This window comes from Perognathus longimembris, chromosome 16 (genome assembly GCF_023159225.1).
Source record: "Perognathus longimembris pacificus isolate PPM17 chromosome 16, ASM2315922v1, whole genome shotgun sequence".
Taxonomy (NCBI): Eukaryota; Metazoa; Chordata; class Mammalia; order Rodentia; family Heteromyidae; genus Perognathus; species Perognathus longimembris.
Genome location: NC_063176.1, coordinates 16,614,460 through 16,858,252, shown reverse-complemented (window position 1 = coordinate 16,858,252; position 243,793 = coordinate 16,614,460). Strand labels below are relative to the sequence as shown.

General features: G+C 39.9%; 5 protein-coding genes and 1 long non-coding RNA gene across 14 annotated transcripts; 3 read left to right on the top strand and 3 right to left on the bottom strand.

Moving 5' to 3' along the window:
• The first annotated feature begins 221 nt into the window (after positions 1-221).
• On the top strand, positions 222-175,095 carry Ptpn13 (protein tyrosine phosphatase non-receptor type 13). 6 transcript variants are annotated; one of them, XM_048364267.1, is made up of 48 exons: positions 222-688; positions 36,631-36,750; positions 51,198-51,376; positions 54,985-55,050; positions 57,021-57,206; positions 61,622-61,709; positions 72,949-73,515; positions 88,189-88,284; positions 88,631-88,724; positions 93,301-93,520; positions 99,041-99,115; positions 99,230-99,404; positions 101,571-101,724; positions 102,370-102,508; positions 103,210-103,362; positions 108,981-109,163; positions 113,281-113,443; positions 119,057-119,474; positions 119,618-119,712; positions 121,465-121,521; positions 129,576-129,665; positions 131,295-131,402; positions 131,771-131,902; positions 133,236-133,699; positions 134,639-134,770; positions 136,177-136,270; positions 137,253-137,338; positions 138,417-138,579; positions 139,714-139,928; positions 140,033-140,131; positions 141,461-141,825; positions 143,311-143,491; positions 145,667-145,825; positions 146,958-147,129; positions 147,225-147,435; positions 149,238-149,308; positions 153,865-153,926; positions 157,248-157,341; positions 158,596-158,730; positions 159,188-159,273; positions 161,752-161,807; positions 164,050-164,150; positions 165,560-165,708; positions 166,945-167,035; positions 171,071-171,408; positions 172,461-172,676; positions 173,778-173,840; positions 174,439-175,095. In XM_048364267.1, exons 2-48 carry the CDS (start codon positions 36,636-36,638, stop codon positions 174,532-174,534), a joined length of 7,452 nt encoding a protein of 2,483 aa, XP_048220224.1. In that variant the 5' UTR covers positions 222-688; positions 36,631-36,635; the 3' UTR covers positions 174,535-175,095. The 6 variants fall into 6 exon arrangements, with proteins under 6 accessions (XP_048220224.1, XP_048220223.1, XP_048220225.1 ...); XM_048364266.1 differs by having other exon boundaries at positions 134,639-134,785; XM_048364268.1 differs by lacking the exon at positions 134,639-134,770.
• On the bottom strand, positions 155,065-208,138 carry Slc10a6 (solute carrier family 10 member 6). 2 transcript variants are annotated; one of them, XM_048364274.1, is made up of 7 exons: positions 207,365-208,138; positions 194,649-194,767; positions 191,110-191,198; positions 187,229-187,404; positions 182,028-182,185; positions 180,111-180,576; positions 155,065-155,119 (listed from the first exon to the last, which is right to left on the bottom strand). In XM_048364274.1, exons 1-6 carry the CDS (start codon positions 207,739-207,741, stop codon positions 180,371-180,373), a joined length of 1,125 nt encoding a protein of 374 aa, XP_048220231.1. In that variant the 5' UTR covers positions 207,742-208,138; the 3' UTR covers positions 155,065-155,119; positions 180,111-180,370. The 2 variants fall into 2 exon arrangements, with proteins under 2 accessions (XP_048220231.1, XP_048220230.1); XM_048364273.1 differs by lacking the exon at positions 155,065-155,119 and adding an exon at positions 173,198-173,214 and having other exon boundaries at positions 180,091-180,576.
• On the bottom strand, positions 198,512-199,410 carry LOC125364655 (fas apoptotic inhibitory molecule 1-like). Its single transcript, XM_048364275.1, has one exon. It carries the CDS (start codon positions 199,326-199,328, stop codon positions 198,816-198,818), a length of 513 nt encoding a protein of 170 aa, XP_048220232.1. The 5' UTR covers positions 199,329-199,410; the 3' UTR covers positions 198,512-198,815.
• Positions 206,408-222,992, top strand: LOC125364657. Its single transcript, XR_007213551.1, has 3 exons — positions 206,408-206,419; positions 219,025-219,032; positions 222,476-222,992. It is a non-coding gene; the product is annotated as an uncharacterized LOC125364657 (long non-coding RNA).
• On the top strand, positions 222,031-222,477 carry LOC125364656 (protein BRAWNIN-like). Its single transcript, XM_048364276.1, has one exon. The coding sequence runs from the start codon at positions 222,229-222,231 to the stop codon at positions 222,430-222,432; it is 204 nt and encodes a 67-aa protein (XP_048220233.1). The 5' UTR covers positions 222,031-222,228; the 3' UTR covers positions 222,433-222,477.
• A 6,336-nt stretch (positions 222,993-229,328) lies between the features above and the next one.
• Positions 229,329-237,069, bottom strand: C16H4orf36 (chromosome 16 C4orf36 homolog). Of its 3 annotated transcripts, XM_048364239.1 has the most exons (5): positions 236,956-237,069; positions 236,296-236,415; positions 231,416-231,570; positions 230,685-231,154; positions 229,329-229,727 (listed from the first exon to the last, which is right to left on the bottom strand). In XM_048364239.1, exons 2-4 carry the CDS (start codon positions 236,358-236,360, stop codon positions 231,021-231,023), a joined length of 354 nt encoding a protein of 117 aa, XP_048220196.1. In that variant the 5' UTR covers positions 236,361-236,415; positions 236,956-237,069; the 3' UTR covers positions 229,329-229,727; positions 230,685-231,020. The 3 variants fall into 3 exon arrangements, with proteins under 3 accessions (XP_048220196.1, XP_048220198.1, XP_048220197.1); XM_048364241.1 differs by lacking the exon at positions 236,956-237,069 and having other exon boundaries at positions 230,911-231,154; positions 236,296-236,616; XM_048364240.1 differs by lacking the exon at positions 236,956-237,069 and having other exon boundaries at positions 230,968-231,154; positions 236,296-236,616.
• Between the last annotated feature and the right edge of the window lie 6,724 nt (positions 237,070-243,793).

Below are 243,793 nucleotides of genomic sequence, written 5' to 3'. Positions count from 1 at the left end.
GCTCTCGTCTCCCCGGCGACCTCGTCCCCTGGGAGGGGGCGTGGCCGAAAGCCCAGGCCAGCCAATGAAGTGGAGAAGAGCGCGGGGTCGGAGACGCGCCGTCCACCCAGAGCCGGGGAGGCGATGAGTGACAGGACGAGGGGCGGGGTCGGCGCGGCCGCCGGAGGCGGAGCTTCCCGGAGTGCGCGGAGCTGGGGCGGCCGCTCCGGGGCGAGGGTGACACACCATGATCCCCGTCCCTCGAGGTCTCCGAGGTGCCGGGCAGCCGCGCGCCTCAGTTCTTCCGTCCGCCTCGGGCGCCCCGGCCGCGCTCGGAGCCGGCGGTCAGCGCTGAGGCGCCAGCGCAGAGGCGCTCGCGCCCGAGGGTTACGACGAAGTTGTGGAAAGGGGCGCGGAGCACCGTCGGACGGCGGAACGTGAGCGCCCGGCTCGCGGTCAGGCCGCCGGCCAGGGTCGCCCGCCCGGGGCCGTTTCCAAGGCGTGGCGGCGGCGGGGGAGATGCTGCTGCTCTTCGCCCCTGCCCGAGGCTCCTCGCTCTGCTCCTCCGGCCCCAGCCCGCTGCCCCTCGGGGGAGAAAAGGTGGTGGCTTTCCGCGCCCGCCGCGGCTGCCGACGGTCCGCCTGGAAGCCGCGTTCCCGCAGCCCGCGCCCCGCGCGCCAGTAGCCGGACCTGGGGTCCCGACGAGCCGGTAAGGACGACCTCGGTGGGGAGGCGCCAAAGTACACCGCGCGCCCTCCTCGCCCTCCTCCTCTCCGGCCTCCTCCTCCTCCTCCTCCTCCTCTCCGTCCTCCTCTCCGTCCTCTTCTCCGTCCTCCCCACCCCCCGCCCCAGCCGTCTCTCCGGCCCCTAAGCCCAGCCTCCGCCGCCCCGGTTGCACGAACTTCTCCGGGCGCTTGGTGGGTGGGATCTGGATTCGCTTCGCGCCGAGGGCGGAGGGTGGGCCGGCTGGGCCGGGGGAGGATGGGGCGAGGTTTCCCCGCAGCCCCCGAGGGGTGAGGGAGGGACTGTGGGGTAATCGGGGATGACATCGTCCCGCCGTGCCTGTACAGACAGCTCTGCCCCGTGCGCGCTCTGGGAAGGGCTCCCGGAGTCTGTTTCTCATTTCTGTGAATGATTGTGGGGGATAGTGTGGTTAGAGGCCGCCCAGAAGAATGTGTCTGTGTTCGCGATCGGGGCACGGCGGGTGGGGAGGGCGGGAAGGGGGGCCGAGAGAGACGCTGCCGGCTGCAACCTCCCTTATTGCTTTTCTTCTCCTTTGACTGAGTTCACACTTACCGCCCCCCTCCCCCCCCCCCCACCCGACTCATTGGTCCTTACCGGATCCCGTAAATGCAGAAAGAAAAGTTTAAGAACATTCCTAGGAAGTTTAATTTCCTTCCGTCCAGAATAGATTGCAGAAGGGGGAACCCAGATGATCACTAAGAACAATCTAAGGAACACAGTTTTCTTTGGTCCCCGAGGTCTGTGATCACCACCACCACACACTTCCACACCTAATCTCTTAGATAGACAGCCTTGTGTCATTTTCGTTTAATTGCATCTTTGCAACAACAAACGCAGTGACTTCATAGGGAGCTGCCTGGAGCTGAGTTTACCTCTCAGAAAATGGGGCAATCAGGTTTGTTTTCAAGGCGGGATCCAAACAAAATGTGGGCCATCCTGATACGTGGGTTGAAGGACGCTGGAAAACGAATTAGCAAGATTTTAGTTTTGTATCTGTAGAATGTGTTAAAGGATGGAAAAAATAAAGTTGTCATATTATGAAACAGTACTTGCTATTTTTAACTTCTTGACAACTGGGTTGACAGGGTCAAGGGGGAAAACTTGTTACATTTTCATTGGCTGCTGATAGTGGTGCTATGATACAAATTATTTTAATATCACTTGACACTTTTTAAAGTTAAGGTTGTGCCTGTAGTAGTGAGTTCATAAGGTTAACTACCTTATCATCCAATGCTGTTTGTTACAACTGTTTTCATTACATTTTGTTCTGGCTTTGATGATCATGAGGCTTTGTGGGAGTATGTGTGGGGAGAGGGCAAATCTGCATTAAAAATAAACATTTAAGGTTAGTTATTAAGAAAGGGACTAAACTTATAGTGTGTTTCCCGTTTACCACTAGAGCCAACATTTGCTCTACCATTAAGTAAATTTATCATTGAATTTACATTTGTCCCACCAATTTTTTTTCTAGCATGTAAAACCTATTATTTTTCAGGATGATTACCAGCTTACAAAATGTGTTTCTTTTCATGCTTACTTGTAGTAACACACACACATCACCATCATCATTATCACAATTATTACTGCAGGAGTATTATGACTCTTAAATGCAGGAGTTCCTTTGAGAGCAGTGGCTAATCAATTGCTTGTGGGAAGAGTAGGTTGTAGGTGTTCTTTTTTTCTTTTTCTATTTGTTGTGGGTTTTTTTTTTTTTGGTTGTTGTTGTTTTTTGCTAGTCCTGGGGCTTGAACTCAGGGCCTGAGCACTGTCCCTGGCTTCTTTTTGCTCAAGGCTAGCACTCTACCTCTTGAGCTACAGCACCACTTCTGGCTTTTTCTATATATGTGGTGCTGAGGAATTGAACCCAGGACTTCATGTATGCCAGGCAAGCACTCTATCACTAGGCCATATTCCCAGCCCTTATTTGTTGTGTTTTTGCAGTGTTGAGGAGCAATCCTAGAACATGGTCCATGACAAGCAGGTGTTTTACCACTTAGCTATGTCCAAGCCCTAGTGTTTATCATTAAGTGAATGAAATTTATTCTTTAAGAAAAGGTCATGCTTTACCTCAATTCTAGTAGGCTAAGGATTGGATAGGGGAACTTTGTAGCTTCTTGAATATCAGTTGGATGTATATCTTTTTTTTCTAGCTTATACTTCTGAGCAATCCCTAAAGTATTGAAGGAAAGGACTAAAAGAGCTAAACTAGGGTTTCTTTTCCTAGTCGTCCCCCTCTGCTTCTGACAAAGTGTGTACCTATTCAATAACATACATTTTTTTAGTTGAATCAAATAACACTACTACTTGAAATAGAAAAAAAGTACCACCATATACTAAATCAGGGCATTTAGCAGTTTCTCCTTGTCAACATATTCTCTACAATTTGTTTGGGCAAGCTAGGTGTTAGGGGGTTGTGGTCATGTTCTCAAGAGACTGAGATCCTGGAGTTTGTGGTTCAGAGCCAGCTCAGGAAGAAAAGTCCTTGAGATTTCATTTTCAGAAAAACTAGCTAAAAGTTAGACTGGAGATATGACTAAAGTGGTAGAGCACCAACTGTGAGCAATAAGCTGAGTGCGTGGGTGGTAAAACCACAACTAGAAAAAAAAAGTGAAATTTCAGTGAAGAAGTACCATTAATTTGAGTAGCAAGTTGAATGTATTCTATTAGGCCTCTGATTAAACAAAGTGTAACTATTTGAGTAAATGTAGGGGTTTAAGGAAAGAATCCCAAAACAGAAATGTCAGTGTTGAGGGCAAGGGTGGGGAACCTGTTGCTGAATTCTTCCCCCTCTTCCCCTGAAAACTTCTCTCTAAATTCGAAAATTAATATTTGTCAACTCAGAAACTGGATTTTAGAAAAGACATCTTTTAATGAGCATTTTAACATGACTTCTAATGACCTAAAGTTACAATTCCATGCTTTTTGCAAGTATGTCATATCTAAGTGTGGTGTGTAAGCTGCATTCAGAGGAAGAGTTCCAATAATCCTTTGAGGTTGGGGAAAAAATGAAAATATCTTTAAGATCCTTCTTCTTTTCTAGCTTCCTGAATAAGCTTCTGTTCTCAAAGTGGCTCCCAAATGTGTGACTAATACTAATGGTTTGTGAAGTTTGTTTAATTTCTTATAAAATCCCCAGAAACTCCTAAAAGATCTAATATCTAGGCCGGTATACTTCTGATCCCTAAACTTCAAGTGTTTTTTGCAGTTTCTTATGAGATGCATAAGAAGTTTAAGAGCAGGGACTAATTCTAGTACTTGCTTGAACAAATTTGCTTTATCCTATTCTCTACTATTGAATCCTAATTCTTCCTATTCTTTTTGTTATCTTTTGGTTTTACAATGGAAAAATGTGAAGAAAAAAAAATCCAAGTTGCCAAAAGGGAGTATTTCTTTCTTGAAGAGATAAAGATGTACCTAAATGACCTCTACCTAGTGTCTAAATCCTGAAGAACTTCTTTGTGTTTACTTTTCTTGTTCGTAAATCATTAATAATGTCTTCCACTAAAGTGTTATGTTTTCATCTATGTTTATAATTTAGATGTAGTTTCCACATATGAGAGCAAACACTGGTCTCTTTGGGCCTAACTTACTTCACTTAGTTGTCTTTGTTTTTGTTATTTACATCAGTATGCTCTGGGTCTAAAAGTAAATGGCTTAATTGCCCTTATATACTGCAAAACTTAAGCTTTTGGAAATGTAATGTTCCAAATACTGAAAATAACAATAGACACCATTTCCGCTCAAGACTTGAAAGATTTTCCTTCTTTGGAGAAAGTCCCCCACCCCTCCTTCTCTTTTGTTTCCACATGGGGATTCTTATAACAAGTTCAAAAATTTTGACAGAAAACGTTTATAACTTTCTTTTTTTTTTCTGGGGGTGGGGTGGGTTTGTGTGTATGTGCCTGTGCTCATAAGCTGGCACTCTACCCCTTGAGCCATGCCTCCAGTCCAGCATGTTGCTGCTGGTAAATTGAAGTTGGAGTCATCATCAAATGGAATCTGGCTGGATTCAAATCCCAATCTTTCATGTCTCAGTCTAAGTAGCTAAAATTCTATGCGTGATCCACTGGTGCAGAGCTCTTATTAATTTTAAGATGAACAGATGCAAGAGAGACTATTGTTTTCCTTACAAGAGAAAGCATTTCCTTGGGATGGAGGGAATAAGGAAAAGATCTTATAGTTAGAAAGTGACACTATGTCATTGAATTTAACCAGTTTGCCACTTGCTAATTAATGAAACACAGAAGAAAGAACTATAAAATTCTTCCTACCTGCATCTTCTCATAAAAAAAAATGATGTGCTTTAATCAAGGTTTTATTGGTTTAGTTTGTTTTGAGTATAAAGGAGAGCAAAAATAAAATTAAAAATATCCTTTCTTGGTAGATGGTGTTTGAATATTTTTTTTTTTTCCAAGCTGGCCATGAATTCAGGACTCAGCCTTCTGAGGATTATAGGTATGCACCACCACACCCAGCACCATTTCTGTGTCTTCATGTTTCTCCCCTTAGTTCTTTTTTTCTCCTGTTTTCTTTCTCTTTGTTTACTCCTTCCTTCTTACCTTTCTTCCTCTCTTCCTTTCTCTTTCATTTTGGTCAGTCATAGGGCTTGACCCACCTTTCCTTCCTTCCTTCCTTCCTTCCTTCCTTCCTTCCTTCCTTCCTTCCTTCCTTCCTTCCTTCCTTCCTTCCTTCCTTCCTCTGCTATTCCCTTCTTTCTTTTCTTTCTTCTTTCCTTCCTTTCTATGTCCTTCCCTCCCTCTCTTCCTTCCTTCCTTCCTCTCTCGTTCCTTTCCTTCTTTCCTTTCCCTCTGTCTTTCCCTCCCACCATCTCCCTCCCTCCCTCCCTCCCTTCCTTCCTTCCTTCTTTCCTTTCTCTTTCTCCTTCCTTCCTTAAGATTTTTTAAAAAAAGAAATTAGTTCCTAATGATTGTAAGACATAGGGACTATTTGGCAAGGGAATCAGCAGGAAATAGGACAGGAAAAGGAGAGGTTGATGGAAAATGAGTTGATCAAAGTACATTATATACGTCATATATATAATATTCAGATATGTGTATAAAATACTATAGTGAAACCCACTAAAAATTTAAAGAGGAAAGGAAGGGGTTAAAGTAATGGGATGAATTTAATTGAAGAATATAGTATGCATATATGGGAAGATCACGATGAAACCCCTTTGTATAATTAATTTACACTAATAAAAGAGAAACTGAGTTATTTTTAGCACTGTGATTTATTTTTAAATATCTAGAAAAATATAACTAAAATAGACATTTAAATATTTAGGGATTCTTAATTATCTAGCTCTCATGTGGTTAGATATTTCCTCTGAAAAAATAATGTAGTTAAGTTTATTTATTTATTTTTTAGGGCAGGTTAGTTAAGTTTTTTAAAGAGGACAATAATCAGTATCTTTGAACAGTGAGTTCAAATTTTGATGAACTGATTAGTTCAATTGAAACAAATTAATAATTAAATTCATTGATTCATTAATTACTTCCTTCTTTCATGTCATAGCTTTCCTATTCCTGACTTGAACTGGTATATAATTTCTGTTTAAATTTATTCTGATACTGTTTTCTATGTCTAGTTCAAAAAATGAATTTATAACCTATCTTAGTTTTCTAAGCATTTTATGCAGTAGAATAGCTATTTGAAATAAACCTGAAAAGTTGAAAACTTCATTACAATAAATATGGAATTTTAGGTCAGAAATGTTCATATGTCAAATCTAACTTAGATAAAACTATGTTCTATTCAGTTGTGTTCACTTGGAACCTTAAATTCTGGTACTGCTTTAAGTAGTAGAAAAATGAAAAACAAAGTATGTGATACTACATCAAGCCAGCAACACTGTAACTTTAGTTATAAATCAAACAGACATATTCTTCTATGTTTATTGCTGTTATACCATATACCTTTTAGAATCACAATGAAAAATCTAGAACATGTTATTCTCCAATGTTAAGATTAATGGGAATGTCCTTCAGTGTTTAAATGAAAGAAAATATTTTTATATAGTCACACTATATCACAATGTGTGATCAAAGACTAATCTAAGCTGTTTTAAAGTAATACTGCCTCTGAGTATCTCTCCAGGTTTATTTATTTATTTGTATTTGTTGCCAGTCCTGGGGCTTGAACTCAGGGCCTGAGCATTGTCCCTGGCTTTTTTTTTTTTTTTTTTGCTCAAGGCTAGCACTCTGCCACTTGAGCCACAGCGCCACTTCTATATATGTGCCTTTTTCTATATATGTGGTGCTGAAGAATTGAACCCAGGGCTTCATGTATGCATGGGAAGCACTCTTGCCACTAGGCCATAGTCCCAGCTTCTCTAGGTTTATTTACACACATTAAAGCTACTTCTAACTTCAAAGCAATTTTCAGATTTTGTTGATTGAAAAATAGATACCATCCTTGCTTTTAAAGGGATATTAAAGTATCCACTGTTGATGAGCCACACCATTGGAGAGTTTGCTAGTAGCAGTAAATATGTAATGGTGAATCTAGGCTCTCTTAACCACATTTGTACACCATTTCTGTTGTTTTCATTGTTTCTTGCTCATGAATTCCTAGTCTCTGCTAGGTCTTCTACCAGGCATATCTGTAATAGACAAAGGGGACATATCTCCATACTGCTTAGATACTCATTTTGCTCACTCAAACACTACTGCAGTCTTGTAGCAATTACAAATTTTACTGGGTATCACAATAACAAGTGACCTGACAAAGGTTGGAATTTCTTTTCTCTTCTATCAGAGATCAGGTGTAAGCAACCCTCCACAACCCCTGTGGTAGCTTCAAGGCATGACAGTAAACTCAGATATCTGCTTTTCTGAGATGAATGTCTTTCATCCTCAAAATGGCCGTATGGCTTCCAGAATTCAATTTAAAAATGCCCTTTCAAAGTAGAGAGAATATGGAAGAAGTAGGAAATCTATTAAAAAATTATGCCCTGCAGCTTAATCAGATCCTTACAAAAAGATGAAAGCCTTACCAGTGCTTTCTTTGTGGTTTAGCCATGCCTATTATAAGGGAAGTTTAGAATTGTAATTTTTTGCTAGAAATTTGTTACCACAAAACAAAAAACTAGGCATATTACATGTATGTAATTATATAACTACAGTATGTTTACATATGATATAATTACAATATATTATATAATTAATAATGCAGTTATATTATATGTAATAATGTTATGAGGCATGTGTGTGTGTCTGTCTGTCTGTGTCTGTGTCTATGTGTCTGTGTTGGTACTGGGGCTTGAATATAGGACCTGGATGCTGTCCCTGAGCATTTTTGCCTAAGGCCTGCATGTTATCACTTGAGCTATGACTCCACTTCTGGCTTTTTGATGCTTAATTAGAGGTAAGAGCCTCATGGGTTTTTCTGCCTGGGTTGGCTTTGAACTAGGATACTCAAATCTTAGTCTCCTGTGTAGCCAGGATTATAGCCATGAGCCACTTGCATCTGGCTTATTCTAGACTTTGTAATATCTGGTCGCTTCTGGTTTGGTGGAATTTGTTTTACCTTGTTTTGTGACAGAGCCTTAGTATGTATTATAGGCTGGCTTGGAACTTGCAATGTAGATCAAACTGGCCTCTAATTCATGATCCTCCTGCCTCAGCCTTTCAAGAACTAGCATTATAGAATGTGGCACATGAGGAGCTAGCAAATAATTGGCACACTGAAATTACACTGTATGGAAGCTTGTTCATGACCATTAAGATTATTTGGTATTTTGGAGGTTTTTGCTTTGTTAGTACTTGATTTCTACTGTTAAAATGCTAAGTTGAGTTAGTATTAACCTTTTAGCAAAACAAAACTGTCTGCCTATGTTCATTTGTAAATATTTACCTCTTGTGAAAACTGAATCCAGATAGTCATGGTTTCAAACATGTTAGGAAGGACTTTATAGTAGAAGAGTTCACATTTTGAACTTAGGTAGTTCTCCATCTGAGTTTGAGGCTTTTTTAATGGAGTAATTTTGGGTAAATAACTTAAATTTTGTGAGTCTGTTTTGTAAAGTGGAAATAATACATGTTTGTTTTATAGCCATCAATTTTGAATTGTAAGCATAAATGATTATATATATATCACCATTGTAGTGCATAAGAATTCTTTACATTTTACTTCTTTCTGCTGCTAGAGGACTTGGGGTTAGAATAGCCTGAGAAATCTGACAATAATGCAGAGACAAAAATGGCTTATCTTTCATCACCAGACTTTAGCCTTACTAATTTAAACTTTGTCTAGAAAACTAGTGCCAGTGCTTTGCTTTTCAAATTGCTGTGTGTGTGTGTGTGTGTGTGTGTGTGCGCGCGCGCTGGTCCTAGGGCTTGAACTCATGTCCTGAGCACTGTCCCTGAGCTTTAGTGCTCAAGGCTAGCACTCTACCACTTAAGCCACAGCTCCACTTCCGGCTTTGTAAGATCTTTTTAGCCAGCATAAGTAGGGGACACAGAACAGAAAAAGGTAAACAGTTTAAAGGATACTAAGTAGGTAAATGTGCCAGCTATCTTGGAATATGTGGGAAATAAGGAAATAGGCAAAAAAAAAATGTTCACAGTATTTTTGGCTACTGAAATAGCAACAGTCACAAATGTTTTATAAACAATACAAATTTAACTTTATTTTGAATGTCTTTTGTTTCTTCTTTAAACTAATTATACTTCTCAAGTATTGGACTAGATGTGCTACCCAGATTCTTTTCTGTATCCTGAGATAAGATGAAAAAGAGAAAGAAAAAAGGGTTCCTACCCAAACCTTAAAATCTACGTTAAAAACACACCCACTGGAGTGGAGAACCCCAGAGCACTGAAAAGCCAGATGTCCGAAGAAGGGGTCACACTGAGGGACAGGCTTGCCTGCCCCTCTCTCATGAGAGTGTTGGGGGTGTGTGAGGGGAGGGCAAGAGATCCAAACTGGCAGTTTCTGAGGGTTAAGGATACCTGGGTTCCCACTAGTTGAGCCCCAGATGGTCAATTCCCAAATATCCTGTGAGAAGCCCAAGTGCCTCTTGATAGGGTGAAAACATTTGTTTTAATAGATAACAAAGCCCGATTTTCTGCCTTCTATGACTTCCTTAGATCTCTATCTAAATGGAGCTGGATGGTGCCTGGTGGTGCTAAAACCACAAAGACCAAAAGATTTGCTGCTCTCCTAGCTTATAGGTCACAACCTTTTATCTTTATCAATATACCTACCTCCATGTCAGGCAAAGAATAAATGTCTTTCTAAATTGTATGTACAAAGATAATTTAAGATTACTTTCTTTTTTGGTCTTCATTTAAAAATGCTATTATTTTACTGAAAAAAAGTTCCATATGAATTAAAAAACTGCAAATTATTTCAAAATTAAGAGGGAAACAAAAGGATTTCATTAGAGATTTTTCTCAAGGAGGAAAAATACAGGAAATTCTGTTTTGGAGGAAAGAAAGTTAAGGGAATAAATGAGGGAGGGATGGAAAGGGTGACACTGATTAATATGCATTGCACACATAAGTTTATGTATTGACTTGAAGCCCATTTGTTCATTAATTAAAGTAATTCAAAGGAAGAAAAAAGAAACACCACTCACAGGAAGGAAACCATTGTATATTGTAAAACACTAAGTACAATAAGGTTTATTCTGTTGTCACTAGCAGCTTCAAATTGGGAACAGAGCTTGCTGAGCTGAGCGTTGAAGATACCATTAAGTGTCTTGGAATGAGCATGCAGTTTTCCAGAGCAACCTACAAATTCAGCAAATTGTTTAAATCAAAATCTTACCCTGTTGATTAAAAACTATACTATCGTAGTGGGTTTTAATTTACCATTACGTTGATAAGCATAAAGTGGCCTTTATATTTATTTGTTTATTATGATAAACAGTAAGATTCAAAGCTTAAAATTAATTGGCAATGTTTTCTACAAGATGTTTTGACTATACAGAGTAACTCTTTTGTTTTTTGCTAGTCTTGGGACTTGAACTCGGGGCCTAGGCACTGCCCCATGAGCTTCTTTTGCTCAGGACTAGCGATCTACCTCTTGAGCCACAGCACCACTCCTGCCTTTCTTTTTTTTTTTTTCTGTTTATGTGGTGCTGAGGAACTGAACCCAGGGCTTCATGCATGCTAGGCAAGCACTCTCTAAGCCACATTCCCAGCCCTGTAACTTTCTTTTAGTAATTAGCATTCCACTTAGTATCTACAAAAAGTTTTGAAGTGAATCTCAGCTTTCCATCTTAAACTCAGATAAGCTGTTTAGTGTACCATCAATTGTGATACAAATCACGGATCACATTTAGAGTTATTACCCACTCAGAACTTGATATTTACATTTTTAATTCCAGAGAAAAGCATTGTGAAACTCCTTGGCTTATTAACAGATACTTGCCTAACATCAATTAGTCGATTGTTAAATAGCTATACAATTTAGCATAGGCTTAAAATAGCATCTTAAGTAGACAGATAATATGGATGACTGTCCCTGCCTTGACAAACAAGATGTGTGTCATGTTGGCCGTTATTCTTTTCTGCTGTTTATGTTGCCAGTTTTTTCTAAGAAAAAAAAAACAAACCCTGAGAATGTAATGTTAGTATGGTATTCACTTAGCATGTCTAAAAAAGTTTCAGTTAACATATATATGTGTGTTTAAAGAAATATTTCTGTATATATATACAATATACTTGGAACAGATTCATCCTCCTCTTCATATTCCCATTGTTTGTTACTCCTGTATCTCCATTTTTATAATTAGCTTTTTATACTACTTGAGAAATACTTGAAAGCTCAGTTGCAAGGCTGTAAATATGATATTATATACTCTCTGTATAACCTAACAAGGTTAATTTATATATACAGTATAAGTCTATATATTTATTTTGTCCATCAAACCACATAAGTGAATACTGAAAATGGTTACAATGATAAGATTCTATTGCAATATTTACTGTGTACCAGGTCTTTTAAGAATTCAAAGGGAATACCAAATTTGAGAGACACAGGGTAAAAAAAGAGAAATAACTACAAAAGCAATACTTGCAAAACTGTTTGGTGTAAGAGAACTGAACACCTGGGGGGGGAGGGAAAAGGGGGGAGGGAGGGGGAGGGAGGGGGGCATGAGGGACAAGGCAACAAACAGTACAAGAAATGTATCCAATGCCCAACGTATGATACTGTGACCTCTCTGTACATCAGTTTGATAATAAAAATTTGAGAAAAAAAAAAAAGAATTTGACATGTATGGAGCCAGGCATGATACACATGTCTTCAGTTTGCATGGGAAATATGAGACTTTAATTTGGAACCTATACTTAGGAGGTTGTCGTGTGCTTTTAAATAGCTTGTGCTACATTTTTCTTTGATTTCTCTCTCCCCCATGCTTGCTCTCCCACATACTCGCGCACACACATACTCTTCTGTCACTTTAATGTTCTTCTACTTCCATGTCACCTACAGTCTTTAACAGCAGTGAGTTGTATATGGCCTAGTGGCAAGAGCGCTTGCCTCGTATACTTGAAGCCCTGGGTTCGATTCCCCAGCACCACATATACAGAAAATGGCCAGAAGTGGCGCTGTGACTCAAGTGGTAGAGTGTTAGCCTTGAGCGGGAAGAAGCCAGGGGCAGTGCTCAGGCCCTGAGTCCAAGGCCCAGGACTGGCAAAAAAAACCCAAAACCAAAAACCAAAAAACTTTTGTGTAAAGATAAAAAGTGACATTTTGAAAACTCATAAATATATTCCAATATTTGCTACAGTACTAACTGTAGAGTTATAAAATTGGAAGCAATGTAAATAGCCTAGCAAAGAGAATTTAAAGTATTCCGAATTTTTACAGTGGATTTTGTGATGAGCAAAAATTAGAGTGATGAGAAAATACAATGTTCAATAAAAAGGCAAAACTTAGTAAATAAAGCAAGATTGTAACCCTACTCTTTGGTTTTCTTTGTTTTTGAACACTTTCATCTAATAATAGCAAAAAGTATCCCCATTGATCTGTAAGGGAAATCAAACTATTGTGAAGAGTTGAGAAACAGTTGAGTTATGATACTCCACACAAGGGACTCTTTTCTTTTTCTCTTCTTTTTTTCTGTTTCCTTTTCCCTTTCTTTCCTTCTTTTCTTGTTGCTGGGAATCAAAATGGAAGCACCCTACCACTGAACTACATCTCCAGTCCTTAGGATTTATTATTATTATTTAATGTAGAGGAGATTCACACAAATTACCAAGTATTGTATTATTTTAGCCAGTTCTTTCATTAGGTATATCAGACATACTTAAGGCTGGGCGGCCATTTGATGATGATATTTAGGTAATAGTAATTAAGAATAGTATATACTTATGCGATATACTGCTTAATGTGGTAAAAACATACTTCCTCGAAACAACCTTAGGGTACATGCTAGTACTTTCTCTATTTTTACAGTTGTGAAACATACGACAAAGTTTATGTTAACTAACTTAACAGAGTAACATAGGTTATATGTGGGAGAGCCAGCCTTGGACCCCAAATTTCCAAGTCCTTTGCACTTAGACATTACACACTAGATATTTTAATAGTGACCATCATGTCTAACTTTTGGATCAGGGTTAGAAGAACTTATTAATAAATATGTGCTCTTAAGGGCAGTTTATAACCAAGTTTCCATTCCATGCTACGTACATTTAAAAATGGTTCTTTAACTGGTAGTATGGCTCAAGTGGTAGAGTGTCAGCCAGGCAAGCAAAGCTGAGATAGTGTGAGACTCTCAATTCAAACTCTGATACCTGAAAAAAAGTTCCTTAAAATTAAAAACTGGTTGGTATGGCAAAGGATAAGTGGTTGATTTCTGTACTGGAAACTACTGAGGAGACTAACAACTAGAAGGATTATGCTGCAAGGCCAACACAGATAGAAAGTTTTTGAGATCCCCCATTTCAACCAAATGCTGAGCATGATGATGTGGGACTTTCCTCCCAGCTGCAGGGTAAGCTTAAGTGGGAGGATCATGGTCTCCACTCACCCTGGCATAAAAGCAAACCTATTTGAAAAATATCCTGATGCAGGAAGGGCTGGATATGTAAGTCACATGGACTGCCTGTCTTGCATGTACACAACCCTGAGTTCAAACCTCACAAAAAAAGAGAATGAAAGAAAGAAAAAAATAAAAGAAAAATCCTCATTGACAGCTGTTATTAACAGAGCCCCAGACTGCTAGTGACTTGCAAACAAAGTTTCTTTTCTTCTTCTTTGAATCAAGTCTTTCACTAGGCCTGGATGCTTTGAATGTGGCAGGATAAAGAGTGTCTAATAGGAGGACTACAAGAGTTTCTAAATTGTAGTTTATTGTATGGCTTTAAAATTCATTCATAGTATAGTTGGCTGACATTTGGACAAGTGTATTTATGTACTAAGGCTTTTTGAGACAATAAATTAACGTCACTTTTAACCGTTTCCTTCAACTGTTCATGATCTTTCTCTCATTTTTTGCACCGAAGAGTTATATACTGAGTCCATATGGAAGTAGTACTATAGGACATTTTTTAAAGTAAAAGTTCTGCTGTCCACTGAAGAGCATGAGTTGTACAGATTTTATTATAGTAGATATAGTCTGTCTTAGTATTTTAAAGTATCTTAAGGTTTAGAGTAGTTAAAACTTGTGTATTTGTACAAAGTTGAAAATGTATTAAGAGACTGAAAAGTAAAATCATTTTTCTGTATTATCTTCCCTCTCTGGGGTGCTTTTCTGTATCTTTCATTTCCATAATGTCACCAAAGCCAGGAGAAAACAATAAGGACATGCCAATTGATGTTTAGTCTTTCCTCCCATGAAACTATCTCTACCTTCTTTTTAAAAAAATTAATGATTTTTTAAAGTTTATTTCCTTATTGTCAAAGTGATATACAGAGGGGTTGCAGTTTCATATGTGAGGCAGTGCATACATTTTTTATATGTACCTTCTTAATATGATAAAAAGTATGAAGCCTTTGAAAAAATTTTTACAACTAAAAATTTCTTTTTTTTCTTTTCTATGCTAAATAACACTCCTTTGTTTTTTGCTTGCCTTTTTACTTAAAGGACCTCATCAGTCAAAATATTCTCATTTTTTATCACTAATCCTATTTGTTATCAGCAGTTAAAAATCGATTAGTAGGAAAAACAAATTTCAGTGTATTAACATTGCTCTTAAATTGATTTTTTTATTTTACCTATGGTTGACAAATTCTGAATACAACTGAACTTGGATTATTTTCCCTTTAAATGATAACTTGAATCTATTTCAGTTCCCTTATAAAATATGAGGATGCAAAGAAGTTAGGTATATATATATATTTTTTTTCTTTGACTTTAAGCATGAATATGGAAGACTAAATTTAGATTTGTTCTTATTATGTACTGGGTTTATATTTTTTCCTTCTTAAATACAGTTCTAGAAGAAAGATATGCCAGAACACAATTTTCTCATAACATCACTTCAACTATTTGCACTGTTTTTCATTGAAATACAGGTAAATAGAGGGTATAGTATGGTTCTCAAACATAACTTATATCTAGATTACCTGTGAGCTTGTTACAAAAATAAACTTGCCAGGCGCCAGTGGCTTACACCTGTAATCCTAGCTTTTCAGGAGGCTGAGATCTGAGGTTCCTGGTTCAAAGCCAGCCTGGGCAGGAAAGTCCCTTAGACTCTTATCTCCAATTAACCACCAGAAAACCGGAAGTGGCACTATGACTCGAGTGGTAGAGCACTAGCCTTGAGGTTAAGAGCTCAGGGATAGAACCCAGGCCCAGAGTTCAAGCCCCACAACTGGCCAAAAATAAATAAATAAATAAATAAATAAATAAATAAATAAATAAATAAATAAATAAATAAATAAATAAATAAATAAATAAATAAATAAATAAATAAATAAATAAATAAATGAACGAATGAATAAATAAGATAAACCTTTGGGGTCCTGATGTGATGTTGAGATCCTGGTGTGATGGCACAAACATATAATACCAGCTCTCAGTAGGTGGAGGCAGGAGGATCATGAGTTCAAAGCTAGCCTGGGTTATCTAGTGAGATCTTATCTCAAAAAACAAAACAAGAAACAAAAATACTTTCTGGATCCTCCGGAATCTATAATTAAGAAAAAAAAAAAGTCCCAAATACCATTTTCCTTCTTTTGGCAGAAAACATGTACCCTTTTTTTGTTAATCTTTCTAGGAATTCTATCTCCCTTTTAAAGAAATTACGCTGCGTTTTTATTTTCTTGCTAAGAATACAAATTAATTCTTGGGGCATTAGTATATATACACTCCAAATCGGGTATTATTATCCTGAATGTTTAGAGGGGCAGAGAAAGCCTAGAAGAGCAAAAGAAATTTGAGTAGAAATGAAAATAATTGTGTGAATTTAAGAAGTCAGACTCTAGCTAACATGGATCTCTACTACTTACTTTGAGTTCTGCAGTTTTTTTCTTCAAGACTTTTGTATGTAATCTCTCCTAATTTTTTAAGTCTCCTCATTTGTATTGGCGACAAATCCACAATTTTGCAAAATATGGTGTTAACCATTACTCTGCAGACCAAACAAAAAATGCCAAGAAAGCCCATAGTCCACCAGTGGGCAATCTGTGCCTTGTACTAGCTTAGCCTTCTATTGACATGAGCTTAACGTTTATTAGGGAATAATAGTGGTAATAATGATTCTAGGTATCATTTCAGTTAATACTTCACTTCAGCATCCTGCTAAATTTTGAACTTTTATGGAGAAAAAACAAAGAAGCAAACTACAAGATAGCTCCTGAAAATTACAGAGGTTGGTATGTTACCTGTAAATGTATCAGATTCCTGTTTTTCAGGATTCTGTTAATTAATTTGTGATGGTGCTAGGGTTTGAACTCATGGCCACACACTTGCTAAGCCTGTATTTACCACTTGCCATGCCTCCAGCCATTATGATATTTTATGAATTTTATAATTAACATTCCTTTATAGGGCCTACTATTCTTAACTTTTCCTGCCTTCACATCATCTTGCTGTCTCCATCTCCCCATGAGTGTTCTTTTCATTTGCAAGAATTAGAACAGAAAAATTCTTCCTACAGAAACTCTAGAGAAGGAAAATCACTTTGTGTCTTAACCTAGCTACACAAACTTCCAGACATTCTTCCCCATAGCACTAAAATGCCTTTGCCTTAATACTATTTCTTTCAAGTGTGCTTTTTAAGTAGAAGAATGACTGCCTTTAAGGATGCTAATGAAAGACCCACAGAAATAATCTAGAGGGGCAACCTCTTAATCATATAAAATTTGACCCCAGTCTATCAACTGAGATGCCATTTGCTGTGGTTTATTGCAGAGAAATAAATATAATAATCTAATGAAAATTCTTTTAGTCATGACGGAATAACTGTGTTGAAATTTACCCCCTGCCTACAGCAAGTGAAATATGAACAAAATACATACTTGAAGCAATTTTTAGTACATAGAACATCAGATAATGAAAGATAAGATAGGAACAAGATGGCCTTATGGCTACCTTGGGAGAATTTCCAGGATGTAGCATGTAGGAGAGAAGCTGGAGAACGCTGGACTCAAGAGTTCAGAAGGTGGAGCTGGAAGTCTGAGGAGTTAGCAAAGCATAACACTGAGGAATGAGAATTACAGAGAGAAAACCCAGAGGTCTACAGAGTGTCCCCTTTGCATTTTCAACTGTGTATCAGTATCACATGCATCGGAGGAAACTACTTGAAACCTGAAAAGGAACCAAACAAGGAAGTAAGGAAAGAGTTCCTGCACTCACAGAAGGCCTGGACTAGTGCCTGTTCCCATGAGGTAGACGAAAACATAAGACTCATGAGGCACTGCATAGAGCACATAAATGTAACTTGCCCCAAACAGGAACAATAGGCATTCGTCTGGACAAACCTAACAAATCTTAAAAAAAACAAGACCTGAAAGGATCAAGGTACTAATTTTTCAATAATTTGAGTTTATCCCTAAGCAAAATTCAAGAATATCTACATATGCAGTTTCACCCAACTGCATAAAATTCACAGTATAGCGTCCAACCAAAAATTTCCAGGAATGCAAAGAAGCAGAAAGATATGATCTGTATTGAGAAGATAAGTCAACAATGAAAACTAAAATAGAAGATAGTATTGCCAGATAAGATAATCATTTTAAAAGAGGTTTTATAACTGTATAAATTCAAAAGTGAAGTCAAAACACAACTGTTATGGCTTAGATATAAAATACCCCTAAAAGACTCATGTGTTAAAGGCTTGGCCACTAGCAGGTGGTGATATTAAGAGGAGATTCAAAGGTGCTAATCTCACCAATGGTTTAATCCACTGATGAGTTCATAGCTGAATGGGTTACTAGAAGGACCGGGAATATGGGTCATTGGGGCATGCTTTTGAAGGGTATATTCCTGACAAACTCTCTTTCCTCCTCTCTCTCGCACTCTCTCTCTCCCCTCATTCTCCCTTCTCTTCCCCTCGCTCCCCCTCCCTTTTACCCCCTCTCCCTTTCTTCCTCCTTCTCTCTTTTCCTCTGTACCACATGCCTCCACTTAATTTCTCCCTTACCATGGCCCAGAGACAACCAAGTGAAATGAAATGGCCATGGGTTGAATCTGGTGAAACTATGAGCCAACCCAGATCTTTCTTTGTTTAACTTGATTTTCTCAGGTGTTTTGTTGTAAGAATGCAAAACTGAATAATGTACTTAACATATCTACAAAGATTGAAAAGTATACAGAGCATCAGTAAGTTATAGGATACTTTAAAGGGCCTACTACATGTGAAATTTTAGTCCCTGAAGAAGAGGAGAGGCATGCTTTTTGTTTTTGTTTTACTCTCACTTCTGGGGATTGAACTCAGGGCCTGGGTACTGCCCCTGGGCTTTTGTGCTCCATGCTAGTGCTCTACTACTTGAGCCACTGCTCCACATCTGGCTTTTTGCTGCTTAATTAGAGATACAAGTCTCATTTACTTTCCTGCCCAGGCTGGCTTCCAGTTAGGACTATCAGATCTCATTGAGTACCTAGGATTGCAGGTGTCAAACATTGGTGCCCAGTTGCATGATGTTTTTTAGAAAGTGAAAATTCATATTTGCCACAAGTCCCAGACATATAAAACATGGAAAAAATTACACCAAGGCACATCTTAAATGGTTCCTGTAAAATAGTAAAGCATGTAAATTAAAAAAATAAATCTTGAAAGCTACCATAGAACAGATACACTATGTGTCAAGGAATAAAGATGAGCAAATATTTTTTGTCAAAACAATGCAGATATGAAGACAATATAGTAATACATTCAAAAGACTGAAAGAAAGTTTTTCTACCCAAAGACAATGTTTTCCAAAAGCAAAATTAGAGGAAAGATTTATCTGTTTATTTTGTACTGGTTCTGGGGCTTGGCACTGTTCCTGAGCTTTTCTGCCCAAGGCTAGTGGTCTACCACTTGAGTCACAGCTCCACTTTGACTTTTTGGAAGTTCATTGGAGATGAGAGTCTCCCAGACTTTCCTACCCAGGCTGGCTTCAAACTGATCCATAGAGCTCCGTCTACTGTGTACAGCCACCGGCACCCAGCCTGGAATGAGACACAATAGCTTAAGGAATGTGTCACCAGCAGTTCTGTACTACCAGAAATATTAAAAGAAATTGTTCAGACAGAAGCATAATGATACCAAATTTAAAATGAACATCTAGAACTTCTAGCTGCATTGATAACTGTAGATGATACTTTTTAACATTTTAAAAGACAGAAAAAGAAGAAAAGGGAAAAATGTGGAAAAATAAATAGCAAAACAGTAAACATAAGCCTAATCAATCACATGTAAGTGCTTCAGCCACACTTACTAAAAGAACTCAGCAGGTTACCTTCTTAAAAAAAAAATGCTACTCAGCTTGGTGGTGTCCTGGTAGTGATAATAGTATTAGGGGGTGGAGCTTTGGAGAGGCAATGAAAGGTCATGAAAGTTGAGACCTCATCATTGGAATTAGTGCCATACAAAAAGGGGCTTTTACACATCTAGATAGACATACCACGGGGAGTATAGCTAAAAAGTGCCACCTGAAGCGAAGCACTGGTAGCTCAAACCTTTCATTCTAGCTACTCAGGAGCTGAGATCTAGAAGATCACAGTTTTCAGCTAGCTGCAGCATAAAATACCCAGCAAAAATGTGGGCTGGAGGTATGGCTCAAATGATGGAGCTCCAGTTGAGCAAGCAATTGAGCCCAGAGTGATATCCTGAGTTCAAACTTCAGTATCACCAAAAAAGTTTTCTATAAGAAAGCAGGCTTTCAATATACACTGAATCGGCCATCATCTTGACCTGCAACTTCTTATCTTTTAGAGCTCAGTGAAATATTTCTAGTTTTTATATAAACTAGCTACTTTATGAAGTTTTATTACTGTAACCCAAAGGACTGAGATATTTGGTTTAACGTAAAAACATAGGAAAATATTAAAACAAACAGAAGAGAACTGGCATTGTTAATACCATACAAAATAGATCTCAGGGCAAAGAATACTATTAATGTGTATATCTGTGTGTTGATAGTATATATACTATATATATTTTTTATTAATTGGACATAAATTTTTTTACAAGGTGTTGTGCAAAAAGGGTGCAGTTACATAGTAGGGCAGTGTGTACATTTCTTATGATATCTTACGACCTGTTTTTTTATCCCTTGTCTAGGTCAGGTTGACATATATGCAATATACAATGTATCAAGAACATACACAGTATTCACAGACTTGGTCTCTACTGTCTCTCCGTCTCCCTTTGTTAACAGTCATATATCAGGGAGATCATGCCCCTTTGTTTTCTGTGTTCTAGGCTTGTCTCACTCAACATTATTTGTTCAAGTTCTGACCATTTCCCTGCGAATAACAATATTTCACCCTTCCTAATCGCTATGTAGTATTCCATTGTGTATAAGTACCATATTTTTTTTATCCATTCATCTGTGGAGGGGCATCTGGGTTGTTTCCATATTTTGGCTATTGTGAATTGTGCCACGATAAACATGGAAGTACAAATGCCTTTTTGATATCTTGGATTTTGCTGTTTAGGATAGATGCCTAGGAGTGGTATGGCTGGGTCATAGGGTAGGTCTATATTGAGCTTTTTGAGAAACCTCCATACTGTTCTCCAAAGGGGTTGTACTAATTTGCACTCCCACCAACAATGGAGAAGGGTTCCTCTTTCCCCACAGCCCCTCCAGCATTTGTTGTTTCCTGAGTTCAGAGTATAGGCCATTCTAACTGGGGTGAGGTGGTATCTCAGGGTTGTTTTTATTTGCATTTCCTTTACTATCAGGGATGTTGATAGACACATACATTGTCAAGATATATATACATATACACGTATGTATATATATATATATACCCATGTGTACACATACATGTATTTATTTATAAAGAATATTTTCAGGAATAGTATTCCTGATAGTAATATCAAGGAATATAGTACTATCAAGTATATATAATTCTGCCAAGAATACTATATATGCACACATATACATATATATCTGTTGTATCATTTCTGTAATGACACTGGGGATCAAGAAAGCATAGCCAATTAAACATGTATGCAACAACTGAAGCTCAGAAATACATGAAGCTAAACAGATATAACTGTAAGGAAAAATTGACATACCCACAAGTGTAGGTAGTTCAATACATCTTTCTCAACAGTTGACAAGCAAGTGACAAAAATTTGGTAAGATGTAGACTACTTTAGCAGCCTATCAGCAAATCTCACCTAACTGACATTTACAGGATAGTCTACCTAACAATACAGGTTTTTTTTCTAGTGCACAGAAACTATTTACCCAGATAGTTCACATGCTGAAACATCTGAAAGCATTCAGGTGATATAAAATAATCTCTGAGAAATTCACAAATAAAAGACTCGATCGTATGGGATGCAAATGAAAATTCAGTATTTAAAAACAGGAGAAATGTAAGCTCCAAAAGAAGAGTCGAGGTTAATTTATAGAATTAAATAATGTATAAGTAAAGGAAAAATGTCTCAAAAAATGACCTTAACTTGGAGGCGGGGGGCAGGAAGTGGGAGAAAAACGAGGGAGCCAGTAACAATGTTCAACAAGAAATGTACTCACTACCTTACTTATGTAACTAACCCCTCTATACATTACCTTGACAATAAAATTCAATTTAAAAAATTAGCAAACTCAGAAGTATTGGCTAAGTAAGTAGAAGAAGGAAAACAATAAATATTGGAGTATAGGGGCTGGGGATATGGCCTAGTGGCAAGAGTGCCTGCCTCATATACATGAGGCCGTGGGTTCGATTCCCCAGCACCACATATACAGAAAATGGCCAGAAGTAGTGCTGTGGCTCAAGTGGCAGAGTGCTAGCCTTGAGCAAAAAGAAGCCAGGGACAGTGCTCAGGCCCAGAGTCCAAGCCCCAGGACTGGCCCTCCCCCCCCAAAAAAAAGATTGGAGTATAAATACATAAAACTGTAAAACCTAAACCTGGATCTTTAGGGATATCATCTAAACCAATAAACCAATAAGCAGACTGATCAGAAAAGGGAGAACCAATCTACTAATATAAAGAATGAAAGAAGTAGCCTGGCACTGATGGCTTCTACCGTAATCCTAGCTACTCAGGCCTGAGATGTGAGGATCACAGTTTAAAGCCAGACTAGGCAGAAAAGCCTGTGAGATTATTATTTCCTGTTAACCACCAAAAAACTAGAAGTGAAGCCATGTTCAAGTGGTAGGATGCCGGCCTTGACAACAAAAACTTAGGGACAGCGCCCATACCCGAGTTCAAGCCCCAGGACTCACACACACACACACACACACACACACACACACACACACAAACCAATCATGAAACTGGTGATAACATCAGAGATTCTATACTTATTTATAAGAGTTAATAATAATTAATAAGGGATAATAACTAATAAGGTTTAATAGGAAAGCACATGCATATCATGTACGATACCCTGATTCAATCACAGCATGAATGTGAACACACAAAGACTTACAAGAATGAGAATATTGTCTGTGACTGTGTGCTTATAAATTTGGCAACTTTGAAAAGGACAAGATTTGAATAACTTGAACTCTAAATACCTCCAACTTTAGGCATTACTAAATGTTACCATGAAATGAAATACTTTCTGAGCAAATTAGTTTTCAGTACTGCTTTCCTTTAGAAATTAATCTAAAATTAAAACCCCCAAACAATAACATCTTTACTCAATGATATTCTACCTTCACATAAGTAAAATTTAAAAACTACAATGATCCATTCCAGTATAAATGATAAAATATCTTATTTTAAAATATTGAACATAAGAGGTAGGAAGTTCAAAGGTATATTCATTGGCTTACTCATTAATTTCATAAAGTCCTTAGCTTCCTTTTTCTTGTTTGTTTCCTTTCTCCCATTGTTGCTCTGAGTATTGTCTTGAATTCTTACAGTTTATACTCTAGTAGAATAAATATGGCTGCCACAGTACCAAGTACTGCCCATGAAGATCTCTAGCTAATGTCAAGAATCACCCTTGTGTTTCAAGGTTTGCTGAGAGGATTTAGCACAACAAACTGATTACAATAAGATAGAAAATAACAGAAGGCAACGCAGCAAAGACTGGAGGAAAACATGCATAAAAGTCCAAGGATTCTTTCCCAATGGAGTCACACGAATGTGTTTAATTCATTTAGCAATGACTTACGACAATATGTATGAAATGCTGTCTTGCAAAGAAAGCTCATTAGAGATTCAGTTCTGAAGATTTTTACTGTGGGTTGATCATGTGGACATACTAGCACATTTTAAAATTCCAGATACCCAGAAGGAAAGCAGGTGTTCAGCCTAAACCACAGTTTGCCCAAACAATGTAGACAGAGTGAACCACTCATAAGTGGTTCTGGGAGTGGTGGGAACCTGCCTCAAGTCTAAGTTCCCAGATACCAGCCAAAAGCCAACTTTGCAATTAGGCCTGTTATTTCTTTTTTTTTTTCCTGCATGGCTAGACATGGAATAAAATTATTTCTTCTCATGTATATTATTAACAGGAAAGAAAATCTTTCTTGGTTTCTGTCACTAGATTCTGAATTAGCTAAGTAATGGGTATTGGTTCTTGCTCATATCCTAACTGCAGTGATGCTGAAAGTTAATTAACTGGCATTTCTGGGACCTAGTTGAAAGATAGGCTCTGTAACTAGGATGAAGGACAAAGTGAAGTTGAATATTTCTAGTACTTTTGAGGTTAAAATGCTAAGAGATTCATGGCTAGGAAAATTAAGCACTTGACCATTTAATTTCTGAATGAAATATAAGAAGGTATGAGTATAGTTCTGGATTATATCTTTAGCTTACATAAAGATGTGTGTTTTATTCCTAGCACCACTAAGAAGAGAAAGAGGGAGTGGAAGGATAATAGTAGAATTTATTTATTATTTTCAGTTATTTCGAGTAGCATTTGTTACATTTTAATCCATATGATGGATTTGCAGACAAACTAAGACAGTCTTTTATCTGTAAACTGAACGGGAAAACAAGTCCCAAATTAGTTCCACTTATAAATAGAACAAAGTAATTCTAATTCTCTAAATTTCTTAGTTGGTTCGTTAAAGAAGCTGCTTTTATTTAAACTATGATACCATATTATTTCACACAAAAATCAAATCAGTAGTCAATTAGCTCAGATTAGCTATGACACAATTACTGATTTAGAGGGTTGTCATCTAGATTCTGATAATTTACTAACACATTTGCATCTGCTGCTAATCTATGTCTAATGCTAATGTATATTTTAGTACACAATATCTCTTTGGTCTACGTGAAGTTTTGTAAGAAGGCTTGTGTTGTTGAGTTGATTTGTTTGGCTTAAACATTTTTAAGACTGACTCTCTAGTTGTAATTGTACTAATAGAATCTGACAGCTCATTTTTAAGTTGATCCATGAAGGTAGTTATGTTTCATGTGGCTCACCAGATACTTGGGTCTATTTCTAAAAGCACAAATACAATATGTTCTTAAGTTTTCAGTAGACTACTTATGTAACAATGTTTTATTTTTTCATTTTTATTTCATGCTGTCAACATTGCAATTTTTTACTTATAATAAGCAGGAAGCAACTGGTTAGAAAATGACTGATGTATTAACATTCCTTATAGTATTTTACAGATAATATTAGAATTGGAAAACCTGTTAGAGGTCCTCAAAGGCTACCCCACTTATATAACTTAGCAAAATGTCTGACATGGCCTATGGATCCTTTTCTTAGCCAGTTTAGAATATTTTTTTCTTTCTTTTGTCTCCATGACCTGGATACAAACTTGATATCTGACACTTGTCTTCTGGCGCTGTACTACCTGAGCCATACCTCCAACCCCAAGAGCTGGTTATTTCTTTTGTTCTTTTTTTTTTTTTTTGCCAGTCCTAGGGCTTGAACTTAGGACCTGAGCACTGTCCCTGGCTTCTTTTGGCTCAAGGCTAGCACTCTACCACTAGAGGCACAGTTCCACTTCCAGTCTTCTGTGTTCATGTGGTACTGAGGAATTGAACCCAGGGCTTCTTGCATGCAAGGCGGGCACTCTGCCGCTAAGCCATATTCCCAGCCCCTTTTTTGTTCTTTTTTTTTTTTTTAAAGAGTATTATCTTGAAGTCTTTTGATGATTATTATAGAAAAGTCAAATATTGAACTGAAAAACTACCCAACTTGAACACTCTGAATTAAGTTTTGAATTCTGATAGGAATATTATAACAAAGACTACTATTTCCAGGAGGCAAATGCTTCACCATTCAAAGATAGAGAGACATCTTAGTTGGGAATGGGGGTACAACTTATAATACTAGCCCAGTGGGAGACTAAGGCACGGCAATCATGTGCAACCTATGCAATAGAGCAAGTTCAGTGTCATGCTGGGCTACATAGCAAGACAGGGAGGGAGGGAAGGGAGAGAGAGAAGAAAGAGGGGGAGGGGACAGAAGGGAAGGTAGTCTTTGTATTTCTCACTCTCTTAGCCAAGAAAAACAATTCCACAGGGTGCCCTGTGGCTCCCACCTATAATCCCAGCTACTCAGGAGGCTAAGATCTGAGGATTGCAGTTCAAAGCAGGTCAGCCCAGGCAGGAAAGTCCTATTAACCACAGAAAAACCAGAAGTGACACTGTGGCTCAAAATGGTACAGTGCTAGCCTTGAGCTGAAAAGCTCAGGGACAGTGCTCAGGCCCAGAGTTCAAGTCCCATGAGACAAACAAGAAAAAAAAAAAAGAAAAAGAAAAACAGTTCCAATCATTTCCAGCTGGTTTCATAGGCCCCCAAACTTTTTTAAAGGATTATATTATGGTAATCTAATGATAATATGCAAGCTACTTTCAACTTGAATTCCACTTGTTGTCTAATGAGCCACAGCGCCACTTCAGACTTTTTCTGTTTATGTGGTGCTAGGGAATCAAATCCGAGGCTTCATGCTTGCTAGGCAAGCACTCTACCGCTAAGCCACATTCCCAGACCCCTTTTTTGTTTTGTGTTCTTCTGGCGGAATCTTGAGCTTTTGCCTGGGTTGTACTACTCAGACTCTTGACAAGAGTAGCTGGGATTATGATTGTTTACACCCCCCACCCCCACACACAGTTGTATTAGCTAGTTGAACACAGGTTCTCATATCGTTCTGGCTCAGGAAACTTGGAAAAAGGTTCTAGAATTTTATTTTCTTTATTTTTTGCTTGTCCTGGGGCTTGAACTCTGCGTGTGGCCACTTTCCCTGAGCATCTTTTTGCTCTACCACTTGAGCCACAGTGCCACTTGCGGCTTTTTCTGTGGTTAATTGGAGACAAGAGTATCATGGACTTTCTTGCCCCAGCCAACTTTGAGCCATGATCTTCAGATCTCAGCCGCTTGAGTGGCTAGGATTATAGTTGTGAACCATCAGCACCCATTGTTTTTTTTGTTTGCTTGTTTTTGCCACACCCGAGCCTTGAACTTAGGGCCTAGGTGCTGTCCTTGAGCTTTTCTCTCCAAGACTAGCTCTCTACCACTTGAACCACAGCTCTACTCCCCCCGCCCCCCCCATGCACACCTTTTTTTTGGTGCTCTATTGGAAAGAAGAGTTTCACAGACTATCCTTCCCGGGCTTTGAATCCAATCCTCAAATATTAAGACATTAGCAGGTGTTAATAAGTTTTAACCTGGGTAGTAGGTAGGATTACAGGTGTGAGCCACACAGCTTGAGGCCTCCATTCCTAAGAATAGTAGTTTCTTAACCTGTATTTCCTACCCTCATGAGCCTTTGCTACATACAAATCCCATTTTAAGTGTCTTATTTATACATTTGAAAGTATTTATTTAAAATGAAATCAGCATCATTTCCTTGAATGATTAAATGTTCCATAAATGGAAATTTAATATGGAGCCGATATCAATGTGACGCATGAAAACGCAAGGATGTGACCAAATATGGTAGGGTGGCCTGACTGAAGTGACACTCCCAGGTTGGGCCATATCTCTATTGGTTAAAAAGGAGATAAGCTGGGCTGGGGATATAGCCTAGTGGCAAGAGTGCCTGCCTCGGATACACGAGGCCCTAGGTTCGATTCCCCAGCACCACATATATAGAAAACGGCCAGAAGCGGCGCTGTGGCTCAAGTGGCAGAGTGCTAGCCTTGAGTGGGAAGAAGCCAGGGACAGTGCTCAGGCCCTGAGTCCAAGGCCCAGGACTGGCAAAAAAAAAAAAAAAAAGATTAGCTGAACACCGGTGGCTCACCCCTGCAATCCTAGCTACTTGGAAGGCTGAGATCTGAGGATCACTGCTGAAAGCCAGCCTGGGCAGGAAAGTCTGTGAGATTCTAATCTCTAATTAACCACCAGAACCAACAGTGGAGTGGTGGCTCTTTGAAGTGGTAGAGTGCTAGTGCTGGCCTTGCCCACAAAAGCTCAGGCCCTGCATCAAGCTGTGTGACCAACAACAACAACAACAAATAATAAGGGAGAGTAGCAAGTCAAACTAGCAACAAGCTGGGACTTTTTCCATAACCTAATCAGAGGTGTTGAAGGAGAATTAAAAAGGGATTATAGTTGCCGGTGCCAGTGGCTCACACCTGTAATTCTAGCTACTCAGGAGACTGACATCCTGAATATCAAGATTGGAAGTCAGCTTGGGCCAGAAAGTCTGTCAGACTGTTATTTCCAGCTAATCAGCAAAACCCGAAGTGACACTGTAGCACAAGCAGCAGAGCCTACCCTTGAGCAAAAGAGCACAGGGATAAGGGCCAAGCCCTGAGTTCAGGTCCCAGTTGTGACACTGACACACACAAATGTTCTTTTTTCGCCCCCAGTCCTGGGGCTTGAAATCAGGCCTGAGCATTGTCCCTGGTTTCTTTTTGCTCAAGGTTAGCACTGTACCACTTGAGCCACAGAGCCACTTCTGGCCTTTTTGTTTACGTGGTACTGAGGAATTGAACCCATAGCTTAATGCTACCACTAAGGCACATTCTCAGTCCCCAAATGTTCTTTTTTTAAAGTACATTAATAAAGGCAACAAAACCCTTGCCTGTTTGCCTTGAATTTAATTCATTTGTTACTGGAGATAGAACTCTAGAACTTAAAGTGAAAGGGGAAAAAAAGTCAAATTTAAAAGTATAACCAATGGTATACTACAATGCAGGAACAACTGTGTTGTTGTTTTTTGTTTTTATATTTTGAATTACTGTTTTATGTTGTGATAGCACATCTTATGTACCTTGTTTGGATCATCATTTGAACAGATGTTATTTAAAAAGCCAAACCTGTTTTGTGATAATCTGGATGTCTGAAAAAGACATCCAGGCTTTAGGGAAAAGCCATTCCTACTTAGAGTCTCTCTCTCTCTCTCTCTCTCTCTCTCTCTCTCTCTCTCTCTCTCTCTCTCTCTCTCTCTCCCCCTCTCCCTCTCTTCCTCTTTATCCCTTTCTCTCCCTCTCCCTCTCTCCTCTCTCCTTTTCTCTTCCTTGGATTTGCCCTTTATCTTTTTTTTTGGCCAGTCCTGGGCCTTGGACTCAGGGCCTGAGCACTGTCCCTGGCTTCTTCCCGCTCAAGGCTAGCACTCTGCCTCTTGAGCCACAGCGCCGCTTCTGGCCGTTTTCTGTATATGTGGTGCTGGGGAATCGAACCTAGGGCCTCGTGTATCCGAGGCAGGCACTCTTGCCACTAGGCTATATCCCCAGCCCAATTTATCTTTTTTTTTTTTTGCCAGTCCTGGAGCTTGGACTCAGGGCCTGAGCACTGTCCCTGGCTTCTTTTTGCTCAAGGTTAGCACTCTACCACTTGAGCCACAGCACCACTTTTAGCTCCTTCTATATATGTAGTGCTGAGGAATCAAACCCAGGACTTCATGTATATGAGGCAAACACCCTACCACTAGGCCATATTCCCAGCATCCTTTATCTTCCAAACATTATTTTAGAGACCTCATGACATTTCAGGGTTTTAAAGTATCATATGTATGCTCTCTATATCTAAATGTATATCTCTATCTCATATAAATAGTTGTCTACTTAGCTTGTTATTTGAATGTGTAATTGGCATTTCAAATATATCAAGATCAAACCATACTATAAACACAGAAACAAAAGCAAAGCCTGAAACCTTTCGTCCAAACCAACTCTTCTCGCAGTCTTCTTTATCTTTGTTAATGGCAACTCTATCCTTTCAGTTTCTCAGGGCAGAGAGTATCAAATCCCATGTCCCCCCTGCCCCCCTTCAAAATATTTCCAGCATCTGATCATTTCCCACCGGTTCCATGGTGACCACTTTGGGCTGGCCTATCATTGCTTGCCTGAATTCAGGACATAGCCCCCACATTAGCTTTCCTGCCCTTTTATAGTCTGCTGTCAAAACAACAACCAGAATGAGCCTTTTAAAGCACACCAGATCACATCTCCTCAAAACCTTATAGTGGGTTTTTCATTTCAGTGTCAAAGTCAGGGTTTTCAGTGGCCTAGAACAAGCTTCTCTCCTGTATCCACTGTGCTTCTCTCTCTTGCTGAGATAACTGCCTGCATCAGAGCATTTTTCACTTTCTGCCCCAAATATTTTCCTCCAGGATCTGTGTAGCACCTTCTCATCTCCAGATCTTTACTCAGCTGATAAAATCACAGGCAGGGCTTCTTTGGTTACCTTACATTAAATGTTCACCCTCTGAGCTTCCTGGTATTTGCAAGCCTCAATTCCTTAGTTGCTTCCCTCCATAGCATTTATCATCATATAACATTCTGCTGGTTGTATTTATTATATTTTTCCCTAATTAACTGTAAATGCCGTTAAGACCAGGTATTTTTGTCTGTATCCTTGTTGTCTGAGAGTGTCTGCCTCATAAGAAGTTCTGAAAAAATATTGGTTGGTTAAATAAAAACTTATTAACACATGCTAATGTCTTGATACATACTGTGAATCAATATTTGAATGAATGAAGTATTTAATATTCTGGTTGGTGGATCATCTTCTTCTGTCCAATCTATTTGCCTTTCTTCTGGATTTATTTCTTCTCAGCTCTCGAGAGTTGTCATATTCACCACATCAGACTTGGGCTTCTTCATTTGTATGTGTTGGTTGCTGAGTACAGTCATGAAAAACGCTGAGGATTTGACCCTGGTGATGAGGGATGATCCTGTAGCCCCTGTGTATGGCAGGCCCAGCATTCTTTTTGCAACCTAGTTTTTCAGTTTTGTAGACTGGAAGGACACTACTTAATGAAATAGTGTTTTGTTCACTTAGATTAAGAACCCCCCTGGGCTGGGAATAAGGCCTAGTAGTAGAGTGCTTGCCTCGTATACATGAAGCCCTGGGTTCGATTCCTCAGTACCACATATATAGAGAAAACCAGAAGTGGCTCTGTGGCTCAAGTGGTAGAGTGCTAGCCTTGAGCAAAAAGAAGCCAGGGACAGTGCTCAGGCCCTGAGTTCAAGCCCCAGGACTGGCAAAAAAAAAAAAAAAAAAAAAAGAACCCCCAACCTTTTGTCAGAAGTCAAATATCAGACATGGAAAGGGAATGCTCAGCTGGCTGATCTCTAAGTAATAAAGAAATTTTTTCATTGATTGTTAGAATTGATTAAATATCCTGAGTTATTGGGATTGAGGGTTAAATCTTCATTCAAAGATGTTTTATGTAGTGATTCCATAACATTACAGTGTATGGAAATTACCCAGAGACCAACAGATACCTTACTATACCCCCAAAGAAAGCTGGTGTTTGGGTGTGACAGCAAATATCATCATGTATTTGAAGCATTCAAAATAGGTCAAAAGGGCTGCCTCACTCAATGAAGCCACTGGGAAAGAAGTCTTCAAACTAGCTGGTTCTGTGTATTCTCATCATTCTTTCCTTCTGTGAACCAAAAGAAGTCTCACTGGAAAGATAAACTCTTCCAACCTTTGTGAATTTATCAGTCACCTTCCTTCTGTACATTCAGCATCACTGGCTCTTGCACTTGGCCAATAAACACAAAATTCCTTACATTTAAAATAAAATTGAAGCAACATCATCCAACCCACCTTCAGACTTGTTATCATAACTTTATTCCTTCCACCACCAACCACACTTCTATAAATTGGTCAACACCTAATATTGTTTGCTTTCTACTTTGCATCAATGTGCTTCTTTGCCATCTACCAGACTGAAACGTCTTTTGATGAAGTTGCCAATGTTATGTGTATAGTCAGTTCCAAATGTGTTGATGTTAAGGGCAACTCTGTGTTGAAATCAATGGGATGATAACGAACAACACTTAATACTTTTTATCTGTCAGGCCTTGAGCCAAGGATATCACATGCATCTCATTTAATTCTCGCCAGCATCTGTGAGACAAGAACTGCATTTTAGTAACTTGTTTTGAGAAGAAATCTGAGTCTAGAACTGAAAATATGGCCTAGTGGTAGAGTGCCTGCCTTGTATACATGAAGCCCTGGGCTCGATTCTACAGTACCACATATGTAGAAAAAGTCAAAAGGGGCGCTGTGGCTCAAGTGGTAGAGTGCTAGCTTTGAGCAAAAAGAAGTCAGGAACAGTGCTCAGGACCTGAGTGCAGGCCCCAGGACTGCCCCCCCCCAAAAAAAAAAATCTGAGCCTGGAAATATTAAATAATTTGCCCAAAGAAATAGTTCTAGGGATTTGAACCCAGACAATATGGCATAAAAATTTACGTTCTTTTCTTCCACTGATTACCTGTGTGAATCTTCTCTTTCATCCTCTTTAATATGAGAATCCTTTATAACAGTTGTCTCTAGGTATCTCCACATTCCTCTGAGTAGTCTCAGTTTCTTTATTTGGTCTTTTTTCTTGATATGATCTTCCCCAGTAACTATGCCTACCTATGACTTTCTCCAACATTTACATTTTGATTATTCATTTAGTAGTTCCATGCTAATACTTAAAATAATTCAAATTTCATAATTGTATGACTTCCTGAAATCTGTCAATACCTTCTTAAAGGTTTCAAGATAAAATGAAAACTATCTAGAAAAGCACAAAAACAACTTTTATGTCTGGCTCCTATTTATCACTGTAGTCTTACCTCTTGTCTTTCTCTTCCTAGAATTTGAACACCTACAACTGTTTTGTGTATCCTTCTTCACGTAGGCTGTTTCCTCTAACTGGAATATTTTAATTATAATCTCTTTGTATTCTCTTTCGCAAAAGTCTTCTCCACTCCAGTACCAGCTGAATTTCTAGAATCTTTTTTTTCTGGTGTGATGAAATGTCCCTTGTAAAATCCCCTGACACTTTGAGTCATTATAACATAGACCATAATGTTTTAAGAATTCTTTATATGTTCTGGGTAAAAATCCTCTATCAGTGATGTGGTTTGCAGATTTCTCCTTCTGTTTTATGGCTTGTCTCTTGGTTTTGGGATTTTATAGCAGAGATTGGTCTCAAACTCATAATCCTCTTGCCTTGGCCTTTTAATTTCAGGGATTGCAGACATCCACTGTCACATTTGGTTTTTAATAACAAAAGAAGTCTTAAGGAGATATTAAGTGGGTCCTTAATCAAATCTGATTGTATACAATGAACTCTAGTATAGCTGTCTTTTTTTTTTTTTTTTTTTTTTTGGCCAGTCCTGGGCCTTGGACTCAGGGCCTGAGCACTGTCCTTGGCTTCTTCCCCCTCAAGGCTAGCACTCTGCCACTTGAGCCACAGCGCCGCTTCTGGCCGTTTTCTGTATATGTGGTGCTGGGGAATCGAACCTAGGGCCTCGTGTATCCGAGGCAGGCACTCTTGCCACTAGGCTATATCCCCAGCCCTAGTATAGCTGTCTTGAAACATAGTACCCTTACAGCACTATCTTAGATTCAAGTTAAATATTCTTTATTGGTATACCTACAAAAAGGTTGTCATATCACTTGATATATGATATCAAGATTAATATATATTAATATGAAACTATTAACATAATGATATATCCATTAATCTACTTACTGGGCAATATTGTTCTGTCTCACAGTTTTTAAATTTAATTTTTTACTTGAACTCAGGGCCTCACAGTAGGCTTTTTGCTGATCATTTAACCTCTTTAGTAAAGCATCTGAAAATCCATTATGTGTTCTGTTACTCTATAATACCCTTTTGAAAAACAAATGTTCCTTCTCTGTTTTTGAATTCTATTGCCAGCCAAAAGTAAACATAGAAATTATGTACTAAAAAGACAAAAAAAAATGTCAGAAGATTAATAGTATAACTCAGAACTGCAAATCAGTGCTAATTATACATACTCCAAAGCACCAGAGATGTGATTATTAATCTTCATAGGTAGAAAACTTGTGGAAGTTACTTTGGCTTTTAAATTTTCCTCTTTGTAAGGAATATTCATGCATTAAGCCCTAATTCCCTTTAAAACTTAAACAAAACTCAGTATCTTAACACTTAAAATTTAAAATAACACATATATAAGCCATATTTATAACATAAAATAATATATGTAAAATATAGATCCCATTTCTTTCACTTGTTATATGTGAGATAGACCCATAAGCAATAATAATTAGTCACTAAAGTTTAAAAGATGTTGTCATTTTCATTATTAAAAAGTAGCTACTTGATATATTAATCAACATTCCAAAGACCTATTCTCTTCTCTCTCTTTTTTTTAAACCGGTCCTAGGGCTTAAACTCTGGGCTTAGTGCTGTCCCTGAGCTCTTCAGCTCAAGGCTAGTGCTCTATCACTTGAGCCACATTGCTACTTCTGGTTTTCTAGTGGTTTATCAGAGATAGTCTCATAGAATTTCGTGTCGGGGGTTGGTTTTGAACCATGCATGATCCCCAGATCTCAGTCTCCTGAGTAGCTAGGATTATAGACGTGAGCCACTGGTGCCTGGCATCTATTCCCTTCTTTCGCTAAATTTACCTATAGATTGATAAGAAGAGAGAGGGAGGGAGGGGGGAGGTAGAGGGGGATAAGGAGGGAGAGAGAGAGAGGATCTTTCCTTTCTCGTGCTTATTTTCTCACCCACTGGCAGGTTGCTGTATCTGACACTGTCTTAACTGAAACTGAGAAAAGAGTGGTGCAGTTCCCACAACTCACCTATTCTAAAATGTTTCTTTGTGTGTGTGCACATGCATGTGTGCATGCTGATTTTGGCGTTGAATTCAGGGCTGAATGCTGTCCCTGAGCTTTACTTCTCAATCCTAGCATTCTAACACTTGAGCCATGTCTCTGCTTTTGGCTTTTTGGAGTTTAATTGCATGGATTTCCCTGCCTGGCTTCGAACCACAGCCCTCACATCTCAGCCACTCGTGCCTGACTGTTTCATTTGTTTTGAACTTGATATGTAGTTGGGACAAGCCAAAGCTTTTCTTTGTGCATATTTAGTTGGATTTTCAGTCTTTCACTGGAGTTGTACTACCTGTGACACTCCAAGTAGGGAGTACCCACTAAGCCTCTTAGCCCTCAGACTGTGTTTCTATCAGGGCCTCCAGGGCCTCCTGTTTTATCAGTTCTCATTCTCCTTTAACTCCTCTCCCCTCCTCCCTCTTCTTCCTATTTTCTCCCTCTCCTTGCCCTCCCTCCTCCTTGGTGGTGCTCTGAGTACTTCAGATGTTTTTTGGGGTAGGCTTTTTGTGGTTTTGCTTCAGCACTACAAAAGGATCCTATTTTTAAAAAAAACTCTTGAGATGCAATTTACTGATTAACATATACTTTCAGTGGTTTTTAGTATCTACATAGAGTTGTGCAAACCACGGGCACTATTATATTTTAGGACATGTTTATCCTCTGGGTAGGATTTTACGTAGCTCCTGGCTTGCCCTTTGTGTTGTTCTGCTTTCTTGTCTCCACTATGACTCTCTACATTGTGTGTGCCCTTGCTGCTTGCCTCCCAGTGATAGGTAACCAGTGCCTGTATCTTCCAGAAGGCCACTGCAGCCTCCTTGTTTAGTTTGAGGTGAAAGGAAGAAAGCTTCCTACATACCTTATGCTTTGGAGAGACATGAAAATCAACCCAACTCTCTTCAAAGAAAACCTTCTTGTGCAATCCTCTCTTTATTACCCTGTGGGTAGGCTTTGGAGCAACCTAACCAGTTCTCAGACATAACACTTTGGAAATTAGCTACAAGGTAGTCTTTCCCACAAGTCATGCTGGTATCTGATAGCTAAATAGTATCTTGATGCTTCTGTGGAAATGTTCCCCTTAGGAAGATAATAACTCATATCGCTGAGAAAAAAAAGAAATGCAGCTTCTAAAATTGTTTTTCTTGAATAAATGCTATTGTTACAATAAAGAATAAAAACCTAAAGACTAAGTATGGACTAGAAGTCTGAATGAATGATCACATTGGGTTCTTCAAAGCAGTATCTTATATCTTCCCTTTAACATATGTCTACAAGAACATGCCTCAGAAGCAGACTCTAAACTTAAAATATTACAGTAAACATTTGAAAAGGGAAATTAAAAGACTATGCTAGCCTCATCTTTAGCTGGAATTGCTTTTATTCAGTCTGGATTAACTATCATAAATGAAAATTAAGGGTCTAAGCTATTCTTGTTAGTTGGGTGAACAAAGTTAACTTTTTTCTAAATCAGTTAAACATATAATTATATAAATAAATATATGTTGATTTTTTTTGAGGAAAGCATTTTTAAAACCCTTCTAAACCTCTTTTAAACACATTGATTTCTGTTCACTAAAGATGTATTATATATATAAGTATATGCATATATAATATTATAGCATATATAATACACACATCTATGCTTAAATTGGTTTGAAATTGGCTAGGAATCACCAAAAAAAGATGAAAACCACAATGTTTTTTCAAGGCATGTCAGTTCAGGAAAGCTTATGGGAGGATTTGTGTAGCTACATTTTTCCTCTTCTAAAATGAAAATAGGATCATTGAGCCCCATAGAAAAATTTAAATTTTCTGAATGTCATCGACTTAATTAAATGGAAAAATTGATCCTATAAAATAATTACCTCACACTTCATAGAATCTTAATTCAGCACAGACTTAACCTCTTCCCTTCCCATATATATTCCAACATGGCATTACTTATGACTACTACTTTTATTATTATTAAATCAAGTTACCTCTATGCACAGATTAGAGGAGCAAAGAAAGGGTAAGTTGACAGCAAAGCTGGGTCTAGAAATTGTTCCATTAATTACAATACTTGGAATTATAGTACATGTCTATGTAAAATATTATACATAGAAAGAAGATAAATTATGGAATAAATGTGTCCCACTGCATTCCCAACTTCCTTGTTATGATGGCTGTATAGTTTCTTCTCTGTACTTCGATACTCTTGGTCCTTGAGATGGATAGGATGAAAATTGGAACTGAACTCGCAGTATTGAGGAATTAGGTAGAAAAATGGCTCATAGTCTCACATCATGAATCTAGAGCTCTCACTAGTAAAAGTGCAGTTAAGTGGCTAATGTGTAGATCATCTGTTGCCTTGTTTTTCAGGTACTATGCATGTGACACTAGCTGAGGCCCTGGAGGTTCGGGGCGGTCCGCTTCAGGAAGAAGAAATATGGGCTGTATTAAACCAAAGTGCTGAAAGTCTCCAAGAACTATTCAGAAAAGGTAAGTCATTTTTTAAATGATTTTATTTTTCATATTGGATAACTGAGAAGCAGATAGAGTCAGAAATTAGAATTTTTATTTCAGTATTCCTATGCTTGAAAAGAATACTTTGTATTATCTTTTCCAGGCAAGTATTGTTCTGATCTTATATATGTTCATTCGAACATAGTCTATGTTTGATACATACTATATGTCATATATGTGTAGTATATGACATATACTATATGTTATACTATGTCTGACACTGTACCATGCACTGAAAATGTAATGTTATCAAAATAAAAATATTGTCTGTCTGTTTTGAACTTACACTTAAGTGTAGAAAGTAACTATTAATAAAATGATTGCTGTTGTTTTTAACTTTGATACCAATGAAGATTTTACTCATAGTCTTACACTTTCTAGGCAGGCATGCTCCCACCTGAATCACGTCTTCAGTCCCTTTTTGCGTTATTGAGCTTCAAGGTAGGGTCTTGCTTAATGTCTAGGCAGGCCTGCTCTGCAGTCGCTGTGTTTCTGGGGGTGACAGGTGTGCTGCTTCCCCTAACCATTGTGTTCCTACTGTGCCCAGGATAGTAGATGTGCACCACTGCACCCAGTCATTGGTTGAGATGGAATCTCATAAACTTTTTTTACTCTGGTTGGTCTTGAACTTCAGTGCCCCGATCTCTGTCTCCCAAGTAGCTAGGATTATAGGCTTGAGCCACTGTGCCCAGTCTAATAAAATGCTTATGTAAACAAATATAAAAAAATACAGCCATTAAAAATGCAGTTGGGGAGGAGGTAACAAGTTTGACAAGAAATGTACTCACTAACTTAAGTATGTAACTGTAACCTCCTCTGTACATCACCTTGGAAATAAAAATAACGCAGCCATTTCAGGTGCAAAAGGAGGGTGTTTAGTGGCCCTGAGAACATGTGATAGGAACATTTTACTTGGTCATATGGAGAAAAGGAAGGCTTCCCTGCATAAATCACCCCTGAGCTTAGTCCTGAAAGGAAAGTAGAAGTGGATAAAATGGAGCAGAGAAATTCCTGCAAAGAGTTATGTATTTGTGTTAAAGTGGGATAATGTGGGCCTAGTAAGTAGCTTGGTATTTCCCTGTAAGTGGTCACTTCATCCAAATGCTTGTGTGGCATTTCAATATTGGAAAAGGTAGGCACCCATTGATTGTCCAAAACCATTTGATATACTGAAAAAGCTATGAATACCATGTTTGTCATTGACATCTTATGTCCAACACCTGCTTTGAGAAGTAGGAGAATAAATTAAGCTTCAGCTAATGGAAGAACCAGAGTTTAAAACAGAATTAGTAAATTAGATGCAATAAATATGACAGAAATAGGTGAGTTTGTAGGTAGCAATAGTCTGGGGTTTAAAGTGATATATCACAGTTATAACTACTTTCAACGTCCTATGTGTATGTGTAGTTTCTATTATTGATGATGTTTTGTATCACCTTCCTATGTTTGTACCTACACTATCTCTGTAATCTTATCTGAGTATATTGGAAACCGTGTTTACTGGTATTGGAAGTAGGAAATTCAAAGGGAATACCAAATTCGAGAGACACAGGGTAAAAAAAGAGAAATAACTACAAAAGCAATACTTGCAAAACTGTTTGGTGTAAGTGAACTGAACAACTGGGCGGGGGGGAGGGAAAGGGGGGGAGGGAGGGGGGCATGAGGGAAAAGGCAACAAACAGTACAAGAAATGTATCCAATGCCCAACGTATGATACTGTAACCTCTCTGTACGTCAGTTTGAAAATAAAAATTTGAGAAAAAAAAATAGTCTGGGGTTTAGGTACCTAGACCAGCAGTATTGGTGTGATCACTTGAAAACTTACTAGAATGCTAATGCTTGGACCACATTATATACCTAAAATAAGAAACTCTGGAGTGGATCCCAGTGACCTGTGTTTTAACAAGGGATTTCGGGTGCCTACTGCAGTTTTGTTTTGTGTTTTTGTTTTTGTTTTGGCCAGTCCTGGGGCTTGGACTCAGGGCCTGAGCACTGTCCCTGGCTTCTTTTTGCTCAAGGCTAGCACTCTACCACTTGAGCCACAGCGCCTCTTCTGGCTGTTTTCTGTATATGTGGTGCTGGGGAATCGAACCCAGGGCCTCATGTATACGAGGCAAGCACTCTTGCTACTAGGCCATATCCCCAGCCCCCCTACTGCAGTTTGAGGAGCATGTATGAGATAGAATTGCTAAAAAGTTGGGGCCATGGGAATCTTTTGGAGAGGTATAGGAATAGCCACTGATTACAGGAAAGTCTTGTATACAGTGGAACAGTGTTTGATGACAAATAATAAAGCTTTATTGGTGATGTGATTTTCCAATCCAGGGATAGGAAGGTGAATGAAACAGTGTTAAGTACTAATAAACTTGGAAATCTTGGAGTTAGGATTAATGTAAAAGAAAATTCATTATATTTATCTAGAACCTTGTAGTTTTAAATTAACAATACTGCTTTGCTTGTTTCACTTTAATTTTTCAGAAAATTCAAAAGTATAGATACTCTGGAGTTGTAGAGCAGAAAACCATGTTACAGAAGTGTTGTTGAAGGAAAGATAGGTTGGTGGAATTATTCCGTATATTAACAATTCACAATAATCAATTACTGTGAAAAAAAAGATCTACTTGTGAGGTCGTATGTGGATGATCTGAATAAATACAGGTGTTGCAATTGCCCTTCAGGGGTTTATTCAAGTCAGACAAATGAATTGCCAAGTTTATCACTTCAAAACTCTGTGCCAAATGAATGACAGAGACAACGAATACTACAATGTTCAGAGGAGGAAACATAATGCCACATTTGCTTGTTTGTGTCTATTTATTTATTTATTTATTTTTGGCCAGTCCTGGGGCTTGGACTCAGGGCCTGAGCACTGTCCCTGGCTTCTTTTTGCTCAAGGCTAGCATTCTGCCACTTGAGCCACAGTGCCACTTCTGGCCATTTTCTGTATATGTGGTGCTCGGGAATTGAACCCAGGGCCTCATGTATACGAGGCAAGCACTCTTGCCACTAGGCCATATCCCCAGCCCCAATGCCGCATTTTATTATACTGATGGCACTGCCATGAATGACCAGGCCTTGACTCCATATAATATAAAGCAATGTACACATTATAAGTACCTAAGGGTTTTTCCTTTTTTCAATAATGTTAATAAAGAGTAAATTCCTGAATTTACAATTCTTGTTATTGTGAGATAGCATAACATATTGGCACATTACAATAAAGAGACTTAGTGGATGTACTATAAAATTTATTTTGAGGCAGTTGTGTCATTCACTGTTCAAAGGGAGCTGGTTTACCATAAAGCCTAAATTGCAGAGTAATATCAATAATATAGAGAAATTAAATTTGGCTTCTTTGGCAGTTGGGAGATTAGCAATTATTACAATTATTACCACTGCCCAAAAATTTATTTGGAGGAAACAAATGCTTATTTTTCATTGCTTACATTTGATAATGCAGTGTCATTTTACTACAAGTTCTTCTGTTGAATCACACCAGGTTACTATTTTTTGTATGAATTGTAGTTGTCTTGATTCTCTAGTATATACTCTTAAGTAACATCAAGAATGATAGTAGAAAAGCAAGTCAGATTTTCTAAAACATATTCTCTTGTGTAGATTGTCTTTGTCTTTACATCTGCTGCACAACCCTTGAACGTGTTTGTTGCGTCTGTCCTTTTTAGTAGTTGAGAACAGCATAGTAGGTATTCCTAAGCAGTTCTACTGGTGAATTGTGTGTGTGTGCGTGCGCTTGTGTGTGTGCATGCATGTGCCAACTCTGAAACTCATGTTGTTATTTATTGCTCTACCACATGAGCAGCATCTCTACTTTCAGTATTTTGTTGGTTAATTAGAGATTTATTTATTTATCATTTTTCACTTTTAGTAATTTAAAGCTTTTGACATTTTTAAGACAAAATCTTTTTTTTGGGGGGGGGGGGGGGCGGGGGGGCAGTCCTGGGCCTTGGACTCCGGGCCTGAGCACTGTCCCTGGCTTCTTTTTGCTCAAGGCTAGCATTCTGCCACTTGAGCCGCAACGCCACCTGTGGCCATTTTCTGTATATGTGGTGCTGGGGAATTGAACCCAGGGCTTCATGTATACGAGGCAAGCACGCTTGCCACTAGGCCATATCCCCAGCCCAAGACAAAATCTTTATGGTTACTATTCATTAAAAAAAAACCTATATTAAAGTACAACCTGTTGATAGACACAGTCTTCAAATTGAGCTTCTCTTCTGAGGAAGAAAAGAATAAAACTTAATAAACGTGCAGTTCTAAACACAGATGGTGGTGATGATGGTAATTGGCTATCCTTTTGTTGTGAATTGCTTAGTTTTATTACCTTGTGGTCATTAATAGGTACAATCTGAGTGGTCACTGCTTAGAAATTTACGATTTTCTTCTGGTCTTGTATGTGATATATCTATAATTATTCTCTGTACTTTCTGTTTCAAAGCTTTAGCTTCAGTTTGTTAATGCTTATGATTTCAATATCGTCTATATCATTATTACTTTGTGTATTTGGCCTATCAATATTCTTAGGGATAGTTAAAATCTACTGTGATCCCATAAGTATGGTTTATAATTATGTCTTTCATAATTATATATTTTCATGGAATTATTATGGTACATATAGTGATTGATGACTAATGTAAAGCTAATACTCTTTGCATTTAAATTCTCTTTAATTTGCCTTTTTTTTTTTTTTGCCAATCTTGGAGCTTGGACTCAGGCAGGGCCTGAGCACTGTCCCTGGCTTCTTTTTGCTCAAGGCTAGCACTCTGCCACTTGAGCTACTGTGCCTCTTCTGGCCTTTTCTTTATATGTGGTGCTGAGGAATAAAAGCCAGGGCTTCATGTATATGAGGCAAGCGCTCTTGCCATTAGGCCATATTCCCAGCCCTTTAATTTGCTTTTAATATTGCCAACTTAGATACTTAGATTCCATATACTTGTCCTTTATCTGTAACTTCCACGTTTTATAAAGAGAATTGGTGTGTGTGTGTGTGTGTGTGTGTGTGTGTGTGTGTGTGTGTGTGTGTGTGTGTGTGTGTGTGTTGGTCCTAGAGCTTGAACTCAGGGTCTCGGCACTATATCTGAGCTTTTTTTGCTCAGGACTAGCACTCTACCACTTTTCAATATGGTTCCACTTGCTTTTTGGTCATTAATTGGAGGGAAGAATCCAATGGCCTTTCCTTCCAGGGCCGGGTGGGAATTTTGATTCTTAGATCTCACCTTCCTGAGTAGCTAACTTTTTCAAATTTCAGAAGGGAAATATCACCACTGAAATAAAAGCTCTGGAGGAAGTTCATTCGTATTTTATGACTTTGTAATTATAGGCCTCTCAGTCCCATCTTATTAACTGATTGGGAAGCATAGCTTATAATAGAAAAAAGAAAAAAAACATGTAGATACAGGGGCAAACAAACTGTGTTCTACTTTCAATCAGTCAGTACACATCTGGTCACAGAAATGTTGATGAGGAGTATGTCTGACAAGATAGGAAGCCATAAATAATGGAATGGAGAGCTTTGCTTTGTTCCTGGGTAGGAAAGCTCTGTCAGTTTCCTGTAAATGGATGGATTCAGTGCAGTCCCAACAGGCTTTCTTTTCGTGGAAACTGAGTTCATTCTAAAACTAATCTGGAAATAAGGATGGATTTCCAGTAACCAGAGGAACTTTAAAAAAGGACAAAGTTTTGAGAGTTACTGCCTAATTTCAAGACTTACTGTAAAGCTGTGGTGATCACAATAGATCTAAGGAGCATAATAGAGTCTAGAAAAACCCACATTTGTAATGAACTTCAAATTGGCTTCCTGAGGCCTTTTTAAGCTTTTGAAAAAGAAAGCTTTATTGGATTAAGAGTTTTTAAGCGAATCTTTGTATGGTGCAGCTTTTTTGAAAGCGGTCCTACCTACTCCCTGTTTATTTCATTCCTAATTATCTACAGCCATAATTTGGTTGATTAAGAGGGTGTATCAGTTGTGTTTGACATGCTACATCTTGCCCTGCATTTATAAGGCCAGAAGTAGCAGGTCCTTCAGGTTAAATGTGTTTGAGTCAGACAAAATTATTCCATTTGTTCTCTGGAAACAAACTATAAAACATGAAATTAAACTTAATATCTAGCATTTACAAAATGAATAACACTGATTGTTTGACAAGTACATGAAATACTTGCAATGAATGAATTGTCTCTTCCTCACAAACACCAGTGGTACACTGTACTAATTTGAATTTATTTCAACTTAAATATTCTAAGTATTTTTATAAATTTGAAGATTTACACATTTAGTGGGGAAAGTTATTAGAGATCATGCTTTCTTGTCTTTGGTGATAAATGTAATTTTGCTCACTTCATTTAAGTTTTATACTTATAAGAAATGTTTAATGTCAAAGTATAACTTACACAGTTTCTTAACTGTATAACCTAATGAATTTTTATGAATGCATGTACACACCCATGTAAACACCCTTCCCCTACACCCAGATCAAAATATAAAGCATTTCTAGCATTCTGAAGGCTTCCTCAAGCTTCCTACTCTTTTTTCTCATCAATTCCTGGTACTCAAGGGTAGTCACTACTATTAGATATCACAAAAACAAGTTTGGTTTAGTTTTGAGGATCATATAAAAAGAACCATAAAAGATGATTTTTTTTTCCTTTCAGTATTAGGGATTGAACATGGATATTGTGCATGCTAAGGCAACACTGAGCTCCAGCCCAAGCCCCAATACAAATAGTTCCGTGTTTGACTTTTTATTCAACTTACATGTCCAGACTCTGAGATTATTCTGGTCAAGTAGCAATTACATTACAAAGATTGTGGCATTGATTCATATTTTATGATTTAAGTTTTCTGAAGAGGATGTCTTCCCAGAAAATTTCTTTTCTCAAATGCAGAATTTTTAAGGGGACATCCTGCCTTGTATCATTTAGTTAAGATATTTTACTTCTGGCCTTGATATGTATCAGTTATACTTAGCACTTTTATGAGAACTATAATGTTTAGAGCTGCAGGTAACTAAGTTATAGCTATATATGTAAAAAATGAAATTCTTCTTCCTTTCTCTTTGAGAGATAAAGGTCTGTACAATGAGAGCATGGGGATGGATACTTCCAGAACCTCAGAGAATAAATGGCATTAGAAATAATAATAATAAAGCCAGCACCAGTGGCTCTCGCCTGTAATCCTAGCTACTTAGAAAGCTGAGATCTGAGATTGAGGTTTGAAGCCAGCCTGGGCAGGAAGGTCTATGAGACTCTTATCTCCAATTAACCACCAGAAAACTGCAAGTGGAGCCCTGGCTCAAAGTGGCAGAGCACTCACTAGCCTTGAGTGAAAGAGCTAAAGGACAGAACCCAGGCCCTGAGTTCAAGCTGCATGACCAACAAACAAAAGAAATCAGAAAAATATTTCCTAGAACTTAAGGGGTGGATCAAGGGGTGAAGTGCCAGCCATAAGCATAAAAATTGAGAGCATGAAGCCCAAGGTCAAACCTTTTAAGGGTGCGTGCGTGTGCGTGTGTGCACGTGCGCACACACGTGCACACGCACATACAATGTTTTTGTGAGTGAAATCATGTCCTCACCAAAGGAAAGCCAGTGTTTCTCTAGAATGCTGCATGTCTTCCTCTAGAAACTGGAAATATGCTAATCTTCATTAACCTTTCATCTGGCTCTGGAAAAAAAAAGGAGTAAATTCCAGTTCCTTTTGATGTTACTGGTTTTTCTGCCTTTCTATATTCCAGGCCCCAGAAAATAAAATGAAGTCACTGAGTTCATTCTTTTAGTTTCCTCCTTTTGGTTTTATGCAGATAGCAAAGGTAGAAGAACAAGATCCTTTTCATCTTGAAGCTTAGTCTGCAGTTGGGAGGGGGGAATAAAAGCTACTCTTTATAAAAAAAGACCTTTACCATAAAACTTACTTCTTTTACTAATGATATCTGTTAGCAGTTGGGAGACAACAGTGCAGCAGATGTATGATCAAGAGTCCAAGGTTGTTAGATGGCAAGAGAAGTGCCAGCTCTTTAGAGGCTAAGTACTTCATTCCAAAATTGCTGATGCATAATTGTTAAAAGCTAGCAAGAAAATGGTTTAAGGGCTGGGGATATGGCCTGGTGGCAAGAGTGTCTGCCTCATATACATGAGGCCCTGAGTTCGATTCCCCAGCACCACATATACAGCAAATGGCCAGAAGTGGCGCTGTGGCTCAAGTGGCAGAGTGCTAGGCTTGAGCAAAAAGAAGCCAGGGACAGTGCTCAGGCCCGGAGTCCAAGCCCCAGGACTGGCCCCCCCAAAAAAAAAAAAACCAAACAAAAAAAAAAGGAAATGGTTTAAGTAGATGTTGCTATTCACAGTTAACATTTTTAAACCATCATAAATAGGATGGTCAAGTAAGGTATGATTGTTGCTCAGGGACTGTGCCCAGACCCTGAGTTCAAGCCCCATGACCAACAATATACATACATGCATGCACGCGTAATTATCTTACTTATGTGACTGTAAGCTCTCTGTACATCACCTTTATGATAACAATAAAAATTTATATTAAAAAATAAAACAGAGGGAACTGTTTTATTTACATTTTCTCTGCATCCTGTATCTTCAGAGGTAAGGATGTGCCGTTCCTCTAGGTTTAGGAAGGGCAGAATAGGTATTAAATTGGATCTTTTGACCTCTCATATAAAATGGTAACATTTTCTGGTTTTATCTCATTTTTGCCTCACTGGTAGCTTGTTTTTGATTCTCTTGTTTTTTTGTGTCACTTGTATGTCTCCTTTCTTTTAGTTGTCAAGAAGGGTAAATTAAAGGCTGATTCTAATTTACTTAACTAATTAATTGAAGTAATTCTAATTTAATTCTAATTTATAAGCTGCAAAAATAATTTTAAAATATTCTGGAAGTACCTAAAAGTCATACAGATACCATTTTAGGACAAATATGCCAGTTGACATAGAATTGGAATAGATATAAGAACCAGAAGCATAATTGAGCTGTTATATCATTTCTTTTTTTTTTTTTTTTTCTTTTTTTTTTTGCCTGTCCTGGGCCTTGGACTCAGGGCCTGAGCACTGTCCCTGGCTTCTTTATGCTCAAGGCTAGCACTCTGCCACTTAAGTCACAGCGCCACTTCTGGCCATTTTCTGTATATGTGGTGCTGGGGAATCGAACCAGGGCTTCATGTATACGAGGCAAGCGCTCTTGCCACTAGGCTATATCCCCAGCCCTATATCATTTCTTTATGATACAATTTTTAAGAGGATTAGTGTTTGCTTAGACATGATAAATTATACAGGACTCTAGATATTCACAGAGTGGGACCAGAGGAAAATATTCCTAGGATAGGATTACAAAGGCTCAATAGTTATATGTACATATAATCACGTAAAATAATATTTACGGAAATGAACTCCAAGAAATGGAAACAATAGCTTTTTTTGTTATTTTATTTTAGTTTTTCTCCTTTGCTAGTGTTTTTGCTTTCTGTATCTTTTGTCTTCTAAGTAAATTTTTCTGTTTGGGGGGGCATAATGGGGAGCACAGAAATGGTGGAACACAAGGTGAACAAATGCAGCAATGATACTCAGTGGACACTGTTGAAAATGAACTAAACAACTTGTGGGAGAGTCAAGAGCGAAAAGCTGGGAGAGAGTGAGGGAAGCTGTGGCACTGTTCAAGCAGAAATATACTCATTACCTGACTTACGTGACTGTAACCCTTCTGTACATCATCTTTACAATAAGAGTTTTAAAAAAGAGAGTACTAGTGTTTGAACTCAGGACCTTGGTCTGACTAGGCAGGTGCTTTCCAACTTGAGCCATATCTTAATGTTTTTGTTTAGTTTATTTCTTTTTTTTTTTTTTGGCCAGTCCTGGGCCTTGGACTCAGGGCCTGAGCACTGTCCCTGGCTTCTTCCCGCTCAAGGCTAGCACTCTGCCACTTGAGCCACAGCGCCGCTTCTGGCTGTTTTCTGTATATGTGGTGCTGGGGAATCGAACCTAGGGCCTCGTGTATCCGAGGCAGGCACTCTTGCCACTAGGCTATATTCCCAGCCCCAGTTTATTTCTCATATAGAGTCTTGTTTTTGCCAATGGCTGGCCTCGGATTACAATCCTTATAATTAAATAACAAGTTAGCATTATACAGTACTTCATATCTTAAACTATCTATTTTGGAGGTGGAGACATTGATCCAACAGTAGATTGCCTTCCTAGCAAGTGGGAGGTCCTGAGCTCAAACCTTAGGACTACCCCTAAAAATCAAAAGGCAGAGCAAAACACAACAAATAAACTTGAGAAATCATATTAGAAAATGGATAATTTTACTTAATAAGTGGTGTCCAAAGAAATTTTCAAACATCCATAACAGAACAATTTAAGATTATACCTTCAGGGATTATTTGTTTTTATTATTTACTAGATACCAGGAATCCAAGAATTAGGCAGAAAATTCTGAAACTACAGCAATTATATATGGTGCCCTCTTTATCTTCTATCGAGGGAAAACGTAGTTAGTGATTGTGAATGACTATGAGTAGTATCTTTTCTTAGATGTGTAGTGTATATCCAGCATCTTTAGGGAGAAGTGTTACTAAATAGTAACAATGGAACATTTCTAAGACACCTTCCCCCATTTAATCCTCACTACAGCTTATCTATGAAGTGAGGATTAGTTTTACAAATAAGGTAATTTGGAGAGGGATACGTAACTATATAAGATATTATATGTGTCAAGATGAAGACCTTTGGCTAATCTGTTTTTTTTTTTTTTTTTTTTTTTTTTTTGCCAGTCCTGGGCCTTGGACTCAGGGCCTGAGCACTGTCCCTGGCTTCTTCCCGCTCAAGGCTAGCACTCTGCCACTTGAGCCACAGCGCCGCTTCTGGCCGTTTTCTGTATATGTGGTGCTGGGGAATCGAACCTAGGGCCTCGTGTATCCGAGGCAGGCACTCTTGCCACTAGGCCATATCCCCAGCCCCCTAATCTGTTTTTTAGTCATGATTTGTGTCAGCCTCCTGATTACAGTTGTCCACCACTGTGGCTGAGACTTAGTATTTACATAAATGTGGGAACAAAAAGGAGAAGGGCGGCCTAAAGGAAATGGAAAGTTTTCTCAGGGAAGAAAAAGCATGAACTTTTCGTGCTCTGGATTTTAAGAGAACTTTGAAGAGAGGCTTTAAGATGTTTCTTTGCATATCAGATTTCTGCTTATTTCTAGCTTTGCTCTTCTACTTGAAATTCTGTTTGAGCAATGTTTTCTGTGGAATGTTGGTAAAAGTCTCTGAATGGAATCACTTGATACTAAACTTAGTTCATATCACTTTACTCTTTCATAATAGCATTCTTGAGTACAGTGAATAGAACAACTAAAGTATAGGACAAAAAATTTTAAACTTTGGGAATTGAATTTTTGACTTCGTTTGTTAGCATTCTTTGAAGGATTTTGGAAATATTTGCTTTAAATTCCTTCCTTTTAGTTGTCAAGAGGGTGAATTAAAGACCAATTCTAACCACAACTAGATTTCCTCACTTGTATGTTTGCGTAATTCCTTACAATTACTTAAAAATACATTTTGTGGTTTGACTGTTTTCTCAGCAATCCAGTACTTAGATGTCATGCATGTGTTTTGGAAAGTTTACAGCAACATAGTGTTGATCACAGTTGCACTAACTTTATTACTTATCACTTAAAAACACTTTGAAAACGTGTCATTTCTCTGTGTTTTTTATTTTTGTTTGTTTTGCCAGTCCAAGGGCTGAGCATTGTCCCTGGCTTCTCTTTGCTCAAGGCTAGCACTCTACCACTTGAGCCACAGCGTCACTTCTGGCTGTTTTCTGTATATGTGGTGCTGGGGAATTAAACCAGGGCTTCATGTATAAGAGGCAAGCACGCTTGCCACTAGACCATATCCCCAGCCCCTCTCTGTGTTTTTAAAAAAGGAGAATTATAATCCAATATGGTAATTTATTTTTCAGTGTTCTTCACTATTCCTCTGCCAACAATTCTTGATGGACTCTGTCTAAACTTAATCATTTCCTGACTGCATGCCTTTGCTTTGGCAATTTATTCTGTTTGGAATACTACCTTTAGCCACAGTTAAATGTTAGCCTCTTAAAGGGATACACATATTTAAAAAATTGTGCATTGCAGTTAAGGCAATTTTTCTGCCATCAAAACACTCGTTTTTCTCTTTTAAAAAAGTGTTCTGGGGCTGGGAATATGGCCTAGGCAAGAGTGCTTGCCTCCTACACATGAAGCTCTCAGTTCGATTCCCCAGCACCACATATATGGGAAATGGCCAGAAGGGGCGCTGTGGCTCAGATGGCAGAGTGCTAGCCTTGAGCCGGAAGAAGCCAGGGATGGTGCTCAGGCCCTGAGTCCAAGGCCCAGGACTGGCCAAAAAAAAAGTGTTCTGTCTTGTATTTATTTTTGTATATGTTTATTTTCCCAACATCACTTTTGAGTCTATTAGCAAATAACTTCAATGTTGAGAAGAATATTGCTAATCTACATAGTGTTTAAAATTATTCTATACATTACACAAAAACCAGTGCAAATAAAAAATATATTACTATTTTTTCTGCCAAGGGCCATTTGAGTATTATAACATCATTCACAGACCATATAAAATTATCAATACAAATAGATAGAGCCTAGAAAGCCAATTAGAAGCATAGATATTTGTTCACCATGTACCAAGTGATTTCAGGGCCTTTATGTGGCTCAAGGGTCAGGAATTTTCCCACCCCTTTTTATTCTATGGAATTAAAGGTAAAATATACAATTTTGCCAGAGCAGTAATACTTTTATTGATTTCAGCTGTGTTGGTCAATGAGTAAATCTCAGGTTTAGACTGATAAGCCATATGAACTGCTTTCACTTTCAATGCCTTCTAGTTGGTGCTACCATGTTGAAGACAGGCCAGGCCAGGCCAAGGATGAGGAGGAAGTGTATTGCAAGTCCTTTTCTAGTTTGTGCAGATATCAACATAGTGCATAGAGTATAGTATTTAGACTTGGGTGGCATTCAGGCTTGTATGTTAGCAGTGATCATCAAGAATTTATGAATTTGAAACACTAACAGTGTATCAGAAATCATAAGGAAACTGTTCAAATTAAAGACTGTCAAGAATTAGCCATGGGAGACAGAATGCCAGCCTAGAACTATTTTGAGACCTGGGAACTTGGGAATTGACAGAAGGCTGATAAGAAAAATTAATTAAAAGAGTAGGGTGGAGGCTGGGGATATGGCCTAGTGGCAAGAGTGCCTGCCTCATATACATGAGGCCCTGGGTTCGATTCCCCAGCACCACATATACAGAAAATGGCCAGAAGTGGCGCTGTGGCTCAAGTGGCAGAGTGCTAGCTTTGAGCAAAAAGAAGCCAGGGACAGTGCTCAGGCCCTGAGTCCAAGCCCCAGGACTGGCCAAAAAAAAAGAGTAGGGTGAACACCGGCAGTGGTGATAGAATTATTAGAGGGAGTTAAAGCACAGTACTTTCAAGAATATACAAGAGAAGAGGAAGATCATGGGAAAAGGGGAGTAGAAACAGTTTATGTCCATTTGAGGACTACCCTAGGGTCTAGTTCTGGTCTTCATTTCCTTAAAAAAAATCATAACTCATTTTATTGGTGATTGATTCACATGACATTAAATACCATTTCATTTTATGTCAGTAACTCCACACACACACACACACACACACACAGACACACACACACACACACCTCTGGTTCTGACTCTTACTCTTCACATCCAAGTGCCTTTGGCAACTCTGCTATAAAGGAAAAGTTTCATATTTCTATTTACTCAGTGCAAAATGTTAGCATCATCAGCTTATTTTCACTCACTTCTAATCTGCCAAGAAATTTCATTTTTATCACCTCTAGAATACATTCAACTTGCAGCAAGTTCTTAACTGTACTGCTACTACCTTAATTTCAGGCCATCATCACCTTATGCCAGATAGTATTACAGCATTTTCATAGTCAATTCAAAGGATAATTCAACTCTGATAAAAGTTATTTTCATAAAATTATACTAACTTTTTGATATAACTATTCCACGATCTTCTGTAAATTTCTTACAACTTGACCTACAGTGATATCAGTATAATACACTCAGATTAAATAATGGAATTGGCAGTCACAGACTTCTGTGTAACCCAGTTCACCCAACAATGATCTTAAACTCCACACTAACTTCCTTTTGATATTGGAAGACAAATTTATATTCCTTCTAATGGCGCTGTTGGCCTTAATGGATAGATAGCTTTACTTTTAGGAAGAGGTCACCTAAGTAATAATATGTATGTATGTGTTTTTATATAATATACTATATACGCCGGAATATATTGGAGTGATATTACTTCCTCTGATAATTTCAAGGAATTTTTTTTTTTTTTTTGGTACCATTACGAAGCAGTAAGCATAGCTGATCCTGCTGCCCTGGGCTTCATCATTTCTCCATGGTCTCTACTGTTGCTACCATCTGGTAGTGTGTCATTTACAGATGAAAATATTTCCAATCAGGACCTTCGAGCATTCACTGCACCAGAAGTTCTTCAAAATCAATCACTGACATCTCTCTCTGATGTTGAGAAGGTAAATTAAATTTAAAATCTTTATTAACATTTTTTTAATTTTAACATGAGTAGGCAAGACAATTGGCTATTCCAGTTCCTTAAAAAGAACTTAACAATTGTGTGTTCAAGAAACTTATTTTACTTAAGAATTTCAGACAGTTCTAGACAAAATTATGAATTTCAGAAAAATGCTAAAACAATTGAGAGACTATTAATTCGTGTTTACAAAGAGTTGTAAAATACAACACTGCTGTAGGAAAGATACAAAAATAACTTGGAGGAACAGTCTGAAAGTGTACTGAACACACTAATATGGCAGGATGAGGCGATTTCTTTTTCTTTTCTTTTCTTTCTTTCTTTTTTTTTTTTTTTTTTCCTTTTTTGCCAGTCCTGGGCCTTGGACTCAGGGCCTGAGCACCATCCCTGGCTTCTTTTTGCTCAAGGCTAGCACTCTGCCACTTGAGTCACAGCGCCACTTCTGGCCATTTTCTGTATATGTGGTGCTGGGGAATTGAACCCAGGGCTTCATGTATACGAGGCAAGCGCTCTTGCCACTAGGCTATATCCCCAGCCCCATAAGATTCACACATATATATATATATATATATATATATTTTTTTTTTGCCAATCCTGGGGCTTGGACTCAGGGCCTGAGCACTGTCCCTGGCTTCTTTTGGCTCAAGGCTAGCACTCTGCCACTTGAGCCACAGCGCCACTTCTGGCCGTTTTCTATATATGTGGTGCTGGGGAATCGAACCCAGGGCTTCATGTACACGAGGCAAGCACTCTTGCCACTAGGCCATATTCCCAGCATAAGCATGTTTTTTTGTTTGTTTGTTTTTGTTTGTTTGTTTGTTTTTTTGGCCAGTCCTGGGCCTTGAACTCAGGGCCTGAGCACTGTCCCTGGGTTCTTTTTGCTCAAGCTAGCACTCTGCCACTTGAGCCACACTGCCATTTCTGGCCGTTTTCGATATATGTGGTGCTGGGGAATCGAACCCAGGGCTTCATATATACAAATTAAGCTCTCTTGCCACTAGGCCATATTCCCAGCCCAATGTGACATTTTTTTCTTGTTCCTTATTTTATTTTATTTATCTGTTTGGGGTTTTTTAGCCTGTCCTGGGCCTTAAACTCAGGGCCTGAGCACTATCCCTGGCTTCTTTTTGCTCAAGGCTAGAACTTCTGGCCGTTTTCTGTAAGAGGCGATTTCTGTATAGGGAAATAAAGTGTTTGATCCAGTCTGCAAGAAAAGTACTTACTTAATATTTAGTGATGTCATAAACAAAGCATCATTTACCTTGGGCTATGAGACATTACTAGATTTTAGATGAGTACAACTATGTAGAAAGAACATTCTCCTCAAGGTTATTAGTGTGGAAAATGACAAGATGTAAGAAATTATATACTGTGGATGGAAATTGTTTATCAGAACAGCTAGTCTAAAGAAACAAGGGGACTTGAGAGACTTTCTTCTAAATGTAGTAGGGATCTATCATATTTATAGAATTGTGTTACAATGAGCTTTATGATTTTTCCCCTCTATTTTCTTGTGGTTAAGTGGAGATAATGGTCTCATGGACTTTTCTTCCCAGGCTGGTTTTGAACTGCAATCTTCAGGTCTCAGCCTCCTGAGTAGCTAGGTTTATAGGCATGAGCCACCAGTGCCTGGCATGATGTTGTGTTTTAATCTGGAAAAAAAGGACTGATAATTCTATTCTAGAGAATATAAAAAAGTGAATATAAGGAAATGAAGGCAATACTTACACAATCTTTGTGAACAGTGAAGAGGAAGGAATCATTTATGTTAGAAACATAGTATATCTGTGGTGATGTCAGTGACTTCAGAATAAGATCAAATTTCATTGTTAAAGCTATAAAAAAAAACTTTTGTGCAAACGTTTAATGTATAATGTATCAGACCATGGGTAATTGAGATATACAGCTTAGGAAAATTCAGAATCTGTGATTGTACCAACAGTATGAATTCCTCTGTGCCCTGACTGATCTGTTTAATAGTAATATACTTTTTGACTCTTACGCCTGTGAAATGGCATTTTAAATTCTGTATGTGGTCATCACATTAGGAAAAATTTTGTGTAGACATCTATGAAGTTTTTCTGTAAGGTTCTTAGAATCCACAACAAAAGAAAAAAGTAGGACTGCCTCACACTTGTTTGGAAGGTGGAGTTCAGGATAGGTAGAGGCAAGCCTGGGCAAAAAGTTACTGAGACTTCACTTCAAAAATGAAACATTAGGGGCTGGGAGTAGGGCCTAGTGGCAAGAGTGCTTGCCTTCTACACATGAAGCTCACAGTTCGATTCCCCAGCACCACATATATGGAAAACGGCCAGAGGGGGCGCTGTGGCTCAAGTGGCAGAGTGCTAGCCTTGAACAAGAAGAGGCAAGGGACAGTGCTCAGGCCCGGAGTCCAAGGCCCAGGACTGGCCAAAAAGAAAAAAAAAGAAACATTAGCTGGGCACTGGTGGCCATTACATGCCTGTAATCCTAACTACTCAGGAGCCTGAGATCTGAGGATCATGGTTCAAAGCCAGCCCTGGCAAAGTCCATGAGACTTATCTCCAATTAATCACAAGAAAACTGGAAGTGGTGCCTGTGGCTCAAGTGGTAGAACAAAAAAAGAGAAAACAGGTATGGCAGTTAATGCCAGTAATCCCAGCTATACAGGAGGCATATGTAGGAGGAATGCAAAACAGAGCAGGCTCCAAGGAAAAAGTATGAGGCCTAATCTGAAAGGTAACCAAAGAGCAAAAGAGAAGCCAGGGACAGTACTCAGGCCTTGAGTCCAAGTCCCAGGACAGGCAAAAAAAAAAAAAAAAAAAAGAATATCAAGAAAAGAAAAAGAAAAAAGGAATCTGTATGTTTAAGTATCTTTTCATCATTCTGTTGTGCTACCTATGCTGGTAGTTTATTAAGTGTAGTGCCTAAATGAGATAGTCCTATCAGGTAACATTTTCACTGTATCAGTTTTCACAAATGTAGCATCTTAACTTGTCAAACGGCGGGCCTTGCAAGTTAGAACTTCTTAACTTGATATCAAAATAATGCAAGTTCTGTGTACATCACTTTGGAATTAATTTAAGAGAAATAGTTCAATGTAGAAAATACATTAATGCTTGCTAAAACATTATTATAATATAAAAATGTAGAAAAATCTTAATTGCATATTAATAACAGATTGAGCAAATTAACAGTGAACAGTACACAGTAAAACTATGCAGCAGTCAATAAAAGATTTCCAAGCAGAAAACATGACTGCCCAGATCTTGGTAAGTTTAAAAATAAAAAAAAAAAGGCAATGAGTAAAAGTTAAGGCTTCTTACATTCAATAAAAGAAGGGGAAAATAAGAATATATATTTGTATTTTCTGGAATTTAAATTGAAAGTTTTAACTAAAACAAAAAATAATCATAGTATAAGCTCAGAATTGAAAAAAAAATCCATTGTAATTATTTTAATCACTTTATTTTAAGCTTTCAACTTCTTTTGTAAGATATAAAATGACTCTCAAATTGTATACCATGCTTTCTTTGGAACAAAATGTACATATAGTATTTGCTGAATTTTCTATCCCATTTTAACATACAATTTTAAAAATCATATTCCTAGATCCACATTTATTCTCTTGGAATGACATTGTATTGGGGAGCAGATCATGAAGTACCTCAGAGCCAAGTAAGTCAAGACTTTGCACTTTTTATACCTTTTACATTTTAGCTTTCCACTTCTGGAAAGGCTTTTTTTGGTGTAGTTATATGTGTTCCACAGCATGGTACAAGGCATACTACTATTTTTGTACTATCAGGATGAAAGTGCAGTATTCTCAGATGTAGTAGTGACTACCCAGATTTTAACAATTCAACCTGAGAGAAGGAATTGACAACTGCAAGTACACCACCAGGCACGGTGGTGTATATCTATAACCCCCAACATTCAGGACACTGAGACAGGAGATTCTCAGGAGAATTATAAATTCGAGGCCAGCCTGAGATACATACCGCATTCAGTGGTAGCATTTGTTGAAACGTGTATGTGCACACACATCATATGTAAGAGAAATCATATGTATCAGATCACATATAAGAGAAATGGGAGAATATTTTATTTCTTCGAATATGATGACTGTTATGAGGGGTTACAACCAGGTGCCAGTGACTCATGCCTTTAATTTCAGTAAGCTGTGATTCAAGGATCAAGCTTGGGGGCCAGATGGGTTAGATAAAGCCTTGACACTTATCTCCAAATAAATAGCAAAAACAGCAAGCAGGGGCATGGCTCAAGTGCCAGCTGTGAGCAGAAGAGTCATTAGGAAGGATATTTACATCATTCCTATACCATACAAAATCATGGCCACTGACAGCCTTATATGGCCTGAGGGAGGGCTGGATTTTCCTACCCTGGGCACATGTCAGTTTTTGTTTTTCCTATCAGCAATAGAGGAAAGGTTCTTCTTACCATTCCTTGGTGTTATTACTATTTTTATTTTGGGGTGTGCAAGATTTTAAAAAATACTTTTATGTATGTGTGTGTGTGCGTGCATGCGTGGATGGATGGATGTACAGATGTACGTACTAATTTTGGTGGTGCTGGGGGGATTAAACCTAGAGCCTTACTGATTCACGTATGCTTTACTACTGAACTCCATCCTCAGGTCTGTAATGGCTTCTTTTAAGTTTTGCTTAATTTCTTAGTGGATGATGTTGATTGTCTTTCATATATTTTGGGGGGACAGTTTGATATAATATTTTACAAATTTGGCTAATAAAAATTCTTAGCCTAGTTTCTTGATTTCATCAGATAATTAGAAGGTGTGTGTGTGTGTGTGTGTGTGTGTGTGTGTGTGTGTGTGTGTGTGTGTGTGTGTCTGCCTGGAAGCTGTTCTGAGCTTCTTTTTCTCAAGGTTAGCACTGTGCCACTTGAGTCACAGCTCCATAGATCTTTTTTTTTTTTTTTTTTTTTTTGGCCAGTCCTGGGGCTTGGACTCAGGGCCTGAGCACTGTCCCTGGCTTCTTTTTGCTCAAGGCTAGTACTCTGCCACTTGAGCAACAGCGCCACTTCTGGCCATTTTCTGCATATGTGGTGCTGAGGAATTGAACCCAGGGCCTCATGTATATGAGACAAGCACTCTTGTCACTAGGCCATATCCCCAGCCCCCATAGATCTTGATTTATTACAATATCTGAAATCTTCTACATGACTGTGGAAATGACTAATTATATTTATCTATAGAGAAAATAGAATGTCTTATAGGATATTGGAATATAGTTTTGTCTCCATAGTATATATATATAAAACTATTGGATAATAGAAAATAGCTTATTATCCCCCAATATTTTCCACTAAATGGTATAACATGGGAATTTGTTTTCAAAACATTTAAATAACCAAAGAATCCCATTTCTTAATGAAAAGAAAGAAAACTTTTCTGTAATACTTCCTGCCTGGGTAGATATATTAACCATTTTTTGCCAAAAAAATTTTGGTCTCAGGAAAGCAAAATACAGAAGTCAGTTCTAGCAGAGAAAGAACTCATTTTCTCTCTAAGTATTTGAAGTATGTTTGCTAGGGTTCTTAGAATAGCTTTTTTTAATGGTAGAAATAGGATTTAATCCTAGTGATTAACATGGCTTTTCCTTTATTTTTAGCCTATTAAACTTGGAGATCATCTCAACAGCATACTGCTTGGTATGTGTGAGGATGTTATTTATGCTCGGGTTTCTGTCCGGACTGTCTTGGATGCTTGCAGTGCCCACATTAGGAATAGCAATTGTGCTCCTTCCTTTTCCTACGTGAAACAGTTGGTAAAACTGGTCCTGGGAAATCTGGCTGGGGTAAGCTACCTTTCCAACTTGTAAGTGTAATCATATTTTAAATTTAGTACTTAAACATTTTCTTTAAAGATAACATTTTTCAAAAGAAAACTTCACAGTTACATTTTCTACATGAAGGTTCCAAATAGGAAATTGGGTTTATTATTCTAATGTTTGCTTGAAATGATAGCTATTGTAGTTACTTAGCTTTTGAAAATTATTCTAGAAAATTAGACTCCTTGCATGTTCAAGCTAAAGATTTCTGCTCTTGCTTTATTTCCTAGATCATTTCCTAAGCTCTTAGAATGCTTCATCATTGTGTATATATAGTGAAAATGTATTAATACTTGCGTACACTTTCTATCCCTTTATAGTCCTGTCTTGGTTTCATCTATCGGATCCTCAGGTGCTTCTCAACCTTTCTCAATCTCTGGACACCAGCATCTGCAGTACATAGAAGACATCCATGCTTGTATTGCTGCCCTGTTGCCCTCACACTTGGCCTCTCCCATTTCATCTCATCTTGGAGTCCCAAGAAAGACAAATTCGCATTTAGCCATACCACCAGGCTCTTTTCTCTTAAACTCCAGCCTATCCTGTTCTCCTAGTTTAGGTACTCCTTGGTTTTTGTAACTACTCTGGATCCAAATTTTATCTCTTCCTACCCTTAAGTGTTAAGGTACCTCAGTGTGGGGTGGCCTACAGATTTGTTGTTGTCATACACTGTTCTTTCTAGCTTCTTCTTAATTCTTTGTTTCCCTGTCTGCACTAGGATCTTGTATGGCTTCAAGGAATATATTCACCTTCCACTCACTTTGCCTACTGTTAGAAATAGGCTCAGAGATCTTCTAGACAAATTTCAAACTATCAAACCATCCACCTTTTGTGGTTCTGTAGTGTAAAAGAATGTAGGCAACAGAGAACATGAAATTGAGCCTTTGCCCCACTCTTAGGGAAGCACCCCTTCGCAAATTGCACAAAGGTAAAACTAGTAAAAATGTATAAAAGCCCAGACGAAAGGTTTCACATTGCTGCAGCTGTATTTTTGTTCAAAAAATTCCTATTTGAGCAAATAAATTTGATTTAAAAATCTTGTTTAAATGAAATTAGCCGTATTTTTACTGCAAAACTTCTTAGAAAAAGAAAAAAAAAAGACTTCTTAGGGCCTTTAATACACTGGACTATTACTAACCTTAAACAAAAGTAGGCATATAGATGAAACATTTCCTTAGTACCTTTTTCATAGAACCTCTCATAATATTAATTCATAATATTAAGATTGTATAGAGTCTTTCCCTGTATAGATGAGGAAACAGAGCTCCAAATAGCATTAGGATTAAATTTTCTATTAGTCACTCCAGGGATCTTTCTATGACCCCTCACCTGTAAGACATTTGATTTGTACTTTGCTGATTTTATGCCGGCAGTAAAATTGCTGAAAATTCTCTTCTTTTGTTTTCCTCCATGAAAAATCTATTACATTACTTAACAACTACATATTTTACATAACAGATGTTCATTCTTTTAATTTTTAGCATTTAGTTCAATTTATTGTAGTATTTGATGCTCATCTGTGTATGAAATCTGTGCTAGAAACTATTAAAAATAGATATTTGAATAACATGTCCAGGAGTTCTTATCTAAAGTGCTATCACCATTTACTTAAGTATAAAGTCCAGGGCTGGGAATGCGGCTTAGTGGTAGAGCGCCTAGCATGTGTGTAGCCTTGGGTTTGATTCCTCAGCACCACATAAACAGAAAAAGCCAGAAGTGGAGCTGGGGCTCAAGAGGTAGACTAGCCTTGAGCAAAAAGAAGCCAAGGACAGTGCTCAGGCCCCAACTCCAAGCCCTAAGACTGGGGGGGGGGGGGGGGGGAAGTATAAAGTCCAAATAAAACTATGAAAAATAATAGAAAAAAAATTAAAATTCTATTGGAATTTTTGGGAAAGGGAAACAAGTTATAACTGCATTTAAAAAGTTGTACTTTGAGACAGGTCCTGTATAGTAAACAGATGATAATCTGTCAGAGGAAAGTGAACCTCAATAAAGGCTATGAAAAGAGAAGTGGCAGGGTGTGTTTGGGAAGCAGTAATAAATTTGACATGGGTATACTGGGTGTTGTTCAGTGGGAGAGAAGAACTGAAGAACCAATTAGAATCACCAGGTAGAGAGAACTCTTTTTTTATAAAGTCAGTTTTATTTTTACTGCATATAATAATGCTTCCCTCACTTTTCATTGCTCTTTTCAAGCTTCTGGACAGAGGCAACTCTGAGCTACATTTTGTTCCAGGCTTTGTGCTGTGTAGTTTGTGTACATTATCACATCAATTCAACAACCCCATCCTAAAAGTATGCTTTTATCTCCTTTAGAGATGGTGAAACTAAAGTTCAATTAGATAACTTGTCTTCAGCCACACACGGCAAATAAACATAATTGGAACTTGGATCTCTCTGACCTCAAAATTTATATTTTTACCTATGTCTTCTTATGAAGCCTTTAATACCTCCAATAGCTTATAAATCTTTTGCTACTGTGAAATTCATTATACGTGATCATAGTTCTTTCTTAAGATTTCACAGAGGAGAGTGGATGTCAGCAGGCGAGCTTGTCTTGTTTCTTGCAATATTACAGAATTTTTACCTTAGATTTATTCACCTGTCAAATAGGGATATTGGTACATGTCATCCACACATACTACTGAACACCAGTGAAGATAACTTTCAGGTCCTTGGAAGTTTCTTTGTTGTTTTTTAATTTATCTATAATAGGAGACGAATATCTACTACATGAGGTTGTTTTTTGGATTAAATAAAAATTTCAAGCACCTCAGGCAGTACTTAGAACATAGTAACTGTTCAATAACAGTTTATTAACTATTGTTATTCCCTGCCTCAGAACAGGTATTCTGGAATATGCAGGATATTTACTATGTCTTCTGTTACTGACAATATAGTATAATCTGTACTAACATCATAGATGCAGTTCAAGAATATTATTTTGGAAATGTTTCCATTTGATTCTGTTTATTGGTAGGCAACAGAATGCTTGATAGGTTTCTAATCCATAGTTCGATGTCAGTAAGGAAGTATTAGAGGGTATGTGTCAGTATGCTGGTGCCTATCTAAATGTACAAGAATGGATTCATGCTCTTGATAATAGGTTTAAGCAATTACTCTTTACCATCCTCTCTGCTTCTACTTATTATCTCAGTGTTCCTCCTAGCCAGTTGTCTGAATAAACCAGTGTCCTAACTTTTCATCCCTTAGAATGTGGAGTTTGACATGTGTTTGTTTTTTTTTAAACAAATACCCTTGGTTAAAGCTATTGACATTTAAGATCACCGAAACATTTTATTATTGAAAAGACTCAAAAGAGCATGATCACGATGCTGGGCACCAGTGACTCATGACTATAATTCTAGCTACTTAGGAGGCTGAGATTTGAGGATTGCCATTCAGTACCAACCCAAGTAGGAAAGTCTGTGAGATGAGTTTAAAAAACAAAAAAACACACACAGAAGTGTAGCAGTGACTCAACTGGTAGAGCACTACTTTGAGCAAAGTAATTTAGGGACAGAGCCCAGGCCCCGAGTTCAAGCCCCAGGTTCATTACTAAAAAGATCATTGATGCCAGATGTTGATGGCTCCCCCTTGTAATCCTGACTGGCTACTCAGCCTGAGATCTGAGGATTGAGGTTCGAATTAGACAGGCAGAGAAATCTTAAAAGACTCTTACGTCTACTTAACTAGCAAAAAGCCAGAAGTGGAGGCATAGTTCAAGTGGTAGTACATCAGTCTTAAGCAAGAGCTTGAGATTCTGAGTTAAAGCCACACTACTGACACAAAAATAAAAAAGAAAGCATTGATTTGAAATCTGTCACCCACCAGTGTGTCCATTTGGTACAAATTTACTTCTGGCAAATAAGATCTAAAAAAAGTTTGAATAATGTCTTCAGTGAATGATTACAATCAAAATCAAAACTAAAATGATTAGCAATTTTTATATAATTTATTATTAATTAACTTTAAATAGTTGTACAAAGAAATTTCAATTCCACATATCAATTATGAGTACACTACATCTTTGTTTTTAAATTTTAGAATTTAAGAGATGAAAGTAGTTGGGAACAAAGAACATTCTGAGTTTACTGTTTTAAAATGTGATTTATTTTAGCTACGATTTTAATCTAGTTAACTGTGCTCATAGGTAATAAATTACTATTTAGTAATTGTTTTCTTTCCTTTTAATTTCCTGAAGTGAATTGGTCAGTTCTAGACTACATAAATCTCTATTCAAGGAGTAAAAATGATGAGATAGTGTCTTTCCTCAGTGTTGATGCCTCCAAAAACTAATTAGTGTCATTCTGTAGGAAGTTATCATAAAAACAAAAGGGAGATTCTGTTGTCAAACTTGATTTTTGATTACCTGTATACAGACGGATCAGCTTTCCTGTAACAATGAGCACAAGTCTGACCGAAGCCAGGCTATTCGGGACCGATTGAGAGGAAAAGGATTACCAACAGGTAAGAATCCAGTAGAAGTTTTAAGGATTTAATCTTATTCTGTTGTTTTAAAAATTAATACTTGTCTGACTTGGAAATCTAATAGTCATGACTATGATTAGTTAGAACATTAGGATGTGAAGTGTGGTAGGGAACCAACAGAAATACTAGCTGGTAATAAATAAATCCATCTGTGTTAGGTAGAAACATTACATATCAGGACTCCCAAAATAAATTATTTCCCTTTCCAACCCTTTTTATCAATAACATCATCACATATTCACTTTGTTATGGCTTTCATATTATAAACAATACACTTTAAAGCATGATCGAATTACATAGGTATAATGTAGACATTATATATATGAAATGAAACATCACTGAAAACAAAAATTTCAGAGCTCAACATTGTTACCATGCTCTGTTATTTTCATTTTTAAATGCTAGTCACAGCCCACTAAATTGATTTTATAGCTAACTAATCTCATGACTTGTATTTACTGCTTTAGGTTATATGGTACTTACAAATACAGACAAATAATGAGTACCAGTTTTGTTATTTACCAAAGCATTATATAATCATGGGTCCTACAATAATTATCCTGGAGATTTATGTGAAATACATGAAAATTCTGAATATTTGAAATAAAATTAGGACATATAGAATTTTACATAATATTTATAAGATGAATTTTTTTTATTTTGCTCACTGACTTTTTAAAAACTTCTTAAGCAGTATTAAATCATGATTACATAAACAGTAAGAAAAATATTTTGTGGGTCAGATATTTTACTCTTAAATCCTGGGGGAAGCAAGATGCAAATGTAAAAAATTAGGAAGTCTATCTTGATTAAAAATAAACATGTTCTAATTGATATTATTATGAAATAGATAAAAAGTTAACATCTAATTTTTAATTTAATCAGGCAATTAACACACAACTCTCTTATTTTAAAATCATATGAGAAACTCCCTGTGAATATTAAACAGATACTTGATTGGCTGGACCAGATGTTTTGCAGAGGTTAAATCTCTTATCTGAGAAGAAAGAATGTGCCTTAAACAAGTGTATTGATTGAGAGGTTAAAGAAAGGCAGGAAAATTGGAGTGTTTCTCTAATGACACAGTTAAGTGTCTACTTTAGTTCTCTTTACTTATTGTGAATAAAGACTACTTTTCCAGATAAGTATCTTAGCTTTCACATCAAGATAAAGCTGATTCTGAGTAGATATCCTATTATTTTTCTTTAACTTACTTTTTATTTGAAAATGCTAAAAAAATAAAAATAATCATTTCTGATAGATTTCCTATTCTAATATATATATGTTATTAGTTTATATGTGAATACAAGAATACAAGGTTAACTTTGTCTAACTTTTCAGAATGTTTTGGTGCTAATTACAATATTTAACCCTTTTCTCAAGTGTTTCTTTTACCATACTCATATACCAGTTTAAAGGGAAACATTTTCTTATAGATAGTAATGTACTTCCCATTCTACGGTAGTAGGATTTGAGATAAAATAGAAATTATAAATATGAACCTTGCTGCTAAAATAACAGCTGTTCTTTTCCACATCAAATTTCTAGTCACACTCCTTTGTTTTAGAGGGAGATAATAGAAAAGTATTGATGAATGTCAGACATAAGGAACACTTTACATAAGTGAAACATTAATTTAAATATACTGCTTATTCTCTTCTTTACCCTCTTTCCCTTTTTCCCTCCTACCTCATCTCCCTTCTTCCCTTTCTCTCTCCTTTCCTTTTTCTCCCTTTCCCTTCTTCTCTACCTCTCTCCTCTCCCTTCACTTTTCTTGCCCTCTACTTTCCCCTCATTTCGACTTTCCTTATTTCTCTTTACTGTTCTATCTGTAATCTCTTTCTGATATTCTCTGTCATCTCTTACTACCCATTAATTGACTGTGTTATGGAATTGAAGTTTATTTGCTTATCATTTGTTGATCTGGTATATAATTTTGTATTTTTAAAAAGGATTAGTTTTTGTAATTTGTAGTACTCTTATTCTATCCCATCATCAGTCTATAGAATAAATTATCACGTCTGCCATAATTTACTAAATTTTGAAGATTATCAAATGTTAACATAGGTTATTTAGATTATATTAATTTCAGGTAGAGAATCTTAGTGTCATACAATTAATTATTGTACAATATATTAGAGGTGATAGAGTTTGAATTGGATCCATACCCACTCTATAATATCTTTCCCCCCCCAAGTACTGGTATTTGAACTTAGGGCCAAGGCACTGTATTTTAGCTTTTTTGCTCAAGTTTAGTCTTTACCACTTGAACCACACCTTCTGCCCATAGAAGATCTTGATTCTTAGGCTTTTTACCTATGCACATACTCCTTTAAATAAAATATAGTTATAGTTGTTAAGCTTTCTCAATATGTAGATACTAGGAATAGGGAAAATCTTCTAACAGATTACCCATCAAGTTTATTCTAATATTCTGATATTATATACTAGAGTCTTATCAGAGAATAAAATCTCTTCTATCTAAACTTAAGAGAATTTTTAAGAAATTATGGATAAACCAGATTTTGTTTTATATTTTTATGTAAAATTAAAAGTTGCTAATTCTTAAATCGTGGCCTTGTTTGGATCAAATTTGACAGGGAAATATTCATCAGACCTTCTTAGCCAGTGTTTTCCACAGCAGTCTTGGTGCAGAGGAACACTCTTTAATTTACCTTTTACCAGTGTATAAATTCTTCTTTCAAGATCAAAATCAACATAAATATACTAAGCATAATCACTATGAAGCAGAAACAATTAGCAGGTAATAGTCATATACTAATTTAAGAAGTTTTAAGACTAAATTTAAATAACTTGAAAAATAAATATTCTTCTATGACACTGACATTACTTTCTTGGGCACAAAAAACCCATTCTTGTTGGTGGCTTGCAGCAAAGCAACCTGTCCTCTTACATTGCTTGGAAAGCATTCTCTTCTGTGTACACCAAACTTAAACATTTATGTTGTAAAAGACTTAGTTTACTATTAGGTTCTTGACCAATGAAGAAAACATCAAGATGGGCAGTGAGACATAGAATTAGATTAAAAGAAATAAGCAAATTTAGGCCTATAATGCCTTATGATATTTAGCAGTTAAGTTGTTCAACTAAAATTTAACAAAAATCTTTTATCTATGACTAAATAGCCTTAAAAGATGTCTCCTTATATCTTACCTCTGAAGTCTGTTACAGAAGTTAAAGCTAAGTTAGTGGGCTGTCTACCATCCTTTGTTACTTAATACCACCAGTGCTGATTAAATGGTTTCCCTATGCAGAAAGAAATCAAACATTTCCTGCCAAGCTTATTGTGGAACCCTACACCACATCAGATCAACATGATGGCAGTTTACAACCTGGCTGTACTGACAATCTCATGTTTCTTATTTTATGTACTTGAACACATCTGTGAGGACATGAAGAATCAAACCTCTTAATATTGAAATGTCATTTTAACATTTCAAAGCTAATTTCTAGAGATGATGTGAATCTTTGAGTCTCTGTGTGAAGAGAAAATGAATGATAACATTCATGACATCTAACTAAGGATAATGTTAATTACTCATAACAAAAATAAATACAATAGACATTGTTGAGGAATATTTTGCCAGTTTAAAATAAATGGGACATGTTCTATGATGAAAAATGTTTGTTCTTAAAATCTACTATTTGTTCCTCCTGTATGTGCTATAATCCATTTAGATACTTAGATATTACAAGCTATAATTCTCTAGAAAGAAAAATGTTTATCGTTTAATTTTAAATTTGGATGCTTATTATTGTACATAATCAATCTAATGCTGTCTGTAAACTACCTTCTGAAGTCAGAGCTCCTCCCCAAGAGGTAGAAAATTCACTTATAGTCCTATTTTTGCTCTTTTGAACAATTTGATACTTTTATTAATATATTTAAAATTTTACAAGAGCTCTTACAATATCAGGTTTCATTATTTTTCTCTCAAAACAACTCTCCCCAGTAGATAATTTTGTGCTTAGGAAAACAAAGTAGAAATGGAAAAGAGAGGCAAAGGTCACACTGTTCATAAAGTTACTTATGTAACTGTAACCTTTTTGGACATTACCTTTACAATAATTTTTTAAGAAAAGAGAGGCAAAATTTAAGTGCTCAGAGTAATTCTTATGTGTTAGTTCATTAATACTATCATTGCTTGAAAATTTTATAACAAGTTCTTTTCATGTTTTGAAGGTAAAAGAATGGAGAAAATAGGAAATTGATTAGCTTGACAAGAGTCTAGATTGAATAGAAAATTAAAACACAGGTCTGTTGATAGTCATAAATAATGCTATTTAAAATTGATTATAAAGGTTTTTAAATGTTCATAGGCAGTCCATTTTATTATTATTCTTTTGACTATACTTTATTACAACTGGAATACAAAACAAATCAGACGTGGTCTTTATGTTCGAATATTCCAGTTGAGAGTAGAGGAAGCTAATTGGAGTAATGACAGATAGATAGATAGATAGGTAGGTAGGTAGGTAGGTAGATAGATAGATAGATAGATAGATAGATAGATAGATAGAGATAGATAGATAGATAGATAGATAGATAGATAGATATGGGATTGAGAGACAAAATATAGACTCAGCATGCTTTGTGAGTACAACGGAATGGCGGAAATACAAAAACATCTGCCTGCTGCCTGCAATAATTTGAGTAGCTCTAAAAGCAATACTTTCAGCGAAAGCATTAACATAATTCCTTGTGATCAAAATGGACAGTGATCATAGCCTATTGAATTAATGATTCCAATGTTACTACTGCTCTATTAAGTAAAATAATTCAAATAGCCTATACACATATTTAGAAAACTTTGGAAAGGAGGTTTGTGGGGTTTTTTTCCTAGTCTCTAATACAAATTATCAAGTAACACTAAGTTTAACAATCCTTGATCTTTACTGTTTTTGTTTGTTTTTGTTTTGCCAGTCCTGAGGCTTGAAGTCTAGGCCTGTGTGTGGTCCCTGAGCTCCTTTTGCTCAAAGCTAGCACTCTACCACTTAAGCCACAGTGCCATTTCCTGTTTTTTCTGCATAGGTTTTTTTTTTTTTTGTTTGTTTGTTTGTTTGTTTTGTTCAGCCATGGGGCTTGAACTCAGGAACCAGACGCTGTCCCTGAGTTCTTCATCTCAAGGCTAGAGCTCTACCACTTGAGCCACAGCACCACTTCCTTTCCTGCGTAGTTTATTGGCAATAAAAGTCTCACAGACTTTCCTGCCCGGGCTGGCTTCCAACCACAATCCTCAGATCTCAGCCTCCTGAGTTGCTAGGATTACAAGTGTGAGCCCCTGGCCACCCAGCTTTGATCTTTACGGTTGAAGAGGATTAAGAATCAAATAAACATGAGCCTAGACTTCTTTTTCCTTGTACAGCCAGGTTCTACATTGGAATTTTCCTTTTGAGCTACAATATTTGTGAATTTTTCCCTAATACTTTAGCAACATCAAACAACTATAATATATTGAACCATTGCTTTGTCTATTAGATTACTTTATTTAGTGACATTTGTAATTTCCACAACTTTACTATTATAAGGACTATGAATTTTTATTTATTGGTGGTACTAGGATTAGAATTCAGGTGTCCGGTAGAGGAGAAAGAAAAGATGAAAAATAACACTGAACAGGCATAGAGGATGCTAGAGAGAAACCAGGCTTGTAAAAAGAGGAAAGTGCTTCAGTAAAGTGTAGTCATTAGTATCAATTGTTGTCTAGAAGTAAGATGTAAAAAAGATGGAAAGAAAGGCATCCGTTGGCTTTCTCAGCAGGGAGGTCATGTTGATACTCACTGAGAGATTCCAAGTCATGGAGTAATTAGAAGATGACTAAACCAGGTTGAACAGGGAAGACATTGGAGACAACAGTAGCTAAAAGAAACTGTTGTAACAAGGGAGGGACTACTTTGAGTTCTTTTTGGAGAGATTATATTTGAAGTGAATGACTCAATGAAAGGGAGAAATAACTGGTTAACAGTGGCTCACAGCTATTATCCTAGCTACACTGCAGGTTGAGATCTGAAGATCACAGTTCAAAGCCAGCACAGGCAGAAAAGTCCATGAGACTCACCTCTAGTACATTAGTCAAAAAAGCTGGGAGTGGCTCAAGAGGTACAAAGCTAGCCTTGAGCACAAAGAGGCCGAGAGACAGCACCCAGGCCCTGGGTTCAAGCCCCAGGACTTGCCAAAAAAAGTGGCAGTGGGTGGAGATAATGGAGATATATAATCAGGTAGCAGCAATGTTAACCACAAAACTAAATTATTTGAAAAAGTAAAAAGGATTCATGTTGAGGACTGACCTTCAGTGGGTTGGAAATCTCATGTTTTGAGATGACAGGGGGGAAAAAAACATGCAGACACAGGTAGATTATGTACAATTAGTCATGGAAAGATGAGACAGAGCTACTCAGACAGCTTCTGTTTCCTTGGTGGAATATGAGACAGGATCATCCTCTAAGAGAGCAGAGAATTAAGGTTAAGAAATTTATGAAGAATGAGGAAAAGTAAAAAATCACTATGGAAATTGAATGAACTTACTGGTAGCACATGGTACTGATTGTATAAACGTGGATTTATTGTTTTATCACAATACCTATTTATTTGAATTTTTTTTTCCTTAGTGGTACTGGAGTTTGGGGTTTGAATTCAGTGCATTACACATGCTGGGCAGGCACTCTGTCACTTGAGTCAACTCTGCTCTTTCCCAATTATTTTGGAGATGAAGTCTTGCAAACTTGCGCAGTGAACCTCCAGACCTCGGGCTCCCAGGTAGCTGAGGTTATAGGCAAGAGCCAGCTTGTGCCCAGCCACTTCTTAGAATTTTTTAAATTTTGATTACCTGTTCATAGACCAGCATGGTAAAGAAGCAAGAAGGCAGACAGTAAGTAGCCTTTAGGATTCTGAACTCTTTCAATTATTACATCTTAAATGAATTTCATCAGTTTGTAAGAATAGCTGTATTCCTTAGTCAATAAACTTTTAACTGTAAGAATTTTTGTTTTTTTTAACTGATCTTGGGGCTCAAACTGAGGGCCCAGGTTCTGTCTTTGAGCTTTTTTGCTCAAGGCTAGCACTCTACAACTTGAGGCACAGCTTCACGTCCGGCTTTTGGGTTGTTAATTGGAGATAAGAGTCTCACAGATTCCCACCGGGACTGGCTTCAAACCACAATCCTCACATCTCAGAGTCCTGAGTAGCTAAGTGCCCAGCTGACCTAACCTGCTGAACTTAGAACATGTGGTTTGTGAAAGAATGTAACAACTGACCCATAAAATACTGTACTACCTATCTTTTTTTTTGTTGTTTGTTTGTTTTTGCCAGTCCTGGGGCTTGGACTCAGGGCCTGAGCACTGTCCCTGGCTTCTTTTTGCTCAAGGCTAGCACTCTGCCACTTGAGCCACAGCGCCCCTTCTGGCCATTTTCTGTATATGTGGTGCTGGGGAATTGAACCCAGGGCCTCATGTATAGGAGGCGAGCACTCTTGCCACTAGGCCATATCCCCAGCCCCCTACCTATGGTTTTTTAACTATACTAGATTAGATGCTAGAGTCTATGATAATTTGTCCAGATATAGTATGACATATTTTCTGATGTTGTTTATATTATATGCCTCAAATATGGACATTATCTGTACTTGACTATGGATAGATCTATGTTCAGAGGAAGATGAGCTATAAGGAAAGCACAAAGTTTGAATATAATCCTCAAGTAAGCAATTATTTGTTTTTGAAACGGATCTCCTTTTCTTAGTTGTTTTTTTTTTTTTTTTGTTGTTGTTGTTATTGTTTTGTTTTTGGTGCCCGTCCTGGGACTTGAACTTGTGGCCTGTGCACTGTCCCTGAACTTTTGCTCAAGGCTAGTGCTCTACTACTTAAACCACAGCTTCACTTTTTTGGTAGGGTTTTGGGGTTTTGGGGGCAGTCCTGGGGCTTGAACTCAGGGCCTGAGTACTGTCTCTGGGCTCTTTTGTTCTAGGCTAGCACTCTGCCAATTAGATCCACAATGCCACTTCTAGTTTTCTGATGGTTGATTGGAGGTAAGAGTCTCACAAACCTTCCTGCCCACGCAAGCCACCAGAGTAGCTAGGACTATAGTTAGGAGCCACTGGCACCAATCTTCTAAGATTTTTTAATCATGAAATTTTTTTTATCATGGAATTAAGGATTATAGTTGTTACTCTGAAGAGCTCTAAGGCTTTTTTCTTTCTTCTTCTTCTTGCCAATCAATCCAGGGGCCTTGAACTCTGGGCCTGGGCTTTGTCCCTGAGCTCCTTTTGATCAAGTCAAGTCTGGCACTGTGCCAGACTTGAGCCACAGTGCCAATTCCAGCTTTTTTTGTGTGATTAATTGGAGATAAGAAGTCTCATGAACTTTCCTACCTGGGCTGGCTTTGAACCATGATCCTCAGATCTTCCTGAGTAGCTAGGATTACAGGTGTGAGCCACTGGTACCAGTCTTCTAAGATTTTTTTAAACGTAAAATTCATTATCATAGAGTTAAAGATTATTACACTGAAGAGGCAATTAACAGCTTCAGATTAATTAAGCAATTTGTTGCTAGGAAGGTTTTACTCATTGTTCTATATTGTATTCAGTAGATTCATAGATTATCAAAGAGAAATCATAGAACACTGCACAGAAAATCAGTATTTATGGACTTATCAGTTAATAATGATTCAGTACTTTCCCACAACTTAAAATAGTACACAAATGATTATTTTACAAATCTGTATATTTATAAAATTTATATTTGAATCGGCATTTTCATGTGTCTTAATGCATTTATAGACTGCTGCCTTAAAAACAGAGAGACTCCGGGTTTTTGTTGTTTTTTTTCAATGTAACACAGTACTATATTCATTCATTCATTCATTTGCTGGTTGTGAAGCTCAAACTCAGAGCTTGAGTACTGTCCCAGAGCTGTTTTGCTCAAGGCTAGTGTTCTGCCACCACGTCTGAGGCTCCTGGTTTTAACTAAATCAAGTTTTAAAGAATAAGAATTAACGGGTGGGGAGGATGGCCTAGTGGCAAGAGTACTTGCCTCCTATTCATGAAGCCCTGGGTTTGATTCCCCAGCACCCACATATATAGAAAAATGGCCAGAAGTGGCTCTGTGGCTCAAGTGGCAGAGTGCTAGCCTTGAGCAAAAAGAAGCCAGGGACAGTGCTCAGGCCCTGAGTCCAAGACCCAGGACTTGCAAAAAAAAAAAAAAAAAAGAATTAACATTTTATTCCAGTTGACAAATAGGGACACACTATGTTTTAGATGGAAAAAAAATACTATTTAGTAATTGATGGTCTGCCATGAAAAAAAGTTTTTTTTTTATAAATTAAATGAAATCAAGTTATCTGATTTTTATAAACTACAAACATTTCTGAAAATATATCTGATTGTAATAAAATCTTGAACTTATGGCCAGATACTGGTAGCTCATGCTTATAATCCAAGCTACTCAGGAGGCTGAGATCCGAGCAGTTTGAAGCCAGCCACCTTGGGCAGGAAAGTCCATGAGAATCTTATCTCCAATTAACCACCAGAAAACTGGAAGTGGAGCTATGGCAGAAAAGCTTAGGTATAGTGCCCAGATCCTCATTTCAAGCCCCACAACCAACAACATCAAAATATCTTGAACTTATGAAATGTAAGTACTTACCAGGCACCAGTGGCTCATACCTGTAATCTTAGCTACTCAGAAGCCTAAAATAAGAAGATCAAGATTCTAAGCAAGCTCGGGCAGAAAATTTGAGAAATTCCATCTCTATTTAACCAGAACAGAACCAGTGGAGTCATGGCTCAAGTTTAGAGCACCAGCAGAACAAACATGCTAAGTACAAAGTTGTTAGTTACAGTCACAGTCATACAACGCGCACAAACACACAATTTCAACTACTATAGTACTATCTAAAATATAGTAAAAATTCTACCACTTAAAAAAGAAAGTTCAATATATTTTAATTTTATTAAATAAGAAACATTGCTGGGGGGCTGGGGATATGGCCTAGTGGCAAGAGTGTTTGCCTCGTATACATGAGGCCCTGAGTTCAATTCCCCAGCACCACATATACAGAAAACGGCCAGAAGTGGCACTGTGGCTCAAGTGGCAGAGTGCTAGCCTTGAGCAAAAAGAAGCCAGGGACAGTGTTCAGGCCCTGAGTCCAAGGCCCAGGACAGGCAAGAAAAAAAAAAAAGAAAAAGAAAATAGTCATTTTGGGGCTGGGGATATAGCCTAGTGGCAAGAGTGCCTGCCTCGGATACACGAGGCCCTAGGTTCGATTCCCCAGCACCACATATACAGAAAACGGCCAGAAGCGGCGCTGTGGCTCAAGTGGCAGAGTGCTAGCCTTGAGCGGGAAGAAGCCAGGGACGGTGCTCGGGCCCTGAGTCCAAGGCCCAGGACTGGCCAAAAAAAAAAAAAAAAAAAAAAAAAGAAACATTGCTGGGGGCTGGGAATATGGCCTAGGGGCAAGAGTGCTTGCCTCGTATACATGAAGCCCTGGGTTTGATTCCCCAGCACCACATATATAGAAAATGGCCAGAAGTGGCGCTGTGGCTCAAGTGGCAGAGTGCTAGCCTTGAGCACAAAGAAGCCAGGGACAGTGCTCAGGCCCTGAGTCCAAGGCCCAGGACTGGCAAAAAAAAAAAAAGAAAAAAAGAAAAAGAAACATTGCTGGAAGTAATATTGTGGCTCAACGTGGTAGAAAACTACCCTTGAGTGAAAGGCCCAGAGACAGAGCCCAGGCCCTGAGTTCAAGCCTCATAACCAATGAGAGAGAGAGAGAGAGAGAGAGAGAGAGAGAGAGAGAGAGAGAGAGAGAGAGAGAGAGAGAGAGAGAGAGAGAGAAACATAAACATAAACATTGCATAGGGTGTATATAGTTGTATGTTAGAAGAATTTGTTACTATTGTTCGGCAGTCCTGGGGTTTAATCTCAGGGTTCTGAGCCTTCTAGGCAGGTGCTCTACCACTTGAGCCATGCTTCTAACCTAGTTCAATGATTAAGATTACTTGTGTACACACGTCCCTGGAGCAGTACAAAAATAAAAGTTACACAACATTTGTGTTCCCATTGTCATAATCATCGTCTCATTTCATCTCTGATTTCTGACTTGGAGAATTTAGGGAATTGCCTCCACTCATTGTCAATGGTGGGTTGCATTCCAGTTTATTTTCTATAAAAAGTCTGCATACATGATAGATTCTTATCATTCCAGGAAGAAGCTCTACTTCTGATGTACTAGACACACACAAGGCTCCATTCTCTCATCAGACCTTTCTTAACAAAGGGCTTAGTAAGTCTATGGGATTTCTGTCCATCAGAGACACACAAGATGAGGAAGATTATTTCAAGGACATTTCATCACATGAAAATTCTGGACATGAAGATTCTGAAAATATCTGCTCCCCATACCAGTTCAAAACTAGCAATCCACAAAAAAACATTATCCCTGGCATTGAGGTGCTTCCCAAGAAGAAAACTTGGGCTTCATCCATGGATTTGCTTTGTACATCTGACAGAGACTTCTCTTCTGGAGAGACAGGCCAATACCCACTCTGTCACCCTGAGGCTGTAACAGGTCGGACTTCAACTATTCCTAGAAAAAGAGAAGCAAGATACTCTGATGGAAGCATAGCCTTGGATATCTTTGGTCCTCAGAAAAAGGATCCAGTGTATCACACTCAAGAAATGCCCACTTCCTCTGCAATATCAAGTGCTTTGGACCGAATTCGAGAGAGACAAAAGAAACTTCAGGTTCTGAGAGAAGCCATGAATGTAGAAGGTTAGTAATTTTGTGTGTGTTTGAGAGAGAATTGAACTAAACTATTTAACATCCTATTTTGAAATAATAAAGGGTTATTAAACCATTCTACAAGTCTTATTTCCATTGCCAAGCTTTTTTACCCAGTTACACTGACTTGTTCTCTGTCCACTTTTCTTCTCCAGTCTATCAAAATCCTAGTCAATCCATTGCTTCCCCAAGTCATCCCTACTAAAGCAAGCCCAGTTCAGGAATTTAAAGTCTCTCACTATCTTCAGATTATAAGCTTTCAAGGGCAGGAGGCACCTTTTTAACTTGATTAGAGGCTTCAATGAATGGCCTGTTCATGGAAATGAGAAGCGGCAAGTAAAAACCAGTCACTCAGCCAGATGCTGGTGGCTCACTCCTCTAATCCTAGCTACTCTGGAGGCTGAGATGTGAGGATCACAGTTCAAAGCCAACTGAGGCAGAAAATCCATGTGAGACTCATATTTCCAATTAATCACTCAAAAACAAAAAGTGATGCTGTGGTTCACGTGGTAGAGCACTAGACTTGAGGCTCAGGGATAGGGCCCAGGCCCTGAGTTCAAGCCCCACAACTTACCAATAAAATAAAATTGGTTGGTCACCCAGTGGGGCAATAGTGTAGTGCTCCCAGACCACTAATTTTATAGGGCATGGTGCTCTGACATTATGATTGATGTGGTCAGAAATAAGTTAAATTTATACATCTAAAATCATAGTATCTAGTTTTACAGATGTAAAGTTGCTTTATAGATTTTTATGGATTTAGTCAATTTGTAGATTTAGTTATTCCATTTAGTATCTCTGTGACCTTTAGCAGTTAGGGATCTTCCCAAGTGTAAGTTATTCCATCTGTAAAAGTGGCCCTGTCCAAAATAGATGACTAGATAATGAATATATATTAATTAAGCCAGTTGTTGCAATTTTTTTTTTTAGTATGAGAACCAAAAATAGCCTTTGAAGTGATACATTCCTATTATTCTGTGGTTAAAACTGTGTTTCTAAAACAACCAGATTCACCTACACACATACACATTCAATCTGAAACTGACTATGGTCCTTAATTATGTTACTCCTTTCTTTGAACTAAAAAGCACTAGAATGTTCCTTTCTGCTAACCAGGTTATAGTTTGTTACAGGTTTGTTTAGGAGACAAGAATAGTTACAAAACTTTAATATTAAATATTATACAGGGTTAATTAAAATCTGCTTTTTCTTTCATCTATTAATAGTAAAAATAGCTTCTATCCACATATTTAGAATAATCCATGTTTTGTTTACTTACCATATCACTTTTTAACTCTTGGAATTGTGATGGCTACAAGTAGGCACTTTCCCAGAAGTAGCTTAAAAGATAAAACTCCTATATCTCATCATGTTTCATGTTTACTTAATGTTACACAAGTAGCATATCAGCAAAAATTTATCCTAGTTTGGATACTTAGGAATATGCTGTGAAACTTTATTCATTGTGGAAAATATGTCATTGTACGTAATGAAGGTATCTGTCAATTGTGTGTTAAATTCAGAAGATCTTTTGCTTCAGTGTTTGGCAAATCAATAGTAGTATGGATTCATAGATTAAGAAATCTGTTTTGCACTTGAAACTTGGTTTGAGAGTTAAATAGGAAAGAGCCCAGACATTAATAGAAAGATATTCGTTCTGATAAGTTACATTATAGTGGTCAATGTAATAATTCGTTGAATATTTGTTCAAAAGGTAATTACTCACAGGGTGTGACTCAAATGGTAAGAATGCAGTTCAATTCCAAATGTCACCAAAAAGTAAATAAATAACCCAAACAAGAAAACCATTACATTATCATTTAGAGATTTAGAAAATTTGGATATGTAAAGGAAATACTAAGAAAATGCTTTTAAATACTAAAACATGCTTTGACTTGTTTAGTACATGATAGTTTTTATACTGGAATATTTATTTGTTTCTGCAAAGTTTTCAAAAGCATTTGATGTCACAAAAAATTATTGTATTGTTCCAGAAGATGCTTTGACCACCGCCTTCCCCAATTAAGCAAACAAATAAAACATGAAAATATGGTTTCGTGTGAAAATATGTGTTATCTTCATGATGAGATTTGTAAGGAGAAAATAGTCACATTTGCTTTATACTAAAAGCATTATTTGAAAGAAATGTTTGAGGTTTGGAATTCAAAAGCAGTAATTCTTATTAGATATTTTTGTTTTGTTTTGCCAGTTGTGGAGCTTGAACTCAGGGCCTGAGCACTGTCCCTGGCTTCTTTTTTCTCAAGGCTAGCACTCTACCACTTGAGCCACAGCGCCACTTCTGGCTTTTTCCATATATGTGGTGCTGAGGAATTGTATCCAGGGCATTCTACCACTAGGCCATATTCCCAGACCCTTATTAGGTATTTTAAAGTGTTTTCTAACTTGCTAGTTTTTTGGCTGTGGTCTTTTTTTCTAAAGTTTAGGTAATTTATATTAGCCATGTAAACAAAAGTGCAAATTGCTAATACGAACATTTTAACTATTATGCAGGAAAAATGGGAATAGGAAATATTAATTTTGTTTATGTCTCATGAAAAGCAGGCACCAGAGATCTCATTTGTGTATGATAAATCAAGAAGAATAGTACATGCCACTACTGTGTATATTTTACATATTTTGTTAAAAATATTTACATTTTAAAACATCTAAAAATAAATATCCCATACAGTTTTTATTATCGTTAGATTTGATGGTTGCTAATGGATTTCAACAGTTACAGGACTAGGTTCGATTTTACAGCATAATGTTGAAACATATTCTTGGACTTGTGAAGATTTAATAACATATGATCACGTAACTGGTTAATGAAAGAGTTTCTGTCATTTGAAGATTAGACATTTCCATTATGGATTTCCAGATTTCTGGCATAAAGATTTGCTACTTCATGTTACTTCAGTTCTTCTTTTTTCTTTTTGGTTGTAGGATGGGTTCTGGGTCTGAGGATGTAGTTCAGTGATAGAGTGCTTTGACTGTCAAGGCTCTCCGTACAATCCTCAGCACTGCAAAAAAGTTAGAGGGAAAAGAATATGTTTCAGTGTTCAATATCAACTAGAATGAAAGAAACAGCTACATTTCAGCTTGTTCTTTTGAGAGTGCAAAGAGTCATTCCATCAATTGGTTAAACTTTAACTATATGGGCCTTTGCTTAGTCCAGGCTGCATTCTCAGGAAAGGGGCCCTACCTAAATCACTTTTACAGCATCTCCTTAGTTTCCATAAACCAGCCAACTGCCACAGAGGAGACTAAACCTAAAATCTCTGGTGTTTGAAACTAGAAGGAATCTGGACACCATTTAAGCCAAACTGCTCATTTTCAGAGGCTTAGAAAAATAGACTAACTTGCCAAAGGAGATACATAATTCATAACAGAACTGTAGTCTGAATCATAAGACTCTTTAGTTTGCCATTCTGGTTTTCAGAAGAGACCAAATGCATTTTTTTATGCATTCTTGCCAAGAATTTTTTTCCTGCCTAGGAAGTTGGATGTTCAACTAATTACCTCAAGTCCTTTGGGTCCCCTTAATAACATTTTGTAATTTTTGTGCTCACTTCAACAGCATATATACTTACACTGGAAGGATAATAGAAAAAATCATATAATTTTTAGTATAGCATAGCAAAGCATTATGAAAGATTAAAAATGAAATGCTTGGCACTTTCTGCAATGCATCAAACTGTGAAGAGGTTAAATGGAAGGCTATTCTAATACTGAGATGGGGTTCTACAATGGGAGGATCTTTATGGAGGATAATCCTGTTGCTGATGAGGCAGTAAACTATCAAAAGTCAGTGGATTGGAGGCCTGCATTGATGGACTATCCTGTAATCCCAGTTTCTTGGTCTCTGCCTAGGCAAAAGAGACCCTATTTAAAAACAAAAATGCAAAAGAATTAGGCATGTGGCTCAACTGAGTTAATTCTTAAATGTAGGCCCTGGGTTTGATCTGTAGTTCAACTAAACTTACTCAAACTAAACTCGTTATAAATAAAGTAAGATAAAGCAATAGTTAACAATGAGTTCTCTTCTTTGGGAACAGATAGTTCTCTACCTATATAAAATAGTAAGAAAGGGCAAGGAAGAAATGGAACTTCAGCTTCTTTTGTGGAAATGCTTTAAACTCCTCTGGTTTATTGCCAACTTTACTTTTTTTCACGTCATCATACTAGGCGAGTCTCACTCTACTCTTTTCCATTCTTCCTTATTCTAGCACTTTCTTTTCTATTTCCTTCTGGATCTCAAGACCTGAAACTGTTTAAAGGAGTGTCTGACAAGTGGCAAAACAACTGTTCATGGCCCTCTACACACCCTGCTCACTGTTGTGTGGTTGGCAGCCGATTCCTCCTAATGAGATGGTGACTTAGAATCCATAGAGTGAGTGGAGCATAACCTGCTTCCGCACCCTGGGTGGGGACTTGGACTAGTATTTGCTTTCAGTGGTAGAAACTGCTCTGCATTCTGTATAGTACAGTAATGTTAGGGAAACAATGAAAAGCAGATAAAGCTATTTCCTCCAAAAGTGGCTATGGTTAGGGTTTTTTTGTGTGTGTGTGTTTTTTTTAGCCAGTCTACTTCATCTCAAAATGAATTGCAGTTTCCTTCTTTCCAGTGTTCTGATCTCTTGTTGCAGCCTAATTTTGTTGTGATATAACCCTGTGAAAAGAGGTAAAATATGTGGTGTGCAACTAGAATTTGTGAACACTTAAGAATATGAGCATGATCTTATTATTACAGCAATTTAATATTTCATTTGGTAAGATTAAATGTACAAGTTTACATTTTTGTAGTGACATTTAAGAAAAGTAAGAGGATACATTCATAATCTCTTTAGTTCCATGGAGATAAATTTGCACAAAAAATCTTTTTTTTATTCAAAAACTACCAAAGATAAACTGTTCCAAGTTTTATTTCTTTACCTTATTTTCCTTCCTGTAGGAAAAAAAGAAAGAAAAATTAACCAAGTTATTTAGAGTATAATATCACCTAAACTAATAATAATTAAATATAAAATAATTATGTTTATATAATTTATTTTATTTATATAATATTTTATATTTATGTTTGAACTCCGGGCCTGGGCACCGTCCCTAAGCTTCTTTTGCTCAGGGCAAGTATTCCACCACTTGATCCACAGCTCCACTTCTGGCTTTTTTGAGTAGTGTATTGGAGATGAGTCTCAATGACTTTCCTATCTGAGCGGACTTCGAACCACGGTCCTCAGAGTAGCTAGGATTATAGGCATGAGCCACTGGCTCCAAGCCCACCTAAAGTTATTTTAAAATTCAACTTCTATTTCATTCATATGAGTTCCACAGAAGTAAATACCAATGAGTAGGGATTTTATTATACTTCATGTATTTTAGTTATAGTGACTTAATTCATAACTAGCTATATTTTGGATATCTGACCATCACATTTACAGATGGAATCAGCATCTGGGTGAATCAAGTGTTTGCCATGCTCCCATAGTTTTTAAAGAACTACATATTTTAAACCAACATTATTTATTAAAACTTATTCACTCAAGGGAATATCCTGTGTTTGTATGTTCCAACTCAGTGGCTACTTGCCACATGCAATCATTAGTCTGCTGTGTTGTTAGAACAGATGAGATGCTATTTTATTTCACGTTTTATTACATAGATAAAGGAAGGCATGATGATACATGCCTTTAATCCTAACACTCGGGCGACTGAGGCAAGAGGATCACAAACTTAAGACCATCTTGGAGTGTATAGTGAGTTCCAGGTCAGCCTGGTTTCAATTGTGAGACCCTGTCTCAAGCAAGTAAAATTAGTAAGTTAATTAATCAGTTAGTTAATTGATTAATGTACACAGCCAAATTGGCTAGTAGCCAACATATCAGCCATTCCTTTATAATCTTAGTCTAGTAAATAATACTAGCTATTTAATTATGGAAAGACTGGTTTTACAAGCATTTGAAAAGAGCTCAGCAATAAATTATTCTGTAGTTTAAATAAGAATGCAGCTGGCATTTACTTCACTTTTTTTTTTTTTTTATGCCAGTCCTGAGGCTTCACCTCAGGGTCTGGCCACTGTCCCTTTTCTTGTGTTCAAGGCTAGCACTCTGCCACTTGAGCCTACAGTGCCACTTCTGGCCTTTTATGTTTATGTGATACTGAGGAATCCAACCCAGGGCTTCATGCATGCTAGGCAGGCACTCAACCACTAAGCCACATTCTCAGCCCTACTTCACTTATTTTAGTGTACCTAACCAGGAAAAAAAATTATTTTCAAATGCTAAAGACAATTTTCCAGGCCAGGCACCAGTGGCTCATATCTGTAATCTAGCTACTAAGGAGCCATGAAGTCTATAAAAAGTTTGAAGCTATCCCAGGCAGGAGAGATTGTGAGACTCTTGTTTCCAATTAACTGCCAAAAAAAAATAGCTTAAGGGGAGCTGTGGCCCAAATGGTAGAACACTAGCCTTGAGCAAAAAAATTTCAGGAACAGAACCTGCATATATGAAAAAGAAGAGGAAGAAGAATAGAAAGAAAAAAATTAGCCAGGTGCTTGCTGGTGGTTCACACCTGTAATCCTAGTTACTCAGGAGACAGATCTGTGTATCGTGGATTGAAGTCAGCCTGGGAATAAAAATCATTGAGACTTTCATCACCAGTTAACCACCAAAAATCCAGAAGTAGAGCTATGGCTCAAGGGGTAGAGTGCTGTCCTTGAGCAAAAAAACTCAGGGACAGCTCCCAGGTATAGTTTAAACCTTGGGACCAGCATGCAAACAAGTGAGACAGCATGAAAAAAAGAGATACAGAGAGAGGGAGAGAAAGAGAGAAGGAAAGAAAGAATTTTGCTAGAAATGTTATTACAATTTCTAAGAACCATCCATTTTGACCTCCAAATTACTTACATATATCATCTCAGTTCCTTTTGTTTCTCCAATACAGTTTTGTCTCTGTCTTGAAAACCTGAATAGACTTCTCTACCACCATCCATTTAATGATGATCACCTAAGGAATATAAAAGTCTACCTGCTTAGATCATTTTAAGGTTCTTCATGATCATATTCTCTAATACTATTTGCATTATTCTCATTCTCTCCCATCTCTCTCACTTTCCTATTTTTCTCTCCCTTCCCACATCTTTGTATGTACAGAATTATATGTATGTATGTCTATATATGTGCATGTACACATACATACAACTTGTGTATATATATATATGTATGTGCATATGTGTTTGTGTTCATATATATATGTGTACAGAGAATGAAAGAAACATGTATCCAACTACTAAGGTATCTAAAGGCCATTTTATATTCCCATTACTTCATGTAGCTATCCAACCTTAAGATTTTCATAGCTTCAGGCATTGCCTAACTCAGAATTTTTTCTTTGACCTCAGTTTTGGATAATGGCCTTTATCATCATACTGAAATTATTTTTTTAATAGCTTGTTTCTTCCAACAGACCTCAGAAATTTGGCTTGATACCACTCAGAGATTTAGCTTTAGCATCTTGCTAGTACAACTGCCACCTAATAGGCCCTAAATAAGTGTTTGTTCATGTAATCTCAGTAGGGCAATATATTAAAGAACTTTAGTTACTTTCAGTTATGGGATACAATAGCATTCTCTAATCAGTTATACAAATAGTGAAGAGAAATCCCATTTCCTTTCAATAAATAAATAAATAATAAAAATAATTTTAATCCATTATTTACTCTTAAGAGCAAAATTGCATACTCATCAACTTAAAAGCCCAAAAAGCAAGAGCAAAAATCAGAACAACAAAATCCTGGCGTATGCCAGAGAAGTGGTACAGTGGCCTAAAAGACAGTCTCATGACATGGCCTGGATAAGTGAGTACTGTACTCTTGGGACTCCCATAGAAGAAATTGGAGATTGTTTCTTTTTCCTTTTTTGTTGTGGTTTTTTATTTGTTTGTTTGTTTTTTGTTTTTTGGTTGTTGGTTTTTTTTGCCAGTCTGGGGCTTGAACTCAGGGCCTGAGCACTGTCCCTGGCTTCATTTTGCTCAAGGCTAGCACTCTACCACTTGAGCCACAGCGCCACTTCTGGCCTTTTCTATATATGTGGTGCTGAGGAATCGAACCCAGGGCTTCATGTATATGAGGCGAGCACTTTACCACTAGGCTATATTCCCAGCTCTCTTTTTCCTTTCCTTTCCTTTCCTTCCTTCCTTCCTTCCTTCCTTCCTTCCTTCCTTCCTTCCTTCCTTCCTTCCTTCCTCCCTCCCTCCCTCCCTCCCTCCCTCCCTCCTTCCCTCCCTCCCTCCCTCCCTCCTTTCTTTCTTTCTTTCTTTCTTTCTTTCTTTCTTTCTTTCTTTCTTTCTTTCTTTCTTTCTTTCCTTCTTTCCTTCTTTCCTTCTTTCCTTCTTTCTTTCTTTCTTTCTTTCTTTCTTCTTTCTTTCTTCTTCTTTCTTCTTTCTTTCTTTCTTTCTTTCTTTCTTTCTTTCTTTCTTTCTTTCTTTCTTTCTTTCTTTCTTTCTTTCTTTCTTTCTTTCTTTCTTCTTTCTTTCTTTCTTTCTTTCTTTCTTTCTTTCTTTCTTTTCTTTGGGTGCTGGCCCTGATCTCTTTTGCTCAAGGCTAATGCTCTACCACTTTGAGCTACAGTACCACCTCCAGTTTTCTGGTGGTTAATTGAAGTTTAGAGTCTCATGGACTTTATTGCCTGAGCTGGCTTTGAACCACAATCCTCAGATCTCAATGTCCTGAGTAGCTAGGATTACAGGCTTCAGCCACTAGTGCCAGGCAAGACTTTTCTTTTAACTCTGACTACTTCTGTACAAGCTTTTCACATAGTGATTTACAGAGAGCATCTCTAGATGTCCTTCCCCACATTCATGTATTCATTCTTGCTGAGCTTTGTCTTCCAGGTTAAAATTGTATTCATACTGTCTAGCTCTGAAGGGATTTTTTTTAAGGACATATTCTATTGATTACAACATAGTAAAACAGAATATAATAGGTTCCAAGAAAAAGGTGCAGTCTCTGATCTCAGAGTTAATCCCCTAAAAGGAAGCCCAAAGAACACCTACTATATAATACATGATATCATCACTAGTTTTCTTCTTTGTTTAAAAAGTGAAGACTGGGAATGTGGCTTGGTTGTAGAGTAGTTGCCTAGCGTAATGAAGCCCTGATTTCAATTCCTCAGTACCACATAAACAGAAAAAGCCCGAAGTGGCGCTGTGGCTCAGTGGTAGAGTGCTAGCCTTGGGCAAAAGCAACCCAGAGAGAGTGCCTAAGCCCTGATTGGAAAAATAAATAAATAAAATAGAAATAGAAGTATTTTATATATTAGAACTCATATCCAAAATATGTGCAGTTTTATGTTCATTTGTTTTTTCTAATCTTGGCGCTTGAACTCAGGGCCTGGGTGCTGTTCCTCAGCTTGTTATGCTCAAGGCTGGTGCTTTACCACTTGAGCCACAGCTCCACTTCTTTGGTAGTTAATTGGAGATAAGATTCTCTTGGACTTTCCTGCCCAGGCTGGCATCAAACCTACTTTTAGAGTCTCATGGACTTTCTTGCCTGAGCTGGCTTTGAACCACGATCCTCAGATCTCATCCTCCTGAGTAGCTAGGATTACAGGAATGAGCCACCAGTACCTTGGCAATGTGTGAAGTTTTTTAAAAAACATTTTATAGTTCAGTTCTGCTCTCTCTAAAACTTATATCTATCCTTGGAGTCTTGTAATGAAGATAAAGAAAGGCCAAGCCCGGAGTGGCTATTTAATTTCTTGTTGTGGCATGGCTGAGTGCCATGTTCTGCATGCTACTTGTCTGAGGTTGAATATGTGTCACTTGTAAGCAGTGTTTTTAGATTACAGCTTGTGCTGCTTTGGATTCATTTTAATGTGAAGATTGTAGGCTGAAGTAGCTTTATGAAAGCCCAGAATCTTATGCAAATCTTCATAATCAGAATCCGGTGTTCTAAACATTTAAAGTGTAGTGTTCCCAATCATATGCTACAATTTTGTATGTTTAAGGTGCTAAGTGTGTTTTGTAGTTATCAAGAACTTACAACAAAACTAATCTGCAAAGTTGCTTTTTCGTATGACTGTGCTGTGTAAGTAGAAATAGTATGATAGAGTCTGTGTGTTGTATTCAGAGGTTGAAGTTTTAATTAGGGGGTAATAAAATGTTTTATCAGCTTTTTACATCATATTATGGCAAAAGCATATTTTTATTTTCAAGGTGATGTACAGAGGGGTTAGTTACATACATAAGGTAGTGAGTATGTTTCCTGTCAAACCCTTTACCCCTTCCCACATTTTTCTCCCATCTTCCCTCCCCTCCAATGCATATTTTTAATTATGATAAAATAGTGCTAGAAATTAAAGAATCTCTTCAATTTTTAGAGTAATCTGTGTTATCAGAAAATCTCTATAAGCTGCTATCAAAATCTTAATTCTTTAAGACATTCTTTTTTAGTGTCAAGCATTTTCATTCGCTCATGCTTAGTCTACAAAATACTCCTTGGAGCCGGCATTGGTGGCTCACGCCTGTAATCCTAGCCACTCAGGAGGCTGAGATTTGAGGATCAAAGTTCAAAGCCAGCCTGGGCCAGAAAGTCCATGAGACTCTTATTTCCAATTAAGTACCTGAAAACCGGAAGTGGCACTGTGGTTCAAGTGGTAGAGGGCTAGCCTTGAGCTGAAGAGCTTAGGGACTCTGCCCAGGCCCAGAGTTCAAGCCGTACAACTGACAAAAAAATGCTCCTCAGAGAGAATATAATCATATGCTTTATTTATATACATATTTATATACTCAGTTTTAGTGCTCTTTTTAGTGACAAATGTCTAGCTGATTTTATCCTCCCATTTGCTGTCTACACTCATTTGTATTTCTAATACTGTGATTCTTCCCTAAAACTGTACTTTTTCTATCTGAAAACTAAACTGAAAAAAACTTTACTTTCTCTATCTGAAAACTCATGGAAGGAAACAATCTTAATAAATAAATAATGAGCATGACTCTAAAAGGACCCTAGTATAGCAATCTGTATATTATGGGTTTCATTTAGACACTTGCTAGTTAAAAAGAGAAAGTTGCAAATCAAGATATTTGATACTGAAGCTATTTCTTCACACAAAAGGCAAATACATTCTACAGTTGTGTGGTGAATGCTCAAAACATTTCCACTGTAGTTACAAGATTGCAACGGAAGAGCGACATGTACCTTTTTAAAAATGTGTTTTTGAAGCCATTGCATAATATTCTGTAAACATACAGAAACATCTTATTGGTTTAAAAAAGTCTTACAATTTTCCAGCTAAAATAATAACCACCAGGTTTTGTTGATACTGGGAAACAGCTATGTGAAGATTTGTAATTCTATTTGTTTCTATGTCTGCTTAGAAAGTTTTCATAATAGTTGGGCTTTTATAAAATCACCTGGATAATACCATGTGCTTGGGATCTGTGCAAAATCCAAAGTACTAGGATAAACATTCAAAGGTAGATTAAAAAAATATGTTTGTTATATCTGAATAGTTCAAAAGCAAGTCTATTCGTAGTGTTAGTGAGCTTCATTGAAAATTAGATAAGACCTACTGTTCTTTTGTAGATCAGAACTGAGAACAAAAACCACTTCTGTCTGGTTAACTAGTGCCACCTAGACACATTTATAAACATAGAGTATCTCAGAGCAAAGAAATGTTCCTGCCCAGATGATCTGTAAGCATGGGTAATTTTCTGCATCATTTATATTCATGCAAGATGTTCTTGGTAAAGGCATTTTATGATAATGATAATGAAAATATTCACTAATTTAGAAGTATAAAACTCATGTTTACAACTGTTCGATCTTTTTTCAAAGAATGAATGTAATATCTTTTAGCTTAGAATTGTAATCTTATTATAAGCTTTTTGTAAGCATTACTAAGGAGTAAATATTACACAGGAATGTTAATCTGGTTTTACCTACCATGCCATTACATGACATAAATGTGACTTACGAGCATTTTCAAAACTAGGCTCCAAAATGCAAAAGTAGATTCCCATTATTTCAGTTAATAGAGATTCTTCCAGTCCTTCCCTACTCTTAACAGAAATACATCTTCCCAACCCTTAAGAGATGAAACTACTCATCTAGTTGCTGTGCCAAGAGTATCAAACCTCTACTAGTATAAAGCCATAAAAGCAATACTTCCATCCCCACAGTACTGGGTACTGGGAACAAAGTTTACAGACTTAGAGTTCATCAAGTAAAGAGATTTGTTAAAACTGCATTTATTTATCTTGTAGAAGGAAGACAAAGATTGAAAATAGTTTGATAGTAGTGTCGATAATTTGAAGAAAAATAAGACAACATACAGAAAGGAAATATGTGCACATAAAGCGTAAGAACAACCATAGTAACACCAGCAAATGGAAATTCAGATGAAAGCTTGTGAAGTTACACCCATTTTGCAGAAGTAGTTATAAAACCACCAGTTCACTTATTGCTTGGAGTTGTCATTGCGAAGCATAACTTCCAACGTGACCCGAAGTTGTCTACTCAGTTTATTGAACAAGCTTTGTGGCTTCCTGTGTTTCTTTGTACAATATTAAAACCATATTGCTTCTTTAAATTTGTGTCCTTCCTTAGCCTTATTTTTACTATTCTGTAAGTTGCAATCCCAGAGTTGTAATTTGATTTACTGCCTTTGGCAAAACCCAACAAAATATTAGTATGAGAAATGAATGAATAAGTAAAAAAAGAAAATATTAGCACAAGGATTAAGTAACCATAAAGCAAAAATACTTTGATGCCCCTTAAAAATAACTATTCTACTTAAATAGCCCCTTAACTTGTATGTACTGCACTGTTATTAAATACAAAGTGGTACTAAATCAAACTGTTGTTTAAATTTTCCATGATGCTTTCAAATCACATCCACTATTAAGCCAGAGACTTTGAAAAATTATTTTACTTTGAGACTTCTCTGTATTAGAATGAAGTCATATAAAAGTCATAAAAATTAATTTGTACTTTAATTTTGAGTCTAAAACTCCATTAGTTATTAGAGTACTGCTGCATATTCATGTTAACTATACACAGGAGAGGACAAACCGGTTTGCTATGTTGTGTCTTGTTTTCCAGGTAAACATTCTCCTGTCCATGAGTCCATGGACAGTTATCTTACCCTTCTCTGGAACCCCACTTGTCTGTAAAGCATTCTCTCTGCCTCCCAGTTCTCCCAGTGGTTCCACAAGCCTGGTTCCTACAGTGCCATTTAACTATTTCATTTATTCATTAACTTGTTTTTCATTTTACAATCTATTGCACACCTCCCACCACAAATAGTTCATGTGTGAAGTCTCCGTGCTCGTTTGCAAAAAAAAAAAAAAAAAAAAAAAAAAAAAAACCTCCTCTGCTTTGATTATCTGCTACCATTAATGCCATGTCCTACTCAGTTATAGAAAATTCCCGCAGACTACTTTCTCCTGTGCCAAGAAAAAGCCACAATACAGTTCTCATCAGGTCCACCAAAATAAATGCATTTTAGCCTACATAAATCTTTCTGGCCACATGAAAGATTTTATGTGGTTCTTGCTGACCATATCACATTCGTCACAATTGAAGTTTTACACCATTCTCAAGCTTCTAGCAAAAGAAGTTCCCAGGAAAATGATTCGCTTTTTATTAGCAGGCAGTTTTTGGACATGACTATTGATATTTTTTCTGTATTTTTACCTTTTTCCTCAACCTTCATTTCTTTAAGAAGAAATGGTTTTTTCCTTCCTTAATCTAAGAACCCCATGTGTGTTCTTTATTTTCTGTTTAACTTTGCTTTGTTCAAACCCTGTAACGTCTTGAAAACAAAAATATTGCTTGCTTTCTCAATTTCTTTTTATCTAGGCCTTCTTTGAACTTTCTGATTTTGTTTCTGACTTGATTTTGCAATGAAAAACAGTTCCCTGGATGCTTATTGGTTTTCTTCATGTTACATCCTTTTTCTAATTGTGTTTTGTTTACTTGTTTTCTAATTTTAAAGTCTCTGGGACTGTGTCCTTGGATTTCCAATCCCTAGTAATACTACATCGCATTGTTCAAACTTCCTCCTAATGATTTTTTTCCGCATCCTACAAACTGCCTCGATTTTTTTTAACACTCTAAGAGCTTTAACATGTTCATTTGTTTACTTCTCACATTTATAATTCAATGAGATCAATACTATGAATATGAACTGCTTTAAGTTGAGGCTGGGGGTAAATGAGTTACTGGTATTCAGATCCAAACCCAGGCAGTCTGGCTCCTCTGTTCTCTTCTCTTAACCAGTACATCAAATCATGTCAAACTGGATCCTCCTCCTTTGAGTACAGCCTGGAAACTGGTAGTTTGAAAGAAATGTATAAAATGTTCTGGCCTCACCAGTTTAAATGTGCCTCTAAAAAGTGTGGAGCAGGGCTGGAAATGTGGCTTAGTAGTAGAGTTCTTGGCTAGCGTGCATGAAGCCCTGGGTTCGATTCCTCAGCACCACCTAAACTGAAAAGGCCAGAGGTGGCACTGTGGCTCAAGTGGTAGAGTGCTAGCCTTGAGCAAAAGAAGCTCAAGGACAGTGCCCAGGCCCTGAGTTCAAGCCCCAGGACTGGCAAAAAAAAAAAAAAAAAAGTGGAACAACTCATAAATTTACTTTTTAATGTTTTTTTTGTAAATCATTTTAGAACCAGTTCGAAGATACAAACCTTACCACAGTGATATCTTCAGTACCTCCAGTGAAAGTCCATCTATTATTTCTTCTGATTCAGATTTCAGACAAGGTGAGAGGTGCCTGAAAACAAGCAAAGTGATTTTAAGAAACCAAGATTTCCTTTTCTTTTTAATCAGTAGTTTTTAAAGAGAAGTTGCAAAGCACTGGGGTCATGGCTCAAGTGGTATATAGCTTAGCTGGTAAACTTGAGACCCTGAATTCAAGCTATGCACTATCAAAAGAAAAAAGTAAGAAAAAATGTCAGAAATTAAAAATTGCAAAATAACTAGTCATTAATTTGGTTCTGTGGTTATGAGTTAAACAGACTATAATGTCTACTAAATGAATGAGTTTTGGATAGCATTGCCTTCATATTTTTTTTAACCTATAACATTATTTATTTTATTCACAATTAGTGAGAAGAAGCGAAGCTTCAAAGAGATTTGAATCCAGCAGTGGTCTCCCAGGGTTAGATGAAACCCCAAGTCAAGGACAACTGCAGAGACCAAGGTATGTCCAGTAAAAAGAAGTAATCACAGATTTTACTGATAGTGATCCATTACTAATAGTGAAAGGTGTTAGTTTATTGTTATTTTAAAATCAAGTAGATTTTTATTTTCCTGTACTTCTTTCATTTTCATTTCCTTTTCATGGTTTTGCTAGTTCTTAGAAATTCATTCAAGTAAATGGAATGACAGGATATTAAAATCAGGATTGCTTCCTATTGATTATATTTGTGCTTGCTTTAAAAATAAATGAATACAAAGTAAGTCAAGATAGTGAAGGTAGAGCATTAGAAAATTTATGATATGACAGCAAACTTTCATTTCTGAAAGAATAATACTTCTGGGGGGAGGGGGGTATGAGGGACAAGGCAACAAACAGTACAAGAAATGTATCCAATGCCTAACGTATGAAACTGTAACCTCTCTGTACATCAGTTTGATAATAAAAATTTGAAAAAAAAAAGAATAATACTTCTTTTGAAAGGTTAGAACAAATTCCATCACTAGCTTTTAGGGAGAATTTATTTATTTATTTATTTATTTATTTATTTATTTATTTATTTATTTATTTATTTATTTATTTATTTATTTATTTATTTATTTATTTATTTATTGCCAGTCCTGGGCTGTGGACTCAGGGCCTGAGCACTGTCCCTGGCTTCCTTTTGCTCAAGGCTAGCACTCTGCCACTTGAGCCACAGCACCACTTCTGGTCATTTTCTATATATGTGGTGTTTTGGGATCGAACCCAGGGCTTCATGTATACGAGGCAAGCACTCTTTCCACTAGCCCATATTCCCAGCTCCAAGAATGTATTTATTTAATGAATCATGAGTAGATTTCTACCAAGTAATCTATTATGTGAAAACTTAATTATTCTCTGTGTGGCTTAAGGGAAGTTGTCTCAAGTATTTTTGAAGCCTGATTCAAGCTATTTAGAGCTCATTTTCATGTTGCAACACTAGGCAGATTTCTTATGATGTGTTAGTATTTTTGGTTCTTGACTTAGGATGGTGCAATTATAGATGAGTATTCATTTACCATGATTCAGCTGAATATGTGAGTCAGAAATGAACATGTTGATGTGTACTACTGTCATTTGCACATAGACCCTTTACCAGAGCAGTATTGTTAATGCTAAATTTGTAATACAACATTGAAGATTCAAATTTGTAGTATAATATGGTACGTTTCCAAAGTATGGAAATCATAAAGCTGATTTTTTTCAGTTTGTTTAGTTCAGGTGCAAGAATACAAGAAAATCATTTAGAAATTATCAAAAATTACCTCTTAGCAAATTAATTCTACTAGACACTGATAATACTTGTAAACTATTAGTAAACCAAGTAATCTTAGCCATGTCAATAAAACAATTTACCCATGGTTTCAAGTTCAAGTAATTAAATCTATTGCATTAAAATTGTCTTTTAATTAGTGTTCTTACTTTGCTTTGGTCTCTATGTATTTTAAACAGTCTATAAAATATTCTGTAATGTTTTATTTCTTTTGAGGAGACCTCCAGTAAGAATTTGTTCACAGGCAGTAGTGGCTTATGCCTGTAATCCTACTCAAAAGGCTGAGATGTGGGTTGGGAATGTGGCTTAGTGGGAGAGTGCTCTCATAGCATGCATGAAGCTCTGGGTTCGATTCCTCAGCACCACATACACAAAAAAAGCCAGAAGTGGGTGCTATAGCTCAAGTGGTGGATTGCTATCCTTGGGCAAAAAAGAAGCCAGGGACAGTGCTAAGGCCCTGAGCCTAAGCCCTAAGACTGGCTGAGGAATCAAACCCAGGGCTTTATGCATGCAGGGCAAGCACTCTACTGCTAAACCATATTCTCAGCCCCTATTTCAACTTTCTTAATAAAGAAATGAGTTGTCAAGATTTTGAAAGGCTATTAATTTTTACTGCTTTCCACATCTTATTTAAGGAAATATTAATATTAAGAGTACCTTAGACTGTAACATCTATTTTTAAAATAGGCTTTCATCTAAGAAGCACTATGGTTCAAACCTATAATTCTAGCTACTCGTGGGGCTGAGATTTGGAGACTGCTGTTTGAAGCCAGCCTGGGCAGGAAAGTTCAGTAGACTATCTCCAGTTAACCACTAAAAAGCCAGAAGTGGAGCTCTTTGTCTTAATGCTTTTTGCCTTAAGTGCTTAAATAGCTAAGGGACAGTGAGTTCAATCCCTAGTACCAGAACAACAACAACAAAAATTTTTTAAAATAAATTTTGTTTGTTTGTTATATCAGTACTGAGGTTTGAGCTTAGAGCTTTGAATTTACAAGGCCTTCTACTGCTGTGCTATGCCTTCAGCTGTATTTCCTGCCTACAGAAAAATACACGTTAACTAAAAGATTGTCTAAATTCCATATTCTAGTACAGAATTTCCCGAATGTAGGCAAAAGTGGCTGATAATATCCTTAACATGCTAGCATACAATCAGGAGCTTCTGTTTTGTTCTTTAGGTCACATATTTGTGAGATCTATAAGCAGTACTATATTCATAAATGTTGCATGCTTCTTTATTTAAAAAAAATCTATTCCCTCCAGCTACAATGAAATGCAAACAAATCCAGACAGTGTTATTGATTTCTGTAAGAGATTGGGGAGGGGGGGAGGAGCGGTATTAACAGGGGATTGTGAGTCAGATTCAGCAGAATACGTAATTTCTGACCAAAAAGAATTTAAAACTATTTTTAAAGATCATCTCGAAGTCTTCTTACATGGTAACTTTTGACGTATACTTTATACCTAGCACTTTGCTACTGCTTCTGAGCCTATCTGCATGTTGGGGTGACCATTTTTTTCTGACTCCAAATAACCTATCTATTCATTTTTCAGTGATACTGACTTCTGGATTCAGTGGCTTATTTTGGGGGGGTTTTCCTCTTAAACATTTCAGTCTTAAAGACATTTCTATCAGAGACTGCATTGGAAGAGTTTTTTTTGCTACCTGTGAGTAGTTCTGATCAAAAATAATATGAGCAGAAAGGTTAATCTGATGAAAATACCACATTTGAATTAAAATATATGAAATGAAGATCTTATAATTAAGATCCTTTATCCCCAAGTGAGGGTAAGCCACTGACTAATAATATATTTAGTCATACACTCACGAAAAATTATTGAGCATCCATCACATCATAGATAACTTTTTGACTAGAGACAGAGTTATGACTAATATTAAAAGCTCTTTAAAAAGAGTTGCGAGAAACGAGAGATAGATAACAAACCATAAAAAGTACCTAATGCACTATTGTGTAGTAGTCGTGCTTTGAAGAAAAGTTAAGTAGGCTAATAAGATAGCAAATCCTTCTTTAGTATGATCAGAGAAAGTTTCTCAAGAGGTGAGTGAATAGAAAACTGGTTGAAGCAAGGGAGATTTGGAAAGATTGGGAAGGATATATTAAGTAGAATGCTTATATTGCTTTGTGTTTCCATGGGCAAATCAAGGGAAAAACATCAATTGAGAATGGAAAGGGGGGAGAGCTTTCAAAAGACAAAGAGCAAAAAGATCTTAAGTTCTATCTGAAAGTGAATTATGGGCTGGAAATATGACTCAGCAATAGAGTGTTTATTTAGCAATCATGAAGTCAGGAGTTCAAATCCCAGTATTGTAAGAAAAGGTAAAGGACAAAGGAAGAAAAGAGGAAATAGGATAGCTTAGAGGTGACATTGGTATTGTTAATAGCAGCATGACTATGGGAGGAGGTTGTAGGCTAAGTGTGTTGGGAGTGGCAGTGAAGAAAAAGAATGAGTTGGTATTTACATCTTTAATTAATAAAGTGACCAATAGGACAACAGGTGTCTAGAACAAAGCAGAGTAGTGGATGTTATAATTCCATCACACATACTTGAGGGAAATGGAAAAGGGTCAACAGCTGTGTGGAAACTAAAATAAGAATGAGGGAGAATCTCTTTCCACCACTGGGGCTCACTGGTATTTTTTTTTTTTTTTTTAAGAAAAAAACAGCCAGCTGGTCACTGGTGGACCATACCTGTAATCCTAGCTACTTAGGAGGCTGAGATCTGAGGATCCCAGTTCAAAGTAAGATTGTGAGACTTTCCTGCCAATTAACCACCAGAAAACTAGGAGTGGTGTTGTGGCTCAAAGTGGCAGTGCACTAACCTTGAGCAAAAAAGCTCAGGGACAGCACCCAGGCCCCCAGTTGAAGCCCTAGAACTGAAGAAGAAACAACAACAAAAAATACCACAAAAGAATAACACAGCCATTTCTGGACCACCCACAGGGGAAGTAGTCTTCAGAACATGCTAAAAACGTTCAGAGAAGAGGTAGAGGATATAGGTCATCATTACTTCAACGTGTTAAAGTACAAGTGAGTACTGGTATGTTCTCGGATGTTCTTACCCACAGAATATTTCTGACATCAAACATACAGGTTTCTTCACATCCGTGATCAATTCTCCAAGTCTCCAGGACACTTGTTAAGGGTCCTAGCATTTAATTCAGGGACAGTAAATGCCACCAACATCAGCCTTGTCTAAATTCTAGTTACCTACTTAACATTGGGTTTTTATCCCAATCCTTATCTTTCTCCTCTTTCTGTATTATAGACAATATGAAACACCTCTTGAGGGCAGCTTAATCAATCAAGAGATCATGCTAAAACGGCAAGAAGAAGAGATGATACAGCTGCAGGCCAGAATGGCCCTTCGACAGTCTCGCTTAAGCCTATGTCCAGGAGACACAATCAAAGCTTCTATGCTTGATATCACAAGGGATCCATTAAGAGAAATTGCCCTAGAAACAGCCATGACCCAGAGAAAACTGAGGGTGAGTCAATTCTCAGATTACTACATGTCAGGGAAATGGTAGGCAGAGTACTTGAGAAATTACGTATTCTAAAGTTGCCTATGGATGCAATTGAAATTCTCTGTTAGTTTCCATTGTGATTAAATCTCTTGTTGGTTGGTATTAAAAATAAATATTTAGCCTTTTCTTTATTTTACTTTTTATTAATTATTTTATTAATTTTATTTTTTGTGCCAATCTTGGGGCTTAGGGCCTGTTGTCCCTGAGCTTTTTTGCCCAAGGTGAGCACTCTACCACTGGAACGATAGCTCCTCTTCCTACTTAATGGAAGTTCATTAGAGTCACACACTTTCCTGCCTGGGCTATAATCCCAGCTAATGAAAAGGCTGAGTCAGGTGAATCATCTAAGAATTCAGGGCAGCCTGAGCACCAATGCAAAAACCTCATCTAAAAAGAAAAAAAAATCAATAGTAGTAATTTTAAGCAGGACATAGTATGGTGCATGCCTGTAATCTCAGCTATTCAGGAGTTAAAGGCCAATCCTGTGCAAAGTTAACTAGACTATAACAAAAACAAAATATAATCAAGAGGCTAGAGCCATTGCCTCAAGTGGTAGAGCCATTGGCTAGCAAGCGTGAAGCTCTTGGTACAATCTTATCACTGAAGGATAAAAAGAAAAAGTAAAAAAATTTTAAAAAAATTATGATCTTTACATAACTGTACCAAGGCTGTGCCATATAACAAAGCAGTTTATGAATACACATTTTTTTTTAACTTAAATTGATTTTTGTTTTGTTTTGCCAGTCCTGGGCCTTGGACTCAGGGCCTGAACACTGTCCCTGGCTTTTTGCTCAAGGCTAGCACTCTACCACTTGAGCCACAGCGCCACTTCTGGCTATTTTCTATATATGTGGTGCTGGGGAATCAAAACCAGGGCTTCATGTATATGAGGCAAGCACTCTTGCCACTAGGCCATATTCCCAGCCCTGAATACACATCTTGATCAGTACCATGCCCTTCAACATTCTCACCTCCCTTCCACCCATTGTTCTTCCCTTACTTTTCTTAATTTTGCGGTATATACAATGAATTATTGACTGCAATCTCCCCCACTTCCACCTTTCATTCATCTACACCTCTGCTCTTGACCTCACCTCACCAGGGAATGAAACAACCTTTGTTTCTCTGGGTCTAGCTTTACTTCACTTCATGTACTTTTGTCCAAGTCTTTCCATTTCCTGGTATCATATCATTCTTTATAATAGCTGTGTAAAATTCTACTGTGTATATATACCACATGAAAAAAATATTTAAAATGCAAGCTGAGACCTAATAATTTGCTGAGCACAGTAAGTCACACCTTAATCCCAGCTGTTTAGGAGTTAGTGACCTGAAGACTTACTTACTCAGGCGAAAGCTAGGGAGACCTTATCTCAAACAATGAACTACACATGGTGGTGTACACCTGTGATCTAGCTTCGTGGGAGGTGTTATAGGAAGAAGGATCGCAGCCTGATCTAGTCTAAGCAAAAGACAAAATCCGGCCAAAAATACCTGAGCAAAAAGTGTTATGGGCATGACTCAAGTGCTAGAGTGACTGCCTAGTAAGCACAAAGCCCTGGGGTGAGGGCAGGAGGCATGAAGGCAGAAATAAAATGAGAAATTTATTACTCCATAACTTGAGAGAGGACGAGATAAAGAGTTCAGGGTTAGTTCAGAAACTCAGGAATGTTATCAAGCACATTCATCTTTCTACCATTCTTGGAATTTAAGCAATAATTATCTTTATAATTAAAAGATGACTACATTTGCTTCAAATGCCGTATTTTCTCATTACAATATTGAAAGATTTAAAGAACAAGTTGGAGTCTTTTTTCCTATGGAAGGATGTATATTCTGTTGGAATTTTCTTGGAACATATGACTTAGGTTTATACACACATGTGTTCAAAAATGAACATTTACTTTTTCCTCATAAAATATATATATGTATATTTTGCAACTTCTGGGATACTGTAGTTAATGCTATGAAATACCCCATTAGATGTCTTCCACTTGTGCTATAATTTTTAATCCATTTCTAACTCTTGAGCATAAGAAATGATTTTAATTTATTGTTGCCATTTATAATTTGCTGAACCTGTTACCCCGACTAATAGCCCTAAAACTTCAAGACATGTTAAAGTGCCCATCCTCTTCCTTTTGTGTCAGTCCTGGGGCTTGAATTAGGGGCCTGGGTGCTGTCACTGAGCTTTTTGCTCACGTTTAGCACTCAATGATGGGAGCCACAGTTCCACTTCCGGCTTTTTATGGTTAGTTGGAGTTGAGAGTCTCTCAGACTTTTCCTGTATGGGCTGGAATCGAACCATGATCCTCAGATCTCAGCTTCCTGAGTAGCTAGTATTACAGGCATGAGCCACACGGGTGCCCAGCAAGGCACACACTTTTTAAAGACATTTCATACATAGTATCAAATTGTCCCTCAAAAACTTTGTGCCAGTTTTTGCTGCTGTGATACCTCCTTTACAACATTCTCACTTACTCTGTATTTTATCATCCTTTTGTAATCTGCCAATTTCCACAGGTGAGGCAGGATCTCATTTGTTTGTTACTCTAAAAATAATTCTTCAAAAACAAATATTAGCAAAGATAATATAATTGACACATTTCATGATTTCTTAGTTCTTCTCTACAGTATAATAATATCCTACTGTAGGATTTTTGTTGATTGCTTCAAAGAATTATTTCAAAAATATACTTGACAGAATTCATACAAACTTCATAGTTATTCGAGGAAAAAAAACAGAACCACGTATTAAAAAAAAAGAAAACCACACTTATTCTGCTCCTTATGATGCTATTGTATATTTTTGTATAAATTTTCAAACTCCTTTGTGCTTCATTACTTTTTTTTAAGCTTAGAATTCAGTAGTGGTTTCTAAAGACATTTCCAATTTCAAAGTGTTTAGCATCTAGTGAAATATAACTGAATTTATTTTAGGCTAATACAAAAAAACTCAATAAAGCTTTACCAATGTAATATTTTATTTTTATTTATCTTTTTTTTTTTTTTGCCAGTCCTGGGGCTTGGACTCAGGGCCTAAGCGCTGTCCCTGCTTTCTTCTTGCTTAAGGCTAGCACTCTGCCACTTGAGCCACAGCGCCACTTCTGGCCATTTTCTGTATATGTGGTGCAGGGGAATCGAACCCAGGGCCTCATGTATACGAGGCAAGCACTCTTGCCACTAGGCCATATCCCCAGCCCCCCAATGTAATAGTTTTAATAATACCTATATCAAAATTAGACAAGAAGCAAGAGGTCATACAAAAAATAAGATGGGCTTCCAGTATGATTTGTGTGTGTGAGAGAGAGAGAGCAGCATAAAGGGTATATACATATAAGCATCTTTTTTCTAAGCCATAGTTGCAGAGAGCTTTGATTTGCTGGCAATTGATTAATTATAGGTTGTGCCTTTACAATCAGCTACTATTGTGCATTCTGTTACAAAAAAATCCATGTTTCCTTTTAAGAAGCCAATTTCTGGCTGTTTATTTCAAACCCAGCTTGTTTTCAGCAGAAACATGTGGAGTCAATGATGAGATCCCTTTGAACTACTGGTCACTAAAGAGCCATGTAGTATTTTGTTGTTTTCAAAAGAGAGTGAAAATGATGTACTTTGGAGGCTGTAAGTATGTTGAGGAACAGTTTTAAAACTGAATTAATATTCTTTCTAAACACATACTTTTTTTGCTCTTCTTGTAGTGAACATGTTTTAATTTGTAGATACCCTGTTACCTTACTTGATGTTTTGTTACTTTCTGTGTCTCCCATAGCAAACCAGGCTCACGTGTTCTACTCTGTTTCTAGTTAGGTTTAAAATGTATCCTATTGATTCATTAATAAAAAACCTTTAATGTTAAACTTTTACTTAAATGGTATTGGTCACATGTTGTGCACTCGTTTAATTTGTACAATTCCCACACTAAGGGACCTGATGAACTACTCAACCAAACGCAAAGAAGCCAACTACAGCAACAAAATACAAATAACCTCCATTAGGTCAAATATATGTGCACATATAGGCACCACCGACTTGTAGCTTTTAGATTAGCTTCACTTTCTTCTTTCTTCCTGGATTAAAGCCATGAATATACAAAAGGAAAAGGGAAAGAAGGTGTTCAGAAGCTATAAATTGAGAGTAAAGCTATCACTGTCTTCATCCTTCAAGTCCCTTATTTCCTAGATATTTTCTTGCTGGAGGTTTCAGTAAAGGTCAGAAACTGTCTAATATTTATACTGTCCATTGCTGTCACTATTGTTTTTGTTTTCTTTTAATGCAGCTTAATAGAATCCTAGGAGCATAATTAATTACAAACAGATATGTATGTTTGCAGTCACAGAGTAGATGTTCTTTAACTATGACTCATTGTATTTTTTTCGCTGGGGCTGAAATCCTCCTACATATGACCTCCTGTGCAATTGAGATCATAGCCATGCACCATCACACCCAGTTACTGGTTAAGAATGGGTCTCCCTAACTTGTTCTTGGGCTGACTTTGAGCCGGGCTCCTCCCGATTTTATATCCTCCAGTAGCACATATTGGTGAGATTACAAAAGTATGCTTTCACATTTGGCTCTCACTGTGGCTCATTTGAGATAGAATATTCTCACTTCACACATTAGTAGTACTAAACTAAATCTTTACATAAACACGATAGCCCTATATCACTTTAATAATTAATACTTCTTATTTTGCATTGTTTGTTGTGATAGAATACAGCTAAGCACAAGTACTACCATTGAGCTACACAAACCCACAATCACACTAAAAAAGAATGACTATCTAGAGGCCATAGAGTAACTCAGTAAGGTAATAAAATGGTATCAAGCACTTCATTATATTTGACATCACTACTAAACAAAAAACAAAAAAACACCAAAGATGAGCCAGGCACTGGTGGCTCATGTCTGTAATCCTAGCTACTCAGAAGGCTGAAAAGTCCGTGTGAGACTCTTATCTCCAGTAAACTTGAGAACCGAGAGGCTCAGAGACAGTGTCCAGGTCCCAAGTCCAAGCACCCCCTAAAAAAAGGGGGTGGGGGACAAAGATGAAAGAAAACGTCTGGTAAAACATTGCCTATGGCATATTCTATCTTTATTCGTAACAAATTCGAGTGTATTTCTTCATTAAAAGTTTCTATATATTATTTTACCTCAAGTAGTTCTAATGTGGTAGCTTTCCATGGAATTCATTGTTTCGTTATTTTCCTTATAGGGAAAGGATGAACAGTAAAACATTTTTATATTATTGTGTAGAAGTTTCATTGTAATATTTCTAGACAGGTTTACAATGCATCCCATTCAAACTCATCTACTCTGTTTGTTTCCCTGATCCCCTTCACTCCCCTAAGACTGTTCTATTTTCAAACATAAAGTACTTTGCCCGTATTCACCTTCCTCTACTCTCTTTTGCTCCTTTGCTCCTTCTACTGAATTTTACTTACTGTAAAAAACAATTCATTCTACTTACATGATTTGCAGAATTTCTTTGGCCCGGAGTTTGTGAAAATGACGATTGAACCATTTATATCTTTGGATTTGCCTCCATCTCTTCTTGTAAGTAATGGTAAAATTCTCTTAAAAAAATAAGTTTAGTAATTTTGTTTTCAAAAACTCATTTAAATAGAATGCTTATTTTCCTAAATGCTATTCATTTTTTTCCAATTGTAGACCAAGAAAGGGAAGAATGAAGATAACCGGAGAAAAGTAAATGTAATGCTTCTGAGCGGACAGCGTTTAGAACTGACCTGTGATACCAAAACTATATGTAAAGATGTGTTTGATATGGTCGTGGCCCATATTGGCCTAGTGGAGCATCATTTGTTTGCTTTAGCTATCCTCAAAGGTACCAAGATATTTTAAATTCAGAGGACAGAAGGGAACTTGGTAACAAGCTGATTTCCCACACCTACTATTACACCCAACTTTGCTTTGTACCCAAACATTAGCATTACCAGATAGAAATGAGTTAGCACTCTCTTGACTTCACTTATTGCTTTGTTTTTTAATTTTTAAAATTGTTATTATAAAGGTGATATACAGAGGACTCATTGTTTTAATACCTAATTGCTTGTTAGGCATCTTCTGTATCTGACCATGAATTTTTCTTTGGCTATGTTCATGTGAATAGTCTTTGTTTTATTTTTTGTTTTGCATTTAGAGACAGGATCTTGCTATATTGCCCAGACTAGTCTCAGACCCTGGTCTCACAAATCCTTCTGCGTCAGCCTCCCAAGTAGCTGGCACCACAGGCTAAAAATAAAGCAGATTTTAATTATGACATTTTGGGACCATTTTATATATTTTTATCTTTATATATTTTGTATATTTACATATAAATACATGTAGTATATGTGTATATACATATATAGTAAACTGAAATGTAATATATGGTACACATTTCATTCTAATATGAAGCTGAATATGTAGCACACCCCTATTTCTGAATTTTTCACAACTTCTTCAACTTACTATCCTATTATAGTTTTTTTTAATGTTCTTAGTTGATTTCTAAAAATAGTAGTTTTAAATAGATTTTAAGCATTTCATTCACTGACTTCTGTGACATATACAATCACAATGGTCTCAGAGTACTGCCTCAGTAAAAATCTTCTGTTTGTCATTTGAAGTTGTTATCACTATATTTATGAATATGACTATTTATCACTATTTCAGATTTCTCAAAATGTAACTTAGGAAGCCCAGGCAATAGAATACTATCAATGACAAAGGGTCAAATGATCCTAACAATCAACATCGGGAAAAAAAATCCCTTTTTCATGAAATAAAAGTTCCTTCAGCAAATATTTGTCTAATATTTGTGTCTTAAAAAGGAATACTAGCTGGGTGCCTATAATCTAGCTATTCAGGGAGGCTGAGTTCTGAGGATAGTGGTTCTACGCCAACCCAGGCAGATAAGTCCATGAGACTCTTATCTCCAATAACTACAGAAAAAGCCAGCAAGGGAGCTGTGACTCAAGTGCTAGCTTTGAATAAAACAAGACAAAACAAACAAACAAAAAGCTCAGGAATAACACCTAGGCCCTGAGTTCAAGCTCCAGGACCAGCACTAAGAAAGAATACTGAATTTTGTGAAGTCATCCAATAAATATGCATTAAGTACCTATCAATGTTCTGTTACTTTACTGACTTCAGCTTTAGAGAAATCAAGTGATTCTATCTGCATAATCAGTCAAAATTTCTACTTTAATTTGCCTAAGTTCCTTAATCATGTAGTAAAGATCAGATTAAGTGATGATATTTTTTTTTCTTGGCTTTCGACGATAGCTGAATAAAATAGCTAATACTACCCAGGTGCTGGTGGCTCACGCCTGTCATCTTAGCTACTCAGGAAGCTGAGATCTGAGAATTGTGGTTCAGAGCCAACCTGGGCAGGAAAGTCCGTGAGAATCTTATCTCAAATAAACTTCTCAGAAAAAGCCAGAAGTGGCCCTGTAACTCAAGTGGTAAAGTGCTCTCTTTGAGCACAAAGAGGCTCAGGGATAACACTGGGCCCGGAATTCAAGTCCCAGGACTGGCTAAAGTAAAAAGCTAGCATTGTTGAAGCTGTCATTACTTTGGTCTTACAGACAGGAAAACTGATGTCCAGAGAGGCAATATAATTTACTCAGTGCCCTATAGATAGTAAATGATGTCACCAGTAGCTGAATCCAGGTCTGTTATCTGGTCAGCCTCATTTTTGTGTTTTTTTTTTTTAATTATCTTTAAATAATTATACAAAGAATTTTCAATTCAACAAATTGGTACATGAGTACAATACATGTTGGTCAATGTTACCCTTGCCATCATTGTCCCCCATCTTTCCCGACCAGAACCCCCATTTTGGAAAGATTGAACTACTGTTGACTCTGTTCTATGCAATCCTTTAGGACTTACTCTCATATTTCATCATTGCTCTGCATTATTCTTTCTGACACTATTGGACAGAAAGATGAAAAAGTCTAAAGAAAATTCTTGGTTTTATCTGGATATTTTTCTCATTCTGTTGTAGAAAATGAATATTTTTTTGTTGATCCTGATTTAAAATTGACCAAAGTAGCCCCAGACGGATGGAAAGAAGAACCAAAGAAAAAGAGCAAAGCCACTGTTAACTTTACTTTGTTTTTCCGAATTAAATTTTTCATGGATGATGTTAGTCTAATACAGTGAGTACATATGGTTTCTCTTTTGCTCTTTTAAGCTTTCACTCTTAGGATCTTTAGTATGCTGTTATCTGTCCTTATCCATTGTTATCCATTGTTATCTGTCCTTATTCTTTTCTTACCTTCCCAGATGATATTCAGTCAAAAGTTCCAGAAACAAAGACTGTGTTTTTAATTGTGTACAGTGTCTTTTCATTCTGTTTCCTCTTGCTCAGGCCTGAGTCCTCCCTTTCTCCTGTCTATCTGACTGTATATGTGACTGCCGGTCACTTACAAGCTATCAGTGCTTGTATTAAAGCATCCCTTCTTTAATGATGGCCCCATCTTCATTATAAGGAAAGAAAAAGATCATATGATGGACTGCTAACATTCATCATGAGTTATCATAGCTTATTGCTTACTGTACCAAAATAGAAGTTAAATTCCTTACAGGTATGTATGTGTAAAAACAAAACAAACAAAAACATGTATAGCGTCTGACCCAATCCTGTCTTCAGGCTTCTCCTAGGGCTCTTAACTGTTATTCTTTCAGAAAAGAGGAAACTTTGGAATTTCTGTGAAAGAAGTTTCTTGAGTTAAGTTGCTATTCCTATAGTAAAAATCACCCCAAGATGAATCAATAACAAGCATGTTTGTATATTTTTTCAGACACAGTCTGACCTGTCATCAGTATTACCTTCAACTACGGAAAGATATTTTGGAGGAGAAGATGCACTGTGATGATGAGACTTCCTTACTGCTGGCATCCTTGGCTCTCCAGGCTGAGTATGGGGATTATCAGCCTGAGGTGGGATTGTTTTTTCTTCTTCTAAAAAGCCTTTCCTTTTGGTGTTCTTATCCGTGGCACAATTAAAGAGGAACGCTTGTGGAAGTGTTTGATGTTTAGATCTAAAGATTTTTTGAGGTTAGTTTAATGCTTCAAAATGAGGATGCTTTCCAACTATATTCATTGACTATACACAGTTGTGCCTAGGTGAGACTTAATTTTCCTTTGAAAATTATCTTGTTTTGTAGTTTAGAGATAATCTAGCATCAATTCCTCCTCCTATGTTTTAACTAAACATAGGAAGTCTGCAGCCAAATGTTAAAAGACATTTTGTGCCTTCTACACAATGATAATTTGAGAATTTAGCAAAATTCACAGTATAGAAAATTCCCTGTATTAAAACCCTAGTGTTCCTAAACAAAATCATTCTATGAGTAACTAATGATCAGTAGACTGTACTACCTACACAGAACCCTTACAATATGGATCCTTACCTAGAGTGAGGCACTTGAATGTCATTCTCAGAAGCTTGCCAGTCAGCTCTACTCATTCCTCCTCATGGAAGGATGACAGACACATTTCCTCAAAAACTCATTCCTTAGAAAGAGAAGTAGAAATGGAAATATTCCGTATTTTGACTGAAGCAAGTAATTTAAGTTAAGAAGGGGTTCACTCCCATAAAGGCAAATAGACCCACTTACAGGAACAATGTTTTTTTCTAGATTCATGGTGTGTCTTACTTTCGACTAGAGCATTATTTGCCTGCCAGAGTGATGGAGAAACTTGACTTGTCTTATATTAAAGAAGAGTTGCCCAAATTGCACAATACTTATGCCGGAGCTTCTGAAAAAGAGACAGAGTTAGAATTTTTAAAGGTAAGCATGCAAGACTATAACTGTAAACCTTGTAAATTGTTCAAAATTGAAATTGTTCATATAAAAGGTCATGAGCCAACTGATACCTTACATTATTTCATTTCATTTATTTCTGACTAAAACTGTGGGTTTGTTTTTTTAATTCTCCTCCTTTTGTAAAAGAAGGGACTGAGGCTCAGGCAGGACCTGGAGTGCTCCCAAGATCAGCAGCTACTCTGTAGGTCAGTAATACTCTTTGGACCTATATCCATCTAGCTATGAATTCCACACGTTTATCTTACTTCATACTATCAAAATCAAGATTCAAAGCTGAGCACTGGTGCCTCACACTTATAATCCTATCTATTCAGAAGGCTGAGATCTAAGGGTCATGTTTCAAAGCCAGGCCAGACAGGAAAGTTCATGAAACTCTTACCTCCAAGTACCACCAGAAAACTGGAAGTGGTTCAAAGTGGTAGCATTGAGTCAAAGAGTTCAGGGACAGTGTCCAGGCCCCAAGTTCAAGTCCCACAATAATAAAAAAAAAAAATCAAGGTTCATTATAACAGAGACAATTTAACTTGGTGATGGGCTAGATTTCAAAAGGCAGTTCATACCCATTCTAGAGTTATTTATTTTTTTCTAAAAAGGCTAAAATTCAGTAATATTCTCTTAAAATAGTCTTTTTAATGAATGCCAACTAATTCACACAGGTAGAGCATTAAAAAACTGGCTTATGGTTTGAGTTCTGGAAACAACTCTCTGTTAGACCACAAATAAATAATAGTGCATTTATGATCAAGAAATGAGCCAATGTAAGTGGCTCACGCCTGTAATTGTAGCGATTCAGGAGGCTGAGATCTAAGGATCACAGCTCAAAGCCAGCCCGTCAGCCCAGGCAAGAAAATGCGAGAGACTATTATCTCCAACTAACCACCAGAAAACTGGAAGTGGTGCTGTGGCTCAAAGTGGTAGAGTGCTAGCCTTGAGCTGAAGTGCTCAGGGACAGTGCAGAGAACCTAAGTTCAAGCCTCACAACCGATGAAAAGAAAAAGAAAGGGGGCTGGGAATATGGCCTATAGGTCAAGTGCTTGTCTCGTACACATAAAGCCCTGGGTTTGATTCCTCAGCACCACATATATAGAAAGATCCAAAAGTGGCGCTGTGGCTCAAGTGGTAGAGTACTATCCTTTAGCAAAAAGAAGCCAGGGACAGTGCTCAGGCCCTGAGTTCAAGCCCCAAGACTGACAAAAAAAAAAAAAAAGGAAGGGATGAAAAGGAGGGAAGAAACCAGAACTACATAAATTTCTAATACAAATAATAAATATAAGATAGTAATTGAGGCTGGGATGTAGCTCAGTAGCAAAGCGAGAGAGAGAGAGAGAGAGAGAGAGGAGAGAGAGAGAGAGGTATTTGGAAGAGATAATATATATATATTAAAAAAAAGATACTTGCTCAAAGAAATGCCTCATAATATGATAGGAATTCCTCAAGTTTGGCAGTAAGCTTTCAAACTTGACTGAGATGCAAAAATTAGAGAAAATATATATACTGAAATTGATGCATATTGATTAATTGATATATATCAGGATATATCAAATATAAATATACATATATCAAACATAAATATCTATTTGTATGTTGATTGATACTATATGAAGGTTGTAGTTTTCATATGAGCATGTTGTAATCAAATCATATTGAAATCAAAATTATCTTTGAGCACCCTTAAATCATTCATAAAGTGCTGTATGCACAGTTGTGGTATATAGACATACAGAGTAATAGGCACCTGTATAGAAATATACCAATAAGCACCATGGTACTGTCAGAGATAATAACTTCACTCACCACTAGAATCAGAATCTCTTATTGTGAGCTATTTACACCATAATAATAAGAATCTCATCTGTAATAAATTCACACAAAGTGGCAACTCCATTGTAAATCAATATTTAGGTCTTCACTTGTTTACTTAGGTTTTGAGATTTATTCTGCCATTTATCTGAAGTGTTTAATCCATTTAAAAATAATTAAATGACTGGGTAAATAACATTTACAGCTTCCATTTTTACCACTTATTTTTAAGTTTCATCTAATCAATTTGGTTTCTCTGTTCCTGTTCTCATGTTATTTTAATTTACTGTTGTTAAAATAAATATACAAAGTAAAAAAAAAAAAAAGAAGAAGAAGAAAAGCCTTCTAAACATTCTCTTGTCTCAGCTCCCTAGTGTGTATTGATATTGTAGGCAATCGGGTTTCCGACCCTACAAAGATCTATGAAGGAGCCAGGCACTGGTGGCTCATGCCTGTAATCCTAGCTACTCAGGAGGCTGAGATCTAGGATCACAGTGCAAAGCCAGCCCGCAGGAAAGTCTGTGAGAATCTTATCTCCAATAAACTACTCAGAAAAACCCAAAAGTGCTGTGGCTCAGGTGGTAGATTGCTAGCCTTGAGCACAGAGAAGCTGTGAGTTCAAGCCCCAGGAGTACCCCCCCCCCCAAAAAAAAAAATTTATGAAGGGCCTTTAGTCATAGATTTATGTTATCTTTAAAGAAGGATTCTTGTTAGAAAAGAAGATTTCTTAAAGAAAGAAGGATTTCTTGTTAGAAAAGCAAGATGGTTTATTTTTTATCTCAAATTTAAAGATAAAAACTTATATTTGTCCTATTACTTTTTTTTTTTGCCAGTCTTGGGACTTGAACTCAGGCCCTGAGCACTGTCCCTGGCTTCTCTTTGTTCAAGGCTAGCACTCTACCACTTGAGCCACAGTGCTACTTCTGACTTTTTCTGTATATGTGGTGCTGAGGAATCAAATCCAGGCCTTCATATTTATGAGGCACACATTCTACCACTAGGCCAAATTCCCAGCCCTGTCTTATTACATTTTTATACTTGTAGGTAATAAACAAGAAGTTGTGTTTTTATTAATAAAGAAAGAAGGCAGGTTAGGAGAGTGAAAAGAAATTACATGGGGATTTCCAGACGTTATTTCATTTGAATTCTTGTTTGAACTAGCTGGGTGACCTTGGACAATATACTTAAACTCTTTGAAGTTTCTGTTTTCTTTCTATAATTAGCATGGCTATTATGCATTAGTTTACCTTGTTATCCCTTTACTATTCCTAATACCTTTTTCTCCTCATCGTCTTTGTAAGTTATTTTTTGGCACTACTTTTGATAGTTAATTGGAGATAGGAATCTCACAGACTTTCCTGCCAGGCTGGCTTCAAACCTTGATCCTCAGATCTCAGTCTCCTGAGTAGGTTGGGTTACAGATGTGAGCTACTGGCACCTAGTTTCTGAGTTTTTTTTTCCTTCTTTTTTAGGTTGTTGGGTTTTTGTTTTAGTTTGGTTTTACTTTTGTTTGTTTTGTGCTGGTCCTGGAGCTTGAGCTCAGGGCCTGGGCTCTGTCCTTGTACTTTTTTTTTGCCCAAGGTCAGTGCTCTGCCACTTGAGCTTCAGCTCCATGTCCAGCTTTTTGGTGTGAATCAGAGATATAGTGTGGAAGACTTTCCTGCCCCGGCTGACTTTGAACCCCAATCCTCAGATCTCAACCTTCCTGAGCAGCTAGGATTATAAGCATGAGCCACTGGCACCCAGCTCTGTTATTTTTTAATAACAAAACCTTCCGAGTTTAGAATTCTGCAAAATATTAAATTACCTTTGGAAGACATCTCTATCTTTTTGCCAATCTACTGAGGTATGTTTTACATAAAATAAAATTTGCCACTTTGAAGTATTCAATAGGTTTTGAAAAATATGTGCAGTTGGGAAACCACCACTGCAACTGTGAGAAAGAACAAGGATTAATGAACTATGGCTTACCTATCTGGTAAATAAAGTTTTATTGGAACATGGCCATACCAATTTGCTTGCATTATTGTCACTTCATTACAGGTGTGAGCCACAGGCACCTGGCTATTTATCTTTTAATAGGATTATACATTTATGCTCTGTTTGCTTAAAACTATGATCCATCTGTTCATAATTCTCCACATACTGGGCTGACATACACCCATACTGGGCTGGCATACCACCATGCCAGGTTTCTATTGGTTGACATGAAGTCTTGCAAATGTTTTGCCCATCTGGACCTCGAGCAATCATCCTCTGATCTCCACCTCAGATGATAGGGGTGAGCGATCATGCCCAGCTTATCGTCATCATCAGTCATCACCATCATCATCAGTAATAGTACTGAGCAGTTTTCCTTTTTCAGATTTATAATTTGTGTTCTTCCACTAGTTGATAGATACAAAGCTGCTATTAATATTCTACCACTACATTTTTGTTAGAGCACTGGTTTTATTTCTCTTGAAAAAATATCCACCCAAAGGTTTGACAAGACCTTTGGTAGATGTATGTTTAACTTTCTCAGAAAATGCTAAACTTTCCCAAGTGGTTATACAACTTTATTTCTCTTATTAGAAGTACATGAGAGTTCCTGTTGTTCCACATCCTCAACAACACTTGATACTTGCAGTCTTTTTCACTTTAGTCCTTGAAATAGGGAAGTAGTGACGTATCATTAGTTTCAATTTGTATTTCCCTAATTACTACTTTATATTAGGCTTTTTTTTCAGATTTTTATATGCCATTCATATATCTTTGTTGATGTTTCTCATTAAGCCTTTTTGTCCATTTTGCTTCTACTGGATTAGATGTCTCCTTATTTCTGAGACACACAAGTTCTATATACGTTCTAAACACAATTCCTTTTTTGGATAATATGTTCTACATATACTCGAATTTCAATCTGTGTTTGTGTGATTATTTTGATGTTGACTTTTCCCCCTGGGCATAGGGGCTTGATTTCTGTGTCTGAGCACTGTCCTGAGCTCCTTTATTGCCCAAGACTAGCACTCTCACTTCAGCCACACAACCACTTTTTAGTTTTTCTGTGACTAATTGGTGATAAGAGTCTCATGGCGTTTCCTGCCTGGGCTGGCTTTGAACCTTGATCCTCATATCTTAGCCTCCTGAGTCACTATGATTACAGGCGTGAGCCACCAGGTACGCACTTTAACATTGATTCTTTTTTTTTTGGGGGGGGGGGGGGACAGTCCTGGGGCTTAGACTCAGGGCCTGAGCACTGTCCCTGGTTTCTTTTTGCTCAAGGCTAGCACTCTGCCACTTGAGCCACAGTGCCCCTTCTGGCCGTTTTCTATATATGTGGTGCTGGGGAATTGAACCCAGGGCTTCATGTATACAAGGCAAGCACTCTTGCCACTAGGCCATATCCCCAGCCCTTATCATTGATTCTTGATAAACAAGTTTTAATGTTGCTGAAGTATTTGTTGCCATGCTAGGAATTAAATTGTGTGAAATTTTAATTTATAATTTTTTTTTCCTTCTATGATTCATGTTGTTCATGTCCCATCTAAGAAATATTTCCCTAACCAAAAGGTTAAAATGATTTTTAGTTTCATACATTTAACTCCTATGATCTGTTTTCGATTATTTTTTATATATCAGGTGAAATAAATGTTGAAATTTACCTTTTAGCATAAGGATCCAAAATATTTCAGCAATCTTGTTGAAAAATATTTTCCCCTATTAAACCAGATCAGTGCAGTTTCTGTAATGTTGCCACTATTTCCCAAAATTGACTGAATAATGTGGTAATATTCCAACAGGTCTGTCAGAGGCTGACAGAATATGGAGTTCATTTTCACCGAGTACACCCTGAGAAAAAATCGCAAACAGGAATTCTTCTCGGAATCTGTTCTAAAGGTGTCCTTGTGTTTGAAGTTCACAATGGAATTCGTACATTGGTTCTTCGCTTTCCATGGAGAGAAACAAAGAAGATTTCTTTTTCTGTATGTTCATTTTAACCTTTTTTCATCATACTTCCAAAGGAGTATTGTCCATTTCCAATGTAACAAATCAATGTATTAAGGTAACATATTAACTGACCTCCCTTAAATCAAGTTTAGCTTGTCTTAATATTATTTTAATTCTCCCTTTTTGGTTGTAGAAAGTATTACTGAGATTTTGGTTTTGGTTTTCTCAGCAGGTGAGTATTCAAAGTGAATGATACATTCCTAGCTGGTTATATGCTCAATGAACTTTAGTTAAATTACAACCAAGTTGAATACTGGTACAAAGTCAAAACATATTCTTTGGTGGTAACTTTTCACATGGAGAAATTCTTCTAATACTTTAAAGATAGATTCTTATCTTAATCCCAATAAACCGTATCGAGCTCAAGACTGTTTTCCCCATAGCAACTATTCTGTCAATCTGTGAGGTTCCAAGATTTACCAGATTTTATATACTATTTCATCACTTTCTGCAGTTTTATGTTTTACTGCATACTTTCTGTGAAGATAAAATCAGAAGCTCTGGATTTTTTTTTTACCTCCCTTACCCCTCCCCCCTCCACCCTCAGTCCTGGGACATGAAGTCTGGGCCTGGGTACTGTCCCTGCGCTCCTTTTGCTCAAAGCTAGTGCTCTACCATGTGAGCCATAGCCCTACTTCTGGCTTGTTCTGTAATTAATGGAGCATCTGAATATTGAAGTGCTAGTATTAGCAAGTCACAGACGGAAATCAAAAATATATTTAGCCTAGGCACTGGTGACTCATGCCTGTAAGCCTAGCTACTCAAGATCCCAAGATCTGTAGATCACAGTTTGAAGCCAGTCTAGGAACAATAGTCCATAAGAATGGAAATGCAGCTGTAGTGTAAGTAGTAGAATACTAGCCTTTAGCTAAAAAGCTAAAGACAGCAGTCAGGCCCTGGGTTTAACACACACACACACACACACACACACACACACACACACACACACACTTATTTTCCAGATGATATTCAGAGATTACTGATAGCTATAGTTCCTATTAGGGCTCAAATACATTCTCAACAGAATGATATTTACAAGGATATCTTGGTCATGATAGGCTCGAGATTATGTTCAATCCAAGGACCTTTGAAATTAGTTCTAGACCTAATAGTAAGTTGGTTGATTTATGTGAAACCCAGAGTACATTACCAGATAATAGTTTGTTACCTCAGGAAAACCCAGTCTATTCTCATCTTCCCAAAGTTGTCAAGATTGGGAAATTACTTGGGTTTAATTTCATTTTCCCCAATGCAAATTCTGGCAGAGCATTTAGTTAGCTGAAGGAAACCTTAGATTAATTTTAATATAAATCCAATTTGGACCAGTTTTGATGAGACAATAATCAAATAGCCATATGACACTCAGATCTGTCATTTGACAAGCTATCACACCCACTCCCTATATATGAGTGTGTATATGTATGTATGTATGTATATATATATACATATATATATACACATTGACATCATGTTTTAAGATCTGCAGTAATAAGAGTAGACCACAGTCCTGTGCGTTCTATTCTCCCCTGTATTTAACCTCATTCATTTACCCTGAAGTTCTTTCTCTAATACAGAGCTATTATTTTTTTAAAGCTATTAACTTTTAGAAGATGTGGGGGAAAATCACTCTTGCCCTCAGTTACATTTCTTGCACATTCCTACAATTAACTCTTGGAGGAACAAATGTTTGTTTCAGTCCAGGACCTCTTTCTTTGATATTACTAGTTACATTACTAATAATCAAGATACTAGTTAGGTGCCACTATATCTTTAATGCCTCTATAACACATACTGGCTCCCAATTTTAACAGAGAGAACAAGTTTAGTCCTAGAGATTTCATTGGCAACATACTGGCTAGAATTTAATAATGTTATTGTATTGTATTTTATTATAACTTTTCTCTATATCTGTGTTCTATTTGTGGCAATGGTATTGGTTTCCTATTTGTAATTGTGGTATAAAATTTCTTTAACGTGAACTTTTTTTTCCCCCTGGGGTCCTGAGCACTGACCCTAGCTTCTTTTTGCTCAAGGCTAGCACTCTGCCGCTTGAGCCATAGTGCCACTTCTGGCCATTTTGTGTGTGTGTGTGTGTGTGTGTGTGTGTATATATATATATATGTGGTCCTGAGGAATTAAACTCAGGGCTTCACGTATATGAGGCAAGCTCTCTTGCCACTAGGCAAACTCAGGGCTTCACATATATGAGGCAAGCACTCTTGCCACTAGGCCATATTCCCAGCCCTAATGTGAACTTATATATTTAAAAAGTGAACTTAAGGGCTGGGGATATAGCCTAGTGGCAAGAGTGCCTGCCTCGGATACACGAGGCCCTAGGTTCGATTCCCCAGCACCACATATACAGAAAATGGCCAGAAGCGGCGCTGTGGCTCAAGTGGCAGAGTGCTAGCCTTGAGCGGGAAGAAGCCAGGGACAGTGCTCAGGCCCTGAGTTCAAGGCCCAGGACTGGCCAAAAAAAACAAACAAACAAAAAAAAAAAGTGAACTTAAGGGGCTGGGAATATGGCCTAGTGGCAAGAGTGCCTGCCTCGTATACATGAGGCCCTGGGTTCAATTCCCCAGCACCACATATACAGAAAATCGGCCAGAAGTGGCGCTGTGGCTCAAGTGGCAGAGTGCTAGCCTTGAGCAAAAAGAAGCCAGGGACAGTGCTCAGGCCCTGAGTCCAAGCCAAACTTAAAGAATATATGTAAGGCTGACTGCATGAAGATAATAAGTTTAGGTAATACTCTATTATTGTATATTTTTTACGTTCAGTGCTAGGGATTGATTCAAGGGCCTTGAACATGCTAGGCAAGAGTTTTACCACAAGAGTTTTACCCAGCACTGTTATTACAGCTTCTGTGGTCCTATACAATTTGACATTATTGTAGCTGTTTCTGAGCTCAAAATAAAGATCTGAGAGATGAAGTAGGCAGAGTAATCTGCACAGTAGGTAGAACTAGCGTGGAGCCTAACTAGATTTCAGTATTTCCATAGAGGCATGGCTGGTAGAACCCTGGTGTGCTGAATGTTTGTCTTTAAATGTATGTGGATCCTCTGCAAGCTTCAGTGTGTGTCACACTTTTTGAGGTGTACTCTTACATAGTGACATAATTTTCCAAAAAGCAGACTTTGTCTTCATATTTTCTCTGAATTTGGACAGAAAAGCCTTTTTATTTTGCTTTTTAAATTTTTTATTGTTGTTATAAAGGTGATATACAGAGGGGTTACAGTTATAAACCAGGTAAAAAGTACCGTGTCACCCCTTACACCTTCCCTAGCTGTCTTCCAGTTTTTCCCTCCCATCGTCACTCCCAAGTAAAAAAAAAGCCATTTCTGTACTAAAGCTCTTCATCTCTCAACCAAGCTTCCTGTGTACTTGTTTGCAGGTGTACACTATTCCTCTACCCACTTCCCCATCTTCCTTAGCTTCTTATATCTTCTATCCAAGCCTCTATGTCTCTTAAATTCCACTTAGCTAAATCATAGCTCTTATCATAGTGCATTAATTTAACAAGACAATACTTGTAGAACTTCAATTTCTTTACTAAGGGAATAAAACATGTTTTCTTTGTGTGTGTGTGTGAGAGAGAGAGAGAGAGAGAGAGAGAGAGAGAGAGAGCTACAGCTCCACTTACAGCTTTTTGATGGTTATTTGGAGATAAGAGTCTGACAGATTTTTCTGTGTGAGCTGGCTTCAAACTGAACCTCAGATCTCAGCCTCCTGAGTAACTAGGATTATAGGCATGAGCCACTGGTACTCAGCTCCCATTCTTTTTGTAAACAGTTTAAAGTATTTATAAATATTACTGTCAATTCAAACTATGAATAATCTCACTAAATTGAACTATTTCTCTTGCTGGTGCTTGATACACAGTGTGATTTAGACTACAGTTTCTGAAACTATAATTTTTTTCTGAATTTTATAGGAATATAGGTGTGTGTTTCCTGCATTTGTATTCCAGGTTAAGGGATCATGCCTAATAATAGAAAATATAAATTATATCTCTACTTATTAATTATAGTTTAGCATATTTGATCATATGAAAAGTCATAGGTAAGCATCCTAATTATGATCATATTATTATAGAAAAAGAAGATCACATTACAAAATACATCGGATGAAATAAAGCATGCCTTTCAGACAGACAGTGCTAAGGTATGCGAATATCTGTTGCATCTCTGTTCTTCCCAACATAAGTTCCAGCTACAGATGAGAGCAAGACAGAGCAACCAAGATGCCCAAGACCTTGGTAAGGAGAAGCATTATGGGTGACTCTGAAGTGTATGCATGATTTTTGCTACAAATTTTAAAAGATATTTAAAATGAAAACAAGATTACAAGATTAAATGTCTTAACTCAAGCCTTTAAAAACGTCACGAATGGGGCTGAGAATATGGCCCAGTGGCAAGGGCTTCATATACATGAAGCCCTAGGTTCGATTCCTCAGCACCACATATATAGAAAACAGCCAGAAGTGGCGCTGTGGCTCAAGTGGCAGAGTGCTAACCTTGAGCAAAAAGAAGCCAGGGACAGTGCTCAGGCCCTGAGTTCAAGACCCAGGACTGGCCAGAACAAATCACAAATGAAGTAAAGATGTCAACTGCATGCCCATCTTGAAAACAGAAGCTTAGAAAACTCAAGGAGAACCTGTTGAAATGTCTGTTTTATACTGGGCAATAAGACTTAATATATTTTTTAAATGATTGAGTCATGTTCACTACCCACAACCAACTTACACACTCTGGCAAACTTAATACCAGCATGCATGAAAATGAATAATGCAAAATAAACCAGAATAATTTTAACAGATTATCTCACACAGGCTCTACCATTGTAAGAGAAGAAGACTGGAAGGATGGCAACTAAATCAGGAAATAATTTCAGCAGTTTGGAATAAAGGGCTTTCAGGATGAGTGAAAGAATGTGGGAAACAAGGGAAGGGTAGGGGAGTATGTCTGCAAGACGTGTGGAAGACACAGTTACCTGGTGGCAGATTTACTTCATGTTAGGTTCGTTTGGGTTCGTCTCTGGTTTGAGAGTGAGATAAAATAGCCTCGGTACCCACAATGAATGATGAGAGGGTTGTTTCTTCTGAAAAGGAAATGAAGTTAGCCCTGAAAAAAAATCTCAGCCTGAACTGAAATATTTAAAGCTTACTCTTTAAGCCCTTATGGAGGGATAAAGTGATACAAAAGTCACATTTTATAGTAAATTCACATACACAATGCACTGAAATATGATGTTAACAAATTAATGTATAGCACTGATAACCTTACGCTTATGAATTTTTTACTCAAACTTTCTCACATTCTGATAGTCTACAGAAAATTCTTTGCCTTAGAGTCAAATGGGTAATAGCAACCTATGAATAAATGTTTTTTTAATCTGTCAGAATAAGATGAAGACAATGTGTTTACTAAAAATGAAGAGTCTAGGTGCTGGGAATGTGGCCTAGTGGTAGAGTGCTTGCCTTGCATGCATGAAGCTCTGGGTTCGATTCCTCAGCACCACATAAAGAGAAAAAGCTGGAACTGCTGCTATGGCTCAAGTGGTAGAGTGTTGGCCTTGAGCTGAGAAAAAGGAAGCCAGAGACAATGCTCAGACCCTGAGTTCAAGCCCTAGGACTGGCAAAAAAAAAAAATAAAAAGAGTATAGGAGACTATCTGAGACTTTGAAAATTATTATGGTGTTTGGAAATTGAGTTTATAGAATCTGCATTTTATCATATTCTTTTTTTTTTTTTTTGGCCAGTCCTGCGGCTTGGACTCAGGGCCTGAGCACTGTCCCTGGCTTCTTCCCGCTCAAGGCTAGCACTCTGCCACTTGAGCCACAGAGCCACTTCTGGCCATTTTCTGTATATGTGGTGCTGGGGAATCGAACCCAGGGCCTCATGTATACGAGGCAAGCACTCTTGCCACTAGGCCATATCCCCAGCCCCCATATTCTTCTTATTTCCCCACTTTGCTAAAGATTTTTAATTCTCATGTGTTTTCAAAGTATAATGTGAAATATTTATTCAATAAAACTAGAATTGAATAATTAAAGGTTATCAGGCTGGGAATATGGCCTAGTGGCAAGAGTGCTTGCCTCGCATACATGAAGCCCTGGGTTCGATTCCTCAGCGCCACATATATAGAAAACGGCCAGAAGTGGCACTGTGTTTAGTGCTAGCCTTGAGAAAAAAGAAGTCAGGGACAGTGCTCAGGCCCTGAGTCCAAGCCACAGGACTGGCAAAGAAAAAATAATAATAAAGGTTATCTTTTTAAATGTGATATAGTAAAAAGTGTAAGGAGACAAAAATATTAAGCAAGTCGTCCATCCTAATACTAAACAATCCTAATACTAAAGAACAATACAGCACAGGCCCAATGATTCATATCCAAAAGACCAGAGAAGAACTGTCTTGGAATTTGGAGTTTTCCAGATTTTTGGAATATCCACATACATGTAAAGAGATGTACTGGGGACGGAACTTAAATCTAAACACAAAATTTATTTATAGAACTTACATATACATGAACCTGAAAGTGTTTTTATGCCGTGTTTTGATGTGCTTGTGTTTGGACTGTGAACATCATAAGAGGTCAGGTATTGAATTTTCCACTTGTGTATCATGTTAACTTAGCATTCAAAGAGCTTCTGATTTTAGCGTATTTTGGACTTCAGGTTAGGAATATAAATAGTTAAGAACATGCTTCCTAAAGCTTTGTACAAGATACTTAAACTTTTTGCCTAGTGTCTCATCTATACAATGATTATCAGAATGATAATACCTACATCATGAATCTTTTGTAAAGTAGGAATGGATTCATAGAGTACTTTAAAAGGCCTTGTGGCTGAATGTTGTGTTTTCCTTCTCTAATCCCAGCACATAGGAAGCAAAGACGAGAGCACTGCAAATCCCAGTGCCAGCATGGGCTACATAGAAAGTTGCAGGCCAGTTCATGCCATGTAGCCAGACTTTGTCTCATAAAACCAAAATTCGTTTTTTGAAAAGTGCCCAACAGTCAAGGGCCGGTGATCTAGCTTAGTGCTAGAGGGCTCGTCTAACATGTGTGTGAGTGCTGAGCTTCAGTTGTCACACGAAGAAAAATAATGCCTAATAGAGTTAAGTATTCAGTAAATTCTTATCTCCATCATTGTTGTTTGACCACTTCTACATCCACTACTAGTTAGTAGTAGCGCTTATATAATAGTTGTAGTATGAGCACCAGTAGGAGTACTGTAGTATATATTATTGTACTACTACTGACTATGATACTGTATACTACTACTCTACATACTAGTACTATACTCTATGATATAACATGTAGTAATTATAGCAGTAGTAAAAAAAAATGACTTTAAGAAAGTAACCAAATTTTTATAGTCACATTTTCTTCATCCTTGAAGGGGGAATGCTTTACATATCTCACAGAGTAGCCCTCAGACCAAAATTACTGTGTATCCTTGAACTCAGGGTGAAAGAATTTTTTTATTCCCCTGGTCCTAGGGCTTGAACTCTGGGTCTGGGTACTGTCCCTGAGCTCCTTTTGCTCAAGGCTAGTGCTCTACCATGTGAGCCACAGCCCTACTTGTTCTGTGATTAATGGAAGATAAGAGTCTCAGGAACTTTTCTATTGGAGCTGGCTTCAAACCACATCCTCAGATCTCAACCTTCTGAATAGCTAGGAATATAGGCATGAGCCTCCAGTGCTCAGCTATGGTGAAAGAATTTAAAGATATTATCTAGATATTTTCCCATCATTTGATAAGCCTACAAAGGTTTATTGTCCTTCTTAGAATTTAATTTCAAGTAGCTACATCCTAGTTAGTTAATTGTACTAAAGAAATGGACATTGCTGGTGTACCCAGAAGAGGTTGAGCCAATAGCTATATGCTTCTTCTTTAGCATTGTAAAATGTTGATGCTAGAAAGAGAGTACAAACTGTACTGATAAGGAAACACATTCAAAGAAGACAGTGTCTAAACCTGACCACACCTAAGAGGTCAAAGTAGGGTGGGACCCTAATCTCTTAGTTTCAAGTCCAATAATCTTTCCTGTTTGAAGAATTTACAACTAATTTACATGAAATGAAATATCACTTATTGAGTACTTACTATTCCTAAGTAGTTGGTATGACAATATCAAAACAAACTCTTATCTTTAAAAGAACATGCAATTAATTTGACATCAGGAAGTACAGAACCCTACAGACAACAGGGTCCTTCTATTGTGTTTCAGTTCTAATGCTCCATTCTAGGTGGATGGCAGTTTGAGTAGGATGCAAATGGATTCAAATAGCTTAATCCCTGATATTTTCAAAAACAGATAAAACCTAACTAAACTGGCTCCTCCTGCAACTACCAAAGATTTTTCTTAAAGATGAAGATTTCAGTTGGGTAGAAAGGCATTTCCGGTAACTCAATCTGCTTTCCATTTTTCTTCTTGTTTAAAGCTTGCTGTCAAAGTAAAGAAAACATAGTATTATTAGCCCTATTATTTTTTAGAAAGCTTTATTTTAAGCTTAATATGATTCTGGGAATTTCTAAAAAGGATCTATCTTAAAGTCCTGTTTTTAACTTAATTTCCTCTTACCACTTACTCTTTAGAGAAACAACATTGAATTTTCTGGTGAGAAAAAGATAAGAATAATATTTACTGATGAATGAATATTTTAAAAAATCTTGAGTGTTTTCCTACCTGTTGTCTGAGATGAAATATTATTAATCTTCCTCGAAATAAGACAAGTGAATCAGAAACTAAAGATCTAAGTCAGTAATCATTTATCATTTTCATTTTTAAAAGTTGTGCCACCAATTTTAAATAATGGCCAAGCTTTACCCTACAAAACTAAGCTTTATAGAGTATAACAGTGTTGCTGATTTTCTCAGGGAGCCAAGCTAGAGTGGTTTGTGACATGGATTCGAAACTTTATTTAAATTGCCTTAAAAGCTTAAAAAAAAAAGAAATGTAATAGTATTCTGGTATAATTTTCATAGCATACAATTAATTATAAAGTACACAATTTGGTAGGATTTTTTAGTACATTCACAGAACGATACACCATCACACAATCTACACTAAGCTTTGTAAAACAATGATCATGGGGTGCCAGTGGCTCACGCCTGTAATACTAGCTACTTGGGGAAAATGAGATCTGAAAATGGGGATTCAATCTTCCCAGGCAGGAAAGTCCCAGAGGATCTTATCTCCAATTAACCTCCAAAAGCTGGAAGTGGAAATGTGGCTCAAAAAGCAGGAAGTAGAGCTGTGGTTCAAGAGGTAGAGCACTGTCCTTGAGCAAAAAAAAGCTCAAAGACAGCACCCAGGCCCTGAATTCAAGACACACACACACACACACACACACACACACACACACACACACACACACACACACACACAATCTCCTTCTCTAGGCAAAATGCTTCTCTACACAGCATCTTGTCCAGGCATGTCAGCCCATCCAGGATTCATCATTCCCTCTCCCCATCCTTGGTTTGCTTATATTTTAGCAAAGCCTCTACTAGGGGTGGAAATGTCACCCTTATTTTCAATGTCCCCCTTATTTCTGATTGAAAGCCCTGATGGATGTGGAAGCAGCAATCCTAAACTGCAAATGCTGTTGAATCCAAAGAGAATTACCAGATGAGGTGCAAGTGATGAGGGGCTGTTCTGTTGCTGAGCAAAAGCCAAAAAGGACAGGGTGATGGTATGAAAACCAGGATCTTCAAAGACACCTCAACTGGCCACATTTGAAATCTACTTTTGCTGGCAATCGAAATTATTAAGAACTGCATGCTGTATTTTACTTACTAAAATAACTTTTCATGAAGGTACTGCAGTGTTTGCATCACATAAAGCAATCCTATTTCCTTGTAGAGAGAGCTTCGTTTAGGAGCCTGAACCTCCAAGCAGAGTCCGTTAGAGGATTTAATATGGGACGCGCAATCAGCACTGGCAGTCTGGCCAGCAGCACCCTGAACAAACTGGCCGTTCGACCTTTGTCAGTTCAAGCTGAGATTCTGAAGAGGTTATCCTGCTCAGAGCTGTCGCTTTACCAGCCATTGCAAAACAGTTCAAAAGAGAAGAGTGACAGAGCTTCATGGGAGGAAAAGCCTAGAGGGATGAGTAAATCCTACCATGATCTAAGTCAGGCCTCTCTCTATCCTCATCGGAAAAATGTCATTGTTAACATGGAATCCCCGCCACAAACTGGTGCGGAGTTGGTGGGAAAACCTTTTCACCTGATGGCAAGATCTGATACAGAATCTTTGGCAGGAGTCACAAAACTTCCTAAGTAAGAGCATGGTTGATTAACCCAAACTACATGTTTGTAAATCCTACATTTCATACATTTGTTTTTGTCTCAACGTTTTGTTATTTTTACCATATTCTTTTTACATTGATAATCCCCCCTCCACCTTCCTTTTCCCTCTTTAGTTCAAAGTCTGTTGCAAGTTTAAGTAGAAGTCCTGAAAGGAGGAAACATGAATCAGACTCATCCATTGAAGACCCTGGTCAAGCAAGTGTTGTAGGTCAGCATAAACAAGCTTACCTTCTTTTTCCCATTCCTCATGCGTAATTATAGTGGAGCAAACCTAGTACTGTTATTTACCAAAAATTTACTTTAGCTTCCATGACCTAACTGCCAAGATTATGCATTTGAACTTAAAAAAATGCACCAAGGAGAATCAAAACTCCATTTAAAACAGAAGTCGATTTAGCCATTGCTTCTGGGCATCGATCCTTCACTTCCTCTTGGTCACCATAGTCATGGCAGTCGGGCTGAGAGAAGCCAGACAATCCTGTGCAGTGCTTTGAATTGTCTTTCATGGCTTTTCCTACAAGCCTGTGAGTGGCCTTTATAATGAATGATTTGTGAAGGTTTATTAGCCTGCTTTCAACTTAAAGCAGAGTAATTCTCTAAAAAGGTAGATGATATTATTAAACATGGTTTTGTTAATAGGTAGAAATTCTTAGTTGAGAATTTCATGAATTTCTACAAAAATCTCTTAGTTAATTACAAGGGACCTACTAAGTGTAGAAGCTGTGTGTATGTGTGTACATGTGTATATGTACATATACATATCTTATAAGGTAAATAATTCTTTGCCTTATACATCTTAGGCTTCAGGAAAAGTAGATATTTCAGCACAGAGACTTGCCTAAAATATGAAGCAGCTAAAAGAAAGAAAACAAGGATACCTTCTCCTATTGTTTTATCAAATTCTACTATGCACCTCTCCTTAGATCCAAAATTTAGCCCTGATTACCCAAAGCTTAGTTTTGTTTTTTTCATTTTGTGATTGGATGTAAAGTTATACAGAATAAATCAGAAGGAAATTCTACATTGTAGGTGATATATATTTGGGGGATCCAAAAGATATTTTTGGAAAGCAACATTACTAACATAGGCTTCTGTAGCTTCCAGAGAATATACTGTCATTAATTTAAATTCATCCTATGGATAATGCCACATTGTTGAAAATAGCATGAGACTAACCAGTGTTTGGAAAACAATTTTCAGAGTATGATTACATAATAAGATCTCAGAGATTATAAGCTGTTTTCATTCAAAAGGCTTTGTTCCACATGAAATGTAGGAAATATTCTCTGGAAAAGCATAGATAGAATAAAACTCAGCCACAAAAGGAACTTTATTTTCTGCATTTGTCTATTGCTATTTCTTTTAACATTTGAACAAATGCCTTGAAACTCATTTCGTTATTATGCCAATTCATACCAGGAGCTGGTGGCTCATTAATATAATCCTAGCTACTCAGGAGGATAAGACTTGAGAATTGTGATTCAAGCCCAGCCTAAGCAGGAAAATCCCTGACACTCCTATCTCCAATTAACTAACACCCTCCCTCCCCTCTCCCCACCTCCCCCCCCCAAAAAAAGCCAGAAGTGGAGCTAAGGCTCAAGTGATAGAGCATTAGCCTTAAACAAAAACACTGCAGGACAATGGTCAGGCCCTGGGCCCTAGTTCAAGCCCCAGGACAGGCATATGCATATACAGACAGACAGACAGACAGACAGACAGACATATCTTTCATACTTGACATTCCAAAATATAACTGTCTGAAGCAACATATTCATGTTTAAATATACCCTGCAAAAAGTTAGTGTGCATGCCCATTGTGGGAAGATCTGTTTTCTCAGTGTAAATTAAAGAAAATGCTAGTGCCTTAAGGTTTATTGATTTTCATGAATTCATCAGAAGAATTACTTATATAATATCTGACCATTTTGTAAAATGTCTAATAATTTAATTTATACTACAGGAATGACTATGCATAGTTCTGGAAATCCTTCATCCCAAGTACCCTTAAAAGAAAATGGTAGGTCTTAAAAATGTTTTTCCCCTCATCCCCTCATTCCCATCATGTCCTTTCTCTATTCTGGTACCTCATGTCATAGTCATGGTCTTACTTTATGCCAAGGATTCAAGCTTCATATAGAATCAAAAGCATTGTATTTTCCTGAATCATGGTGTGATGGGATTTGTAATTTAAGTTCATGTTGTTAAAATAAATAATGTATCTGTGATAAGGACTCTTTGGAAAGCTAAGAGAGTACTTAGTGTGAGAGATAATTTTGACTAAATAAGTTTTATCTGAGGCTGTTACTTTGAAGGGATACGAGAGGGGAATCTTAAAAGGATGATTTTCTCCAACAGAACAGCTGAGATCAATAGTTCAGATACTAGCATGACTACAGTCTTTCAGGACTCTGGAAGAAGGCAAGAGCCTCATTGAAGCATATTGAGTCAAAACAGGTCCTGTACTCAACGGGAAAGTTTTGAGTCTTAACCTAAATATTATTGGGAAATTTTGAGAGCTTTCAATGCTGAAATGTATAGTTTAGAATCAGAATTTTTAGTATTTAGATTCAAAGTACTTTCTTTAACACTTTAGTGGGTATAAAAATATCTTATTGTTATCCATATGCTTCCCCAAATGCATCAGTCTTTAAAAATTGAACTAATCAAAGTCTGAGGAAAAGGAAGCAAATATGGCAATCAAAATTACATGGTGCTATTGGCTCATGCCTGAATCTTCCTGGCTACTCAGAAAACTGAGATTTGAGGGTGTGGCTAAAAGCTAACCCAGGCAGGAAGGTTCATAAGACTATTACCTTCAACAAGAACAACAACAAAAGAAAGTAAAGCTGTGGCTCAAGTGGTAGAGCACTAGCCTTGAACAAAAAAGCTCAGGAACAGTACCCAGGCCCCCAGACTGGCACATATACAAAAAATTATTGATGTAGCTAAATTTGAAGTGAAAAGTTTTGTTCTAATTATCCTGATAGCAGAGGTAAAAAGAAAGTTGTGAGAGTAAATTTAACTATACAGAATTGGTATTTTTGTAGTTCAAAACTGCCAAGCAGCAAAATCTCATATAAGTCATTCTTTAATAAAAATACAATTCTTCAAGAAAGAAAAGTTTTTCCTTGGAAGGAGAATTATTCAGAATTAAAAATACATGCATTTTCTCAAATACCCATAGCAAATGTAACAGGTTGCTTTTTCTTTATCTCGATTTTGGATGTATGGTTCTTCAAAAAGCTGAGGATCCATCATTAATGAAAAAAATTGAGGGCTGGGAATATGACCTAGTTACAAGTGCTCACCTCGTAAACATGAAGCCCTGGGTTTGATTCCTCAGTACCACATAAACAGAAAAAGCTGGAAGTGGCATAGTGGAGTTTGTGCAGAATTTCACAGAGCTAGGGAACCAGTGGAGTCATGACTTGAAGGCCGAGCTCATGCCTTAATCTAATGTGCTAATAATGCCTAACCATTTGTAGCATTTTATTTCCCAGCTTAACTTTTGAAATAAGCCGATTAAGAATCTATTCAAGGTTGAAATTTTTTATGTGTTTTAACTTAGATTTTGGTGGGAAATAATGTAAACTTGGATAGGATAGCAAAGAAGCATGTACTGATTTAAATAGTTAAACCTGTAGAAAACTCAGCTCCCCACTCTGGCCTTACAGAAGGCCTGGTCCATCTGCACATGGAAGTGTGCCTCGTGAGTTTTCAAACAAGACTATGTTTTCTCAGAGTTCTTTTTTACTCTGCCTCTGGAGCCGAGTTAGTACTCTGTTGAGAATCACATTTCCACATAATAAAGCATGGTAGACAGCATGTCAAATATTTCCAACTAAGGGGCTGGGGATATAGCCTAGTGGCAAGAGTGCCTGCCTCGGATACGCGAGGCCCTAGGTTCGATTCCCCAGCACCACATATACAGAAAATGGCCAGAAGCGGCGCTGTGGCTCAAGTGGCGGAGTGGTAGCCTTGAGCAGGAAGAAGCCAGGGACAGTGCTCAGGCCCTGAGTTCAAGGCCCAGGACTGGCCAAAAAAAAAAAAAATTTCCAACTAAGACAACGTAAAGTCAGAAAGCTAAATTACTTGCCCACAAGTCAAACATGGGACTTATGTTCATGTTAGTGTTCTTCCTGTTTGTCTAGGAGTATTAGATGACAGTTATAAATTGGCATCACTTAATTCTGCATTATTTATCACTTAGAACCAGATGGTTCTCCAGAGATTATGGCCTCCAGAGATTTTTAAAGAATGTAAAGCTTAAAAGAGAAGATAAAAGGAAAACTTAAGACTCTTCTAAACACAAGCATTGAGATAGAGATATTAAAAGGATCCCAGTCCCTTGGATATGATTAAGAAGAAAATCAGTCAATCTTTCCCAAAGCATAGTTCTTGAAGTGGTATTTCATTAAAAAAAAAAATACTAACAAAAGTAAAACTTACCAAAGAATTATGTAAGATGAATTTTTAATATTTCTTGTTTTACTGTAATTGTTACACATTTAGAAAGTAACTTTTATCTACATTGTCATTGTTACCTAAAGCATCCACACCACAAAATACATGCTCATATTTTATGGAGTCAAGAACAGGACTGTTAACACTAATTTTTTTTTTTTTTAATGCGCCTAAGCCAAATGCCAGAGGCTCACATCTGTAATCCTCTACTCAGGAGGCTGAAATCTGAGGATTTCCATTTGAATCCAGCCTGGGCAGGAAAGTCTGTGAGAACTCTTAGCTCCATATAACTACCAAAAGGCCAGAACTGGAACTGTGGCTCAAGTGGTAGAAATCCAGCTTTGGGCAGGAAAGCTGAGAGACAATGCCCAGGCCCTGAATTCAAGCCCCAGGTCCCACCAAAAAAAAAAAAAAAAGGATATACTGATCCAGAGTAACATGGTACAAACAGTTTATAGCATTAAAATTAAATATTGGAATAGATGGCATATAATTGAAGTGATAGACTGTATGCCTAACAAGCAGAAGACCTTGAGTTCAATCTTTACTACTACCAAAAATATATAATTATAATGATAATATAAATAAGCCAGACACTCATGGCTCATGCCAGTAATCCTAGCTTCTCAGGAGGCTGAGATCTGAAGATCCCGGTTTGAAGCCAACCTGGGCAGGAAAATCCATGAGACTCCAATTAGCCACCAGCGAACTAGCTGTGGCTCAAAGTGATAGAGCACTAGCTTTGAGCAAAAATGCTCAGGGATAGCACTCAAGCCTTGAGTTCAAGCCCTACGACTAACAAAAAAATAACTAAATAATACTAAACATTTCTTTTATTCTAAGTGACAAAATAGACAAGTAGAAATAAGATTTTAAAACACTTTGTATAGTCAGATATTAAGACCTATTATAATTTCAAATATTAACATTTTTCTCTCACTAAAGTTTAACCTACCTTCAAGGTTGAAAATTATAGTTAAAAATAAAATCGAAAGGGGCTGGGGATATGGCCTAGTGGCAAGAGTGCTTGCCTCCTATACATGAGGCCCTGGGTTCAGTTCTCCAGCACCACATATACAGAAAATGGCCAGAAGTGGTGCTGTGGCTCAAGTGGCAGAGTGCTAGCCTTGAGCAAAAAGAAGCCAGGGACAGTGCTCAGGCCCTGAGTCCAAGCCCCAGGACTGGCCAAAAAAAAACCCTAAAAAAAATAAATAAATAAAAAATAAAATCGAAAGTTGCATAATGAACAGATACAAGAATTAACTAAATACAAAACATAGTTAAATAAATTACTGAAAAAGATACAATTTGTCCAAATCTTTTTATTTTATGGATGATTTAAATGAGCTCCAGAGATGTGATGTGGCTCTAATTGACTTAGCCAATAAGCACTGACACAGCAATAAAGCTATTCTCTTCTGAAAACTCTTTCAATGTCATGAAGCTACATAATATTTATTACAGTATATGCCAGTTCCAAAGAAAATTAATTTCTACTAAAAAAAATAGGCTGCTCATTTATAGATTGATTTTTGTTGCATAGCCATCTCTATATTCCACATAGTAAAACTTTACCCTACTTCTTGAAGTCCTCTTCGCCAATACTGCTTTGGCATTGTCAGAACCATTCTCTCACTGGGCAACTTAGTTGCCTCACAGAGATATTCACCATTACTATTACTTCAACTATGCTAGGTAAGCACAGCATACATGTACATGAATGTCAGGAGAGATGAGCAAGACAGCATTAGAAAATCAATGTCATGCAGAAAGGGTAAACTTAGAATTGCTATTCGTGCATCAATTCAGCGTTTTCCCAGGGAAACATTACTAGAAATGGTGTCAAAGGTATTGCAAGTTGAAGTAACTTTTCACATTAAAATATTTGTAAAACTGTGCTGTGATTATAGTGTATATTAATCTGAAAACAACATATGTTAACAGTTTCAAGATTATGTTAACAGTTTCAAAATAAGTAGTCCTTGAATGTCAATGTGTATCTTCATATAATAATAACGCAAATGTTTTGGCACTTAAAATATCTAGGTGGCTCAGAGATTGATAAACTGTTCTATCCCCAAAGAATACTACAAATATCCTTAAGCTTACAGAGATTGCCATGTACTTTATACTTTTACATATTGTTTCCCCAATTGTTAAAAAATTCCTAATAAAGTATTCTGAACATTTGTTATGTAAAGGTATTTGAAGCATGTCTACAATACTATTCAGTATCGTTCAACTGTACTCGAAATCTCCTTCCTTCTCACCAAGGTTGAGAGGGCAGAAAGAATGTCCCTATTAAAGAAGAGCAGATTAGCAGTACTTCCCTTTCTAATCAAATATTCATTTGGCTCCACCTGTTCAAGTCTTACTCTGTAGACATCACACCAGAACACTTCCAGCTATCTTGCCATCTCACCTGTAGCAAATTTTACTTGAAATAATATAGCCATCTGAATGCTCTGCATATTAAAATCCTACTTCACTTCCCTGACATGGCCTCCTCTACTTCCTCAGGAAGAAGCCTCTCACCTCTCTGAAAGGCTGTTAGGACCTCTCCTAGGTCTGATGCATGCCTTTGTAATGCAGCTATTTTATTGGTAGTACTAACAGCATTCTGCCTCCTAAAGTAAGATCTTTTTTTCTCACATTTGCCATGCTAGCAGCTTTCATTTTCATTGCATTTTATTTCCCCAAAGAGCCTAGTGATAGGCTTTCACAGGAAAGTTGCCCAATAAAGGAAAATACAACTGAATGAAAGAATGTGTGAGTAATAAAATCAGAGCAGAAAATTCTCAAATATAAAGAACACACACACACGTACTTACTAGCAGGTAGATGAGCAATATAAAAAACTAGTCCTGTTAGTTAGCAGACATACTGGAAATAAACATACAGAAAATGGCCTTTTTATTATTTGAATGGTACTTATGGCGTCTAATAGATATTCCATAGGATCCCTAAGAATATTGATCAAATGCAGAAATGAACTTAGCTTTCACAATAGTGAGAAAAGTCTCCATTTAAAACCTAGAAATTGTCTTTCTCTTAAATTGCGAGAAGAAACACAATAAGCCAGAAGCCATCATTCCCCAACCTAGTTTCTCTTTTTTAAATTTTATTCTGTCTATAGAATTGGCTTTTCCGGGAACTACATGTGTTTGGACTTAACCAAGTTCTGTAAAATAAGGAATTTCATCTGTCTCCACTTACACTAATTTCTGTACACCAAATGCTTAACTCTGAAATACGGAGACAGATGAGGTGGAAATTACTTTATAAAGCACCTTGCCTTTATCTGTTCTTTGTTATTACTGCAACAAATGTGTTACTTTCCTGATTTAAATTATATTTTTATTATCTTCAGTTGTACAAAAGGGTTTATAATTCATCATATCAGTTTATGAGTGCAATGCAGCTTGATCAATATCACTCCTTGCATCATTCTCCCCTCTCTCTCCCAACTCCACCCATCCCCCCAAGATTTTAATACTTAATACTCTTTATTTTATGGTTTTTGTATCTGTTATTTTATTCTTTTTTTTTTTTTGGCCGGTCCTGGGGCTTGGACTCAGGGCCTGAGCACTGTCCCTGGCTTCTTTTTGCTCAAGGCTAGCACTCTGCCACTTGAGCCACAGTGCCACTTCTGGCCGTTTTCTGTATATGTGGTGCTGGGGAATCGAACCCAGGGCCTCATGTATACGAGGCAAGCTCTCTTGCCACTAGGCCATATCCCCAGCCCCCTGTTATTTTATTCTTGTTCTGCTTGAAAACTAGAGCTCAACTGCTTTTTATTACAAGAGAAATGTGGATATTTAGGTGATAGTAAACTGGGCATTAAGTAATAGATGGGCTTTGATTTAGGGTTGCCTAATATGGAAGGCTCCTCACATTTATGATGTGATATTTTTATACTGTTATTAATTCAAATTTATACTACTCTGGAATTAACACGCTTATATTGCAACATTGCTTAAGGTCTGACATTAGGGCTAAAAGAATGTCTCAGGTGGGAGAGCTAGCTCTTGAACAGCAAGAATTAGGCCCAGTTCAGTCCCCCAGTATGAGAAAAGGTGAGGAAGGAAATCCCAAGTTAATTCACTACTGAAAGGAAATGGATTGTTATTGTAAAAGAATTTATAGAATATGAAGTGGCACATATACATCACTTGAGCATCATTGTGTAACAAAATTACCAGTTTTTAAAGCATATTAATAAAATTTTAAGTCCATGTATGGTTGTATTTTGAACATACAGAAATAAGATCCATGTACATAGTGATCTATTAGAAAAATGTATATGAAAGTTTAAGGAAATTCTGTGTTATCCATTAGTGAAGCCATAACTCTACTTCCCAAACATGTCAATATGCTTATGAACTGTATAAAGTTGAATTTTAAAAATGATTCCTCAGCACCACATAAACAGAAAAAGCCAGAAGTGGTGCTGTGGCTCAAATGGTAGAGTACTAACCTTGAGCAAAAGGAAGTGAGGGACAGTGCTCAGGCCCTGAGTTCAAGCCCCAGTACTGACAAAAAAATGTAAAAAAAAAAAAAAAAAAAAAAAAAAAAAAAAAGAATGTCCTGAGCTCTGGGAATGTGGCTGGTTGGTGATAGAGTGCTTGTCTAGCATGCATAAAAAAAGCCCTGGGTTCCATTCCTCGGCACACATAAACAGAAAATGTGGCACCATGGCTCAAATTGTAGAGTGCTAGCCTTGAGCAAAAAGAAGCCAGGGACAGTGCAGAGGCCCTGAGTTCAAGCCCCAGGACTGTTTAAAAAAATATATCCCAAATGTTGAACTTAATCACCACTACTACTACCTTCGTACACAGACCAGTTTGTGCTATCAAATTGTAATTGATGTTAAGAACTTGATGGTTAGGAGTGTTAAATACTTGAATTGCTAAATCATGGTTAACATGACTGTGCCATAGTTATACATTTAATTAAGATATTTGTGAATTGCTATTTTTAAAACTAAGTGGAAATTAGACAAAGCAGATTTATTTAACTATCTTAAATGATTTATTTAACTAGTCACTATTGACTTTGGGCATTTTTCTGGGTTAGGAAGGCTGCTCTAATGTTGAGGAACTCAGAATAACTCCTCATCTGAACATGATGGTAGCAGCCTTTTGAATATTTCTGCTAGTCATTATTCATGGGATTTGAAAAACATAGTTCCAGTTTTTTCTTATAGCTCTTTTACTCAAGATTTTACTAATAATATTTAACTACTGTAAATTAAAATGCCTACCATGTAATACAGGGGAGTTCCTAATCTGTTCAGGGAGTGATCAGAACTGTGATCAGAAAACCAAAATTGAAGGGTCCACCCATTTTTGACTAACCCTGCTCAAATCATTCATTTTCTTGAGACTTACTCATTTGTAACTAAAACATACTATGCCAAGAACAATTTATGAGGAAATAGGTGATGATAAATGGTCATTATTATAAAGTATAAATAAATCACTATTAAAATATGGTATGCTTAAAATGACTGAGCAATCTGTCAACAACCTTGTTAATGCAAAGTAATAATCTTAATGCCTGAGTATGTTATGTTTATTTTCTTTTAAAATTATGAATTTCCAATAGATGTGCTACACAAAAGATGGAGTATTGTGTCTTCACCAGAAAGGGAGATCATGTTGGTAAACCTGAAAAAAGATGCAAAGTATGACTTAGGTGAGTCTATTAGTCAAAGCAAGACACTTGAACTACAATGATAGGGTTTAAAAAGCAGTTTGTTTTATAGTAGTTCTCTGATAATCACACGCAGTACACACAAACTGGTAGAATATTTTGGATATTGGATTTCCCTTCATAATCTTGTATAATGCCTATGCACAATATGGGGTATTTTGAAAACTATAAATTGGACATGACCCAAGTAGAGCTATCTGATGGACCTTTACAAAGATTGAATTAAACTATCAAATGAAAATAATACAAAAACACAACAAATTTAACACATCTTGAAGAAAATCAAATTGTAACTCAATGTTCTACCTTTTCAAATATGACTAAGGAAAAGTTGCAGTAGTAATGACTACATATAAGAGAAATCATTAGTTTGGGAGGAAAAGCTATACAGTATTATTTCACTGTATGAATGAGTGTGCAGATTTCCAAAATGTGCATGTGCTGAAGAACTCTTGCACTGAGGTTTCCCAAGAGGTACAGCAAAGGCTACAGGGCATCTGGTCTGTACCTTCATCATGCCAGCCACACTGATCTTGCAAAATCCCTAATATAAAAAGAGTTTTTAGGGCTGATAGGTGAGACCATGATCCATGACATGAAAATGATCTCAAATGCACCTGTTGGCATACACTGGTTCTCAACTGTGTTTCCTAAGAAGAAAACCACCACGCATGCGTGGACCTTATTTTCTTGCCCCCACTGCCAGATGCTGGGGGCTTGCATGCCAAAGAAAGCAAAAGGATCTTTGCCAACAGTTATTATGTCTATTAATACCAGTTTGAAGATTGACAGGAAAGGTGCTATAATGTCTATAAATTGGTTGAGAGCTAAATCTCTCCTTCAGTGCCGATGGCTGGATACCACTGGCTGATAACCCACACGTACTCCTGAAACACCTGCTGATACCCTCAGGAAACATGAATCTGTAACTTGAGCAGGGACCCCATGGCATATAGCACCTTCAGCCTCTTTTTCTGGGCTTTCTGCCCAGGTTGCCTGAGGCCTCACTCCCAGCCACCAACACCTCCACCAGGTGCAGCATCAGGAACCGCATCTTTGCCAACACGCTGCTATGCACGCTATCGTGAGATTCTTGCAATGAGAATTAGAAAAAATTGGAATTAATGCACCAGCTCATTTCATCTACAACCTACCTGCATAATCTGCAAATACCAAAAGTGAAGTACCTACATGAAATACTTCCGCTGAATTTAACAAGTGGCCTTAATACATTATCTAGTGTTGTGCATTTGTTTGTTTGTGCCTGCTCTGGAACTTGAACTTGGGTCCTGGGCACTGTCCCTGAGCTTTTAGCTCAAGGCCAGTACTCTACCATTTGAGCCACAGCTCCACTTCCAGCTTTTTTGGTGGTTAATTGGAGATAAGAATCTCAAGAACTTTCCTGCCTGGGCTGGCTTCAAACCTTGGTCCTCAGATCTCAGCCTCCTAAGTAACTAACTAGGATTACAGGCGTGAGCCACCAGTGCCCGGCTTCTATTCTTTATATCAGATATTAATGCCCACATTTCTGTGTTTCAAGCAGACTAAAAATTAGTCAGAAGAAGCACCAATATCATGAAGTTAATTTTTCTTAAATGTGATATTTTACAGGATTTCAAATTATCGGTGGGGAGAAAATGGGAAGACTGGATTTAGGTGTATTTGTCAGTTCAATTACCCCTGGAGGACCAGCCGACTTGGATGGATGCCTAAAGCCAGGTACTATACATTTTGGCCATTTCCTAAGTATGCCCTAATACATGAATTGTGCACACAAGAACAAAGTAGAACTTAAACCAAACAAAAATACTAAGGAGGGCTGGGAATGTGGCTTAGTATAGAGTGCTTGCCTAGCATGCACAAAGTCCTGGGTTCAATTCCTCAGCACCACATAAACAGAGAAAACCAGAAGTGGCACTGTGGCTCAAGAAGTAGAGTGCTAGCCTTGAACTAAAGAAGAAGCCAGGGACAGTGCTCAAGCCCTGAGTCCAAGCCCCAGGACTGGCAAAAAAAGAAAAAAAACTAAAGATGACATTTGTAAGATTTATTATGAATTTCTCTTTGTTACTGCTTTTCTCTTTTTCCAGGAGACCGATTAATATCAGTGAATAGTGTGAGTCTTGAGGGTGTTAGCCACCATGCTGCAGTTGAAATTTTGCAAAATGCACCTGAAGATGTGACACTTGTTATCTCCCAGCCAAAAGAAAAAATATCCAAAGGTAATGTTGTTCATTTTCACTATTGCAAGCACTTTAATATATTGACCCAATAACTTGGACTTAAGCTCTTCATTTCCTTCTGGCAATTTAGTATATACTAACCTTTATTTTTAAAGATCAGTTTATCACTCCAAGACTTTCTGTCTCATCCCTCTTGTTAATAGATGCACAAATATGAATTCATTTGGGCAAAAGTGATGTACTTAAATGATTTCTGATTAGTTGGTTGGGTCTGTCTTTTCTTAGTCCAGTCGGAATTAGAACTTGTTATCATTATATAATTGATAAAGTTCTATATTAGTTGCCTACAATTCCTGTTCAGACTTTGTATTTTATAAAAAGAATAAAGAACGAATTTTTAAATAAAACCATTTCATCTCATAATCCCCACCATAGGAATGTTGTGGGAGAACAGTCACATAAGGAAGATTTAAAACACTGAGTTTGAGGCTATATGAATCAAATCCTCTTGAGCCACAATGTTATTTAAAGAGACAACAGTAGTCTCTGATGTACACAGAGTTGCTAAGAGGATCAATGGTAGGACAGACAACACATACAGAAGCTAAAGCAGAAGCCCAGGAGCTACCCATACACAGCAAACGGTGCACCAGCAATCACACGGAGGCCAGGGTCAGATTATCCCCTCCACTGAAGACTACATTTGAGCAAAGCCTTCCAACTGATACCTCACTGTGCTCAAAGGCCTAGGCATGTTTTATAGATTATGAATATTAAATGATATAATGACTATAAAGATGTGGTACATGTCTGGTACATAGTAAGTACTTTAACATGTCATTATTAATAATTTTTGGTTGGGTTTGATTTTTCTGTGCCTGGGGGGAAGAGGCCAGGGGAATGGAACTGAAGGCCCTTGCACTGTCCCTGAGCTTTTTCTGCGCAAGACTAGCTTTCTACCCTTGAGCCAGAGCTCCACTTCCAGCTTTTTAGTGGTTGATAAGAGTTTCGCAGAGTTTCCTGCCCAGGCAGGCTGCCTTAGAACCATAATCCTTATAGCTCAGCCTCCCAAATAGCTGGGATTACAGGCTTATACCATCAGCTTCCAGCTAATAACAATTTTTTTTAAGAACTTTTAAAGTTTAAAAAAAAACAAACCAACTTCCCCTCAAGATTATATTTGCTGGGCAACAAACAATGACTTCATGGATTTCAACTTTCATTTCTCCCTCCCCTCCTTTCTCCAAATTGTTTCTCTTGTAGGAGACAAATTTCAGTTTTTATTTCCAGGCAGTATACTGAACAGGGATATGTGTAAACAAAAACATGTGTCAATGATTTATTGTGCTTTTTGTTGGCTCTTAATTTTTAGTGCCTTCTACTCCTGTGCATTTTGCCAATGGGATGAAAAACTACATGAAGAAGCCTTTCTACATGCAAGACAGTACTATGGATTCTTCTCACAATCACCATTGGCCACGGGGTACCCTGAGAAACATCACAGAAAGCTCCTTTGGGCTGTCCGGGGGCTTACGTGAAGGAAGCCTTAGTTCTCAAGATTCTAGGACTGAGAGTGCCAGCTTGACCCAGAGCCAGGTCAATGGCTTCTTTACTAGCCATTTAAGTGACCAAACCTGGCAGGACTCACAACATGGCAGCCCGACCCCATCCGTAATATCCAAAGCCACCGAGAAGAAGAAGAGTTCCTCTGACAGTAACCAAAGCAAAGCCAAAAAGCCAGGCACTTGTGATGCAGCTGATTACTCCGACCATGGAGATTCAGACATGGATGAAGCCACTTATTCCAGCAATCAAGAGCATCAATCACCAAAAAAGGCATAGTCTAATATCAATGATCTTTGTATTTTTATTTAACAAAGCAAACAACAGCAAGTATAGTACACAGTAATACAATCTACTAAACTACTGCTTGTATGATTATAGAAAGGAAAAATAGCTTATATCTTCTCTACTAACTGCTACTGCACTACTGCTGTCAGAGAAATTAGAGTCTTTGAATACTAACTCTCAAATGCTATACTCAGATTACAATTGATTACTTACAAATTGGCCATCTATTACATATTTAACTCATATTAGTAAGAGAACTTTAATATCTGAAAAATTGTTCCTAAATGATTCATATAATGGGTAGTTGAATTTAGCCTTTACAGTATAAGTTCCTATGAAGTTCTGAACAAGTATCTGAGTGATAATGCTACAATGAAAATAGAGCATTCCGAGAAAATACTGAAATTGAACCTCACAATAACAAGCACTTTTAGAGAAGAGGCTTTCTCACAGCCTTATAAATACGACTTCACTGCTGTCCTTACGTTTATGCTGAATTTGTAAACATAAACATGATGTCTGTTCATCTTAGAGGCTCAGGTTAAAGCTACTGCTTGTGAGATGCATTAATTTTTAAAGAAAATCTAAATACTTTATAAACTTGGAAATATAAGCATTGGGCAAAGATTATGGAGAATCTAATTTGTAAGTGGGTCCCACTTTTCCATCTGCTTTATCTAGACTGTCTGACATTTGAAACAGACACTTCAATCTCTAGACATCAATTTCCACAACCATAAAATATGAATGTATTAAACTACATACTCTTTTAAGATTCTAGAACTCTTACTTTTTTAGTACACTCTATTCCTTAGCATATGCTTTTTAAATTTTTTTCAACAAAATACGTATTTGTCTTCCAATAATAATTTATTTTGACTCTAACAAGAAATATTTTTTGTTTGTTTGTTTTTCTTTGTTAAGGATTCTTCCTCCTCAATGAATACATCCAACAAAATGAATTTTAAATCTTTTTCTTCATCACCTCCTAAACCTGGAGATATCTTTGAGGTTGAACTGCCTAAAAATGCTAACAGCTTGGGGATAAGTGTCACGGTACTGTTTGACAAGGTTTTCAAATGTTTCCTCTTCTTCATTGCAGCAGACTATAGTCAAGTTATTTTGCTTCAGATGGGACACTTGTCAGAAATTTCCAAATTTTAAAAAATTGAGTTACTCATTTCTTCTTGTGTTTAAAAATGATAGACAATGTCTTTCCCCCAAGATTTGATACCTGTTTAATCTGAATAGAAAACATACAAAATATAAAACATGCATTTTCTTTATATAGATTTAACGGATTTTTTTCATGAGCATGGAATAATGAGACACTGTCTTAAACTACATTATCATTTATCACATTCAGAAAATATTGATAATTGTACAAAGTTGTTTAGAAACAGTAGAAAACACTACATCTATGGAGATCAAAAACAAAACTTAATTTTCTGAAATATTTAAAAACATAACATTTTCACACTTTTTTTTTGGCCAGTCCTGGGCCTTGGACTCAGGGCCTGAGCACTGTCCCTGGCTTCCTTTTTGCTCAAAGCTAGCAGTGTGCCACTTGAGCCCCAGCACCACTTCTGGCCATTTTCTGTATATGTGGTGCTGGGGAATCGAACCCAGGGCCTCATGTATACGAGGCAAGCTCTCTCGCCACTAGGCTATATCCCCAGCCCCACATTTTCACGCTTTTAATCTTGCTCTTGTCTTTTTAGAATTTTATTGTCTCTTTATGGTGAAAGTAGATAAAAGTTGCATTTTCCTAAGAGATAAAAAACGAATGTATTAGATTGCTTTTCTACCAAAGACTTTTAAAACAAAGGACAAGCTTTTTTTCTTGAGTCATGGTGTTTGCTTTCAGATTCACAAATATGAAGTATTATTACTTCATCTACTGTTTTTTCTGATAATTATGTTCTCTCACTAATTTTGCATAAATGAATTTTGCTTTCTGCTTGCTTTTAATGCATGGTTGTAGACTTAGAAAAGGAAGAGCGATTCCTCATATAATCAAGATCTAGTATCTTTTCACTTTCTGAAGTGAACCAATAAATACAAAAGAGAAACTTTTTTAGAGTTGGGAAATGTAGCTAACTAGTCTTTTAGTATTAAAAAATTGCACAGACTAAAATAATGCCTCTGTTTTGTCTGATGACAAGCCCCCATTCTGGGGATTAGATTTAAAGGAGAACATACAAAAGTTTCATACTGGGGCTGGGGATATGGCCTAGTGGCAAGAGTGCTTGCCTCGTATACATGAGGCCCTAGGTTCAATTCCCCAGCACCACATATACAGAAGTGGCGCTGTGGCTCAAGTGGCAGAGTGCTAGCCTTGAGCAAAAAGAAGCCAGGGATAGTGCTCAGGCCCTGAGTCCAAGCCCAGGACTGGCCAAAAAAAAAAAAAAAAAAAAAAAAGTTTCATACTACTAAATGTGATTTTGTTATTTTCTGTCTAGGGAGGTGTGAATACTAGTGTCCGGCATGGTGGCATTTATGTGAAAGCTATTATTCCCAAGGGAGCCGCCGAGTTGGATGGCAGGATTCACAAAGGTATGAGACGTAATATGTATATAGGAATTGCATGTACAGATACCACAACCAAGAGAAAGTTACAAAGCTGATATAGACTTGTAAATTTGTAATGTGAGATACAAATGTATTCAGTCTTAAAACTCCTGATGACACAAAATTCCTCCTCCAGTTGTTTATTAGAAAATATCTAGATAGTGACTCAGTGGATGACTCCTAATAAGTAAATTGCTAGAGAATGAAAAGTTACAGTACCCTTATAAAAACATGTCTACATTTCTAATAATTAACTAGGGACTTGGCTTGTTTCTCCCATTTGTTTCTCTGTTATCTTTTCTCATGATTTAAATTGACTTTTATAAAGATGTACTAGCTTGATAGTGGCACACACCTGTAATTCTAGATCTTAGGAGGCTAAGAAGATCTTGAAGAGGAAGCCAGCTTGGGCTGCATAGAAAGACACTATTTCTAATATATTCATATATGTACACATATATGCATATGTATATACATATATATGCACACATACATATATGTATATATGTATACTTATGTGACTATATTGCATATACCTGTATATGAATATATCCGAGTATATTAATATACACATGTACACATATATATGTAATACAGATGTACATATATGTATATGCTATATATTATATGTGAATATATTACATACACATGTGTAATGTAATATATGCATGTATACATGTATGTGTGCATATGTAATGCATGTATACATATAATTGTAATATGATGATGTGTTATATTATACAATTATATCTAATATATGTGGGTATATATGTGCACATGTATATATAATTCTAAATGAATCTAAGATTAGCCATAGAACTGAGTGCTAAATAATATGTTAAACTATTCAACACAATTTGTCCAATGAATCAATCCTCAAATGAATACGAAATGTAAGGATGGGGTATTAAAGAACTTATTAAACTTTTATGATTTTTTTCTTTTAAAATAACTGCTTAATTTGTAGGTGATCGTGTGTTAGCTGTCAATGGAGTAAGTCTAGAAGGAGCTACTCATAAGCAAGCTGTGGAAACACTAAGAAATACAGGACAGGTAATAGAGCATTCTACCAGACTATGAAAATAACTTAGAACGTGTGAATAAGAGCAATCTCTTTGAGACCTCTAAATTTGTTCAAGAAACCAAGCCTGATGTTTAGAGCCATTTGAGTTTTTTGTTTGGACTTTTTCATTTCTGGTTTTTGGTTTTTGGGGGGTGTTTGGGGTTTTGTTGTTGTTGTTGTTTTTTGGGTTTTTTTTTTTTTTTTTTTTTTTTTGCTGGCCTGGGGTTTGAACTCAGGACTGGGGTGCTATCTTTGTGCATTTTTACTCAAGGCTCTACTTCTGACTCTGTGTGGGGTATTGGGGGGGGGGTGTAATTAGTAATAAGAGTCTCATGAACTTTCCTGCCTGGCCTGGCTTGGAACTGCAATCCTCAGATAACAGCTTCCTAAGTAACTAGGTTTACAGGCGTGAGCCACTAGCACCTGGCTTTGCTTTTTGTTTTTGTCTTCCAAAATAAGAAAAAACAAGTATATGTTGGGTACTGGTGGCTCAAGCCTGTAATTCTGGCTACTCAGAAAGCTGAGATCTGAGGATTGCAGCTCAAAGCCAGCCAGGGTAGGAAAGTCTGTGAGACTCCTATCTCCAATTAACCACCAGAAAACAGGAAGTGATGCTGTGGCTCATAGTGGTAGAGTACAAACCTTGAGCAAAAGAGCTCAGAGACAGCACCCAGGCCCTGAGTTCAATGCCCACAACCAACAACAACAACAGAAAACAATTGTTATGACAAGAGCTTTTCTATTGAGGAAGCAGGTATTCTGTCACATTTTAGCCTTAATATCACTAAGGATGCCTGATAAGGGAGAGATGAGGATTGCATTTATAGTATGCATTTATGAATTGTCAAATTTTCTATGACATGTTTATGATATCAGCATTACACTTACAATAGTTTTATTTGTATTTATCCTTTTATATAGAAAGTAATTTTTTCTTATTTTTCTCTTGATTTGTATTTGGGTGAACCAAGTAGTTACTTGTAAATGTTTTCATATTCCAGCCATACAAAATCCTAAAATGATCTATTTTCTTGTCGTTCTTAGTAACTTACTATTGTGTTTTTCCAGGTGGTTCATCTATTGTTAGAAAAGGGGCAGTCACCAGTATCCAGGGAGCATATCCCTGTGACCCCACAGTGTACCCTTCCAGATCTGGAGGCCCAAGGTCAAACCTCAGAAAGAGTGATGAAGAAAACAACTCACATCAGAGACTACAGCTTTGTCACTGAAGGTCAGGTCTTAGTTGCTAATGTTACTGTAAAATCACTGCTAGATTACTTAAATGGGAATCTTTATATCCTAGATTACAAATCATGTGCTAACTTTATTATTCCTGTCAAACAAACATTTGCAGCTCATTAAATCATTTTAAGTCTTTGGGTAATGAATTATATGGCTTTAGGCATTTAGTAATGCCTAAAATAGTTATAAAGTAAAAATTATATTGTAAGGAAAAATAGTATAAATTAATGTGGAATTTACCCCTTAAATTTCTGTATTTCTGTTTAATTTGAAAGAACTTGTGGTAGTTACCTTGAGCAGAAATTCACCTAGAACCGTAATGTCATTCTTTGAAAATCTTCTAGCACATGGAAAAATCACTGATTGGTAGTAAAATAAAAAAGTTAAGAATGAAGTAGTAGTAAATTTTTTGGGTTTTTTAGTGCCAGTAGTTTAGATGATAAAAGTCTCACAAACTTGCCTACCAGAACTGGCTTTAACCAAGATCCTCAGATATCAGTCTCCTGAGTAACACAGAACCTGGCCAGTAATGAATTCTTCATAAGGCTAAATACATTCATAATACCTGATAACCTGCCTGCTAATCTGAGGTTCTAATTATCAGCCTTTTAAGGGGAATAATGTTCTTTACTTGAAATGATTGCTAGTATGCAGTCATTATTTCCCTTTTAATTTAACTTTCTATTTGATTATACAAACATTAGCAACTCTGATTCAGTCTCAAAAGTAAAGCGTAAAAATAGTCTACTCTGCATTACTTTTTCTTGATTATGAAAATAAAACTAATGTACCTACATAATCGCACTGTCCTTTCCCATTCTTTATTTGTGTTCTTACACACACATCCACATTTGCTCTTTCATTTTGCTGCCGAGAATTTTGTTGGAATGGCATTGCAATTTATCTGGATTAAAAGTAGACCTGACCAAAATCCCACCGTGTAAACTTATTTTCTCATATCTTGGCCTAATGTTTTGCTAGTGTCATCATCACTCTCCATTGGCTAGCTAAATTCTGGCAATAAATAAATAAATATGTCTAAAAGTGTATGTGTGTGTTTATATGCTCTCATGTATAAACAGAGCCTTCACATGTTTAAATATTGTATCTTTCTTTTCTCTAGAAAATACATTTGAGGTAAAACTGTTTAAAAATAGCTCAGGCCTGGGATTCAGTTTTTCTCGAGAAGATAATCTTATACCTGAGCAAATGAATGCCAGCATTGTCAGGGTTAAAAAGCTCTTCCCTGGACAGCCAGCAGCTGAGAGTGGGAAAATTAATGTGGGAGATGTTATCTTGAAAGTGAATGGAGCATCTTTGAAAGGACTGTCTCAGCAGGTAAGCTCCAGCATTTCCATAAAGAGATAGATGAATTGACATTTCAGGGAGGTGTCATAATTCTGGCTTTACTGAGTCTTCATTTGTCATTCGTGGTTCTACAGGAAGTCATATCTGCTCTCAGGGGAACCGCTCCAGAAGTATCCTTGATTCTCTGTAGACCTCCACCAGGTGTCATACCAGAACTTGACAGTACTGTTTTGGTAAGATCTATGAAAATTAATTTCTGATTTTGCAGAATATCAATTTAGTGATTTGCTAATTCCACTGTAATTGATCCATTTTGGACTGATCTACTGAGTTTCATATGTCTCTAGTTCTTAGCCAACTAGTTGATATTATCTTATCACTCTATTACAATTTAATTAGTTCACCTTGTCTTCTCCCACTTCTAACATTCTAGAATGCTAGATTTCAGGTATTCATTTTCTAAGCATAAATGGAAAAAACAAACAAGGCTTACAAACTTTCTTTTCATTCCTTTATTAAACCAAACAACAACCACTCTCATTCTGACCTTGTTTGGCTGACAGTTAAGGTGGTTTAAGATTTTCAGCTATTATTTAACACTGGGAGTCACGAGAAAGGCATGTATTTGTTTCCCTTTCATGTAAAGTAGTAGATAAAATATTCAAAATCTTATTTTGAAGTTGATTTACAATTTGCATACTGTCAGGCAGGAAGCCAAACATACAAGACCACTAATATAATTAAAGAAAATGCACCTTTGGCCTGTGTACGTTAAATAACTTCACTACCCGTGAATGTTTCCTGGATCTGGAAAATCAGCAGCCTTGATCTTAAACTGGGGAAAAGAGGAAGTTTTAGGAGGACATTAATAGGAAAGTAGTTTTTTGGGGAACTTGCATTAGAAATAGAATTTTAAGAGCCTATATTGATAGACTAGGGCCCCGGATCAGATGGACTGAGTGGAATTTTTAGGAGAAGATCAAGTAATGAAAAAATTTTGGAAAGCAATGTTTTTTTTTTTTTTTTTTTTGGCCAGTCCTGGGGCTTGGACTCAGGGCCTGAGCATTGTCCCTGGCTTCTTTTTGCTCAAGGCTAGCACTCTGCCACTTGAGCCACAGCGCCACTTCTGGCCATTTTCTGTATATGTGGTGCTAGGGAATCGAACCCAGGGCCTCATGTATATGAGGCAGGCACTCTTGCCACTAGGCCTTATCCCCAGCCCCTGGAAAGCAATTTTGAAATATTTACAAGACCTTTAAAAACATCTCAGGGTTGGAGGCATGCTAAGTTAGTAGAGCATTGCCAATGAGCAAAACCAGCAAGTACCAAGTTTAAGTCTTACTCTTGGACCTAAAAGGAGGTGTGTGTGTGTGTGTGTGTGTGTGTGTGTGTGTGTGTGTGTGTGTGTGTGTGTGTATGAGAAGTAACCTAAGTAAAAATTTAGGTGTACACGTCGATAAGTTTTCCTAGATTTCTGATACTCGGCAGGTTGATTTTCACTTGACTCTTTATCAGTTTAGCACTATATCACGCCCTGATCTCTATAAATGTGTCCCTTACAGACTCCACTCCACTCTCCGGCACAAATACTTCCAAGCTGCAGTAAAGAGCCCTCTCAGCCATCCTCTATGGAGCAAGGCACCAGCTCAGATGAAAATGAAATGTCTGACAAAAATACGGAACAGTGCAAATCCCCATCCAGGAAAAACAGCTACAGTGACAGCAGTGGGGGTGGAGAAGATGATCTAGTGAAAGCTCCAGCAAAGATGCCCAACATGACCTGGAGTTCAGCCTTGCATCAGACTCTAAGTAACACGATGTCACAGGCACAAAATCAACACGAAGCACCCAAGAGGCAAGAAGATACCATTCATACCATGTTTTTCTGTCCTCAGAAAATATCCAATAAACCAGAATTTGAGAACAGGTACTATCAATGTTATCTGAAACACTTAAAGCAACTAGTAATATTAGCAACAAGCACAGCAACATAAACGTCCTTAAGAATGAATGTGCTGTCGAGTAGCAGGGGCTCACGCCTGTAATCCTAGCTACTCAGAAGGCTGAGATCTGAGTTTCGAAGTTTGAAGCTAGCTGGGGCAGGAAAGTCCATGAGACTCTTATTTTCAGTAAACTACTCAGAAAAAGACAGAAGTGACTCTGTGGCTCAAGTGGTAGAGTGTTAGTCTTGAGCAAAAGAAGCTCAGGGACAGTGCCCAGGCCCTGAGTTCAAGACTGGCAAAAAAAAAAGAATGCAATAAAGAATGCAATGTGCTGGGTACTGGTAGCTCATACCTTTAATACTAGCTACTCAGGAAGCTGAGACCTGAGGATCAAGGTTCAAATCTCAGGCAGAAAAGTTCATGAGACTTTTATCTCCAGTTAACCAGCAGAAAGCCAGAAAAGGAGGTATGGCTCAAGTGTTAGAGCACCAGCCTTGAGCAACAAAGCCAAGCAAACAAGAGCTCAAGACCCTGTGGTCCAAAAACAAAAACAAAAAAAAGACCCTGTGGTCAAACCCCAGTTCTAGCCCTCACCCCCACAAAAAATAAAGTGCACTGTCTGAACTTCAGAATGGTTAAACAAATGATAACTTTATTAGCTGGTTAGATGTTATGACTGACAATTTTAGTTAGTAAACCAGTAAGCTCTCTAGCTCCAGTTAACATGAGCCTTACTTTCTTTTGAGCATATTAACTAGTAATTGAGAACATTGCTTCTCCATACTATTTAACCAGGGAAAAAAATCACATGTGTATGTATGTACATATACATATATGTGTATATGTATGTGTATGTATACATATATATAATATGAATATACATACACATGCAGATGCACACACACTGATTCAGTGGAAGGTTAGAGAGAACTACAAAGAGAAGTTAGGGAGTTTATAAATGGCAGGACAGGCAATGGGAAAGAAGTGACTAACAGCAATAGAAGCCAACAATGAAAAAGACATATGTATAGTTATTCTTCCTTCTCATTGCTTTCATGAGTCTTTGTGTATATCTAGGTTCAACCATATTTGTTTTTCCTATTTTATCACTCATAGTAATCACTGCAATAGACTTTTATTCTTTTTGTATTTCTTTTTATTAGATTGTAAAACACAGGATGTTTCTGATCACATTTGTTTCAGTCTTGAATTCACAACTAGAAATCAAAATATTTGTCTAACTATCTTTACACAGCTTAAAGAACTTCAAAATTGAACCTGGATGGAGAATAAATATTTGTAATATAACAGATAACAGACATTGAATAAGCTCAGAGTCCAAAACCAGATAAAAGGTAGCTAGGATCTCAATCAAAAATTAGACAAGAATATTTGTTAACCATTTTCTATTGTGGCTATACTGTCATTGGAATATATTTGAACATAATTTTGCTGTTTTGTCTCTGTAGCAATCCTCCCTCCCCCCTACCATCAGAAACAACGCCTGGGCAAAGTTGCCAACCCCAATCAGAACCCTCTTCTAATTCAATGGGTAAAACCTGTATACATCACTCATCTGAATCAAGTACACAAGAAAACTTGACAACTTTGACAAATGACTTGAAAGCCCACTCTGAAGACTTGGAACTTGTGAGTTGTTTCCTCAGTGTGAAGAAAAATAGCTTCACTTTATCAAAGAAGATGTAGTAGCATACAATTCTCTTCTAGTTAAAGAAAGAAAGCTGTCTTTTAGAGTAGCTTAGTAGTTACAGCTAACATACCTGCATCTAATAAATGGATAATATACCTGATATGTTTCTCTGCTTAGAAACTAGGAAAAGGAACAAAATGATCTGGCACAGATCTGACTCTACCACTGCCTTGCTTTGTTTGGCAAATACCTGTGGACAAATCACTTAATTCTAATTCTCAGGAGCTTTGCCTATATAGGGGGTAATGGCTACATAGGGTTGTGGTGAAGATCAAATGAAATACTGTTTATAAAACACCTAGTATAGTAATAAGGGATTCTAGAGATTACACATTTAGTAACTATTATTTTTGTCTTGTTTCTCAAATTCCAGTTGGTTATCTTTGAATTCTCATGTTTGAATGTAATTTTTGTCTTCCATGTTTTCTTTGAGTGCCCACTGGAATTTTTACTTTGTAGTAATAGCCTTAGAACTTTTACCTACAAATCAATCCTGAAACCTAAATTTCCAGGTTTATGCTATCGGTTATTATCCAAATAGTGAATGTTTATTAAAGAAAAATTAAAGAGGAAAAAAAAAGCTAAAAGCATTTATAATCTAACTCACCCCCAAACTATTAACATTGAAAAATATATTTCCAGATATTTTTGTTTTGTTTTGTTTATTTGCCAGTCCTGGGGCTTGAACTCAGGGCCTGAGCACTGTCTCTGTCTTCTTTTTGCTCAAGGCTAGCACTCTACCACTTGAGCCACAGCACCATTTCTGGTTTTTCTCTATATGTGGTGCTGAGGAATCGAACCCAGGGCTTCATGTATACGAAGCGAGCACTTTACCACTAGGCCATATTCTCAGGCCCTTTCCAGATATTTTGTTTACCTCTAACTGTGCATATTTGTGTGTATGTATAGCTTCAAATTTATTTTCAGCAAGAATGAAAATAACTTTTGAATAATATTCTTAGAAATCTGTCATTATCTCCAAGCGCCGGTGGCTTACGCCTGTAATCCTAGCTACTCAGAAGGCTGAGGTCCCGGTTGGAAGCCAGCCCGTGCAGAAAAGTCCTCTTAAAACTCTTCTTAATCTCCAATAAACTTCTCAAGAACTGGAAGTGGCACTATGATTCAAGTGGTAGAGCACTAGCCTTTAGCACAAAGAGGTTCAGAGACAGCTCCCAGGCCCTAACTTCAAGCCCCACGACTTACAAAATCAAAAAAAAAATCTGTCGTTTTGCATATAAGCAACTTTAACATCTCAGTGAAATCTTTTATTTTTATTTGTTTATTTGTTGTTTGTTTTTTGTCAGTCTTGGGACTTGAACTCAGGGCCTACGGTGTCACTGAGCTCTTTTGCTCAAGGCTAGCACTGTACCACTTTGAGCCATAGCTCTACTTCTGGTTTTTGAGTGGTAAATTGGAGTTAAGAGTTCCATAGGCACTCTCTGTTACAAGCTGGCTTCAGACCACGATTCTCAGATCTCAGCTAGGATTATAGGCACGAGCCACCAGCACCTGGCTGCAGTTAAACCTTTTAAATTTGGCCAAACACTGCTGGTAGAATGCTAACCTTGAGCAAGAAAAGTTTTTTAGTTTTTGTTGTTGTTGTTTTTGCCAGTCCTAGGCCTTGAACTCAGGGCCTGAGCACTGTCCTTGGCTTCTTTTTGCTCAAGGCTAGCACTCTGCCACTTGAGCCACAGCGCCACTTCTGGCCATTTCCCATATATGTGGTGCTGGGGAATTGAACCCAGGGCTTCATGTATGTGAGGCAAGCACTCTTGCCACTAGGCCATATTCCCAGCCCGCAAGAAAAGTTTTTAAGGACAGCATCCAGGTCATAGGTTCAAGCCCAGGACTGTCCCATAGCAAGAAAGAATGGAAGCATGAATATATTCTGTCTCTACTATCTCTCTAGACAAACATACAGTGTATTACTTAAAGCAACTTTTGTGTGGTTGAGAAAGGGGATCAATCTGTCAAAGCTAGAAAGACTTGTTCAATTGAAACTTTTGAAGTTTGGTTTCTTCTGTAGGAAGAAATTAATAATAAATGGATAGTATTAATATGTCTGTTTGGTAAGGCAAAATAGCCCTAAAGGAATCACTGTTCTCTTTCTCTAGGAAGTAGAACTCCTCATTACTCTAATGAAGTCAGAAAAAGGCAGTCTTGGTTTTACAGTAACCAAAGGCAATCAGAGTATCGGTTGTTATGTTCATGATGTCATACAGGATCCAGCCAAAAGTGATGGAAGACTAAAACCTGGGGACCGGCTCATAAAGGTAAGATGTTGAAGAGGAGAGAAAGATTTGTAAAATGTGAGTCTTAGTTCATTTTTGTCACTGGAGTGAAAAACGTATAGTAGGGTAATTTTATTAAATTTATGGATTTTATTTTCATTTTAAAAAGTATTTATTCTGCTCACAATTTTAGAAGTTTTAAAGATATAAACTGGCAGGGCTGGGAATATGGCCTAGTGGCAAGAGTGCTTGCCTCCCATGCATGAAGCCCTGGGTTCAATTCCCTAGCACCACATATACCGAAAACGGCCAGAAGTGGCACTGTGGCTCAAGTGGTAGGGTGCTAGCCTTGAGCAAAAAGAAGACAGGAACAGTGCTCACTCAGACCCTGAGTCCAAGCCCCAGGACTGGGGGGAGGAGGGGGAAATAAACTGGCATCCTCGTACCATGATGAAGACATTAGGATGTCCTAGTGTGATCCTGTGTGTTAGGAAGAGATTATATCTCAAAACAGGAAACCTGGGAGCACAAGCCTCAGGGCACCCCCTCCCATCAGCTCTCCCCTCCATTCACTATTTTAAATCCATACTTAGGATCAACCCTCCAACACATGAATGTTTGAGGGGCAAATTTAAACAATAGTCAAATTATAATAATAACCAAGGAACAAGCCAGAGCCAGAGAAGAAAGAAAGTTGAGTTGCTATTGCACTGTTATTCTCGGTTTAGTTTTTATTTTTGTTCTCCAAAAACAGAAACATTGGTGCAGTTAACTGTTGAGGAAATGCTCGTTGCCTTTTTAATTTGAACGCCTCTGTAATCTCAGTTAAAATGTAAAAGGTGTCTCAAGTCACAGATATGGAAAGTTTCTTCTGAGAGGATGTGTTAGCAAAACCATGATGCATTCTTTAGGGACTTTCCATTATTTTTGTCACAGTGGCTTGATTATTGTCCTAATGATTTCTAAAATCTGCTTTCAAAGATAATCTAATTACATCAGAGAAAAGAGAGTTGGGAGAATGAATCCATAAATCAGGAAAAAAATTAATAATTATTTGCTACAGACCTCTTGCTGGCTACCACATTATTATATAAGAGCTAAGGTATTATTCTTTCTTAGCAATTTCCTATTCTAAAAAATGTTTCTAATTTGTACCTTTTGGGGTTTTTTTTAGGTGAACGATACGGATGTTTCAAACATGACTCACACTGATGCAGTGAATCTGCTCCGAGCTGCACCCAAGATAGTGAGAATAGTTGTTGGACGAGTTCTAGAATTGCCCAGGCTGCCAGTGTTGCCTCATTTGCTACCTGACATTACATTAACATGCAACAAAGAGAAGTTAGGTAATGAAAATTCAATTATTGTTCGGTAAGATTTTCTTGGCCAAATTCAAAATACTCTTATGATTAAGAAAACAATTATTTTCTATTCTTTGTAGGTTTCTCCCTATCTGGAGGTCATAACAGTCTTCATCAAGTGATATATATTGGTGATATCAATCCAGGGTCAGTTGCAGCCATTGAGGGTAATCTCCAGCTGTTAGATATCATCCATTATGTAAATGGAGTCAGCACGCAAGGAATGACCTTAGAAGAGGCTAACAGAGCATTAGACATGTCACTTCCTTCTGTGGTGCTGAAAGCCACAAGGTAATGGCTTTGTTTACATGTGTGCATGCATATCAGGTTGTTGATTATATTTATGTACACACAATCATAGGACATTATTAAATTAGGAATTCAGACTAAGATTCTAAAAACACTGACTGGGTAAGTGAGATGAATTTCCAGTTTATAGAACAGTTAACATGTTTATCAGAATACTTGGTAATGCAAATAAGAGAAACTGCAAATCAAGTGTGTGTGTTTGGGGGGTGGGGGGTGTCCTGAGACAAATTCAGGGCCTGAGTGTTGTCCCTGAGTTCTTCTTACTCAAGACTAGCCACATCTCCTGTTCTAGCTTTTTGATGCTGAATTGGAGATGAGAGTTCTTGGACTTTCCTGCAGGGCTGGCTTCAAATTTCAGTCCTCAGATCCCCTGGGTAGGAGGATTACAGATGTGACCACCATACCTGCCTGTTCAGACATTTTAAGTATAAAAATAAATGGTCATCAGTTGAAATCTGATTTGATCAGGTTCTGTTTGTTTTTATTTTTCTATTGTTTTCCCTTTTATTCATGTTTTTGTTTGTTTGATTGATTCGTGGTTTTTGTGATAGGAAGCATGGGACTCAGGGCTCTATAACTTGAGTCATAACTCGGCCCTGTTTTCTTTTTTTGTTTTGAGATGAGGTTTCACTAATTTTGCGTGAACTGGTGTTGAATTCTCAATCCCCCTCCAGTTTTATTACAGGAGAAAAGCAGTGGAAGGCAGTCTAGAAATTTAGCCTGTTAAGAGATCTTGGTGTAGTTTGGTTTGGAAGGGGACTGCTTCATTCCTCAAGAGGTTGCTGCCTTCAGAATTACCTTGAAAAATGGCCTGGAGTGCAGAGCCTTGACCTTGGGGCTTCCCAACAAGAACATAGAGGAATATTAGGACCTGTGGCATATTGCCTCTCCCGTGGTATATACTTTATACAACTTCTCTTTCCCTCAAGCATTAGCAACAATAAGATAGTATACTAATTCCTATTCCCAAGACACTTTTTGGCTACTTTTCATAGTCTTCTTTGAATATAGATATTTTACCTAGATTTTCACTTTAAAAGAAAAGTTCATGACAAAAACTTCAGGTATATAAAATTTTGTGACCAGCTGGGTGCTATTGGCTCACAACTTTAGTCATAATCCTGAAATCTCGCTACTTCAAAGACTTAGATCTGAGGATCACAGTTCAAACCAGCCCTAGCAGGAAAATCTGAGAATCTTATCTCCAGTTAACCACCAAAAACCCAGAAGTAGAGCTGTGACTCAAATGATAGGCCACTAGCCTTAAGCACAAAAGCTCAAGAACAGCACCCAGGCTCTGAGTTCAGCCCCAGGACTAACACCAAACACAAAACAAAACAAAAAAGACCTTTGTTAATTAAGACTTCGGAGTTAACTAACTTCAAACTGTCTTCAAAGTGAAAGCAAACTTAAGTTATTATATCCTATTTCTGGTGTTTTAAATGGTCGTGGAAACAGGGTGGTATATAGAAATAAAACTGAAGGAAATACATGACATCATTCTTGTCTGTGTGGTGGTACTCCAGTAATCCCACCCAGCACTCCAGAGGTAGATGCAGTTGGATCTTAAGATCAAGGCCAGCCTAGGCTACACAGCAAATTCCATGCCAAACTGGACTACTAATCATTAGATCTTATCTCAGAAACAAAATGAGAATCAGTTTTCATGGTTATAAACCCAAAGTCTGTGCAAGATAAAACTTCTGGATCTAGCTAGCAGAATGGTTCAAAGTATATTTAAGCCAATAAATCTGTACAAAAGTCCTGTCTTTTTTATTACACAGAGATGGTCATGCTGTGGTCCCCACTTCAAAAAAATCTGCCATTTCAACACCAGAGTCAACTAGAGCCAATGGTAAGAATACATTTGTTTTATGACACAAGTAGTTCTAGAGAGGTAACTTTTTTTCTGATGAATAAGGTTGGATGTTACCACTGAAATATTTTTAATATCCTTCCAAGATGTTATTCCTAATCCCTTTGAATGAAAACATTCTGTTTAAATGAAAGCATCTGCAGAATTTAGTGAATAATAGGAAAATAGAACAAAGTAGACCATGACCCAATGCCCCTGAGTTCATAAGTTTTCTGTACTTTTTTAAGTTGTTTGGGCCATATGTAAGCCATTTCAATAAAATGAAAATATCAGTATCTAACTTGTGAAGTTAACTACAATAAAATACTTAACTTCAAAAATAACTTAAAAGCTAATTTCAAAAACAAATGTGAGGGCTGGGAATGTGGCTCAGTGGTAGAGCGCTTGAGCATGAAGCCCTAGGTTTGATTCCTCAGTACCACATAAACAGAAAAAGCTGGACATGGTGCTGTAGCTCGAGTGGTAGAGTGCTAGCCTTGAGCAAAAGAAGCTCAGGGTCAGTGCCCCAGGCCCTGAGTTCAAGCCCCAGGACTGGGGAGGGAAAAAAAGAATGTGAAGTTATGCTTCAATAAAGCATAACTGTAAACCAACTATGAAACACCAGCATACTTACCACATAGTAATTCAGACATGTACTGAATTTCTCTTCTGAGCCAGCCCCTTTTCTGGGCATTGTGGATATAGAATATGCGAACAAGTATCTGCCTTGTATTCTAGCATATCAATAGAAATAGCAGTAGTAGTCGCTGTGGTAGTGGTTGTCTTTAATTTTGGACTAAGCATTCTTCTAAGCGCTTTAGTCCTCACCAATAACCTCATGGTTCTAGTGTTCCTTTTCTATTATTATTTTATATAGAAAGGAAGACTGATGTACAGAGATAGGGCCATTCACCTACACTCACAGAATTTATAAAGAGTAGAGCCAGTAGAAATGGAGGTGTGACTCAAGTGATGGAACAGCTATGACCAGAAAATGCTGAGCAAGAGCACAGGGCCTTGAGTTCAAGCCTCAGTACCAGAAAAAATAAAAAAGACTAGAGCCAGAATGTAAAGCCAGGAAGTCTGATTCTGCATTCATTTACATAATCAAGGCCCACAAATGTAACTTTTGTTACTAAGATAATGGGGAGAATGTTAGACACCCAGGAATATGGTTGAAATTGGTACATTCAAAAAGTAAATTCAGTACTTCCATCATACAAATGTTTTAGGTTATCAGACAGTAATATCAACAGCAGCTAAAAGAAACATTACCATATTAGTCATTTATCTCCTAAAAGCTAAGACTTCCAACAGCTAGAAGGTAGAAATCTTTTATGGTAGCCTATGTCGTTAAGTTCATGGAAGAGTTAGACTGTCTCATAAAACTCTCAGGACTGGGGGTTATAGTTCCAGTGACAGGGAGCCTCCCCAGCAAGTGTGACCTTCTGAGATCAAGCAGCACCACTACCCAAAAGGCCAAGTAAAACAAAATAATCGAGAGCATTTTTCTAGTGTCCTCTGGATGACTCCTGTTTGCAGTGCTCTGGAGCCTTATGGAAATTATTCAGTGATCTATGAGATTCTCTAGGTTTATTTCAATAAAATTAAGTTCATCATGGGTTTGAAAACATATATAAAAGCCAGACACCAGTGACTCACATCTACAATCCTAGCTATTCAGGAAGCTGAGATCTAAGGATTGTAGTTCAAAGCCTGCCTAAGCAGGAAAGTCCGTGAGTCTCTTATCTCCAGTTAACACCTGAAAACGCAAAGTAATGCTGTGGCTCAAAGTGGTAGAATACTAGCTTTGATTGACAAAGATACAGCCAGTTTAGAAAAGAGTTTAACTATTGCTCTAAAAATCATATGCCAGATATGGTGACTTATGCCTGTAATCCAGCTACTTGAAAGATCAGGAGGCTCATGGTTTGAGTCTAACCTTGGCCAAAAGTTCTAGAGACCCAATCACAAAAGAAAAGGCTAGTCCTTGTGTCCTGAACCTGTCATCCCACCTACAACAGAAAGCATAAATAGGAGGGCCACATTCCGGTCCAGCCTGGGCAAAAAGTATGTCTATCTCAAAATAATGACCAAAGTAAGAAGGGCTGGAGGTAGGGCTTACGGGTTGAGTACTTGCCTAGAAACTGTGAGGCCCTGAACTCAAACCTTAGTATTGCCAAATTAATTGAACATATAACCTACAGTATGATCCAGCTGTTCCACTTTTAAATGTTTACTCAGGAGAAAAGTATACATATATATCCATAAACAAAAACAGGAACAGGATGGGCAGTGGTAGCTCACGCCAGTAATACTAGCTACTCAGGTAGCTGAGCTCTGAGAATGGTGGTTCAAAGCCACACCAGGCAGGAGAGTCCCTGAGATTCTTATCTCCAATTAACCACCAGAACACCAGAAATGAAACTGTGGCTCCAAGTGGTAGAGTGCTAGCCTTGAGAGAAAAGGCTCAGGGACAGAGCCCAGGCACTGAGTTCAAACACTACAACACACACACACACATACACACACACACACACACACACACACACACACACACACAGAAATCTTGCTTGCAATTTTTTTGTTTTTGTTAGGTGATACTGGAATTTTAACTCTGAGTCTTGAACTCACTGCGCTTACTTGCTCCACTGGTACTCTACCATTTGAGCCATGCCTCCAGCCCAAGTTTTTTGTTGTTTTGCCAGTCCTGGGGCTTGGACTATCCCTGGCTTCTTTTTGCTCAAGGCTAGCACTCTACCTCTTAAGCCACAGCACCACTTCCTCCTTTTTCTGTTTATGTGGTGCTGAGGAATTGAACCCAGGGCTTTGTGCATTCTAGGCAAGCACTCTACCGCAAAGCCACATTCCTAACCCTCCAGCCCAGGTTTTAACGGTTATTTTGAGATGGGGGTCTTTCAGACTTTTCTGTCTGAACTGGCTTCAAGCCACAATCCCTGGTATATCAGCTTTCTCAGTAGCTAGACTTACAGGTATGATCCAGTAATTCTAAGCCTGTGGAGGCTTCTCTGCATTCATGTCTCTTTCTATAAAATGATAATAGAAGGGGCTGGGAATATGGCCTAGTGGCAAGAGTGCTTGCCTCCTATACATGAAGCCCTGGGTTCAACTCCTCAGCACCACATATACAGAAAAAGCCAGAAGTGGTGCTGTGGCACAAGTTGGTAAAGTGCTAGCCTTGAGCAAAATAAATAAATAAATAAATAAATAAGAAAGAAAATGATAATAGAACTAGAACTGTGGGTTATTGTGAGGATTAAAGTACATAGAGGAATGAACATTAAATTAAGACAACTCCTGCTGTTGTTATTACTGCTATTTCTATTGTTATGATACAGGATATAATGTAGATGTGTAAAAACTATTGTATAGACAATATACAGCAGTGAGAAAGGAATGAGCTATTAATACATACAGCCATGTAATTAAAATAACCTCAAAATAAGTATGATGGGTGAAATAAGCCAGAATGACAAAGAAGAGTCTATACCTTATAATTACATTTATTTACAATTCTAGACAATGAAAATTTAAGGAACAGAAAGCAAATTAGTAACTAAGGACAATGAGAAGGAGACAAGGGAACAAAAGGGAGAGATTACAAATCTACTGTGACTTATGCTATTGGGATATGATTTTTCAAATCAGTGATTTTGTTATTAGCATAACTTTGATTTTCCTAGAATTCTAATAATGTATTATATTGCCTTTAAGTAGTATACATACATTACTAGGTACTTTGTATGTCAACCCCAAAATTATTTAAATTTGTCCATAAAATTTCTATCTCAACCTTTATCTTTCTAAGCAGAACAGATGTCTTTGAATTCATGTACCTTTGCTTTAATCTTTCTAAATTTTATGACATCATTCTAAACCTTTTGAAAAACACAGTCTAATTAATCAAATTGTTATATATGAGACTTTTTTAAATTGTAAGAGAAACAAAATCTATTCACTTTTAGTATATGCAGTACATTTTTGTACTGATAACTGAGCTAAAATTAATTTTTGGACAGCCCCAAGTGAACTACTTTAAGAATTTAGCTTTTTCAGGGGCTGGGAACATGGCCTAGTGGCAAGAGTGCTTGCCTCATATACATGAAGCCCTGGGTTCGATTCCTCAGCACCACATATATAGAAAAGGCCAGAGGTGGCGCTGTGGCTCAAGTGGTAGAGTGCTAGCCTTGAGCAAAAAGAAGCCAGGGACAGTGCTCAGGCCCTGAGTCCAAGTCCCAGGACTGGCCAAAAAAAAAAAAAAAGCAAAACAAAACAAGAATTTAGCTTTTTCTTTGGGATAAACCCTTCACTCATATTTCAGTCTATTCATTTGGTTTTTATCACTACAATGTGTCCTCTTCTACTATACTAATAAAAATAATATCCTCAGAAATACGGGTTTTATTTTCATATGTATGAGATTGTTAATTGAGTCATGTGTTCAGTGTAGCAGAGTTTGAGCTTTCTGTCATCACGTATCTTTAGTCCTTTCCCACATCTCCTTGTTTTGACTGGCTCTGTGCTGTTCCTTGCAGGCTGTCCTAGTGTGGAGCCTTGTGTCCGACCTGCCCTCACCCCTGAGCACTCATTCTCCCAGGCAAGTGAAAGACAGCCTTCTTCAGTGTGGGACCTCCCTATCTAAACAACTGGATCATTCGTATTCGGAACCAAATTGATTTCACACTTAAATAGTTGTGTGTATTGATAGTAAAGATATATTTGGGAAAACTAGTAAGCTTTCTAAGTAAAATCACATAACATAGAATTAACTAACCAGTTTCCTTTGGCACAGACTCGGCTCTTAAATAAGCCTAGATTTATATAGATAACTTAGTTTGGTTTAGGTTTTGGTTTATTTTTAATTCGTGTGCACACTTATTCAGTTGTCTCTTGGGACACAGGACAGAAGGAGAATGTAGTGAAAGACAGAAGTGCCCCTTCGGTGGCTCACATCCGTAATTCCCACTACTCTGGAGTCAGAGAATGGGAAAACTGTACTTCAAAGCCAGCGACTAATAACCTGGGCATGGTAGTATACCATGTGATGTGTGATCCCAGCCGCTCAGGACATATAGATAGAAGAATGTAATACTGCAGGTAACCCTTGCAGAAAGCAAGGAAACACACACACACACACACACACACACACACACGAGAGAGAGATAGAGATAGAGAGAGAGAGAGAGAGAGAGAGAGAGAGAGAGAGAGAGAGATAGGGAGAGAGAGATAGGGAGAGAGAGACTAAAAAGCCCTGGAGGCATGGCTCAAGTGGTTAAAGCATCTACCTCCCCAAAAAGGGGTTATGAATCCAGGACCATCCAAAAACTCAAAACAGGGGCTGGGGATATGGACTAGTGGCAAGAGAGCTTGCCTCGTATACATGAGGCCCTGGGTTCGATTCCCCAGCACCACATATACAGAAAACGGCCAGAAGTGGCGCTGTGGCTCAAGTGGCAGAGTGCTAGCCTTGAGCAAAAGGAAGCCAGGGACAGTGCTCAGGCCCTGAGTCCAAGGCCCAGGACTGTCCAAAAAAAAAAAAAAAAAAAAAATCAAAACAAAATAATGGTAGCAGGTTGCCGGTGGCTCACACATATAATCCTAGCTACTCAGGAGGCTGAGATCTGAGGATCCCTGTTCAAAGCCAGCCCAGGCAGGATAGTCTGCAAGATTCTTATTTCCAGTTAATCACCAGAAAACCAGAAGGGGCACTGTGGCTCAAGTAGTAGAGTTCTAGCCTTGAGCTGAAGAGCTCAGGGACAGCGTCCAGGCCCAGAGTTCAAGCCCCAGGACCTACAAAAAAAAAATTGCTCCTTTGGGTTAATGATGGCTAAGAGTGACCAAGGAATGTTAAATTTGTGCTGTTAGTAAAGAAAAACTGCAATAACTAGAGAAATAGGTTTATTACTTCCTTTTGAAAGATTTAGGAAATGTTTTGCTACATAGTGAAATAAGAACTCATTTAAGATTAACACAAAAATCTGGGAGTAATTTCACAGAACTGTTTTAATATGTGATAATTTTTTCTTCATGCTCTTATAAGTTTTCTTGCATGCACATTTATTTGGCTCTTATTTTTATGATTTTCATTCTGGCATGTAATAAAAATTCCTAAAGTATTCACATCTGGATTTTCACTTTTTTATTTTATTCCTATACTGCATTTAATGTAAAATGCACATTGACTTGCTGTGCATAACGCATTGCTCTTGTAGTAAGTTGAAAAATCTTATAATCTCAGCAGGAATGTAGGCATGATTTAATATAAGAGAAGATAACTAATTTAGTGATAGGAGCCCATAACTCTATGCCTCTCATCTTACTATATTATCTCACACTAGTGACTTAAGCAATTCCTGTAGTGATACTGAAGTGGAAGAAACATTAAAGCAGAAATTACTGTGACACAAAAATGAAAATTGCTTGATACATATGTGTTCAGATTGAGCTACAATAATACTGTTCTTTGTTTATTCATAGATCTTCAGTTACACGTAGCTGAAGCAACAGAATTTGTATGCATGTCTAGTGTTATTCATACTATATGGTGTCTGTTTTATTTTTGAATATCAGCATGTTGTTAAAATAGAGAAGGTAGAATTTCTGTTAAATTAACATGCAACTCTAGAACCCAGAACTTTTATTATTGGTGATTGCCAACATGTTTTATTGGTGTTAAAGCTTTCTGGGGAGTCTCTCTGGCAATGTTCTATCCTTGAATCCTAATGTCCGTATATTGGATTCTCAGGAAAATCAGTCCTTCACAATCTAATGAAGCTCTTTGGCATTACTATGTCACTAGTTTATGAGGAAATTCTGTTGCATCTACTAAGTGCCCTCTTATCTTGAAAAGAATGTTTACACCTTCACCATAAACCCTTTTTTTTTTTTTTTTTTTTTTTTTGCCAGTCCTGAGCTTGGGACTCAGATCCTGAGCACTGTCCCTGGCTTCTTTTCTCTCAAGGCTAGCACTCTACCACTTGAGTCACAGTGCTACTTCTGGCTTTTTCTGTGTATGTAGTGCTGAGGAATCAAACCCCGGGCTTCATGCATGCAAGGCAAGCATTCTACTGCTAAGCCATATTCCCAGCCCCGTAAACCACAATTTTTAATTCGTACAAACTTGGTTGAATTTATCCCAATCCTTTTAGCTTTACATCTTGCCCAAAGGATTTTCTTCTGCTGTACTTCAGAGCAACCACTGTGCCGCCAAGGGACAATGTAGCTTCACGTACTTTCTATAGGCTGTGCTCCTGGAAGTGCTTCACAATTTATCATTGTATTATAAAAGTACATTCTGGTTGTGAGTATATAATAATTATATAAATATGAATTTATTGAAATTTTTCTTAAATTCACCTGAAATTTAGACCCCATTGGAAAATCTTTATATCTAACAAATGATCAGATCACTAAATGAGCACATGCATCCATGTGTCAGCTTCATATATAGTTGATTTTGGTTGAACGTTGTGGTATATGCTTGTAATCCCAGCACTTGAGGCTGAAATAGGAAGGTCACAAGCTCAAAGCCAGCTTAGAACACAAAGGAAAATCCCTTTTTTTAATAGTGGGGGGTCGTCTTTTCTCTAAGCTCTTAAATGTTTGTAGTTCTACTAAACTTTCCTAAAATGTTCTTTGTAAGACAAATATAAAATATGCCTCAAGTAAGAGAAACGTTACATATTTCTTTCAGTAATTGAAATTTTATGTTACTATTTTGAGAGTACCTAGAATAAAGATACTAGTTTAATTTTTATGTATCCTAGTGTTTTCAGATGTATTTGGTGGAAATTGATGTTACCTTTGCACCTTTAATTGCAGTGTGTTTAAAGTGTGGGAAGATGTGAAGTAGATCTCCCATACTTCGTAATTAGCAAACAAGCAGTAACTGATGATTTGCTTTGGTTTTATACCTTAGGTTAATGGGGAAGAAATAACTGAAGCTTTGCACACGAAAGGAAAATGTTCTGTTTCTCAAATACAGGAATCCATCAACTTCACTGAGGCCAAAGGTACTTTCCCAAATAGGTCATCAACTTACTTGAAATGCTCTAAGAGTTCAGGTAACAAGGAAATAATTGCTATCTACTCCTGTTGTTACTGTAGTTTTAGAAGAGTAGATTATTATTCAAAGAAATGAAAGAACATAGAGTGTAAGAGAACTATTGTTAACTCCGCTAATATACAAATGTCTAGCATCTATCCTCATCTCTGATTTAAAACAACAAAAACTACTTTCAGATCACGGTTTGAAGCCAGGACAGGAAAGTCTGTGAGACTCTGATTTCCAATAAACTACTCAGAAAAAGCCAAAAGTGGTGCTGTGGCTCAAGTTGTAGAGTGCTAGCTAGCCTTGAGCACAGAGAAACTCAAGGACAGAGCCCATGCCCTCAGTTTCAAGGCCAAGGACCAGCAAAAAAGAAAGAAAAGTTAGTATCCAATTATTAATGACTCAAAAAGTTCTATCTTCAACATCGGTTTGGTTTATTCTTTAAAAGTTTTATTTGTGTGGTCTTTGGTCATAGCAGCCATATAAAATGCTTGGGCTAAATAAGCCAGGTGCCACTGGGTCATGCCTATAATCTAGTTACTAAGGATGCTGAAATATGAATATTATGGCTCAAAGCTCCCTGGGCAAGAAAGACCATGAGACTCTTATCTCCAAGTAAGCACCAAAAAAAGTCAGAAGTTGTGCTGTGGCTCAAGTGAAGAGCGCAAGCCTTGAGCAAAAAGCTCAGGGACAGGGCCCTAGCCCAACTACTTAGGGAGGTTGCTAATGGGAAGATGAATGTTCAAAGTAAGCCCAGGATAGAAAAGTCCTATCTCCAACTATCCAGCAGAATGCCTGACTGGAGGCTTAAGAGGCAGAGCAAGCAGAGCGTTGGTGACTCATGCCTGTAATCTTAGCTACTCAAGAGTCTGAGGTCTAAACCAGGTTTCAGTGCCATCCCAGACAGGCACTTATCTCCAATCACCAAAAAACAGAAATAGAGCTGTGGTTCATGTGGTAGAGTTCCAGCCTTGAGTGGAAAAGCTAAGGGATAGTGTATAAGCCCTGAGTTCAATCTTCAGTTCTGGTATCAGAGACAGAGAAATGGAACAGCATCCATGAACAAGAAAGCCCCCCCCTCCCAAAAAAAAAAAAGAGAGAGAGAAGAAAGAATAAAAGTGATTACACAAGTCTCTAGCATGTTCTAATTGGCACTTTGTCCTTTCTCATGTCAATATTTTTAAGTAAAACCCCATATAAATTACTGTTTTTCAAGAGCTGGCTATACTGGATGACATTTATGATGATCCTCAAGAAGCTGAAGTGATCCAATCTCTGCTGGATGTTGTAGATGAGGAAGCCCAGAATCTTCTCCACCAGAATAACACAACAGAAGATGTGTGTGTTCCAGGTGGGTGATTAAATTGGTATGCTGCAGGATGTGAAAAGGTCTCTGAGGAACTTACCTTTCAATAACTATGAAATATATAAGCATTTCCCTATCCTCAATTGTTAGGTAAAATTTCAGAAATATGATTTGTTGTCTAGTTTGTCTTTTCTACATTTGTAGATAGGTTACCTTCATTGTGAAATTTAAACTCTATTCTTCATATCATGTCTTTTATTTCTAAAAGTCCAAACATTTTCCCTTCCATTGGGACCAAGCTATTGTTAAAGCAATGCAACCTTAGAAGCAGAAAGGAATTTTATGTTGATGTATATGATATCTACTGCCTTCTTTTGTTTTGTTGTGGGAAGTCTCACCTAAGCCCCAACCCTAGTATCTCCCGCTTCTTGTGGGTGAATGTGGAGTTTCTGCTGCACCATAGTTTCATTAGCTCATCTTTGCCTGTGTGAATCTCTCCCAGGTACACTGGTGGCAGATGGCCAGTTAGCAGATGGGAGAGAAGATACAGACTGCGATGGTTCCCCTTTACCCCAGGACCTCACTGAGGTAGGGGAACACCTCCACAGACCACAACAGGATACCTCCCTAGACTGTGTTTTAATCCAGAAGGTGAAATGATCAACGTTGGCTGCTTATTTTACTGAAAAATTACATGTAGAGAGAAATGGAGGGTTGTTTTTTTTGTTTGTTTGTTTGTTTGCCAGCCCTGGGCCTTGGACTCAGGGCCTGAGCACTGTCCCTGGCTTCTTTTTGCTCAAGGCTAGCACTCTGCCACTTGAGCCACAGCGCCACTTCTGGCCATTTTCTGTATATGTGGTGCTGGGGAATCGAACCGAGGGCTTCATGTATGGGAGGCAAGCTCTCTTGCCACTAGGCCATATCCCCAGCCCTTTGTTTTGTTTTTAATTCATAACATGAAAATGTCATCCTGTCCTGGGTAAAGGGGGCGGGGCCTGCACAGTGGGTGTGATCCAGGCACTCAAGCTGGTCAGCACCATTCTGCAAGATGGTGGCATACACAGGCCAGAATGAACATTTCTGTAAGAACAGTGACAAACTGACATGCATATGACAGATAAACAGGAGAATAACAGCTTGGTTTGTATGTCACCAGAAAGATGGGGAGTTTTCATTTAATATTTGTTATATAACATTATTTAAAACGTTGTATAAAGCAACAGGAGAACTATTTGGCATTTAAAAACTAAAGAAACAAAAGATGACCAGACCTACTAACTCACACTTGTGTTCCTAGTTACTTAGGAGGCTGAGATCAGGAGAGTCATGGTTCAAGACCAGCCTTAGCAAAAAGTTCAGGAGACACCATCCCAACAGAAAATAATGTAAATTATGCAGTAAAGGTTCCTATGTCTTTGTACTATAAACTCTTAGCTTTTGTCAGACAATTAATTTTACAAAATTCGAATGACTTGTAGCTGTGACTACTCACAAATTCAACCTTTTGTTTTGTCATATCTTCCACTCCAAGCACTTAACAGTTTTATATATCACTTGTCTGGTGTCTGTGGGCATTTGAGTTTTCAGCCATAGCCTGTTCAAATTGCCATAACAAAATAGCATACACTGAGTGGCTTAAACAACAGAAATTTATTTTCTCACAATTCTGAAGTACCTCAAGACTGAGGTACCAACAAAATTGGTTTCTGTCGGGGCCTCTCACTGACTTGCTAATGGACACCTCCTCATTATGTTCTCACACGGCCTACCTTCTCTGTATCTTCATTATTATTATTATTATTATTATTATTATTATTATTACCAGTCCTGGAGCTTGAACTCAGGGACTGGGCACTGCCCTTGAGCTTCTTTTGCTCAAGGCTAGCACTCTACCACTTGAGCCACAGCACCACTTCTGGCTTTTTGTATTTATGGGGAACCAAACCAGTGGAGGCTGGGAATATGGCCTAGTGGCAAGAATGTTTTCCTCATATACGTGAAGCCCTGGGTTCAATTCCTCAGCACCACATACATAGAAAAAGGCCAGAAGTGGCGCTGTGGCTCAGGTGGCAGAGTGCTAGCCTTGAGCAAAAAAAAAGCCAGGGACAGTTCTCAGGCCCTGAGTTCAAGCCCCAGGACTGGCAAAAAAAAAAACAACACACAAAAAAAAACAGTCCATCAGGGCAAATAACAAATTAGCACTTCCTGAGTAGCTAGGATGTCTGATTTCGAATTGGCTTTTGTGGTAGCAAAACAAGAAAGTAATTATTATGATGAGTAAGTAGGAACAGCAAGAATTCTTGGGTAACTGAAGATGCTTCAGCCACTATTTGGAATGTATTCATCTGTTCTTATAATAGGAAAATGGATATGGATAATAACTGTAGGAAATAATTCAAAATGTAGGCAAATTAAATGGACAGCTCTCAAAAGAAGTAAAAATGACCAGCAAATACATGAAAAATGCCCAGCTTACTAAGCCATGAAGGAAATGTCACTGTGATTTCATCTCATTCCAGTCAAGATGGCCGTCTTCCATCATCAAGAAAACAAAAATACCAAATGCTGATGAAATGCAGAGAAAAGGAACCCTTACATGCAGCTGCTGAGATTGTAAATTAGAGCAGCCATTATGAACATCATCATGTACTTTCCTCAAGAAACTGAAAGTAGAGTTACTTATGTGACCCAGCCACATATCCAAATGAGTGTAAATTATGATATAGTGAGGATATAATGCCTGCTTGTTCCTGTTTAGTGCAGCACTATTCACAATAACCAACCTGTAGAGTCAGCCTGGGTAGCCCTCAACTGCTATGAATGAATAGAGAACATTTTATATGCACTCAAAATTTTCACAGTATGAAAAGATGCTTCAGCCACTGTTGAGAGAGTATTAATTGTGTGTTGGGGGGGGCATATATACATACATGTACGTACACATGTATGTAATTGTAGAATAAACCATAACAGTAAATACAGGAAGTAATTCACCGCTAAAAAACATAAATTGTTTATTTTTTGGTACAATGAACTAATGTGATTTTGGTTTTTCTTTTATTGTAGATTATTAAAATGAACGGTTGTAAAGAATACTATGAAGAACAAGTGAGCAGTGAAAGGTAAGAAAGTAATTTTTTCAAAAATAATCTATACTTTTTTCTTTTTATTATTTCAAATAAAGGAGTTTCAGTTCAGCAAGTCAGTATGTGCTCATTAAATACTCTAAATATTTCCTTTTGTTTTTCAATAAAATAAAATTTGAGTAAATTAGGAACTAGGAATATTTTCAGGTTTTTGTCCCAATAAGGTTCTTCTGACCTGCAAAATGTGTTTATTTTACTATTGTTCAAAAAATCAACATATTTTTTACGTCGAATTTAACAAACAAGAATGGAAGAGTGGGTGTAAGAAAATGTGCAAGCAATGACAATGATGTCATCTGCTAGAGCTACAGATGGTTTATTTAGGTCGTTTAGTTATTTTTTTTAATTTGCCCTAAAAAGGAAACCAAACCAAAAATTCTAACAATGCAAAGGCATGGAGGAACTATGGGTGAAAACTCGTAGTGTTGGGATCCAGCCTTCAAATAAGCATGGCACATGGTTCTGAGATAATCATCCCCGCGTTTTGGAGGGTGAACTTAGGGATTTCAAGGGGCGAATTACTTCGCCTACTTTGAACTTGTCCCATCCCCTTTTTGACCTGGGTGGGAGGACCGCGCGTCCCAGAGTTTCCACTCTAATTCCGTGAGGGTCTGTCGGGAGCCGGACTTCCTCGCGTGGGTTTCGAAACCACACTGGGCGCCAAAAAAATGTCGGGCTCGGGTCGCCTCCCCTGGCGCGGGGACTAAGGCTCAGCTACGCTTCTCACCACCCTCTCGCCTGGTCACCCGGCCCACAGGTAAGGCCAGGATGGGGCGGGGGAGCCAGCACTGACCTCACGTGCACGCGGCCAAACGAGAACGCTTACCCACCTCCTTACCAGTAAAGAAAGCCAGGCGTACGCGGGTCTCTGAGAAGCTTCAAGAGCAATCTGATTTATTAAGGCCGGGGCAAGGACTAATGATAGGAAGAGAAGGCGATCGGCCAGGACGCTGATAGGCTGGGAGCTTGTCATATGACCCCCTCATGAGCTAACTCGAAAGCGCCACGCCAGGGAGAGACTGGGGGCGCCTGGGCTGGCGAGAAACTTGGGGGCTGGTTGCACAGCCGGTTCTTCTGGTTCCAGACCCAGAGAATTGTGGCCTGCTTCCGCATTCCCCAGGGCTGGGGGGAAGGGCGGCGTCAAGTCCCCCATCAAGTCCAAAGGCTGGATCCCAACACGTAGTATAAAAATTGCCCTCTGGGGCTGGGAATGTGGGTAGAGTGCTTGCCTAGCATGCATGAAGCCTTGGGTTCAATTCCTCAGTACCACATAACAGAAAAAGCCATAAGTGGGCGCTGTGGCTCAAGTGGTAGAGTGCTAGCCTTGAGCAAAAAAGAGGCCAGGGACAATGTTCAGGCCCTGAGCCTAAGTCCTAGGACTGGCCAAAAAAAGGGGGGGGGGTGGAGAAACAAACATAAAAATTGCCCTCTGCAGTGGCTGGGAATATGGCTTAGTGGTAGATTCCTCACCTAGCAAAAAAAGAAAAAGCCCTCCATGGACTGCATTCAAAATCCCTTGGGCTCTCCTCTCCTAAGTCTTGCTACTTTCCTTTGGTAGCTACTTCCCTTTCAACTTTCAAATAAATTACTCTGCTTTAAAAAAAAAAAAGGTAAACAAAACCAAAAAATACAAATGTAAATACTTGTTTTAACTTACAATTTTCTCTTTGAAAATACATTCTAAGATGAAGTTTTCTAAATCACTACATATCAGTAATTACTTATATATGACATGATTATACATAAATTTTGCTTTATATTAGATAATAATCACACATCATAGGGGCTATTTGTATGGAAAGAAAATTGATATTAAAATTTTTACTAAATATGTTAGACAAGGAAGTACAAAGTGTTAATAAAGTAACAAATGCCATTTTGTACCTAATAATTAGCCAAAAAGGAAAGATTCTGATGCTTTGTTAGGAAGGCATGAAGAGGAAAAAGAAAGGTAAATTAAGTATAGTCTCTTGGAGAGGCAAATTGGCTGGTCTAACTCAAGAGCTCAAGTAATCCTTCTCTCTGCCTCAGCCTCCTGAGCAGCTGGGACCGTCAGCATGGACCATTATCCCAGGCTTGGATTTGATTGTTTGTCAGGAAATCTATTTTAATATACTGTAGTTAGTAATTTCTTACAAAACAAGTAGACAGAGGCATGATACTTCAGTATATTTTAGGGACAAAAATAAAAGGTTGCAAATGTGTTTTGTTGGCACAGCTTAACTCAGAAGTCACAAACAAGAGAGACAGGTGAAGATGAAGTGGCACGGGGCGGTGGTGATGCACCGGTGCAAACGAGCCATGGAGATCTCGATAAAGGCAAGAATTCCATTACCGGGCTTTCCATTAGTGATCGTGAATAGGAAGATGAGTATTGGCAAGTGACTTTTTTTTTAAATTGGTCATGAGGATTGAACTTATGAGGGCCTGGGCTCTGCCTCTGAGCTCTTTCACTCAAGGCTGGCACTCTACCACTTTGAGCCACAGCTCCACTTGCAGTTTTTGAGTGTTAATTGGAGATAAGAGTCTCGTGGGGACTTTTCTGCCTAAACTGGCTTCGAAACCTGATCCTCAGATCTCAGCCTCCTGAGTAGCTAGGATTTCAGGCATGAGCTACTAGTGCCTAGCAACAATTTTTGAAATGCGTGTTACTTCATCAAATGTGTGTACTATTTGGTTTTATATAGAAAATTAATATATACAAACACTTATATTCAATGATATAGTCAAATTATTTGCACAGTTGTATTTAAAATACTCAGTAGGTCTAGGGATATGGCCTAGTAGCAAGAGTGCTTGCCTCGGGCTGGGGATATGGCCTAGTGGCAAGAGTGCCTGCCTCAGATACAGGAGGCCCTAGGTTCGATTCCCCAGCACCACATATACAGAAAATGGCCAGAAGCGGCGCTGTGGCTCAAGTGGCAGAGTGCTAGCCTTGAGCAAAAAGAAGCCAGGGACAATGCTCAGGCCCTGAGTCCAAGCCCCAGGACTGGCCAAAAATAAAAATAAAAAATAAAAAAATAAAATACTCAGTAGCTTGGAGTAAAGAACAAATAAATGTGTAAATACTTTAAATAGGAACAAAAACTTATGGCTTTGCCATTTTTGAATGAGAAATCAGAGCACATTTTATCTGTAGTGAAGTAAAGTGGAGGATTATTAGCTTTTGCTACCGACTTCCTTGAAGAACAAGTCAGAAGTTGGGTACTTGTGGCTCACACCTGTAATCCTAGCTATTCAGGGGACTGAGATCTTAGGATCGCAGTTTGAAGCCAGCGTGGGCAGGAAAGTCTGTGAGACTAATTCTCCAATCAACTACCAAAAACTGTGGAGCAGAAAAGCTCAGGAACAGTACTCAGGCCCTGAGCTCAAGCCCCAGCACCACCAAAGGAAGGGAGGGAGGGAGAGACGGGGGAGGAAAATGATGTCTTTCTTCTCCTTCTTTAGTTTAGTATAATTTTTTCTTCGATTATAAATAATTTCCGTGGCAGTTACTAAATTAAGATGCCTGACTTCTCTAAAATACTTTATTGACTTATAATTCCTGAAGAACCAACGGCTATCTGTATGGAGAGTATGATTTGTTACAAGAGCCAGGCTGAGCCAAAGATTTCTTTCAAGAGTCCCCTTATAGAAACAGATAAGGTGGGAGTAGGTCAGATCCTTTGCTGATTGGCTGGAGCCCTTCTGGGTTATTGTTTGAAGCAGCATCTGCTCTTTCCCACCAGATCATCTCTTTCTGACTCTTGAGGAGCTCGCCGCCCTCCCCATTGTCAGAGTTCCTCCCTCTGGGAAGTACAGTGGCGCCAACTTGAAATCCATCATTCGAATGCTGCGAGGTTTACTCGACCAAGGCATTCCTTCTAAGGAGCTAGAGGTAAGTGGCATAGGTCAGATCTCACAGTAAATGAACTTTCCAACTTGAGTCCTGACAGAATTGACTTAAGGAGATTATATTAATTACTCTGAATTTGATACATTTCCCTGAAGACTAGCCTCCCTGCCTCATACTTAGAATGTGAGTAAGGAAAGGGAGGGGAGGAGGGAAGGACTGAAAAAGTGATCAAGTCCAGCTGTCCACTAAACTTCCTGTGATGTGGTTCTTTGTGAGTACTTGTATTAAGTACAGCCAGGTTGGAGCTCCTTCCAGTCAAAGCAGCAGTGTCAGCTCATTGTGCATTCTTGTAGCACCATCCACATTGACCTGAGGGCAAGAGAAACAGCCATACTGCTGTGGGGGTAACCTTGCCCATCTGCCTCAAGCCATCTGCTCATTTGTCCACTGCCTGGGCTTTGATGTCACTAGGAGCATCTCACTTTCCTTACGTTATACTGATTCGTTGCTTTGTATCGATTCCTCACAATATTTATTCCATTGCTGGGATTTGGAAACAGACCCTCAGTAATCAAGTACATCCTGCCTCTTCCTAAATCTCCATTTTGCAGGAGTGCTACCTTCTTGAAAGGCCTTCATTTAAGATGTCATCCTCAGAGAACTTCATCACAGCCCTGTTAAGTCATTTTTGTTTTGAGCTATGAAAGCAGCATATTGATTTCTTCAAGGCAGATGTCACGGTATTGTTGGTTCATTTCACTGCCTGTCTCCCCATAGCTGGGAGCTCCTTGGATCCTGTAGCTTTCTGCTCGCTGCTGTGTTCTTGGCACTTACCACAGTGCTCCATGTGTACTTAGAAGTTGAGTGTGTTTTCCGTGAGAGGATGAAGGCACGTGAGAAGCAGCTGGTTTGGTCAGTGCATGTGCTTCTGAATATAACACCACCTGGATGTGGCCCCCTACACAGCACAGCCCCCCACATTGCTTCAAACCGTGTTTCCATAAGTAGTATTTTATCTAAACTAGAAAAGTCTAAAATAGTATCTCATAAAATTAGTTGATTGTAACAAGTTCAATTAAAGATGCCACATATAATTCAGCACTCATTTAGCAAATTAGTGTTGATTTTAAGGCTTCCTTCGGATGCTTCTAGGTCTTAGCACTCAAGAGTCTACCGTGTTTTCCCAATGGTGTACGCTTTAAAAACATTTTTCATTTGCTTAGTTACTATTCCCCTCAACAAAATTAACTTCATTTCCTTCTTTTCCCTTGCTTATAGAATCTTCAAGAATTAAAACCTTTAGATCAGTGTCTAATTGGACAGACTAAGGAAAACAGAAGGAAGAACAGATACAAAAATATACTTCCCTGTAAGTTTTAATTTGGCTCTAAATGGAATGTATATTCAATATACTTTTAGTTCATTTAAAAATTTTAACTTATCTATCCTTCTAATGAGTATGTGTATACATATAAATTCAGACATTTTTATTAATAACAAGTTTAGATGTGCAGTTCAAATTCCTTTTTATCTATATATGCCGAAAAGTAGAGAAATTGACATTTTAAGTACTTTTTAACATTATCTGTTTAAGAAATGAATCAGTGGGGCCAGATATTATAGTGCATACTTTTAATCTCACCTAAGCTAGTTAGGAGGGAAAAGATCAAGAGATTTGCAGTTCAAAGCTAGCCCAGGCAAAAAGATAGTGGGACTCCATCTTAAGCAATAAGCTTGGCAGTATAATGAATGCCTGTAGTCCAACATACATAGGAAGTATAGATAGGAGCATTATTATCCAAAGCCTCAATCCTAAGTGGAAATGGATACTGTACTCAAATAACTAAAGCAGAAACATACAGTGATACTGCAGACATGACTTAGGTGGTAGAATACCTGCCTAGCAAGTGCAAACCCTGAGTTCAAACCTAAGGGGGGATAGAGGGAGAAACCATGGACCTACTGCCACTGGTTTAATCCTGCTGAGGTTTAAGGATCACAGTTCAAAGCCAGCCCCAGGCAAGAAAGCCTACGAGATTCTTTTTCTGTTTTTCCAGTCCTGCAGCTTGAACTTAGGGCCTGAGCACTGACCCTGAGCTTCCTTTGCTCAAGGCTAGCACTCCACTAAGGCACATTCCCAGCTCTCTATGAGATGCTCATCTCCAGTCAACCACCAAAAATCCAGAAATAGAGGTGTGGTTTAAGTAATAGAGCAATAGCCTGAGCAAAAACCTAAGAGAACATACTCAGGCCCTAAGTTTAATAAGCACCAGTACCTGCACAAAAAAGAAGAGAAGGGAAGGAGGCAAGGAAGGAAAGAGGGATTGAAAGGAAGAGAGGTTAGTGATACCAAATCAATAATCTTTAGTCTTTATGAATCAACTTGGATTTATGTCACAGCCACCATTATTTTATTCTATTTCTTTGAAGTTTGCAGCAATGCATACAGCATGTCGTAGCTGTATACATTCATAAGACTAGTAAGAAGCCAAGTGCTGGTGGCTACTACCTATACTCCTTGCTGCTCAGGATGCTGGTAGCGTTTGAAAGCAGCCTAGGCAGAAAAAAAAACTCTGTGAAAGTCCCATTTCCAAAATACCCAACAAAAATCAGGACTCGAAGCCTGAACTAAGAAGCCTAACAAGTGTAAGGCCCTGAGTCCCAACCACAGTACCAGCAAAATAATAAATTAAATAAAAATACTAAGGATACTACCGGGCTATTCAGATTTTTAATCTTTTCAGATTCCAAAAGGAAATAAACAGTTATTTTAACCCAGTTTTACTCATTTTACTAGTCACTTGTGTGGTTTTTTTTTAAATTATATATGAATATGTATATATAATTTAAAAGCCAACTTCTAACAAATCCTTATAGTCATCATTAGCCACACTTATCTATGAGCACTTCGGACCCTGACATTACTAAAACCCAACAGTGACATGAATACAATGAATATTATTTTATCTCCATTAAATAAACTTGTCTTAAAATAATTTAACTCTAAATGCAACTCTTGAGTTTGCATCTAGCTCTAAGTACAATTCATTTTTAATGGAAATGCCAAGATTTAACAACTGACATTGTTACAAAACAATAGCAATTTCAATTTGAAATGGTCAGTTGTATAAAAGCTCAATGAATATTATTAACCAAGATGTATTTTTCCTATCAAGATGGAAGATATAAAATTCATTCGGGGGCTGGGAGTGTGGCTTAGTGGTAGAGTGCTTGCCTATCATGCTTGAAGCCCTGGGTTTGAATCCTCCGTACCACATGCACAGAAAAAGCCATGTGTGGCGCTGTGGCTCAAGTGGCAGAGTGCTAGCCTGAGCAAAAAGAAGCCAGGGACAGTGTGCAGGCCTTGAGCTCAAGGCCCAGGACTGGCAAAAAACAAACAAAATTCATTTGGATGGGGGCTGGGGATATGGCCTAGTGGCAAGAGAGCTTGCCTCCTATACATGAGGCCCTGGGTTCGATTCCCCAGCACCACATATACAGAAAACGGCCAGAAGTGGCGCTGTGGGCTGGGGATATAGCCTAGTGGCAAGAGTGCCTGCCTCGGATACACGAGGCCCTAGGTTCGATTCCCCAGCACCACATATACAGAAAACGGCCAGAAGCGGCGCTGTGGCTCAAGTGGCAGAGTGCTAGCCTTGAGCGGGAAGAAGCCAGGGACAGTGCTCAGGCCCTGAGTCCAAGGCCCAGGACTGGCCAAAAAAAAAAAAGAAAAAAAGAAAAAAGAAAAAAAAAATGAAATGCTATAAAAAAAAAAAAAAGAAAAAAAAAAAAAGAAGTGGCGCTGTGGCTCAAGTGGCAGAGTGCTAGCCTTGAGCAAAAGGAAGCCAGGGACAGTGCTCAGGCCTTGAGTCCAAGGCCCAGGACTGGCAAAAACAAATAAAAAAAAATAAAATTTATAAAAAAAATTTCATTTGGAATACATCTTGTAAGAAGTTAATCTTAGAAAGTATTCTTGAAATGCAATAGATTGTGACTCCACATGAAGTAAATGAGAAGTGCATAAGGCTAAAAAATATCCAGATTCATATTTCAAAGTCAGAATGGGACAAGCCATAAATACAAAATGAATAAATAGGTTTATTTTTATAAAACAGTCAGTTAATAGAAGTCAATAATAAAAGGCAATTGATGGATAATTCTTTTCGTTACCTTAACGGTTTTTCAGTTCAGGCCTTTGCGCTTGCGGAGCAGTGTTGCCCCACCGCAGCTATGCTCCTCAGTTATTTTTTGGATAAGGAATCAAATACTTGCACAGTATCGGCCTCATAACTCAATTCTCCCTATCTGATGTCTCCTCCGTAGCCAGCATCATGGGCATGAGCCACCAAACCTGGTCTTTGATAGATGATTTTGAAACATGTTATTAAAAGGGTTTAGTTTGTTAACTACCAGAATTACTAGTTTAATGAAGTTTTTAAAAAAAAGTGAAGTTAAAAAAAGATTTCTAATATGCACATGCATACAAATTAATTCTTTTTAATAAACCATTGGCTATATAACCTAAGTAAAAAAAGAGCTTCCTGCATGTTTCATTGAGGTAGCCTAGCCTTATTCTGAAGTTTTTCTTCTGACTATATAAAATTACAGTTAGGCCATGTGTGGGGCCTGGGCTGTGATGTGTGTTATTTATGAGGATTATTGTTCAAGCCAGTCTGCAAAATGTCATGGAGACCTCAGCTCCACAAAATGAGCCACATGGTTGTGATCCAGTGTGCATGGAAGGGACAGGTAGGAGGACTAGGGCCTGAGGCCAGCCCCAGGAAAGCACATAAAATCACATCAAGAGTGGGCGCTGAAGGTACGGCTGGAGTGATAGAGCCTGCCTCGCTACTCCTCCCCTGCCCTCAGTTCAAACCTAGGACCTCCAAAAACTTACAATTCAACAGAGAAGAAATCTCCATTCTCTTTATGTGGTTGACTCTTGTTTTGGCTGCCTAGTAAGAAGGAAGTAACTTAATTGAGTCAGAGTTCATTATGCTGATCAGGGTGTCACTGGGATGCTCGTTTCTGTTTATGAGGAAGTAGCACTGTCGTTCAGCATTGTTATTGCCAGCAGCACTGAAAAGTGAGAAGTCTAAAAGTTGTGGCTTTTCTGTAATTACTAACATTCTAAGTGCATTTATTCTTTTCTCAGCTGAATCAATACAGATAATAATAACAAATTGTAGACACCAAAAATTAGTCTAGCAACTTAATAACTTAAGCACAAAAGAGTAAGTATAAATTAATGTGGTGGTGCAATAGTTTGAAAATGTACTTCTGCTGAAGTGTGTACTGAAGTTTTCCTACACCGGTAGAGAAATTGGTTATGCTCTTTGACTCGTGTTATTGATGAAGCTCGTTTACCAATCCACATCTGTGGTTCTGTGGTGGAACTTCACAGATGACGCTACGAGAGTGCCCCTTGGCGAAGAAGGCGGCTATATCAACGCCAGCTTCATCAAGATCCCCGTGGGGAAAGAAGAGTTCGTTTACATTGCCTGCCAGGGGCCTCTCCCTACGACTGTGGGAGATTTCTGGCAGATGATTTGGGAGCAAAAATCCACAGTGATTGCCATGATGACACAAGAAGTAGAAGGAGAAAAAGTCAAATGCCAGCGCTACTGGCCAAACATCCTAGGCAAAACAACAATGGCCAATGACAGGCTGCGCCTGGCTCTTGTGAGGACGCAGCAGCTGAAGGGCTTTGTAGTGAGGGCCATGACCGTAGAAGACATTCAGGTAAGGGAGCTGCATCCTCCCGTAGCAGTGCTTACCTCCTCACCAAAAACCAGCTCTGGCCATCTCCAGGCTTCTATCCATGCATTTCTGGATAAAAGCAGATGACTCCCCTTCCCTGCTTTTTTTTCTTCTTCCTATTTTTGAAACATGGTTTGCTATGTTGTCCCACGCCAGCTTTGAACTCATGATCTTCCTGCTTCAGCCTCCCAAGTGCTGGGATTACAAGTGTCCTGGGTGTTAGCCACCACCCCTAGCCTATTTTTCTTTCTTTCTTTCTTTCTTTCTTTCTTTCTTTCTTTCTTTCTTTCTTTCTTTTTTTTTCTCCCCAGTCCTGGGGCGTGGACTCAGGGTCTGAGCACTGTCCCTGGCTTCTTTGTGCTCAAGGCTAGCACTCTATCACTTGAGCCACAGCGCCACTTCTGGCTTTTATTTTGCTATATATGTGGTGCTGAGGAATCGAACCCAGAGCCTCATATATACGAGGCTAGTACTCTACCACTAGACCATAATCCCAGCCCCCTATTTTTATTTCTTATGGTACTTGAGATTTGACCTCAGGACCTTTCACTTCCTGTGTTGGCACTCCAGCACTTGAGCTATTCCTCTAGCCCTTTTTTGCTTTATTTTTCAAATTCAATCTCGCAGTTTTTTTCAGTAATATTAGTTGCTTAAGAAAGGTTTTGTTGCATTATTTCCATTCGTGCATATAATATCTCAATCAGCCTCACTCTGTTCCTCTCCCTGACCCTCCCTCCTCCTCAAAACAATTTCTTACTTTCATCTATGCAGATAAACTACTTGAACCATGTCCGGGATCTCACATTCTTGCCTGGGGTCTACTTCCAGCTCCTTTGTAGCCGGAATTGCAGGCCTCAGCTGCCATACCCAAACTTGTGTTTCCTAGAGGAGTCATTTTTGTCTTTTACATTTTTCTCTTCATCCGACTCACTTACAGGTTAAAATCTGAAAGGACAAAATAATATCTAGAAATAGTTCTATATTCAGAATACAGCATGATATTATGTACTCCTTCCTCTGTTTTATGGCTTCAGACAGGAGAGGTGCGACACGTTTCTCATCTGAATTTCACAGCCTGGCCGGATCACGATACGCCTTCCCAGCCCCATGACCTGCTCACGTTCATCTCCTACATGAGACACGTCCACAGCGCAGGCCCCATCGTCACGCACTGCAGCGCGGGCATCGGACGCTCGGGGACGCTCATATGCATTGATGTGGTCCTGGGACTCATCAGTCAAGACCTTGACGTGAGTACAAAGCCAATACTGAGGGGGCGAGGGCCGGAAGTAGTGGCACAGTCTGCTGCTCAGTGGTGCAGGTTCAGCGGCAAACTCAGAAGTTCCACATGTAGAATGGCATCTTATCCTTTCCATAACGACAAAAATATTAAAATATGAAAGGAAAATAGTTTAATGCAACATCTTGGGCTTTATTCTTATTATGGTTACCTATAATTGAGGAATGAATATTTTATTCTGCAAATTAATGTTAGTCTATCTCTAAACAATTAGTCCCAGTTTTTAAAATATTATTGAACAGATCAAGCAAAAAAACAGGATAACCTTGCTTTTAAACCAAATTTAGTATAAAAATTACTTAAAATGCCAGAATATCTTACCATATATAATATGTAATTGAAATCCTGGCTTCTGAAAGAATTTTAGTTAAGCCCTGTGTTCGATTCCTCAGCATCACATTTATAGAAAAAAGCCGGGAGTGGTGCTGTGGCTTAAGATGTAGAGTGCTAGCCTTGAGCAAAAAGAAGCCTGGGACAGTGCTCAGGCCCTGAGTTCAAGCCCCAGGACTGACAACAAAAGCAAAACAAATAAACAAAACAGTATGTAAAGAAAACAATTCATACTGTCTTTTTGTTTGTTGTTTGTTTTGGGCCAGTCCTGGGCCTTGAACTCAGGGCCTGAGCACTGTCCCTGAGCTTCTTTTTACTCAAGGCTAGCACTCTACCACTTGAGCCACAGCACCACTTCTGGCTTTTTCTGTCTATGCGGTGCTGAGGATTCGAACCCAGGGCTTCATGCATGCGAGGCAAGCACTCTACCACTAAGCCACATTCTCAGCCCCTCACACTGTCTTTTAAATTGCAAGAAAGTAGTCCAATTTCAAGGGAAGAGAATTTGTGTTTCAGATTTTCAAATAGAACAATCTGCTCTAATTCTTCAAAAGATGGTAAATAAGAATGCCAAGTGATCGTCGGCCACGTTATTTTGTCCACCAGTTTCCCAAAATTCTTAAGAAGGGGAAGAAATGGGTGTGGAACTGTACACAAGCCATATCTTGTGATCCTAGTCCATCTGCCCCTGTGATCTGACGCGCGTTCTCTTTCCCGGCAGTTTGACATCTCTGACTTAGTGCGCTGCATGAGACTGCAAAGACACGGCATGGTTCAGACGGAGGTGAGTCTTGCTTACTGTGGTCTTGATATTCTTTTTCTTGCTACGAAGTTTAAGCTGGCTTCAAACGCGTGGTCCCCTGCCTCGGTGCTGGGCCTATCGGACTGCTCCGTGTCTGCTTCCTGTGATGAGGATTCTGTAACGGTTCCAGCCTTCTTAGTCGGTTGTTGTTTTGAGTTCGCATCCTGCCTGGCGCGCCTGAGCCCAGGCGTCCTCCCGTCCCATCCCAGCCTGCTTATCTGGGACAAGTGCTCGTCCCTGTGCCCAACTTGCATTCCTTTTTTGAGGATTTCCACATTACAGCAGAAAATCAACCATTTATTGTCATGGACCTTTTTTTGGTCAAGGTGATATACGTAAGGTAGTGAGTGTATTTCTTGTCAAACTTGTCACCGGCCCCTCCCTCGTTTTTCTCCCACCCTCCAGCCTCCCGAGTCCCCCACCCCCTCCCCGCACCCTGCTTCTTACAGACAACATTTAAACAAAAATTTCCCCGACCTTCCAAACTCCTGAAACACCGTTATCTGTGTATAGATGTCTGTGCGCACGACACACTCACGCTGCGCATCTGAAGTCCTCTCCTCCCGTCTTCTTCCTGTAGGATCAATATATTTTCTGCTATCAAGTCATCCTCTATGTCCTGACTCACCTTCATGCTGAAGAAGAGCAACAAGAGCGGCCTCCGCTTCCAAAATGACAAGAGAAGAGCAGCTTCTGGATGTTTCCACACCTCCTTACCCTCCAGCAGACTTGTGCTCTGCTTACACTAAGGGTCGCAGGGCTGCAAGGCCCCGCGATACTATTCTGCTTATTCTCCTCTGCCTTAGAGAAGGGCATTCTTCCCAACAGCAGATGTCAAATGCTGGATTTTTACAGCGACTTTAACCTGCTAGAAATTATTTCACACACATTGAACAACACAGATCGTAGGACTAATGACAGCTTTTGATTAAAGTGGGCATTGTTACAAGGACACCCTCAGTCCACTATTAATGTATCAATCTTTGTTTATAGCAAAAAAAAATTTCCCAGTATTTTAATAAAGTAGAGGTATTTTATAGGGGATACTTGAAACCAGTATTTAAGCTTTAAATGACAATAATAATTGCATAGGAAAAAGTAGTATATGTTTACTATATCAATTTCTAATGTTTACTATATAGAATTTCTTGTAATATATTTGTATACTTTTTTCATGAAAGTGAAGTTATCAGCTACTGTTTGTAACGGTATCATCCATTTGTAATGCATTATCTCACATTGTAAATAAAACACCTTAAAATATGAACTTTGCTGGGAGTGTGGCTTAGTGGTAGAGTGCTCGCCTTGCACGCATGAAGCCCTGGGTTCGATTCCTCAGCACCACATGGTGCTGTGGCTCAAGTGATAGAGTGCTAGCCTTGAGTAAAAAGCTCAGGGACAGTGCTCAGGCCCCGAGTTCAAGCCCCAGGACTGGCAAAAATAATAAAAACCAGCTGAGCACAGACAGCCTCATGACCATATTCCTAGCTACTCAGGAGGCTTGAGATTCCCAAGTATTGTGATTTAAGGCCAGCGTGAGCAGAAAAGTCATCTCCAAAATAACCAGCCAAAAGCTGGGCTGCGGGCATGACTCAAGTGCTAGAGTACCAGCTGAATAAGTAAGTCAAAAGAAGCATGAGATCCTGAGTTCAAACCTGAGTACTGCCAAATATCATCGTCCTCATCTTCAGTGCAAGAAGAAAGCATGGCTGGAGGCGTGGCAGGTGTGACAGCCTGCGTTCCAAACCCCGATACTAGAGGGAAAAAAACCTTTGTTTTGAGATATAATTGATAAATCATAGCTAATAGTTGACCACGACTGTGTTCCAGGAATGGATGCTTGATAGCAAAAGAACATGTTCCAATCATTGTTAATTCAAAAGTATCCAAGGTACTTTTCTGATGGAGGTAATTGTGACAAACTATACCCATCTTAAGACCAACAACATTTTAGAGGACCGAATAAACTTACCCAAATAAATGTATTTTCTTTCCTTAAGAAAACACATATAGGTCACGGCCTGACTATAGCTCCAGACCACGAGCGGCTGGAACGATCCTGGGCGTTCCTTGCTGCTCTCCACATGGCCGCCGCGTGCGGATGACGTGTGCGGCCTGCGCAGGGCAGAACACGCACCGCCCCGGAAGTGGGTCCGTCCCTGCCTAGGAGGAGCTAGCAGGCTTTCCCACACGCCAGCGCAGAGCTCCGCCTCGATCTTAGCAAAGACTGTCACATGTCCACCTCTACCTTCAAGAAAATTTTACCGAGGCGTATTACCATTTCGAACAAAATTTTGGTTCTGCTAAGAAGATAAGAAAAAACAATGAATGCTGGGTAGCAGCCAGCGATTGCATGACTTCTTGGTAGCAAGCATTGTGTCGGTCTTCGAAGATCATCCAGAACCCAGAAACATGGAATTTTGTAACTGTTAGAGAGACTCGCGGAGCTGCGTGCTGGCGGCTCGGGCCTCTGATCCCAGCTACTCAAGAGGCTGGAATCCGAGGCGCTCCGTTTGAAGCCAGCCTGGACAGGAAAGTGCATGAGACGCTTCAATTCCTCTCAGCAAAGCCACAAGTGGAGCGCAAAGTGATAGATCACCAGCCTTGAGCAAAAGAAGCTCAGAGACAAGTGTTCAAATGCCAGGACCAGCACACACACACACAAAAGAGAGACGCCTAGATAAGAACTTAAAAGCAGTCTTCAGTTCTGCAATTACGAAACCATTTTATTCCTTCACACAAAATTAGGTATACTGTTCCCAAGGTCATACCCCCAAACCCTCAAGCCACTGCCAAGCCGTCGTCTGGCTAATGGGCTTGCAGGGGAGGTCTTCAGGCAGCAGGGGGCGCTGAAGGGAAGGCACACACATGCACAAAGGAGGCTCCCGCTTGCTGCCCACTTGCAGCTTGTACCCTGTGTTTTCATCAGGCCTGCTTCTTCAGGATGTTGAGGTCATCGGACTTTCTGAGTGAAGACTGAAGCCCAGAACAACCGTACTTGTCCACGGCTGCACAAAGGACCGAGGCAGGATTTCGACTCCCCATCTAGCAGCTTCCATCCTGATCCCAGAGGCTGCCACCGCGTCACCTGGCATCCGGCAACCAGGCCTGGGGAAGCCCGTGTCCTTCCCACAGTGCCACGACAGCCTAGCCAATTCCTCCTCCCTCCCCCCCCACACACACTGTCCCTTCATCCCACGATTCTTCCCGCCACACTGTCCCTTCATCCCACTCCTCGCTCTCATTGGATTACAGCTGTTAGTAACATGGGACGTTTGACTTCACTCAAGCCCCGTGCCAGTGGCTCACGCCTATAATCCTAGCTACTCGGAAGGCTGAGAGCTGAGGATCGCAGTTCAAAGAAAAGTCCGAGACTCATTTCCAATTAGCCACCAAAAACAAACAAAAATAAAAACACCCTGACAGTGAAGTTGTGGGACAAATGGCAGAGCTCTAGCCTTGAGATGGGCGAATACCCATGCCCTTAGTTCAAGTCCCAGTGTTGCTACACATACACACAAGCTTTTCATTTTCACTGACTTCATATTAACCTGCAGGTTATTGGGAATACTTATGCAATAAAATTGCAAAGCATTAAATCTCACATCGCATGCTTTTTCATACACTTCAAAACTCACAAATAAAAATAGATACAAAGGGCTGAGAATGTGGCTTAGTGGTAGAGTGCTCGCCTAGCATGCATGAAGCCCTGGGTTCAATTCTTCAGTACCACATAAACAGAAAAGGCCAGAAGTAGCACTGTGGCTCAAGTGGTAGAGTGCTAGCCTTGAGCACAGAGAGGCTCAGAGCCCAGGCCCTGAGTTCAAGCCCCAGGACTGACATAAAAGAAAAAAAGATACAAAAGGGGGTCAGAATTTGACAACATAGTTGCATGCTAAAGATGGCATTACAGTTAGTGGTACAAAGATGAACAAGTCAGTAGATGATGCTAGAATTTTTTTTAATTAGGTTCCTAACTCCACATCCAAAAAATAAATTCAAAAACAGAATAAATAAGGACATCCAATCCATGAAAGTAACAAACATTTGTAGAGAATTGTTTTTATAGTCAAAATAGAGAGGGATAGAGCTTCCCTACTGCCTGGCATTGTGTACCTGAACGTGGGCAGAGTGCGTGCTGTGGACGTCCCCAGAAGAGCTCCCCAAAAGGGGCCACGCCCATCCTTCAACAGGGACCAGAGGACAATGCGTGATCCACACAATCACAGCAGTTTGAAAGAATTTTGAAGACTACTAAAGCAGCCAGGGAACATAGCTCAAATGGTAGAGCACCTGCTTAGCAAGGGTGAGGCCCTGGGTTCAATCCCCAGTGCATACACACACACACACACACACACACACACACACACACACACCACCACATACAAAACTGGATACATTTTTAAAAATACAAAATTGAACAGAAATAATGTAGAAAAAAGTAACATGTTGGCAATACATAGTCACTATCGTTACATGTTCAAATCTAGAAAAGGAGAATAAAATGGAAAAGCAAACAAAGGACCTGAATAGGGAAATGATTGTGGGAAGTGTTCTACTTCATTCCTAATTTCAAAAATGTGATGAGAATCAGTGAGACATTTTCATGATCAACATGGTCAAAACTCTTTGCTTCGCCTGGGAGTCAGGCCTGGGGTCTCGGGGGAGCTGTGCACTGCAGAGAGCAAAGTCCTCTCCCCGCAGGGGCCGCCACCACGCCACAGGGGAGAGCCACGGAAATGCGGGCACGGGACAAGGTAGCAGCACTGCGCCACCAACACGCTGCGACCCATCAGTGACAGTCCTCCGTGCATTACAATCCTTCCATCGGAAGAATGAGGTAGGTTGACACACTGACATGTAAAGATGTTCCAAAATATGTCACCAAGTGACTGGGAAAAGCATGTGTAGACAGCGAGGGAAGAGGCGACATTGTCCAAAAGGAAATGCATTCATTACCCGACTTATGTAACCGTAACTCCTCTGTATATCACCTTTATAATAACGATAAAACGTTAAAATCAACATAGATGGGACCTAACTGCTGTAGTTTCTAAATAATCAGTGTGAATACAGAGATTCGGAGGGTATTTAAGGTACAGTACACACACCCCGCCTTTTTTTTTTTTTTTTCATTTCTGGGAGTTCATTTCAATAAACTTTTTTTTTAGGGGGGAGTGGGGTGGTCATGGGGCTTGAACTCTGGGCTTGGGACCCTGTCCCTCAGGTCTTCAGCTCAAGGCTAGTGCTCTACCACTTGAGCCACAGAACTGCTTCTGGTTTTCAGGTGGCTAATTGGAGATAAGAGTCTCATGGACTTTCCTGCCTGGGCTGGCTTTGAACTGCAATCCTCACATCTCAGCTTCTTGAGTAGCTAGGATTACAGGCATGAGCCACCAGGGCCCGGCACTAAACATTACTTTTTTTTCTTTTTTTTTTTTTTTAATGATCAGAGGCATACGGACATTGTGCCTTTGTGTTCTTCCCCTAAGAATGCCTTCCTTTGGTTTGTGTGAATGCTTAGAGTCCTGGATAATTTTTATAATTTATAATGTACCAAGTCCTGGTATATTTTAGATCTAGCTTCCACATAAGAGAGAGAACATAAGCCATTTGTCTCTCTGAGCTTGGCTTACCTCACTGAACATAATTTGTTCTAGGTCCATCCATTTCCCTGCATATAACATATTATCCTTCCTAACGTCTGTGTAAAATTCCACGGTGTGTGGATACTCCAGTTTGGGGACCCAGTCATCTACTGTAGGGCATCTGAGCTATTCCACAACTTGGCTACGGTGACAAGTGCAGCAGGGAACGCGGATGCGCACGTGTCTTTACAGTATCCTGGTTCGTGATGTTCTGGGTAGATGCCCAGGAGAAGACACTTTTTAATCTCACGTTTTCCTCAAATTCCCTCCAAATTCAGCTACATCTCTCATCAGAAAATACCTGTTTAAGTGCTTCAACATAATATTAAAGTTCATTTTTCATTTGAGCATCACTTGGATCCAGACTGTGCCTTGCCCTTCCCCACAAGATCCTAACACTGGATTCAAATCCACAACGCGGACGGGGCACCGGTGGCTCACGCCTGTAATCCAAGCTGCTCGGGAGATCCGAGAATCGTGGTTCAAAGCCAGTCCAGGCAGGAAAGTCCATGAGACTCTTCTCCAATTAGCCACTGTGGCTCAAGCGCTAGAACGCTAGCCTTGAGCTGAAAGAGCTGAGGGACCAGAGTTCAAGCCCCACGACCGACCAAAGAAAAACAAAAACCATGGGTCCAGCCATGATCATGGCTCCTGTCCACTACCAGGAAACAAGAAGCTGCTCAGCAGGTTCACACCGGTTGTACAAATCCCCACAAAGATTCCTGCCATGAGCAACACGCATGCTCACAACGGTGCTCCCAGCACGAGTCCCAGTGCGCAGGCGAAGGCGCGCGTTCCACCGCCCAGGCTCCGGGGCGCCGGCTCAGGGGCTCAGGGGCTCAGGGGCGCGGGGCCGCCCAGCCCCTAGTCACACGGAGCCGGCTGGCCCAGGGGCTCGAGGGCCCTGCGGGGGAACATGGGCTCCGACGGCCCCGCACTTGCCCCAGCCTCCTCCTCCGCCTCCAGGAACGCTCCCGTCTCTCTGGGCTTCTTGTCGAGGCTGATGGCCGCACAGTCGGGGGGCTTCCTCCGGCCCCTCTTCTTCAGCCTCCTCCTGTACGCCCGGTACGCTGCGGGACGAGACACCAAGGTGAGGAGTCGCTTGACACGGGGGCCATTTGGGCGACACTACACTCGCCTATGCTTTAGAGCTTTGTTGGCTTGGCACTGCTACGAATAAGTGCACAGGGAAAGGGGAAGGGATGGGGTGTTGCATTGTATCTTTCTGTCTGGAACTCAGTCTCAATTCTTGGGCACTGAGGGCTCATTCATTCATTCAATCATTCAATCGTTCTGTAAACCCCCTTGGGGCATCGACTGTCAGGCACCCCCCCTGCATGCTGAACTGTCACTGGGAATAAGTCAGACATGACACCTCACTAAAATGTGGGTCTCGCCCCAGGAGTTTTAGTCTGAGAATATTTCTCTCACTTCATGCCAACATTAAATTCCACGCATTCCCTATATGACCCTCCATCAGTAAACCAATATATAATAATATTCAGTATATAATCAGTTAATGCCAGTCATCACCAAGCTGTACTAAGAGTCTGTTTCATGACAATAAAAACTTATATCCGGGCGCTATTACTGGTGGCTCCCACCTGCAATCCTAGCTGCTCAGCAGGCTGAGATCTCAGGATCGCCGTTGAAAGCCAGCCTGTGCAGGAAAGTCCATGAGACTCTTATCTCCAGTCAACCAGAAGTGGCGCTGAGGCTCAACGTGGTAGAGCACTAGCTTTGAGCAAAGGAGCTCAGAGATAGTGCCTGGGCCCTGAGTTCGAGCCACCACCACCAACAAAATGTTTAATGTTACATAACAAATATGTGTATGTCTATACACCGTTTTCTTTTCTTTCCAATAATGGTGTTTGAACTCAAGACCTTGCAATTACTTGGCTTGCTTGGTTGGCTGGCACTTTGCCACTTGACATTCACCTGGAGCTCAGTTTTTTGCGAGTTCATAGAAGCTGGAGTTAAACTTTTTCCCAGGCTGGCTTCAACCCACAATCCTCCAGATCTCAACTTTGTGATAGCGAGGATTAAAGGCATGCACCACCAATGCCAGTCCAACTTGTTTTAGGAAACAGAGTCTAACTTTTTTCCTAAGCTGGTATTGAAGGTAAGTCCTCCTATTGCTATCTCAAGTAGAAATTGCAAGTGTGTGCAACCATGCCTGGCCCAAATGGCATTTTTTGAGATCAGGAACTGCTCGTGAAAACCTTGTCTTAACAATTCCTGGAATTAAGTTCTAACAGTGCAGCAGTTTTGTGAAGGAAGCACATTTGCTTCTAATTATAAACTCTCAGATGTTTCTAAAATGTGTGTGTGTGTGTGTGTAATTCCCACAATGTTGAAATATCCTGTTTATGCATTTTATTGTCCCCTAAAAGAGTCAGACTAAAAATGTATCACAGGGCATCACATCCAAGAAAGGGTTCATAAATTGGATTATCTGATTTTCAGTCCAGTCTGGAATTGACTCCGTCCTAGCTCATCTACCTAGTGAAAGTTCATCCACCTGCCACAATGAGAACTCCATCCAGCAGCTGGAAGAATCCATAGGCCAACGGGAAGTTAAACATCTGGACCAAGTTCTCCGAGGTGAAAGATAGCTGGAGCATGGTGATGCACATCTGGATGTTCTGAGCTCCGGTTTCTATGGAAATTGTCCTGCACCTGACAATGAGAAAGAGTTCAAGAGTGACATGCTAATCTGCACAACGCCTCAGGCCTATTGTACATGAGAGCCCAAGATTGGGGGAGCCCAAGACTGCTGGAGGAAACAGACAGGAAAATCCATGCAACTCCATTTCAGCCAATGGCTGGGCAAGGTGGCCTGCAGCTCGCTTCCCCAGCCGCACAGGAAGCGCCAGTGGGAAGATCGCAGCCCGCCCAGCGCTGGCATAAAGCAAGACATGACCTAGAAACTCAATCACAGTGGGGGGGGGGCAAAACTGGAGCGTGACAAAAGGGGTGACATTGTTCAAAACAAAATGTACATATTACCTGACATACAACTGTAACCCCTGTATATCACCTCTATAATAACAATAGAAATATATGTAAAAGAAAATAAGCAATGTTCAACGTATGATACTGTAACCTCTCTGTACGTCAGTTTGATAATAAAAATTTGAGAAAAAAAAAATAAGCAATGTTGACTACAGTCACAGCCCAAGAAGCAGAGTTCTTGCCTGGCAAGCATGAGGCCCTGAGTTCAACCCTCAGTATCACCAAAAAAAAACAAAAAGGAAAGAAAAGAAAAGAAAGTTATATGCTAGACCTAATATTCCTCTTCGATTTGATAAACGTAAGCGTAGGCAATGAAGCGGGGGTATCCGCTCCGCAGTCATTGGCTGAGTGCCTGTGGCAGGGGATCTGAGCTTCGGGGAGGCCCTGTGGAGTGAAAGCTTCCCGAAGCCTGGCCTGCCACCTGGGGTGGATCCACACGGGAAAGGACCGACTACAACACAAGACGACGCGCATCGGACGCCGAGGAGATGCTGTTGAATCCGGGGAAGCGGCAGGAGTGCTGAGGGAAAGCTTCCCCCAGGAAAGAAGCCTTGGGTGACAGGGGAGGTGGACGAGCCAGGAGCAGGTGGCGCAGCGGGGCCAGGCGTGGCTTGCTCCGAAGGCACCGCACCTGCAGTGGCCTACGCCACCCGCAAAGGAGACAGGAGGAAGGGAAGCTGTGTGGGGTGACGTTTCTATCATTATTGGTTTTCTGATCAGAGAAAAGAAAAGAAAATACTTCAAATGAAAATGGAGTGAGAGGGCTGGGAATGTGGTGTAGTGGTACAGTGCTTGCCTCATATACACAAAGCCCTGGGTTCGATTCCTCAGCACCACATATAGAAAAAGCTGTGGCCCAAGTGGCAGAGTGCTAGCCTTGAGCAAAAAGAAGCCGGGACAGTGCTCAGGCCCTGAGTTCAAGCCCCAGGACTGGCAAAAAACATAGCAAGCAAAAAAAGAAAATGGAGCAAGAACAGGGAGGCCATGTGCAGGACCTTTATTGGATTACCCCCCCCCCCATTGTGTGTGTGTGTGTGTGTGAGAGAGAGAGAGAGAGAGATAACTTGGGATCAGCCTGGGCCCTATCCCTTAGATTCTTTGCTCATGGCTTTCACTCTACCACTTGAGCCACAATCCCACATCCAGCTTCCTCCTGGTTCATCAGAGATAAGAGCCTCACAGACTTTTCTACTCAGACTGCCTTCAAACCTTGATCCTCCGATCCCAGCCTCCCATGCAGCTAGGAATGCAGGCGCGAGCCGCCAGTGCTCAGCTCTCAACTCCAGTCTCTAATTGGAGTCTGCAGACTTTTTTACAAGGAAGTGAAGAGATGCAAAAAAAAAGAGTTTCTGAGGATAACTGTGTCTATTTACAAGCTTGGTTGTAATGTGAGGCTTACAAGAGTGTGTAATGTGGAGGTAGAAACACTTCCATGGTATGGGATAAGTTCTGTGATTCCTGTCTATGTGTATGTGTGTGTGCACACATGCCAGTCCAAAGGCTTGAACTCAAGGCTTGGGCACTGTCCCAGAGCTTTTCTGCTCAAGGCTAGCACTCTACCACTTGAGCCACAGTGCCACTTCTGTCTTTTTTTTTTTTTTTTGGCCAGTCCTGGGCCTTGGACTCAGGGCCTGAGCACTGTCCCTGGCTTCTTCCCACTCAAGGCTAGCACTCTGCCACTTGAGCCACAGCGCCGCTTCTGGCCGTTTTCTGTATATGTGGTGCTGGGGAATCGAACCTAGGGCCTCGTGTATCCGAGGCAGGCACTCTTGCCACTAGGCTATATCCCCAGCCCCCACTTCTGTCTTTTTTGATAGTTAACTGGCGATAAGAGTCTGGAAGGCTTTCCTGCCAGGGCTGGCTTTGAACTTCCAGCCTCTAATCTCAGCCTCCTAAGTAGCTAGGATTACAGGCCTGAGCTGACAGTGCCTAGCTTTGTGATTCATATCTCCTACTACCCCTACTGCTTGCCATACTTTCCTTAATCTCCTTACTTCCTTCATCCTTTGACAATAAATTGGTACAATAAAACAACAAAGCCAGAAGTCAGACCTGAACCATTCACAAGAGAAAGGCTCTCTATCTCGGTCTCTTGTCAATGAGGCCATAAGCTGTGAGAAAGACTTGATTGCTGGCTACATCTTGCCATGGAGGTACTTCTGTTCACATCCTTTTCAATGTTGTTTAGTTATCTTTAAGTAGTTGTGCAAAGGAGGTGACGTATAACAGAGCAGTTTATGAATACAGCGCATCTTGATCAGTTATGCCCTTCAACACCGGCAGCCCCTGCAGCCCAGCCTCCCCTTAGTTCCTTACTTTTGTGGTATGTACACTGACTTTTGACTGCCTTCTTCCTCCCTTCCCCCCTTCTTTCCTCCTCCCCTCTCCCCTTGCCTCCCTCTCAGGTGTAACCATTTCCTAGTCTTTATAAAAGTCTTTATAAAAGAATTGCAGAATTCTGTCATGATTGTTTATTTCTCTTCAAATCCAGGTTCCAACCAAAAGTGCATGGTGTTCTCGCTGCTTGAGCAAGGCGACTTCCAGGCGACTGCCCTTCCCGGGAGTCTGCTCGGCAGGGGAGACGGGTACTGGTGGCGCTTATGAAATGTGGACGCCGTCTAACATGCCATCTGGGGCTCTCGGTGGCTGGGGACGTTCTGAAAACTCCTAGAGGCGACACCACATCCCCACATCCAATGCTGGGCGCTCGAACTCCTCCAAGCCGGGGCAGGGACTTGGGCAGTGTGCCCGGAACTAGCCGGCTCTGTGCCCTCGGCCCTCTCAAGCGCGTGACCCTGCCCCACCGTGACCTTCCGGAGGCCCCGGCTCCGGCGCCAGCGCGCCCCGCCTCGGTTCTCATCCTCCCGACTGCGTGTGCGGTGTATTCAAGGCTGCGAGTGCTTGGGGGACGTGAGTGCACCCGGTCACCAGCTTTTTAGTAAACATCCCGACACCAGCTCTGCAGCCGCGGCCTCTCTGTTCCTCGGGATGCGATTCCCGCAGAGCACTGGCCTGTCAGAGTGCAGAAGAAGCTGGCAGACTCTTGGAGCCTTGCCCAGTGCGTGGAACATCATTAACTTCCTCGGTGGAATGAAGGCAGCATCAACCCACCCCCAAATTTCCACCCTCCACTTCTGCAATTCTGCCACCTCATTTCTTTTTAGCTGACATACTCAGTGAAAACGGTGGGAAACACACCTAGAAACGGAAAAGACTAAAGAACTAACATGACCTTAAGTCTTACGCATGCCTTATTTCTTCCAGGATTTCTCCACCCATAGAATTGTTTTAGCTTTCTTCTACAAAGTAGGAATCAAACTTTCATTTTTACTTTTCTACTAAAATGTGTCACTTGAATATTTTCCAGAATCATTAAGCTTGATGCATCTGATCTACCACATGCATCATGAATTAAAGATCTCCCTATTGTTAGATATTTAAATTATTTCCATTTTTACATTTATGAATAATACAGCAATTAATGCCTCAGTATTCATTTGCATATCTTAGAGAGCTAACTTTAGAACAGATCTTTAAAAGTAAAATACTACCAGGTGTGCTGGTTCAGCCTAATAATGCCGGCACGAGGCAACACAATCACAAATTTGAGGCCGGCCTGGAGTACATTGAAAGGTTTGTCTCAAAACAAAAGTAACATTACTGGTTTAACAACTGTGAATATTTATATTAGGTTGTCAATATAATACTAAATTACCTTCCAGAAAAAAAAAAAAAAACATTTAAACTAATTTGTGTCGCCCATCACTGCCTGCCAGCACTCATTCTAGCCCAGGCACGTCAGCCTGGAGTGTCATCATTTCTAGTATTTTAAAGTATTAATAAACAAAATGCCTTAAGTAACAGTGAAAATGTTGACCATGAACTCTCATCTTATGTCTCAATGTGTCTCTTTTATCCTCTTGTGGATTTAGTCCTGGGGCTTGAACTCAGGGTCTGAGCACTGTCCCTGGCTTCTCTTTGCTCAAGGCTAGCACTCTGCCACTTGAGCCACAGCGCCACTCCCAGCTTTTTCTATATATGTGGTGCTGGGGAATCCAACCCAGGGCTTCATATATGCGAGGCAAACACTTTACCACTAGGCCATATTCCCAGCCCCCTCTCCTCTTGTGTATTATAATTCATATTTCTTAAATTTTTGGCACAATGAATAAAGACAATCTCTGACAGCTTGGTTCCTCCCCTATGTCATCTTCCGGTTCAGTGAAACAACCTCATTCCTCCTGGTTAACTCTTGGGTTACCAAAAAAAAAAAAAAAAAACTCCTAAGAAATGTATTCATTAACATACGAAGCTGCAGCCCTCCTGTAAATCACCTTTATAACCATACAAAATATTAAAAATAAAAATGATTTAGGACACACACACACGCAAAGAATCCAGATCTCAAGAGCTGGAATTATAGCCCCAATCCTAATTGCACATTCACGCCTCACCACTTCCTGTTAATGTGGCCTTTGTGTCACTGTACGTAGAAGATTGCTCTCTTCTCTGCTGCTGAGGTAGACTGCCCCAACCACTGTGTGATCCAAGCGCTTCCTGTCTCCTGACACAGCTGGACAGCAATGTCCTCCAGGGACCAGGATGTCACTTACCTTTCTCAGCAGAGCCTTCCTAGCACACGTAAGGCCCTGAGTTCAAGCCCCACAGCCACCACAAAGAAACACTTGTAGGTAATGTATAATGTACCTTTGCCATGACTGGTGGGTAAGGAGTGCCAACAGAAAGCCTGCCACATGGCCGATCAGTGGGAAGATGAAACTGATGGTCAGAAGAGTGGTGTCTGAATTCCAGAATCCCTTGGCCAGCACCACCCCAGCAACCGTGACCAAAAGAAGGAGGATGCCACCAACAATGGCCCCAACCTGAAACAAAGCAATAAAGTAAGTCCATGTAGGAAATACTTGTGTTGTTCCCCTCGCCACCCCTCCCCCACCTTGCTTTGCAGGCCCATCACAATGCTAAAGGCTGAGAAGTTGCAAGTTCAATAACAAAGAGGGAACTTGGCGTGGGATTCAAGTTCATCCCTTCACACAGCAGACGAGTCCCACCACCCAGCTGGGTGCCGGAAAGCAGATAGTTCTGAATCTCTGCGTGTTCTGTGCTTTTCTAAGCACACACATCTACAAGAAAGGAAATGAACTACTACTAATAAAAACAGAACAAATACATTGTCTCCATGAACAATATGTAATGGGTCAAAAATATTTAGACATGACACCTAGTAAATGAATAATACAAACAATGCAATGAAATACCCTGGGCGACCCATTGAGCAAACAGAGCACTGTGGCTAGTGGAAGGCCCGGCTGAGCTGGGACAGAAAGAAGAGAGGTGGAGAGCAAGGAAGGTGGCTTAGCAGGCTTGAAGCCCTGGGTTCCATTCCTCAGCACTACATGCACAGAAGATGCCAGAAATGGAGCTGCGGTGGCTTACATGGTAGATGCTAGCCTTGAGCAAAAGAAGCCCAGGGACAGGGCCCAGGCTCTAAGTTCAAGCCTGAGAACTGAAAAAAAAAAAAAATGAAGAAGAAGAGATGTAAACCCTAAGCTAGGGTTGTGTTGATAAAGAGAACACTGTGTGGACACGATAGACACATGGATGCATTAGGATCCAGGCAGGACAAAGCAATATCACAACACCTACAACAGGACACAACTGAAAATGTGACATGTTTATTTCTGGAATTCAACTATATTAACTGAAACCGGAAAAAGCAAAAGTTTGACTAAAGAAGACTGTTTTATAGAGGCAAACACTGAGTCCCGATGTGGTCAAGTGACTCAAATAAGCAATCCGTGGGGATTATAAAAATCCAAGGCTTGTTATTTCATTTCATTTCATCTTATTTCAATTCTAGGTGTGCATGTGTAAGTGTGTGTGTGTGTGTGTGTGTGTACCAGTACTGTAGCTTGAACTCAGAACCGAGGTGCTGTCCCTCAGCTTTTCCTCTCAAAGATGGTGCTCTACCATTTCAGTCACAGCTCTATTCTGGCTTTACCATGATTAACTGGATATAAGAGTTTCACAGGGGCTGGGATGTAACTCAGTGGCAAAGTGCTTGCCTAGCAAGTGCAACATCCTAGGTTCAATCCCCAGTACCAAAAAAGAAAAGACAAGGGCTGGGGATATAGCCTAGTGGCAAGAGTGGCAAGAGTGCCTGCCTCGGATACACGAGGCCCTAGGTTCGATTCCCCAGCACCACATATACAGAAAATGGCCAGAAGCGGCGCTGTGGCTCAAGTGGCAGAGTGCTAGCCTTGAGCGGGAAGAAGCCAGGGACAGTGCTCAGGCCCTGAGTCCAAGGCCCAGGACTGGCCACAAAAAAAAAAAAAAAAAAGAGTTTCAAAGATGGGGCTGGGAATGTGGCCTACTAGTAGAGTACTTGCCTCGCATACATGAAGCCTTGGGTTCGATTCCTCAGCACCACGTATATAGAAAAAGCCAAAAGTGGTGCTGTGGCTCAAGTAGTAGGGGGCTAGCCTTGAACAAAAAGAAGCCAGGGACAGTGCTCAGGCCCTGAGTTCAAGCCCCAGCACTGGCCAAAAAAAAAAAAAAAAAGTACACAGATGCCTTGCACCAGTGGCTTATACCTGTAGTTGGCTATGCAGGAGGATGAGAGCTGAGTCAGGGCAGGAAAATTGGAGAAACTCTTATCTCTAATTAATCACCAAAACACAGGAAGTAGAGCTGTGGCTCAAGAGGTAGAGTGCTAGCTTTGAAGAGTATAGCTCATGGATAATACACAGGCCCTGAGTTCAAGCCACATGACTGGTACCAAAGAGGGAGGGGGGTGGGGGTGAGGGAGGGAGGGAGGGGGTTGAGGGAGAGGGAGGGAAGGGGGAAAGGGAAGGAGGGAAGGGGGAAAGGGAGGGAGGGAAGGGGGAAAGGGAGGGAGGGAGGGAAGGGGGAAAGGGAGGGAGGGAAGGGGGAAAGGGAGGGAGGGAAGGGGGAAAGGGAGGGAGGGAGGGAGGAAGGGAAGAAGGAAGGAAGGAAGGAAGGAAGGAAGGAAGGAAGGAAGGAAGGAAGGAAGGAAGGAATGGGAAGGGAGGGAGGACATGCGGGCAGGCAAGCAGGCAAGGAAGAAAGTTGCACAGACTTTCCAGCCCAGCAGGCTAACTAGGAAGCACTATCCTTAGAGCTCAGCCTCCTGAGTAGCTCGGCTTACAGGTGGGAGCCATCTGCTCTCAGCCAATCTTCTTATGATCAGTATCTTTCCCTTTCGTTTTTCATGAATAATATGAAATTATAGTGGATTATGACAATGAACATCTGAGTCCACTTCCTCATGACTTTGCAACCTACTTGAGTCTACATCCTTCATGAAGAAAAGACATCTGGAGATTCAAGAGCATGGCCCTAGCCGCCATGCGCTCTGGTGAGGCCTCGGGACAGACAGCCTCTCAACACTAAGAGCGCAAGTGGCCATGGGAAGCGGGACTCGCAGATGCCCTTGTAACGCTCCACTCTCAGGAACTAGTCTAGTTCCTCAAAGCCTGCATTAAGCCAGACACCGGAGGCTGAGACCTGAGGATTGCTGTTCAAAGCCAGCCCAAGCAAGAAAGTCTGTGAAACCCATGTCTCCAATTAAATACCAAAGAAGCCAGAAGCGGAGCTGGGCACGAGTGATAGAATGCAGTGAGCACAAGAGTTCAGGGACAGGCTGGAAATGTAGCTCAGCGCTAGAGTGCTTGCCTACCATGCATGAAGCCCTAGGTTCTATTCCTCAGCACCACATATATAGAAAAGGCCAGAAGTGGCGCTGTGGCTCAAGAGGTAGAGTGCTAGCCTTGAGCAAAAAGAAGCCAGGGACAGTGCTCAGGCCCTGAGTTCAAGCCCCAGGACTGGCAAAATAAATAAATAATGAGTATAAGGCAAGACTAGCCTAAGACTCTGTCTTTTAAAAAAAGGAAAGAAAAGGAGGAAAGAGGGAAGAGGAGAAGAAAGAGAAGAAAGGAAAAGAAAGAAAACCAGAAATGATTAAAAATAGCCTAAGATGCTTTATTAATGCATAATATTTTACTTTTTGTCATAAATCCCATGGGATTTTCAGGGGAAAAGAATTTTAAAACCTGCCTATTACAGATAATAAAAGGAGAACTTTGTCTTGTTTCTCCAATGACACTGATGGACAAAAATCAGCATTTTTTTTTTTTTTTTTTTTTTTTTTGCTGGTCCTGGGGCTTGAGCTCGGGTCTGAGTCGACTCAATGCTTTCCAGATAGATTTATTTAAAGAGTTGTATCTGCGTGGTCTTTGGTCATGTGCACACACTATGACTTTAACAACAAATGCTTCCAGAAGGCAGCGCTTCACCCAACTTTTCCAGGAAACCAGTGATATTCCCACACGTGGTAAAGAGCTGTGGCCTCGAAAGCACTGTGGGAAGCCTAGCAGATGGACAGGCCCCGGAGCTCGCTGTCCGTTCTTCCCAGGGTGACACAAGTCTACCCGTGGGCCCATGACAGTGACAGAGCAGTAGAGCTGGAGGAAGCCGGGACAGGTGGCTCACTCGCTCCAACAGTTACCTCCTCCTGTCCTCCGTGTCTGAGGATGGACTAACGCGCTCACCTTGAGGATGATTTTCGATTGTTTGGGCCACCTATAATTCACATAGACACCAAAAGCCACAGGAATGGCCAGGCACACCAGAGTAATTCCTAAAAAGAAGAAACATGCATCAGAGAGTGCTTCCTCTCGCCTTACCACCCAGAGCTTCCCAACCCTTTCCTTGGTTGGAGCACTTTTTCAGTAAAGCTGCATTTTATTTCCACACCCATCTCCAGATTATATATATAGCTTAAGAGCTGGGCACCAATGGCTCACACCTGTCATCCTACTTACTCGGAGGCTGAGATCTGAGGGTCATGGTTCCTACCCAGTGATGGCAGGAAAGTCTGTGAGATCTTATCTCCAATTAAGCACATACACACACACACACACACACACACACACACACACACACATCCTAAGTGGAGCTGTGGCTCAAGTAGTAGAACACTAGCCTTGAGCAAAAAAGCTCAAGGACAGAGCCTAGGCCCTGATCCAGGACTGGCACACACACGCGCGTGCGTGCACACACACACACACACAGGAAGGCAGTAAGTGACATTTCCCCTTTAGAATTCCTGAGAGAGTTGATTACATGACAGCTTAGAGACAGCAGGACATGTACAGGTGAGAAAAGAGGAAGACTATTTTAAATCTGTGGAATTCTTTGGTCATCATATAGCTCGCACCCTTCTAGAGTCATAACTGTTATTTCCGTGTGAGGCCAAAGGGTCATTTGCTTCCTAAAATAAATACTATTTCAGACATGAAAGCAGCATTTGCTGCGATACCAAAGCAATTGGTCACACTCTCCATAGATAGTCACACTCCCCAAGTGTCACCAGTCCCTTAAAGAAGGGTAGGAAGAAAAGCCTTTGTGATTAGCACAAGTGAACAAAGGCATGAAGGCAGGCTCAGGAAAGCAAAGGAGTCTGTCTGCTTTCAATGAAAGCCATATCTCGACATTTTCCATTGCTTGGATCAGGAAAAGTGCCTACAGTCCCGGCTGTGAAGAGATAGGAGTGGCTTGAGACATTTGTGCCTTTCATTGTTTATAAGTTCCATTAAGCACACATTGCCTACAAGACACCGGTGGCTCAAGCCTGTAATCCTAGTTACTCAGGAAGCTGAGGTCTGAGAATCACTGCTCAAAGCCAGCTGGGGCAGGAAAGTCCTGAGACTTCTATCTCCAATGAATCACAGAAAAAGCCAGAAGTGGTGCTGTAGAGCACTAACCTTGAGCAAAAAGAGCTCAGGGACAGCGTCCAGGCCCTGAGTTCAAGCCCCAGGACTGGAAAAAAAATTAATAATCAACCAGAATTTTGTGATTAATTGAAGATAAGAGTCGCATGGATTTTGCCTGCCTGGGCTGACTTCAAATCACAATCCTTGGATTCATCAAAACTGTGATTTCTAAATTAAGGCTTTTGTTTGGTGTAAGTGAACTGAACACCGCATGGGGGGAAAGGGAAAGGGGGAGGAGGGGGGGGTATGAGGGACGAGGTAACAAACAGTACAAGAAATGTATCCAATGCCTAACGTATGAAACTGTAACTTCTCTGTACATCAGTTTGATAATAAAAATTTGGAAAAAAATTAATTAAGGCTTTACTGAAGGTTTACAAATGCGGCAGTTCCAGCTACTATGGGAAGATGGCCGTCTGTGTTCGCGCTTTGGCACTGCGGGCCCTGGTCTAAGTCCTCAGGGCTGATGGGACTCTGCCCTGTGGAGATTTTGAACATGGTATGAGGTTTCCTCCTATCATGTACTTTGGTCATATTGAGAATCATAGTTCCTCCTTCTCCAGCGACTCTGAGCAAACTAGCATAGGCAGACAGACCATTGCACTACTCCCCTCTTCCACATGAAATCTCCAAGAACAGCACCTCCATAGCCGTCTTTTGAAAAAGATCAGAATTCTGTCAGAAATATCTTGCAGGAGAAAAGCTAATGAGAAAGATTGGTTGGATGACAGGGGGGTGAGTTTTACTCGCAGTAGGTACCTGTATGTTTAATCTGTAAGAAAAAAAATCTGGGTTCAGAGGTAGCGTAAGAGGGGAAGGCATGAAAATGAAGATATCATCAGAGCCACGAAAGTCAATTCAACTGTGGATCATAAAACATTCTCTCTGAATTCTTGTTCCAAACACGGCAGCACTCTCTCAAGCATGCACTTCTGCCATAACTATCCAGCCAGAGTGCCGGATTCAAGAACTTGAGCCCCACTGTTTGGACCTGTTTTGGGGGAGAAGAGGTCTTGGGGCTTGATCTCTGAGCCTGAGCGCTGTCCTCCAGCTTCTTTTTGCTCAAGGTGAGCGCTCTACCACTTGGGCCACCGCACCACTTCCAGCCTTCTTGAGTAGTTTATTGGAGATAAGAGTCTTGCAGAGTTTCCTGCCTGGGCTGACTTTGAACCTCGGCGGTCGGAACTCACCCTCCTGAGGAGCTAGGATTGCAGGTATAAGCCACTGCACCCAGATGTTTGGGTTTTTAATCTCCAAAAGTGGGAATTAAATTAACCTTTCTTCTTCATAACTAGCCCACCTCTAGTATTTTATTTAACAAAGAAGTTGACTAATAAATAGAGATCAAGAGTTTGGGTTTGGGTTCTGCAGTCTGATTCCTGAGTTAGAATACCAGATCAGCACTTACCAGCTACACACTCTTGACAAAATTACTGAATCTAGGAAATGGAATGAATAATAAAAGTCCACAGGCATGCTAACCCAGACAGGACTCCAAGCATTCACACATGGACTAAAGGAGAATTCCCTGAGGGGAGGAACCCAAAGTAGGCAACTCCTTTGCTCATAAAATGATTTCCAGGAAATGGAAATATGAGTATTTTTGTTGGTGGTGGTGGCAGTGATGATGGTGTTTGTTTTTGCTTTTGTTTGTTTGAGGTTATTTTTTCTTTTTAGGGGGTGTCAAAAGGGAGGCATAGAAAGGGAGGAAGGAGGCTGGGAATATGGCCTAGTGGTAGAGTGCTTGCCTTGAATGCATGAAGCCCTGGGTTGGATTCCTCAGCACCACATACATAGAAAAGTCAGAAGTGGCGCTGTGGCTCAAGTGGCAGAGTGCTAGCCTTGAGCAAAAAGAAGCCAGGGACAGTGCTCAGGCCCTGAGTCCAAGCCCCAAGACTGGCAAAAAAAAAAAAAAAAAAAAAGAAAAAAGAAAAGAAAAGAAAAGAAAGGGAGGGAGGAATCGTGAACAAATGCAATCATGCTTTTCAGTATCCACAGTGTGGAAAATAACCTGTGTGACTTGTGGACACGAACAGGAGAAAAACTGGGGAAAGAGAAGGAGTGGGGTGACACTGTCCCCAAAAGAAATGTACTCATTGCCTAACTCCACGCTGTGCAGCACCGTAATAATGACAGTAAAATTATTGGTTTTTTTTAAGTCCATAGGACTATAAAAGTTTATGGAGTGCTTTTTTAGGGAATTGTGTGATATGAAAAATATCCTGCCTGAAAAGACAACCAATGAATGGAATCAACAGCAAGTATGCATGCGCTGCCCTGCTATGTGTGCTTCGCCTCAGAAGCCCGATACAGACCGATGTTCTGGTATGGGATGGTGAGGTTCTGTGCCAGCTCCCAGGACCAGGTGTAGAGATACAGGCAGAGTGGCATCATTCCCAGGGCGGCCACCGTGGAACAGGTTGTCATGCTGATGCTGAAAGCAAAATGAAAACCAGGCTCAGGAGGGAGAGGGAGACATTAAGATCTAGTCTAACCTTAAGAACTTCGTCTTGCTGGGCGCTGGTGGCTCAAGCCTGTAATCCTAACTACTCAGGAGGTTGAGCTCTCAGGACTGTGGTTTGAATCCAGCCTGGGCAGGAAAAGGCATGAGACACTTATTTTGAATAAACTACCCAGAAAAAGCCAGAAGTGGAGCTGTGGCTTCAGTGACAGAGCACTAGCCTTGACCAAAAGAAACTCAGAGGGGCTGGGAATTTGGCCTAGCGGTAGGGTACTTGCCTTGCACACATGAAGCCCTGGGTTTGATTCCTTAGCACCACCTAAATGGAAAAAGTCAGAGGTGGCGCTGTGGCTCAAGTGGCAGAGTGCTAGCCTTGAGCACAAAGAAGCCAGGGACAGTGCTCAGGCCCTGAGTCCAAGCCCCAGGACTGGTGAAGAAGAAGAATGAGGAGAAACAGGAGGAGAAAGAGGAGGAAAAGGAAGAGGAAGCAGCAGCATCTACTGCTGCTGCTCAGGGACAGTGCTTAGGCCCTGAGTTCAAGACCCAGGATTGGCCCAAGACCACCCACCCCCCACACATACACAAAGACAGAGGTACGGCTCAATTGATAGAGTGTTAGCCAATGAGTGAAAATGTCAGGTACTGAGTTTTGCATGGGAAAGGGTGTGTGGCAAGAACTTATTCTTAGCTGAGTGCAAGTAGCACACACCTATAATCCTAGATACTCAGGAGGCTGAGATCTAAGGGTTGTAGTTCAAAGCCAACCCATTCAGGAAAGTTTATGAAACCATCATTCCCAATCAGCCATGAAAAATCCAGGAAAGGAGCAGTGGCTCAAGTGGTACAGCACTAGCCTTAAGTGGAAAAGCAAAGAGACAGACCCAAGCCCTGAGTCCAAACACAGTGCAGAAACAAAAACAATAATAAATCTGAGTTTACTGAAACAACTACTAAGACTTCATCACTTACAGATTACCTGGGTAAGCTAGTTGCAGTAAGAGCTAGTTGGAGCTCACTTGGCTAATTCGAGCTCATTTCTCTCCTGCCCAACAAATAATTTCTTCATTTCCAGCAGTTCTTGTCATCTACCAATTCACTTACCAAGCATCTGCTTTCCCTAAATGTCCTGCTAAATGCTATAGGATTATTATCTTCATGTTCTTTTTCTACTGGGACACAAATTCATATAACATAGAACTCATCATTTAAAAGTGTACAGTTCAGCCATTTTTTAGTATAATTCCAAGACTGTGTGTTTACAGCATTATTTCCATCAAAAAGAAGGCAGGGGCTGGTGGCTCATGCCTGAAATCCTAGTTATTCAAGAAGCCGAGAGCCAGAGGATCCCTGCCCAAAGCTAGCTCAGGCAGTTGAGCAAGCACGAGGCCCTGAGTTCAAAAGTTTGAACACTAGAAAAAGCAAAGTACTAGAAAAAGCAAGACCAAAAGTCCAAAAGAGGGACTGGGAATATGGCCTAGTGCCTCGCATACACGAAGCCCTAGGTTCGATTCCTCAGCACCACATATACAATAAACAACCAGAAGTGGCGCTGTGGCTCAAGTGGCAGAGTGCTAGCCTTGAGCAAAAAGAAGCCAGGGACAGTGCTCAGGCCCTGAGTCCAAGGACTGGCCAAAAAAAAAAAAAAAAAAAATCCAAAAGAAACCTCCATCCCCATTCGCAGTAACCCCCCACCCGCCTTTACTCCAGCCCCTGGGAACCACTGCTCTGCTTCCTGTCTTCATAAGATTGCCTGTTGTGGATATTCTATACAAATAGAATCATCCAATATGTGGCCTATTGGTGAGTCTAGCTTATTTCATTTCATTTACTGTTTTAAAGACTCAATCCATGGGCCAGCATATATCAGAACTTCATTTTGTTTGTTATTCTGTGTTTTTATTCTGTAATAAGGAGTAGGACAGGTCCAAGGACTGGCCAAAAAAAAAAAAAAAAGGAAAACCTAAAATCTAAAATTCAAAGCAAGAGCTCCCACTTGCACCATGCCTGCTGTTAGATGCTAAGGAGCCAGAAATGGCTTAGTGCAGCTGCCTTCCCCTTCGAGGGCTGTGTCTGTGTGAAGGGTTAAAGAGATGGGGAACTGGGAAGATCATCTGGCAAAAAGCAGTGTTATTGTTCCACTTTGCCAGCTGAGCGGCAATAACATCTCCACCCAGCTTTCCAAACCATTGCCTGAAAGACTAGGGTGTATTCTTCCAGCTCTTAAAATATAAAGGACACAGATAAGAGCTACCATATTTAAATCTTTACTCCCACTTTCTGTTGGGGGGGCAGGAAATGTTTCTCATTTTTTCCTCATTCCTCCAGACTCTATCCTCATATACCAAGACAATTTCTCATGAAAACTTTCAAGCAAAAAGAAAAAAGAATGCTGGTTTAGATAGAGGAACAACTCAGCAGTGTGTACCTGTCCACCATACAGGAGGCCCTGACTTTGATCCTCAGCACCACAAACAAAAAATAAAATAAGCCAAGTGCCAGGCTCAAGCCTAGAATCCTAGCATCTCAGGATGCTGAGATTTGAGGATTATAGTTCAAAGCCAGCCCAGGGAAGTTAGGATACTGAGACTCTTAACTCCAATTAGTCACAACCTGCTGGAAGTGGAGCTGTGGCTCAAGTGGTAGAGAGCTAGTTTTGAACACAGGGGCTCAAGTACAACACCCAGTCCCTGAGTTCAAACCACACACACACACACACACACACACACACACACGTAATAATAGTAGTAGTAATAATAATCAAAATGTATACAAAGGCTTATTCCTAGATAAATTAAAGGAAGAAAAAAATGTTGCAGCTTCCAAAACCTTGTCTATGAAAGGCAGGGCATGTGGGACCACATTCTTAATCTCTGACACTGTTAGATTCCTTGGCTATCTATGTTCTAGGTCCTGGAAGGAATTCCATATTGCATCACTTTACTCTGAACTGTGAGGTAGACCATGTCATCTCTTCCCACCTCTGATTAGCTTTGGCTCAATTGGTGGCTAGGATAAGATTCACCATTGTGGGAAGCAAAGCTCGGGATCTGTATCATACTAACTGTATGACCTTGGCTTCCTAAATTCTCACTTCCACCCTTTTAAAATTGTTCAACTCATGACACTCATGATGATGGTCAAAGATGACAAGAAAAGATCATAGTGTTCTGCCCATTGTGACCAATACCAGTGGAGCTGAAAAAGCACAGTGAAAAGTTACACCTTTCATTTCACTGCCATGAAATGGCAACGTAGCATAGTTAGTGGATATAGTTAACTGAGTCTTTGCACTATCCATGGGTTAGAAAATTGTTGGCAATGTGTGACTTGAATAGAACAAGACTCCACTTGTACCAAGAAGTATGGCTCATTCGCCTCAAATTATTACAGAGAATAACGAGACAGCTTAAGGAAGTCAGGGTAAACAGATAATTCTTGAACCTCCTTTAAGTTAGAAAAATTATAAATAGACATAGATATAGATATATGCATGTACCATTAAAATGCAGTGCCAGTAACATTTTGAAATTTAAGCCTTGAATTATTCAGATATTGTCATAATTTCAAGCTCATGCAATCAGGATCTGAGCTGGGCACTGGTGGCTGACTTCGACATCCTAGCTACTCAGGAGGCAGAGATCGGAGGACCAAGGTTCAAAGTGAGCCAGGGCAGGGAAGTCTAGGAGGCTCTTATCTCCAGTTATCTTTTTTTTTTTATTATTTCACAGTTTATTACAATTTACTGTTAGTGAACCACTAATGATTGTGGTCTGCCTTATTTTCCATTTGGCTCTAAAGCATTTTACATTATTTAAAAAATAAATTGCAATGGCTATTATGATCGCACATAATTTTTTCCTCCTGACCCTTGGAATATTAGTTTCAAATGACTTGGGGAAAAAAACAAACCAACGTAGCAGACTAAATGTACCAAGAAGTTACCTGTGGAACATATTTAATTACCACAGTCATTAAAAAGTTCTGATCTTGACTTCTTCGGACTAGAGTGTATGAAGAGAAATCACTCGGGAGTCTCTGGGGTTTCTCTGTTGTCCAGCACGAGGGTGTGGACAATGCCCTCTCTTCGCTTCCCGCTGCTCACCGCCTTTATGTAGCAGTCGTGCTTCCCAAGGCTGAAGTGTGTTTCGGTCCCATCGTCCACAAACTCGCCTGCTGCTTCCATTTGTTTTCCGTTGCACCAAACGTCCATAGTGTCTTTTTCCAGGACAGCTGGGAAGTCCTGGCCATCTAAGTGCAGCACCCGCGTGTTGGTGGTCTTGGATCTGCTCTCCATGTACTTCTTGAGGCTCTTCCCGTTAATTTCTAGGGTATATTCATAAGCAAAGCCAGAGACGGCATCAATGTTTATGGTGGCTTTGGTCTCTGCAGCTCCAACTGTGAATGTTTCTTTGTCCTTCCCGTCTACGTACACTACTCGCTTTCCTGATGTGGTCCCGTGTTCAAATTCAATCTTGTGGATTCCATCGCTCAAGGCCACATCCCAGACAGCTACAAGATCTGTCATTTTTTCCATGCTTTTCCCCGATCGGGCTCGGCCTACGGCGTCCCGAGCGTCGGGTCCAGGGCCACACGTGGCAGCTCGTGACCGGGCCTCACCCCAGGTGGGCACCTGGAGGGAAGGCCATCCACACGCGGCGCTCGCTCGTCTACCGCAGTTCCTGCAGACGCCAGCCCGGGCAGCGCACCCCCGGGGCTGGGTCGTCAGGGCCATGGCGGGCCGGTTCCCCGGCCGCGTAAGCCGGGGCGCCTGGGACACACACACACACACACACACACACACACACACACACACACACACACAAACGGGCTGGGAATGTGGCTTAGCAGTAGAGTGCTTGCCTCGCATGCATGAAGCCCTGGGTTCAATTTCTCAGTACCACACAAACAGAAAATACCAGAAGGGTGCTGTGGCTCAAGTGGTAGAGTGATAACCTTCAGCAAAAGAAGCTCAGGGACAGTGCCCAGGCCCTGAGTTCAAGCCCCAGGACTGGAATGAAGGAAGGAAAGAAGAAAGGAAGGAAAGAAGGAAGGGAGGAAGGAAGGAAGGAAGACCAGGATTGATTTCAAAATGAAAGTATATGCTTGGGGCTGGGGATATGGCCTAGTGGCAAGAGTGCTTGCCTCGTATACATGAAGCCCTGGGTTCGATTCCCCAGCACCACATATACAGGAAACGGCCAGAAGCGGTGCTGTGGCTCAAGTGGCAGAGTGCTAGCCTTGAGCAAGAAGAAGCCAGGGACAGTGCTCAGGCCCTGAGTCCAAGGCCCAGGACTGGCCAAAAAAAAAAAAAAAAAAAGAGTCTAAGGTCCCATCATTCCCACATGCAAATGTCACCTTCGTCCTCTTTTTCTCAACTATGCTAATAGCATTTATTCAGTGTAGTACTGTGTGCCCAGTATTATACCTCATGCTTTTATATTTTTCCTCTTTCACTTTCACAATAATTTTGTAGATATTACTTCTATTTATTGACAAAGTCCCTAAGGTCTTGTTACAGGAGCTCCGGTGAGGTCTGGTGGGTTGAACCTCAATTCTGTCTCCCAAGCCCTCAGCACCGAGGACCTTCGGGGCTGCAAGCCATGTCAGGCATGAAGAAGCTGGAGTTCTATTTCAGAGTCTTTGATAAGAACCAAGGATAAGGAGAGGGGTGACATTGTCCAAAAAGAAATGTACTCTTTACCAGACTAATGTAACTATAACGCTTCTGTACGTCACCTTTATAATAGCAATAGAAATTTTAATGAATCAAGGACATCTTTTAAAGTCCAAAGGAAGTGCAATGGTGAGAATGGGCCCCTGACACCTACAGTCTCCCCCACCTGTGCTCAGAACCCTTTCTCTACAGCTAACAATAAACCGCAACCTCAGGGAAGTACAGACTTCATAAACATCAAAAGTTAAGCTGGCCTGAGGTATACTCATAAGCAGATTACTATTTGGGGGGAGATGTTACAGTTACACAGGGCAACAAACGTGTTCACTCAGGCATTCACTATTTGTCGATTGCTACCACTCCCAGCTGGCGCTGCATAGGAAAAAATAAAAAGCCTCAAGGAGCTGAGCAGCCTGGGAGGAGCACAATGACTGCAATGCCTTCCAACAGGTGCGGCGGGTTTACACGGCTGGCATTATAGGGACAGGAGAGAGAGACAGAAAGTTTCTGGTGAACAATGAAAAAATTAGGATGGGGAGGGAGGGGGGTACGAGGGACAAGGTAACAAACAGTACAAGAAATGTATCCAACGCCTAACGTATGAAACTGTAACTTCTCTGTACATCAGTTTGATAATAAAAATTTGAAAAAGAAAAAATTAGGATAGGAGAAGTCTATTTGGATTTTACGATTTGCCTTTCTTTTCCTACAGTCAGAAATCCAACTGGCATTTTCACAAGGCATAATTGAGTCAAAATATTACACAACAAATTTCACAAGGCATAATGCAGTAAAAATGTAATACAACAAAATTCAAAAAACAAGATACAGGCTGGGAATACGGTCTAATGGTAGAGTGCTTGCCTTGTATACATGAAGCCCTGGGTTTGATTCCCCAGCACCACATATATAGAAAAAGCCAGAAGTGGCGCTGTGGCTCAGGTGGTAGAGTGCTAGCCTTGAGCAAAAAGAAGCCAGGGACAGTGCTCAGGCCCTGAGTTCAAGCCCTAGGACTGGCAAAAAGAAAAAAAAATAAATTTTCATTGCTTAAAGAGCAACTCTCAAATCCATTCCTCAGTGTATACTGAACCAAAAGCCAAGACAAGCCTATGTTCATTCATAGCAGTAAATTAAAAGTAGAAACACATAAGGGCTGAGGATATGGCCTAGTGGCAAGAGTGCTCGCCTCGTATGCATGAAGCTCTGGGTTCGATTCCCCAGCACCACATATATAGAAAACGACCAGAAGTGGCGCTGTGGCTCAAGTGGCAGAGTGCTAGCCTTGAGCAAAAAGAAGCCAGGGACAGTGCTCAAGCCCCGAGTCCAAGCCCCAGGACTGGACAAAAAAAAAAAAAAAAAAAAATGTAGAAACACTTGTCCCCAAGTATCCATTAGGGGATCAACATCCAAAACACAATATATACATGTAACTGAATCTTTTCATCATTACAAAGAAAGGCAGTTTTGTAGTGCACAGTAGCTCACAGCAATAACTCAGCTGCTGTGGAGGTAGCAGTCAGGAGGACCATAGTGGGTGGCCAGTCTAGAGGGGCAGGAGAATCTCAAGAGAGCCCATCTCAACCAATAAACTAAACATAGCAGTTAAGGGCTTGTCATCCCAGCTACACTGGGAATATAAACAAGAAAATCATGATCCAGCCTAGCAATGTCAAAAAATATGAGACCCAGGGCTGGGAATATGGCTTAGTGGTAGAGTGCTTGCCTCGTGTACATGAAGCCCTGTTTTCGATTCCTCAGCATCACATATTTAGAAAATGGCCAGAAGCGGCGCTGTGGCTCAAGTGGCAGAGTGCTAGCCTTGAGCACAAAGAAGCCAGGGACAGTGCTCAAGCCCTAAGTTCAAGCCCCAGAACTGGCAAAAAAAAAAAAAAATGAGACCCTACTCCAAAATAACTAAATTAACCCACAAAAAGCCAAAAGTGGAGCCATGGCACAAGTGGTAGAGTGCTACCCTTGAACAACAACAACAACAACAAAAGCAACTCCAAACCCCAGGAAATGCAAAAACAACAATAGCAGTGATAATAAATAAAGTAAAAAGGGCTGGGCACATGGCTGAAATGGTAGAAAAACCTTCAACTGCTCAGGAGGAAAAGAAAAATCTTACCAGAATGATTACTCCTCATTACTCTTTGAACGTGTTATGTAAGCCAGACTAATATATATAAAATATTATATATAAGTAATTATTACCATATATTATTGTTTTTATGCATATTACATGTCCTAAATTCCCTTCCATAAGGTATCCTGCATAGTGAAATTAATATGGCTGAGAATAGAATAACAGTCACCAGTGCAGCTATTGTTTAGTTGAAACAGATAAAAATGTTTTGGAGACAGATGGGCTGTTGTGATGGGTATATAACAATGTGAATATTCTTAACACTTCTGAATGATAACATTTAAAATTTGCTTAAATGACAAATTGTTTCCCCTATTTTACAATATTAAAAAATACCTTGGAGCCAGGCTGCATGGCTCACGTCTGTAATTCTACCTACTCAGGAAGCTAAGATATGAGTATCCTAGTTCAAAGCCAGCCTGTGCAGGAAAGTCTGTGAGACTCTTTTTTTCTTTTTTACCAGTCCTGGGGCTTGAACTCAGGGCCTGAGCATTGTCTCTGGGCTTCTTTTGCTCAAGGCTAGCACTCTACCACTTGAGCACTTCTGGTTTTTCCTGCTGATGTGGGACTGAGGAGTCGAACCCAGGGCTTCGTGCACAGTAGGCAAGCACTCTACCACTACGCCACGTCCCCAGCCCACCTGTGACACTCTTATCTCCAATCAACCACCAAAAATCTAGAATTGGAGCTGTGGCTCAAGAGTTGGTACAGGGCTGGGAATATGGCCTAGTGGCAAGAGTGCTTGACTCGTATACATGTAGCCCTGGGTTCGATTCCCCAGCACCACATATCTAGAAAATGGCCAGAAGTGGCACTGTGGCTCAAGTGGCAGAGTGCTAGCCTTGAGCAAAAGGAAGCCAGGGACAGTGCTCAGGCCCTGAGATCAAGGCCCAGGACTGGCAAAAAAAAGAATTGGTACAGCACTATCCTCAAGTAAAAGAAGCTTAGAGACGAGACAGTGTTCAGGCCCCTGAGTTAAGCACTAGGAGGGGGAAAAAATGGTGGAGAGCAACGGAAGTGTGCCATGGGCAGTAACTAAGACGGGGCCCTAGCAAGACTCCCAGCATTATTTCCTGTTTTATACCGTAGTTCATATAGCCAGTTGTACCAAATGAGAGTCTGACTCTTATGTCTACTAATTCAGCCAGTGCAGACAATCAATGAAAAAAGTTTATTTCTCCTCATTTTAGAAATGGGGAAACTGAAGAGAGAGAATTTGCATAACCTGCCAAACCAGCCCAGGTGATAAGCAGTGCAGTTACAGTTTCCGGAGTGGTGCACTTGGCTGCCACACTGCACACAGACCTTGGGGCTCCAGTCCTCTTCTCCAACGCAAGAGCGCTGTCCATCTCTAGTATAGGATACTGGAGAAACACCTCCAGTCCTTTTACCCCTCCCTGGTCTGTACCCGCTGCGTGGAACTTCCTAGCTCATACATTTTGCCTCAAGAAACAAAATAGCGGATTTGAAATGTGGCTTAGCAATAGAGAGCTTGCCCAGCACGTGTGAAGCCCTGGGTTCGGTTCCTCAGCACCACATTCACAGAAAAAGCCAGAAGTGGCACTATGGCTCAAGTGGCAGAGTACTACCCTTGAGCAAAAGGAAGCCACGGACAGTGCTCAGTCGGTGAGTTCAAGCCCCAGGACTGGCAAAAAGAAACAAAATAGAATTCCCAAAATAGAACTCCTCTAATCATGGCTGGCCTTGCAATTTGCCTTGGTTAATGAAATGTGGCAGAAATAATAAAGTGGGTTATTGCTTCCTCTTTCTCAAAACCTTATGATTAGGTCTAAGCTAGCTTGCAGGAAGATAGTAAACCCTACACAGTAGAGAACCCTATTGTTTCAGCCAAGAACTTCCAAGACCAGTCTACACTTAAGCAGTCCTGAAACATGTGCAAGAAGCCAGCCAAAGTCAGCTGAACTCAGCCCACAGGCAGGCTCTGTGTATAGCTCTTCTAACATACAGGCCGATTTCTCTCTAGAACAGTTTTTAAGAAGTATCACACTGGGACTATAAAAGACAGCATTGAAGGGTTTGTGAAGAACACAGATAAATGAAAGCTGCAATTCATACAGTACTTAAAAACAGTACTTTGCCCGTTTTTACTATAAACCAGTTGTGTTTAACAGTAGGAAAAATCCTGGAGAAGTAGCTTAGGAATTTCTGCTCCGTTTAGTAGTTGAGAACCTAGGAAACATTTTTTCTTTTTAGTGCCTGTTTGGGGGCTTGAATTCAGAGCCTCAGTGCTGTCCCTGAGCCCATTTGCTCAAGGCCAGCAGCTCCACTTTGGATTTTTTGATAGTTCTGTGAAGATAAGAGTTTTACAGACCTTCTTGCCTGGGCCTGTCTTGAACTGCAATCCTCAGATCTCAGCTTCCTGAGTAGCTAGGATTACAGGTGTGGGAGTCACAAGCGCTCAGCTACTAGGAAACTTTCACCACTGTACCATGTGCATTTTCTCCTCCAATAAATTCCATGATGGGAGGGTTATAATTTCCATTACAGAAAAGAGGCTCATGGTCAGAATTTGAAAAGAGGCAATCTGACACCAGAGACTACCCTGTTTTCACTTACTATAAAACAATAGCCAAGAGACTGAAAGTTCAGAGAACAGTTGAGAAGATAAGTGCAGTTGGCCCAAAAAAGGCCTGCCCTGGGGAAGGTACTGGAAAAAGACAGGATGGACAGCCTAGAAACCCCTGCAAAGACAAAGCCCCGGGACCTGGAAGTGATTACTTCATAATCAGTTATGAAGCAATCTGTTACTGGAATATTATTTCAGTCACTAATACTATATTCTCTCCTATCTGAAGCTTTTTCTAAAAATTAAGATTTTATGTCTTAACTCTACATACTTTCTTAGACCTTGGTTTAAAACTTCATTTCCTACATGTTATGCCTTTTATTTTCTTTTTGTTCTGTTAGGTCTAGTTTGATTTGTTTTGTTTAGTTATCTAAGTAAAGTTAAAAGCTACAAGGATAGATTGGTTAAGAGAAGTAAAATGAGCTTTATCTTTCACAAACTTGCTATTCATTGCCAAGAAGAAATGAAAGGAATAAACATTCCCTTTCCCAGAACAGAAATGTTTCAAAACACTGTTTCAAGATTTATGCTTCTACACATAATAGAAGATGCAGTTATGTTAGTAGATGTCATGAGGGGAAAATGCCCAAGTTGCAGACTGATATAAAACAGATGTGAATTAAAATGTGAATTCTGCCATACTTCTTAGTGGCATTTGGCAAGCTACTTAACCAGTCTGAGTCATAATTTTGTCAGCTATAAAATTCAGTTTCATAAAAGGTCACTGACAAAGCCATTATGAGAACCAAGAAGAGAAACTAACCATACTTAGCATGGTGCTGAATAAATCATAGTTTCCTTTTTATTTCCAAAAAGTTTTCAGATCAGACATTAATCACTGATAGGTAAACTTTATGCAAAGAATATCATTTCTTTGTTTCATTAATAACCAACTTCATTGAACTTAAATTGGTAGTGTATTAGTACTTAGACATAAGATACAAAATACATCAAATTAATTTTTTTCAAGTCTTTCCTAAAGGGACAACTAAAAGACATTGACATATGAAAGTTAATTACTTGTTTGAGTAGTATGAACATGTTCAAATTTATAGGTAAAATCTGTTCTACACATCAGCACACACAGGAAACTAGGGACTCAGACCTGTGGCTCACGCTGCCTGCTGAGAGCACCAGCTCTCGCTCACTCATTCATTTTTTTGTATAGTAAATCTCAACTAAATGACATGTACATGGAACAAAGATTTAAATATGAATGTAGTTAGTTCCCTAGATGGGGGGGTGGAAGGGAGAAGGAAGAGGGTGTAAAACAGAGTATTTGTAATCAAGCTAAGAATCTAGAATGTTATTGTTTTCAGCTCTTCCTGTTTTTCAAACTTTCTTTCCTCAAATGCTTTATTTCCCTATCAAAATACATTCCCCCCCCCAAAAAAAATTGTGAATCATTCATCTTCATCAAAGTGAAAATAAATGAATGGTAAGCCTTAATACCTTCTTATTCCACATTTGGGAATAAGGTCAAATGAAAGGAGTACTAGTACAATGAGAAGCACAAAACATCAGCCAAGGAATCAGAAAGAGCCATTGAAAGCCTACTCCCCAGTGAACTCAACAGGCCTCCACAGGAACTTAAAGCAGGACAACGATCAGATACCTCTATAGCTCCATTCTTCCGTGTCCCGAAATACTACTTCCCAAGGTAGACGCTCCGGAAACATGTTCTGATGACGGAAGCTACAAGGCTCCCCTCTCTGGTTATGCCACTTGACACCTTCACCACCAACAACCACTACACCTATGACCGCCTCCAAACCACTGGCATCAGCTTTGTGGGCTTCTCAGGGATGTCCTAGGAATTGCGGTTAACCCTCAGTCAGCACAGGTGAGAATGAGTTCACGTTTAAGAAAGGCACGTGGGCTGCTGTAGAGTCCAACCTCCATTTTCACACACACACCAGATCCCACTGCTCAGATGACAGGAAGCCAGTAAAGCAGAGGATGGTTACACAAGGGCAGCCTGCGGCTCCAGAAAGTAGGCCCCCCCCACTGCTGAGCAAGCTTCTGCCCTGTGTGTGATACACCCCTAACCCCCCCCCCCCCAGAATCTACCAAAAGATTGCAAGCATTTGGAATGCCAAGATGTCAGTTCCAGTTCCCAAGTGGAGTTCCAGAGAGACTGCCACGTTTCTAGGTATCACTTACCTGAGATCCATATCTCCATCAGCCCAGAAGGTGAACACATTGGAGATGGTTCCCCCGGGGCAGCACCCCATGATGAGAACAGCGATAGCTTGGACTGGTTTCAGAGAGAAGCTGAGAGCGAGCACGTAGGCTGTCAGGGGCATGAGTCCAAACTGGCAGAGAAGCCCCACCGCGATGCCCCAGGGTCTCCGGAGGTGCAACCAGAGCTTCTGCACCTCCACCGAGCAGCCCAGAGAGAACATGAGCAGCCCCATCATCACGGCCGTCACCACGGTGAACACCAGCTGCAGGTTCCCGGGTGGCTCCAGGCCCCCCGGCAGCTCCCCCTCTGAACTGTTGGCAGAACAGGCTGAGCGGCTGGAACAATTTGCTCTCATCTCCTCAAGACAGCGTTCCAAATGCACATCGGCACTGGTGACTGGGCAGGGCTCTCCGGCCCCATTTTGTAATAGTGCAACAAAGTCACACGTGGAGAGTCATTCCGATTGCCATTGGCCAGCAGGTGATTCACCCTAATCTAATCAATGCATCCAGGAGTGTAACTCCAAGAGCAATGAGCACCATCCAATGTGGAAAGCCAGGCTCTCTGCCTCTGCTCTTACTCACCCTCGAATATTTAAGTCAAATGAGACAAGCAAACTTGGTGTGAAGCGGTGAGACCAGGCTGTCGTCAGCAACTCATCGTGTTCCAGGAAAGTACACGGGAAGCCAGGGCATAATTTCTCCAAATTCAACAGGAATTTCAAAGAGCAGGAGGCAACATTCTGTGGAGAGAAAGTCTGAGTCCGGAAAAAACAGAGGCCAGTGCCAAAGCCACGCCTCAAAGCATTAGCACAGCACTTCTGCTAGAAATATTAAAGCAAACGTAGGCTAGTTAAGGAAATGCTGGGGAAGACTAAAGAAAATGTCAGCAGACCTTTGGAATTTGCTTCTGTTTTTCTTCTTTCTAATTGGTGAGAATTGGTTTCTAAAGCCAACCATTGAACACCTGAACAATACAGTGTTAAGCACCTGATTCTGTCTCGCGATACAGGTGGAAACTTGTCTCTGTAACCAAAATTATTCAAGACAGCCACCTCTTTCTTTTGGAGATTCAGGTGTGATTTGAGCCATCCACTAATGTGTGGGAACACAGCAAGGAAATGCAGTAAACGCCTTGGGCTGGGATCAGGAGATGGGGTTGAGGAAAACTCCAGAGGGCATTCTAGAAAAACTAGACAAGGCTACTATAGTTCTTAAAAGCTGAACTGACAAAAAAAAAAAAAAGATGCTACACCCTTTCTCACAGACAGCAGAGTTTGTGACACACAAGCTGGTAACAAGACACACACTTACTAATTAATTCCTTTACCTTTCGTAAGAGAGATGCTCACTGTGCAGTGTTTTGTTCTGGAATGAGCCAGATTTTTCCATGACAAAATATTTGCTCAGGGCATGTTAGCTACATTAAAATACAAGTTGCCATTATAGGTATATGGCAATAGAACCATGAAATCTATTATTATGCATAATTAATATACAGCCATTTAAAAAGAAAAAACTAGAAAAAAAATATTCGTTGGACTACATGAAAGTTCCAGCATCACTGAATGATGGGTGGAGGTGTGCCCTCAGCCCCCCAGTTTCCATGCGAAATTACAGATCCTTAAGATCTCGTGAGCAGCATTTCAGGGTGTCATATATCAAGGGGAGTCTCATGAGGTGGAAGTTTTAGCATTTATTTTAATATGGTAGAATAAAGTAGAGAGGGGGGGAAACTAGGAGAAACATTCCCTGCTCCTCACCTAGGAAAAAGGAGCTAAAGACTCAAAGGTGACAGCGGTTATGTGCTTGCTGCCTTGATTCTTACTGAGCGAGGAGGATACCCGGGGATTCTCGGTGGCCAAGATAGGTGTTGCTTGTTACTCTAAGATCCGGAGATATATCAGGGTCTTCCTAACACCCAGGGACAACAGGAGAACCTTTAGGGCTTTCGTTCCCCCAGATATGCTTCTCCTTTTTCTGTCTCTGCTCATTCAGGAAGATTCCAAAGCTTTGGGGTTGTTTTTGTTCTACCATTTCAAAGAAATGGTAAAAAGCAAATGCAGGTGGCTGCGCTTAAGTCGCCCTGTTCTTCTGTAGCTTGGCATCTAAAAGGAGGTAGGGAAGAAGGGAGAACTAGTTGCTCAGGGTTGGTTTTTTGGGTGTGTTTTTGTGTGCGCATGCACACACATATGGACGTACTGGTCCTAGGGCTTGAACTCAGGGCTTGGGTGCTATCCCTGAGCTTTTGTGCTCAAGATATTCTTCTGAAACAACCTGAGCCACCGTTCCACTTCCATCTTTCTTGAGGACTAATTGGAGGTAAGGGTTTCACAGGCATTCCTGCTCAGGCTGGCTTCAAACTTTGTTCCTCAGATCTCAGGCTCTTGAATAGCTAGGATTACCAGCACCTGGTTTTCAGTTTTAATTCATGAGTCTGGTCCTTTTGATATGTCTTTAAAATAATATACTTTCCTTGTCTCCTCGTTGATCTATCCTGTCTCATCTCCCCTTAAATGACTTTGATCTCTTTGAATCTATCTATCTATCTATCTATCTATCTATCTATATCTATATCTATCTATCTATCTATCTATCTATATATATATATATATATTTGTCATCGTAGGGCTTGAACTCTGGGCCTGGGTGCTGTCCCTGAGCTCTTCAGCTCAAGGCTAGCACTCTACCACCTGAGCCACAGTACCACTTCCAGTGTTCTGGTGGTTCATTGGAGGTAAGAGTCTCAGGGACTTTCCTGCCCAGGCTGGCTTTGAACAGGGAACTTCAGACCTCAGCCTCCTGAGTAGCTAGGCTTACAGGCATGAGCCACTGGCGCCTGGCTCTTTTAATCTTAAAATGTTAGCAGAGTATCTGTGGTTCCTCTGCTGTAGCTGCTTCTGAGCTGAAATGTAGTCACTACCTCATGAAACATCCTATGAACGCATCTGTGGGACAGAACTGACCTGAGGAGGCCATCAGACATAAACACAAGGCTGTGTTTAGAGAGCCAAGCAGATAATGCACACCGACGGAGACGTCTAGTCTCACAAACGAGTTAAGATAGTTTGTTGTGAGCAAGCTATGTCAGAAACATAGAACATACTTATGTCTTTCTACAATATTAACATTTAGCGAATAGCAAATTCATAAACTACATCGATTCTGTTGGAATTAATTTTGATTATCGGTACTGATTTTGCTTGATAATCTTGAACTACTAGCAACTCTTATTCTTTCATTCTAATTGGTGTGTGTGTGTGTGCACATGCGCATACATGTGTGTATACATGCCAGTACGGGGGCTTGAACCTAGGGTTTAAGCTTTTCCACTGAGCCACAGCTCTACTTCCTGCTTTTCTGCTAGTTAATTGGAGATAAAGATCTCAGGGACTTTTCTGCCGTCATTGGCTTCAAACTGCAATCCTCAGTTCTCAGACTCCCGAGTAGCTAGGATTACAGGACTGAGCCACCAGCCCTTGGCTTTGTATCCCAATCTTTTTTTTTTTTTTTTTTGCCAGTCCTGGGCCTTGGACTCAGGGCCTGAGCACCATCCCTGGCTTCTCCTTGCTCAAGGCTAGCACTCTGCCACTTGAGTCACAGCGCCACCTCTGGCCATTTTCTGTATATGTGGTGCTGGGGAATCGAACCAAGGGCCTCATGTATGGGAGGCAAGCGCTCTTGCCACTACATATCCCCAGCCCTTGTATCCCAATCTTAATTACTAATATTAACTCTCAGATCTCACATTACACTTCCCATTATGATATATAGCTTATAGAATAGCTAAGAAAAGGGTAAAGCTGCAGTAGGGTTCAAATGATTGATTAGAAAAATGACACAGGCATTGTAACAGGTGCTTAAAAGCTGCTTTTGCTAAAAAGCAGACTCCTTACTTGAGCCCCCAAATTAACTGAAAGTGCTGGGTAGCAGTTCATCATGAGTAATGGGAATATGAAAAGGGAGTCTAAAACACAGGAAGAGATCCCAAGGTGTCTGAGAGAAATATTATAATTTACTCAATTTACAGGTGACCAACATCTGTTAGGATCAAAACAGCCACTATGGCATGAGATGACAGATATTTTTGAGTCCCTATTCACCTAAGGATTAGTGAAAAGTTTTATTCTAGCTAAAGTGCTTGGAACAATAGATATCTGACTCAACAAAATAAAGACCCAAGCCCAGAAACAAGCGAGGAGGGACTTCCCCAAGACCCTCAACTTAAAAAACCCTGCATGCTAATTTCCTTCAGGAATTGAGGGTGTATTCCTTTTCTAATAAAACATTACTGTCACATTCACCGCTTCTTCTGTAAGAGGCAACTAAAAAGATGCTTGTGTACGGCCCTATGAATTAACTAAAAGTCCCACAGCTTTGTCTCTGTGCCCTTTGATGTGAATTACCTACCGCTTCAGGAGGAAAGCAAGGGCTCAGTGATAAACATCTTCTGTGACCCGCAACCTACTCCTCAAACGGCAAAGCCTTCTTGTCATCCGAAAAAAAAAAAAAAAACAGCTCAAAACTCAGGAGTTCATCTCGTTCCTGTTCTGTTCCAGTAATAAAGTGATTAAAAACAAAAACAAACCCTCCCCCAGAACTCCTCCAAGGATGAAGATGAAGATAAAAGTCAACCAGGCTAGACCTGTGACTCGGTACTGTGTTAACTGTGCATGCCTTTTATACTCCATGTCCCCAATCCTCCCTATGTAACCAGAAATCAGTAACTCTGAAGATGCTGAAGTTGTTCTGACGTGCTGTCTTCCCATGGCAGTGATGTCAGAACAAATCTCCTTGTCTCTTTATTTGGCATATGGGGGAAAGTGGCTGAACCTAACTATAACTCCCAAACTTTGGGCCTGGGGTCTAGAAGCCTAGAGACAAGAATCGGGGTATCTCCACTGACCTTCTGGTAATAGGCATGAGAAAGAGGCTTGCCCTATCTGCCTCCAGTTGGTACTTGAGTCACTCTCCTGCCATCGCCTTAGGTTCCATGAAGGAAAGGACTGACTGATTGAAATCTTTTTTCTTTTTCTTTTTTATTTCTTTTTTTTTTTTTTTTTTTTTTGTGGCTAGTCCTGGGGCTTGGACTCAGGGCCTGAGCACTGTCCCTGGCTTCTTCCCGCTCAAGGCTAGCACTCTGCCACTTGAGCCACAGCGCCCCTTCTGGCCATTTTCTGTATATGTGGTGCTGGGGAATTGAACCCAGGGCCTCATGTATATGAGGCAAGCACTCTTGCCACTAGGCCATATCCCCAGCCCGCTTTTTTATTTCTTTATTGTCAAAACGAAGTACACAAGGGTTACAGTTTCATTCTTAAGGCAGTGAGTATATTTCCTGTATCTTTTTTCTTTTAGAGTAATACTTTTTCCTTTTAATCTTATTGTAAAGGTGATGTACAGTATGGGGACTGTTACGTAAGTCAGGTAATGAGTACATTTTTTAAAATGTTTGTTTACTTAGTTATTGGTGTGATAATGGGGTTTGAACAGGCCTTGTACTGGCAATAGGTGATTCTCTAACATTTGGCTATGACTGTAGTCATTCTTTTCTATTTTTTTAGTTGTTCTTCTGATAAGTCTTTTTTCCCCTTCTTCTCTTCTTTATCTAAGTTGTTCTTCTGATGAAGATATGCATATTCTTTCTTTCTTTTTTTTTTGCCAGTCCTGGGGCTTGAACTCAGGGCCTGAGCACTATCCCTGGCTTCTTTTTGCTCAAGGCTAGCACTCTGCCACTTGAGCCACTGCACCCCTTTTGGCTGTTTTCTGTATATGTGGTGCTGAAGAATCGAACCCAGGGCTTCATGTATATGAGGCAAGCACTCTTGCCACTAGGCCATATTCCCAGCCCCATGGTACATTTTTAACTGTGTCAGCCCCTACCTCGTTTTCTCCCAGTTTTTCCCTCCCAACCTCTCTCTCCCACAAGTTGTGTAGTCTATTTCTAACATAGTGTCTAGAGTGTGTCACTGATGAATTAATTCACCCTTTGTCCCACTCTTTCTGTGCTTCCCCTTTCCCTCCCCAAATCAGATAAACTTATATACAAGACAAAAGACATAGGAATCAAAAACAGTAACAAAAGGGAATAAACCAAAGGGGAAAAACCTGAAATTGGTACAATAAAAAAAAAATCACTTCCATTTCTTGGAGTTCATTTCAAAAAGTATCATTTTGTATGATCAAATGGACATGGCTATTGAGACCTTGTGATCCTCTCCAAAGAATATCCTTTTTTGGTGTCACTGTGAATGTTTAGAGTGCTGTTTAATTAATCATGTTCAAATGTAATTTTTTGTCTTTTACCATCCATTGGGTTTACTTACAGATTTATAGGCACATTCTAATTGTTACAAATGAGGGAAACTGTGCAGCTCTAGTTTCTTAGGGCCTAGCTTATTTTGCTTAATATTTTTCCAAGTATTTCCATTTCCTTACAAATGTGGCAATGTCATCCTTTCTGATGGAAGCATGGAATTCCAGTGTGTATATGTACCACATTTTCATGATCCATTTGTCCACTGAGGCGCATCTGGGTTGATTCTCAAAGGAAAAAAATACCAGCACTTCACAAGACAGATCATCCCCCAAATGGGGACTGTCACCTATACTGATGAGGCTTGAGCCTGGAACCTTCTTAGAGAACCAGATTACAACAAGTTCCGAAGTACCACTCCTAGAAACAGAACGGAGATAATGATCAACCAGATCACACTTGGACCTGAATGGCCCAATTTTGTACATCTCTCACCCTGTATCCCAATTTCATCCTAAAGCTCCTATCGGTACCCCAAAGGTGAGCTGAAGTGCTTACTTTGCATCTTTCCTCAGAATGCCTGTGATCGTAACACATCTTTCCCTGACCCTCGCCCCTACTCCTTTCCTTCCTTATGATCTAGGGCAAGTCTTTCTACTTACCTCAAGACAGGTGGAAACCCTCCAGTTAGGCCTCTAACCTAGAACCCTCCATTACAATTCCAAGACCCAGGAGTTAGGTCCAAGATTATCAAGCAAGTAAATTCTACTATTAGGATTTAAATCCTAGTCTAATTCTGTGGAGCACACAGAAGTGGGAAAAGTAAAAAGCAGTGGATTACAGGATGAGGTATAAAAGAGAGAGCCACTCATGACTACAGCTCGGGAGTAGATGTGGACCACCATCCTACATGCTTCCTTGATAGCTGGTGACAGGTGTGTGTTACCATATCTATATCCAGTGTGACTGACTGAGAGGGTCCTGTGAACTTTTTGCCTAGGGCTGACTTCTAATGAAGATCCTCCTGAACTCCACCACTTAAGTTGCTAGGATGTCAGACATGAGCCACCATATCTAGCTCCTATTATTATCTCTGTGCTCACAAATTTAAAGGACATTCATGCATGCACCTTAATTTTGACAACTAGCTCTAAAAAGAACAAGAAATATTTCATGTATCACTGCTCTCTACAAACAGAAGGTAAAAGAAAGTATTGGGGGAAACCACAGAAATGTCTGGGGATCTTCAGGCTGCAAACGTAAAGCAAAAGGGAACGTACATAAAGGAACATGGACTAAACTGTTGTGCAACGTTGTACAAGGTCTAAACAAGCAAGGAGAAACTTCTAGAAGCTAAATATATATATATATATATATATATATATATATATATATATATATATATATAAAAAGGCTGGGAATGTGGCTCAATGGTAGAGTGCTTGCTCATATGCATGAAGCCCTGGGTTCAATTGCTCAGTACCACATAAATAGAAAAAGCCAGAAGCTGCGCTGTGGCTCAAGTGGTAGAGTGATAGATTTGAGCAAAAGAAGCTCAGGGACAGTGCCTAGGCCCTGAGTTCAAGCCCCAGGGCTGGCAAAAAAAGAAAACAACATAAAAATCCCATAGGTTTAAATACATTTTGGATAAATTCATGAGATTTAAATTCATCAGATAGATTCCATGAGTTTACCTAAACAGTAATAGAAAAAGTAGACTGTTTATTCAGACATGATACAAAGTAAAAAGCCTAGTTCAACTGTTTTGTTTTTTTACAAATTATACCTCTGAGTCTAGGTGCCAGTGGCTCATGTTTCTGATACTAGCTACTTATGAAGCTGAGATTCAAGGATCACAGTTCAAAGCCAGCACAGGCAGGAACGTCCATGAGACTTTTATCTCCAATGAATCACCAAAAAGCCAGAAGTAGAGCCACAGAAAAAGTTAAGGGACAGCGCCCAGGCCGGAGTTCAAGCTCCTGTCTTGGCATAAATAAATCTCAGAAATGGAAAACAATACTTGAAAAGAAAATTCACTAAAAATAAGCCTAGGGGTTGAGAATATGGCCTAGTGGCAAGAGTGCTTGGCTTGTATACATGAAGCCCTAGGTTTGATTCCTCAGCACCACATATATAGAAAAGGCCAGAAGCAGAGCTGTGGCTCAAGTTGGCAGAGTGCCAGCCTTGAGCAAAAGAAGCCAGGGACAGTGCTCAGGCCCTGAATTCAAGCCCCAGGACTGGCAAAAATAAAATAAAATAAGCGTAGGGATATAGTTCAGGGCACTTTAACCTCTGTTTTTATCAGCTGAGTGAAAATGAACCCCAAGTTTTAGGCCATAGGCTGAAACTGCAGGAATTCCAGATGTCAAGGTACCGAGTAGCCCAACACACCAAGGAACACGGTGAACAGCAGTGAAGGACAGAGAGTGGAGGTTTTAGTTAACATGACACTGCCATGCTGGAGAAAAAGGCAAAATTAGTACTTCAGCTCATATTTTCGCTTTGGATTTAAAAAGAGGAAGAAGTGGGGAAAGAGGCCTGCAGAATTTCCGATCAGTTCTGCCCTGGTTGACCATGAGGAACGCTAACATGTTATTGCTGTCAGCACTTGAAGAACGCAATCTGGTCAGGATAAACAGTGTCTCCGGGTGGGTGGTCCATCCTCGGAGGCTCTGCTCTTCCTTTTCTTTCATATTTCCTTTCATCCCTCCTTGTAAACTTGTTATCCATCCATCTTGCCCTCCTGGGTTCCAAGATGACTACAGGGTGAATCTCCTGAAGCAACAACAAATTTAAAAATTCTCTCTTTTGGCTTTAGTTAATTTAGAGCCCCCAGTATGACAGTGGTTTTGAACAAAAGCATCTATTAAAAAAGTGCCTTTTACAAAAAGAGCACTCTCACATAGTACAAGGACTGAAAATTCAGTTTCTCTATCCTTTAACTCTCTAAGTCTAAGAAGCCATCCTTATAATCTTCAGTATTGCAACATGTGTTTGTTCTTTTTGAGGCAGATACTATAAATGTTATTTATAATAGTATTTCCGCTTCTATGTAATTTATGATTTATAATACTATATTTACAAAACGGAAAACTTCAGATGGCTCCCAGACTGAGTTCAAGCCCCAGCACAGGCACGCACACACACACACACACACACACACACACACACACACACACACAGAGAGAGAGAGAGAGAGAGATGTTATGCAGCAGTTTCAATTTTTGGTGGTGGTAGTGGCTGTCATGAGGTTTGAACTCGGGTCTGGGGGCTGTCCCTGAGCCTTTTGCTCAAGGAGAGCGTGCTACCACTTTGATCACAGCTCCACTATTGGTTTTTGAGTGGTTAATTGGAGATAAGAGTCTTATGGAGGGGCTGGGGTTATGGCTTAGCGGTAGAGTGCTTGACTAGCATGCATGAAGCCCTGGGTTTGATTCCTCGACACCACATATACAGAAAAGGCCAGAATTGGTGCTATGGCTCAAGTGGTAGAGTGCTAGACTAGAGCAAAAGAAAGCTTAGGAACCGTGCTCAAACCCTGGATTCAAGCCCCAGGACTGGCAAAAAATAAACAAAAAATTAAACAGCATGGGCTATGGTGGGCTGGGGGTAGGGAGTAGCTCAAATAATAGAGAACTGGCTTAGTAAGCATGAGGTCCTGGGTTCAATTCCCAGTACTACATATATACACACACACACACACACACACACACACACACACACACACGACCAAATTATATGGACAAAGTGCTCCCTCCTATATTAAAATAATAAACACAATCTGTGCACCAATGGCTCCTGTCTGCAATCCTAGTTACTCAGGAGGTGGTGATCTGAGGAGACTTCAAAGACAAAAGCTCAGGGACAGCGCCAAGCCCTGAGTACAAGCCAAAAGACCAGTATACACACACACACACACACACACACACACACACACACCCCTCTCAAGTTGACCAGAGGGCATAGGTCAGTGGAAGAGCACATGTTTGGCATGAATAGAGCCTTGGGTTCAATTCCTATCAACACACACACTAATGGTAGGCAGAAGGCAAATAAATTAGACTCCAAATCTCTCATGGTAATTATTTGTACCTGAAGGATTTATGGGTAATTGTTTTCTTCATTGTAATTTTTTATACTATGTATCATCTTTGAAATGGCTGTGAATCACTATTTTCATAAGCACCACCACAACAAAAGGAACAGGAGCTGTGGCTATTTCCAATAAGTGCTTAAAAGTTGATAACACACTGACAGAGTCCTGAGTTTGAACTCATTTCAATTACAGTGATTGGTCTTACATTTTTTACAAGGATGCCTAACAAATACCAAAGCTTGCAGATCAAAGACAGCTCCGGAAAATGGGATACAAAGGTGTGGGGAGGACTGCGGGGTCAGGTCAGGAACTGGGGAAGAGTGGGGAGTGCCAAGGGGTTTCACCTGAAATAGAACCTGTTGACCTTCAGGGTAAAATAAACACAAGGCAAGAGAAGAGACCTTGTTAAAACCAGCTGGCTTACTCTGCCCAGAAATACACCTTCATACCAGTAGTTGCCTCCATCTTCCCAATAATCTTTTGTAGCCTCAATCAGAGCATATGTTATTAAAATTATAACTAGACGGGCACCAGTGGCTCATGCCTGTAATCCTAGCCACTCAGGAGGCTGAGATCTGAGGATTGTGGTTCAAAGCTAGCCCAGGCAGGAAAATCGGTAAGACTCTTATCTCCAATCAACCACCAGAAAACTGGAAGTGGCACTGTGGCTCAAAGTGGTAGAGCTCTAGCCTTGAGCTGAAGAGCTCATGGACAGAGCCCAGGCCCAGAATTCAAGCCTCACGATCAACTAAAAAAAAAAAGTTATAACTATAAATTATCCATACCTGTTTAAAATTTTGAATTATGGGAAGGAAAATCACTGCATTGTAATAAATAAGATTCATCAGGCAAATTAATAAGAATAAATCACAAATTATTTTCTATAATAATAACTACCACTTATTCTTCTTTTTGGCCAGTCCTGGGGCTTGGACTCAGGGCCTGAGCACTGTCCCTGGCTTCTTTTTGCTCAAGGTTAGCACTCTGCCGCTTGTTTTCTGTATATGTGGTGCTGGGGAATTGAACCCAGGGCCTCGTGTATACGAGGCAAGCACTCTTGCCACTAGGCCATATCCCCAGCCCCAACTACCACTTATTCTTTCCTATATTCCCAACCCTGAGATAGGTCACATACATATCTCATTTAGTCCTTCCTAGTAACGCATAAAGCAGGTGCTATGGTTACCCTCCTTTATCATGTGTAGAGGTTCATGGAGGTTAAACAGCCTACTACGGGCTGGTGACTGAAGGTAACTGCAAGTCTACACTATCATGTTTAGATGGCAGGAAACATGGTGGGATCGGTGACAGCCACCTCTTCTGTGGCCCCGCAGACATGGCTTAAGGGAAAAGCAGGCTTAAGTGGGAGGAAAAAATCAAACTGAGCCACTCTTAAACCTCTAAAGGAGAGGAGAAAGGAATCAACCTCAGCCAGCTTGCCAGAGCCCGGAGCGTTCTCATCCTGATGGTTATTGTTTTGCTTTCTTTTGCACGTGGGATAAGTTTTTGGTTTGGGTTTTGGCTTTTGTTTTCCTCTTTCCCTTCTCCAAGTCTCTCCAGGCAAAACCTATACAAGTGAAGTACTGACAGCACAGTGGAGCCACGCGGAGAACGGTGAGCCACTGTGGAGGACAGGCAGACTCGAACAGATGGGCCTGTGTCCCTCTGCTCAGGGCGAGACAGGCACAGCAGGGGGCACCTGGGATCACCTGGCCAGCCCATGCCCAAACAAGACCTGAACCCACGGCTTTACAGGAGGAAACCGGTGAAGTGGGTAGAGAGGAAGTGTCCACCTTATTTCAACACTGATGAATACCAGGGCGTGGCATACAAGAATTTCCTTCACCTCACTGGAGAAAGGAGAAAATGCTGCTCAACTTCTCCACTGGGGGATGGGATGATAGCAGGACTTGAAATCGGGGCCTAGTGCTCACTCCGTGGACTTTCTTGCTTACAGCTGACACTCTACCACACATATCACTCCTGCGGTCATGGTCAATGAGAGCTTTTCTGTTTTCTTTCTGGTGGTTTTGTTTCATGACTGGGGTTTGAACTCAGGGCCTTGCACTTATTAGGTATTGTTGACTCATGCCTCCAAATTCCCAAATGGTTCTGTAATGGACTTCCCTGGAACCTCCCACACTGACTCAGGAGGTCTGATTGCCCAGACTCAGTGACACAAGAGAGTGCCATGTGCCTAGCTGAGAGAATGGTTGTGCAACATCCTCCCTTCGTTTTCATGTCTGTGCCAATCCTGGGACTTGAACTCAAGGTATAGGCACTGTCGGGGCTGGGAATATGGCCTAGTGGCAAGAGTGCTTGCCTCATATACAGGAAGCCCTGGGTTTGATTCCCCAGCACCACATATATAGAAAACGACCAGAAGTGGTGCTGTGGCTCAAGTGGCAGAGTGCTAGCCTTGAGCAAAAAGAAGCCAGGGACAGTGCTCAGACCTGAGTCCAAGGCCCAGGACTGCAGCAAAAAAAAAAAAAAAAAAAAAAGGTATAGGCACTCTTCTCAGGGTTTTTTTGCTCAAAGCTAGTCCTCTAGCACTTGAGCCACAACCCTACTTCTGACTTTTTGGTAGTTGGGGATAAGAGTCTCACACAGACTTTCCTGCCTGGACTGGCTTTGAATGTTTGTTTTGTGTGTGTGTGTGGTTTTTTTTTGGGGGGGGGTGCAGTCCTGGGGCTTCGACTCAGGGCCTGAGCACTGTCCCTGGCTTCTTTTTGCTCAAGGCTAGCATTTGAGCCACAGCACCATCTCTGGCTTTTTCCATACATGTGGTGCTGAGGAATCGAACCCAGGGCTTCACGTATGCAGGGCAAGCACTCTACCACTATGCCATATTCCCAACCCTGGCTTTGAATCTTGATCTCAGATCTCAGCCTCCTGAGTATCTAGGATTAAAGGTGTGAGCTACTACTGTCTGGTTTACCCTTTCTTTCACTAGTAGCTTATTTCATCTCCCTATTCCTTTACTCTAGTACCCTTTTGTTTCTTTTTTATTTACTTATTTATTTTTGCGAGTACTGAGTCTTGAACTCAAAAGCATCACAGTCTCTCACCTTTCTTGCCTATGGCTGCCATACCACCAGTCCAGCCATGTCTGCAGCCCAGCTTTTTGCTAGTTAATTAGAGATGGAGTTTCCCGGACTTTTCTGCCAAGGCTTCAAATTATGATCCTCTGGACCTCAGCCTTCTGAGTAGCTAGGATTACAGGTAGGAACCACCAATGCCTGGCAATAGCACAGCTTTAACTCTTACACACAGTACTTTTTAATCCTTCTAGTCCTTAATAGTACCACACAAAACCCCGAGCCCCCTGCACATAGAATAGGATTGGCCATACAGATAATGTCACCAGTGGTACTTTGCTATTTATAAATATCTAGTTGAGTTCTGACCTGGTGAATTTGTTGGAGCTGAGATACACCCACATGAGTGATGAGAAACAGGGCTGGGAATATGGCCTAGTGGTAGAGTGCTTGCCTCGTATACATGAGTAATGAGAAACAGCTGATCAACCCAACTAACACCATCCTTTAAGAACACAGACAATAAACCAACAGGAAAACTTCAGGCAAGTAAAATCCTAAACCACAAAAGAACTTCACATGAATAAATTCCAACACAGAATTTTGAAAAATAAGAGGAAACAAGAAATTACAAACTCTCCAGAAGTACTGGAATGCCAGTGATGTGTAAGAAACTCATACCCTGAGCACAAGGAAGAATAATGTTAATAAAAATGAAATAATGTTAATAAAAATGAAAAAGGGGGGCTGGGACTATGGCCTAGTGGCAAGAGAGCGCGCCTCGTATACACCTGGGTTTGATTCTCCAGCACCATATATCTAGAAAACGCCAGAAGAGGCGCTGTGGCTCAAGTGGCAGAGTGCTAGCCTTGAGCAAAAAGAAGCCAGGGACAGTGCTCAGACCCTGAGTCCAAGCCCCAGGAATGGCAAAAAAAAAAGAAAAGAAAAGAAAAAAGGGTATTTGTAAGCAATTACACAAATGAAAAGAGGACACAACAAGTAATTGAGAATAAATAAATAACAAAGATAGATAAATAGTGAAATAATTAAGTGATAATCAGATACACAAGCTAAATTAATACTAAGTAAATACAAATGAACAAGTAAAGGAGCTCAAAAAGAATATAAAGAGATCAAAGAAATCACAGATAAACAAAGTAATCAAGAAAAGAAGTGGAGGTCGAGTCCTCCGCGCCCGCGGGGCCAGGGTGGTGGGGAGGGGGCCCCGGTTCTGCACGCGAAGCGCCCTTCACTGACCGATCAAGGCCCTAAGGTTGCACTTTGGCCCCTGCCAACCGTCCGTCCTCTCAGTGACCTCGTGTCATTGCCGAGAAGACAGGCCTCCATGCGCGGGGGGTAGGAGAGTACCCCGAACCCCTACAGGTGTGCGGCGGATCGTGGGCCTAGAACCTTCTAACTCTGCCGCTTTTCGCTCCCCGCCGGCCCTTCCACTATGCCCGCGGGCGTGTCCTGGCCCAGTTATCTGAAAATGGTGGCGGCCAGCCTCCTGACCATGTGCGCCGGTGCCCAAGTGGTGCACAGGTACTACCGGCCCGACCCGACAAGACCTGCAATTCCACCAAAGCCTGGAGAACTCAAGACAGAGCTACTGGGACTGAAAGAGAGACAACACAAACCTCAGGTCGCAGAGCAATAAAAACTGTGGAAATCAATGATGCCAAGAATTTTGTGAATGGAAGTCTTAAATATGTACTAAACATGACTTATTGTGTCAAACTACTTGTGGCTAAGCACCTAATGCTATGCTAATAGTGAATTGGTGCTTTGTCTATATTCACTGATTAGGTGAACTTTTCATTATGGTTTGACCAAAACGCCAAACTGCTTATTCTCAGCCTTTTGCATGTGGACTGGAAGATAGCTGGTATATCATGTAAGAGAGAGCATTTGCCATGTTTCCTTTCATTTTAGTTCTGGATTTTCTCTGAATTAGCTTGAGTATAATGGCACATGGGAATTACAAACTTAAACATAGTTAAAAAAAAGAATATATGGGACCTAAGTTAATATTTCTCTAAATATTGGAAGTACTTGTATTGAACTTTATTAAGTCAAATGTTCTCTTGGAGATGTGTCTAGAATATAACACTGATGTGATCTGCCAAAAATGCTGCAAAATTTGAGAAACTGCAGATTTGAGAAACCAAGTTCAAATTGGTATTTACTTTTTCTTAAATTACACACACACACACACACACACACACACACACGGCAGGGCACTGGTGGCTCAGGAGACTGAGATCTGAAGTTCAAGGCCAGCCCAGGCAGGCAGGAAAGTTCATGAAACGCTTACCTCCAATTAACCACCAAAACACTGGAAATGGAGGTGTGGCTCAAGTGGTAGAACATAAGGTTTGGGCAAAAAAGCTAAAAAAAATAGTGTCCATACACCCTGAGTTCGAGCCCCTTAGTAAAACAGTAAAATAAAAAAAAAACAAAGTACATATAAAATAACCTAAACATTTGGATGAGCGCTGTTAAGGGTTGAACTATTTACCTGTGAATGTGACCTTATTGGATCTTTATTACCATGGTTAACATGAGGTCATTAGGGTAGGCCTAGTCCTTTGTATGTTCATAAGAAGAGGCGTCATGAGAAGACAGAAGATAGACTCAGCAGGAACGCTGTGACAGCAGAGGCAGAGATGAGGAACAGCTACAAGCTGAGGGACATCAGGAAGGTCCCACCAGAAGCCAGAAGGAAGCAAGGAAAGGATTCTACCAAGAGTCAAATACCTGCCTGGATTTCAAACAGGGCCTCCAGAACTGTGAGAATAAATTTCTGTTGTTTAAAGCCAAAAAAAAAAAAAAAAAGAAAAGAAGTTAGGGCTGGGGATATGGCCTAGTGGCAAGAGTGCCTGCCTCGGATACACGAAGCCCTAGGTTCGATTCCCCAGCACCACATATACAGAAAACGGCCAGAAGCGGCGCTGTGGCTCAAGTGGCAGAGTGCTAGCCTTGAGCGGGAAGAAGCCAGGGACAGTGCTCAGGCCCTGAGTCCAAGGCCCAGGACTGGCAAAAAAAAAAAAAAAAGAAAAGAAAAGAAGTTAAGTGGGCTGGGAATATGGCCTAGTGGTAAAGTCCTTGCCTCGTATACAAGAAGCCCTGGGTTTGATTCCCCAAGCACCACATACATAGAAAAAGCCAGAAGTGGTGCTGAGGCTCAAGAGGTAGAGTGCTAGCCTTGAGCAAAAAGAAGCCAGGGACAGGGCTCAGGCCCTGAGTTCAAGCCCCAGGACTGGCAACAAAAACAAAGAAAAGAAGTTAATACAAGGAATGAAAAGGGACCTCAATAAAGACACATTCTGGAAAAAGTCATACTGAACTCCTAGCAATAATAGATACAGTGGAGGGCTGAGAATGTAGATCCGCAATAGAGTGCTTGTCTGGCATGCATGTAGCCCTGGGTTCAATTCTTCAGCACCATATAGACAGAAAAGGCTGGAGGCACTGTGGCTCAAGTGGTAGAGACAGTGCTCAGGCCCAGAGTCCAAGCCCCAGGACTGGCTAAATAAAGTGCAAAGCCTCTTTATCAGAGTAGATGATAGGGAAGATAGAATTTCAGGGCTTGAAGATAAGGTAGGCTAGACACAGTAGAAAAGGAAGTAAACACAGAAAAAAAAAGATCAAAGAAATCTGAATAGAACTTGGAAAAACTGCAGGACTCTATTGAAAGACCAATTTTTACATTAGGGGCCAAGATGAAAGCAAGGTGGTGATAGCTAAAATTGTAGGAAACATTCAACACAGTAATACCAGGAAACTAATCTTGAGAAAGAAAAGCTGAGAATATGGCCTAGTGGTAGAGTGCTTATCTCGTATACATGAAGCCCTGGGTTCAATTCCCCAGCACCACATATATAGAAAACGGCCAGAAGCGGCGCTGTGGCTCAAGTGGCAGAGTGCTAGCCTTGAGCAAAAAGAAGCCAGGGACAGTGCTCAGGCCCTGAGTTCAAGCCCAGGACTGGCAAAAAAGAAAAGCCCATACACGTACAGGAGGCTTTTAGAACATTCAACAAGACTAGAAAAGAACTTCTCCACAATATATGGTATTAAAAAACACTGAGCACAGAAAACAAGGAGTTGTATGAGAGAAAAAGCATGTCAGAATCCCAACATCTTTCTCAAGAGTTCTTTAGAGGGCGGCACATATTCAAGCACGGAGAGTTAACCCAGAATGATCTACCCAGTGAAGCTGTCATTCACAAGAGGACAAATAATGCCACTTGGAATATTCCACAATACACAAAAACTAAGGCAATTTATCCCTACTAAATTATCCCTATTTATCCCTACTAAATTAACACATCAATGAGACTGATTTTCAATGATAACACCATTTATTGCTGTATTGCGACAGATCCCTATGCATCTCACTCACTGTCCTCACAACAAGCCCATCCAAGCAGATACTGGTAATACTCTCATTTACATGAGTGTAGACAACTCTCATGGAGATTGAACAGTCTACATAGGGCTATGATGGAAGCTGACTCAAAATTTATACTACAAGGACAAATAATTTATGAGTCTCACTTGTGTAAAATGTTATTCTTCTTACTCAAACAAAATCCCACATCCTAATAATCCTTACTAAACCTTCCACTCTCTTGCTCAGTGACAGTTACACAACTGGCATTTTGAAAGAATGATAGTCGTGTTTCAAATGATCTTCTGACTTACATGGAGTAATTTTCTTTCCATTCCCAATTGTATAAAAAATTGTATAAAATAATTTCCAGCGCTGGTTGCTGGTGGCTCATGCCTGTAATCATAGGTACTCAGGAGGTTGAGATCTGAGGATCGCAGTTCAAAGCCAGCCCAGCAGGAAAGTCCAAGAGACTCTTATCTCCAATAACCACCAAAAAACCTGAAGTTACACTGTATCTCAAGTGTTAGAGGGCTACCCTTGAGCTCAAAAGCTCAGGGATAGCACCCAGGCCCAGAGTTCAAGCCCCATGACAAATAATAATAATAATAATTTCCAGGGGCTGGGAATGTGGCTTAGTGGTAGAGTGTTGGCCTAGCATGCATGAAGTCCTTGGTTCAATTCCTCAGTATCATATAAATAGAAAAGGCCAGAAGTGGCACTGTGGCTCAAGTGGTAGAGTGCTAGCCCTGAGCAAGAGAAGCGCAGGGACAGTGCTCAGGCCTAGCTGAGGATCCATGAGGCTCTAATCGCCAATTTCCTAGCAAAAAGCCAGATGTGGAATTATGGTCCAAGTGGCAGAGGGTAGAAAAAAAAAAAAGCCAGAGTGCCCTGGCCCTGAGTTCAAGCCCCAGAACTGGGGGGAAGGAGGGGAGGCACGAACAGATGGACTCTCTGCTGGATTCTATTGACTTTTGAGGAAATACCAACATGAATGCTCCTCAAATTATTCCATAAAAGAGAAAATATGTTCCCAGGGGCTGGGGATCTAGCTCAGCAGAAGAGCGCCCGCCTGGCAATCACGAGGTCCCGGGTTCGGTCCCCGGCTCCAGAAAAAAACACACAAAACTACAAAAGACAAAAAAAAAACCCAAGGCAATGGAAATATGTTCCCAAACTCACTTTACAAATCCAGAGTACATTGATATCATATCATTTTCTACTTTTTAAAATTAACAGCCCTGGGCTGGGAATATGGCCTAGTGGCAAGAGTGCTTGCCTCATGTAAATGAGGCCCTGGGTTCGATTCCTCAGCACCACATATACAGAAAACGACCAGAAGTGGCGCTGCGGCTCAAGTGGTAGAGTGCTAGCCTTGAGCAAAAAGAAGCCAGGGGCTGGGAATATGGCCCAGTGGCAAGAGTGCTCGCCTCTCATACATGAAGCCCTGGGTTTGATTCCCCAGCACCACATATATAAAAAATGGCCAGAAGTGGCGCTGTGGCTCAAGTGGTAGAGTGTTAGCCTTGAGCAAAAAGAAGCCAGGGACAGTGCTTAGGCCCTGAGTTTAAGCCCCAGGACTGGCAAAAAATAAATAAATAAATAAAAACAAATAGAGTTAACAGCCCTGTAGTCAAATTTGTGATAATACCTAATAGATGAATGCATTCATAAAAATAGCAAGGAACAATTGAAAGGGAGGGTACATAACAGAAGACAGAGGAGGAGGTAGAACTGAATCCACACAGTTAATTCCCAACTCCCTAGACTCTGCTGATCAACTTTGGGAGTATTTCTGTTGTTGTTGTCCTGGGACTTGAACTCAGGGCCTGAGCTCTGTCCCTGACTTCTTTTTGCTCCACTACTGGCTTGGGAGTATTTCTGGTTGATAGATAAGCATCTGACACCACATACATTTGAATGTCAATGAGGCATACTTCAACTAGGAATGTGGAAGTTCCACCTTCTCAGAGTACAAAAGCAGTTAGTTCCAAATGGGGCTTCTAGGTGCTCTTACAATCCCAGCAGGGAAGAGGCAGAAGTTGTAGGATCTTGAATGAATTCAGGGGCATGCTGGGCTCCACAATGAGACCCCCTCTTTAAAGCAATAAAAAGCAAAGCCAGGCTTACAGCTCACTTTATCCAGGGCTAAGGATCACTAAGTCAAATGAACCCCTCACATGCTAACTCCTGAGAGCCAGTGATCTTACTCTGAACCCTTGTGCCCACGTGGAAGAAATAGTCAAGATGGTTCACATAATGCCTTCTAAATATTTTTTAATGAAACATGTTCAAAATTTTGTAAAAGAAGGAGGGAGGAGAGACCGCTGGATGCCAATGGCTCATGCCCATGATTCCTAATTATTCAGGAAGATAAGATCCATAAAATCATGGGTTTAAGGCCAGCCTGGGCAGAAAGGTCTAGAAGACTCCATCTCCAAAATAACACACAAAAACAGCCAGGCTGGAGGCAGGGCTCAAGTGATAGAGAGCTAGCTGAATAAGCACAAGGTCATGAGTCAAAATGCCAATATTACCAAAAGAAAGATCTTACTGTGTTGCTCAGGCTAACTTCAAACACTTAGGCTTAAGTGCTCCTTCCATATCAAGGTTTCCAGGTAGGTGAGAATAAAGGTCTTGTAAGTCAGGATAAAGTGTGGATAGAATTTTTAAAAGGAAAAAGAAAAAAATGAAGCAACAACAACAAAAAAAAACAAAACCCAAAAACCTGCAAACAGTATTCCAGAAGCTGAGATCTGAGAATCGTAGATCAAAGCCAAGGCAGAAAAGTCTGTGAGACTCTTACCTCCAATTAACCTCAAAAAAGCCAAAAGTGGAGGTGTGGCTCAAATGGTAGAGCCAGCCTTGAACCAAAAAAGCTGAACACTCAAAGTCCTGAACTCAAGCCCAGAAAGAAAGAACCTAAATCAACATTAAAGGATCTTTGTTTGGTAGGGAGGGAGAGGTGTGCTGGTCTTGGGACTTGAACTCAGGCCTGGGCACTGTCTCTCAACTTTTTAGCTCAAGGGTAGCACTCTACCACTTGAGCCACAGCTCTACTTCCTTCTGGATTTGGGGTTTTTTGTTGTTGCCTTTTGTGGTATTTTTTGATGGTTAATTGGAGACAGAGTCTCACAGATTTTCCTGCCTCGGCTGGCTTCAAACTAGGATCTTCAGATCTTAGCCTTGTGCCTATCTAGAATTTCAGGCATGAATGAGCCACTGGTTCCTGGCTAGAAGGATCTTAAAGCTGTAAACAGGCAGTTTTCTCTTGGGGAAATAAGAACTGCAGGTTCCTCAAATTGTACTTTTTCTTAAAGTATATTACTATATTATATTCTGGAATATTTTTGAGAAAATTCATTTATTCATTTTCACAGAGGCTCTAAAGAAGGATGGAATGTAACTTGCAGCTTCTGTTGGAGAACAAGTGTGAAATGCTTAGGTTTCCTTGTGGTTACGGAGAGCAAACTGACTTCTGAATTCCTGGGTGACACAGCAGACATCAGCAAGTGGCACTTTTGCATACAAATTCTCCATGCTGTTACAAGAAAGATACACATAGTAAGCTGATTACCAGAACTTACTGTTTTAAACAGATATGATCAGGAATTTTCATACATCAATAAAATCAAATTTGGGGGGCTGGAAATGTGGCTTAGCGGTAGAGTGCTTGCCTAGCATGCACAAAGCCCTAGGTTCGATTCCTCAGCATCACATAAACAGAAAAAAGCTGGAAGTGGCACTGTGGCTCAAGAGGTAGAGTGCTAGCCTTGAGCAAAAAGAAGCCAGGGACAGTGTCCAGGCCCAGAGTCCAAAGCCGAGGACTGCAAAAAAAAAAAAAAATTAAGTTTTTGAAAATTCAAGATTTCTTGTCTCCCCAAGATCCACAGAGCAAAGCATCTCCTTTATACCTGGACCACACTGGTCCGGGGTGGTATACTGCTCCTGGTAACAGCAGAGCAATCTCACTGCGTGCCAAGCACCTTTCATTCAATCATCACAACCATCTTGTTAGGTGCCATTATTCCCCCACCTATGCATAAGAAAGCGTGAACTCCAGCAGTCACTTACCAGAGGTCACATCACTATAAGTAGCAGAACTGGTATTGGGGAAAAAAGCAAGCAACTAAAGTCTATGCTTCTTTTTTTTTGTTTCATTTTCTTCTTCTTTCTTCTCTCTTCCTTTCTTTGTTACTTCCTTCCATTAATTGTTGTGGTACTGGTAACCAAATGCCAGGCCTCACACATGCTTGGCAAATGCTCTGCCACTGAGCTATACTGCCAGCTGGTGCATTTGTTAAACACTGCCTTCCATTAGGAGGCTATCAAATGAAAACATGCTAAAATGCCTGTGAAATCATCCAAGAAAACATTAAACTGTGCTTAAATGTAACATTAACAGGTTATGCTTTATTGGATTCAAATTCTAGAAAATTGGCACATCCAATCTCTGTTCTTTCTAGTTAATTTCCAACTACTCTGTGCAGATAAATTTTCTTCACAAGACCTTCTTTGTACTTTCATGTATGTATGTGTGTTCCACATGTTCCAGGGTCATTCTGGGGAGAAAACATGAAATTAGGCAGATAGAAAAAGACTGGCAATGTTCTAGGAAAACAATAACACAGTAAGTTTTACTTGCTAGGTTTTTTTTTGTGCCAGTACTGGTGCTTGAACTCAGGGCCTGGGCATTGTACCTGAGCTTTCTTGCTCCAGGTTAGAACTCTACCATTTGAGCCATAGCTCCCCTTCTGGCTTTTTGATGGTTAATTGGAGATAAAAGTCACAAACTTTCCTGCTGGGCTGGCTTCAAATTGTGATCCTCAGATCTCAGCCTCCTGAGTAGTTAGGATGACAGGTGTGAGCCACCAAGGCCCAGCAACTTGCTAGTTCACAGTACCTTGTAAGAAGTCAGGCACCAGTGGCTCATTCTTATCCTAGCTACGAGGAGGCTGAGATCTAAGAATCATGATTCAGAGCAAGCCTGGGCAGGAAAGCCCATGAGATTCATTTCTCCAATTCAGTAGCAACCCCCCCCCCCCAAAAAAAAAATACATGGAACTGTGGCTCAAGTGGTAGAATGCCAGCAAAAAAAAGTAAAGGATAGTACCCAAGCCAGGATAGTACCCAAGCCTTGAGGTGCCCCAGCACTGACACACACACACACCACCACCCCCACACAGATAAGAATAAGCAATAAGATGACACTGGAAATTGGAAACTGGAAAGTTACCAGAATTTAATCTACCTTCCCCCCCACCCCCAGTCCTACGATTTGATTTCAGGACCTGCACACAGTCCCTGAGCCTCTTTGTGTTCAAGGCTAGCGCTCTACCACTTCAGCCACTTCCAGCTTTTTCTGAGTGTTTTATTAGAGATAAAGTCTCACAAACTTTTCTGCCCGCACTGGCTTCAAGCAGTGACCCTCAGATCTCAGCTTCCTGAGTAGCTAGGATTACAGGTGTGAGCCACCAGTGCCTGGCAGTTTATCTTTTTAAAGAGAATTTCTCTCTCACCTTCTTTTTGGTATCTCCATGGGATCTCAAAGATGCAAATTCAAAATGTTTCTTCAAAATAATGCTCTGACAAAGTCTCCTCTTCTCTTAGTAAAGTATCATAAAAATCAAAATTAAGAGCATAAATGACTCAACTCCAGATGCCTTTCCATCTATGACAGTGCTGTCATTTGTGATACAAATGTCAGCGTTAGCCACTAGCCCACGTCTAGAGGCACTGGCTCACCCGTCAGTGGTCATTCCTGTGTGGGCACTGAACTTGACACATGAAGGAGTCAGCCACCTTCCTTCCCTTTGGGTGCGGGAAACAGCACAGACTCGATGAGCAGGTGATTGTCACTTGGGCTGAAGAGGTCTTCTCAAACCAGCTTTCCCTTCCCTTAGGGCAAACCCAATTTCTTCATTTGCTTTTTCTTGACATTTAAGTTGATTTAGGCGCTTCATTTCATATTCCCTTTCAAGTTTGATAGCTAAAAAACAAAACACACAAAGCCATCCGACTGGCATTTTCACAACTGCATCAAAATATCATAAACAAAGTTCACAAGGCATAATGCAGTAACAATGAAATACAACTAAATTCAAGGAACAAGATACCAGGCTACAAATCCAGAAGGTATAGAAAAATAAAAGATAAGAGGTATAGGGGTGGATTTCTAAATATTTCTTTGATAATAAGCAATTGACATACACACTTCACAATCTGTTAAAGCAGATCGTAAGGAACTTACTTTCTGTTGAAGGGATCATACTGTCCTTCATGTTTTTAGCTTTGGTGAGGTGTACAGAACAACCATATGTAATTTCTTCCAAGAAAGGCAATTGGACTTGGGCTAAGTTATTAAACCAGGAATGTGTAAGCAGTGCAAGATCCCAAGGTTCCTGTCTGGGGAAAAATTTCATAAATTCATTAAATAAATGTTTATTTAGCACATCCTGTGTGAAATACAGATAATGATTCCCACATTCTGGGTTACAAAGGGGTATTCAGAATTTTCCAGAGTTGTAACTCTAGGAGAAGCTATTAACTAATGCAGGTACATAAAGAAAAATTACAATGCCAGGAACTCTTGTTCAAAATGATCTTCCTTGGAATTACTCCAATTACTTTCCATGTAAGTGAATGGCTTTACCCCTCAGTAGACGAATAAATCTGGATCAAGAAAATGCGGTATATTCACACAATGGAATTCTATGCTTCCATCAGAAAGAATGACATTTCCCCATTTGTAAGGAAATGGAAAGACTTGGAAAAAATTATATTAACCTAAGTAAGCCAGACCCAAAGAAACAAGGACTCTATGGTTTCCCTCATTTGTAATAACTAGAATTCATGTCTAGACTATTCTAAGCAGAGGATCACAATAGCTCAATAGCTATAGGAATATGACCATATAAAATGATGATTATAAAAATGGACTGAGGGGCTGGGAATATGGCCTAGTGGTAAAGTGCTTACCTCGTATACATGAAGCCCTGGGTTCGATTCCTCAGCATCACATATATAGAAAAAGCTGGAGGGCTGGGAATATGGCCTAGTGGCAAGAGTGCTTGCCTCATAGACATGAAGCCCTGGGTTCGATTCCCCAGCACCACATATATAGAAAATGGCCAGAAGTGGTGCTGTGGCTCAAGTGGCAGAGTGCTAGCCTTGAGCAAAAAGAAGCCAGGGACAGTGCTCAGGCCCTGAGACCAAGGCCCAGGACTGGCAAAAAAAAAAAAGAAAGAAAAAGCTGGAAGTGGTGCTGTGGCTCAAGTGGCAGAGTGCTAGTCTTGAGCAAAAAGAAGCCAGGGACAGTGCTCAGGCCCTGAGTCCAAAGCCCAGGACTGGCAAAAAACAAAACAGAACAAAATGGACTCAAAGAAATGGAAACAAGAGGCTTTTTTACTGTACTGTTTTCAGGTATTTCTTTTTTCTTTTTTTCCTTTGGTTTTGTTTCCCTGTTGCACTCTTTTTTATTTCTGTACCCTCTGTCTTATATATAAGTTCATCTGTTTGGGGGAAGGGGAATCCCAGAAATGGTGAAACAAAGGGTAAACCTATGCAACAGACATTATGTTGGAAATGAACTTTATAACTTGGGGGGCGGGGGGCAGCTGGTGGGAGTATGGGAGGAAGGGAGGTAGGGTAACACTGTTCAAAAAGAAATGTACTCATTACCTTACTTATATAACTCTAACCCTTCTGTATACCACCTTTACAATAAAATAAATAATTAAATATTATCTATTATAGATACAAAAAAGAGTACATTAGGAAGTTTTCAGTAAAGCAAATTTTAGTAAATAGCTGTCATCTACATTAAAACTGAAGGTATAGCTGATAAACAAGTCTCCAGAGAAGTGTCAGAGATGCTACTTATCAGTCATAGTAAAAAGTTATAATTTGTCAGACATATGGAAAAAATAAATAAAATAAAACAAAGAGAATAGTTTTAAAGACTGATGGCTGATTTAAAAAACACTATCATAGTATTGTGTAGGGTACATTGCCTTTTAGTAAGGCTTTGAGCATGGAGAATTAAACCACAAACTACAACAATTAAAACAGTCACTGAGCCAGGCACAAATGGCAGGCCTGTAATCCTAGCTACTCAGGGGAGGGGAAGAAAGGAGGGAGGGAAGGAGGAAGAAGGGGGGAGAGAAGAAGGAAGAGGGGGGAGAGGAGAAGAAAGAGGAGGAAGTGAAGAAGAAGAAGGAGGAGGAGAAGGAGCAGCAGTAAGAGCAAGAGTAGCAGAAGACTGGTGGTGGCTCACACCTGTAACCTTAGCTACTGGAGGCAACATGTGAGGATCACAGTTTGAAGCCAGACAGAGCAGGAAAGTCCATGAGTCCCATGTCCAATTGATCAGTTTGGCAGTATAGGTGTAGCTCAAGTGGGAGTGTCACACTTGAGTGAAATAGCCAAGTAAGCACACAATGCCTGGAGTTCAAACCCAGTACTGGCAGCCAAAAAGAAAAAAAAAAAGGGTGGCTGGGGATATGGCCTAGTGGCAAGAGTGCTTGCCCCGTATACATGAGGCCCTGGGTTCAATTCCCCAGCACCACATATATAGAAAATGGCCAAAAGTGGTGCTGTGACTCAAGTGGCAGAGTGCTAGCCTTGAGCAAAAAGAAGCCAGGGACAGTGCTCAGGCCCTGAGTCCAAGGCCCAGGACTGGCCAAAAAAAAAAAAAAAAAAAAGAAAGCACAGCAGTCTATGGAGTGAAACTGTGGTAGCAATGAGACATATATATCCTCACGCATTCTCTACACTCCAGGCAGCATTACTTCACAGCAATCTGCGCCACACAGATGGGGATTGCTACACCATTTTATAGATGTGAAAGTCTGTCAGGGCCCAAAGAAGGGCTGTGGGGGGAGCCTGGGCAGGACCAGGCTCGAGGCCTAGGTTTTTGTGATTTCAAGTCTATGTTACCCATACTCTCTGCTTGCCAAAGCAGGCAGACTGTGTCATCTAACGATGTGCTCTGTTAAGATACATTGAATTTTTTTTTTTTTTGCCAGTCCTGGGGCTTGAACTCAGGATTGAGCACTGTCCCTGAGCTTCTTTTGCTCAAGGCCAGCACCCTACCACTTGAGCCACAGCACTACTTCTGGCTTTTTGTTTATGTGGTACTGAGGAATGGAACCCACAGCTTCATGCATGCTAGGCAAGCACTCTACCACTAAGGCACATTCCCAGCCCACATCAGAATTCTTAGTAAGACTCATTTTAAAGCCAGGCACCAGTGACTCATGTCTGTAATCCTAGCTGCCTAGGAAGCCCAGGGGAGGCAGAAAACTCCACATGTCCCTACCTCTGATTAATCTGCAAAAAGCCAGAACTGGAGGTGTGACTCAAGTGGAAGAGTAGAGTTAAGAAAAAAAGCTAAGCAAGAGCAAAAGGTCCTGAGTTCAAGCTCAAGTAATGGCACACTCATTTAAGATGGTGGGTTGTAGTACAAAAAACATTTTGAAATAAGAAGACGCAGACTTCCTGTCTAGTACTTCAATACCACTTAATACTGATATTATCAAAATTCTCTGTACTTCAGTTTTCTCATCCAAAAGTCAGGCAATGATGGCACATGCCTGTAATCATACCTACTTAGGAATCTGAGATGTGGAGAATATTAATTTGAAGTCAGATTTAGCAGAAAAACCCTTGAGACTCTGTATCCAAATAACCAGCAAAAGGCTGGGTTGGAAGCTGGGCATCAGTGTCTCACCGTAATCCCAGTTACTCAGGAGGCTGAGATATGAGAATCAAGGTTCAAAGTGAGCCAAGGCTGGGAAGTCTGCAAAACACTTATTTCCAGTTTACCAGTAAAAAGCTGGCTCAAGCTCAGGGACAGCACTCAGGTCCTGAGTTCAAGCCCCAGACCAACACACACACACACATATACATACACACATACACACACATACGCACACGCTGGGCTGAAAGCCTGGCACAAATGGTAAGGGCACAAGCCAAGAAAGCTAAGTGAGAGTGCAGGGACCCAAGTTCATTGCCACTTCTGACTTTTTCTGTTTACATGGTGCTGAGGAATGGAACCCAGGGCTTCATGCATGCTAGTAGCGCAAGCACTCTACCACTAAGCCACATTCCCAGCCCCAGCAGTTGCTTTTTAAAAATAACATCATTAGGGCTGGGAATATGGCCTAGTGGTAAAGTGCTTGCCTCGCATACATGAAGCCCTGGGTTCAATTCCCTAGCACCACATATATAGAAAATGGCCACAAGTGGTGCTGTAGCTCAAGTGGCAGAGTGCTAGCCCTGAGCAAAAAGAAGCCAGGGACAGTGCTCAGGCCTTGAGTCCAAGCCCCAGGACTGGAAAAAAATAAAATAAAAAATAACATCAGGGCTGGGAATACGGCCTAGTGGCAAGAGTGCTTGCCTCGTATACATGAAGCCCTGGGTTCGATTCCCCAGCACCACATATATATAGAAAAGGCCAGAAGTGGCACTGTGGCTCAAGTGGCAGAGTAACCCTTGAGCAAAAAGAAGCCAGGGACAGTGCTCAGGCCCTGAGTCTATGCCCCAGGACTGGCAACAAAAACAAAACAAATAAACAAATAAAAAATAACATCATTAGAAGTGGTGCTGTGGCTCAAGTGGTATAGTGCTAGCCTTGAGCACAAAGAGGCTCAAGGACAGTGCCCAGGCCCTGAGTTCAGGCCCACAACTGATAAAAAAAAAAAAAAAAAAAAAGCTAAATCAGAGTACTTCTAGGGGCTGGGAGTATGGCCTAGTGGCAAGAGTGCTTGTCTCATATACATGAGGCCCTAGGTTCGAGTCCCCAGCACCACATATACAGAAAACGGCCAGAAGTGGTGCTGTGGCTCAAGTGGCAGAGTGCTAGCCTTGAGCAAAAAGAAGCCAGGGACAGTGCTCAGGCCCTGAGTCCAAGCCGAAGGACTGGCCAAAAAAAAAAAAAAAATGAAGAGTACTTCTAATAAAAATAACATCATTACCCAGATACCTGAAAAGCCTTCATGACATACAGTATCTCATTAAAAACACCAGGATGTTCGGTGTGTCATTAAAATATGAGGGTGCCCAGTCCTCTTTTAACTGGGACATCTCTCTCGCTCCAGGCTTGCTCAGGGATGACAACATACTCACACTCTGTAACAGCTGCCACGCAGGATGGTTTTCACTGTGTTCTTGCGTGGTAAGCCATAAGCCATGGTGAACTGTCACAGTCCAATTTCCTTACATGGGTGTCTGATGTCGGTCACTCGCCTGAGAAGATTGCAATAGACCTAATTAATGGCTTCCGCTTCACTGCGTGGGAACGTCAGACTGCTCAACACCGGCTCCGTGGCCTTGAGCCTCCGACTGGAGCACGGGGCGCGCTCGATTGCCGCGAACCCATGGTGAACAGCCTCGTCACCATCTGGGGAGAAGGTGCCAGGCAAGCCCGATCATCCTCGGCGAGCGCTCCGGGCGCCGGCCCGGGGCCCGAACCTGCCGCACGGACCCACGCGGGGCCGGCCCGGGCCTCCCGCAGGAACCTTCCCGAGCCCGCCCGAGCCTCCACGTGTGAAGCTGGCAAGCGGGCTTCCCCGCACCACGTCCCGCCCGGCACCCCGAGCCCGGGGCGGGCCTCCCTCCCGCCCACCCGGCCCGGAGGCGCGGGGACCGGTTCCCAGCATGGGCGGAGGCCGCGGCTCGCAGGTCAGCTGCCAAGGGGTGGAGAGCGGCCTGGCCCAGCAGCTTCCCACGCCCGGGCCGGGCCCCACGCCTCCTCCCGCCTCGCCGGGCGCGCGGCCGCCTCCGTACCCGGGCTCGTGGGTGTCGGTGGGTCGCGGTCCTCCACAGACCGAGCGCAGGGCGCACGCGGGCTAGGAGCTCATGGCCGCGCACACGCCGCGGGCCAGCCGCGGGCACGCGCCCCCTTCCAGCTCGCCGCGGAGGCAGCAGGCCGCCCAGGCCCCGCCCAGGACCCGCCCAGGACCCGCCCCCCGACGTGCGTCACGCCGCCGCCTCAATAAAGGGCTTTGTGGTGGCGGGGCGCGCGGCCTCGCGCTGGGCCGGGACCTGAGGAGCCGGCCGGGCGACCTGAGGACTGCGCGGGGGGCGCGGGGGGCGCGTGGGGGGAGCCTGGCACGCTCGAGCGGGAAAGGCGGTTCACAGGCGGAAGCTCGGGGCCCGCCGGTGACATCCTAGGGGACCCTGGCAGGACGGGAGGATCGGGGTGTGTGACTCGATGGGCCGATTTCGAAAGCCGGCGCGGTGACTCGGTGTGAGGCCATCGCTGAGCGCGTCGGGCGATTCCCAGGGAAGGGCGCGGGGAAACAGGGCGGGTGTCGTTCTGTGCGAGGGGGCAGACCTGGGGTGCTGGCTCAGCTGCTGGATGACTCTGAGTTCTTGCACACGGCAGTACTAAGCCTCTCCAGGAAGGAGCATGCTCTGCCCTAGGGTTGCAGGGGGGCGGGGAGAGGGGGTGTCTCCCCTTAGCCACAAAAAGGTGGAAGTGGAGCTGGGCTCAAGTAGTTGAGTGAGAAAGCTCAGGGACATTGCCCAGGCCCTGGGTTCAAATCCTCCTATCCGCAAAGGAAGAGCAACAAGTGAGCCTTTAATTGGATTGTGAACCCAATGGAGGAGACTTTGGCTAGAAGTTTTGTAGTTGTTGTTTTGAAATTATCATAAAATGGGAAATAAACGGTAGCACACAAGTGTAAAATACTGTCGGTTGTTGGACTTTGGCTTCTGTCACATTTATATGCATAGGCACGTGCCGGGGTGTGATTCGCTGCAATGTAACATACAGTTCTTAACAGTAGATCTAAAAGGTTGAAAGCACTTTCAGTTCTGCAGATGTAGACAGTGGTGCTTTTAGCCTAGCATATGTGTGTGTAGCCCTAGGCTCAGTCCTCTGGTTGGAAAAACTCGACTGGATGCATTGTCTTAGATCATTTCACCAAGGGAAGAAAAACAGAGAAAAGCTGAGGACACAGAGGGACAAAGAAGGAACAGGTCAAAATTAGAGGGAAAGTGGCCTATTTTCCTTTCCAGGCTGCTCTGAGATGATTCATGATTTCTTTTAACAGGAACTGTTTCCTATGTACATACAAAGACCTTGATTGTGTTATTTCCACTTTGAACAAGCATAGTATAAGTGAGTGAACTTGGAAACAGACCCTTTAGGGCTCCGTCAACCCTTCAGATAAGCACAGCTCCATCAGATAGCTTAGCTCAAGGGTCTTGAGCCAGAACTAGTCAATTAAGCAGCTCCAGGATTCCAGGCCCTCAGAAAATAGAAGATAATAAATGATCAGTGTTTTAGCCACCAACTTTTGGGATAATGGTTACATGGTATTAGATAATATTTAATATATCACTAAATGTCTTACTGTGGAAGGAATGTTTTACATAGAAGATAATGTGCACGTTTATAATTGAGATTAATACTACAGTATTAACAAACTGAATGCTGGTGGCTTACGCCTATAATCCTAGCCACTTAGGAGGCTGAGATCTGAGGATCGAAGTTCAAAGCCAGCCCAGGCTGGAAAGTCTATGAGACTCTTATCTCCAGCTAACTGTAATGGGGACCCCCCCCAGAAGGGAGGGGACCACAATGTAATGGGTCCGAGGGGGGGAATCCCCTATCCCTCCAAGAGTCCACCCTCAAAGACAGTCTCAAGTAAAAAGATGGATTTATTGGGGAAGTAAAAAGTATACTGACTGGCCAGGGCCGCAGCCCAGACTCGGAGCTGGAACCACAACCATAAAAAACAGGCCAGGAGGCCAGGGCCGCAGCTCAGACTCAGGAGCTGGGACCGCCCGCCCCAGGCCACACTCAGGGTCGGGTTATAAAGGCAAACACCACATGGTCAAGCCTGCCACAGCAGGTGGCCAATGAGGTTACAACACTTACAGAGCATGCCAGGTCACACGCAGGTGGCCAATGGAGTTAGTTAGAATTGGCGCATGGATTTGGCGGGGCTCACATGATGCAGGTGGATATGCCTACTCATAGGAGGGCACAGGTTTAACCTTGAACGTTCCTTGAAACTTCCATGCTTCAGGTAGTCAAGCAATTTACACAATCTTATCACAGCGAAGGGGAACTTCCCTGGATAGGGTGGGGGAGATCCTACTGAAGATGGAGTTGGCTTCTGCTCTAATCTGACCTGGAGTCAACCTGACGCCCCTCCACAGTTAATGATGGCACTGGCCAGATCTGACCTCCCTATTACATTAACCACTCAAAAACCAGAAGTGAAGCTGTGGGTCAAAGTGGTAGAATGCCAGCTTGAGCAAAAGAGCTCAGGGACAGCATCCAAGCCCCACAATTGACAAAAAAAAAAAGGAAGGAAGGAAAGAGAAAGAAGAAAACTGACTGAAAGGGCGACTGGGAATGTGGCTTAGTGGTAGAGTGCTTGCCTAGCATGCATGAAGCTCTGGGTTCAATTCCTCACTACCTTGTACAGAGAAAAAGCGAGAAGTGGTGCTGTGGCTCAAGTGGTAGAATGCTAGCCTTGAGCCAAAGAAGCTCAGGCACTATGCCCAGGCCCTGAGTTCAAGCCCAAGGACTGGCAAAAAACAACAAACAAAAACAAAATACCAAACAATAGCTGTGCACTGGTTGCTCACACCTGAAATCCTAGCTGTTCAGAAAGCTGAGATCTAAGGATCCACACGTGAAAGCCAGCCCAGCCAGGAACGTCTGTGAGACTCATTTCCAATTAACTTCCAAAAAAATTTTTTTTCATAAGTGGAGCTGTGGCTCAAGTAGTAGAGTGCATGAGCTTGTAAGCTCAGGAACAGTACCCAGACCCTGAGTTCAAGATCCAGGACTGGCACACACACACACACACACACACAACCCACAACAGAACAATAGAACATGTTTTTATAAACATTTGACTTTGTAGCTAATTTTTTAAAATCTTATACAAGATTACTTAAGCACATTTAAACTGTTGATGGAAATTATACGTAGTGATATAGATATAATTAAATCAGTGTATGAAGAATATTGCTCAATAGCCAAACATAATATATTATATAGTATCCATCTCTCCCCCACATAGTTACAAAATATAAAATTGTTCAGAACATGAGTTGTCTAGTAAATATCTAGTTTCTTCCATAGTGACTATTTTCTTTTGAAATATGAGATTGTTTCTAAAATTCTCTGTCCTCTGCATCCCCATACCACTGTTCCTCTCCTCTGCCTCTTCCAGAAATTTAGGCTGGTCATTTTAATTGGTTAAGAGCATTGCTGCCATCTAGTGTTACTATTAAGTTACAATGAGCAATAAAAAGATGTATGAAAATATCCTAACAGGTAGCACAAAAACAGTTATAATGGTAGCATTATGTTTTTAATTTTATTGACAAGGTGTTGTGCAAAGGGGGTACAGTTACATAATAGGGCAGTGAATATATTTCTTGTGTTATCTTACACCCTCATTTTTCTTTCCCTTCCCTAGATCAGGTAGCATTATGTTTTTGGATGTTATTTAATATCCTTCATATATATTGACTGGATTATTAAACAATGGATGCTATTAATAATTTACCAGTTGTATTATTGTATTAGGAATTAAATTTAGGGTCTTACTTGGCGTACACCTTACCACATGAGCCATACTCCAGTCCTTTTGTTTTTGTAGTTTGCTTTTCATATACAGTATCTTGCTTTTGCCTCGGCCAGACTTAGACTGCTATCCTACCTCTACCTCCTAAGGACTTCCTAGACATGGCTTACACACATACATGCTTATGTACATGCATACATGCAGATATGGTTTACAGGCATAAGCCACTGTGCCCAGCCTAGTGACGTCATTTCATAGAAAAAGAAACAATTATTTTCATTTCAATTATTTTCCAGTGACACAGGATTTAAACACCAAACAACCTGATTCTGAATGTTGTTCTTTCTTACCTTATTATACTACACATTCTCCCAGGATAATAATTAGGGCAAGATGATCTATTTGTAAATATTTTTGCATCTGCCCTTTTTACACATTCAGACAATCTTCCTAGCAGTCTCTCCAGTTTTTCCAAGATCAATGTTTTATCATAACCTGTAAATCACAGATGTACTTACACTTTTTTTTCATGGCTATTTCCAAAATGTGTCTAGTAATAACACTGACCTCTCTATGATCAAATAACAGCACAAGCCCTAAATGTTCTCTGCCATTCTGTTCTAGCATTTTCCTAATTGTCTTACCATCCTAGCCATCCTCCACTCGTTCCCACCCTGTAAGTTTGTGTGTACCGAGGCTGTGGACATCCTTTTATCCTCCATTCCTCCCACCTCAGCCCTCTCTGTGGCTCTATTCTCACTAATATAATTATTACTTTTCTTTGGGTCACTCACAATCCTGGTTCTCTAACCATTTGTGGTTTCTTCCTGAATTCATAGCTTTCATTTTCATCACTTTAAGGGACTTTTCTACCTGACTATCCCATTCGGATGAAAATTTCAGGATATTCAAAAATCTCCTCTCATCCTGTAAGCTCTATCTCTATTACTTCTGGAGATGGCCCTGGACACACTCTCTCCCTTGGACCAAGATTTGAGCATTGATGTCCCGTGTGTGTGTGTGTGTGTGTGTGTGTGTGTGTGTGTGTATCCTGGGGCTTGAACTCAGGGCCTAAGAACTGTTCCTGAGCTTTTGTGCTGAAGGCTAGCACTCTATAGCTCCACTTCCAATTTTTTTGATGCTTAGTTGGAAACAAGAGTCTCATGAACTTTCCTGCCTGGGCTGGCTTCTAACTATAATCCTCATATCTCAACAATCTCTGAGTCACTAGCACCTGACCAGAGTCACTTTTAAAATATCTGGCTGGCACCTATGCCATTCCAGACATCTGTGTGTGTGTGTGTGTGTGTGTGTGTGTGTGTGTGTGTGTGTGTGCCGGTACCAGTGCTTAAACTCAGGGCTGGGTGCTGCCTCTTAGTGCTTTTGCTGAAGCCTGGCATTCCACCCCTTGAGCTATCCCTCCACTTAGAGCTTTGCTGGCGAATTGGGATTAGAGTCTCATGGCCAAAAGAGAAATGTATCCATTACCTGAATTGTGAAATGGTAACCCCTCTGTACAACACTTTGTTTTGTTTTGTTTTTTGCCAATTCTGGTGCTTGAACTCAGGTCCTGAGCTCTGTCCTTGGCTTCTTTGTGCTCAAGGCTATCACTCTACCACTTCTGGCTTTTTCTATACGTGTGGTGCTGAAGAATTGAACCCAGGGCTTCATGTATACGAGGTGAGCTCTTTACCACTAGGCCATATTCCCAGCCCCTGTACAACGCCTTAATAATAACAATAAGGTAATTTTTTTTTGCCAGTCCTGGGGCTTGAACTCGGGGCCAGAGCACTGTCCCTGGCTTTTTTTGCTCAAGGCTAGCACTCTGCCACTTGAACCACAGCGCCACTTCTGGCTTTCTCTTTGTTTGTGGTACTGAGGAATCAAACCCAGGGCTTCATACATGATAGGCAGGCACTCTACCATTAGGCCAAACTCCTGGTCTAGGTAATACTTTTTTTTTTTTTTTTTTGGCCAGTCCTGGGGCTTGGACTCAGGGCCTGAGCACTGTCCCTGGCTTCCTTTTGCTCAAGGCTAGCACTCTGCCACTTGAGCCACAGCTCCGCTTCTGGCCGTTTTCTGTATATGTGGTGCTGGGAAATTGAACCCAGGGCCTCATGTATAGGAGGCAAGCACTCTTGCCACTAGGCCATATCCCCAGCCCCACTTTTTTTTTTTTTTTAAGGTTCTCATGGACTTACTTGCCCAGGCTGGCTTCAAACCTAGTCCTCAGATCAGCCTCCTGAGTTAGCATCTCAATAAAGACTCCAAAAATTTGAACTCTAAAAGTGTGGCTTCTCTATTTTCTCATGACTGGTTTTATATCTGATTTAAGGTATTTACTGCACAACAACGGCTTTAAAAGGCTGTAATAGGGCTGGGAATATGGCCTAGTGGCAAGAGCACTTGCCTCATATACATGAAGCCCTGGGTTCGATTCCCCACCACCACATATATAGAAAACGGCCAGAAGTGGCGCTGTGGCTCAAGTGGCAGAGTGCTAGCCTTGAGCAAAAGGAAGCCAGGGACAGTGCTCAGGCCCTGAGTTCAAGGCCCAGGACTGGCCACAAAAAAAAAGGCTGTAATAAAATGACTTGTTTATGATTACACAAAAAGATAGAGTGCCTAGCTTGAACTCAGGTGAGCTCCCATATGCTTTGGGCTTGTTGGATTCCAGGAGCAGGCTATAGTTCCCACATCCAAGAAGTCTGCATCCCATTTTTACATACAGTAACATTCGCTCACTTGCCTGTGTTCACAGAACAGGATGGTGCAATCTCTCTCTGTCTTGCACACACACACACACACACACACTTTTGTGCCAGTATAGGGATTGAACCAGGGCCTCATGCTCCTCTTTGGCTTCTTTGCTCAAGACTGGCACTCTACCACTTAAGCCATACCTTTACCTCTGGATTGTTTTGGAGATGAGAGTCTCACGAGCATTTTTGCCTGGCATGGCTTCCATCCTCAGCCTTCTGAATAGCTCCAGTTACAGGCATGAGCCACCAGTGTCCAGCCAAGGGCTTTCACTTTTTTTTTTTCCACTAGTCCTGGGGCTTGAACTC

Excerpts from the sequence above, each read along its gene's own strand:
- Slc10a6 (XM_048364274.1), bottom strand. The coding sequence starts at position 207,741 with ATGAGAGCAAATTGTTCCAGCCGCTCAGCCTGTTCTGCCAACAGTTCA. Across the intron at positions 187,405-191,109 it reads AATCGAAAATCATCCTCAAG|GTTGGGGCCATTGTTGGTGG; the intron begins GTGAGCGCGTTA and ends GCTTTGTTTCAG. Across the intron at positions 180,577-182,027 it reads TGGAGTTCTCATTGTGGCAG|CGTACCGGGCGTACAGGAGG; the intron begins GTGGATGAACTT and ends CTCGTCCCGCAG.
- C16H4orf36 (XM_048364239.1), bottom strand. The coding sequence starts at position 236,360 with ATGGCTTATGGCTTACCACGCAAGAACACAGTGAAAACCATCCTGCGT. Across the intron at positions 231,571-236,295 it reads CGTGGCAGCTGTTACAGAGT|ACAGGAACCTTGGGATCTTG; the intron begins GTGAGTATGTTG and ends ATTTTTCCCCAG. Across the intron at positions 231,155-231,415 it reads TATGATCCCTTCAACAGAAA|CTATCAAACTTGAAAGGGAA; the intron begins GTAAGTTCCTTA and ends TTTGTTTTTTAG.
- Ptpn13 (XM_048364266.1), top strand. The coding sequence starts at position 36,636 with ATGCATGTGACACTAGCTGAGGCCCTGGAGGTTCGGGGCGGTCCGCTT. Across the intron at positions 61,710-72,948 it reads AGGAAAAGGATTACCAACAG|GAAGAAGCTCTACTTCTGAT; the intron begins GTAAGAATCCAG and ends TTATCATTCCAG. Across the intron at positions 159,274-161,751 it reads TACCCCAGGACCTCACTGAG|ATTATTAAAATGAACGGTTG; the intron begins GTAGGGGAACAC and ends CTTTTATTGTAG.
- LOC125364655 (XM_048364275.1), bottom strand. The coding sequence starts at position 199,328 with ATGGAAAAAATGACAGATCTTGTAGCTGTCTGGGATGTGGCCTTGAGC.
- LOC125364656 (XM_048364276.1), top strand. The coding sequence starts at position 222,229 with ATGCCCGCGGGCGTGTCCTGGCCCAGTTATCTGAAAATGGTGGCGGCC.